This window comes from Candoia aspera, chromosome 2 (genome assembly GCF_035149785.1).
Source record: "Candoia aspera isolate rCanAsp1 chromosome 2, rCanAsp1.hap2, whole genome shotgun sequence".
In the NCBI taxonomy this organism is placed as follows: domain Eukaryota; kingdom Metazoa; phylum Chordata; class Lepidosauria; order Squamata; family Boidae; genus Candoia; species Candoia aspera.
Window position 1 is genome coordinate 75,489,766 of NC_086154.1, and position 288,358 is coordinate 75,778,123.

At 39.4% G+C, this 288,358-nt stretch overlaps 6 protein-coding genes across 14 annotated transcripts; 2 read left to right on the plus strand and 4 right to left on the minus strand.

The window, feature by feature from the left end:
- The first annotated feature begins 4,340 nt into the window (after positions 1–4,340).
- On the plus strand, positions 4,341–14,434 carry NME5 (NME/NM23 family member 5). Of its 2 annotated transcripts, XM_063296463.1 has the most exons (5): positions 4,341–4,970; positions 7,064–7,269; positions 7,840–7,940; positions 13,605–13,723; positions 14,211–14,434. In XM_063296463.1, the coding sequence occupies exons 1-5, from the start codon at positions 4,842–4,844 to the stop codon at positions 14,289–14,291; spliced, it is 636 nt and encodes a 211-aa protein (XP_063152533.1). In that variant the 5' UTR covers positions 4,341–4,841; the 3' UTR covers positions 14,292–14,434. The 2 variants fall into 2 exon arrangements, with proteins under 2 accessions (XP_063152533.1, XP_063152532.1); XM_063296462.1 differs by lacking the exon at positions 14,211–14,434 and having other exon boundaries at positions 13,605–14,160.
- A 20,212-nt stretch (positions 14,435–34,646) lies between these two features.
- Positions 34,647–41,184, minus strand: WNT8A (Wnt family member 8A). The gene is made up of 6 exons (XM_063296464.1): positions 41,102–41,184; positions 40,940–40,973; positions 40,407–40,545; positions 38,590–38,715; positions 38,143–38,285; positions 34,647–35,207 (listed from the first exon to the last, which is right to left on the minus strand). Exons 1-6 carry the CDS (start codon positions 41,179–41,181, stop codon positions 34,647–34,649), a joined length of 1,083 nt encoding a protein of 360 aa, XP_063152534.1. The 5' UTR covers positions 41,182–41,184.
- A 16,657-nt stretch (positions 41,185–57,841) lies between these two features.
- On the minus strand, positions 57,842–63,432 carry LOC134492287 (thymosin beta-12-like). The gene is made up of 3 exons (XM_063296465.1): positions 63,272–63,432; positions 62,033–62,140; positions 57,842–58,220 (listed from the first exon to the last, which is right to left on the minus strand). The coding sequence occupies exons 2-3, from the start codon at positions 62,130–62,132 to the stop codon at positions 58,183–58,185; spliced, it is 138 nt and encodes a 45-aa protein (XP_063152535.1). The 5' UTR covers positions 62,133–62,140; positions 63,272–63,432; the 3' UTR covers positions 57,842–58,182.
- An 11,723-nt stretch (positions 63,433–75,155) lies between these two features.
- FAM13B (family with sequence similarity 13 member B) lies at positions 75,156–150,090 on the plus strand. 2 transcript variants are annotated; one of them, XM_063292265.1, is made up of 24 exons: positions 75,156–75,466; positions 91,429–91,595; positions 93,231–93,419; positions 94,177–94,389; positions 96,390–96,564; positions 97,186–97,327; positions 98,548–98,717; positions 105,828–105,869; positions 107,893–108,039; positions 111,621–111,747; positions 115,774–115,838; positions 116,934–116,988; positions 117,276–117,423; positions 120,718–120,783; positions 122,017–122,224; positions 126,968–127,100; positions 128,854–128,935; positions 129,154–129,380; positions 133,200–133,283; positions 137,329–137,424; positions 139,325–139,408; positions 141,214–141,386; positions 141,860–141,961; positions 148,017–150,090. In XM_063292265.1, exons 3-24 carry the CDS (start codon positions 93,263–93,265, stop codon positions 148,132–148,134), a joined length of 2,814 nt encoding a protein of 937 aa, XP_063148335.1. In that variant the 5' UTR covers positions 75,156–75,466; positions 91,429–91,595; positions 93,231–93,262; the 3' UTR covers positions 148,135–150,090. The 2 variants fall into 2 exon arrangements, with proteins under 2 accessions (XP_063148335.1, XP_063148336.1); XM_063292266.1 differs by lacking the exon at positions 120,718–120,783 and having other exon boundaries at positions 75,157–75,466.
- A 1,441-nt stretch (positions 150,091–151,531) lies between these two features.
- On the minus strand, positions 151,532–174,096 carry PKD2L2 (polycystin 2 like 2, transient receptor potential cation channel). Its single transcript, XM_063292883.1, has 13 exons — positions 174,033–174,096; positions 170,660–170,793; positions 169,008–169,264; positions 168,305–168,526; positions 167,300–167,528; positions 164,321–164,491; positions 162,637–162,818; positions 161,304–161,424; positions 159,606–159,707; positions 157,002–157,075; positions 156,432–156,498; positions 152,795–152,859; positions 151,532–151,665 (listed from the first exon to the last, which is right to left on the minus strand). The coding sequence occupies exons 1-13, from the start codon at positions 174,094–174,096 to the stop codon at positions 151,572–151,574; spliced, it is 1,782 nt and encodes a 593-aa protein (XP_063148953.1). The 3' UTR covers positions 151,532–151,571.
- A 2,076-nt stretch (positions 174,097–176,172) lies between these two features.
- MYOT (myotilin) lies at positions 176,173–234,225 on the minus strand. 7 transcript variants are annotated; one of them, XM_063292268.1, is made up of 14 exons: positions 234,080–234,225; positions 221,067–221,126; positions 219,689–219,830; positions 216,642–216,665; positions 215,324–215,443; positions 214,611–214,872; positions 189,124–189,280; positions 185,941–186,042; positions 182,000–182,043; positions 181,389–181,521; positions 178,939–179,146; positions 177,988–178,153; positions 177,035–177,168; positions 176,173–176,730 (listed from the first exon to the last, which is right to left on the minus strand). In XM_063292268.1, the coding sequence occupies exons 2-14, from the start codon at positions 221,124–221,126 to the stop codon at positions 176,555–176,557; spliced, it is 1,728 nt and encodes a 575-aa protein (XP_063148338.1). In that variant the 5' UTR covers positions 234,080–234,225; the 3' UTR covers positions 176,173–176,554. The 7 variants fall into 7 exon arrangements, with proteins under 7 accessions (XP_063148338.1, XP_063148337.1, XP_063148339.1 ...); XM_063292267.1 differs by having other exon boundaries at positions 182,000–182,046; positions 234,080–234,223; XM_063292269.1 differs by lacking the exons at positions 214,611–214,872; positions 215,324–215,443; positions 216,642–216,665; ... (1 more) ...; positions 221,067–221,126; positions 234,080–234,225 and adding exons at positions 191,888–192,485; positions 194,968–195,094 and having other exon boundaries at positions 182,000–182,046.
- Positions 234,226–288,358: the final 54,133 nt, after the last annotated feature.

The following is a 288,358-nucleotide window of genomic DNA, read 5'->3' on the forward strand; positions in this document are numbered from 1 at the left end:
TAGATGTCCTCCACCTTTGGCTGCAAAGGATGTAGTCAATCTGATTTCCGTGTTGTCCATCTGGTGAAGTCCATGTATAAAGCCGTCTCTCAGGTTGTTGGAAGAGAGTGTTTGTTATGCAGAGTGAGTTGTCTTGGCAAAATTCTATCAGCCTATGTCCTGCTTCATTTTGTTCTCCCAAGCCATGCTTACCTGTAATTCCAGGTGTCATTTGACTGCCCACCTTAGCATTCCAGTCTCCTGTGATGAAAATAACATCTCTTTTAGGTGTATTGTCCAGTAGGTGCTGCAGATCCCCATAGAACTGCTCTACTTCAGCTTCTTCAGCATCTGTGGTTGGGGCGTATATTTGGATCACTGTGATGTTAGATGGCTTGCCCTGAATTCAAATTGAGACCATTCTACCGTTTTTTGGATTGTATCCAAGCACTGATTTAGCCACTTTACTATTAATTACGAAGGCTACTCCATTTCTTCTGTGGTCCTCTTGTCCACAGTAGTAGATCTGGTGGTCATTTGATGTGAAGTGGCCCATTCCAGTCCATTTCAGTTCACTGATGCCCAAACTGTCTATCTTTAATCTTGACATCTCACCAATAACCACATCCAATTTGCCCTGGCTCATAGATCTTACAGTCCAGGTTCCAATGGTGTGTTGATCCTTAGAACATCGGATTCGCCGTTCACCACCAGCACCGTCGGCCGCTAGCCATCCTTTTGGCTTTGAGCTAGCTGCGTCATCACGTCTGGGGCTAGTTGAACTCCTCCTCTGTTCCTCCCCAGTAGCATTTTGACCATCTTCTGACCTGGGGGTCTCATCTTCCGATGGTATACCAACATATCTCTGGTTGTACTGATCCATTTAGTTTTCATGGCAAGAATACTGGGGTGGGTTGCCATTACCTTCCCCAGGGATCGCATTTAGTCTGACCTCTCTGTCATGACCTTCCCGTCTTGGGTGGCCCTTCATGGTTTAGCTCATGGCATCATTTAGGTGCTCAAGCTCCAGCACCACGACAAGGTAATGATCCTTTGCTGAAGAGTCAATGGTACTCTGAGTGAATTGACACTTCTCCAACTTAGTGAACAGATGATTATCTCGCAATCGTTGGAGAACAGTGCGTACGTGTTTATCATGTTCCTTGCGAGAAGCAGAAAAAATTAAGATGTCATCTAAGTATATAATTAAATACTTGTCGAGGAGATCCCTAAAGACATCATGCATGAATACTCCTGGCGCGTTTGACAACCTGAGGGGCATGACTCTATACTCAAAATGCCCATAAAAGGTTCGAAAAGTAGTCTTCCATTCATCGCCCTTGCGTATTCGGATGAGATTATATGCTCCTCTAAGGTCCAGTTTTGTAAAAATCTGTGCATTACGAAGTCTCTCCAGAAGTTCTGAGATTAGAGGTAAGGGGTAGTGGTTTTTGATAGTGATTAAGTCTTCGATAGTCACAACACAGTCTTAATTCCCCTGACTTCTTTTTTACAAAAAGAACTGGGGCGGCTACTGGCAAGGTGGAAGGTCGAATGAAACCCTGTCTCAAATTGATGTCCAGGAATTCCTTGAGAGCCAATCATTCTGGCTCTGTTAACGATTGAGGTTGTCCCTCTGAAACAACCTCAATTCTCACAAACACCTCCTCACCAGCAATCAACACCCAGGGATGCAAAGGTTAATACCAGGATTAACACCAGACGAACAATCAAGCAGTACACAATACCCTAATCAAGGAACTATTAACTCAGTCAACCAAGCAGCAAATAACAGCCTAATCAAGGAACTACCTAGGGGAGAACAGCACCCCCACCAACACAAGCAGGGCAAGCCATGGTATATAAACAGGGAGCAAGTCCCATTCCCTTTTCGCACTGAAGATGTTGCCTAGTCTGGCAATGAAATGTCTGCAAGAAAACAACAAGGCTCGGAGAGCACCAAGGACTCCACAGTTCAACCCTGAGCTACAAATATTCTCTTGGATTAGAAAAAGCTAAAGTGAATAGATTTGAATTATAAACAGTATACGATGGAAGTAAATCACACATGATAATAAATGGAATGCTTAGATAATGGTTCAGCATTGAGCAGGGCGTAAGACAAAGATGTGTAGTTTACAGGCAATCCTTTAACAACCATTTGTTCAGCAACCGTTTGAAGTTATGGTGGCACTGAACAAATGGTACTTACATTTAGTCCGTCCCCAAAGTTATGGCTGTTGCAGTGTCCCCGCAGTCACATGATCAAAATCCAGGCACTTGGCAGCCCGCCCACACTTACAACTGCAGGGGTGCTTGAACTCCCTCCACCTGCCTATCTCCCCCCTCCCCTCATTTCTCCCCTTTTGGCCACCCTGCACAGTGGCACTCCTTAGAGGTGGTGGTGGCACTGGTGGCACTGGGGCTGAAGTGTAGAGGCCCAGGGCCTTCAGCAGTTTCAGTTGGCCGTCGCTGCCCCCAGGCCTCTACTTCAGCCCCAGCGCCACCAGTGCCACCACTGCTGCCAAGGAGTGCCACCTCAAACTCTGCACCGTGGCCAGCCATCCCAACTCCACAGTGCAAGGCCCTAGCTGCCCCCACCATGCTGCTTTCCACTGCCATGGTCCTGCCATCTTTTTCCTCCTGCTGCTGATGAGACACACCTGGCCTGGCCCTATGTAAGGCAGCTGCTGGCCATGACAGGCCTTCTTTCTGAAGCCATGCATGCCATTCTCCAAATTACACATGCTGTTCTCACTATGTTCAGAAGGCCACGCACAATTTGGAGAAAGGCAGGTGCGACCTTCTCACGAGATTTCAGGAGCCTTCTGAAACATTGTGAGAATGGTGTGTGTGATTTAGAGAATGGCTCACATAATTTGGAGAATGGCATGCGTAGTTTGGAGAACAGCACAGGCAGCCTCACAAAGAAGGCTAATTATTTGTAAGATTCAAATTCCCACCTTTCCTTTAGAAACCTAAGGTGTTCAGAGCACTTCTTCAAATTCCCAATAACACAACCCTGTGAAATAGATTGGGCTGGGAGTGAATGGTCCAGGCTGGACGTGATCATGGATCTCTCTGATCATAGTCGAACACTTTAACCACCACATCACTTTGTCTGTTTATATCATTATAGATAGAGATATAAATTCAGAAAATGTATAAAACTATATGGCCACAATTTGAATTTTAAAACAAATGTCACAGTTGTTAATATATTGTACTTCAATTCTTTATTGTCAAATAAGGATTGTAAGTGACCACAGAATGCAAATATAATTTTCTCTCTCTTTTAATTAGATTTACCTATGAAAGGTGTGAGAAATCTATTAATTAGATGATCTGTTTCTTCTATTGCTCTAACAAGGCTTCCAATGAAAGAAGATCAGCAGTTGCAAACGGTTGACTAGCCATCCTTTACATCTGCTGCTTCCCTTCTAGGTCCGCTTTTCTCCTTTCTCCTTTCCTAGGAAATTACCAATGATACTAAGAGTGATAACTGGCAGAAGCTGAATTCCTTGCTAGGTGGGTCACTCTTCCTAGTAAAGTTGAAAAGGGAAACCAGCCTAACTGGAAAGCATCTAGCTAATGAAAGAGATAGGCTTCTCCGAGGAGGAATGTGAGTTCCATTGTTTATAGACCACAGACGTGGCTAGTATGTAGAGCGATCAGACCCGGCTACAAAAATTCAGATGGCCACTAGTTGGCAGCAAATACATTACTTTGCTGACTTGTGGGTCCTCCGGATTTTTCTAGCCCACATGTGGTAACTTTAGTTTTAAAATACCACATGTCCCAAAACATCCACGATGGTGGAAAGAACGGTCTGTCCAGAGATTGCTAGTAATATAAAGCCAAAACAGAAAATGGCAAAAGCGAAGCCAACGTGCGTTTCGAAACGGACTCTGCCGGCTACCATAGGAACTGTGTTTTCCCAGCAGTTTGACTGGTTGCCTAGCAACCATATCTGGCGCGGTAGGGCTTAATTAACAGGTGTGTAACGGGAGTTTTCTCGTTAGTGGAGGCTTCGGTGAGGGTGGGAGTCGTCTCGCACTTTCTAACGGCGACGCCGAGAAGTCACTGGCAAAACTGCAGGGAGACAGAGAAAGGGGGTGTCGCTTGGGGTTGCAATTATCTGCAGGCTTGCCTAGCAGTTCTCTAATGAATTCAGTGGGAAGGACTTGTTCCTGGCGAACAGGCATAGATATCATTATGGGAGGACTACTGTTACGTCCGATCCTTTTGATCAAAGGGTAAAGCCTCAGTGAATATAGCCATCTTGGGTGAGTAAACGTGCATAAGATTTGGGCGGCACCATAAACACCCTTTCACGGAGGCAGAAATCAAATGACTTTTCCCCCCCTAGCACTGTAGTCCCCAGTGAGCAGGACATTGATTTCTATTGGTTATGCAGCTGTTGAAGACATCATCATAGGTATTTAGCAGTGTTAAAAATGTTTTGGGAAAAGGAAGGAGAGAAGCAAATTGAGATGTTTAAACTTATGAAAAATTATTTTATCTTTCTGGCAAAGAAGAAAGTGTCAAATAGCTGTTCTTTTCTGGATGATGCATGAGGCCCTGTCTCTAACTTGTCATTTTGTTCTTTTGGGAAACAGGCTAGGGTGTCCAGGTGATCCTTAATTTGCAGGCCAATGATGAACCCAAAATGTGTGGCCCTTCAGCACTGCAGTCCTAATTCTCAGCTGGAGTAAATGTGCATGTCCTATATTGGCTTATGCAATGTTTATTCTGAAAGGTCAGGTTACTATTCTTTCATCCCTCAAATAAGAGTATATGTTGGAGGTATAATAATTGTATCATTTCAGTGGGAGAAGACAACGTGAATTTTAATCCGAAAAATGCAGGCTTTAATGCCCAAACCTCAAATTTATGTTGAAAGAACCTTGGCAATCATCAAGCCAGATATTATCAACAAAGAAGTAGAAATAGAAGATATAATTCTCAGATCAGGATTTACTATTGCTCAGGTAATACAAAACAAATTTGGATTTCTAATTTGCTTTTTTTCAGGGCTAGGCTTTCTCAAAGGAATGTCAGAAAGATATTGAGGGACAAGGCCTGATTAAAATGTAATTGTGTTAGATGATATGTATTATTTAGTTGTGAAGCTGCTTGTAAACTTACATTACAGTATCAATAACTGCTGTGAACAGGAGCTCTGAAATTCCAAAGCAATTAACAAACATTAATTCAAACTTATTATATACCACAATTGCTTAACAAATATTCTTGATGTTCCAATGTTTAGGCCAATTGTTATTATGTACAACTGCTTGAGCTAGATACTATTTTTATAATCATGGAATTGCCAATGCGGCAGTTCTGGAGAAATAGTGTGACTACAGGAAAACTGTTAAAAATTACCACTGGATGTCACTATTTCACTACTTGGAACTCTTTTCAAAGCAAAGACTGTTTTTGCTTTTGTTAAGCAGCAACAATGCCTTCTCAGCATAAAACATTCCAGGTCCTAAAGTAGTAACACCAAATTTGAATGACAAGTTTATTGTAAACAAGGATTTCATTTTAAGATCTATAGTTCCAGTAATGTATCATAAATTAAATTTATATTAAGAGTTAGTATTTTGAATTTATAATGCAAATGTGTAGGACGTCAAGAACCTGTAACTATTGTTATAAACTTCCCTATGACATCAGATGAACAAGAGGGAGGTCTAGGCACCATTAGCTTATCAGTGGCATCAGAGTCTACTTCTAAACAGAGTTAACACTGTTAACTGTACAGGCTACTTTCACATAAGTATAGTCTATTACAGTAGCTACTTTAAAATGCATTTGCATGCGTTAAACAATTTTAATAACATTCCACAAGTACATGTAAAATATAATTTGCAATACTATGATGTAATATGAAAATTGTCAATCTTACATGGAAGTATGTTATTATGTAGAAAATATGTAGATTAAATCATACATCAATGCATATTAAATCATACATCAATCAGAAAGGATGTTGAGTAGGAAAAGAAAAACCAGAATATAAAGCATCACTCCAGCCAAAGATATTCAGGAATTTCAAGAATAACACTTTTTTTTATTTCTTTTGTTACCAGCAACCCAGGATCAAGGCCACTGGAAGATTTAGCTCAGGCTAACCTTTTTTCTGTTGGGATTGTGTTTTTCTTTTTTGGATTGGTGGAGGAGCAACCCTTTTCTCTCTCTGATTTCTCTTTCTCTTCTGTCCAATAAGCTGCTAGGGAAAGCAAAATGCTTTTTGCAGAGGTATGAAAAATTGAACATTGCTGTCCCTGGTCTAAGCAGATAAATTAACATCACTTTTATTGAATTCTGAATTGAGATAATTGAGAAAGTCTCAAGTGTACTTCCATCTATGTTTTCCAGTTCAGCTTAGAAATGGGGGAGGATTTGAATCCTTCCTTTTACTCCTGATTTGGATCATATGCAGGGCAAATGCTTTTAGGATAAGTAAAGATGCCAAGAGGTCCAGTCACAGATCCTTCATGTCACATCTAGCTTTGCTGTCAGTGCCCTACATAGGGATGTAGAATGCTGATATGATCCAGGTGTGTCAAAAACTATATGTGTACAACTTGGTTTCAAGAGAAGGTTAAAGATCTGATAGTAATTTGAAATCAAGAATGTAACGAACACTTTGTAAGCATGGACTGAATAATTACAGATTTAAAGATGATCAAAAAATCTATCTTCTCCCTATTGGCTTTTGGTTTTCAGAACAGGAAGCGTTCTAACAAGTTACAGTTACAAGTGACCATATCTTCATGCAAATTATGAGACAGAATATGTCTGACATTCTTTATTACAGTACTGTAAGTTTTCAAAGTTGAACTAGAAATTTTCAAAGATAAATGGAAATCCCAATGCCATCTTATCACTTGTGAACATCTTTTCAAGACGACACTGCAGCTTCTGTTCTAGCAAATGGTTTATCTATATACTAATCAGAAAGAGTTTCATACAAACTGATTACTATGCTTTTATAGCTTTATGTTTATGCAAGCTATTATAGTTGATTGCCTTTGAACAGTACTTTTAGAGATATTTTTCATTTATTTTATAGAAAAGAAAGCTTCAGCTAAGTCCAGAGCAATGTAGCAACTTCTATGTAGAACAATATGGGAAAATGTTCTTTCCTAACCTGACAGCTTATATGAGTTCTGGACCTTTAATTGTAATGGTTCTTGCTCGTCATAAAGCAATCTCATACTGGAAGGAACTTCTTGGACCCTCAAGCAGTATAGTAGCTAAGGAAACATATCCTGACAGGTAACTTAAAAAACTTCATTCAGAGTACTTCAAACTACTTAGCTTAAGAAACCCGACATGCTGTTAAATGAATTAACAGATATTACTGTTGTACCCTTGATTTCATAAGTATTATAGATTTAAGGCTATGCAATGTGATTATGTTTCATGTACTTACGTTTAAAGAATTTACTTGTGTGTCAGATTCAGATCTAAGCAATATAAAGTTAAAGCTTCTCTACTGTGTCTGGCCTACCACATACTATTCCCCTATAGCAAGCGTTGTCCTGTATACATGCTATATGAATTAGAACTACTTTATAGATTAGTTGTTTTTAATAGAGGAAGGGAGATACTAGAGGAGAAATAGAAGAATCATGGCAGAGGTCCTTATGTTGCCTTTTTTTCAATTAAATAACAAGTTACTTTATACGGGTTAAAAAGTTTAATCATAAGTTTATCGTAATCATTACTAAGCGTGTTTCTGAATATTTACTTAACTGAATGAAAGTCACATTAGACTCTGAGAGTACTAAATAGAAATGGAGTAGTTGAGCACTGCATCTATTAACATGTCTATGCTGCTTTTAGTTTAAGAGCAATCTATGGGACAGATGATCTGAGAAATGGACTTCATGGTAGTGCCAGCTTTTCCTCAGCTGAAAGAGAAATCCGGTTCATGTTTCCTGAAGGTATATAATTACCATCTAGAATTGTTATCATTCCAAGAAAATCTCTCAGTGCTTCTCACCAGCCCCACTCAGATATAGTGGAGTTTTCAATTTCACATCTCAGCTTAAGTCTTAAGTTTTAATCCTATATGAAGCTAGATAGACCAAAATCTGTTTAAAATTCCAATATTATTTATTGTTTTTTTGCCAGTTATTTTTTGTATCCATAATTTGTGGGCTATACTCCTGTATGCACCTGTTTGGAATAAACATGGGCAAGTTCCTTTTAAATAGGTAAGTATCAGACTGCACTTTCAGTACATTCAGACATAGCTAAGGAGATGTTTAATTCTAGAAAGCCAATCTCATTGTTGTTTTAGATACCAGAGAGTTACATTATCATCTGTATGAAAATGAAAATGTGGTTATTTTTCATTTTAAGCATTCATACGTAGTTTAAATTAGTCAAGCAGCTAAGAAAAAGCATCAAGACTGCAGTCTTCTACCACTTATCTAGGTGTAAGGTCCAGTGAACTCACTAGAGCAAAGCGGAGGAACCTGGGGCCTTCCAGATGATTTTGAATGAAAACTCCTAATATTATTCACTATTGACTATATTATCTGTGGCTCCTGGGAGTAATTGTTTAGCGACATCCAGAGGGTCACAATTTCCATTTCTTTCTATGGAGCCAAAGAACAATACAGGAGATCGTTCTCTAATAATATAATCCTCTATGTATACACCTGGTACTGGAAGTCAATTTATTGATTTATTGTATATATTTCCCACCTTTCCTCTAACTGCTCAAGACAGCATAGAGGTGATTATCCTCCATTAGAGGATAAAATTAAGATGGTCCTTAATTTTATCCTCCTAATAGCCACCTTTTGAGACGAATTGGATCAGGCATTCACTCTCAGCTAAAAGTCAGTATAAGCTTCAGTTTGTGATCTTTCTTGTAAATTCTCATGCTGAGATGATAATGAGATAATATTCATTTGCAACGGAAAACAAAGTGGGCTAGCACAATTGAAGTTGGTATGTATGATGCTTTTGTTAGTTTTTGAATTTTGGTATCTGCATATTGTCTGTAGGTAATCCTAGTTTATAACCAAGCCTTTATTGCATAGTTATTCCTAGCTTTTACGAAGTTTATGGAGTTTGTATGTATTTGAAAATATTTATAATTCAGAACGTGTTCAAACATGTTCCAAATAATAGCAAAGACTTTAATGTGGCTGATACTAGCCACTACTCTTGAGATAACATATTCTTTTGCTTTTATGGTAATCCTTCCTTTTGTTATGGGTTACCCTGTGATAACCTCAGATGAGCTTTGTTTATTCGTTCAGTCACTTCTGACTCTTCGTGACTTCATGGACCAGCCCATGCCAGAGCTTCCTGTCGGTCATCAACACTCCTAGCTCCCCCAGGGACGAGTCCGTCACCTCTAGGATGTCATCTATCCATCTTGCCCTTGGTTGGCCCCTCTTCCTTTTGCCTTCCACTTTCCCTAGCATCAGCATCTTCTCCAGGGTGTCCTATCTTCTCATTATGTGGCCAAAGTATTTCAGTTTTGCCTTTAATATCATTCCCTCCAGTGAGCAGTCTGGCTTTATTTCCTGGAGTATGGACTGGTTTGATCTTCTTGCAGTCCAAGGCACTCTCAGAATTTTCCTCCAACACCACAGTTCAAAAGCATCGATCTTCCTTCTCCCAGCCTTCCTTGTGGTCCAGCTCTCACAGCCATATGTTACTACTTGGAATACGATTGCTTTAACTATGCAGTCCTTTGTTGTCAGTGTGATGTCTCTGCTCTTAACTATTTTATAGAGATTTGTCATTGCTCTTCTCCCAAGCATTAAACATCTTCTGATTTCCTGACTGCAGTCAGCATCTGCAGTAATCTTCGCACCTAGAAAGTCTTTCACTGCCTCTATGTTTTCTCCCTCTATTTGCCAGTTATAAATCAAGCTGGTTGCCATAACCTTGGTTTTTTTGAGGTTTAGCTGCAAGCCAGCTTTTGCACATTCTTCTTTCACCTTCATCACAAGGCTCCTCAGTTCCTCTTTGCTTTCAGCCATCAAAGTGGTATCATCTGCATATCTGAGATTGTTAATGTTTCCTCCAGCAATTTTAACTCCAGCCTTGGATTCCTCAAGTCCAGCACGTCGCATGATGTGTTCTGTGTACAAGTTGAATAGGTAGGGTGAGAGTATACAACCCTGTTGTACTCCTTTCCCAATCTTTGACACAGTCAAAGGCTTTAGAATAGTCAATAAAACAGAAGTAGATGTTTTTCTGAAACTCCCTGGCTTTTTCCATTATCCAGTGGATATTGGCAATTTGGTGCCTAGTTCCTCTGCCTTTTCTAAACCCAGCTTGCACATCTGGCAATTCTCACTCCATGAATTGCTGAAGTCTACCTTGCAGGATCTTGAGCATTACTTTACTGGCATGTGAAATGAGTGCCACTGTTCGATAGTTTGAACATTCTTTAGTGTTCCCCTTTTTTGGTATGGGGATATAAGTTGATTTTTTCCAATCTGATGGCCATTCTTGTGTTTTCCAAATTTGCTGGCATATAGCATGCATTACCTTGACAGCATCATCTTGCAAGATTTTGAACAGTTCAGCTGGGATGCCATCGTCTCCTGCTGCCTTGTTATTAGCAATGCTTCTCAAGGCCCATTCAACCTCACTGTTCAGGATATCTGGCTCTAGCTCACTGACCACACCGTCAAAGCTATCCCTGATATTGTTATCCTTCCTATACAGGTCTTCTGTATATTCTTGCCACCTTTTCTTGATCTCTTCTTCTTCTGTTAGGTCCTTGCCATCTTTGTTTTTGATCATACCCACTTTTGCCTGGAATTCACCTCCAATGTTTCTAATTTTCTGGAAGAGGTCTCTTGTCCTTCCTATTCTATTGTCTTCTTCCACTTCCATGCATTGCTTGTTTAGAAATAATTCCTTGTCTCTTCTGGCTAACCTCTGGAATTTTGCATTTAATTGGGCATAGCTCCACCTATCACTGTTGCCTTTTGCTTTCCTTCTTTCTTGGGCTACTTCTAGTGTCTCAGCAGACAGCCATTTTGCCTTCTTGGTTTTCTCTTTCTTTGGGATGTATTTTGTTGCCGCCTCCTGAACAATGTTGCCAACTTCTGTCCATAGTTCTTCCAGGACCCTATCTCCTAAGTCCAGTCCCTTAAATCGATTCTTCATCTCCACTGCATATTCCTTAGGAATATTAGTGAGCTCATATCTAGCTGATCTGTGGGTCTTCCCTAATCTCTTGAGTCTGATCCTAAATTGTGCAAGAAGAAGTTCGTGATCTGAACTACAGTCAGCTCCAGCTCTTGTTTTTACCGACTGTATAGATGTCCGCCACCTTTGGCTGCAAGGGATGTAGTCAATCTGATTTCGGTGTTGTCCATCTGGGGAAGTCCATGTATAAAGCCATCTCTCAGGTTGTTGGAAGAGAGTGTTTGTTATGCAGAGTGCGTTGTCTTGGCAAAATTCTATCAGCCTATGTCCTGCTTTGTTTTGTTCTCCCAGGCCATTCTTACCTGTAATTCCAGGTGTCATTTGACTGCCCACCTTAGCATTCCAGTCTCCTGTGATGAAAATAACATCTCTTTTAGGCGTGTTGTCCAGTAGGTGCTTCAGATCCCCATAGAACTGCTCTACTTCAGCTTCTTCAGCATCTGTGGTTGGGGCATATATTTGGATCACTGTGATGTTAGATGGCTTGCCCTGAATTCAAATTGAGATCATTCTATCATTTTTTGGATTGTATCTAAGCACTGATTTAGCCACTTTACTATTAATTATGAAGGCTACTCCATTTCTTCTGTGGTCCTCTTGTCCACAGTAGTAGGTCTGGTGGTCATTTGATGTGCAGTGGCCCATTCCAGTCCATCTCAGTTCACTGATGCCCAAAATGTCTATCTTTAATCTTGACATCTCACCAATAACCACATCCAATTTGCCCTGGCTCATAGATCTTACATTCCAGGTTTCAGTGGTGTGTTGATCCTTAGAACATCGGATTCGCTGTTCACCACCAGCACCGTCGGCTGCTAGCCGTCCTCTCGGCTTTGAGCTAGCTGCGTCATCACGTCTGGGGCTAGTTGAACTCATCCTCTGTTCTTCCCCAGTAGCATTTTGACCATCTTCTGACCTGGGAGTCTCATCTTCCGATGGTATACCGACATATCTCTGGTTGTACTGATTCATTTAGTTTTCACGGCAAGAATACTGGGGTGGGTTGCCATTACCTTCCCCAGGGATCGCATTTAGTCTGACCTCTCTGTCATGACCTTCCCATCTTGGGTGGCCCTTCACGGTTTAGCTCATGGCGTCATTGAGGTGCTCAAGCTCCAGCACCACGACAAGGTAACGATCCTTTGCTGAAGCAGATGAGCTTTACTGTGTATCAATAATAAGCTCCCTGTGTCTCCTTTTGACCTTAAGACTTTTCCAGATAAACCATATATGTGTTTATCCAATTATCATATTTGTACCCATTTGGGACTGAGAGACAATAGTATAATAATCTAATTAATTACATACCAGACTGCAGAGCTAGGCATATCATATCTGAGCTGCAAAAATTTGGATGACCATTGGCTGGCAAATTACCTCTATGCTGCTCTCTACTGGTGGTGCAGATTGCTGTTGTGTAAATATGCAAGCAGAAAAGAGGGCTGCAGGAAAACTTTTTTTTAAGAAGGCCTAGCAGTTCTACAGTTTTTGTTTAGAAGCAGAACTCAATAAAGGTGAATCACTAGATTTGTAATGCAAGAGAAAGAGATTCAAGAGGAAGCTTTCTGAAAAATTCAGGTTGTGGTTCTTGAGATGACAGTATCTTTAGCAGGAGGCCAAGCTGATGCTCAAGTTGAACTTCTGAAATATTCATTGTATCACTTCTTATATGGCGATGCTTCTCACCTCGAGTGAGTTCATGCATTAAAATCTCTTGCCTGCCACCTATCACCTCTAGAATATAAGCTGATTTAACGAAGAATGATATATTTTTGGATTCCCTAGCTTCAATACTGACCCTACTGGAAAACATACATTGGGTTTGCAGAGTCAAGTTCTTCCATGATCTCTTCCAGTTCACAGATTATATTATTGCAAAAGTGGCATGTTGTGTAGATACTGTATCAAAGCATTCCCTTTCTTGCTGTCAGAAGAAGGTTTGGCAGGCAAGATGAACCTATTGAGAAAAGAGACTTCAAACTTATATAGGGGGAAGTATCAGTTGCCATTTATTGTGTTATGAATTGATGCTTTGAAAGGGCATTATTTGTTCATTATCTGGCAAATTAGGTATGATTTCAAATAATCTTATTTGAAGAGTCCATGTGGAATTAGTGGCATACAAATATTGTAAAAAAAAGCATTACTTTTTACTATCCCAAGGTGGACTATTACAAGTACAAGCAAGTTCACAATGTGAGAGACAGAATAAACACCATAAAGGTTACTGTGTCATAATACTGGAAGCTGCACAGTACAGTAGTTTTCTTCATGACATTCTAGTCTAGATTTTAAAAATACTAGTGATTTCAACTTGAAATGCTATTATCTAGGAGAAGACAAGCATGGAATATGTGTTCAGCATCAGAAGGCAAATTACTGGATTTTAATCAGTATGTAAACATTTTTTTTTTCAGTATTGATTGAACCAATCCCAGCTGGTCAAGCTGCTAAGGATTACCTTAACATATACGTCACACCTACTCTACTGAAAGGACTTACAGCACTGTGTAAGATGAAACCAGCAGATCCTTTTGTATGTATCACAAGAAATACCAGTATCAAGAGGCAGAATGAAAGTGCTAGTATGAGTTACCAGCTGGTAGCCTTCAATTGCTAATGAAGAAATGTCCCTAGTTGTATGACAGGTAGAAATCCAAAGGAAAAATTGATGGTTGATAAGAGCAATAGTTGTTTATATGCACATTTAGTTTGGTCCCTTCAAGCTAGAATACCCATAATTGGTGATCCTTTGTATTTCAGGAGCAGTCTAGACTGACTGCCTCCTTCTCCATCACCTAGTAAGACAAACAGGTACATTTGCAAAAGCAAGGTAAAGGTAAGAATCATTAAAAGAAAGGTATGGGAATTCTAAGGAGTTTCTACTTTCCTCACTGCTTTATAAAAGGGAAATATTAAAAGAAATTTGGTCAATAGAAACATAGAGTTTGAATGCCTCCTGTTAGCAAACAGTCTCTTTATACAGAAATTAAATGAGATTTTGTTGTTGCTCTTTTTGATAGATCTGGCTGGCTGATTGGCTAATTGAAAATAATCCAAATACACCTAAATTGCGGCATAATGTGATTGTGGAGGAACCTTAAGAGAAGAGACTGCCAGTTAAAACTTTCCAATTTCCTGCAAGTATGATATAAGTTGTAATTTTAAAATCATTTGTATATTGAGAAATACTTCCAACTGGAATTTGCAGATGGAAGAGGCAATATCCATATTTGGATCTTAAACTAATAAAGATTATTAGTTGCAATTAATGCATTAAAATAACAAGTGTATTTATTTGTCTAGTTCACATTTGTGGCACATTTGTGTGCTGCAAAAGGTCCGCAGGTGTGCCACATTAGCAAGCCAAAGTAAATGACGGGAAGTGCTGTGCAGCCACAACCCCACCTTCATGACATCACCAGGGGTGGACTGCCTCCATTTCTCAATTTCTCCACCTGAGTCCCAGCAACTTGTGATGTCACAAGACATCCAGTTTTGTGACCTGGAAGTCCTGCCTATGAGATGTGTGTCATGAGATGAAAAAGGTTGAAAACCACTCATCTAGTTTATATCTCACTGTTATCCAGGGGAAAAAAAACAGCTAACATGAGGATCTCCATTTTACCCCAACAGCCTTGTGTGACAGGTTGAGCTCAAACTGACTAGCCAAAAATCACTCATCCTTTGAATGGATTTGAAACAGGGTCTCCCTAGTTCTTGTCCAGCATGTTAATTGCCACAACAAACTGTCCTCAGTTGGTTTGGGGTTTGATATAGTGTCTTTTTAACTATGTATATACAAAAGGATAGATTCCAATTAACTTGCACAATTTTTTATTTGTATTTTATTCAAATCAGTTCATAAAATAATATATGCTTTCATTGATGCATGCAGACATTGGTAGTAAAGAAAAGATATTTGGACAGATGCCTAATCAAACAATTTTAAGGGTTTTTTTAGAACTGACAAGATAGATAGATAGATAGATAGATAGATAGATAGATTAACATATTAAGATTAACACAGATTACAATTAAGATTTCTTAATTGAAATAGTAAAATTTCTGTTGTAACAGAAATATGCAATTTATTACTCAAACTGACTCCTGCTCTTCAAAATTGGAAAGTAGCTAGTGTATTATTCCTATTTTTTAGAGGAGTTTCTGAGTGTGATGGAAAGGAATCCAAATAATCATAGCTGACAATACCTGATCTGAATAAATGCATGGAAAGTATTATTAATAATAGAATAATAATAAATAATAAAATAATTAAAATAATAAAACATTAAAAAATGCCTTGCTAAAAGAATCCTGATTTTTTGCAAAAAGAAAATCTGACTCACAGATTTTCTGTGATATAATCATTAAAATAATAAAACATTATCACAGATTTTCTGTGATAAAATAATTAAAATAATAAAACATTAAAAAATGCCTTGCTAAAAGAATCCTGATTTTTTGCAAAAAGAAAATCTGACTCACACCAACCTGTTGATGTTCATGACAATGCCTTGTGGATAGTAATGGCTCAATGGACAGTACATACTAAAAATATTTTAACATATTCTCTCCCAAAAAGTCCATGAATAAATGTAACATTGATATAATGGAATGGAAGAATAAGATAGACACTTAACTAAAGAACAAGAGGCTGAGAATAGTTTTTGGAATTGGCAGGAAAAATCAGTGAGGTCTGCCAGAAATCTGTATTTGGATTACTGCTTTTTAACTTGACCATGGATATATTGGATTTAGAGATGAACAGTGAAACCACCAATTCTGCAGATAATATTAAATTATTTAGTACTTCATATTGAAAGGTGAAAGGTCCCCTGTGCAAGTACCGAGTCATGTCTGACCCTTTGGGGGGACGCTGCTTTCGTGACGTTTCCTTGGCAGACTATAGTGGAGTGGTTTGCCATTGACTTCCCCAGTCGTCACTTTCCCCAGCAAGCTGGGTGCTCATTTTACCGGCCTCAGAAGGATGGAAAGCTGAGCCGACCTGAGCTGGCTACCCAAGAGAGAATCCGGCTTCTACTGGGATCGAACTCGGGTCACGGGAGAGTTTTGGTTGCAATACTGCCTCCTATACTGTGCCACACGAGGCTGTTTATATTTATAATTTATATTTATGTTTATATTTATATTTATGTTTATGTTTATATACTTCATATTAGGGCAGTACAAAATAGTGCATTTTTAACCATTCTTATTAAATAAGCCAGGTGGTTGAGTTCATATGACATAGTAAGCTAAAATGAGATTGTGATTTAGCACAATGCATGACCTCACCAGTTACTATCTAGGAAAACCTTTGTGCCATGGTGGCTGTCTCAAAACATCAATTCATGGAACATCAGTTTAAAATATTCATGGATTTCCTGGAGGCTTGTTACTAACCATTAGAAAACTAAATGTTGGACTAGGTAGGCCTTCATTTAAGTTCAGCAGTACCTTCTACCCTATTTCCCTTAAAAACAGTTCCTCTGCTTAATTTGGTGCTAGTTTCTTGGAGAAAGATAAGAAACTTAGCTCAGTCATCCAAATGATTACTCCTCTATGGGTGAGAATATATAGTTATTATTTATGCCTGAGGTCTTCAAATTTCACAGTACTCTGATCCCTTACAATGATAGATGAATTCGTTTATCTCCCTCCTACCATGAATAACACTAATGATTAATGAGGTTAGTGTTGAGCAAGAAATAAATATACCATTTACTTTTCATAATCTATTTTTATGTGTCTGTCAAGCAAGTTCACAAACTTTGCAGTACTGCAGCTGCCCCTTGAGGTTTCCCCAGGCAAAGTGAGGAGCAAAACTCAGAGCAACTTTCTGGAGTTCTCCCTCTTTGCCTGTGTACATCTGACAGGGTTTTTAAAAATTCTGACCTTATATTAAAATACAATTTACATATCCTGCACTTTGCACAAAAATGTATTCAATCTGCATTCTTTTCAAGAACAACTTTTCATTTACAACTGTTTCATATAGAACATAATGAACGCCAAATACTAAGAGCAAACAATTCATATTTACAACTTATATGGATTTTCAAGATTAGCCTAGCATAATAATATTGGTAAGTCTTGATCTTGATTAGACCACTGTGCCTTTCAGTGATTTAACAAAAGAACATCTGATAATTGGGATTGCTATCATAATTTTGGTATGGCAGTAAATATTCTGATTAAAAACTATATAAAAGACAAAACTTAATGAATAGGATATCTTGAAGCCTGGAGTGTTGAGCACGTCTGTTGCTTAGGCTGCATTCATCCATTCAACCTCTGCCTTCTGAGCTCCGAATACTGTGTTTTCATGAGATCCCTGTACCTGTGTAAATGAATCAAACTCAGGAATTCCTGGGCTAATTACTAATACTGTCTGGAAAAAGTTGCTCCTTGAATGCCATATATCTCCTGAGTTCCAATGGTATTGTAATTAATCTTGGTCACATTTTAGAGATTAGAATCGTCAGGTGGTTGTTGTGTTGCTTATAAATGGATTCAAGTTACTGACATGAAAGGACCAGATTAAGAACACCAGTTTACTTGTTCTTCAAGCTGATTTGAACAACTGATCATATCTAGTGACAGAGAGGAGTTTGATTGAAATGTTGTTCCAGAGCCATGAAGATGAGCCACTCCATTTTAGTGATGTGGGTGAGGGATAAGAATGCATTGGGCTACAGACAGAACTGAGGTGGTTATCCATTAGGCTGAGAATTAGCTTTTTTCTGAACATCATTGGAAATGTTAGATAAGAACTACAGAATTAATAGCTGACATTATGATCTACGTATCTATTAAACACCTTTGATCCTTTTTTGCAGCTTGTAAATATAAGTGATGAGCTTATTATTTAATTATTTAAAATTATTTAAGGGTAGTAGTCTTAGTATATAACAGTCCTCAGTTAATTTAAGAAATAGAACTGAAAAGAAACCAGAGAAAAGGGGATGTTCAAGAAACTGATGTCTGCCACACCATCTCTTTTATTAGAAACTTAAACACTTTTCCCTTCAAACAAGGCCTGGTACCACACAGCAAACTCATCATAGGCATACAGTATATTGCAGCAATTTCTCAGATGTATTGAGAGTTCTATGCTCTCCATTGCCACCTCTCACCCCAAAAAGTCTGGCTCCCTTAGAGACCCAAACATATCAGAAGCATGATTGATCAGCATGGTATCCTAGAGAATGGCTGCTGACCAAATTGCTTTGGCACCACCCCTTCGCCAGTTCATGATGGAATGACATTACCGTCAGCTTGCGGGGGCGGGGGGCTGTCTCTTGTTGCTGTCTTCAGAATTGTGGCAGCAGTTAATGGCAGATGGTAGGAAGAACAGCATACAGATGAATGGAAGAATAATGCTGCTTGTCATGAAAATATAATGTCTTTAATTTTATGGCATGAATATCTTCTTTTCATAATGATAATGTATATAATAGTAGACTGGGAAGCTCAAGCAGCTTTAGCTGCACTTTCATTTGCCTGAGAATGATCCACTGAATTCAATGGGCCTCTGAATATCAGATTTGTTAATTCAGATAATATCTATCTTCTATCATGTAAATAATATCAGTCTTCATACATGGATAAAATCAAATACATTATTTAGGATATATTTCATTAAAAGAATGTTTTGCTTTGCTGGTCAGCTGTTATGTCGAAGTCTAATGTATGGAAAACACCAGGTTGGGGAAGGCTATTTTACCAATATATAAACATTTGTTCTTCCTTCAGCCATATTTTTACCATTCTGTTTACTTCATTGACAACTGTGTTAAGCTGTATGTGGGGCAAACCTGTTTAGACTTGTATTAGATACTGCATAGAAAAAAATACTAAAAAGGCAACACAGTTTTATGACATTTGCTTTCATGACTTCCCACCAATTCTTTTTTAAACTAGAGTGTAGAAAAACATGGTGTCATATTGTTCCATTTTTGTCAGTATGATGAGTTTAAACAGAACCAGAGCTGAACATATTTGCAGTTAAAATGCAGTAATTTATAATTTCTGCCTCTTAAGCCTTTAAAAGAGGACAAAGTTTTTCTTAACATCCCAATATAACGATGGGAAAAGTTTAATCTGCTTAAATTCCTTTTAATGCAAAGCAGTTAAAAGTAAATGAGTTGTGCCCATGAAATAGGAAAAAACTGAAGATGCTTGGATGGAATTTGAGAATGGAGAATCTGTGGCTCCCCACATGTTGCTGAACTACTGACATTCATTACTCTCCATGTTGGTTGGAGCTTTGGGACTTATAATTCAGTAGCATTTGATGAACTACATTTCCCTGCTCTGAAAAAAGTATAACCGAGAAAATATAGAAAAAATAATTAAAGTGATCTTCCTGCTGAAAAATTAAAAAAATGGGGACAAGACATATCACACTGAAATATATAAACTTACACTGATCTTAATTGATCTGGGATGCATCTTCAATGCAATTAAGTCAAACCCTGACTACTTCAGCATGATAAAAATTAACTGGGGTCTTCCTCCTTTAAACAAAAAATCCGATATACTGTATCTGCCCATGTTTTGTTTCTGCAGAAATACAGATTATTATTTTATTTACTTCTCTGCCCAGAAGAATTGAGAGGAAAAAGGGAGATAACATAAATCCTCAAAGCTGTATTTTATTTGGGCTAGGCTGACATTTCTTTTCCTTGGCAGTTGTAAACGTCTCTTCTTACTGGGTGGCATTTAAGTTGAAGGAGTGGAAGAGACAGCAACATTTGGGATGTAGCTTGCTTCTGAGGTAGTGATTCTTTGCTCTCTTAACGTGAGAACATTCCGGAGGGAGTTTAACATATGTATGTGGATGAATTGCCTGCTTGTACCATAAAAGAGATGACCATGTACCCAACATAAAGCAGTCATCACTGAGAAATGGTAAAGCCAATGAAGGTAACACATCCTCCCAGTCACACCAAACTATTTTTATAATACCTAATTTAGCAAATGAACTGTGAAAAGGAAAAGGCTGCTAAGGTCAGGTTTGCTGTTAACAGCACCTGTATGTAATCTAGGTTTCTTTGCTAAGGCTGCCAAAAAATAATCAGCACCATTCTGGAATTAACTTTACTGGTATTTTTATCACTACAGTCATGTGCACGTTTACTAGAAGTAAACATTAGAATCAACAAGACACTGTCTAGTAAGCATGCACAGGATTGAAATTTATGTCTATATGGCCTGTGATAATGACATCATTTAAGACCAGATGGTCCCTGAATTATGTAAAATACTTTTTGTTTCCTCTGAAACATGCATTAATTAGGTTTATTTATATTGGAATGTTTTCCAGTATAGTTTATTTACAAGAATGATTTTGGTGTTGTTATATCAATTTATCTAGCTGTCCATCTCGCAGTTGCAACTCTGGGCAGCTCACAGAGCATTAAAACCAAACCAAACAGAACAAAATAAAAACAATGACAGTCAAGGACAAACCCAACTCAAGCACAAGAAAGACAAAGTCACAGCAACAGGCTGACTTAATGTCCAGACCCTCTGGCTGAAGAAACATGTAGGTAGATGTTGTTTATTTGTTTAGTCGCTTCCGACTCTTCGTGACTTCATGGACCAGCCCACGCCAGAGCTTCCTGTCAGTCGTCAACACCCCCAGCTCCCCCAGGGACGAGTCCGTCACCTCTAGAATATCATCCATCCACCTTGCCCTTGGTCAGCCCATGAGGGTGTTTGTTATGCAGAGTGAGTTGTCTTGGCAAAATTCTATCAGCCTATGTCCTGCTTCGTTTTGTTCTCCCAGGCCATGCTTACCTGTAATTCCAGGTGTCATTTGACTGCCCAGCTTAGCATTCCAGTTTCCCGTGATGAAAATTTAGGTAGATATCCTTGATCTAATGCTATATAGCTGAATTTAAATAAATCAGATGCCCACATTGTACAGTGCTGTGAGGTATTTAACCATGGTTTATTGAATAAGCCATAAAGGCTGTATGTACATAATGTATTAAGTCAAACCCTAATAGATCACATAATGCAATGTGTGAACATGATATATCTTCATTGCTGAAGTTCACTCTCTCCTTCTGGTCCTTCCAATTCTATTGCTGCTTTGCCATGTACACAGTACACCAGGAACTAAAATATCTAGCCTGCTACCATTTTTCTTCCTTCATGGGAGGACTGGGAAAATAAACTAGGGTAGAAAACCACACTGAGGGCTTTCTCAAGTCACTTAGCCTCAACACAAACCTGCCCTGGCAACACATCTATCATTATGAAAGACATTGCCTTCACCACATCTCCAGGCCACAAGCAACACACACACAATTCACCCTTAGCTGTAGCAAGAGTTAAAAGATTTTTCCTTCTGTATTCCAACATAATCCAAAGGCAGCCTCAAGCTGTATAAAATTTTGGCTACCTTATTTTGAAGGAATCCAGGGATCAGCAGTGAGTATAGTACATTTCAGGCTGGTAGGTTTTCTGCTGACTGAAGGAGAGCTGCTGAGCTCTGCAGCAATAGCTGCACAGCAGCAGCTCTTGGCTGATTAATGCTATTTTTTAACTGAAAAGTCTTGAGTTAGAGCAGAAGTGGGCAGCTTTTGTGATTGAGGAACTCACTAATGCCTACCAATAGGCCACTAAATTAAATAGGAATGCTGGGATGGCCACAAACCCATAATGGTTAGTTGTATATGTGAACCAGAACAAATACAATCACTGCATTGTTTTGGCCATGGTCATTGAAAAAGCAGTGGCTATGAAGATGAGGTACTGTACTGACACAAAACAACAACAACAACAACAAAAAAGTGTCCTGCCACTCTCCAGCCTCCATTGCAGTGACTACTGCTTGTGTCATGAGGTCAGTGCTCCAGGAAAACCCTGAGAATCTCAGAGTTTGATACCTTGAACCTATGAACTGGTACTGAAATTATGAGTATGTTTCCTAGGAATTCCTGGCATGTAATTTTTTTCTACTGCCTTCATCTTTTCAATTACTGTACAAATATTCTTGGCATAGAGGTAAAGGAAAAATAAAAGCTTTACTCGATAAATATCCAGATATCAAATTGCTGTTAAAGGCACTAGAGCAAAGCAGCCTATTCTTCTGGGGGCTTCTTATACTGAAATGTTGGGTATGTGACATATTGGTTAGACTATTACTAGCTCATTCATTCCATAAGCCATGCCTTATGAAAACAACTTGGGGAATAGTTTTTCTAGGATTTCTATGTAACTATTCATAGTTACATAGAAAGCCCTATTCATAGTTACGTAGAAAGCCCTATGTAACTGAAAAGAGCCAAATGTGTTTTGACCACATGGGTCTTTGTTTTGCTAACACCTTGCTGGCTGCCTTGAAAACTGCCATCCTCTAATTTTTGAAGGGACACAAAAAGCTGATAAAATGAAACCACCTTCAATTTCCTTCAAATGTAAATAATAGCCAGCTAATCTGGTTCCTGATTGGGATATTGCGTTTTGAATCAATGTGATCAGGTTTTGCAGGTTATTTATGAATTGCAATAAAATATACTCCCATCACTGAGTAGCCTGCTCCTGTGTTCAATACAGCATTGTTATTTTTTTATAGTAATTTTATTAAAAATTACACTTACAATGCTAAAAAAACTAATACAAATTTTAAAATAATAATAAAATAATAAGAAGAAAAAAATAGAAGGTGCAGGGAAAAAATAGGAAAAAATAGGAAAAAAAGGAAAGATAATATAGTAAGGAAAAAGAAAAATATATAAAGAAATGACTTCCCCTTTCATAACAAGTATAAACAATTTTAGTCACTTATCTCTTAAAATACAACAAATGATCTCTTCTTCCCGTATCCCATCTCTTATCTATAAATAAATCCATAAAACCTCATCATTTCAGTCCTGATCAGCAAGTCCATTAAGGGTTATTGGAGATAACATATCTATTTTAACCTTGATCAAATTAGCCAACTTTATATTCCTTTTACTTTTAACAATCTTGATCTTTAGTCCCTTCAAATAATGTCCTAGTAATTGATTTATTTTCATTTTTTCTTTGTCCCTTCTCACAAAATTCTGAGCTTTAACAAGCCTCTTTTGTAAATCCAGTATAGGAAAATTATCCAGGTCACTTTCTTGGTTTGTTATTTGTATATCCCTTTTAATTATTAAGACATCAGCCAGTTTCATTTGTATATCCAGTGTAGCATCTTTTTCCATATCATTCTTATAGCCTGTCATTTTTAAATCCACTTTCAGATCAGTCTGTCTTGTCTGGTAAAACTTGTTCCTCATCCATAACATCTTTTAAACACAATCTATGTATAATGGCAGACACTCTTAAAATTAACTTCTGGGTGCATTGTTCAAAAATATCCTTCAATATGTCCAATGTTAAAATACTTTGCTCCATTTTGTATTTAAGTCGGATTTAAGTGTACTTCTTCTTTAATTGTAATCTGTAGTTGCTTCTAGTTCCCTCTGGTGTCTAACCTTCAAAGTCCCATCTTAATCATGTTTTTTTTTTTAAGAATTCAAAACAAAAGCATTTTCCCACAGGAGGGATTCTTATAATTAATTCCAAATTAATTATTTGGAATTTCTTATTTCAAATCCATCTGGACCGTTAGTCAGCAGGTGGATGGTGAACTTTCCAAAATCAAAGTTCTAATGAGCCTGTTGCTGTTTATTCCAATTTTTTTTTTCTAAAATCCTTAAATTTGTATTTAAAACTTCTTTCACTAAGGATTGAAGGAAACTCACCCAGTTTCCAGACTTGTTGATCCAAAGGTTCCTAATAGCTGAAAAGCAGTTAACAAGCAATTTCCGAAAGTGATTAAAAAAGGAAGTATGTGAACCCAGTGTCCTTTTGAAAGTGCCGACCATGGCTTGAGGGAAGATGGCTCTTCCCTCGTCTCCCAGAGCGATAAACCTGCCAGAGACCTCTGTCTTGTGATCTCCTCGTGAGGAGCAGCTCTCTGGAGCACTTGTGCATGATCTCAAGTCCTATCTTTGTCCAGAGAGGAATTACAAAGAGCCGGTCTATTTACCAGTTCTTTATTTTGCCGCAGTTGTCTTCAGTTCACCATTTCTTCCCCAGAAATTGTTCAGTCCAGCATTGTGGAAATGAATGCAACATAACAGACCACAAAAATGCTGCTTGAGAACCCTGTACTTATTAACAGTTGCAAGAAGACTCATTGATTATAAACAATGGACTTTTAGTATTTCATCACTGCAGATTAATTGAGTAAACCATGGTTTACAGTCCAATTTCAGACTACTGTACAGCTTTACATGCTGTTTTCTATAGTTATCCACCCATGGACTCTGAGAGGCAGCATTCAAATTAATAAATAAACAATAACCATAGTTTACATACTCAGATGTAACACTTAACAGCGACTAACAAAACAATCCTAAACATGTCTGGTAAGCAATAACCCCCTTTGAGTACAATGCAGAACTGCAATCCAAAGAAAACAAGCCAGTTAAGCATTAAGTCTGCATCAGGCCTTAGGTTCCTTCACACATAATGCTAAGCATAAATTACCAATAAGTTGTTTTCCACAGCAATAAGAGGCTTAACCATGATGTGCATCCTGAATGATAGGATAAATACTGCCAGAAAGGGTTTACATAGCTAGCATCCTAGCCATCTTTGAAGTGAGTAGCCCACAGCTATTTCCTGAAAGGTTTTTAAATGATATCACTAAATCCTACTTGGATTATTTATCCTTGACATTCAATTCATCAGGTTGCATAGCCATGAACAGGGAAAAAAAATACAGAACAGAAGCAACTGGAAATCAATTATTAATATACAAACAAGTTAATTCACAGTTAACATTAAATTCACTGTCAATAATTTACAAATAGCCTTCTCTGACTTGGCTGCCTTTCAATGTATTAGATTACAGTCCTCATTCCAACGAGCATAGCACTATAAACTCCTGGTCAGGTATTAGGAGAGGCACATGAATGGTGGATTTACATAAAGTACAGGATTTGCCACCACAAAGATCCCTCCTTCACGCACTTAATGTAATTTTCTGGGCTGGTATAATACACTGAACTGTAAGTAAAACATGGTTCTGGTTTAATATGTTGTGTGCACATATTGCAGGGCTGAAACTTAAAAAAGAGCAAAGTACCTAATTGGTCTTTTAAAGTTTCTTAGATCTATTTTATATTGAAGTTATACAACTACGTTTCAGAATATTGCAGATTGTTAATGGGAGTTTCCATAATAGAATGTTATTTTATATATAATTCAGTGAAATACAACAAAATCATTCAAGTGCATCGAAAACTATTTCTAAGCTATCTTTTTATTCAACATTTCAAATTCTAAGTGAAGAGCATTTTTTGCAAAAGGAAGTATCTGGTCACCACCAAATTAAAGTTAATATCCTAATAGCAAAGAGAAAAGTATCTACGGAGGCAAACACCACAACATTACCATTTGGAACTGGGGTGTGTGTGTGTGTCTCTTTCTTGCTTACAGTACTGAACTGGTTTTTTATCCATAACTCAGATCTATGTAATAGGTTGAATGCCTCAATGCTGCTATAGGTCAGGAAAATTCAATCAGATTCCTCTTAATTTTGCTAATCTTTTCCATGAAGATGATGTAAACTTAAATGGATCTAAACCAGATTCTTCATTGTTACTGGAAGTCTTAAGTTTTCTGTAGCAGCCCCATAGACCATTTACACTATCTTTCTCTTTAAGGTTTCTGGTCTGTATTTATAAATTTAGAGAGTTCTGGATAACAGTGGCATAATTTAGTGCTCCCAATCATCAGAGAAGGCATTAAAGAATGATTTGTGGTGGTCCTCTGGTGATGGATGAGATAAAACTACAGTATATCTCTTGGTCTCCCTCTTGTGCCTGATTACACAAAGAGTTAGCACTCAGAGCTGGCAGTTCCTCATTTTAAAAGGCAGTGATGAAGCACTGAGTCTGCTTGATTCAAACACTGTCATGTTTGAAAATCAGGTTCAGGTTTCACCTGCATAATATGTCCATTATAATTAAAAGATTCACTTTACTCATTTTTTGTCATTGTAAATGCATGATAAGTGTAAATCTCTTCAAGATGGAGTTCTTGCTCAATTCTACAAAGTTTAAAAAGGAGAAGGAAGAAGAACAAAAAGAGGAACAGACACTTATGTGGTGCATGTTTTTGTATCAACAGCTCTGTAGCTTGCAAAATGTGCTAATCAACTCCTATCTCTTTGAATCACAAATAAATCCTGAAAAAATATACTTAAATTGATACAGATTATGCACACTGAGAATATTAAATGGTACTGTCAGCCAGATTGATGATTTAAGGTAACATATATCTTAATACCCAAGGAACTGAAAAATAACTTCATATAAAATTGACAGTTGAGTGATTATATTGCTACTTTACTAGTACAAATATTTACAAAGATTTCAAGTCTTCACTGACTGTACAACTAAACAGAAATTAAAAAAAAGATCCTTGGATAACAAGTAGAACATCACAAAGTTTTGATGTTACCATTTCTATTTGGGTATCACAAATGTGCCATCTATTCTGATATTACCAGCTCATGCTGGTAATTCACAAAACTATTGTTTAGCAGTATCCTTGTTCTAATTCTAAAAAACAGAGAAAAGAGACTTTGCCTGAGGTTTTATATCACCTTATGCTCACCTTGCTTTAAAATGGCTTGTTATATAAATCACAACTGGTAGGCTTCATACATGTTACAACATAAATCATTCATAAAAAAGAATAAGTGAAAATCAGACAAATCACTTTCTGGATTTGCACAGTGTATAAACCCAGCCTATTCTGGTTGTATCTTCTCATGAACATCTCAGCAGGCCAGCAGCAATGAGGAGACCCTTCCCTCTCTAAATCACATTGGTTTCCTCCAGTGCCACACAATCGTCTTGCTACTATAGCAACAAGCTGACAAGAGATGGAAGCCTTAGTGTGAAGGCTCCCTTCAGCAGACAACTACACAGTACTGTCCTGAAGAATAGCTGTTAAATGATGTCACCAGCATGGCTTAGAAGCTGCTCATTGCTCTCCACTATTGAGATGTACATGTACATGCTAAGGCATCACCAGACTAGGGTTCATATGATTGAAGTGGAGAAAATAACAAAATGTCCTTGACTGTGGTTGTGAAATTAATCTTCCTGCTAGGAAATCTCAAGACACTAACTGCCTTGTTTGTTCCTTTGCTCCTGACCATTCCTACTTTGCTACAAGACTATAAATCTTTTCACAGTTATTTGTTCCTGTTGTTCTTCCTACCCTTGGTATATTTCAGGTTCATTAATCCAATGTGCTAGCTGTCTCGGATAAAGTGGCCCCATCAGCTCATTGAAAAAAGGCCCAACTCTAAAAACATCCAGATCTTCCTAATTCTTCAGATAGGTTCTGATCATATAATGAAGCAGGGGTCACTGCAGATATATGAGTTAAGAGGTCCCTCAAAATCTCCCAAAGAGGAACGTGAACACAAATGGAGGAAGCAGGATTGTGCATTAGAACCTTATCCCCAACCCACATACTAACTGTGTTCAGAAATGTCACTGAATCCAAACTAGCCAACTTCTTTTTAGCCTAGTGTATTTATGAGCCCAGAAAAGTAGGGTAACTGACTAAATTAGAGTTAAGTTGATCAGGAGTAAGCATTTTGTACAAACATAGCTACTCTCAAAAGTTAGAACAGAATCTTCTCCCTGCTATCCTGTCTTCCTGGACCATGCAACTGGAAACCCTGCTTCTTTATATTTTCCAATCACATAGTTGTTTGTGCATAGTTCCTGTCAATGGGAAGATGGGATTTGTGCCATCTCCCCACTCTTCTAAATAGGGCCACTCTAGATATTTTGAAATTCCTTTTACTGTAACAGCCCAGTGCCCTTAGATATATTAGAACTGTACATACTGTCTGGCTATTCTATTTTATCTTGTATCTGGAGTGGAGGACATTATGGAAGAGCATATTAGACCATCCTACTTTTAAACGCTATTATTTTTTCAGCCATCAACACGTCCCGATGAGTGTGAATTTAACTTTAATATTTTTCTTGAACTAATCTGAAAATCCTGGAAAGAGATAATGACCTCGGCCACCATTTTGTGTTATCTACTCAATGACATATGGAGGAAGAGACACCATCAAAATAGCCATACTTCCCCACCCACCCCAAACTTTGTAATGTTAAGGAAGACTTTTGCCAGTTGAAAAGAGCCTCTCCCTTTTGTTTTTAAGGCCTCCAGGAATTGATGTGGCCCATGGCTTTTCCTAATTTGGTTTTGGTGTGACCAGCTAGTCAAGCTGCATATGAAAAGGTCACTTATTCTCTTCAAGAGAGGAGATGTCAAGTGGAGTGATGGAAAACCTTTGCATTGGGAGCTATAATATTCACTTCATACAATTGCCAACCCCATGTGGAAATGCAGGAAATGGATGGTGTAAAAATACATTCTTCTGTTCTTATACCCTGGTGGGTTTTGAAAAAAACAGTCAACAATCTTTGGTGAGCAACTGATATTAAGAAGTCTATACCGTAGGATGCTTGCTGACAATAGAGATGAATCTTAGTTAAACCGTGGATTGTTCATCAGTGGTAGTTCTGTTCTTGAACAGTGGGACCACAAGACATGGGGTCTTGGCTACTGTGCCTTCAGCCTGCCTGCTGCCTGACCTTCTATGCAAACCATGGCCTAGTGGCAAAGGTAGCGGGCTAGAAACCAGGAGACCGAGAGTTCTAGTCCCACCTGAGGCATGAAAGCCAGCTGGGTGACCTTGGGCTAGTCACTCTCTCTCAGCCCAACCCACCTCATAGGGTTGTTGTTGTGGGGAAAATAGGAGGAGGAAGGAGTATTAGGTTTGTTCCCTGCCTTGAGTTATTTATAAAAATAATAAAGGCAGGATAGAAAATCAATAAGTAAACAAATAAATATGCTACCTTACTGCATTCATTCTTAGCATTCCCTTCAGGAGGAAATATGGTATACAAACCTAAGATTTAAAAAATGAAGTCCTACCTTTGAATTAATCCTGAAGCAAAGTAGAAGCTGGCCTACATTCTAAAATACCTACCCATGGGATGAGTTGCAGTTGAACTGAAACATTTATCCAAGATAATAAAACACATTCCCAGTTTAGCACAAATTTTAAAAAGTCATACCCAAAGTTGACTTCCACAGTAAAATGGTTTTACATATTTGTGGACTTCAGTGTGTTTTCATTATTTTATATTTGCACAAAACAGCGGACAAACTTTTGTGCATGTGTAAAGGACCTTATCCCTGGTTGCTCACTTGCATCAGAAACACACAAGAAATTTATAATGAGGCCCACCTTATTAAACAACTGGAATGATTAAACTATAATATTTATTTTCCATTGAAGAACACTTTCATCAGTATACACTTTATGTAACAGCATTATTCTAAAATGCTTTTTATTTATTCTTTTCTCCCTCCAAGGGCCCGAAGGTAGTACTTTTTGGCCCGATTTTCCTGAAACATATAGCTAAAGTGCTTACAGTTGACCTCAAGGAATCCAGGAAATTAATGAATGAACTCCCATCCATGCCACCTATTTACTGTAGCTGTGCTGACACTGTATTTTGTTTCTTGGGTCTGTTCAGAGATAGGGGAAGATGCTGCCCTCCCTCCCTTTGCTTTTCTTTCATTCAGTATCACAGAAAAAATGACAGTGATGTAATATCTTGAACTGAAAATATCTAGAGAAATCCCTCAAATGAGCCAGCTGAATTTAAGTATTTTGGACTGTGGGTACTTGGGATAAAACTGATACTTTAAAATGAGTATTTTCCCACTGAAAATTTACACCATATAGAGAGATCCTTTTATGTCTTCTTAAGATTTATTTACTAAACTTAACTATTTCAGAGGTTTACTTGGGAACTCTCCCTCCTTCCAATTCCATTTTTCATTCAGGAAATTCCAGCGTCCCAAGCTGTCAGTTAGGAAAAAAAAGATTTATTTTTCAGATGTTGCGTTATTCATAAAATGTATCTTCTGTCTCAGGTCTTTTGCTCATTATTAGTTTCCCCACATGAGTTATCTTGCAATTAGCATTTTTGCCAACTCTTATAAATTGGAGGGTTTTAATGTTGTTATTTTGAAAAATATTGGATTTCTCCTCTGTTTTATAGGTGTGGTATAGAATAACATGCCAACTCCATTTTGAGCATAATGATAATGGTAAATTAACAATGGGGAATCCAAATTTGAAATTAGCAAGGTGTGTGTGTGTATCAAGGTATATAATATATATATTATATACAATATACAATATACAATATACATATACATATACACATTATATATATATATATGCACACACACAGTATATATATATAGATACACTGTATATATACATATACATATATATGATAAATTAATAAAACCACATGTATTCTTGTCATCTGAGGAAATGAAAAATGTATAATTTGCCAAAAAGTACAGAATGACAAAACCTAACCCAACTCTGATGGAAAGATATGAGCCCATAGCCTTAAGTTTTAGAACACCCCTTTAAGTATAAAGGATTTAACAGACTGTCTAAGCATGATAATTATTTGATTTGATTTGTAAGTAGTTGTTGAATTATACTAATTTAGTTTTGAAGTGAAAGAGGAGACAGAATCCAGAGCAGACACATCCAATACATCTGGGCCAATGCAAAAATATGTTGATATCCATAAGTAATATTACTATAGATTTACAGTAATGATTAATTTAACAAAATATATATTGGATGCATATGGGTCTTTCCTGAAATAAACTGAGAGATTCACTCAATGGTTGGAAATTTGGTGATCATAATATATGTGATCTTGTGCTGCTGTGACTTTTTTTGGTTAGAAGTTCTCTTATAGTACACATATGTACCTTTTAAACTACATACTAATGGCATAGAAACTAAGAGGACCTAGGAAATGGACATTTCATGCATGTGAGATTACAAAAAAAGATTATCAGTACACAGATGAAGGAATACCCACTTTCTATCAATTGTAAAATGATATGAAGGGTTACTTCTCTTTCCATATTTTAACAAGCAGTATGTTGCTGGCAGTCTCAACTGGAGGACTATTTCAAAATTTGGTTCAGCTATAATACTGTACATTGAGAGTCAGTTTGGTCTAATGGTTAAGGCAATGGGCTAGAAACTGAGAGACCGTGGGTCCTAGTCCTGCCTTAGGCATGAAAGCCAGCTGGCTGACTTTGGGCAAGTCTCTCTCTCTCAGCCCTAGGGAGGAGGCAGTAACAAACCACTTCTGAAATCTTGCCAAGAAAACTGCAGGGACTAGTCCAGGCAGTTGCCAATTGAATGGCAAAATAATAATAACAACAACAATAATAATAGCAGCTTAATCTTCTGTTGCTCTTTTTTTCTTTTAAAGTTAGGTTATCTGAGTTAAATGTAGATTGTGCAGGATGATATAAACCTATATGTAACACATCTATGAATGATATTTATGTAAATACTTATTTTTTTCTCTATTTTTAATCTCCTTCTTGGAAACAGTAAAAATTTGACATGTTACACTAGCCCAGCCTTTTTGCAACCTTTTGCCTTCTAGATCTGTGGTTCATGATATGGGAGTTCTAGTCCAACATATCAAGTCATCAGGTTGAAGAAGAGTGAGCTAAACGCTGCAAGGTAGGAGACAAATGATGCTTACTTTAACTGCTTCAATATTAATAGCAAATAGGATTGTCATTCCTTTTTTCTTGCAAAGGTTGTTAGTATTATGACTAACTTGCCAGTGACTGCAGATATTGTTTATCTATTAGCTCAGTTCTGTAGTCTGGAGAGGCAAAGCAAAAAGGAGTGAATGACAGAGAGAAGTAAGCCAATAGACTGTAAGGAGATCTGCAGTTTGTGATAGCAGGTCATCTGCTGGCCTCCCACTGTCATGGCGTGGGAGCTGCTATCCCTAGAGAACTCTTGGCCCATTTGGAAACAAGGATGATATACTGGAAAAGCAGCATCTCTAAACTAAAGCTTAATTGTAAAGCAAAGCTTTCGCTAGGCAGTAAAAAGTTATTCAAAATCTAAAAATCAAAACAACCATTTCTTTCAGAGATAATGTCTGAGGACGAGAATCATCTCAACCTTTAAAGTTTTCATAAAACACAAACTAAGAATGGTGTGATGGGGATGGAGATGGCGGGGGGGGGGGCAGTTTAAGAAATTATATAGGAGTATAAATGAATCAGGTTAATTTAGTATAGTATTAGAGTCTTATTTTATGAATGTAGTACACACTGGATCTCATAAAAGATGCCCTCCTTTAGTTATTGTTCTATGAGATTGTGATTTCACTTCAAATATATCTTATAATATGTAAGAGGAATCTGAGAGATTCATAGAAAAGGAGAATTTGAAAACTAGTCATTCCGATTTCAGATGATGGCAAATATATAAGCAACAAAGATAGTTGAGCTGGACTATTCCAGACACACACACACACACACACACACACATACACACCAAAATTAATACCTTTATTAAGACCAATCAAAACGTTACAAAACAACATTCAAGCTTTGGGGTTCTCCTAAACATTTAAATCAGGCTAGCAAAGCAGGAGATGAGGAAATAGTTGAAAAATCCCCAGATTAGGTCAGTCGATGAGCACAAACTATTACTAGATATTGAAAATGGTGAAGGGAATGCTATAGCTAGCACAGCCTGGTGGAAAAATAACCCAAATCTTTGTTGGCATAGTTGACCTGTAAAGGCAGCAAAACAATAAACCTGGATGAGATCTTCAGTATGCATTTAAGCAAGCAGCCAGGACTTACAGCATCTCCAGATGCAGAGGGTTTCTCCATTTGCCCTCTCAGGCATGCATGTCATCAGGTTATTTATAGGAGCAAACAGCAGGGAACCCACAGACGCATTCACAACTGCCTCCAAGTTTTCACTCAAACTCTCTAGTTCAAAGGGTTAATCTTGTCCTTTAGAATAAAGAATTTGCAACAAGCCCTCATATTTACCACATCAAACACAATCTCAGCTTGCATTGTTTGAAGAACATTAGACAATAGACAAATTAACGAGACAAGGGAAATTTACTTTGTCAGGCCCTCATTTGTAGCCTAGTATTCTTCCAAGTTTTATATCCCCAGAAGAAAGAGACCTGAGCCAGTTTCTATCTTATTTTGTGGCCTCTTGATAAATCCTTAACAACTTCCTTTTATCTTCTTTTCTGAAAAAGTAACTTTTTAAAACCCAGACACTATATAAACAGAGCACATAGCAATATGTAACAAAGCCCACAGCTTCATCTCTTGAGGTATTTGCACCTCTGGAACGAGACCCGTGCATTTAAGCTCTTTGAGTAAAAAGTGCATATGTTTCACATTAATATATAAATTTATATATATTTATATATATTTACAACCTATGCATGTTCAACACTGGAAAGAACTCTTATTCTCTAATACTACAGAAAAGCATTCAAACACCAGCTTCCAAAATTTCCATGAATTTCATAGGATTTAAGCAACCAATATCTTCTGACCACAGTGTTGGATTCTTATGCTGATGTCTGGTCTGAAGAGATAAAATGCAGGATAGCCTCTGCATTTCCACATTTTTGATAACGTTCCACGTTTTTAATTTTGCAAGTTAAAAACATACAATAGCTATCAGGTCGCTACTACTTTGGATCCCGTGTATCATCAATATCTCATTGTGTAATCTTTGCAAAACAACTGCAACAGAGTCCAGTGTTCCTATTCCAAAGCAGCTGGGGCACTGGAATCATAGGAAAAGTAATAATACTGTATGCTCCAAGCTGTGGCTGCAGGAAACCTATACCACATTAACAATTCCAAATAAGATCAAAGGCAAATCTGGGACTGAGAAAAGAGTGGGGAAGAAAGGAAAAAGATATTATAAATGTAGTTTGAACAACATTGAATCTTGTCTTCAGACTTCGTGCATTCTAGTCCTGCCGAAAAAGACAGTGCTTCAGTGTGAAAGGAAAGTTGCTGCAAGGGAAAAAAATTGCCTACAGTTAACTGTGAAGTTTTTGAAAGAAGCTGTAAAGCCATCAATGGCTACAGTCTTAAGTTTACAGGTCATATTACATTGCATTGTAAGTGAAACATCTACATATCCCAAGCCTGAATTGCAGATCCTTATAATGTAAGGATACCTTGTTGGCCAGAACATTTGCCTAACTCGTAGACTATAGCGAACCAGGCTTCTAGAATAGAGGTAGGCTTATAAAAGTGATGGGTTTATGCAGTGGTAATACTCAGACCTAATACAAATTTAGTTCAGTATAATGTTAAAACTGAAGCTTTGTCCAGTGTAAAAATGAAAGTCCAGGACAATTATGATCCAAAGATCACTTTTCTGGATCCTACTCGTCAACAAGGAGTTAGCCATAGGGAGAGTTTAGAGAATGATTTATTTATCTCCCATGTCCCTTGTTCCGCCGCCGAGAGTTATTAGAAAGAGAGCGCGCTAGTGTGGAACAATAATGCTTGGTTATCACTTGTTTGCACTGTTGACATTTCACTGTGCAACACCAATGAAACTTGCAATTGCAGCTAGTGACAATTTCAGTCCGTTTCTCCTCCATTTTGAGACCACATTCTACACAGAGCCTCTTACAACTCTGCTTCTCCCACTGGGTCAGATTCTTGCCACTTTGAAGACACTCTCGTCCCTCAGTACCATAGAGGCCCAAGCTGGTGTTTTTGATGCAATAATCTGGAGAGTCCTCCAAGAACACAAGATCAGCAGCTTGCAAAGTGTTGAAGGGCCCAGACGACCCTCCACGACTCTCTGCGCTGTTGCCAGCTCTCATTTTCCTCTTGTCCATCTCCAGCTTCTGAGCCTGGTTATATTTGTTCTTCAGGTAATTTCCAACATCTCGAAAGTCTGCAAGCTGGAGCCAGCAGGTTTGGATGCTGCAGCTCCCCGATACTCCATGGCACTTGCAGGCCCGTTTCATGGTTGCTTTTACAGCCTTACATGAGAGATGGAACAACAGTTAGGACTGCTAGGAAATAAGAGCATGGAACAATTCTGTAAATACCACAAGAAACTGGTGAGAAGGGATTCTTAACTTGGCCTTCTCAAACTAGGCAGTGTTGAGAGTATGCATAGTCAGTGGAGGACATAATGACTGGCAGTTTCTTCCTAATACATCTGAAGGACACCAGATTGGAAAAGACTGACTTAATTTAAAAATCTAATCTATTAGTTAAAGATTCAAAAGGTTTGAAATAGTTACCATTGAGCACAAGCATCTACTACTTGATGCCTTCCAGACATTTTGGACTCCAACTCTCCTAACTACAAATCTTCATGATTGTTGGCTACTTGGAGTTGGTGGAAGGTATCAATTTACCGCTTCCTGTTCGAGCAACATATCTGGTTTGACTACTGCAGTGGCCTGCAACTTCTGTCAGGCTGAGACTCACAGCACTGTATGGTCTGCACTCCAAGGGTGGTTTGGGGCAATGCCATTTTGAGAGAGGGCGTCAGGAGCTTTAAAGGGGAAAATTGGTGCCTTAAAGCATCTGCAAGGCTAAAAATACCTATAGTTTCCCTACTCTCTCCCCCTGCCCCCATTCTAAAAATTACAAAAAAGAAATGTCCCATTTTTTTTTTAGTTCTTCCCATTCTAGGAATCAGAAAGGAGACAGGCCGACTACACATAGCCCCCAGGCTGGACTTTTTATGCCCATGAACCAGTTGGGTCCTAGAACATCTGAATGTGCGGGTCTACCTCCGGGCCCCTGCTCAGGAGGGCTGGGCCTGCTGTCAAAACGATTCAGGAGAAGCACTTCAGGAAAAGACCTTGAATAAGCACAGCACCTGTCAGCTTGTTGTCAGAGGTGCCTGACTTTTCTTGGGCTTCTGTGCAAGCTGGAGGGGAGAGGATGTTGCCTCGTTAAGGAATCCATTAAAATGAATCTTAAGGCAGGGATCCCTTTTTTCCACATTCATATAGAAGCCTGAGCAAAAGTTATTTTTAAGTAAATTTTTAAGTGGAGTGGAGTGGTACTAAGCTTGCATCAGGTCTGCACCACATCCTCTGGATCATTTTTCAAAATGTGTACAACTTCCTGTTCAGCACTGGTTGGTTTGTGTTGTTTATAGGACTAAAAGAAGCAAAACTGGAAGAATGATTTTTTCCCCAACTTTCTTCCAGAAAGTTGGGATTTTAATGTACATTTATTATGATTTATCACTCATTTATAATACTATTGAAACATCAAAACCATACAAAATCAGTAGAAGTAATCACAAAATCATACTTTCAAAAACATTTCAAACATTCAGAGCCTTGATTGTCGTAATCAGTAAAAGCAGCTATAAACAGCACAAAAGCACATGCTAAAGAAAATAAATTATTTCAGAACAAGGCCAACACCAAGAAGACTAATCTTAATGCCCAGGTAGATGTATATGGATGCATGTCCTTTCAATAGTAGCTCTGGACCACCTTGGGTGCAGCTATGCAGAGAGTGCTATATATGTAATTGTCCAGTTTGAATCTAATCTAGTGGATGGATCCTAGGACAGCCCTGTTTTCTACAAAAGGGGGGGCTTCCTAGTGAATCCACAATGCTTGTAGAAACCAACTTGTACATGATTTCTCCCAACTTTCTAAGAGTGATAATAGGAATAATTTGGGCAGAGAGAGGGATTCATGGTTAAGTAAAGATGTGAACTTAGATCAACCTGCTGTTACTCTAAATACTGCTCTGCACTGGCTGGAGCATCAGGCCATCATTTAGCTTCACCACTACACCCTCCCACCCAACCCAAACCTCCCCACAGCTACATTCCCATGCTGTGTGAACTTGTTACTAATGGCAGCAAGCAACATATGTAATTAAAAATAAGTTCTTCTGTGTTCAGTTGGATTTACCTCTATGTAAATATGCAAAGAATTTCTGGTTGGGCAGTGAAAAAAAGGCTTACACCAAGATATTATAATTTCAGGTTGAAGTAATCCCAAACTGGCAAACATATTGGCTTGGTACGTATAGAATATAGTTACTGTCCATATCTTAGAAGGCTCCTTCAGTCTATTGTCCTCTACATAAGTTGGATTCTAGTTACTGTTATCCCTAAGTAGCATGGATATCACATATGGAGGACAGCAGATTGGGAAAATTAGATCCATGTTCATCACATGCTGCAGAAAAATGTGCTCAATATTTTTAATATTAATGTATACAGCCAGTTGTTTAACATATTATGAATAAACAGTAATGCATCATTTGCTAAAATAACTTTAAGCCAAAATCAGTTTGTTTGCCTTTGTTTAGCTACATATGTGAATACAAGCTATCATGGATAAGGATTCTTTGCAAACCAGGCCACCATGGCTTGGTTCACACATTGTGAATATGCCTGACACACAATCTTCTAAATTCTTTTTAGGAAAGAGAGTCAACAGCAGATATGATGGAACTTGTCCAGATCTCTCACTGTATTGGAACTTGAAAAACAGATCAATTTGCTTTTGGTTATACTGTATATATATCTGGTATAATGAACACATTTTCCACATTTTTCCCATGGCTAAATGAGAGCAAAGTTTACATTTATCAAATCAAAATGGACAATAATACATTTTAAAAAATCAAACAATGTGATCACTGGTTTTAAAGCAATGTATGAACTATTGTCCTACTGACAATGACTAAATTTTCCATTTCTGAAAAAAAAGTAGGAGTTTATTGAATCATGAAGTTCCCTGTAGGGCCAGATAAGGTAACTGCAGTTATTCAAGTTGTGCTTACTAATTCCTTACTAATACACTGAAGCTCATGAAATCAGGGAGATAGTCAAATTAGGAAAACACAGCCTGAAGGCACAGTTCTGTAACATTTGTTTGCACATACCCCAATTCCAAAAGAAATATTTTTCGGAGTAAGACTTACCAGTCTCCCTGCCTCATTATTATGCAAATTCATTAAAGCTCTGGCATCTTGTGCTGTCTCCAAAGCATCCACAAAGTGTTTGGAAATCCTTTCACCAAATTCCACGTTGTCACTACATCCTCCCCAAATCCATCCTTTTCCACCTGAGGGGGAAAAAATGTATTATTTCCAAATACCTGTGGGTTGAATCATAGAACAGAGGTGGATTTTAGGAAACTCACCAAAAAAATACAGGGAAGATGAGCACAGTTTGGGATTAGTACATGCATGTACTAATGGGAGTGCTGGGGGAGTGCTGGGGGAATACCTTAGCCTAACTTGCATCCAGAAATAAAGAGTACAAAACATGGACCATGCAGTTCTACTCTTCCAAGTACGAAGACCAGCTTAACCAGGGAGAACAATGCCAGTCTTTCTTCAGTCTTTTTCAGAAACACCCAGGCTCACCTACACGTCCGTTTCTTGAATTATCACAGCCACAGTTCTCAAAGTCTCCCATGCTACAGTTCCGGGTTAGGGTGTACATTACTCCAGCTGAGCTGATGGCATGAACAAATGATGTCTCCCTGGTAGCTAGAAGGAAGGAAGAGCTGTCAGTATCAGGAGCAAACCCCGACCTCCTTATAGCTTAATCTTCCCTTCTCCTGGCCAAAATAAAAACAAAAGAAATCTCCATACTTCCTTCCCATCAAACTACCTCATCTCAGGGCCACCAGAGCAATGAATTTGTATAAGACAATTCATTCCCAAGCTCTGCAAAGGTGTTACTGATTTATTTAAACAATTTATATCTCCTCCCATCCCCACATCTCACTACTGGGATTCTGGATTAGGAAATGTATCAAAGGAGAGAGAGGAATTACAATGGGAAAGGTTTTTTTTTTATCCCCTTTTTGCACATTTGCATAGCATGGTAAGAAATGGTAAGAAATTGGAGGGAGAGAAAATAAATACTAAGTTTGGGGATGTAATCAATGCAGTTCTACTATAAAATATGTTTTGCTTTCTAGTCATTGCTTTTAGTTCAGTTTCAAGGTTTTGAATTTTTCTAGATATTTATCATTTCACAGACAAATCAGACAGCATTCTTGGTGAAAACATCCTGATCTGATATCTAAATACACCATTGAATGAAAGTGGGTTTTTTTCATTTGTAAGATGTCTGTTCATCCTTGAGCTAATTTAAAGCAGTGAGGATTGTTTGGTGAGTCCATCTACATTTCTCCTGATCTCTAAGTCTGTTTCTAAATCAGGCGTACTGATATATGCTGCTTAGTCATTAGCAACAGATCCGTTTTTATTTTCCACCCAAAACTTAATTTAAAAGATAAACATAAATACATAAATATCCCCAACCTAGATATATGGCTGATAACAAGTGTACTCTCTTGCCTTAGTGCCAAATCCAATAATGTTGTCATCCCCTTCTCAAGAGAGGTACATAGGATTGTGATCTAAGTTCCATATTTATTTATGGCCATCATTGTTCAGCTTTCAGTTTGAATTCTGAATGGCACTTTTTAAAATGTTTTTCAAAAAACAAAAATCAACAAGTATTTTTAAAATAAATAATTACTGCTTGGGTTAAAATATAATAGTCCTGACCATAAGAAAAAAAAATCCATACACTACGTTAGCTCACCTCTCTGACCTTAGGCAGAATAAGAGACTCAAAAGCTTGCACACTATTTGTGATCTGATCTGATCTAATAAAGCCATTGTCCTAATAGGGATGACCATAGCAGCTGATTTCTAGGAGAAAAAGACAGAATTCAACCCTGCCTAGAAAAAATTTTTCTTGAGGTACCAACTCAGTGTATGTATTCAATAGGGGTTGAATATTATTAGACTGATCCTGGGGAGATCCTGGTTCAAATACTATAAAGCACAGCGGGTGACTTTGATCAGTTACTTACTTTGAGCACAATCTATCTCTTAGATATGTTGTAAGGACTGGGATTACAGGTCAGAAAGAATTTTCTATGCCACCATTAGAAAAAGGGCAGATATACATATGATAAATAATAACAGCAAAGTAAAATAGAAATGTACTCTGAACTGTTCAAGAACATTTTCCTATTCCTTCACATATACCAGGATCAAGTCCTGCCACAGGAAAATAAAAATTTGATAAATCCTTGATGCAAGCTATGCTCTAGCTATCAATTGCATGTAACCTTTGCACACTTTCTCATTGTAAACTGCTAAGCACCACAACTCAAGTGGACCTATCAAAAGGAAGGGATGTGTTAAAATCCACTTACCACTTCTAAGTCTGTTGTGAGTAGAGAGCTGAAGTGCAGTCTCCGGACAATTCCAGCGTTCCCAGATAAACTGATGCTTACATTCCTCAATTCCACTGTGGGCACCAGCAGACACACTTGTAGAATACGTCAAATATGCCTTTCATAGACCAAATACATATATTATTTTTTCAATGTTTCTCAACCCCACCAAAACAACTTTGAAACAGCCATTTACATCCAGTTTCTCTGTATTCTGCACAGAAAGTCACAATATTAATGAAGGTTGATATGTTGATGAAGATTCTCAGTCATCCAGGTGGAATTGTCTGTAGGCTGAGTCATGGCAACTGGATTTCTTTCATTTTGGTAGAAAAGAAGCTACTTGGACAAGCAGCGAAACGTTTCTACCAAAAAGAAAGAAATCCAGTTGCCTTGACTCAACTTACAGAGAATATTAATAAAGGTTACTTATCATAAACAAATAATATGTTACTTATTAAACTGTCATAAATTATTTAAGTTTAAAATATTTGGGTGGGGGAAATAACTACCTTGGGCCCTGTCATCAGAAAGTTGTTCACTGACCTGTAGAAAAAGAAAAAAAAAGTTATGAAAAACTTTTCTAAACAGCATTTTAAGACTGTCCCTTAAAACCAAGCATTCACACCCACACCAAGAAGAACCCTAAGTGCCAGTGAGCCTTGAATGCCTACCATGCTGATGATGTGTTGAAAATGGCAATAGCGCTGTATAGCCCCAGAGTGGCAAGGATGACGGAGGTCCCTCTTCTCATGGTGAATCTCTATTCTACTAGCTGACCTTCTAAATTGTCCTCACCTCACACCCCCTCAAAGGATTTGCTAGATAAGAGAAAGAGCTAGACTCCACTCCTCCTTTTATTATACCAAAAAAACCACAAAACCCCCAACCCAATACAATGAGGGTGCAAAAAAACACAAAGGTACTTTAATTACTTAAAAGCCTAATAATAGAATAAAAAGCTCTCATAGACCAACCAGCCCACTTCATCAGATGCAGGAAGGGAAGTTACAGCAGCCTCAATCTTTCTTATTTATAAGGTGGATGCCTAAAGGGCCAACTGCCCCCCGCCCCCCATTCATTTGCTACCCAATGACAAGATAGCAGAAGGAGCTGCCTGATGATGCTGCACTTCAAAAGGCGGGGGGTGGGGGGTCCTTTGCTATCCATTCTCAGAAACTTGCCTAACAATAGAGAACTTTTTAATGCTCTTAAAGCAGCTCGACTTTAAGAGAGGTGTCCTTTCTTTCTCCTTTGAAAAACAAACAAACAACACCTTTCCTTCTTCTGGTCTTCTGTCACTCCCCAGAGATCAGGGATCATTTGGGGAAAGGCTAATTATCTTTGATGATTAAATTGCTCCTTCCAATGAAATCCCAGTGCTCATGGCGGAACAAACCCAGAGTGGATTTCTTCGAGGACAGAGCTAAGATTTCAGCTACACTGGAAGGTGAGGGCAGCAGCATTTGTGAAGTGCAATAGCTTTCCTTAATCTGGTGCCCTCCCAGAGATGTTGGACTTTAGTTCCTAATCAGCATAACCATGTTGGCTGAAACTATACAAGATAACATTTATTAAACCTGCAGGACACTACACTGGGGATGGACATACTTTAAAATATTCTAAAAGTATTTAAAAGCATCAGCATTATTACTCTAATTTTACTTTCATCATGCAACAGATTAAGAGACAGAAGCCAGGAAAAGTGGATAGTTGTCATCATTGCACAAAAGTAGCTCCATTCATTAACTTGAACTACTGTATGCTGTTCTGGTGGGCAGGACAGAGACCCACGCTTATAAATCATAAGTTAAACTGGCTTACAAAAAATTCAGGCAGAAGGACTATCTATAACAGTGTCCATGGACTTTCTCCAGCACATAAAAAGCAAGCTGGGTTCTTAGTGTGATTAAGTAATTGTCAAAAATTCTCTCTCTGGGCTTACAAATTTACTTAAACATTAAGTATCCCTAAGTTCACAGGGTTTTACATTTATTCCCAAGTAAATGGTCATAGAGGTGCAGCATTAGTATTTTGCAAGGCCTATTTACATGAAAATTAGAAATAATTTACTTTTCTGGGTGAGCATTTTGCAAGATAAAGCCCCCTTTTTGACTGGGTACCTCAATGTTTGATTTGTTAGTTTGCTATTGATTTATCCCAATATGACCGCAACAAATTTCACCCCTAATTCTTAAGATTGTTTTTCCCGTTAAGTTCCCCTTTCTGATTCATTTTTGATTTATTGATAATAGACAATATTTCCTGTTCTTACCTATCTAATTCCTGATTCTCCAAACAAATGTGCTTTTGGGAGAACAGAAGGGGCTCTTCAGGTATCTTAAAATCAGGGTGGTAAGTTTCATGTAGACAAAGTAAACATTCAGGGAGTTTGTATCTCAACTGTATACAGTTTTACAAATCAAGACCAGCATTTTAACTGTACCCAGAGACATGTCTACTAGTCTGTGAGTATCAAAGAAAATAAAGTGCTCACTACAACTAGCCATGGCCAGTAGGGTTTTGGACTTGATGAAACTTCTCAATGCATTTTAAATGAAGCCCTTTGAAGACTGGTCCAAAGAACATCATCAAGGCATGTGTTATAAAGATCTGATATTTCCAGGATTTGATGCATTGAATACATGGGACTTAGCTGAGGAAATGAACTCCTGACTACAGTTTAAGAGCTAAATCTAGGAAAGCTGAAAATGTGTGTCCTCATGGAAAATTTAGCCCAGTCCATTATAATTAATTAGTTCATTAGTTAGATAAACTGAATCCTTATTCCCTGATCCACTTTTCAACTTATGAGGAACACTTATAACTTCTCTGAATGAAGCATTTGATATGGTTGTGTTTGGTGTCATCCAATTAATTATCAACATCAGATATCTGATTTAGAGTTTGAATACATTCCTTGATGTGATGGGAAAGAGAGAAGAAGCCAGGAGTCATCTGCATACTGATGGCACCAAACTCCAAAACTCCAAACTATCTTCTTCCAACAATATCATGTTTATGTTAAATAACATGGGATATAAAATTGAATCCTGGAATCCATAAACCATTGAATGGGCACTGAAGGAATTTTTGAGAACCTCTATCTGAAATCACTGGGTGAAACTATGATTCTATTCTTCAAACTGCCATTCTAGCCATGTGCTCCAGAATGGTACTATGGTCAAGTATGTATGTATGTATGTATGTATGTATTTATTCATTCGATTTCTATAGCCGCCCATCTCAGCAAGTGACTCTGGGTGGCTTACAACAATAAAACTACAAAACAGTTAAAATGATTACAATTAAAACAATTAAAACATAAGATAAATACAAGATAAATATACATGGCTGCTAAGTAAGCAATGTATGGATGTTAATACAGCCAAGAGGTGGGACTATCCACACGCTCGAGGCCCCAGGCCTGGGCACAAAGCCAGGTCTTCACGACCTTACGAAAGGCCAACAGGGTTGGGGACATCCTAATATGCACAAAGGCACAGGGTTTCAATTGTGCCCACCATCTTGACCTTTTGGCCCCCTGTGCAGATGCTTGGCATGACACAATGGCAGAGTGTTTACCTACTTCATTCACAATATGACAGCAGAAAGCCCCTCCAAAAGAGCCTCAAAGGCTTTAGAAGGCATAATTGTACATTGACGCTGACCCATTCATTCCTGACAAGTTTGGAAAGTGAAAGTGTATTAAAAGCGGTAAAGAAATCTAGCCAAATCACTAGCTACTGTACTTACTATTCATGTCCAGCTCCCAGAATAGATAAGATTATTTATCGGTATGACATAACACACTCCAACACATTAACATGCCTAAAGCAAAACTGAAATGGATCTAGACAAGCCACCTATTGCAGAAAGTAGATACACCCACACATCTTATCTGAAAAAGAAATACTGGAAATTTGTGGGAAAAGATACAATATGTTGTGGTTTGCAAGCCTTTCCTTACCACCAAAAGTCTCTCTCCCTTGTTTTTTTTAGGAACAATGGAAACACACTTAATTTTTTTTTAAAAAATGGCACTAATTTTACTTAATCACCTTTATAAACGATGAAGTACAAGAATCAAGGACACCTGTGATGTTGCTTATCTATTCAAGGATCTTGTCCCCATACAGGTACAAGTGAAGAATGCATAAAATGACTGGGAAAGCAAAGACCCTCATTCCTTGCCCTGGAGCTGCATCATCAAACTAGCAGGCATGAAGTTTTACTGTAAACTGCCCAGAGTCACTCTTTGAGTGAGATGGGCAGTGACTAAATTTGAAATATAAATAAACAAACAAACAAATAAATGGATATGGGAAGCACATTGCCGTTATTCCCACTTTACAGATCACAAAATGTGGCTGAGAATCATTTCCCAAAGATCAGCACTTGGGGTAATGATGTTTAGCAATTGAACACCAAGACTAGGTCTAACAGTTTAGACTTTCTGACACAATTTACTGCAAAGTAACCTCACTGAACTCTGTTGACAGAAAATGTGGCATAAACGTGACGCAGCATAAGGATTTCAGTATGCTGTGGAAAGGGCTTTCTAGAAAAATTGCACATCAGTCCTTAGTCATTACCATTTCTTACATAAGGGAGCTGAGCATACAGTGGCTTATTCTCTTGCCAGAAACCCAGGGTAGCCACAAAACATAGGGATGCACAACTAGAAGTCCAGGGCTACGTATATGCTTGGGTACAATTTTCAAGACCTCCAAAAGTTGCTACCAAATTATATATTTTAATATGATAGAAAGGAAAAAGATTAATTCATGGGGAATATTCGTATCTCTAGTTTGATTTAAGCATGAATATAATCAAATTTAGTTTTGTTCTCAACCTACTCGCTATTTGGAGAACAACCTCTGGCTTGCTGTTCATTGGCCACATACAGCCCTGGACAGGAAACAGTTATATCTAACTAATGTAGTAGACTAATTTCATATCATAGCATAAGACTAAGTCACGCAGGCCCAAGGGTCCTTCCTTGCCTTCTGGAAGGCAATTCTTCCTTGACTCCAAGTTTATTAGCAATAGAAGAAACTTATCATCATCCAAGATCATGTGAAAGGGAAACCTGGAGCCAGTCTGACAAAGCTGCAAACAAACATTTGCAATCAGAGGATTAAAATGGCAGGTTAGTGAGAATGTAATGAATGCCAAATACCTTGTAATGAGCACAGAAGTTTTCACAAAGTGAGTGTAGTCCTGCTGGGAGGAAAAAAACTTGCCTTGAGACACTCTAATCATTAACATTCTGGGAAGCCATTTCAGAAAGGAAAGGTATCTGATAGGATCGGACAACAAATGATCCAACTCTACTTTATAATAAAGTCTTTGTTGGAAAGAAGACTGTGAGTCTGAATTCTTTTTTTCATACAAATGGTTATGATTTACAGTATGACCCTAATCCCAGACTCATCTGAAGAGTGCTAAACTAGAGAAGACTAGTGCAATATGGGTTGTCTGATCTTAAAAACACTTACTTTGAAATATTCTGTTAAATATTTTTCTTCAGTTGACTTCCTACCAACCTTTTGCTGAACTGGATCAATACATCACACTATGTATTTAATATAGTTAGTTGGACAAACAACAACTGGCTAGTTTCACAGAGCACACTAATATTGGTTTATAAACCATAATGACTAGGTTCACACAACACAGGAAGGCAAACCAAACCAAACCATACCAAACACATTATAAGCTGGCACCTTGCATGCATCAGGCCATTAGTTACACCACAGAAAAATACCAAGCTCTATTTTTCAAATAGCAGCTGCAGCTACTGTATGTGGACATTTCCCACAGCAATTACCTGGGACAGGTGCAGATCCTGAAAGAAGTAATTTGTTTCCAGAGAGATACTGACTTATTTATTTATTTATTTAAACCATGCCATTAACTGTACTTAGCAATGTTACAATCTTTTCAGTACCAGCTACAACTTTTTCTGTTTTCCTAGCGTAATCTTTCTTAATAAAGACACTAGGAGGACCTCTTCAGAGGAGCCATGTGATTATTTTTCTGTGTTGTCCTGGCAAGAGGGTGATATGGGAATAAACATACATGTGTACATGCATGTGGTTCCACAGCTGAGGAGCCACCTCTATTTCCTTGAATAAGAAACCTCTTTAACAAAGGGGTCAAAATAAGGGCAAAGATCTTACTGTTGATTAGCTACTGATCTATTTTCACGTATCGTGGTGTTTATTACGCAAAACATTCTCAGGGCACAGAAGAACTATGATGGAGATGCCTTGAGAAGACTAGCTATGCAGAAATCTCAGTAGATTTGGCATTTAATCAGAAATGGTTATATTGCCTGCCCAGCTATTCCCTGTAATCAGTGGAATTCCCCAGACTTCTCTGATTCTTCTGGTGATTCAAGACTTGCGGTCCTGGCTGTTCACAGCCCTGAGGGGATGAAGTGATTAGCAGCATGGGTGGAAAGGATGGCTTGTTCACTGCGTTTGACAGTGCTGCTCTGCCTTTGACATAACAGGAGGAAGTATGACCAACGGTGCTTTCCTAGCACTGAGGAAATTGCTGTTCGGGAAAGATTTTTGACTCTGAATCTGCAATTACACCTGGAAGTATGTCCTACTGGACTCAGTGAGATTAACTTCTGAGTAAGCATGCAGGCTGGCATTGCACGCCTGCAGTCTTAAAATTATTTACTAGGGAGCTAGCTCAGCTTTCCCCAACCTTTGAGATGTGTGGTGTATTCCCAGGTACCACTACCAAAGAAGCTGTAAACTCAACGTATTTGGAGGGCAGTAGGTTGAGGAAGCCTAATTAGATCTACTGAACTGAATTTGGGGCAACAGATTCAGGTTGTAAGATGACTATTTTCATTGCAATGGCTAACATGGAATACTGTGTCTGCATGAACTTTGCAGAGATAATCCTCAGCGGCAGCATTGGACAAGGGTTAGATGAATTATCATGTTAAGTAGGCATTTAGAAAGAGCCACAATTAAGATGACAGGGGAACCAATATGCCCCTTAAAAAGTTTCTTGGTTCAGAACACAGCTTTTTTTATCACTTGACAAAGGAGTCTGATCTGCACCAAGGACCAGTATCCTGTTGTTAGCAGCCTTTAGGTCTGCGCTCAGAAGATTTCTGTAGGTACAAGCAAATGAAGGAATTATTGTCAGGATTTCTGAATAATACCAGCGGGAAAAATGGAGGACATTGGTTAAATGTTACCTCTCCTACTTACAGATCCATTTCTAGACGTAACTGAAAGTGCCCATTTTTTAATGTTCTAGAAAGTACTCATTCTTACCCTTAAAGTTCTTGATTGTCTCTGTGAATGTCTCTTCTTCTATCAGACCTTCCCAGCACTGTAGACCTTCTGTTAAGACTTTTATCAAGGAAACTAAATTAGGAGCCGGACCTTTGGGTTGAGTCCCCATACATGAAACTCTCTTCAAGGAAGGTTTGTGTGGCTGCCTCCTTCTCACTGGTGTCTCTTACAGACACAGAAAAAGCCTATTCATTGCAGGTACCTTTCAAATGGAAACTTGACCACTGTAGGCCATGGTTTTGCTCTTTTTGTCTGGTTTTGTCTTTTTGAATTCAATGTTTTGTTCATAGCTAAAAAAAATATTCCTGGTCTTGATGCTTTTTATAAATAGTGGTAGATATTTTTTAAAGATAATTATTCAGGAGTTATGCAAACAGAAGGTAGTTCGTTCAAACTATCTTAACTTTCCCTTCCTCTCTCCATTGCAGCTCTGTTAGTATAAAATTCTTCTTCCTGTCACTAATTTTCCTTCCTCCACTGTAGCTAAGTGATTTTTTTTTTAGGGGGGGATGCCATGACTACAGAGGGAGAGAAAACAAAGGGAAAGACTGATTGTGTGAATTGTAGTTTGTCCAGTGACTGAATGTACAGGGGGGGGGAGGGGAACCCATGTATCTAGGTTTGATTTTATAACTCTTGTAATTCTAACTTAAAGCCAGCTCTCATCATTGGCTTGTGCAACAGCTTTTCCTGCCAAGGCCTAATTAGGGTTTTCAGAAGAATGCAAGAAGGAAATTATGCCACAGGTTTCTTTGCACACTGGCAGTTTACACACACCTGTGAACATATGAACAGCAGTTACCAAGCTTGGGGTGACTGGGAAAATCATCCTGAAGACATTGACTCTAAATATATTGAATGGGCAGTTCCAAATTTTTCTTTCCAATGTATAATTATTTTTTTATATAAACATGTAGATAATAGGAGCTTGTAGTGTTTTGAAATTGATTCTGCAAAGGTACTTCAGAGCACCACCGATGCAAATGTAACCTGCCTGCAACTCTTTAAAAACAGCCACATTTTTTTCCTGGGATTGTGTGACAAATGGCAGCCATATGATTTCAGGAAAAGATAACACATGTTTTTGGAATCAGATCCAAAGAGCTGCATAGCCTTGGTCCAGAAACATGTATATTCCTTCATCATGAAACACTAGTAGTAACATGGGAGCTATTCAAGGAACACTAGCTTATTTTCATCAAACAGAAGCTTGGTATAAATTTTTGAAGATCAGTTATTGTAAAGAAATCAATGCCTAGTATTAGGGGATGGGGTGGGGGGAATGAAGGGCTCAGTAGGAGAAGAGAATCAGGACTGTGTTGGGGGTGCTTAGGAGAGATGTGACCTGGCAGAAAGAAAACATCTGGATTCCAGTACAGAGGTGGGAAGTGCTGTGGAGCACAGTACAACAATTTAAAGAGGCCAATAGAATGACCCTACAAGGAAGGAGAAATCCAGAAGATGAACTGTGTATGTGATATAAGAGAGGGAGAAAGATTGATTTGGACTATGTGACTAAAACAAAGTGGTGGGATTGTTTCAGGCTTCCAGAGATCTGAACTTCCCACTAGCCACACTTGTAAGTAACTTCAAACTGATTTCAAGGAGTGTAACCCCAGGACTAGGTGGAAAGAGTACAATCTTGATCAAAGCTGGATTTTGGGAAATATTGTTGGCAAAAATGAATTGTTACATGGTCGTTACAAGAGTTCCTCTGTTTGGGCTGTCTTAGGAAAAAAATACACTAAAATGGAAGACAACATGGAATACAAGCAAGTCACATTGTGCAAATGGGAAAGGAAGAGAGGCACATTTAAAGCTTAGACACAGCAAGCAATACCTTCTGAGGTTTATATCCTCCTTGCCAAGAGAATCAGATCTTACGTGGCTTCACAAATATACCCTTCCACACACAACACCTGGGTAATTAGGAAAGATCTCCCCTTCTTTCTTCCGTGAAGACTTTTATTGTATTCATCTGCATTGCTCTCCATGGGAGGCCAAAGTACTTCCCTGTGTGCGATGCCATATCCTTTATTTGTATACAGACACCTACAACTTGTGGGGAGGGAGGAGGGGAAAGTTCTTGAATGACTCATTTTCCTGAACTGTTTCTTTGTCAGGATTAACTCCTTGCAGTGATGCGTTTCTGACGAAGGGTATCTTTGATATTCAGGAACAATTTCACAATCCTCCCATTAGGGAGACTAATCATCCTTAAATTCCTATAGGTCTCAACATGAATGTATATATTATGTGTTTCCCCTCTTTTGGGCATTGCCCAGTAAAAATGATATGATATTACATATTATGGGCTGCTCTCTCTATAATTTACTGAGCAATTTTATACGTTGTATCTGATAAAGTCTACTAAGAATGAGAATGGAATCTACCAACAGAAAGATTCCACCCAGCCCTCAGGAGCTCCATTTTAACCCCCACATAAGGAATGTGTGTTAAGATGTGAACATCGTACCGAGGTAGCAGGTGGTAACTCCTAGCTGATCTTGGTTGTTCTTGAAAAAACTAAGCACAGTTGGACCTGGTTAATCTGTTAAACATATTATATATCTAATTTCCCAGTGAATACTGAACATTACATACAATCTTCTATTCTCTCCCTTTATATATATTTTATCTTAAACTGAATTATCCTAAAAACTAAAGTGAGGTTTCAAATGGATGTGCATTCAATAAAATTGCTTTGTTGAACAAGTTATTTATTGATTGATCAAATTTATATGGCCGCTCATCTCACAAGAAGAGACTCTGTGTCATGAGTACTGATGGTGAGCAGGAGGGGGCCTCTATCCAGGGTGGAAAATGCATGCATAGTACTGAGGAATTAAGCAGCCATTCAAAGAGACACAGATCAGACCCGCCTTAACTTTTGGGGTTTATCTGTCTGGGTTTTTCCCACACTTCTTCAGTTTGTTAGGATTCTGTTTTATGTAGCAGTAATAAACATTAGAGACCTACTCCTCGTCTCAGCGTGATTTCTGACTGTTAGGACACTCTGGGTGGCATACAGCAAAAGAGTATAAAATAATAAACATGTCAAACACAGTCATATTAAAAAAGTTTCACACACACACACAATTCAATCAGCAACAGAGCCACCTCAAGATCTCACCAGTCCCCTGAGGCGCCCAGGCCTAATGACAGAGCAAGGTCTTACAGGACTTCCGGAAAATAAGGAGGGATGGAGCTGACCTCACTTTAGGGGGAAGAATGTTCCATAAGGCAGGCACCATGGCAGAGAAGGCCTGCCTCCTCGGGCCCACCTACATGGAGGTGTGGCAGAACTGGACCTGATGTCAGGCGTTCCCTGTGGGGCCCCCCCTACTATGGAACTAACTGCCCCCAAAGGTGAAGATGAACCTCACTCTCATGTTTTCCTGGAAGCTGATAAAAAATCTGTCTCTTCTGAAATTAGCTATAGAGTCCTCAGCATCAATACAAGTCTGAATGATTCAATATCATTTATTATCCTAGTTTTCTTTTAGTATTAGCATCTACAAATTGCCTAGAGTTTGTTTGCATTGAGGCAGTAGAGCCTGTTGGAGGCTGGCTTTTTGGAATGGAAGGAGCATACTGAAATTCTGTACTCCGATCATTACAAGTTGGAAATCTATAGGAGTTGATGGAATATCTATAGAAATATGGCAAGCAATGGAAGAAGAATCAGTCAAAGTTCTAACCAAACTGTGCCAGCAAATCTGGAGAATGACACAGTGGCCAACTGATTGGAAGAGGTCAATCTATCTTCCAATAACAAAAAAAGATGGCTTAACAGAGTGTGCAAACTATCACATAATATTCTTAATTTCACATGCTAGCAAAATAATGCTTAGAATCACCCAACACAATTAGAGTCTTACATAGAAAGGGAAATGCCAGATGTTCAAGCTAGTTTTAGAAAAGGCACAACATAAGATATTTTTGCTAATTCACATTGGATAATTGAGAAAGTCAAAGAATATCAAAAATAAGTCAATGTGTCCTTCATTGATTTTAGAAAGGCCTTTGATTGTGTCAATCATGTCAAGCTGTGGAATGTGCTTAGAAAATGGGAAGCCCAAAACATCTCATTGTTATCAAGTAAAACCCATGTACAGGAGATGAAACCACAGTCCAGACTGAACATGGTGAAACAGACTGGCTCCAGATCAGGCAAAGGAGTGAGACAAGGCTGTATACTTTCCCCTTATTTATTCAATCCATATATTTTGTGGGAGGCTGGAAGAAGATGATTGTCGTTTTAAAATTGGAGGAAGAAACATCAATGCCCTGTGCTGTGCAGATGACACTACTTTGATAGCTGAAAATACAAATGATCTTAAAGCTCTAGTAATTAATGTCAAGGAGCACAGTGAAAAAATGAGACTAAGATTAAATATCAAGAAGACAACAGCTACAATTACAGATATGACAGTGAATATATTTAAGTGCTAGATAGCGTCTGCTTTTTAGGATTGACTATCAACAGGAAAGGAACTAGCAGTGAAGAAACGAACTACAGTCTAGCACTTGGTAGGGTAGCAATGAAGGCCCTGGAAAAGATAGTCATATACCCATGACATGTCTGTACCTACAAAGATCAAAATTGTGCAGGCAATGGTTTTCCCTGTGATAGTCTATGAATATAAAAGTTGGGCTTTGAAAAAGCAGAATAAACAGGGTATTGATGCTTTCTAACTCTGGTGTTGGAGTAGACTCTTGAGAATACCATGTATAGACAAGGAAACAAACCAGTGGATCAAACAGAATCAATCAATCCAGAGTTCTCACATTAGATACAAATTACCTGCCTCAAATTATAATATTTTGTATACATTATGCAAAGATCAGCTCCCTGGAGAAGTCCGTAATGCTGAGTAAAGTGGAAGGAGAAAGAAGAGGATGACCAACAGCAACATGGACTCAGTTTGAGTGCTGATGGGTACACCATTGCAAGACCTGAAGGGTCAAGTTGAGGACAAATCATCCTGATGGAGGTCTGTTTATGACAAATGTAATTGTCAAAATCATTCAGAAAGGACAAATTTTCAGGATATTTCTGTTTCTGCCCCCAAAAGTGTTCTTCTGTCTTTATATCAGATCAAAAAGCAACATTAATCATTTTCTCAGAGTCAGATAGGCTGAATTCAGATGGGCCATTCTTGGACAAAAGGCACAGGAGACACAGTTTTCACAATTTTTTTTCTTCAGGAGGCAGGTGGGGCTGCAAGGACAGTGAGATATCTTGCATCCCCATTATTCTCCTCCATGCAGAGGGAATTCTGTTAAGTGCTACAGTAATCTGAATTCAGCCTATAGCTTTAATATAGTCATACAATGAAATGTCTTAAGCTCGGTGGCATGTGGCTGGTTTTGTTTATTTTGGCAGGGGATAATATATGCTGTCCCTCAAGATGCGTTCTATGGAAATGTTATCTACAGGAATTTGCAGCTTTGGGTTGAAGCTTTGGGGATGGACTGAAGCTTTGTGATAAGACGTATCTAGTGTGCAAATTGAATTATGTTAAACATTCATCATACCAGGGCGTCTGGTGGGTATTAGTCTGTAGCCTAGGGTCAGATAGCCATCAGCCGAGACAGGGCATTGCTAATGCTAAGAATATTCTTATTCACACAAGGCAAAGGACAACTCTTTATGTTTTCAGACATATCAGCCCTGTGCCCTAGAGCTGCTGCTACTCTCCCACACCCCAACCTCAGTGTCTTTCCATTCTTTCTCCAGGGAAAAATGAACATCCTCTCCTTTTCTTTGAAGTTTGTAATAAGCAGGTAAATGGCCTGCAGATTGAAGTATCCTTAATATAATCTTAATGTGCATATCTGAAATATAATGTCCAGATAAAATTCCAGAAAGGACATTTTTCTTCCACAGTGATAATAAAATAATTTCTTTGAGCCTTTCATGAAGAACAAAAGAAAACAAAAGTGTATTGTTCTAACAATGGCTCTCCAAAGTTACTAGCAGGATTTTTGTTTCCAATCTTCTCTGGAAATGCAAAGGACTAAACCTAACCACGTAAATGCAAATGATTTATCCCTTTCCCACTAGAAAAGAATCTAGCATAGGATTTCCACACTCAACATTCTTCCAAGTACCTTTGTTGAGGAAGGTGCTGTAGCCTTCCTGATGAGTTAGTTAAGTAAACTTGTGCTGGATTTAGTGTTAACATTCTCAAAGAACCACATATTAACATAGATACAGTAATGCACAATTTTAATCTTGGGAGAAATGAGAGAAGCTTTTCCTAGTGTTCATATGATTCCTATATGTACCTTGAATATTTGACTGTGGGAAAAAAATAGCATCTAACTGGAGGACAGATCTAGCAAGTGGTGCTTTATAAGCTAGAGAGGAAACAAGTTTTAGGGAGGACAGCACATTTTCAAAGTTTTGATTTCTTTGAAAAGTTAACATTGAACCTTATTTTGACAACATCCTGATTCATGCATGTAGCAATGCAAGTTGGTACTATTATCTAAGACATATTCAATAATGCATAATTTTTAATTTTCAAAATTTATTTAAAGTACCATTTGGTGGGATTTTAAAAGTGAAATATAAAAATATTGAAATTTTGATTTCAAACTTTACTGAATTTCAAAAGGTTGTGAGATTGGCTCTTATTTGCTTATTTACTGAAAGGAAATAATTTTACGCACAGATAAATATGCGGTTACATGTGTGTTGCAGCTTCTGTGTGCCTGGGCCATGGGTGGTCTGTAAGGGCGAGTGGTCTTGCGTTAGGGCTCCTGAACTTGCTTTCCAAACATATTCCATGATTATGGGGGAAGAAAGCTTTTGAAGTCCATTTCTTAGCAGTGGTCTATTTAGTATTTTTAATAATTAGTCTATTTAATATTTTTCTGATCTTCATTGTATCTAAACATATAGTATGCAGCATTTTCTAACTCACAACTGCTTCTCTCTGACATCTTTGCAGCAGCAATGCCTGAGAGCGTATTAATGGTAGTAGATTTAGATAAAATAAAATGTGCTTTAAAAAGTAAACACGAAGGTAATTTTGTGAAAGGAGATCTTTTAAAAATAGTTTGTTACTTTGGGGAGTATGACCATAAGCATCCTATTCTTAAGGAATTACTTTGATTCTTTCACTTAATTTAATACACACGTAGTTCTTATATTTATTATTCCGGCAACCTTTCTTCTGGTATGCTCTAGATGCTTCAGTTGTTGTTGTTGTTGTTTATTCGTTTAGTCGCTTCTGACTCTTCGTGACTTCATGGACCAGCCCACGCCAGAGCTTCCTGTTGGTCATCAACACCCCCAGCTCCCCCAGGGACGAGTCCGTCACCTCTAGAATATCATCTATCCATCTTGCCCTTGGTCGGCCCCTCTTCCTTTTGCCCTCCACTCTCCCTAGCATCAGCATCTTCTCCAGGGTGTCCTGTCTTCTCATTATGTGGCCAAAGTATTTCAGTTTTGCCTTGAATATCATTCCCTCAAGTGAGCAGTCTGGCTTTATTTCCTGGAGGATGGACTAGTTGGATCTTCTTTCAGTCAAAGGCACTCTCAGGATTTTCCTCCAACATTTATCAAGATACAAGACCAATAACAACAGCAATGATAAATCCTTCATCTAAAGGGAGGATCAAGGGGTGAATGAATGACTGGAAAGGCACAAGAAGGAAGGCTTGAAAAGGAATAAAAAGAAAATAGTAGAAAATACTGATTTAAAAAATTGGTAAGAAGAAAGACAAGAAATCAGGATGGATTACTAACATACTAGCTACATGAATGTCAAATCACCTTTGAGTCAAGCTGGACTCCTGATGACTTACAGGGAAACACCATGCATAACCCCTGAGAGTTGGCATTGTTGTTTATTCGTTTAGTCGCTTCCGACTCTTCGTGACTTCATGGACCAGCCCACGCCAGAGCTTCCTGTCGGTCGTCAACACCCCCAGCTCCCTCAGGGACGAGTCCGTCACCTCTAGAATATCATCCATCCACCTTGCCCTTGGTCGGCCCCTCTTCCTTTTGCCCTCCACTCTCCCTAGCATCAGCATCTTCTCCAGGGTGTCCTGTCTTCTCATTATGTGGCCAAAGTATTTCAGTTTTGCCTTGAATATCATTCCCTCAAGTGAGCAGTCTGGCTTTATTTCCTGGAGGATGGACTGGTTGGATGTTCTTGCAGTCCAAGGCACCCTCAGAATTTTCCTCCAACACCACAGTTCCAAAGCATCGATCTTCCTTCGCTCAGCCTTCCTTATGGTCCAGCTCTCGCAGCCATATGTTACTACTACAGGGAACACCATTGCTTTAACTATGCGGACCTTTGTTGTCAGTAGATGCTTCAGTACCATATCAAAACTAACTGCATATTTCCTGCACTAGAGGGAGAACCTGTGTGCTTGCTAACCTTGACCTTTGCATCTTAATCAGAGTAGAATAACCTGGGAATCCCATCTCTGGCTGTTAAAAACAAAGCTTCTGATCAAAGAATTCACGTTGCTTGTTTCACACAAAGTTCTTTCCCTGAATAGTATCCACCATTTTAAAAATGGAGGTTTTTAAATTCATTTATATTGAAAGGTCACATTCTGCCAGCCAGATTCTTAGCCACCAGATCAGGTTCTATTGCCCTATTTACTATGGAAACAAATAGACACTCTTTGCTGAACATATCTGCTTCCAGTTTCTACAATAAAATTTAAAAGTTTTCCCTTCAAGTCATTTTTTGACTTCTGGCGACTGTACCCTGCAGTTTTCTTGGCAGCATTTTTCAGATGTGGCATGCCGGAAGTGAGTTCCTTCTTCCTAGGGCTGAGAGAGAGTGACTGGCTCGAAGCCACCCAGCTGGCCTTGTGCCTAAGGCAGGATTATAACTCACTGTCTCCCAGTTTCTAGCCTGATGCCTTAACCAGATGCTTCTTGTACAGTACAATGATGGAAAAGTACCCTCTAGTGAAAAAAAAGTCATACTGCAAATTCAAACTCTTCCCTCACCCCAAATATATTCCAGGCTAGGGCAGTTAATCCTTATTATTGTGGCGGGGAGGGGGGGGAGAAAGAACAGGGCCTAGCTGCATCAGCTGAAAGGGTTATCTAGTCCAGCCCTTTGGTTTCTTGCAGTAGCTAGAGATGCCCTTAGAAGACACATTAATGGAGAGGAAGGAGGAAAGAGCTTATGCCCACTGTGATTTCCCAGTAATGATAATTCACAAACATGCTGCTTCTTTTATAGCTCTGTTGTCTACTAAGCTGCCTAAGCTTTTGAAGCTATTTGTCTTGTGCTAATAATATTTATTACGATAATTTATTTGAATTTATGAGCCGCCCAACTCCAATGGACTCTACTTCACTAGTTTAACTTTGAGATACAAAGTGTAGCTTTTGGTCTGTTCAGAATCGCTGCAAGTCCAGCTCATTAGATACCTGCAGGGGCAACAGTCTAATAAGCAAACCAAGGATGGGTTATTAGAGAAGATCAAAATACTGATTTTCATTTTTCTGTAAGAATGACATATGGATTAAGATTCACATGTGATCCTTCATCCGGAAGTACTATGGCTTGATATGATATTTACAAGGTTTCTTTTAAATAAACTTAAAACATATTTTTTGTATGGATTTTTTAGCTGCTCAGAGTCACTGGCACGGTGAGATGGGTGGTGTATAAATTTGATCAATCAATCAATCAATATGCTCCGGTGTGGTCACGTAGCATTTAACCTTGTCCTGTGGAAAAATACACATCCCATTTTCAGATCATGATGATATATATATTTGTCCATGTGGAAGCATTCAAAACTTCCATTTTTGAAAAAATTGGAAAAGAAAAGAATTATAATTTTACCATTTCTTTGATTGGTTTTCCACAGAATAACCTTAATCCCATTAATCCATTATATATTTACCTATAAGTGACATTATCCTGTTAATCTCCGAACATTTTTTGTTACGTGAATCTGCCTCATATGGACAAAAACATATTTAGCTGTGGCCTGGAATTAAATCTTAATATTAAGCATGTTTACAGACAGACTTTTTGATCAAGATGTACAGCTCTTTTTCCATCAGAAAATGTAATTTTAAACAAGGGCAACAGATCAGAAACTGGTTTATTGTGGGGTTCCATATCAGATATTATATGAAAATAATAGTTTCTGTTGATAAACAACAAAAGTATACATTTTTGGCAAATTCACATGTATATTGAATACACAATACGTAGTATCTTTGGGAAATTACAAATGATGTTTTGATAGACTTTAATTACTGTAAAATAGAAGACCCTTGCTGTTTCAATAAAGGGAAAAAAGAAAAAAGTAAAAAAATGTGCTATTCCTGAAAAAGCAGAGCACACCAGTTAATAACAGATTTTAAAAATGTAGAACTTATAACCCCATAGCAGGAGACGTTAGCCATATCTTCTGATCCAACTTCAAGGTGTGTTTTTGCTTTGTTTTTCCTGTTCGATAGCTGTAAAAACAAAAACAAAACAAGAGAAACATAGTTTGCCAACATTTGACATTTGTACAGAGTTTTAAAAAATTACTTAGACAATAAAACAGGTCTTTTTTCACCATTATTAATTTGTGCAAAGCTATGTTTCAAGGCTTTATGGAAGATTAACACCACCACTGTTGCTCTGATCAGTAATTTTGCATGATCTGTTGTGTCAAATGGTTCAGTGGTGCCAGAAGAGAGATTTCTGAGGTTTGAAAAAAGAATGTCGATCAGTTGAATAGAAATAGAATATTGAGATGTATCATAGTCAACCGAATAATTAATCAGAGAGATAATTAACTATTGAAATCTATAGATCTATTGTCTATATGGCAGGTGATACTTAACATTAGGAGGAAATTTTGCGGTGGGTGGAATGACATACAAGATGGGTAGAACCATGTCACACATGAACAGGGCCAGGATTTGATTTGACTTGACTTGACTTGATTTTTTCCCGAGTTTCAGCGTGGGAGAGAATGTGGGTCTTTTGTTTTTTAAGAACTACTTTATGATATTTTAGGAGTGCCACTCTAATCTGTATTTGTTTCTCACCTCAGAATAATGGGAAACTGCATTCCTGACTTTTGGCAATTAGAGTCAGGAGAGATTTCCTGGGCTCTAGGCAGTCCAGGGCAGGACCTCAGGTTGCCCAACCCAGATTTACTATAAACAGACCTTTTTCTGTTACAGAATCCCATCGCTCACTATGTGTCTGACAAAATAATTTTAAGGATTACCTTTCCCAGGCTTACACTGAAGAGGTAGTTCAATAATCCATTACAGAATATTAATGAGCAGCTTGGATTTAGAATGTGGGAAAAGTTGAGTTTGAAGTAAGCACAACCCCTGGGGATTTACACTAGAAACATCCTTGCAGTTTTCTTGGCCTTATGTAGAACTGGATGGTTACTGCCTTCTCCCAGAATAGTTTACTTCCCAGTCTCACCTACAGCCTTGACTTCCTGTCTGGTCCTAGTACTAACCAGGACTAACCCTACTTAGCTTTCTAGATCAGCCAAAATTGGTTAGGTGCTGCCACCTGTTGAAGCTTAGAGGAATGAAAATAATTTAACTCCACGCTCTGCTTAGTTGTTAGAATAAATGGGAGGCTGGATGTCACCGTTAACTTTTTGGAAGAATGAGAGGATAAAGATATTATTAATGCTAAAAATAAATGGCAAAGTTTCATCAACTGAATTTCTTAACTGCTCCATCTTTATGCCTTTTATCTTCTCCATTATGGGCACGAAGTAAAGTGATGTTTGGGGTGAAAAATAGTTTCTGTCTCATATTTGTTACTAGCCCAATAATTGGACATTTTAGTAAGACTGGAAGGTGCCAGAATCCTTTCTCATGCAGCAAACATCTCCTGTGCTTGACAGGATGCTTTTTAACACTGCCTCTTCGTATTAACAAATAACAGGGTGTTACTATTTTTATAGTACCAGAGATCAGATTGCTAACTCTGTATTAACAATCACAAATTACTATTCTTCTGATGCAGTTACTGAACAAACCCAGTGTTTAAAAAATTCAGGAGTTCAGTCCAACATCACATGAAAGGATTTAAGCTCATGCAACAGAATTTCTTCTTTTTCTCCCTGCCTATTTAACTCTTCAGCCCCAGACTGCTCTGAGGGTCCCACAAGTCTCTAGATTAGATTTAGAGTTACTGGGAAGGTTTTATGAGAGGAGGAAGAATTTCTTCCACCAAAGGTATTTTTTCTGTTAATGGACACAGAACATGGAAAGCAACCCTGGGAATGCATAAGCAGAGAGGGGGGTTGAGGCCCAGTTGTGCCCCTGAGAGGAAGTGTTACAGAAGAGAACAAAAGTATCACACGATTCTTAGACAATGCACAGTATCAAGTGCTCCAGGAGCAGTACAGAAAGCACTGATTTACACCAACAACTCTTCCCTGTAAAATCGTGTCAGATGAAATACTAATAAAACAAAGCAGTGTGCAGATTGTATCTTCCTTCCTTCTTTCTTTCTTTCTTTCTTTCTTTCTTTCTTTCTTTCTTTCTCTTTCTTTCTTTCTTTCTCTTTCTTTTTCTTTCTTTCTTTCTTTCTTTCTTTCTTTCTTTCTGATTTTATCCCAAATCTTGTTCATTTTTTAAAACACATGATTTACTCAAAAATAAAGCTCCTGAAGCGAAAAGATTTTGTGAGATGGCGATCTCATGTCTTCTCTTTCCTCACCAGGGGCAAGAAAAGGGGTATGTTGTGAACAGTTGAGGACACAGATGGAGAGGCTGAAAAAAGGCACAGCCAAGGCTCTTACAATCAAATTGCTTCCCATGATCATAGAAGTATGTTGCTCCAGTGTATTGCAAAGTTCTGGTGAAGAGGCAAGGAGCTATTCTGGTGACTGTGACGCTTTCTCAGCTTCCCTGACCATGGAGTTGGCTTTTAGTTTTCCACATGCAAAAGAGCCAGTTTACCCCTACAGGTAGTCCTCAATTAACAACCACAGTTAGACTAGCAATTCTGTCACTAAGCAATGCAGTCATTAAGCAAGACATCACGTGACTGCCACTTGTGATTTTACTGCCAGCTTCTCCATGGACTTTGCTTGTTGGAAGCTGGCTGTGAAGCTTGCAAATGGTGATCACGTGACTGTGGGACGCTGTGATGGTCACAAGGTTACTTTTTCAGTGTCGTCATAACTTTAAACAGTCGCTAAACAGGGCAGTCGTTAACTGAGGACTATGTATCTGAATCTCTGAATCTGTCTCTGAAATAATCTGGGGAACTGGCCTTCTCTTTATAGTATCATCTATTGAAATGTAGGTAAGAGATCTTAACTGTGCAATTTATATCATCTGTCACTATAGGAAAATCTTCCATTCTCAGGAAAAGCAATTAGGGTACAGCAGTTCTATTCTGGCAGTGATGAGAGCAGGTCAAAAGGTCTGCGGTATAATGTTCTTGTTGGAAATGCTACAGATTAACCTTCAGGAAATAGTTTAGATTAAGGCTAGCAAAATGAATGCAATGAGTAAATTATTCCCATTAACCACATTAAGTTGTTATTTTATGCAAGAAAAACAACAGCCTTGCGCCAGACTGAAAGCTAACTGTGGCTGAAGTATTTGTAGGTAAAAGCCTCATCAAGCAATGTTATATGATATATATAACTATCAACCAGCAGAGGGCACAACTAAGTAATTTTTCAATTGATGGAGTACTATTGTCTGCAATAGTTAATAATGCTTTGCATTTATCGTTTTTTTAAAAAATATTGCATTGTCTCCTTAAAACTTGCAAATTCATTATAGCCTCAACTTTTGTATGTTACTGTGGCATAACTGTTTTTGCCACAAGGAACCTGTCAATCTTTAAACAGACACAAAATCCTTTGTGTGTGCATGTTGCTGAAACAGTTTCATGGCTCCCTTTGGTATTTGTTACATGAGATCTTAGATATGAAATTCTAATCATAATGCCTTAGCTAAAATAAACATTTCAAAGTGCACATTATATTATTTCCTTGCTTGGCACTGACTGTGGTTCAATTAGCTTGAAAGTCATAACATGTACTCGAAGAAGCCAACATACATGCCTACAAACATGCCTACATGAAATCATTTTTTGAAAGTGCCATGAAAGCGGGAATTCTTTATGTAGTTATTGGGGGAGTAAATTGCATTCAGTTCAACAGGGCTTGCCTGAGTATACGTCTGTATGAACAGTTTCCAGGGAAATGTGGTCCAGTAGGTCACTGATTATTTATCTATCGTACAAACTGATTGATTAATTGTACATAGGAGTCACTTACTTTCCTTGGTAGGTAATGGATTTTTTTCTCTAGTTTCAGTTTTTTTCAGTTTGGTCTTATCAAATGTTTCAATTTCTGCAAAATCTGGTTTGTCAGACATGATGAACCCTGACAAAGAAGGAAGAAACACGCCCATGGCTTTGTTAACCAGTGCTACATCGCATACCATAGACATACTTTTTTAAAAAAAATACCTCTGGATCTTACGTTATGTGAAATCCAATATTATATAAACGTACTACTTCTGAAGACATAAGATTTAAAAAAATTATTTGAACAGGAAGACAACAACAAAGGAAAATAAAGGATTTAAAAATTTTTCAGAATAAAATATTCCTGGTGAAATTTAAAAAGTGCTCCTAAAACAATTTAATGAAAAGCTGACTCTGGATGCACAGAAACTGACTTTAGAAACTGACAGCATGCTTTACCATTTTTTAAAATATCCTCTAACACTAAGTGATAATTTCACAGACCGGTTCAAGGACATTGTTTAACAGACAATTGAGTTTCCTTTAGCAGAACAAAGCGACAAAATACATGTTTAGAGGAGCTACAGTGAACAACTGCACTTAACAATAGAATGGAAGATTGCTTTGTTCCTTCGCATTTTTGTTTCCATTCATCGCACCTAATGCAGAATACTTCTAATTAAACAAACACTCCGGCATTAAATGTTTCCCTAGTTGAGTTCATTCATGCTTCTGATTTTCTCCCGTAGAAACAGAGAATCTAATGTATCCTGGTTGAAATCAGAACCATTTCAACCAGAATTAATTTGCCCTAAAGTTTATCAATAAAAGCTGCCCTTTCATACTTACTGTGAAAGCTAGACACATTTATTGCTTTTATATGATTAGGGCAGGAAAGATAATAAAACCACATGCCATTACCTGTCCTGCTTCTTCCTCCTCTGCTGTGTTTCGACTATCTGAGCCAGCACGGGTTGGGAAAGGTCATACTAATCCCTCCTCCCCATCTCAGCCCACCTCAATTAATATTGATCAGCTTGCAGCAAGTGTGGTTCAGTGAAGGACAATTTATTATTTCACAAAGCAAGCTCCACATAGCTGGGTGGACTGGGGACAAAAGGGGAATATCCAACCCGGATAATGAAAATCTAGGAAGAAAATCAATATTCTGTTTCTTCCACTATTTGCCGAGCCCTGTTTTAATTAATCCTGTGTACAAATACATTTGAGGCAAATATGTTTCAGGCAAAAAGCATGATACACATACCCTGCTTGAAGTAAAATGTCCCCTTTCTAGGAACTGTCTTGCACAGCTTGGTAATTTCCTGGAACTAGCGTAGCCACTGATCAGAAATGGGAGATGTAGATGAGGAAGCTGGATTCCTCTTTATGCTAATGGGGAAGCGGGCAAGGATGCAAATATATTGTCACACCCAGTGCTATAGGAAGATGGTGACACGCGTTTGCCTATGTTTCAGGAACACTTTTCACTGGTTTATCTAATCCGCATATAACAGCACTGTAAAATAAATTGATCGTAAGCATTTGTGCTCTCAACTGTAAAAGAAAAATAAATCAAATAAGCTATAATGGATCAAAATGAAAATGGCAGAACATGCATAGAATATCCGTCTCTGCCACGGGCATTGTCTTTTTTGCCTGATTGTCCCCGAGGTCCGCATATCTTCCTTGAGCATATCACATGGCCTCCCTACTACATTTTCTGAGTTTAACTATATCTAAATAATTTGCTGTTGTTGACCTTATGTGTCATATGCTACTTTTTTTCCCCCATCCTGGGCTTGCACATTTATGTTCCCATGTGGGGAAAGACCCTTGTTTGTTTGTTTGTTTGTTTGTTTGACAAATAGCTTCTCTAAAACTTGTTAACAACCTCCCACCCCTGGACTTGATTGTTCGGCGTATAATCTAGCCAAGCTTTCTCGTTTTCTTTCTTAGATTTAGCCTTTGGTTTAGGAGCTCAGCACAGTGTACATTGTGCCCCCTCCTCCTACTCTTCCTCAGGGATAGATGTTAATGTCCTCCATATCCAGATCACATATCCAGGTTTACTCCAAGGAAATACCTGATCCAGCTGGTGCCCACCCTTGTAATTTGGTGCTGTGGTTACTTGTGTCAAAGCCATGGTCACTGTGGAGGCCATGAACCCAGAAACTACATGAGATCTTACTTGAGAGCAGGAAGGTGGAAGTTACGCCAGACCAGAAGGGCAGATTTCTGACAGGGCTATTTCCCCTCACTGCTTAACCAGGTCTAAGTAATACATGCCAAGTCTATATGACCATCTATCAGCTTGTGACAAATGGTTCCAGACTTATTTTGAACAGACCTGATGTTTATCAACAGCAACTGGAAGCAAGGCATCTGGCAATTCAACTACCTGGGCCCTGTTTGGGATATGGAGAATTACTACTACTACTACATAGGCCTCCTTTTGCCAGGGCAGGTTTAAGTAATGGTTCAGATAGGAGTTTATAACAGGGATTTTGCTGCTGATCTGCTGTAAATACATATACATACAAAATAATATATTCCAGACCATACACACACAATTATTTTCTTAACTCATCTCCACCGCTTAGAAAATGGGTGGCAAATGAGAATGGAACTCACCTTCAGAATCAGGCTGAAATTAGGATTGCCAGTAGTCCAATCACAGCCTTTTAGGATACAGTTCTCTTCATAGTGAAGGCTGAGACTTGTGAGAGAAAGTTAGAAAGTTAGGGATTTTTTAGCTTGTGGAAAAGGTGACGGAGGGGTATGTGATCGAAATGTATGCAATGATCCATGGCATGGAGATAACAGACTGGGGAGAGTTTTTCTCTTTCTCTCAAAATATTACAACCAAGTCTCAGCCCATGAAACTGATTGGAGGGCAAAAAATAGCACTAATTAGCTTGTAGAATTCTTACCACAAGGCATGGTGATGGTCACTTACTAGATAACTTTAAAATGGGATTGGAAACAGTTATGGAGGACAGGTCTGTCAAAGGCCATTGGTCTTGACTTAGGGTTACTTCTGTATCATGGGCAGCATGCCTCTGAGTATCAGTGTCATGGGAACAAATGGCAGGGAAGAGTACGTCTGCAACTTTTGCTTATGAAAAAATGTTGACCAGAATGGGTCTTGATGTGTTCCAGCAAAGCAATACTTATGTTGGATTGAATTTATAGCACTTCTGAATAGAAACATATAAAATGGAATATACAGAGTAAGTTAACACAATGTATAAACCTTAGCAAGAGCCAGTTTGATTAAGTGGTTAAGGCAAGTGGCCTAGAAACTGGGAGACCAGGAGTTCTAGTCCTGTCTCAGGCACAAAGCCAGCTGGGTGACCTTAGGCCAGCCATTCTTTCCCAACCCTAGAAAGGAGGCAATGGCAAACCGCTTCCAAAAATGTTGTGAAGAAACCTGCAGGGACTTGTCCAGGCAATCACCAGGAGTCAACACTGAGTTGAAGGGACAAAAACAAAAAAAAACAAAAAAACTTTAGAAGGATGCAAAACAACAAACTTAAAAACAGAGATTGAAGCTAAAATATTTAAAACAACTTAAAAGCTAAACAGAATTGAGTAGGTCGGAAATAGGTCTCTTTTCAAAGCTAACTCAGGGTCATGTATGTACAGGCATTTTTTAAGATAGATTTTATTTTTCTGTTGGCACAATATCAGGGGTTTTCATGAACATCTTAAGAAACATATGGACATGACATCTGCAGTCAAAGATAATTCTATTTGAAGTTGTATTCATTTAGGCTTTGCCATAGAGTGTGTGGCAGATTAAAGCATTCAACAATATAAATAAATAAATAAATTTGATACTAGACTCATTTAACTTGATTTAATTCAGAGTTAACTAGTATTGAGTATGAAGCGAAAGACTCTTCTTCTTCCTAGCGTTTTTCCTGCGCTATGGCAGGGTCTGCTTGTCGGCATATCCATCTCCATTTGGCTCGGTCCAAGGCATCTTCAGGGGTGACGTTCACGCATTCCATGTCCTCCTTAATGCGGTCCATCCACCATTTCTTGGGTCTACCAGTCAAAGACTATACATCTGGAAAAGAAGTATTTAAGCAGAATTAAAATGAGAAATTGAAAGTTTGGGTAGCATGCCATGATATATTGACATAAATCATACCTTTTAAGGCTACAAGTCTCGGCTAGGTGTGTCCTGTCCCATCATATTCTTTCCCTCCACTGTGCATCATTTACCTATAAAATTGTATGAGCCAGCAAAGTGGTATGTGTGCTGTCAAGCATTGGAGGACTCTGGTGGCTTTTGAGAATTCTCCTTGATCTCTTTTCCTGCAGTCAGCCTGGCCTGGCCTGGCCTGGCCTAGCCTGCTGACTATGGGGAGAAAAAGCAAATGTTCTGGTCTCTTGGCTGATCCAGAAGCTGCTGAAAGAGAGGCTGATGACACCCCAAAATGGAAAGGCCAGGCAAGCTCTGAAAAAAGAAAACTTTAAAACTAGCCAGCTTGTGTGAAAAAAAGGCAGCTGGAGAAATGGAAGCAGCACCAAGCTGGAGAGGACCCTGAAACACTGGCCGTAAGGATTTGCTAAAAGCAGCAGTTGTTCAAGCAACACACATTTGCTTTAGACGTTGCATGGCCGGCTCACTAGATGCACGTAAAGAGGAGCTGCCTTTACTTCCACATCTATCCTTGAAAGTCCCAGAACACTTTTCCTCCAAGAAGCCTTCAGCAGGCTTCTTCCAAAGACCTCCTGCAAGGAGGTGGACCTCCCAAGATAGAATCAGAACCATCTCTTCTTCTTCTGCCCAAGAGCCAAAGCAAGGAGGTAGAGGTCATGCTGAGAAGTGGCAGGTTCATCCTGAAGACAAGAGAGAACCTGGAGTCAGAACTGGGCAAAAGAAACATGGGAAAAGGGGCTGAGGGAGCAAGGGATGATGATTGTGAAGGTGCTCTGCTGGACCTCTGGGGACCCCAAGATGCTCACAGATACTGAGCTGCCAGCTTGGGCTCAGCACTTATGTGTTGAATGCTTGACTATGTTGAATGCTACCAGTAAATCAATAGCTTGGTGCCCTCAAACACAGAAGGCACAAAAAGGAATTATGAGGTATTACAACCCATTTGATGTGGCAGCACTGGATAAGTATTATTTTTATTAAAAAGAAAAAAATGAACTGGCTTCAGCTCAATATTAACATGTTGAAAAATCTATCTTTTTGGTTAAAAAAATCTGCTGTACTAAGGAGTTAGTACTCTGAGTTCAGTTGTGTGTCCTCCATTCTCTCTCTCCCCCACCCCCAGCCTAATACTAGAGCCATCCCTTCTCTGGGCTGCAAAAAGTTCTATGTATTTCTTTGCTGCCATCTAGTGTGGTCTTGCTGTTTGCAGCCAATGATCTCAAGCTTTTTTACAGCTGATTACAACCAAAAGCTAAATTCTCACAGAGGCTTCTTTAATTAGATTTTTTTGAAAGGGAAAAAAATGATTAATTTATAGAAATCTTGGCAACTGGATACTTGAGCACCAAATTTATCCTTAAAGTCACTAGGGCAGAGATTTCTTAATACTTCATTTCTTCATTTTAACCACCCTTTGATGGATAGGGGAGTCGACTTCCTGATAATAGACGAATGTGCAGATATTTCAAACATGGAATAAAACAGGCATTTTGACTTATCAGTGCAATCACCCTGAGTCAATTACAGAAATATTCATATTAGTGCTGCCTTGGAGCAACACACATTCAAAACTACGGTCATGCATTTTCTATTCTTAAGAAATGAAAGCTTGAGAGTTTAGAGTTCTGAATAAATTAATACAGGAATTATATTGCTCAATTCCTATGGTGAATAAAAGATCTCTATATCTACTAGATACAGCGGAGTTCTAGAAATGTCAGATTGTTTCAGATCAGACTTTTGTACAAAGCCTAAGAAAACAGAACAAGGTGATAATCCTCCAAGAAAGGATCTTATTCCCTCTGTGTCATTTGTTCTGCTTTATTGCCAGGATAAATATCTCATCTTGGAAACAGAAACAAGTTCCCAGACACGAAGACAATGAATCACGAGTGTGTAGAAGAGGCAGCACGTCCGTCATCTTGCTCCACGTTGCTGACCTCTGTCCTCCAGTTCCTGCGCTTGCCACTAGCAGTCTGGATTTGCCGGAGTTAAAACTGTAGAGCCTTTGCCTTGCTGCAGAAGCCCTAATGCAGATGGTTGTTTGTCTCCGGCTGCCTTCCTCAAGACACATCAAAGTCCACCCCACCGCGAGCTCATCCAGCCTGAGATGCACTTCTTTCAGGCGCTACAGCAGCATTTCTCAACCTTGACGACTTTAAGATGTGTGGATCGGCTGGGGAATTCTGGGAGTTGAAGTCCACACATCTTAAAGTTGTCAAGGTTGAGAAACGCTGCCCTACAGCAAACAAAGGAAGGACACGATTAGCGCCACATAGTTACTGTTTTTTAGCTTTAGCTATCAGTGGCCAAGGAACCCATTTGTAGCTTAAAGGAATAAAACAATCAAATGTTTAAAACAGAAGCAAAGAAAGACATGCCAGGTTAAAAAGAATCCATGGTTATAGTTCTGTGAGATTAATGGCCAATTTTAAATCAGGATTATAGGTTATGACTGTAGTTATTTAGTCTCTCATTTTATTTCCCTCTTTAGCCACAATGGTTCCAGAGTGGCTTTGTTAATTAAACAACAAATCTTCTAGCTGTTAACCACATGGGTAATATTTTCTAGAGCCTGCAACTTTCTTTCTCATCGCTTATTCAGAAAATTTAGGATCATTTTAGGTAAGGGCTCCCTGAATTGCTAGTCTCCTAGGTTACCACAGCAATGTAGCTTCTCTGGCAACAGTACAGAAGTGGTTTGTTACTGCTTCTTCTGGGAGTATATTTAATATATATACAATACATATATTTATTTCCCCAATTTTGCCCACAGCCTTGGAATTTCCTAGTAGTAAGGATTAACTAGGTCTGACCCCACTTAGCTTTTCTGAGACCAGTTAACACATTCTCAAGCAAACCTCTAATATCTGACTACAGGAAACATTTTTTTAAAGGTATCTAATAGGTATATTCACTAGGGCATTACATGGGCAGACACTCCCTGACAAATGTACAGAGAGCATACCAATTCTGCTGTGTCATGTAGGCTTCTAGAGAACTCAGAGCATGTCCAGGTCAATTTATACACACAAACATTAATAGTTGGTGGATGGTGAAACTGTAAAGTCAAAAAAGCCGAAACAGAGGAAGTACAGCCAATGTTAATAGCTATATTAACCATTGCCAGAAAACTCTGTTTTCCTTGTCACAAACAGGGCTAATTCTCTTGAACTTCTCTCTCAACAATTATTTTCATATGTTGGAAGACCGTGTGCTCAGGGATGTGAAAAAGCAGCCCCAGTCAGAGACCTCATGCCATCAGGCCCTGAAAAGTGCTGAAGCATGTGACAATTTTGCAGTTTTATTTTGTATCTTTGTATGTTTCGTGGGGCTTTGCAGAGCCAAAGGGGAGTGTAATGATTGCCTACTCTAATAGACTCAGACTCACAAGCAGGAACTTAATTATATCTGATTTATTAAAGAATAGTATGCAAATACAGAGAAAGCTGAGAATGAGCAAAAGCATGCCAAATACAAACTAAAAAACCCTCAGCTCAAACGTAATCCCTCCCCTCGCCCTGCCGTTGCAAACTCCCCCCCCCCCCAGGTGCTGGTAACCGTTTCTGCTGATGTCCTGAGAAAGGAACCTTGAACTCTCGAGATAACTCAAACACATTCCAATCCAGCTACTAACATATAACAATCCTACGATTGAACATGACAGAGAGCTTTGCAAAGCCTGTTAGCAGTTTACTATCCTCAAAGCATTAAAGCTGCTGTATCCTTTGAAGGCTTAAAGCTGCTTCAAAGGCTGTTCTTGGCTATCTGCACCTGCATGCAAAGCTGCTCTTTGTGGCAAAACATGCTGTCTGTGCGCAGCTGCACATTCAGCTGGGAACAGCCTTTGAAGCCAGCTCTGTAACCCTTCTAAAGGATGTGGCTGCTTTAGTACTTGGACTTTTGCTTGTGCTAACACACTGTACTGTAAGTTTTGGAGCACTGCTTTCAAATGCACCATGCTAATTAAGTTGTAAATTGCCAGAGTGCCTCAGCAGAAAGGAACTACCTAAACTCAGCAAGTGGATAAGTAAAAGTTCTCCTGGCTCCTTAGAGATACTTGATTTATATATGGACTATAACTTACTAACTCAGTAAAGATCTGCAGATGAGCGATAGGCACACAAATTAATCAAGTGTCAACAAGTCAGAATTGTTAAAATAGACACAAATTCCACAGATTTCAACTATATGTACACATTCAAGTAAGTGAGCTGTAACATAAATCATCTTTCTTTTCTTGCTTTATGTCTCTCTACTGAATCAAGCCATAAACACTATTTTTATCAGTGAAATGCATAGGAATGTTCCATTTTGAAACTGCACTGTTTGATGAAACTAAAACATAATTTATTGATAAAATACTAGGCAGGTTTGCTAGTTTCAAAGTTGTAATTAGTATGCTAACAGTTTTTAAAGTTTGTCTTAAAATTGAAAAAAAATGTAAAGAACTATGTTGTATTGAATGGTCACATATTAATATTTATTTCAACATCAAAGCAATGGCATAATAATTGATTATACACTATTCACTAAATAATGAAATCTTAACAGAAATATTGGCTGGACTGATTACAGTAAGATGTAAGTTATTCCTTGGATAACATTCGTAAATCCTCTTCTTCTGTCTGATCCCACAGAACTGCCAGCACACATATTCTCTTGGTCAAGGTTTGCCAATGGATGCAGATGGGTCAGGGGAAAAAGAAGCAGAGTTATGCCATATCGAACCACAGGTCCATCTTGTTCAATTTTGTCTATTATGACAGCAGCTTTCCAGAATTCAGACAGTGTTGTTTTTGAGGCTTAGTTAGAAATGTCCTGAAAATCCTTTTCATCACGTTTTACTGTGATGACACAAGACTTTGAAGGGAATATAAGCTGTAATCAATTGGACACTTAACTGACATGGTGTGGCTAAAACAAATAAATTGTTTTACAGTATTTAAGACACTCCCTTCAGCAAAGGATCGTTACCTTGTCGTGGTGCTGGAGCTTGAGCACCTCAATGATGCCATGAGCTAAACCGTGAAGGGCCACCCAAGACAGGAAGGTCATGACAGAGAGGTCAGACTAAATGCGATCCCTGGGGAAGGTAGTGGCAACCCACCCCAGTATTCTTGCCATGAAAACTAAATGGATCAGTACAACCAGAGATATGTCGGTATACCATCGGAAGATGAGACCCCCAGGTCGGAAGATGGTCAAAATGCTACTGGGGAGGAGCAGAGGATGAGTTCAACTAGCCCCAGACGTGATGACGCAGCTAGCTCAAAGCCAAAAGGATGGCTAGCGGCCAACGGTGCTGGTGGTGAACGGCGAATCCGATGTTCTAAGGATCAACACGCCATTGGAACCTGGACTGTAAGATCTATGAGCCAGGGCAAATTGGATGTGGTTATTGGTGAGATGTCAAGATTAAAGATAGACATTTTGGGCGTCAGTGAACTGAAATGGACTGGAATGGGCCACTGCACATCAAATGACCACCAGATCTACTACTGTGGACAAGAGGATCACAGAAGAAATGGAGTAGCCTTCATAATTAATAGTAAAGTGGCTAAAGCAGTGCTTGGATACAATCCAAAAAATGATAGAATGATCTCAATTCAAATTCAGGGCAAGCCATCTAACATCACAGTGATCCAAATATACGCCCCAACCACAGATGCCGAAGAAGCTGAAGTAGAGCAGTTCTATGAGGATCTGCACCTACTGGACAACACGCCTAAAAGAGATGTTATTTTCATCACAGGAGACTGGAATGCTAAGGTGGGCAGTCAAATGACACCTGGAATTACAGGTAAGCATGGCCTGGGAGAACAAAACGAAGCAGGACATAGGCTGATAGAATTTTGCCAAGACAATTCACTCTGCATAACAAACACTCTCTTCCAACAACCTAAGAGATGCCTTTATACATGGACTTCCCCAGATGGACAACACGGAAATCAGATTGACTACATCCTTTGCAGCCAAAGGTGGTGGACATCTATACAGTCAGTAAAAACAAGAGCTGGAGCTGACTGTAGTTCAGATCACGAACTTCTTCTTGCACAATTCAGGATCAGACTAAAGAGATTAGGGAAGACCCACAGATCAGCTAGATATGAGCTCACTAATATTCCTAAGGAATATGCAGTGGAGGTGAAGAATCGATTTAAGGGACTGGACTTAGGAGATAGGGTCCTGGAAGAACTCTGGACAGAAGTTCGCAACATGGTTCAGGAGGCGGCAACAAAATACATCCCAAAGAAAGAGAAAACCAAGGAGGCAAAATGGCTGTCTGCTGAGACACCAGAAGTAGCCCAAGAAAGAAGGAAAGCAAAAGGCAACAGTGATAGCGGGAGATATGCCCAATTAAATGCAAAATTCCAGAGATCAGCCAGAAGAGATAAGGAATTATTTTTAAACAAGCAATGCATGGAAGTGGAAGAAGACAATAGAATAGGAAGGACAAGAGACCTTTTCCAGAAAATTAGAAACATCGGAGGTAAATTCCAGGCCAAAATGGGTATGATCAAAAACAAAGATGGCAAGGACCTAACAGAAGAAGAAGAGATCAAGAAAAGGTGGCAAGAATATACAGAAGACCTGTATAGGAAGGATAACAATATCGGGGCTAGCTTTGACGGTGTGGTCAGTGAGCTAGAGCCAGATATCCTGAACAGTGAGGTTGAATGGGCCTTAAGAAGCATTGCTAATAACAAGGCAGCAGGAGATGATGGCATCCCAGCTGAACTGTTCAAAATCTTGCAAGATGATGCTATCAAGGTAATGCATGCTATATGCCAGCAAATTTGGAAAACACAAGAATGGCCATCAGACTGGAAAAAATCAACTTATATCCCCATACCAAAAAAGGGAAACACTAAAGAATGTTCACACTATCGAACAGTGGCACTCATTTCACATGCCAGTAAGGTAATGCTCAAGATCCTGCAAGGTAGACTTCAGCAATTTATGGAGCGAGAATTGCCAGATGTATAAGCTGGGTTTAGAAAAGGCAGAGGAACTAGGGACTAAACTGCCAATATCCGCTGGATAATGGAAAAAGCCAGGGAGTTTCAGAAAAACATCTGTTTCTGTTTTATTGACTATTCTAAAGCCTTTGACCGTGTGGACCATAACAAATTGTGGCAAGTTCTTAGTGGTATGGGGATACCAAGTCATCTTGTCTGCCTCCTGAAGCATCTGTATAACAACCAAGTAGCAACAGTAAGAACAGACCACGGAACAACGGACTGGTTTAAGATTGGGAAAGGAGTACGGCAGGGCTGTATACTCTCACCCTACCTATTCAACTTGTATGCAGAACACATCATGCAACATGCTGGGCTTGAGGAATCCAAGGCTGGAGTTAAAATCGCTGGAAGAAACATTAAGAATCTCAGATATGCAGATGATACCACTCTGATGGCTGAAAGCAAAGAGGAACTGAGGAGCCTTATGATGAAGGTGAAAGAAGAAAGTGCAAAAGCTGGCTTGCAGCGAAACCTCAAAAAAACCAAGATTATGGCAACCAGCTTGGTTGATAACTGGCAAATAGAGGGAGAAAATGTAGAAGCAGTGAAAGACTTTGTATTTCTAGGTATGAAGATTACTGCAGATGTTGACTGCAGTCAGGAAATCAGAAGACGCTTAATCCTTGGGAGACGAGCAATGAGAAATCTCAATAAAATAGTTAAGAGCAGAGACATCACACTGACAACAAAGGTCCGCATAGTTAAAGCAATGGTGCTCCCCGTAGTAGTAACATATGGCTGCGAGAGCTGGACCATAAGGAAGGCTGAGAGAAGGAAGATTGATGCTTTGGAACTGTGGTGTTGGAGGAAAATTCTGAGAGTGCCTTGGACTGCAAGAAGATCAAACCAGTCCATACTCCAGGAAATAAAGCCAGACTGCTCACTAGAGGGAATATTAAAGGTAAAACTGAAATACTTTGGCCACATAATGAGAAGACAGGACACCCTGGAGAAGATGCTGATGCTAGGGAGAGTGGAAGGCAAAAGGAAGAGGGGCCGACCAAGGGCAAGATGGATGGATGATATTCTAGAGGTGACGGACCCGTCCCTGGGGGAGCTGGGGGTGTTGACGACCAACAGGAAGCTCTGGCGTGGGCTGGTCCATGAAGTCACGAAGAGTCAGAAGCGACTAAACGAATAAACAACAACAAAGAAGACACTCCCGGCCTTTTTGTAAATCCTTCTGGAAGACAAAGCACTGTAGAAATAAATAAATGAAACCTGCATAAGGGCTAGTAAACTGGGTTGGAAAAGGCTCTTTTGCTGGGAAAGGCGGAAGGAAAGAAAAGAAGACGACGGCCAGCTGCAAGGTGGATGGACTCAGTTACAGTGGCCACGAGTGCAGCGTTGGAAGTCCTGGAAGACCAGGTTAGGGATGGATCGTCAGGGAGAAAATCTATCTCTGTGATCGCTAGGAGTCCACATCAACTTGGCAGCACATAACCGATCAGAGTACAACAAAGATGGCAGCAGGTTTTTTTCTGTTTCCGTTAACAACTGTAGATACAGAGTCAGAGGAAACTAATTATTCTGGATTAATGATTAGAAAATATAAAGGTGATCAATAAGAACTGTTTTTCCCTAATCTTCTGAGGTTGCACTTCAGAAATTCAGTAGCTGTCGCCTTCCTCCTCACTGCAACCAGCAAGTCCACCAATTGCCTTTTTTCCCCCCTGCGAGGCCAACTAACAGCGGTCTGAAGGACGAAAGCCTCCTAAAGGCGCAGCCCCTACGGACGCGGCCCTCCGCGCAGCCGCCATCCCGTCCTCTATCCCCGACCACACCCACCCGCTCCGCCCGAGCCGGAATTTACATACATGGCTCCCTAAGCCCTCCTCTCCTTTATGATTCCCTCCCTGCGTGGTAAACGTCACTTCCTATCCAAAGGGGAGGGAAGAAAGGGGAGGGAAAGAAGGGCTCGTGCGCACTTGGTGTTCCCTGCCAATCAGGTTCGCGTCACTTCCTTCTCGAGGCGGCTGCTGCTTTTTGCTACTACAGTTGACGAGTCCGTCAGCGGAGAAGCTCGCGCTACGGGGAGCGAGGGTTTTTCGGTCGCGCGCCAGGGACTGTGCATTTATTTGGCCTCGAGGGGCGGGGCCGGGACCGGGACGGCAGCTTCACGCTTGTTACCCTCGGCTGTCGCCGCTCGAGGACCAGCCCTGAAGAGCCGAGCGGGACCTAGTCAAGTCGGGCCCTCGAACGGAAAAAGCCGGAGAAACCTGCTGCTGAAACTGAGGGCCGAGGGGAGAGTCACCCGGCAACGGTGAGGGAATTGCAGGCACGCATGCGCGCCACAGCGTCGGCGGGGGGGGGAAGGCGGAGGGAGCTGAAACGATGAGGACAGAATAGGAAGAGGGATGCGGGAATAGGAGCAGCTCTGCTCGGTGGCTCCTGCGGCGGGGCGGTGGGCTCGGAAAGCGCCTTTCGGCAGGCAGCCTTTCCCTGTGGAAGCGGGTGGGGGACTCTGCTTTGGGATCGCCATTGCGATTTAGAGAGTTGTGGAAGTTGGAGCGATAACTATTTATCCCTTACGATGAGTGGAACGGTTATTACTTTACAAAATCAGTCCGGTACACTAAGTTAATGCTTCCTGTTGCCATGGACAGGCTAGAGTTGCAGAAACATTTGGGGACATCTGTGGATAAAGCGAATAACAGCAGTGCTTGAGATATGTAATTCTTGGCATTCCAGTTATGTACTTGCTGATAGTGGAAATAGGATAGAGGTTAACTCATATTAATTCTGTCTTTTTCTTTCTTGAACTAGAATCCTGGGGTTGGGAATAATGGTAATTCCCCTATCACAAACATTTATGACTAAGTCTTATCCGACTCCTACAGATGAACCTCTAATTCAGGATCAGGTGTCATAAACAGAGCAGGTGCAAGCACAGAAAGATTCTCTCAGGACAAAATAGACCTGTATGACTAATTGAATTACATCAGCACTGCTGGAAAAAGATATAATTTATAAGGATTAGTTAAATCAAATTTAGGTAATGTTTTCGTGGTGCTTGATGTTCCAAGAGAACTTCTCAAGCATCAGTTAATGAGGGCTGTAATAGCGTTCATGTTTTTCTGTTACTGATCATTATCTGCAGGAAAGTGTTATGGCATGTTCTAGGTATCTTGGTTTGAATACAAGAGTACCTCTCATAAGTTTCTGTGATGCTCTGGTTCCTAGGCAAATGCACATTTTTCTTTAACAGACGAGCTGATTTGAAACTGGTTCCCCAAGGTTGTGAAACTTGTCTGTATCTATCAAAGAGAACTTATCCTGAGTTTTTAATTTAACTCTTTTCTGAGCAGTGATAATTTGGTCTGATAACTCTACATAACTATCATAGGCATAGTTATTGAGGTTGATGCTCTTTTACTGAGATGTTTAGAGCAGTGACATGATTCAGGAAGGTGTTTACAATGAGAGGTCTTATATTCCCTGTCTCTGCTAGGAAAACATATCAGAAATTGGAGGGGTATGGGATGTCAGATGTCATGAATAGTAGCAGGCAGTAATGGGGATGAACATCAGCATAGCACATGGTGCTTGTCTCGAGCAGAAAATAGAAATACAATAACCATGGCTGCTTTCATTACATAATTCTGCTTTTTCACCTGAAATGTCAAGAACATATCTCTGAAATATTAGGAATAATGGAAACAGGAGTTGTCAGTGCAGCTACTTTAAGTACCGTTATTTCTCCAAGTTAAGCCTTAAACATTTTTTACAAATAACCAATGCTGGTATCGGTTGATGTGAATAATATTGGGCATGCTCCCAAGTGCATGTTCATGGGTGTTTAAAAATGCAAGAATGCCATCTGCCCTTGAAATGTTTCCTGCAGTAGCCACTGGCATAACACCATGTACCTGCTGCAGTCTTGTCTGCCTCATGAAGTGGGGACTGCCTGTACTTGCCCAAAATTCTAAAAGATTTTTTTTGGGGGGGCTGAGTGGCTATTTTATCCTGTATGTAACATCTGAACTCAAGCCTTCTATTATACTGTGATGTTTTATTATTACTAATTATTGAGGCTTTTTTTAAATGGGTTATAAAAATAAATTAGATAGGCTTAATATTGTGAGCTATGTTATTTTTTCTTTAAAAATAAGCTGACTTGAAATGAAAAGTAATACAAGCATACTTTTAAGAAGTAATATGAAAACTGCCAGGAAAAATACAGCACGGGGCAATAATTTACGATGAAAGGAAGAAGCTGTAAAAGCCAGTTAGTGCAGAATTGTTAATACAGTCAGGTAAAGAATACACTAGGCAAGAAATAAGGTTTTTTGGATTGCTCTTGGCTTGCATTAAAAAACATTTGGGTGATGGAATTTGTATTTAATTAGCTATTTCGTACTGGGTCCATCTTCATATGTATATTTTGCAAAATCTGTTTAAAAGCAGAATACTTGTTTGAAATACTGTTCAACATTTTAAAGAAATGGTAACAGAAATTGTATTGTTGCCACAATTATGGCAGACTTTGCTATGTATAATAATACATTTGATTGCGCCTAGCATGAAGAATAAACATTACATAACTTTGATATTCCTTTGCTGCTCTTTTCTTGAGATAGGCATTACATTCCTTTTCTAAAGGTGAGAGTTGATAATTACCATTTAGTAGTAAAATAGTATAATTCAAGGTGGACTCTTAAAATAATTACCACTGGAGTAAACACCATCAACTCAGTGGAGCTTATTTTGAGACAGACATGTATAGAGTTACACTGCAAAATCAGTAAAACCTGTGAGGAAGCCAACAGGATCAGGTGTCTCATGTTGGTATGAGTTATGTAAGATGTACTGACTGCTGTTTTGTTCCTGAATTATGTTATTTTCTGATAGCTATTTGTTTTAAGAATTGGGCAATGTCTTCAGCTAAGCTGCAGTCTATTATGTTTAAATACATATGGGGAATAAAATCTGTGTTGTATTTTTTTAAAAGCTGTCAAACAAAATAGGTTAAAAGTAGCAAGATATTCGCATGTTTTTCTAAAAAGTTATTTGGTACTGAAATCAGAAGAATCACTGAGCCTTATATTATAGTGTTGTAAAAGTTGCACTTGTTTTCTTAGGGTGCACAGTTGGTTAGTGACATTATTGCACTAGTGTACTTACATTCATCTTCAGTGTTACTTATATTTTTGGTTCATATCCTTTGGTATTTGGTTCATAGAAGAGAGGCTGACTGCTCTTTTATTATTTGTAACAGCAAATGAGGTGACCAATAGTGACGGGCAGCTGCCTTGCCCCATGCCTCTAATAAACTTGGTTGCTTGGACAAGGCCCCAATAGGAGCTGTGGTAGAGGAGCAGTGTGGAAGGAGGGATGGAGCAAGCGAGGAAAGAACTGCTGTAGCTGCTGCTACAGATTGCCTGGAAGCAAGCCCAGAATAGGTGATCCATGAGTTGGAAACAGAGCTCTTGGAAGACCTGGTGGCTTTCCCAGTGGTTCCTGCTCTCTGCTTATCTCCTGAGACCCTTGCATGGTTGAGGCCTGTTGCTGCAATGGCAGTGGAGAAGTAGTGGCTGTGTGGCTTATCCTCTCCCTCTCTTCTTCCTGCTTCAATTGCTACATAGTAGGGAGGGCATTTGATGCCTGAGCGCTCTCACCACTGGGAGTCCTCAGTGTCTTGGGGGACAGAGAGCTCTGCTTAGCGTCTGCAGTAGATTAAAAACATGGCCAGTAACTTGTTCTTTGAAATTCTGTAATGTGTATGCTTTGTCATCTTCAGTTTTAGAAGAGGTCATACTTGACAACAACGATCTCTAACTTATTTTTTTCTTGAAGAATTCTTTATCAATATATACATTGGTACAAATAATGCAGATGAATTTCCTTTGAGAGGAGAATGTATTATGTAGCACAGTATTTCAAGTGTGTTTTTTATCATTCTTACGTTACAAGGTTCTTGAGGCTGCATGGGAAACATCTAAACAGTTTGTTGACTGTGGAGGATGAGAAGAACCCAAATGCGAGGGAATCTGGCAGAGGAGTGGGTAGTTCTGTGAGAAATAAAGTCTTTTGAAATTATAGCAAATAACTACAATGTTTAGATAAGGCAAGTAACTTTATTTTTTCTTGTAGAGGAGTTATTTTAAATCATACAAGAACACTGTAATGAAAAATTCTTAATGCTGTTTTGGAAATTATTAAAAACCTTACATACATACTCATGCTGTCCCCTTTTAGGTAAAGACTGTTATGCAAAATACAGAAAAAGAGTAAGAAATAGTAAGCATAAGAATGTAGAGACAGGAGAAAAGAAAAATATAGCTATATCAAGTTTACACCTATATTATTCCCTGTACCTCATCGTATACTTCAGAACAGGGCTCAGAGGAGTTTCTCCTTGAGATGTTATTCCCTGCATCCATTTTGTCTATTCACCTTTTCCTTGCTTTCTTTATATTCCTCTGTATTTTACATCACAGATGTACAACTTGAGGGCTAGACATAGCTTCTGAAAATGTTGAGTAAGGTCTACTGAGATCTTTCAGCCATTGAATTATCATTTTTCATGACAGAAGGGGAAAATTATTAATGCCGGGCATATAATCCAGTGACCCCATACTTTTTCAAAGTAGGCAATGTTGAGCAGAGGATAGAGAAGAACAATAATGAGCCAAAAAAATTAAAGATACGAGCTAAAGAAAAATAGCTAGTTTATACCAATGCCATTCACTGTGTCCCTCCATACTTCTATATCCTTACGAACTATTCTTGATTTTACCATATCCATATATAAGTTTATACGTTGCCTTTTTCCCTCCATCTTCTTGAGGACCTTGCCAACTTTCTTGGTCTCTCTCGGTCACATGTTTGCCATTACAGTCAGTCAGTATGTGCTGTCCTGTGCCTGATCCATTCCCTCCCCCCACAGAGTGGAGGGATTGGAGAGGAAGGGGTTACAAGAGGGTAAGCTGGCACACAGTGGGGAATACACTGGCTATTTGCCTAGCGGACTCGCAGCTCCCAGCCCTGAGCATGCTAGGCAAACAGCAAGTGCCAGTGTATTCCTTTTGATGTGTTATCCCCACAGTGTGCCTGCTTACTCTCTTGTAATCCCTTCCTCTCCGATGAATGTAAATATGAACATTAATTCTCTACTTGCTAATTATCCCAGCAGTGGGGTGAGCACCACAGTGGGGGAGTGGGGAAAAAGGAAAGCTAAAGTAAAATCATAAGCACAGTTGTGGTCACATGATTTTCCACTTAGTGACCGTGTCACTTAGCGACCAAGTTGCTGGTCCCAGTTGTCACTTAGCAAGGACTACCTGTAACTTGCAATTGTGCACTCCATTTTCTCTGTCAAACACAGCTACTATGGAGTTTAATAACACTAATTTTAATTTTTAATTTAAATTTTTAAGCCAGTTTGGTCTAGTGGTTAAGGCAATGGGCTAAGAAACTTTAGGCATGAAAGCTGGCTGGATGATCTTGGGCCAGTCACTCTCTCTCAGCCCAACTCACCTCACAGGGTTGTTGTTGTGGGGAAAATAGGAGGAGGAAGGAGTATTAGGTATGTTTGCCACCTTGAGTTAGTTATAAAAATAATAAAGGCGGGATAGAAAATAAATAAATAATTTTCAGATCCATACTCCTCATTGCATCATGCAGTCTAATATTCATTGCAAATCATTCAGGTCCTCAGCCAACAGCAGAGAATTATCTGCATATAAAAGTATTTATACATTCATGTCCCTAGCCAAAACATCTCCAGTCTCACCATAAGACTTCCTTTATACATTTAACCATAGATGCATTAAACAACCAAAGGAATGGCATGCATCCTTCTAGTATACCTACTGAGTTTAAACCATTCACTGATTTTTCCTTATATTCTAACGTATGCTTTATTTCCATCATATATTCTCATTGCATTCACCAACCAACTTTCAACTTCATATTTGTGTAAAGCATTCCATAATTCACATCTATGCAGTTTATTGTACCCTTTCACTAAATCAAGAAATGTACAGTAAACTTTCCCACATTCACAAATTTCCCAAAGACTGACTGAAAAGCAACAATTCCATCTGCTCAGTATCTGTTTGGCATAAAGTTGCAGTGCATTTCCCAAATTTTGCTTGTTGTCATCTCTTACAAGCTTTCAGTTAAAATTCTACCAAGCACGTTTCCAGATATCCTTAAACAACTAATCCCATTCTAGTTTTTGCATTCACTGTTGCTACAAAGGCATTCTTCCAACTATCAATTATGGATGCAGTCTTTGTACATGCATTAGAAAAAGTCATACAGCAAGTCCATAAGCAACTCACATCTGTATTTTAACGTTTTTACAGTTACCTTCTTACCATTTTCCACATTCAAATGGTGTTTATGACTTCCTTTTCATCCATTTTACTTAACAATATCTCCTAATTAGTGACAATTGTAAAATTGTCTCTAATTCTAGCATGCATAGGATAGCATGATCAAACTGGACTTTGGCTGTGCATGTTGCATAATGGACAAAATATGCCAAAATTGACTGGTACTAATCATTAGAAGGAAATGCTGCATGTGACTTGGATATGACTAAGGCTAGAAACCTAGTCAGTACCTATTCTCTATTACTAATGAACATTAAAAGAGAGCCTCAGAGCAAAGCCATGGTGGGAAGTAAACGTCTGTGGGATCACCTAATGTTAACTATGATATATAGAAGATTTCAACTTGAAATGCAAGAGAAATAAATGGCAAACAACATGGATTAATAAAAAGAATTATATTGTATGTATGTGAAACTAGAGAAAGAGAACAGTCTTGATATATAAGAATGAAGGTTTAATCTTATAGGGTGGAGTTGCTAAAAACATGGAAATGAAGATGTAGGTTTAGTTATGAAGAAGCTAAAATATGTGTCAAAGTATAAATTGGTATGAATTATGTGTGTATATGAATGTGGAAATTTATAGGATGGTGCTAGTTGCATGTTGTTTATTTTTATTTATTTATTTTCTATCCCGCCTTTATTATTTTTATAAATACCTCAAGGTGGCTAACATGCTCCAGTGAATGGTGATAATGGAAGAAACAGGGATGAGTTTGTGGGAAAACTCCAATATTCTAAATAAATATAATCCAGAGGAAGAAGTTAACTGGCTATGAATGGATGGGTGGGAACAAGACAATTAGGAGAATATGAATGAGCTATTCAGGTACTCAGGAATGTATGGGAATGGTGACTATTTGATGAAAGAGATTAAAGGAAGTAGAACAACTTTAGGAAGAGCAAGTATGGATTGTGCATGAAAACGTAATAAGGGATTCCAACAGAATGAATTGAATGTGATGCTCAGAAAGATGGTTTGGAAGCAGCTAGAATGGAGTGAAAATAATTATGTTACAGAATGCCACAGAAGTATTTATTTATTTGTTTGTTTTTTTATCATATTTTTATCACCGCTCTTCTCCCCCATACGGGGGACTCTGGGTGGTTCACAATAAAACATAAAAAGTACATGAAGCTATGCAAATAAGAAGTATGAAAAATACTTGGTGGAAATATTTATTCGTTCATTCAATTTTTATTTCAGCTTTCATAACCCTAACCCTTCAGGAGCTCAACGTAGTATACCTAGTGTCCCCTTCTCCTGTTTTTCTCCACAAATACACTGTGAGGAAGCTTTACCTGAGAAGGGGTGACCAGAGTCACCCAGTTTCATAGCTGAAGCCAAAGCTGAATCTTGTTCTCTGTGTGAAAGGTGAAAGGTCCCCTGTGCAAACACCAAGTCATGTCTGATCTTTGGGGGGGTCTAATCCAGGCCTGCACAACGTGTGGGCCATATATGACCTGCCAAGCAGCCTTACGTGATCCACTGATGTTTTTTGAAAAATCAATCCACTGCCACCAAATGTTGCTGCAGCCATGAAGGATCTGCTGCCACCGCCTTGGTTTTCGCAGCCACTTCTGCCCCTCCAACATCTCCAGGCCTTACGGGACTCTGACTGCTGCTGAGCCGCTAGCCACTAAACAGCTGATCACCATGCCAAGTATTCTTTCCTGGCCTACAATTATTTTTAAGGTATCACACACTTGCCCTTTCCCCTCTAAGAGTTGTGTGGGCCTGGTCTAATCCCTTAACCATTATACCATGTCATAGTGAAAGGGGCTGTGAATGGGGGGAAAATTACATATAAGAGAATGACTCCTTCAAAAATTTAGGATGAAACTTATATATTGTATAATACATAAAGAGAGAGAAAAAGCTGCAGAAAATATAATAAAAAAGAGCAAGGAACTGCTAAGATAGGCAGAGAAAGTAGAGATTGATTTGATGGGATTGTGGGTGAAAAGGGCTAAACATGGAGCTTCTAACAGTGTATGAAATTAAAAATAAACGTAATTAAATGATATGGTTTGAAACTGAGCGGACAGAATGCTAGGAGGAGAATTATAGAATTTCATATGAGAATGATAGTGATAAAAACCTTAACAATTACATTTCATATCATTTTTGCACATGAAAAAGTATAAGAATTTTAGAATAAAATGAATTCCTTTCCAACTGCCTTAAATCATGCTATATTCAATAGGGTTTTACAGCCTGAAGTACTAATCCTTAAAATGTATCTTTGGGTGCAGTAGAATAAAAGTTTCCATTGAAGTATTTGGAGTCATTTTTGGTAACTCAGTCATCTGGAATTGTGATTATCTGTACTTATTTTATTGTTTGAATGTGATTTTTTAAAGTAAGTATGAGCTAATTCATTAATCTTTCCATCTAATGGAACTCTTTATTAATTTTTTAAAAAACACTGTCCTTTGATAAAGCTTTTAGCTATATTGTACTTGCCAATAAGCAATTTGATTTTACATTTATTTCTAATTGTTACATATTTTAGAACTCCAGCCCAGCTAGTAGCAGTACCTAATGACTTGTTCAGATCTTGAAAAACTGGTTAATATTTGGAAGAGAGAACAGCAGGAAATTGCAGGGCTGTAGGGTAGACTGGGAAGTTTTTAAAAAATCCAATAAAAAGGCAATGGTAGACCATTTCTGTATTATTGTAATATAAACACACGTGGATATATCCATGAGATCACAAGGAGTCAAGCATTTGAAAGAAGACTTGGCTTTTTCATTTTTTCCAACCCAGTGTTGGAAATAAATTATATAAAAGTGGTTAAGACTCTGTCAATCAGCAGAATAACTCTCAGAAAACTGAACAGAACTGGATCCAGTTTGATGTGGGGGGAGAAGCTAGCAAAAGAAATGTGAGTTCAAAATGAGGTGGGGGGCTGTAGAGAAAAGTTATGCATTCTTATAGGGAAGTCAGCTAGGTAGCTGCTCAGCTGTTACCACTCATCTGTTTTCAGCTTCCCTCCCTTCTCCATTCTGGTCATAAAACCTGGAGTGGAGCATACATACCCTGCCTTGTAAATCCCAGTGTACACACATACACACAAAAACACCCATAAACATCATGAGGAGGGAATCAAAACACACATACACACATACTGAGGCAACATATTCCTTTTTTACACAGAAGAAAGTATGCTTCCCATGATCACTGCTAGTAATAGAATTGGAAGGAATTGCAGAAGCCACGTCCTGTATGCTTTCCCTATTTTACTATATTTAGAAGTTGAACTTAACACAAACAATCACCTTAATTATCAATTGCTTCTTCAGTGAGTATGTGTGTGTTATTCTGGGGTTCTTAGAAATAAGTTTTTAGAGTTATTTTTTATTTCTTAAATTTATATCTCTTCTTTCCTCCAGGAATTTGACACAGCCTAGTACTTCTTCCTTCAATTTTTTTCCCCGTAACAACAATCTAGTGAAGTACATTGGGCTGAGAGAGACTCACCAGCCCAAAATTATACAATCAGCTTCCGTGGCTGAAGGTGGATTTGAATCTGAGTCTCTGGGTCATAGTCCAACACTTTAACCATGGTACCATCCTGGTTCTCTTACTGAGTGTAGGATTGATCTAAAGCAGATCACTAATATTTTCTATCTGCACAAAATGTGTGAGCATTGAAATAAAGTTGATGACTTCTTGTTCCTGCGTACTTCCATATGTGTGAGAACTGTGACTTGTAGGGGTAGCTTTTAAAATGTACTTAGAAAACTTGATTAAATGTGAGCATTTTGTAATGGATGAATATTTAGAAATACGTTAGTGTAAGGAAGGAGAGTTAGACTATTTGGCTGTGGTCTTGTAATTGCTTGGGACCTTCAGAAATGAATAAGAGTCATATTAAATATGTTAGTTACAACTTAAAGCTGGGCTTGTGGTTGCTGCTAATTTTGTTTTTACTAGTTTTCCACAATTTATTATTTTCCTTTATTCTGTATTTAACTTTTAACCCTAATTGGCTATAGTGATAATCAATTTGGTTAACTGCTTATTTTTCAAAATGTTTTATAGAATTTTTATTGATAAAAATACAAATTGATTTATAGTACATTCACTGAAATCCCATTTATTAGGGGATAAACTGCATTGGATTCATTGAACTTTAAAACTGAATAAACCTGCATAGAATTGTGCTATAAATTATTGAAGTAAGAATTTCCCATCATCAAGATGGGATATTTAAGAATAATGCAAAACTTTATGAAGTTTAGTGAACTGTGTTGAAGATGATGTGAAGTAAATAACTGTGAGTACAGTAGCTCTATTTGATATTTTTGGTGGTAGCAGGAAAAACATATAGTAGAATCTCAGTTAACCGGCACCCATGGATTGGTAGATGCAGGATAAATGTAGTTTCTGGTTGCTTGAGGGTTACTATTAAAAATAGGCGTGCTGTGTTAGGACTTGCCTTTCTGCTAGAGAGGGATCGGCTGATCCCTTTCTGGCAGAGGGTAGGTTTAGGCTTGGTGTGCCGCACCGCACCGCACCGCACTGATCTGATCCCTTTCTAGTGGAGGGGTGGGTTTGGGCTTACCTCTGGGTCTGAACTTGCTTTTCTGCTGTGGGACGTTGGTGCGGTGCAGCACTGAGTGCCGGGTTTGGACTTGCCTTTCTGCTGGGGGGGGGGTTGGTGCAACATGGAGCACTGGGTTTGGACTTGCCTTTCTGCTGGGGGGTGGGTTGGCATGGCACGGTGTGGCAGGCCAGGTTTGGGCTTGCCTTTCTGCTGGAGGGGGATTGGATCGGTGTGGTGCGGTGGGCCAGGTTTAAACTTATCTTTCTGCTAAAAATTGTTTTTATTTCAATTTTTATTTAACATATTTCTTCATTTTTTTGCCAGTTGCTTGAGAGTGCCAGTTGTTTGAGTTCCTGTTAACTGAGATTCTACTGTACTTATCATACTGTCCACATTATGGTCTAATTCAATCTGAAATCAACCTGCAAGTAACCTATGCTCTTTTGGGTTGGAGTCTGGAATGACAAAGTTGGAAATATTGAGGAAATCTAGTTGGACTGTAATGCAGTCTTCAACCAAAGCAATGCATGGACATCACCAGATGGAGTACAGAGAAATAAAATTCACTATATTATTGGCTATATTATTATTATTATTATTATTATTGCTATATTATTGAAGGGGGCGTGATCGCTTAGTGGTTGAGACGCCAGGCTTGTTGATCGGAAGGTCGCAAGTTCGGCAGTTTGAGACCCTAGCCCCACGTGACGGAGTGAGCTCTTGCACTCACTCCAGCTCTTGCCAACCTAGCAGTTCAAAAGCATGCAAATGCAAGTAGATAAATAGGTACCACTTCAGTGGGATGGTAACAGCATTCTGTGCCTGTCATGCCGGCCACATGATCGCAGAAGCGTCTTCAGACAGCATTGGCTCTTTGGCTAAGAAACGGAGATGAGCACCACTCCCTAGAGTCGGACATGACTGTGCAGGGGAAACCTTTACCTTTTATATTATTGGCACAAGGAGCTGGAAGAATTCAGTTATAACAGCAAAGACATTGCCAGGGGGTGACTGTGGAACAATCACAGACTGCTCATGTGCAAGTTCCAAGTCAAGCTAAAGTGGAAGAAGAAAGCCAGCTAATTGCTATAATATGATCTTGAACTTATACTCACATTTTCAAGGAGAACATCAGGAATTTGAAGTCCTGAACCACTGATAGAGAACCAGAGAAACTGTGGAATGAAATCAGAGAATTTATTAAGGATGAATGTGGAAAGAAACTGCCAAAGACCAAGAAATAGAAGAAAGCAAACTGGATGTCAAAACAAACAGTGGAAATCTTCAAAAAGAGAAGACAAAGCCAAGAAAGACAAACACCTCAGAAAGGAACTTAACAAAGAATTTCAGAGAGCTCTTCAAAGAGGTAAGAAGTAGTATTACAGTGATATTGATAAAGACATTGAAGATGGAAACAGATTGGAAAAATAAGAAAAGTCTTCCCCAAAATCTCTGAACTCAAGGAGGTTCCAACCTTGAATTGATGTGCTAAAGGTTGCCAATGAACAGATGGTAACTGCTCACAGTAAGTTCAAACAAAGATGGAAGGAGTATATGAAGTTAGATAAGCATTGTGGTTATTACCACGTCAGAATGCTAGATGAATTGATGGAATGTCTATGAAAATATGGCAAGCAACAGAAGAAGAATCAATAAGGGTTCTAACTAAACTAAGCCATCAAATTTGGAGAATGACACAGTGACCGTCAGATTGGAAGAGATCAGTCTATATACCAATATCAAAGAAAGGAGACTGAACAAAGTGTGCAAACTATCATACAGTATTCTTAATTTCACATACTAGCAAAATAATGCTTAGGATCATCCAATGCATATTAATGCCTTATATGGAAAGGGAAATGCCAGATGTTCAAGTTGGCTTTTGAAAAAGTGGAGGAACGTGAGACAATATTGCTGATGCTTGCTGGATAACTGAGGAGGCCAAAGAATACGAAAAGAATGTGATTTGTTGATCATACAGAGACCTTGTATAATGATGATGTTGGCCAGGTCAAGCTATGGAATGTGCTTAGGAAAATTGGAATCCCAGAACATCATGCGAAACTTAAATACAGAATAGGAAGCTACAGTCGAGATGTAACGTGGTAGAACAGACCAGCTCACAAGAAGTGAGTCAAAGCTGTATAATCTCCCCTTATTTGTTAAATCTGTATGTTCAGTATATATTGAGGGAAGATAGATTGGAAGCAGATGAGTTTTAAAATTGGAGGTAGAAACATCTATAACCTGTGCTGGGCTGATACACAGCTGAAAATGCAAATGATCTGCAATCTCCAGTAATGAACCTCAAGGAGCACAGTGAAAAAAATGAGACTAAATTAAATATAAAGGCCAAACTAATCGTGGCAGGTGCAGGGACCAACATTAGAATTAACAATGAAGATACTGAAGTAGTGAATAACTTCTGTCATGAGTAAGGATGGCGAGCAGGGGGCTCCCACCCAGACTGTCAAGCGCATGCGTAGCACTGAGGAACTGTTCAGCCATTCAAAGAGACACAGATCGGGACCGCCTTAACCCTTGGGGGTTATATGTCTGGGTTTTTCCCACGCTTCTTCAGTTTGTTAGGATTCTTGTTAAGTACTAGTAATAAATATTAGAGACCAGTTCATTGTCTCAGTGTGTTTCCTGGTAGTTAGGACATCAATCCTAACAAACTCAAGAAGCGTGGGAAAAACCCAGACATATAACCCCCAAGGGTTAAGGCGGTCCCGATCTGTGTCTCTCTGAATGGCTGAACAGTTCCTCAGTGCTACGCATGCGCTTGACAGTCTGGGGGGAGCCCCCTGCTCGCCATCCTTACTCATGACAACTTCTGCCTTTTAGGATCAGCTATCAAGAGTAAAGAACCAGCAGTCAAGATATATTCTGCAAACTAGCACTTGGTAGGGTAGCAGTGAAGGCCTTGGAGAAGATATTTGGATGCTGGGATGTGTCTGTGCCTACAAAGATCAGAATTGTGAAGACAGTTTTCCCTGTGGCACTCTATGGAAGTAAAAGTTGGACTTGATGACACATGATCCATATTGTTAAGGTGATAAAATTAATATATTGTTACCTAGCTGGTGTTGATTACTTTCCATAGGAAAGCAAAGGTATTGTATTGCAGTAACTTTAATGCTTTAGAATATTTGCACAAGAATATTCTAGGTAGTCCTCACTTACCGGCCGATTGTTTAGGCCCGAAGTTATGACGGCCTTGAGAAAAGTGCTTTACAACCTGTACTTGCGCTTACAATCATTACAAACTGTCACACCACCTCTGTGGTCACATGATCACAATTTGGGCACTTGGCATCCAGCTTGTATTTATGACCAGTTGCAGTGTCCTGTGGTCATGTGATTGTGGTTTGCTACTTTTTTTTTTTTTGCTGGTTTCTGGCAAAAAAAATCATTGGGGAAGCTGGATTCACTTAACGACCGCAGTGATTCGCTTAACAGCTGTTGTAAAACAGTCGTAAAATCAGGGCTGGTCACATGGTGACTTAACAACTGTACCAGTTAACAACCAATTTTCCAGTCCCTATTGTGGTTGTTAAGTGAGGACTACCTGTAATTTTGTTAGTCACTATAGCACTGTAAGACTCTTTATTGCTGTTGCTGCAAAATACTTAATATAGCTAGCCCTCTAGAAATTGTTAGGAATAGTACATATTCCATGACTTTTTAAATAGATAAACTTTCTTCAAGTCTTCTTTCAAACTGTGTTAGATGTTATCTAGAAGAACTGCACCTACAAACATACAGTTTTAAAAAAACAACAACATGCTTTTTTCCTACATTGTAAGTACATTATCTGTGAACTGTGTGTCTATCTTAGTTACCATCACTACAGTCTTACAGTATTTATTTTGGAGTATGTGGAAACTTTCTGGATAGGTGAAGGTTGGTATTCTACTCTAAATAAATATAGGAAAGTGATGTAAGTTCAGTTGCTTCCCTAATGCTTTGATTGATAGATATTGAGTAAAGCAATACAGTTCATGAAGTGGGATATCCTTGTTTGTTGAGGTGATATACTTGTATTTTAACTAATTAATTACAGAGTGGCCCTTTTCTTTTGTGCAACCAGGACTAAGCCATCCTATTTGTGAAAGGTACTGCTGTGTGAAAAATGGAGGGAAATCTTTCTTCCAGGTTGTTATTTACCATGTCTAAGTGCAAATAAGTATTTGGTAAATTACAAGAGGATATTTTAATAAATATATCTATTTTAAAATATATATTATAAGTACATTTTATTTTATAGTTGCTGGGTGCAGTAAGTAATATATAACCACTTGTTGGACAATTATTTTTATTCATCTCACTCATGGCAAAATGTTTCTGTATTTCAGTAGAACTACCAAACTACAGTTTGTTATCTCATTCTGGTTCATTAACTAATCCTAGCTATAAATGCATGATTTTTAGCTTGAACATCATGAAAACTTAGTTAAATCTAAACCTGAGTATTTCTGTCTCTTCCTTTCTTATGTATACAAAAATAAGTACAAGGAGAAAACATGCTTTAGAGTTGTACAGTCTTCTCCTGTATATAACACCCACCCCGAGAGCCATTGGATTGCATAGTTAATATTATTAATCAATAATATGAAGCCATGATCTATTCTTTTTCTATTTTTATTAAAACGTTATATTTTCAAAGAATAGATGACAAGATTAAAAGATAAAGATTAAAAGAAAACTAAAGAAAAAAGAAATAAATAGAGATGAAATTGACTATTGAAATGTTTATTGTGGTTAAAATTGGAGTAAGAGATTGATGTATTTTTTATCTATATCTTCGCTGTAGAGAGTCGGAAGTCACTCTTTTTGTATCTCTTTTTATTTATTTCCATGATCTATTCTTACATTTCATTTGGGCCATACTTTGGATGAGTGCAAAGTTTCTGCTACTTGTTGGTTTTGAACATGAAACATCCCATTCTGAGGGCAAGATATATTGCTCTAACCTTACTAGAAATGTTCTGATGCTTTGTTGACCATCCTGGAAAATTCTGAATTTGAAATGCCCTCATTTTAAGATTGAAACACAATTCTTAAGGTTGAAACATTTCTGACATGGCTGAAATGGCATTGGGAAATTTTTAGTAAGGTCACAAACAGATGCCCTAAACTTGAAACAAGATACTAGAATTCAGAATGAGGTGTTTGAAGCTCAAAATGTTTCCAGTTGGAAACACATTACATACCACTGAATTTTGCTCTATTTGTGAGTTATATACACACACACACAAACACAGTATATCTCTTTTACACATTGTTAAAAGAAATTAAGTACTCAAATGCTTTTTTATGTTTTTCAGATTAATAGCTGAGATACTGATCAAGTTCTGCCCTTCTTCAATGAGGAACTACAGGCTGATCTTCTGCCATAACCTTAAGCAACCATAAATGACAAAAGAATGCTTGGTCAGTAAGGGTAGCTGGCGTAGAAGATATTTTGTGAACATAGGTGTTTAAGTGCTGTGAGGTAGGTGTTCTCAACTATTATTTTTTTAAGATATTCTTAAGCTGTGTTGATTTCAAAGCTTCTCCTTTATAAAAATGGAACATAATGGAAAGTATTCTTCAATAGTGTGGTAAGTACACTGTGATCTGCAACCCTGGGTAGCCTGTGCACATTTTCATATGTAACGTGAAAGCCTTTTTTCCCCTGTGATCTGCTGTTAAGCAGTGTGTGATGAAAATAATAAATGATCAGTTTATAATGTGTTTAAAGTTAGAGAGAAAGTGGCTTGTTTCAGAATTCTAGGTGCTTGTATTTTAAAATTGCATTCTGACCTTTCAGTGTTTAGCACAATAGAGCCACATTTGGTCTGGATCCTGAAATTACAAGAGACAGGAAATTGAATAAAGGTACTATTGCAGCTCTCTTTTTCCCTGAGATGTCTCCTAATGTTTGAGGAAATCTTTTACTTGGCATGGGCTGTGATAGTAGCAGGCTGACAGAGAGTAATCCTCTTCAAATTGGGCCTTTCTTGGGAAGCCCATTAATTCTTCTTTTGTGTGTGTGTGTGGGGCAAATTATTAAAGGATCATTATTTCACCAAGCATTTTAGTTGTTTTCTTTATTTTTTATTTCACTTTTATTTTTATAAATAACTCAAGTCCTGTAAATATACTCATACATTTTATTTTGATTTTTGTTTATTCTTTCTGTTTTAAGTACTGTATGTGTTAGTTGTCTTAGATGATCTTGCAGCAAAAAGGCAGAATGTAATTTTTATTTAAAATGTAAGAAAAATATATTCCCAAATAGAGTACATAGTACATGAAAAATATATTTCTGTAATGTATTATTTAATATAGTATTACAATTTACTTGGCTTATCATAAAAATGATTATGCGACACAAACGGAATTATTTAGAAGTCCACTGGGTTCCATGTCTGTAACATAGTAATAAATTTATATTGATTTTGTGTTACTTTTACCATTCTTATTTAGAGGCCTAAATATATCTGGTATACAATACTTTTAATGTGGTTTTAGACTGGAATACAAAGTAAAATACAGTCAATAAGAGCATGAATTAATCAATATTCGTATGATATGTAACTACAATAAAGGGACCAAGATACTTAGATCTTAAAAATCTTTACTCTAAAATTTGTTTAAGTGATTCAAATTAATCAGGTAGAAGTTATAAGAATAAGCAGGATAAGAAGCTTCTGGAAAGCATTTCTGGGATTCTCAGAGAGATTGATATATAGTTGAGACTTGACTTAAATTTTGAGTTGTGTCTGAAGTGAGAACTTATTTGGGCTTTTCTAATCCTAAAGAGAGAGAAAAGCTTGAGGAACAGTGATAGGAAAGCAAGTTACTCATAATAACCTTCTACCACTTTGATTTGTAATTGTCAAGAATTATTGATGAAAGAATCCTAGGTGAGCCAAGTGAAGCCTTATCCAGGCAAATAAAATAACTAGCCAAACTTTGGTATTGATTCTGAGTACCCCAGCTTCTAGTGTAAATTTGCGTGGCAACCAGCATCTAATGAAATCATCACTTTGAGGTGGTTCTAATCCTTTTTCAGGTAATAAATGTCTGTGGGAAACAGTGCATTACATTGAAGGAGTTAAATCTACAACTGATTTATTTTCAGAAAGACACTTTGACATTGGGCTGCATAAAGATATGAGGAAGAGCTCCTCCCCTTCTTTGAGTAATTGCAACTCTGTTCTCACTAATAAAATATTTGGAATTCCACTTGATGAACTGCAGCAGGAAGGGCAACCAGGCAGTGAAGTTCCATTCATAGTCCGCCATGTTGTGGACTATATTGAGGAACATGGTATGTATTTTCATCCTTTGCCTTAATGATAAAATTAAAAACTTGACAATATAAATACTTTTTACTTCTTGGAAAATTATGAATACAGTTCTCTACTACACTTTATAAAAATGAATGGCATTCTACTGCCTTCTGTATCACTCCTATAGTCTAAGAAACATCTGTAGTGGAACATTTTTTTTCCCCATCCCTCCCATCCACATGTATTCACTAAATCTGCTCTTGTGGGTTGGGGACATTCTGGAGCAGATTTGGAGGAAAGAACAAGGGAAAGTTCCAGTGCACAAATAAAATCTCATGGGAGAAACTTTAGTATATTTTATTTTTAAGTGTGTGTAAAATGTTTGATTTGAACTCTTTTAAGTGTGAAACTTCAATAAATGCCCTAAAAATCCTGTTTTGAGCACAAAACAGATGTTAGTGGCATTGTAACAGTATTCCAAGCAAGAAACAAGCTCTTTTGCACATGTAATGCTCCATTTCACAACTTCTAAACTCTCTTCAGCCTATTTTCCATTCAAAAGAGTAGTTTACACTTGAAATGGGAAGTTTTGTGGAGTTTCGTGGGTGAAACAGTTTAAATGGTAAATATTTTGCACACCATTGCAATATTTTTGTTGATGTTAAATGTTTCTTTGGGTAGCAGCATTGGCTAGGGTTGTATTTCTTGCCTGTTTTTGTTTGTGACATTCATAGGTCAAGAAATGAATGTATTTTCATTTTAAGTGGAGTACTGTTTTTTTCATCCTAACTGAAGGAGGTCTAGAGCAAGAAGGACTTTTTCAAGTCAATGGGAATGCAGAAACAGTGGAGTGGCTTCGGCAAAGATATGATAATGGAGAAGATGTGGACCTGGTTAAAGAAGCAGATGTACCTTCTGCTATTAGTCTTCTTAGATTTTTTCTTCAAGCACTTCCAGAACCAGTTATTCCTGGCACTCTTCATATGCATTTGATACAACTGCCTCAAGGTATTGGAATGACTTCAATATATGTGAAAAAACTGTTAAGAAATATTTAGTCTAGAAATTTAAAATGCCTGAAATATTTTTCCTCTGTAACATTCCAAATGTGTATCAAGGTCACTGGGAATCTTGGTTTGATATTGATAAAAATAGAAGCTATATGTAGTGGGAATAGAACTAGCCTACTAACATGTACTTCTCCCACTTCTAGGTCCATTCAATAATTCTTATGTAAACAGAACATTTATTAGGGTCACAGGATAATACCTATCTACCTCTTCACACAGATAAATCCATACTATATGATATTGATGATTGGGTTTTATGTGGTTTGGAGCTCTGTTAATTTTATATTGACTTGATATATAGAGATGGGTTATGGCCCTATGTGGAAAACTAAAAGCAAAAAAAAAAAGAAAGAAATTATGTTAATAGATCCTGATGCATCTATTTTTATATAATCCCTTTTTGCTTCAGAAATTTGAAAACAATCTAATGTAAAAGCTGGTCAGTTGACCTTTCAAAGAATATGTGTTGGGTGGACTAAGTTAAGTCCATGTGTGAGAAAATACCCTTGCATTTTATTTCCTGCCAGTTTAACTGATATCTTAATTATCTGAACATTTGAATACATACAGGACCCCAAATATATTTAGGTATTTTGAAAGTTGTATACCTTCAACTAATAGTTCATATTTCTTTAGTTAGGGTCAGGATCATTCTTAAACTCTATTCTATAATTAATAGAAAAATATTCCTAATGTATGCCCCGGTATGTTTCAGTTTCTTCTGCCGAGTGTTTGGCAATCAATTTCTAAATAAACTAGTCTATTTTTTTCTTAAAATAATGTTGATAATAAAAATAGATTCAGAGGCGACTGTCAATCTTGGTACATAGATATAGCTCTGAAATTTGGAGGAATGCTCTGCAAAGCAAGCCATGTGCTCTTGTGAACCTGTTGATGTCAAGGCAACTGTCTTTTAAAGATTTGGTGCAATCATTTCAAGCCTCTTTCTAGGGCTTCTGAGCATTTGTTTTAGCAACGGTTCTAGCAGATGTCTCTTGTGTGCATATACTTATGTGTTCAGCTAACTGGGAAAAGGCCTTGAAGCAGCTTCATTGAGCCTTCAAAAGACAATGGGTGCCCTAACATTGAGAGCAGCCCTTCAAAAAGCACCTCTCTGAAAGATGTGCACAGACCTGCATAACTAGGTTGTAATAGAGAAAGAGAGAAGCTTGAACAATTGAGTAGTGTGCATGAGTTCTCTCGCTCATCATAAATAAGCAGAATCAGAATGTAGCTCTTGACTGCTGCATGTACTATATTTAATATAGATCTTTTTATTCAGTGTTTTGTTTCGTTTCTCCTTTTCAGCCTAATAATACCTTTTTCAAAGCTGATCTGATATGCTTGTAATATGTATCTCCAAAAGAAAGGAATAACCTAACAGTCTTGGTATCTGTGCTTTCTGATTCTGGTGTTTTGGTTTTGGTTAATATGTTTATATAGAATGCAATTGTATTTTCTGTCAGCAAGCTGGAAAGCCTATTGAGCAGACATAAGAAATATTTTAAATTAACATAGAATGAACTGTATGGTTATAATGGCAGGTTCAGGTGTTAATTGAATGTACAAAATGATTGCAAAACTAGGGAGAGAATGGAGAATGTTTAATTACATACTAAAATATGTTTTGGTTACATATCTTTTACTTTAGATAATTTAAATCCATCTGGCAAAGGTAAAGATAATGTAACATAAAACTAACAATTGTACAGCAAAATAGAGATGGTAGAAAAGTTTGCTAAAATGGTAAGTTGAATCAGGAGCACAAGTGAGGTGAAAAGTGTGTTTAATTACTGAAAAGTTTTTTAGGTTGTAAAATTTATTTTTAAAATGGAATTGAACATTTCTACACAAAACTTCATACTGGTATTGGAACTGAATTTATCAAATGTGGAACAGTGCATTAAAATTTACTGAAAATTCTGTCATGCTTTACAGATTATAATGAAGATGAGTTTGGAAGAAAATTGAGATTCCTCTTGCAACAGCTTCCGCCTGTGAATTACAGTTTATTAAAGTTTCTGTGTAGATTTTTAGCTAATGTAGCATCACATCATGAAGAGATTTGGTCTGCAAGTTCATTGGCTGCAGTTTTTGGTCCTGATATCTTTCAGTAAGATATTGTTCCCTTCCCCTAATGAGACTTTAGAGTAAAAGTGTATTTAGGTAATTTCTCCTGTAATCTAACAATTAAGTAATTTATTTATCATTTTTTATTCCTGTTAATTCAGCAAATTCTATTAAATATTATTATGTTAAAATTGTATGCTCCTTAAATTTAGCTTTTCTATTAATAAGATAAGATGTATAATAGTGTACGAAGGTTTTTCTTTTGCTACATTAACAAAATTTAATTTCTGTGTAAATATTGGATCTGGCCACCATTCATCCCTTCACATGTAATTCCATAGTTACATTAGATGCTTAGAATGTAGTAGTAAATCATTTTCTGATTAGTGTGATGAATAGACCTCATTCCTCCCAATTTCAGAAATACAAAATTGAGTGGGGTAATTCAAGCAGTGGCCCAGCATTGCTAGACAAACCAAAAATGGTAATCTCTTGCAGATGGTGCTCTAGAAGGTTCTCTAGCTCTAGGGAGAAAAGTGGTGTACAGGCAGTCCTGTTTATCCTTTAAGATCTCTACCTCTGATATCCCTGGAGTAGGAAATATTAACAACATTTGATAAAGTAACATTAAAAATCATGAATTTAGTTTTGGACATTTTTAAAGCATTTACACAGATGTGGAGGATCTGAAAGAGCAAGAACTTGTTAGCAGAATAATGGCAGGACTGCTAGAGAATTATGATGAACTCTTTGAAAATGAAGAGGAAGATTTCTCATCTAATGACTTAAGTTCAGTAACTGAGCAGGTAAGAAACTAATGTATTTTTGGCTAAATAAAATATTGGTTATATGTAAAAATAGAAATGTTTCACTGTACAGTATACTGTGTCTAAAAATTCTAGTTTAGTTTACTAATTAGGCTTCATTTGTGCTCCTAACTCTCTTCTTCTTCCATGTGCAGAGGATTTTTGAAACAGCTGGGTTGTAACAGAACCCTGTTGTTGTTATATTCTCCAGAGAATAGCCCAAATGAAAATTCTAAAGTGATGTGTACTAGATGTCCTGTTTGCAGATATGCAGCTACTGGCTATTATATTCAGTTAGGAAACAAAACCAGTTCTCATGGGGGAATCTTAACTGACAGCATTCAGACAACACGTTAAGCTGTGTTTTAATGAGATGTGAACAAGTCTAGCCTTGTCACTTTACGCTCATACCTGCCTCTTTGCTGTATGAGAGAGGGGAAGTGTGATGGACTTTCTAAAACATAGTGTAGAATGATGTTCAAGTAGCCATTAATGTGCAATGCCATGATTTGAAGTAGTGGTATTTAAACTGAGACAAAATCATGGTTTGACAGACAGACAGCTTTGTTCAGCATGCTCCAGTTATATGTAATTTATTCTTTCTCTACAAGTACACTGTGAAAATAGTTACACAAACCAAGTCATTTGATGTTACTATTTAACATCTCTGTCTCCTACTGGGAAACTAAGTACAAAGGCTAGTAAGAAGCAAGGAAAAATACATACGCAGAGAATCAGTGTCTGTCTAGGCAGACTTTGGAAATAGCTGACTTGCCCATTATTTTGGTGGTGAAGTCTGAACACAAATTTAGTCGATTACATCTATGGACTATTAAATCATTGAATTGTTCAGAAATAAGGAGAGCAGTGACTATGAAACTAGGGAACACTGCTACTCTTCCTGATACTACATGTGCTTTGCTTAAAGAAGGTCCACATTAAATCCCTTAAAAATCTTGTGGCTTTCAAGGAATGGAAGTCTTTGTTTTTCCTCTTGTGTATTGGCTTAAAGTTGAATGTCATATGCATTATGCCTGGCTATGAGGTCAGGGGTTCATTGTTTTCTTTGTTGAGTTGAGATTGAAAGCATAGTTATCTATAAAACTTGATCCACTTTATTTTTGGCATATACTTTCCCCCAAATGTTTGGAATTTAATTTGTTTTATCTGAGAAAATGGGGTCTTGATGTTTCTTGTTTTTGTTTGTTCGTTTTTTAAAGATAAATGATTTGTTGGATGAAGATGATATAAAGCTTGAGCAGTCTGAAGAACTGCCAGAAGAAGAGGAAGAGGAAGAAAACGCAGAGGATTTGAAATATAGGGAAGATACAGAGCCTCAAGATATGATGGAGAGCATCCTGGAGTCATGTAGTGTTTCAGCATCAACAAGGTATCATCAAGGATACTAAAATGGTATTACTAGGCAATACACTGTATGGTATACTTCATTAATATAGATGCTTCTGTTTTTAATGTTGGATTTTTGGATTTCAGTTGTGCAAAATTTTGGAAACAACTTTTCAACCATCCTGTCACAGAAGTCAGACAGAGAAACAGTAATGTAGTCAAGCTGACACAATGATCTTAGATCTGAGTTTCCTCCATCTAGGCCAGAGTGCGTCTCTGATACTACATCACCTTGGCTTGGTTAACATTTTGAATTCTGGACCCATGGCAAAATTTCAGGATATTAATGCTTCACATAACATTTCACAATTTAATGAAGTAATAGTTTCATGTTTTTATTGTTTCATTCAAGAATTTGGTGGGCATGATCCAAAGCTTAACAGTTAATTTATGCTTGAAACAATTTGTTCAATTCTCTCAAGTTTAATTAACAATGCCCAACTTCATCTGAAGTGTGACCTGTATTTTGCTGAGCTGAGATCAGTTACATTTCTAATATGATGAATTTAATAGAAAAACAAATAGAATTAAGTCCTGGCTTGTTGGCTACATTGTGTATGGTAACAGAAACTTCATAAGAATGAAAAATGAGTTTTGTTAATGTTCAAGATCCAACATTCTATTCCCACTGTGGCTAACCTGATCTCTGAGGAAAAGCTGCAAGGTGTAAGTGTAGCATTATTACTCTATTTGGCTTCTGCCATATCTGATGCTGGGGGACATACTGTAATTGATACTGGAGTCATGGGTATCTGCAGGCTTGCTTTAGGGGAGTGTTGGGGTGGGTGCTCCAATTCCTGCAGTGACTCCAAATTTGTGCCCTTGAACACCATGCCCAAGTCAATATATAGACATTGTGATTAATAATATTAACACATATATTTTAATGAAAGAGGGGAGGTAGTGGTATATATACCACTCAGAGTCCCTCTTTGGGGGGAGATGGGTGGTAGTATAAATTTGAGGAATAAATAAATAAAATTAGTGTACAGAATGCTAGATGAGGTCAGAATAATATCCCACTAATTGGTCTCTTCCTTGATTTCTAATAGTCCGTAAAGTTACATGGTCTCTTAATAGGAAAAATGTAACTGCTAGTTTTCTGCAATTCTGTATAGTTTCTTAAGGCCTGATTGGTTCCTGCTATATCCTAAATGGCCAGAATGCCTTTAAATCAAGAAAAGTCAGTAGTAGAATCCCATTTAAAATTGTTGTGTATGGAACTGAAATGTAGGCAAATAATTTTTTTCATTTATTAATGCCTGCATGGTTTGAATATAGCAGCCAACTAGTTTGTTATGAGCCAGAAATTCAGAAACTACATCATGTAAAAAGAGGAAAGAGAGTCTGTAAGCTGATGCCCAACTATATTTTAACAATTATTTCTGATTCAGTTCTGTGACATGATTGCCCATATTCATAAGTCTTGGTGTGAGAGGAAATGTTAAAAGCACATTTATAAAACAGTATTCATTTTCTTGTTATACACATACACAGTGACTAATTCAGGAGTTAACTTTTTCATGCATTGGATACAATCATATAATTTTTAATTGAGGGCTCAGTGGATGTCCAGAGATAGTGAGCAATATGTCTGTAGACACTGCATTACCAATCTCTTTTCTATACCAAAGTCAAATTTTCCAGATAATCTTTGACACTCATGTGTCTGCATTTACTTTTAGATGTTGATGCTATGAACTTCTTCAATATCATTCAGCTCTGTTTCATAAGTTGGATAGTTCTGTGTTCATAAATTGTAGGATTAATTAATATCTTGTGATGAATAATGAATAACATAGCCAATTGGAAAGGAAATTCAAGGTACATTTATTGTTGTCACTTATTAAGATTCTCTGTGTTTAGCTAATACTGAATAACACCAAAAGCTAGAAAGCCTTTGCTTTCTGTGATCCTGTTGTTGTATAGCTCATCTCTGTTGATTATTATTAACTTTTATATCTGGATAAACCAGTTTTATTACAGTTTGAGCTGCTTCTCCCATTCTTTGACTGCATTAAGGGCTCATATAAACTGTGATACAGAATAATTGAAATTAGAATAAACCACTCAGTTGGTTTATATATTCCATATATTTTTGTGATGATTTAAACTGAAAAGGAGTTGGATGAAAAAGCCTGTTAGTACTAAAATGTTGATTGGGCAGCTTACTGTCAGTAGTGACCTCATGTTGCAGTCTTTTCTATGTAGACTGCAGGACTTAGTGCAGTACTTCAGTGCTATCTTAGAGGCAGCTATTTAAATTGAGCAAGCACAATAAATAGCCAACAGAGACTGCCATTCTGTTTAGTTTTTCCAATGAAGTGTTTTTATATGAAATGTTCATTTGGAATAGGTAAACTAATGAAAATGGCTTACAAAGTTCTACTGCATAGGTAAGTTGACTTAAAGGACTGTATGATAAAATAAAAATAACTTTTAAAAGCTAACTATGGTTTTGAAAGTACGCACTGCTATAAACTGCTATTTTCCTGCAGTAATATAGTCTATAATATTTAAGGAGAATATACCTCTTCATGCATTCCTAATTGTTTATATGGGTTATTAAAATTATAATGCTTATAAATATTTAAATTATTTTGCCAGATTACGACAGCATATTAAAATGCTTATGCTGATACGCTGTGTCATTCTTTGTCAGCAATTCACCCAAGTAATGCTGCTGCTTGAAATACAAATGTGTGTAAAGGAATTAATTCAGATACTTTGAACTACATGGTATCTATTAAAATCTATTAAACTAATTAAAGAGACTGTAACAGCAATAGGATTCTTCAGGCTTGGAAGTAATGCTGTTTTTCTGAGAACAGTCACTGCATTGAAGATAACTTGGGGGTGAGAAAGCAATGTAGAGTGTTTTGTTCTTATGCTGACTAGGTTTTTCCCCCCCACTTGGAAGCATTAGAAAAGTTTAGAACTTTGTCTAATGTAACTATTATATAGTATATGATTTAATAAAAAGCATGCTGATCAAAGTTACTTTACATAAACTTTGAATATTCAAGTGCTTATTTAAAAATAATCACCTTCATTCCTTTCATAAATTTGATCCTCTGTACATAATATAATACAGTGCCTGATACACTGCATAAGCACTTAATTGCCTTTCATAGGTTAAGGGCTTGTTCATATTAAGTTACAATAAATGAAAAGGTTTTTTTTCCATTCTAAAATTAACAGTTACTTAGTCAAAGTGAAAAGAGGTTGATTTGGAAGAACTGGTTTTTTTTAAGGGCACATATTTTTATATATAAGCAAAAATAAGATGGCCTTCGTTATAGCAAACACTGCAGCTATTGTAAAACTAATTTAATAGTATATTTTAGGCTCTGAAATTTCTATTTTAACTTGCAGGCGTTGTGAGATTGTAGGTATGCTAGGATCTTAGAGTTATTTTTGATACAGAACAGAACTTGTTGGTAGTCTGGAAATACTTAAATTATAAGGAGCTGCTACTAGAACTGTTTATACCTGAAATGGAAAGTCTTCAGTTCTTCTTCTCCCAAACCGTAGAATTTATTACGTAGTAAGAGCTTATTGAACTGATCAATATGCTTTATATAATGTTCCTTCTCTATTATTTGGGTCCCAGATGCAATACTTAAAAGTGACTAGAGCTTCCAGTCAAACATCTGTCTTTCTATTCATGTTGAGATCTTGGGACATTCGTTTGGACTTGCATGTGAAACCTCCATTTCTTCTTGAACTGCAAAGTCACTAATGTTTCTTGTTTGGAGCCCAGTTCCCATTTTCATTACTTTTATACTTTATCAGGTTATGGATGTTTGACTTAATACTGTTCATTACTGCTTTCTGACCTATGCTCCCCACTATTATTTCCTTTTTCTATTTTATATCATGTTTACTTAGATCAATACTGAATAGATGCATAATGTTTTCAGCAATTTGGTAATCTTTGTCTTGAAGATTTTGTAGAAGTGCACGAGAAAAGACTAATGCCAAAATTCATACTTGCTAGTTGTTTTTTTAACTCCTGTAGTCCTTGCAGTTTTTAGAGCTAGGGAACACAAAATTGGAGTTTTGTTGGAAGAAGTTTCATAAAAAGTTCATATATTTTGTACAATATTTTGAAAACTCAAATGGCAAGAAAGTATAGAATTTAATGTGAAAAATACCCATTTTGATTAAGGTACCTTGAATGTATTACAAAAGTGAATGCTTCTTCCCCCCCCCCCCCCAATCCCAAGAACTAGTTCTTTGTTGTCTTTAAATAGTCACAGTTTTTCTGGTGGAAGTGTTCAGATATTAATCTAAAGGTTTAATAAAACTGTTTGCCTTCTTGCCAGTCACAAGAACTCCTCCCTCATCTGTTAGACTATGAACACTCTTGCTTATGTAAAACCTGTTTCTTCTTTCATATCATGTCTTCTTGGGAGGAAATGAAAAATGTTTTTGGACTTTTGAAAAAGCATCATGAATTTCTTCATGTAAATTAAGGGGTAGGGAAGAAAACACACATCCCTTTCTTTTATGTGGAGGAAAGAGGAAATACGTTTTCCTTTTACACTTCATTTTTTTTTAGGAAACAGCAGTAAGGTAAATCTTCAAAATATTTGTAAGGAGGTGGGCCATATATTTTTCTTTATAGAATTGTACTGTTTCTGTGCATAGGCAATTAGACTAGCTTTTAAAACAGCTGAATGAGCCTTACAAAGGATGTGGCTGCTTTAACATTTCAAAGAGAGGTGCTTTGTTCATGTTAACACACTTTGTAGAGCGCCTCTTTGAAATATTTTGCACGGTTCTCCAAGCATTACTAAAGAGCAAGTTAATAACAACATCAGGCTAGTCTGAAATCAACACCTGGCTCTGTTCTGTTAGCAGTACATCTCATTTTGCTGTATTGTTTTACTTGCAGAAAGTTATATTAAAGGACTGCATTTCAGTATGCAGAATGACAAAATGTTAAAGAATGGCAAAGACAACTCATAACCTGGTCACTTGGGATTATGTCTGACTCTAAAGCTTTTATTAGTGTTTGTACCCTCTGTCATCAGTATACTAGGTTTCTTTCTGAAAATCATTACAATATAATAAAAGTAACTGAATTGAAGCCTGAGTGTACATGGTTGTTTTAGTTAAGTCATTAGTATAACAGTTCACAATGCTATTTTAAGGAATTTAGATATGACCTTGGAGAAGGCATGAAAGCTTGGACAGAGGTCTTGGACAAGAGATTATAGATTGAAAGAACTATGAGAAAGAAACTCAAAATAATCCCGCTTTGATTTTGTTTAGTATAAGATGGGACAGAGAGAAATTTAGACAGGTTTTCAGTATTCTGTTATTATATCCTACAACAATCAAGTAGCATTTATGGAATCCTTGCAGTGCCTGTTTGTTGACCTGGTCTACCATAAAGGTAGGTACCTTGTCCTCCTTAATGGCTGTTTTATACCTTTCCCAGGGTCAGCTCTAAATTCCTTTACAGCTATTGAGATTTTCTGAAGTATACCATCAAACATCGCTTAAAAATTATCTCTTAACAACTTAAATGCATAGCATTTATCTCTAAATCATTCCCTAAGACAAAAAGTATTTTTCTCTCTAAAACAAAAATATTACTTTTTTGCCTGTTAGCATATAACAAAAAGTAGCTTAGCATTCATACAAATAACTCCGTCAAGACTTGAATTTGCTTCAGAGATCTGTCTAAAACATAAGCATGAAAAACTGATTCAAGTCTCCATTTCAGATACAGGTAGTCCTTTTTTAGTGACCACAATTGGGACCAGCAACTTGGTGTTAAGCAAAACAGTTGCTAAGTGAAACCATGACTGCGCTTATGATCTTACTTCAGACTTCCTTTGCTTTATAGACCTGTGAAGGTTATAAATGCAAGGATTGGTCATAAAGTTACTTTTTCATCACCATTGTAACTGCAAATGGTTGCTAAACGTCGCTAAACAAGGACTACCTGTAGTTGAAGTGGCGTGACTTTCCCTTTTATACTCTCCTTAATTTAATCATAGCTCATACATATATCATGTTTGATGGATATTTATGAGTAGATTACCTGAAATAATACCTTTTTTCCACTAAATTATAAAATATTCTTGTCAATGTGAGTTTTCATGAAACAGATTGATATAGGTAAAATGATACCCCAGTAAGAATATCTGCTTGTGTCTTCTAACAGCATTCCTGACACAAAGGAAGAATTACGATTTTAATACCTTTCCTTTTATGGTCCTTCCTGGATTTGAGTAAGAACAAGTAGTTCAGAGTAGTTTATATCAAATTAGCTTTTAATTTTTTCATAAAATCCTTTTTGTTTATCGGCCTTTGCCTAGATTTATTTTCCTTGCGCATTTTCTTTATTTGATCCATAAATATTTATTTTTGATTGATTTTGTGCCATCAAGTCAGTGTTGATTCTTAGCGATCATATAGATAGATTATCTCTAGGAGGATCTGCCCCCAACCTGGTTTGTCAGGTCTTCCAACCAGCTTTCATCACCGCTGTAAGTCCATCCAGCTTGCTGCTAGTTGTCCTCTTCATCTCAATCCTCCCGCTTTTCCAAGCATACAGATTTCTCAATTTCAGTGTGGTCATTTGTACCTTGAGTGAGAACTCTTGATTTATTTGTTTTATCCATTTGTTTGTTTTTTTGCCTCTCCATGATATTCTCAGGATGAAAGATTAAGGAGAGTCCAGCTTGCTGGCAAGCCTTTTCTGTGTTGGCCCCATTCCTACGGATTATGTTACTCATAGAGCTCCCACACTCTTGTCCTTCTGGGAGGCCATAATACCATGACTTAATAATATGGCACTTGGAACTTAGAGCTGTGGCATAGGTGGTTTGTCTCTTTAAGTGTTTTAATGATGTTTTAATGTTATTTTGTAATGAATGTGTTTATTGCTTATTTTTCTTACATAAGCTGTTTGGAATCTTGAGAATATAAATTTTAGTAAATAAATAAGTAAATAAGTAAGTAGACAGACAGAGGAGATATACATAAGTTGCTGTTTACGTTTTATCCCTGAATACCTGTTTGATGAAGAAATAATTTATTCCAGAGAAAAACCATTATTTCTTCTTCATTGCAGTGCTCATTTCTCCCCCTTAAGCATCTTGCCAGCTTCTGCAGAGTAAGTATAAATTCCCCATAGGTATAGAAGATATTCATGATTACATTGTATATTGTTATGGAAGCTTTGCACTGTGGAGCGTTGGGTGAATAAATATTGACTGACTTTAGTATAGATAGGGGACACGGCACTGCGGGTTAAACTGCTGAGTTTGCTGATCGGAAGGTCGGCGGTTCGAATCCATGTGACGGGGTGAGCTCCCGTTGCTAGTCCCAGCTCCTGCCAACCTAGCAGTTCAAAAACATGCAAATGTGAGTAGATTAATAGGTACTGCTTCGGCGGGCAGGTAACGGCGTTCTGTTTAGTCATGCCGGCCACATGACCACAGAAGTGTCTACAGACAAACACCGGCTCTTCCACTTTGAAACAGAGATGAGCACTGCCCCCTAGAGTCAGACACGACTGGGCTTAATGTCAAGGGAAACCTTTACCTTTACCTTAGTATAGATAAAACCTTGGAATTAATACTAGAATGGCTTTTTAAAATACATGTGAATTTTAATCCCCATCTTTCTTTTCCTAATCTTCCAGATACCCACATTTCCTGTTGGTTTAAGAGAACATGGCTTATTTTGACCCTAGATTTTCTTCTTTTGACCTTTCTTTTCTCTTTATTTCTTTATTTCTTCTTTAAATTAAATCTTTGTATTGTACAGTTCATCATTTAAACCACTAATTCTCAGAGGGGTTGCTATTCTTTCTGATTGCCTTCAGTCTGCTTCCACTTCTAAGATTTCTCCCAGCCTTGATTTTCATTGTATCCCATTGAACTATGAGCTGTCAGAAGATTTCATGATATCACAGCAATATAACTAACGATTATGAGTGCTTCATGGATAATGATCATTGTTTGCATGATTTATTAATATTAATAATATTTCAGTTAGCAGAATGAGGTTTCAGATACAGCTAACCAAATATAAATGAAGCAATAAATAGGCACAGGTCTATAGTTAAAAGCTGCATTAAGAAATCCAGAATTGTTCTTTAGAAAGGGCCTGAAACATGATAGAAACGAAGGAGGTCATTCTTAAGCAAAATTCAGCCAGATAGAAGGCAGGAACAGTACATATCTAGGGATTAGCAGACTAGGATACATTCACTTGTTTCATCTTACTTGTTTTAGAGTCAGATCCAATAATTTTTTCTTCCAATTTTTAAAATTAAAAGTCCATAGAAAAATATGCTGAATCAGAATATGGGATGGATGGATCTTGGATTTAATTTTTAAAGTTTTCATGCTTTCAACTGGAATTGTAAAAATTTATTTTAATCATAAGAAATTTGTTTTGAGTATAGTGTCCTTTTCTGTCCTAACAGTGAGACACATGCTGAGACGAGGAGTAGTTCTCTAATGTTTATTACTGCTACATAAACAGAATCCTAACAAACTGAATAAGCATGGGAAAAACCCAGACATATAAACCCCAAAGGCTACGGTGGGTCTGATCTGTGTCTCTTTGAATGGCTGCTTAATTCCTCAGTACTACGCATGCGCTTTACAGCCTGAATGGGAGCCCCCTGCTCGCCATCCTTACTCATGACATTTTCTTTCTATAGTCTGTTACTGAGTAGGATCTGAACTATACAGTGGCAGCAGTCACTCTTATTAAAAGATTGACTTAATTAATTAATTACTGAGAATTATTTATTTGTGTAACTTAAGCGCACACTCTGAGTCTATGTGGTAGTAAAATATCCTCTGCTTGCTAGGAGCAAAATTGAGCAACAGGATTATATTAGGAACATAGATTATTAGCCAGTTTGGTTTAGTGGTTAAGGCACCATGCTAGAAACCAGGAAACTGCGTTTTAGTCCTCCCTTAGGCACGAAAGCTGGCTGGGTGACCTAGGGCCAGTCACTCTCTCAGCCCAACTCACTTCACAGGGATGTTGTTGTGGGGAAAATAGGAGAAGGAAGGAGTATTAGATATGTTCACCGCCTTGAGTTATTTATAAAAATAAAAAAGGGATAGAAAATAAATAAATTAATAAATTAATACATATAATTATTTTATTTAAAGCATCTTGGAAAGAACAATTAGAGCAGCTGTAGAACAACATCTCTTTGATCTGCAGAGCAGCATAGATCAAGATCTCAAGAACTTACAGCACCAAGTGGTGTGTCACGAAGCAAACACTGAGGAAGCCGAAAAAGGATCTAACAACCAGTAAGATTTTGTTTTATATTTCTTATTTGATTTTTAAAATGATTAACTGATTTTTGTAAAGTTTTACCAAACAGTAACATTAATAGGGGATTAGTAAATTATTGCTATAGAAAAATATTTTTAATATCCTATAGATAAAATATGTATTGTTTATTTGTAGTGTTTTGGCACTATATGATGATGATGATGGTATGGGTGATGATGATGATACTTGGCGGCATTTCCATTATCCTCAATATATTTCATAAGAGATTTCGTAGTGTGCTGATACTTTATTCATGCTGTGTTTGTTGAGTTTTTCTTCAACTCAACTTCCTGGAAGAATGAATAAGAAATTGAACAGCAGCTGCCCAACTGTTGCAGATGATGATTTACCTCCAGGACATTCTAATTAAATTAGGATTATAATCTGTAGATTGTTGTTGCTCCCAGTATATTAATTCCCTTCCACTTCTTCTGAAGCAGTTCTTCAAGTAACATGCTTGAACAGGCAGCAGGTGCTGTTTCAGAGATGTGGGATATTTCATTTTTTTAAAATGTTTATTAATTAGTAATTGTTCAATATGTAATTAAGACACATAATGTAGAATATAAGACCGACAGAATACAAATCTAAGAAAGAAACAGGAAAAACTAAACTGGTGCAGGAGTAAGCAAAAAAGCATATCAGACCAGTGGTTTCTAACCTTTTCCAGCACAGGTATAAAAGTACTTAAAAGTTAATCTCTTACTATTAACTGAACATTCAGTAACATTGTATCTCTAAAATCAAACCATTCAGTCTTCAGAACCTAGAATCAAGACTTCATTCTTTTGTGTTACAAGTAAATAGTCCAAGAGCGGCTTCCAGCTGGAAACAAATCTAGTTACAGTGTTTTCTCTTATCAATGCTGTCAGTGTAGCCATTTGTGCCAATTCCATCAACTTAATCATCCAGTCCTCCATTGAGGGAATTTGTGTGTCCCTCCATCTTGGAGCATATAAGAGTCTTGCTGCTGTTACCATATATAAGAACAGAGTGCCATGTTGCTTTTCAAGCTGTTGGTCCATCAAACCCAAGAGAAACAGCTCCGGTTTCAATTGTAAGTCCACTTTAAGAATCTTTTGAATAGTACTACATATTTGGTTCCAGAATTTCTTAGCTTTTCCACAAGTCCACCATAAATGATAGAAAGTTCCTTCCCCCATGAGCATTTCCAGTGGACATTTGATACCCCCTTATACATTTTAGACAGCTTATCAGGAGTTAAATACCAATTTAATTTTATAAAAATTAAAAATTAAAAAATTTCATTTTATAAAAAATCTCTTTCAAATTATAGTTCAAAGTAAATTTCAGACCTTTGTTCTGCATATTCTCTCATTGTTGTATCATAATATTGTACCCAAAATTCTTAGCTCATTTAGTCATACAATCTTGAACATATTCATCTTCTAACTTCAATTGCGACAACATTATATATATTTTCTCAATAAGATGCTCATCGTTTGTACAAAGTTCCATTTCAAGTTGTGTTTTTTCATGAACAAAATTATGTACTTTCTTATCCAGATTGAACCGTTCTGACAATTGTGCATAATTAAACCAGTGACAAGTGTAACCTTCCAATTCTAGCTGTTCCCTTGTTTTAAATTTAGGTATCCCTTCTTCAAAGTTCAGCAAATCTTCATATCTCAACCAGCGTGGTTTACCTGTCATCTCTCTCCTGAAAAAAGCTTCTTGAGGTGACAACCACATAGGTACATTAGGGGACAATATTGGTTTATATTTATTCCAAACCTCAGTATGGCACGCTTAACAAAATGATTTTTAAAGTCTTTATTGGCTTTAACTTTATCATACCACAAGTAGGCGTGCCATCCAAATCAGAAATTGTGTCCTTCTAATTCCAATAATTTTGTGTCCTTCAAGGTCATCCAATCCTTCATCCATAGCAAACAACAGGCAACAAAATACAATTTCAAATCCAGCAGACCTAGACCTCCTTGTTCTTCGGCATCTTGTAACAATTTATATTTGATTCTTGGTTTCTTCCCTTGCCAAATGAACTTAGAGGTATCTTTCTGCCATTGTTTAAATGGTAGATCTGTTGTCAAAATCGGTATTGTCTGGAACAAAAACAACATTCTGGGCAAAACATCTTAATCACAGATATCTGACCCATCATTGACAGTTGTACTTTTTCCCACCGTACCAAGTTTTTTTTAACTTCGCCCCACAATTTAACATAATTATTCTGAAACAACATATTATTCATGGCTCTTAATGTCACCCCCAAAATCTGATCTTTTTTTTCAATTATAAAACCAGTCTTACCCATCAACATTTCTTGATTATGTGCAGTCATGTTCTTGTTTTTTGTTTATTTACTTTAAATCCAGCTAATGGCCCAAATTCCTTTAATTTCTTCATCAGATATGCAACAACATTCAAAGGGTCTTGTAGTATTAAAACTAAATCATCAGCAAATGCCCTCAGTTTGATGACCTCCTTGCTTATCTTCAAGCCCTTTATTTTATCATCTTGTCTAATGTCTCTGTTCGGAACTTCCAAAACTAGGATGAAGAGTAAAGGTGACAAAGGACATCCTTGCCTTGTTCCTTTCTGTATGTGGCAGGGCTCGGTTAAGTCGCCATTTATAATACGCGCTTTTTGAGGCACATCAATTGATTTAATTCCTTGTATAAAATTGTCTCCAAACTCGATATTTCCAAAACTTTGAACATAAAAGTCCTGTTTAAATTGTCAAAGGCCTTCTCTGCATCTAGAAAGATGAGAGCTGCTTGCTGTTCATTGTGGTGTTGTAACTATTCTATAACGTCCAACACTATTCCCACATTGTCTCTTAATTGCCTTTTAGGTAGAAACCTGCATTGATCTTGGTGAATAAAGTCCTGTAAAATTCTCTTCATTCTTTCAGCCAATATTGAAGCAAATATTTTGTAGTCATTGTTCAACAAGGAAATTGGTCTATAATTCTTACTTAGAGTGGTATCTTGGCCTTCTTTTGGTACGAGTGCAATATTGGCTTCTTTCCAAGAGTCAGGCATTACAGAGCCCTGCAAAATAGAATTAATTTTTGAAAGGGCTGAAGAAGCTGATCCTCGAAGCACATATAATGCAACACTGGCAGAGATGTGGGATATTTCAGAATGGTTTCAGTGTGCTTAACTTGTATGAACTAACTACAGCATAACTTTCTTTCTATTGCTGATCTAAACTCCTTGCTTTTGGGGAACAGCAGTCTCTAGAGATTATTGCAATATCTACAGCCTATGGCTGAATATGTTAGGAGCAGTATAAGTTTTACTCCTAAGTACAATTTTATAAACATTAATATATGAATAATTGTGCTATAACGTTTATGAACACCCTATTAAATAATAATTAGATATTAGGAGTTATTTTTTTCTTTTCTAAATGCAGTTATACAGACTTTTATAAATCTATTCTGATTTTATTAATCCAGAATACTATAACCACCAAAATAGTTAATCCCTAAAGTCCTTAACATGAACCCATAAGCAGATAGTTTTATGCAGGTAAAATTCTTTGTTTAGCATCTTCTTCCTTTTGTTAGGGATGATACTGAAAAGAATATTACTAAAGATTATGAGAATCTTGAAGACTGCTCTGAAACAGTGAATTGCACTAATTTAGACTGTGAAATTGTACAACCTGTGTCTGAGGATAAAGAAAATTATCAGGTAAGAGTAGCATAAAATAAGCTTCATGCATTTTGAGTTTTGTTTCCTGTGACTAGAGTCTAAAAATATTTTAGTGCAATCTGAAATATAACCAGAAGGAATACTATTAGTGTTTGTTTTGTAAATATATTAACAGTTATCCTGCTGTAAACTAGCTATAATAACAATATTTTCAATTCTTCCATTCTTTGTTGATATAAGAGAATCTCCAGACTATGACTGTATTCTTCCTTGTAAATCAAATATTTATTATGGTCATAGCCCAGCATAATTCTTCCTTGTAACTCTGGGGTGGGGAACTTAAATCTGATCCAGTCTGCTAGTCAGGCCATCCAAGCCACAGGATCAGAGCTTAACTCCTCTCTTGAAATGAGAGCTGAACTGGCAGATGCTCCATACACCTGTAAATACAGCTTGAGAAAGGCAAGTGGTGGTCCAAGCTATAAGAACTTTGCTTTTAGGCCCTTATTTGGAACACCTGCAAGCACAGTTCTGTCATCTCCATGTTACAATAGACAGGAACAATGCTTTTCTCCATGCAGGACATGAGTCCCATCCACCACTTCTGGACATAAAAATTTTCCAGACCAAATTCAATTTCTTGCTCCTGACTTAGCGTAAGAGTTCATCAGTATGCTAGCAAACTTTTCACTTTTCCAAGTTTTCCTCCCCTTTTGGCTCAGGAGACTATACCTTCCATGCCCTTGGGGGGAAAAAATCCAATTTGCCCTACTTTCTTTGACTTTTTCATCATCTGTTATTCTTAATTCTTTTAACTAAAATATTCTCATAATTATTTCCATTTAAATCTGTTTACTTTGCCATCCCTCTCCAAGCCTTCTACTCTGAAAGCTTTCAGAGAAGTAGCCAAGTGCAATATCTGTTAAGGAACACATGTAATTTTGATACATTTGTTCCTGTAAGAAGTTAGTTGGATTGAAAATAAAAGTATTTTTAAGATAATCCAGGCAACATGATAGATAAGCAGGGAGTTGTATGCAGGTCATTTCAGGACAGTTCAGGGTTCTAGATGAGAATCTTGTTTATTTCTCTGAAGTGACCAGTGTTAAGGCTTACTTGCCACTGGGAAATAGAGTATAATCCAGTAGTTATATGGCATTTAGCCAAAAAATATTTTAAACCTTTATTGTTATATGAAAAAGAAGGCTAATTGCTAGAAAGCTGGAATGTTGTTCCCATCAAGTTTAGTTTCAAAGTGTTACTACCCCACATTTTGTCAGACCCTTTTTTTCTCCCAGGGCTGTTTAACAGGATGTCCCCCATTTTATGTTTGCCCATTATATCCAGTGCACAAGTGTGAGTTCCATATCAGTTGGATTTCATTCTAAGTGCTTGTCAAACTATACATTAGGGCTATGCAGCACTTCACATTTGAAGGGGAAAAGGTGATTTGGAGCATGGGCATTCACATAACATTTCTCATCAACTCAAAGTAGGTGTGTCTTTTCTTGAGATTGAATAGCTCCCTTCCATAACTACAGTACAATCCTTGAAAAAGACACATTTATATTAAGGTGTTGTTGACAGGTGCAGTGTGCACACCCATGTATGCTTTGACACCCTTCTTTCCCTTTGAATCTGATCCAAAGCATTGCACAGCCCTACAGTATATAAGAGGGCCAAAACAGAGGGCTGTGAAAAAGGAACACTTTTACCAAGGCCTAGAAATTAAAAGCAGCTGGCCAATCTGAAACCTCCCCCCTGCCCCAAAATGAAGGCTAAAGTTTAGATCGTGCTTGAAGATATTTATAGATATGTATTTCCTTATATCTATATATCTAGGGTCCAGACATATAAGAATACTTACTGCAAATCTTAAGCAGTGTTAGGACAGAATGAACAATATTTTGCTCTTGCTAGCCTAGGTCTTTTTCTCCAAAAGAGCTTCTGCTTGTGCAAATAAAATATATGATTTTTGTACTATCCTCTGTGACATGGTCTTTCAACAGCTTCATTCCCAAGAATATTGCAAAATATCTTGCCTTTTTAGAACCCTGCCTCTGAGTGAACATAAGTTAAAGCAAAAATTAGCAAAGGGGAGGCATTGTAGAAAAGCTTCAGAGCTATAGAATAATTTCAGGATTAAAAAGCTGTTTTTTTTAAAAATACCTATTTTTATCTTTTATTTATATCCGGCTGTTTGTATTGTATTTTATATGTTTATGGTTTAAATGGTTAAATTTATTGTAAACTGCCCAGGGTCCCTCTTTTGGGGGAGATGGGCAGTGATAAAAAATTTGAAAAATAAAATGAAAGGAAGGAAGGAAGGAAATGATAATGTTTATGGTAAATTTACTACTCTTCCTTCTAAAAGAAGATATAGCTTTGTAGGAAGCTAATTAATTTAGTCCTGCTCATACAAATGAGCATGTTTTGTTGGGATTTTCAATTACCATACTACCCTAACAATGCATAGCCGAATTCTTTTTTGTATGTATATTAGAATCATCTGTTAACCTTACTGTTTTACATAATGTTAGCATGCTACCAGTATATGAGATAATATAAGCTACAGTATTAGTAGAAGTGGTTGCAATAAGAATCCTGTAAGTACTCTTTCAAGGAATATCTCTGGAAAATGCAAATATTAGTTTGTATATAACTTTCAGTTGTGATGTACATCTGATAGTATAATAGTTTTGCCCTTCCTCCAATTATAACAGAAGATGTAAATAAGACCCATAATCTTAAATAAACATTCTGTTGATTTAGTCACTGTTGTTACTGAGCCATTTATAAATTCTTCAAACTAAATAGCCAAGAATTTGAATGCATACATTTATAATAGTAGTAAACAGAAGCCATAGAAATAGAAAAAATATTAGGGATATACAAAAGTTAAAATTTCCAGAGACAGGACATTTTGCTCCTCCTTTGGGTCATGCTGAACCTCCTGAAGATTCTGTTGCAAGGATGGTTTGGTGGGGTTGGTTTGTTTGTTTTTGGAATTCTCCAAACTGGAACTGGTTCAGTGTGTTTTGGGAGTTGTACTGCCCCAAATAGACATGGATGTCTGGAACATCATGTCCAAATCTCCTTGCATGATTTATGAAAAACTGCCAAATTACCCCTGGAATGGCACAGTCCTTATGTGGGTTTTGCACATAAGATTTGGAAAACCACACCCGAGAAGGAAAAACAAATGAAGAAACACCAAAACAAATCCTGGCCTTTGGTGTGCTGGGAACTGTATTCCAAAAGATGGGTGGTGTCAGAATGCACATATAATTGTTTCAATTTAAATTTAATTAATAGAGTTAATTATTTCCAAGTACTTACAGTGTTCTCATCCTGTCACATTAAAAATGAAATGTTTTTAGCTTTTGCGTCAGGGCTCTGGGAACCGAATACTGCTTTGATTGTGCATCCTGGGTATAAATGTGCTTTACTTAAAAAGGAAAAGGGCTGATGACTTTAAACTATCTGAAGTATGTTTAGCTATCTTCGGATCCAAGGGATACAGAAGAGAGGCTATATTAAGAATCAGTATTACTGCTTAGTAGTGAAGTGGGTATTTTTCCCTACAACCTGGGCACAAGGATTAGTTAATAATCAGTTTTAATGTGGTTTTCTGATTGTATCAAATACAGGTATTTTTTATTAAAGTTTAACAGATAAGCCAATTTTAACTGTGTGCCTTTACTGGTGGTATGAGTGCTTTCTGCCAGCAACATTCTATTCCATGCTGCTACTTTATTTAGTAACAAGGATTAATAGTATCTTTTAGAGTCCAGCAGATGGCTTATTCTGCATAAGCTGAGGACAAGTCCTCAAAATCCTTGTTGTTAATATTTTGTTTACATCTTCAGGCCTCAAATTGATCTATATTAGCATACTTCAGCGGGGGCATTTCAAAACTCCCCCCCCCGAAGTTAAAGTAACTAAATGGCTTTGAATAAAATAACTGAGTTTAAATTGCCTTAGAAACACAGAATGCTTTAGCTTTCTTCCTTTCTTAAAACCTAATGGTGAGTACCATGCTAAGGTCTTTGTTTTCATCAATAGGCTGCAGGCGTATTGTTGAAGCCATGTGATGACAGAGGTGAAGATAAAGAATCCTTTGGAAATAAGTATGTACTCCAGTATACATGAGAACATTGGAGCTGGGGCAAATTTCTTTTTATTAATGTTAGCTTTATGAGTATCTGTTCTTCCAGAATTGGTTTCCTTAATGGGAAGAGATCTGTCTGTTGCTGGAACAATCAAGAAAGTGGCTATACTCAGGGCATTTAGAACTGTACGATGGTAGTATTAAAGCCAGGATTATAACCTTATTTTGTGTAACAGGATACAGGAAGGTTAATTTAATATATCTAAGCTTTTCTGATTTTTGCCTTTCGAGTAGGAAAAAGCCCAAAGCCAAGTAAGGAAATAATTTCATATAAAAACTTCTATCTCCCTGCAACTCAGCCAGTCTGCTTTCTTTTGTGTAAACTAATGTTTATATTATGAAATTATTTTATAAATCTTGCTTACCATTGATTAAAATTCCACAAACCCAAGTAAACCAGATTCTTTAACATTTCTTAAGCCAAGTAAATCAGATTCTTGCAGTAAAATCAGGTTCGGTTTTAGAAATCATGATGAAACAAATGTAACAATGTTTGCCATGATTTAAGTGCTTTGCAAACCATTTCTTTTGTACACTACTCTTTGACATGACAGCTAAATTGACAAATCATAATTACAGCTTTGATGAAATGACTTCCAGGTAATACTGTCTGATGCACAGAATATACACAGCTGTTTTGCTAGCCATGATACTAGCCATGATACACAGCTTCTTTGGAGTGGATGTGAAATGCCTTCAGGGATAATATTTGTAACCAAGTCTCATTTCAGATCTATTCTGAAGAAACTAGCAACTTGGCTAGTGAAACGTCAGTACATAAGCATTGCCTCATTTGTGAATAACTCTTGTGAAAACATACCTTCATTTTTTTTGCTATTCCTATTAAACTACTTTCATTGGTTAGTATTACTAGACTATGGGGGTAGGTGAAAAGTGTTAAGTAAAAAGTTCTTTGTTCTGGTTTGTCAGATGAAAGCTAAGCTTACTTTGTTTTAAACTGTGCTGATATGTCTGAGTCCATAAGAATGCTTTAAAAGGATTTTCATCATAGGTGTTTGGAAATAATCTTCCCAATTTCTAACTTCCTTTATAGGCAAGACTGTACATCATTTGATGATGGTAGCAAAGTAACGTCACACGTGATTCTGGTGAGACATTGCTCTTTTCCTTATAAACCTATGCACAGTTTTAAATATATATCCACAAATATACTTCCACCTTTTAACTGCATGACTATTAATTTAATTTTATGCATAGGTAGTATTTGACAGGATGTGTGGACTTCCTGTTCCATATATCTGTAAACCTTTAGTTTACTTATTGTTAGCTTATATTTCACATCCTTTTTTTCAGACAGGGAAACATACTGAAAGTCGACAAAACATTGTATGCTGAAAGTTATTAACCCTATAATAGTTTTATTGCTTATTTACAGGATTATGTTAGCAACATTTCTGATCAAAATGTGAAAAAAGGATCAGAGGAACTGAAAAACAGAAATAATAATGCTCCTGAAGCAACACTGTGTGCCCCTTTACCACATCTTGATTTGAAGAATGTGAATGGTAGTGACAAATGGGAAGGTAATTCTTGAGTTTATTGATATTTGTTAATTTTGAAAATTCATATATATGATCAACAGAAGTGTATATTTGAAATAATATTCTATTTCAAATGGATATAGGCTAGTAGAGGTCTATTTGAAATGAATGAGTAGAACAAAAGGTTATATTATGGGAAGTTGAAACTTCCAAAGGATGTTAGTTGAAGTTGGGTAATTCTAACAAATTTTTAAAAAAATCTGCTTAAAGTCTGTGAAAGTAGTCAGTTCCTACTAATACTCTTTTACAAAATAGGTGGTTTTCACCTGGTATGCCTGTGTCTCAATTTATAAGCTGCACAGATTGCTGGGGACCATTATAATAATTGTGCAAAGGGTATTTTACCCTTTGCCTACCCCTACACTAAGACAAGGAAGATATGTTGACTTTGACGTTACAGGTAGTCCTTGACTAACAACCACAATTGGGACCAGAACTTTAGCTGTTAAGTGAGGCATCATGAGACCATGCCTGATTTTACAAGTATTTTTGCCGTGGTTGTTAAGCGAATCACTGCAGTGGTTAAGCAAATTAAGTGGTTGTTAAATGAATCACATGGTTGTTAAGTGAATCTGGCTTCTCCCATTGATTTTGTTTGTCGGACGCCAGCTGGGAAGATCACAAGTGGCAATCACGTGACCCTGAGATGCTGCAACCATCATAAATACATGTTGGTTGCCAAGTGCCTGAATTTTGATCATGTGACCGCGGGGATGCTACAATGGTTGTAAGTGTGAGGACCGATTGAAAGCCACTATTTTCAGCACCATCGTAACTTTGAACAGTCACTAAATGAATGGTTGTAAGTCATGGACTACCTTTACAGGACTAACTCCATACTCCACTCTAAAAGAATGTATGAGGGAACTTAGCTAGAGCTTCTTTATCATACTTCTTGCTTTTTTTATTGTATCAAGGGAGACATGGGACTCCTCTGCTGATTTTGTTGTTAAAAAATTAAAGTGGTGATAATGCTACTATGTTCCCTACCTCATTTTCCTTAAGGAAAAAACCATATCATCCATGTAGCAAATAATGGCTTAGCAACTACCATATTTACCATGGCTTGCATATGCCAGCAATAATTAGGACCACTTATATAGAATAATATATACATTTTTATAATATGCAAATTTTAAAAGGCTCTATTTTAGAACTTCAACATTCATATCCATTTTTGATGATGTAATCGTGGACATAATTTAAAATGTAAAACTAACGTTGATGTTCTATTTAGAAATAGGTTTGGTGTCTCTCTCTCTCTCTCTCTCTCTCTCTCTTTTTGATGTATTGACCATGAAGTGTAGTCTCACTTCCATGAAAATGTTTTAAAGAAAATTTCTACAGAATCTGCACCAACTGAAATTGATATTAAAACTATACAGATGGTTCAGTACATTCAATTTCAGGGTTATCCTTTTCCTTTTACAATTCGTTCTTTCTCCTGTGTGATGTTCCCGGTAGTGCTGCTATATGTGGGCAACATATAATTTTTTTCCATATAATTAACAAACCAGAGACAGCATGTAAGGATGTATGGCTGCTTCCTGAAGCTCTTTCAAAAGGTGGCACCATTATTTTTCTACCTATTCAGATAGCTTGAAGAAAGTAGCCACTAGACCCCCTGCAATCTGTAGGTAATCAAACAATACAAAGGTTTTTACAATCGTGGATTAATCTTAGGGGGATGTATGTGATGTCAGCTGGACAGGTTTCATCAAAATGAGAAGAAAATGAAATTCTCCCCCAGCCATTGGCTGAGGCATTCAAGTTATTTTTCTGTTGTATAATAGCAAAAACAAAGAGATTCCTGACAGGAGTAAATGTACATTAGGAACATGTAAAATATTAATATAATTTGTTTTCCATTACTTTTGAAGAATAAAATGTCATGTTTGCTGCTTATATTTTAGTTATCTCTATTTGAACAAGTATATTCTCTTAACTGGTATACACTGTTGCATCATGTTAAGCCAGTGCTTCCCAAACTTGAGTACCCAAATTGGGTACAAGTGGTTTTTCTTTGGGTAATGACACACAAACCTACTACCCAGTCACAACAGGGACATTTAAATTGACTTAAAGTGTTTTACCTACATTGGGTAAAAAGGACTTTCTAATAAGTGGTTTTGGGTAATGAAGGAAAACGTTTGGGAAGCACTGTCTAAGCTGTTAAAGTATAGTTTCTCATGAGAATAAACCTGGAAGGTGCCAGTGATTCTTCTTGCTTCATATGCTAAAAGTATTGGAGTATTCCTAGCTAACCATAGTCTACCCTTACAGTAAAAACTGCAAAATTGTGGTTTCTGCTTATCTTGCAAACTGAACCAATCAGTTATGGTTTATTTGGAATTAATTTCCAAATGGATGGTAATGTTTGTTCTAACTTTACTCTGAATCTAAGGATAAAACGTGTATTTTGATCATATAGCTACTTAAAGTGTCTCTTTCTATAGACAATAGCTTCTTGCTTTGCTTGCTGATATATTCCGGGAACAGGATCCAAAGAAATGCAATGCATCAACAATTCCAAATGTTTCCCTTCTGGTGTTTAATTGAATACACCTCAAGAATATCCTCAGACTTTAGGGATTACTTCAAGGGGAGGATTAGGGGCTACTATTGGGCGAAGCTGAACGTGCCTTTGTATTCTTAGAAGATTGTGCAAAGCTCTTTGGATCCTGAGCTAGGTTGTTCATTCTCTGTTCTCTTTTTCAAATCAGTTTGAATTAAAGTTTAAACTTTATTGTTAGACTAATTGAATTTCCTGTTAAGCACATGAGATTCATGTCTAGTTTAGTGATTTGCAGACCTGTTCGGTTGTGTTATCAGCAATTTGCTTATTTTTTAAATGTATATCTTGTTAATTCAGACAAATGCATATGTTGGACACTTAAATAATCAGAACTATGAATTTTCTCTGCATTTTGGATTGTTATTTTTAAACACGTGTGAGCAAAATCTGTCCTGTGTGTAAATTTATTTTTGTTTGAAATGTGTTTTGTTAAACATGGAAAAGCATGTGGCTTTTTGTTTGTCACCACTGATCCAACACTTCTGGAAAGGCTTTTAATTAATAAAGGGCTTAATCTTGAATGGTGTTGGGCACCTTTTAACTTCTCCATTCAGTTGAGAATTGAGTGCTCAGACCTGGCCCAGTGTCAATTGGAAGGCTTTCTTTGTGGTGCTGTACTTCCTACGTGTTATTTATTGTTTGTTCTAACTGTGCGATGTGTTCACTTCAGTATTTTTTGCCATTTTTTTTTCATTTATTAGCGCCATGCCCTATCACTTTTCCCCTCATTGATTTCAAAACAATGCATCTACAGAGAGAAGGGGAGGGTAAGTATGGTTCGCCATACATTCAGTTACTGCCTCTTTCATGGTTTATGGTTGCTTTCAAATTACCCCTTTTACCTGCTGCCTTCTGAAGGGTCATGGCTTATGATTGGTGCAACGCTATGCATATAAAAGTTCCAGATTGACATGCTGGCATGTTCAGTTAAATGATTTTAGCCAGCAGAACTAGGAAAGACTGCCTGATAACCTGGGAAAGCCACTATCAGCCAGAGAAGACAGTACTCTGCTAGTTGGACCAGTGAAGCGTTTTCTGTATAAAGCAGCTTTATAAGTTCACACCATGACATCATGTCTGGTTTGCTTTTTTGTAATCCAATAACTTTTATTTTGAACAAGGGATTCTTTAAAATATATTTTGGTGTTTGGTGGGAAGCAGGTATAAGTGGGTCAATCAACATTTTATTGTGTTGTCACTGTATTGCTTAAGACGATCTTTTAAATATAAGATTTGCACTGGAAAATAAAATACAGTATTTATATTACCCTATTTCTCTGATTGTAAATAAAGAGATTGAGGAGCTGTGTGTGTCTGTGTGTGTACACACACACAGACACACACACACACATTTTATACAAGGGACATCAACAAGGTTTTCCTTTCTTGGATTATTTTAATCTTTCAGATTCCTTAGAACAGCCACAAATTATTTCACAAGCAAACATTTTAACATGTTACTTGTACCTTTAATATACAATGTTAAATATTATTCATTTACTTTCTTCAAAAAGAATTAATGCTCCTTCAATAGAATTATTCTTCAGTATCAATACATGGGGGAGGTCAGGTCTTTTGTATTATAGTGTAACACTGCAGGTCACACTTTATTATCTAAAATCTTTATGTAAATGTATTGATGCACAATGTTGCACTTGAAGGATTTCAGTGTGCTTTCTGTTGTTTTCCACAAAAAGTACCTGTTCATATGGTTTAAAGCACATAATCAAAATGCACATGGTACTTATCTAGTGTACAGTACGGTATAGTTTTATAATTTAATGCATGGTGATTATCTAATAAAATACGTTAAGTGGCATACACTATTGGAAGATTGTTGTATATGTCTTAAGTGTATTGGGCTATTTTCTTTTGTTTGCTTTGACATGTAGCTTTCCAGTGCATTTCATTATTCATTTTATTCACGTGGTGAATTTACAATTTTTTTTCCTGCAGTCTTCTAATATCCCAGTGCCATTTGTTTTTTTATTTCCTTCTAGAGCCATTTCCTGCTTTTAAATCTTGGCAGGAAGATAGTGAATCTGGAGAAGCTCAGCTTTCTCCACAAGCTGGAAGGATGAATCATCCTCTGGAAGAAGATAGTCATCCCATATTGGCACACCGGAGTTTGGATTTTGGGCAAAGCCAACGTTTCCTGCATGATCCAGAAAAAATAGATTCTTCATCTAAAGCGCTTTCTTTTGTTAGGTAAGTAGTTAATGTCATTCACAGATACATGAGATAAATTGTTCCTGTCTTGTGTTAGGATACAGACTTTTTCATTCATCTATAACTCCAAAATCATGAGTATCAGCATTATGTAATTGTCTTCTATAGCCTTTTTGGTTCTGTGTTGTCTTTCTGGAAAGCTTCTGAATAAAGTAAAAATATATGTAAAATTTGTAAAATGAAAGGAAAACATGGTTTGCTTGAAGAGAATTTGCATTTTCAGGAGATTAGTTTTTATTATTAGCTGAAGTTTGGAGTAGATTTATCTTTCTTCAGTTGCAAGTTGTGTGTGGAATCAAAACTCAACCTGTTGTTGCTTTTAGGCATATATTTTAAGGAAATATTCAAATCTGATGTGAATTTTAATTCTCTTGTATTCTTGTTTATTCTTATGTTACAATAAATCTGATTTTAATTATGCATGCATTTTCCTTTAGAGTTAAAAAAAAAATGTAAATTATAGCAGTGCAGGTTTAAGGAAGGGAGATTCCGTGGCATACTCTCCTTACCTATGAAAGACAAAAGTTGTGGTATGTTAATGGAGACTTCTTTATAATTCAGTTCTGGCTACATATTGTATTCATTTCATTACCTTGAAAAAAAACCACAGTTATGAGGTTTTAAAAATTACATATATTAAAGTATTAGTAAAGCTGTTATATGTTTTATCTAAATGAAGGAACAGAGTTTATGTAGAAAGTGAGTTCAGTCAAAGCTTCAAACTCCTCCACGCACTTATGTCCCAGAAAAAAAAAACACAGTGAAACTCAGAAAAACATACTCAAACACAAAAAAATACATTGTCCCTTCCTTAATAAAATATTTTCATTCAAGTACTCTGTTGCTATTGGGACATGGAGCTAATATTGTATATTTTACACAGTTAATATATGTCAAATATACATACTGAAACAATACGTGTTGTCTGATTTTGATATAACATTAAAAAAAGTTTTTAATACATAATTCAAATTCAGATTCTCTTATCTACAATCAGAGATAAGCTATACAAACAGCCAAATAAAATCAGGCAGTTACAAAAGAAAAAAGAAAAGAAAAGATTGTCGGGTTGTGTTTGATGTTAATTGTTGCCTCGTTTGCTGCAACAATAAATTTGGTTATAGTTCCACAATTAAAGTCTGAAAAAAAAACCTTTTAAAATATACATAAACCATTGGTTGCAGATCTTATAGTGGATCAGAACAAGAACTGTGTAGTATATATATGGAAAAACTGACTCATCTTGCACCTTTTGTGTCATTCTTATTATCCACCCTGAGAACTCAAAATGTATTAAAACTTTTGGTGTGGACAGGTTTTAGTCTGTGACCTTTTTTTCTCCAGTGTGGCTTCCCTTTAATTTTGGAAGTGACTGAACTATTCTGACCCTTCTTATTAACTCTTTATTGGGGTGATTATCTTAACTCTTGGTATTTCCTTCCTTAGATTTCAACAATTGCATTTAAAAGATTCTTTCACAAGTTGGCTTAATTTCCCAAGAATGTCAACATTATTCTTTGCTATTACTACTCTAAAAGGGATTAGCAGGTCATTTTGTGCTGTTCCACTGGATTTTTACCAGTTTGAGATATACCATGAATTAATAAAACAATCTCTATTTAATATCTGGTCAAGATAAAAAATAAAGATTCAAATCAAGCTTATGACTTCATGGAGAACCTCATGTAGTTTTCATAGTTACAGTATGGAAATTTCTGAGGTCAGCTAAAGCAGACCACATGTTGCCACTTGTAGTGTGGTCATGATGCTCAGTTCCAAAAGAGGCATACCTGTCTTTTTCACATTTTTCGGGAGGCCTCCTGTCTCTGAATTCTGGCATACTTGCTTGTTTTACAACCCTTAAATTATGCTTTGTGCGTTGGGTGTCAGAGAAGGGTTGGCTATGGCCTTTGGTAAAACCATTTGTAACAGCCTTCACTTGAGGTATTCAGCATTGTCACCTGGAGATTTTGGCTGACTAATTGTTCATTTCTCTGCACAGAAATCATATATACATACTCCTTATTTATATCTGGTGTGTTCTTGTTTGGCTGTCTGTGCAGTTATATAACCCACAGTTAAGTAGTAATGTAATAAAAAATATACCTTCATTTTGAGAATTCTTTTGGGAGGCAAACTGAAAATACTGAGCAGGAAGATGATTGCTTTATCTTCTTCAGACATATGATGATTTGGAGTAGTAGTTGATTGAAACTAAATATGAGTTAGCAGAATGGTGTGGTTGTAGAAGAGGGGTAGTACAGTTTTAGGTTACATCAACAGAAATGTCCAGATTACAAAAAGTAATATACTATTTTATTTTCTGCTGGTCACAGCCTATCTTGTGTAATGTGTTCAGTTTGTGGCACCTCCCTTTCACAACTATTCAGACAAACTGGAACAGGTTTAGAGAAGGATCACTAGCATGATTAGGGGACTAGAACTAATACCATATGAAGAGAAATTGAAATAATTGGGAATATTTAGCTTTCAGAATACTAAAGGAAGATAAAGTTGTAGTTTTCATACTTGAAGGAATATCACACAGAAGAGGCCAAGATCTGTATCTATGATTCCAGAGGCCAGGTTGCAGAACAATGGATTAAGAAACATTTTTAATAGTAACATTCTACAGTAACATTCTACAGAGAGGTATAGGTTTCCCTTCATTTATTGTATTTGAGTGGAGTCTCGATAGCCATTGCTGGTAGATATTTTAGTTTGGATTTCTATAGAAAGCAGTTGGTCAGACTCAGTGGCTTATATACCTACTGCCAGCTCTGTGATCCTGTAGAGGTAGACAATTGACAGTCTCTCTTTGGGTAAAAAAAGTTAAATTCAGTTATAAGAAAGGGATAATTAGTTTACCTAGGATAGGATATTGGATACTCTCTCTTCTGCTGTAGACATAGCTGTAGTAATGGGCATGAAATTCTGTTTCTGAGACAACAGAAAAAAAAATCATATTAATCATAGCTATGTGAGATATGGTAATGCAAGAAGAAATATTCTGTGGTCTTCCTCTATTATTTCTATGGAAGTGCAAGCTAAGGTCAAAATCTGTACTTGATCTTGTAAAAATTAACACTGAATGCTTAGGACATGCATAATATATCTGCATAGCTTCATGCTGTATAAATATGTATACAAGAGAATATAGTTAGTGCAGATGAAAGTAATTGGAGTTCATTGGATGAGGCTGGGTATTCTAGAGAATAGAGGCTGGGTCTTCTAGAGAAAAGTTGATTCCAAGTTGAGATGTTATGTATTTGATTGAAGAAGTTAATATAATATTGGGAGTTTAATTTTCAGTTACTTTTCACATATTCCCAATATAAAGTTTACCTGTGTCATGGTTTCATACTGGGTTAACATTGTTAATGTGCTACCTCCAGTATCTCTTTCCTAAATAGTCACTGCCAGCTTAGATTCACTTAGCACAGATGTGAAATTAAGTTGTTTTATCCAATGCATATCTTTTTATTTTCATGCTGAATCATATTTGTCATTTTAATACTTCATTAATTTAGAGAGCTTCTCTATTAACTGTCATTCAGTAAATATGACCTCTTGACCACTTATTCTTAATCACAGATATAGTGATGACTATTACGTGTTGTCAACATGACTTGTAGAATTACGTTAGATTGTAGATTCTAAATGAACAGTGTATAGAAAACTCAGGCTTTGGGTATTTGCTGATTTTAGAATTAAATATGATTTTTTAGTTATTGATTAATTGATTGGAGAAACAAAAATAGCATGGCAAGACTTTCATAAAATCATTACACTCCAAATTATAGATTTAGTAAGGACTGGCCCTAAAGTGGACTTCCTAAATGCTCCTTAAAATGGGGAAGCTGTCTGTTTAAAATCACTATCCTTTGACAGGGAAGAAAAGACATGGGAAAGCGGTGAAGGAGTGCCAGGAATGTTCTTTTCAAAGAATGAGTAGATTCCTAATGCTTTAATGCTTTCAAACCAAAATGAATAGAAAAACATATCAAATATTGTACCAAAATTTTAAGAAATGCTAACTATGAACTAAATTGATAACCTTCAGTTGAAGTAAGTTAATAAAGGGTGATATACTGTATATTGACAGAAAAAAATAGCTTTAAACTTTCAGGGAATATGTGACCTGTTTTGGACTGCTCATAAATCCCAGCCAACATGCCCATTGATCAGTGATTGTAAGATTGAGATCCAAACACTTGTAGAATGCTAAAATATTTTAATCCATTTATTTCTGCATTCTGTTCTGCTTTTCTGTTAATGGACTGAAATAGGAATTGAGGCAAAGTGTACATTTTCTGTCTATACTTCTATGCACTGGATGCTTTTTAGCAATTTGTGTGGAAAAGTTATATTTTTCTTCATAGAGATGGCCCGGCAGTAATTTAATTGTTCTTAGATGTCATGGTTTACAGCTTTTGGAAAAAGTCTTGAGCAAAAAAAGGGGTTGCCCTAGTCATTGACTCAGGTTCTTGATTAAGAGCTTTTTTACTTGCCATGTTCTCTTTTCAGCAAAATAGTAATTTATAGTAAATATTGATGACCATAAGCAAAAAATTAATTTTGTTCTCTTTGTTCCATGGATTTTGTGATGGAAACATAAATGTATACCTGTTCGCTCTTTTTTCATTTCTGAATATGTGTATATGTGTGGGGGGATATATGTATATATAATACCTACAATATTACCTCTTCTTTTAAATTCAGAACACGAAGAGCAGCATTTAGTAGTTCGAAAGATGATAGAAGGGAGGAAAAGACTCCATATCAGCTAGTCAAAAAGTTGCAGAAAAAAATAAGACAGTTTGAGGAGCAATTTGAGAAAGACAAAAACTTCAAGGTAAATTATTTTATTATTTTACACTGCTGTTTAAAATAATATTTATTTGCTCTTACTTACAAAAATGAGCCTGCAGGCCTTGGCATTTATACTTCTTTCATCAGTCCATTTTTTCCTCTGGTTTTTGTACTTAATTTTCTTTTCTCAATTGTTACATAAGGGTTAATATATACATATTGAGAGATTAGCTCATTGATCAGAAGGTAGTATAAATTGTTTTTCTGTTTTCCTTCACAGAATTCTGTGCCTTGCTGTGTTTATAGTTTCTGTTGCTTGCTAATTTTTTTCTTAGCACAAAGGCAGAATTACAAATGTCAGTTGAAAAAAAATTAACAATGTTGAATGAAAAGGAAAATAGCAAATTTAGATTTCTCTCAGGAAGCTGTATGATGGAAATGAAGCTGCTTATTTGTTTGGGAATATTTATTACTTGGAGACCCAGTGCTGTGTTAAGGTGCTGGACTAGGAGAGGGTGACCCAGTTTCTAGTCCTCACTTAGACATTGAAGCTGGCTGGGTGACTTTGGGACAGTCATTCTCTCTCATACTTAGATTGGAAAGTTCAAAATCATCTGTCTACCAACCTGCACTGGACCAACATGGTAGATTACCGTCCATAATCTTCAATGAAGAGGCTTTCATTTGGCAGTTGATTGATTTGGGATGATGATAAATTCAGATACAATTGCTTTTCAGATAACAGGTCTATATGTAAATTATCTTATACTGTAAAATAATATACACACAAAACATACCTGTTATCAAGAGCACTAGAATCTTTCAGTTTCTGCTAAATAAATCAAAGAGGAAAGGAAAGGAAGCTATACTTGAGGATTTGGCTGGTAACTCTAGGTATGGGGAAAGACCTTCAAAATTCTGTTTGTGTGTCTTGTCTTTCCAAGGAGTAGCACACATTAATTATTTCTTAATATCCTAAAAACTACCCTGTGAGACAAATTAGCCTAATAGAATGATGGGCTCAAGCTCACTGGGTGGGTTGTATAAACTAGTAGGGCATAAGCTCTTCACTACATTTCACTATTTCATTCTTGTTTTCTTTTCCTTAAAACTCTCACCCAAGATGTAGCTATGTATCCATTCCTGCTTACCACCTTTCTGAAATATATCTTGATCTTTCCAAAGAACTTATACTGTAAGGTTTGCTTTTAACAGTTAAGCCCATGCTCAACTTGATTCATTATTATTATTATTATTATTATTATTATTAATTATATGGCTGTACATCTTACAAACAAGTGACTCTGGGTGTGGCATACAACAAAGCTAAAAACATACAAACAAGCATTAATTTTAACATTACTAAAAACTTTAAAATTATAAAAGGCATAAAACTAAAAAATAAATATTAGGCAAAAAGCAGGTGTTTTATGCCTTCTACAAATACATGCATAATTACTCTTATATGTTCCATAAAATCATTTTTAGAGTGCTCAAAACTATGGAAACTCCTTCCTGAGATGTGGCTAGAAAAACTGAATGAAAAGTAAAGTGACAGTTTTTGTCTCTATTGCTGAATGAGTTTTTTTCCTAATATTTATTTATCATCAAATTTATACAATTTGATTATATAATGCCCATCTTACCATAAAAGTAACTCTGGGGATGGGTGGATGGATGGATGGATAGATAGATAATATATAAATATATTAAATAAACAAACCTACTTTATAGAACCTATGTCAGAGTGCTGTATATTCTTAGAATGTACTAGTATTTTACTCTTCCCCTTGCAGCCTTCATATTCTGATATTGCAGCAAATCCAAAGGTTTTAAAATGGATGACAGAGCTTACCAAATTAAAAAAGCAAATAAAAGGTAAGTTGTTCACACAAATCTTTTAAAACACCTCTGCAGCTTATGCTTATTAACTACTGATAGTTTTCATTGGGTAAACATTTTATTATTTCATTCTACTTTCTAAAACAATGTAATGTCTGAATAAAAATCCCTATTTCTGTTTTTATTAGGCAGTTTAGAAGTAACAGTTACAAACTGACTGAGCTTGGGTTTCATATTTTTTAAATTCAATATAGATGCAAAGCACAAAAGCTCAGATGAATTGATACCTCAGGCACGTCCACGAAGTAACACTCTTCCAAAGAGCTTTGGTTCGTCTCTCGACCATGAAGATGAAGACAATGAAGATGATCTGCGGGTTGCTCAGAAAGAGAAGAAACCTACAAAAGAAGTCACTGTTGAACTAATTTTAAAAAAATTGAAAGAAAAACGAATTGAAAGATGCTTGCCAGAAGATATAAAGGTAAGTATTGTCTGTGCTGCTGCACCAGAAAAGAAAATGCAGATTCAGCTGTCAAGTTCATTATCCCTTTGAATTTCCTAATACATCATTCAGTAAGTGGCTTATAGTACTGACCCATGACATATTAATTTGATAGGTAGAAGTATGCATACTTTCTTATGCATGTATAGGGCTCTGCACAAAAAGGAATTTTGTTTTCTTTAATGTTGGAGACAAATACTAACCTGATAGTGATATGAAGGAGGAAGCCTCATGCAGAAAAAGCAGTTCCCTGGAATAGAATGCTCTGACATTTTAGGGACAATATGCAGATCTCATAGCCTTGATCTGTGTCTGGCTAACAAAGATGGCTAGCAAGATTAATTATATAATTAGATAGATTTGTTCAAAACCTCTGCAAGAATAGATTATTGAACTGGACTATCCTTAAAGACAGGAATAGAAAAGGATTCTTGAATGGTCTGGATTACTTTAAACCTTTAGTCTGTGATTTGGAAAGATGGCCTGGATAGGTGGCACAATCAGGCACATTTTTTATTTGTATAATGACTTCTTGGATAGTGGTGGCATTAAGGGCTTAGATACATAAGTAGAGTAAAGGTGGAGAAACAATCAGGGCAAATCCAGTTCCACCCCCCACACACACACACTTTGGAACTTCGTAGCAGCAGGAACAGCAAAAAGATGATCCTTTAGTGTTGCCTGCCCAGTAAAGGACTGTGTCAAATAAACTGAAAGTCAATCCAGACCAGATGCATTGTCAGCTGATAAGCCAACATGCAAGTTTTATGCAATTTAATCTGTATCTAGCATTGCATCTAGAACACCAATCAACTGCTGGTGACCAGGAATAGATAATGAACTAATTAAACACTTCTTAATATTTTCTTTTTAAATGATATATAAAATGGTTAAGAAAAATGTTTAGATATTTCTAAAGGATTTCTAAAAACTGAAAAAGAGTTTATGTAAAACTCTTTACAGTTAAAGATCAAAAGTCAGAAATTTTTGTAGAGAAGGTACATGAAATGCAGGTAAAAATTAACAGCATTCTAAGAGAATTCAGTCAATGGATTTACAATTATTGCCTGAATAAAATAAACTTTTCAGTTTTATAAATCAAACATACATTTTTGAGCACACTAAGTGACTTATATCTATAAAAACGTTTCATATTTTTCAAATTTTTCAACATTGTTTGTTAAAGACTCCCCCAATAAATGGCTTCAAAATTTTTTGCAATTTTGCATTGCTAACCTTTGTCCAGTTTTAGCTGATGACAGTTGACTTGGCTACAGTGATCCATGCTTTATTTTTTAATGTTTCAGAATAACCTGCTCTGATATAAGTTACTCTTAAAAAAACTTAGATATAGCAAGAGAATAAAATTTCAGGAATCAAAGTGGCAAATCAAGAACATAAACTAAAATTATATAACTAAAATTAGAGATGTACTCATAATTACTCATCTGAAGGACTCTTTAGAATCAACAGTTAAACATATACAATACGGGTTCAGTATCAGGATATTAGGATATAACAAAAACAAGACATAGAACAAGTGACATGAAAATTATCTCAAAAAGAAAAGCAACATTTGCAGCAGATACCTTGAAAGGAAAATAGTTAAATTTGTTCTCGTTAGGAAGAATAACAAGAATAAAAGTGAATAGTTTATCAAATATCAAATGATTTCAAATAAGAATTGAAAGAAGGATATTGAATGATTAGAGATTGGATTATATCACCTTACAACTGTACTACTACTGTTCAAGGAGCAGGACTCTCAGAAGGCTTGCATAAGTATCTTTGGTCAGATACAAACAGAAATGTCCAGGCTATCAGGGATTACTTGATTAAAAATAATGTCCTAACAGTATGAAATAAATAAAGAGTAAGTCCAGATTTATTCCTGCTTGCTTCAATACTAAATATTTATTTTTTATGAACGTGAATGTACACAAAATTTGATCAATGGAGAGATGATAATTTGTATAGAATTCAAGACTTAACCTATAAGCCCATATGAACTGTTTTGAGACTCTTTCCCTGGAATGGTCAGAAATGTCATTGGTTTCACTGTCTTGAAATAAGTAGTATAGTTCAAGGGAATTACAAAAACAAGGTGGATGACCAACTTTGAAAAGTTTGTAATGCAGAACACCTGCTGAGGCCTATTTATCAGTAGTTACTGAAATACGATATAGAAAATAGACAGGCCAAAGATTGTATGATTAAATAAATGCAGAATTTACAGGCCAAATTATGTGCAGCAATGTGAATATAAAGATAAATATCAAATTTACTGCAAATATACTCAGAGAAAATTGCTGTTTTTGCATTGATACATTACCCCAGTCTTGGCTGCTGTAATAGACAATTCAAATTTTTAAAAACTGCTGGAAATACAGTAATCAGGTTGGATCACTTTTTCATACTTGGTGGCAATGTCACCAGGCTCAACTACTCTGGAAGATGATTCACCATAGAATGAAACAAATTCTAGGTATTGACTTTTATTGCTTGCCAGCTGTTTTTGTGCTAACTATTGCTAAACCTTATATTCCTACAAAGTATATGGAGTCTGAACACAATAACAGCTGCTACGATATTTCATGCTTCTTGCTGAAAATTACACATAATTCCTTCTCAGAAAATAGCAGACTAAGTTATGGGAATATGCATCAATGTAAAAAATAACTTTGTATGTAAGAAATAAGCCTGATACTACATTCAATAACTTGGAAACCACCAGTAGACTATAATTCTGCATGTGAACTTATACCACGTGTTAAGAGAAGTTATATACTAGATTTTGCTTCTTTGTTGTAATAAGGACAAGTTTTTCAGCTTATACAGAAACATGTATTAATTGTTTATTCTGATTGTTTATTCTAATAGTGGCTGCCTTTGCTAATTATTGATTATTGATCTAATTTTGACAATGGCTTTAAAGTGGTAAAGTGATGTAAGATCACCTTTATATGCTGTACTAATTAATGTTACTTTGAAAATTTTCACTCAGTTTTATACAGCTTGTAGATCTCTTTTAAAAATGGGGAAGTTCAGTTACAACAAAATGAGGTAGCTGAATTATCGGTTGTGCAGTCTAGAGAGTATGAACTGACTGCACTGGTTTCAATTTGTCCTGAAGATACCTTAAAATTGTTTTGAACTCTAAAGTCAGAAGAAGCTTGAAGCGAAAAGAACTGAAAAGCCCCTTTTCTCCTTGAGCTTTTCTCCTTGAGCTTTCTTGTAATTTTTGGTTTTCTTTCCCCAACCAAGTAAGGCTAGGCTGATGGGTACATAGTTCAGGGTCTTTTCTGTACTAGCATCCTGACTTTGGAATCCCTAGCGCTATCCCTAATGATGTTTTGACATGAAATAAGAATATTAGTGTTTTGGGAGATACCAATCGAAGCAAATATTTGTAGCTCAGCGTTGAACTGTGGAGTCCTTGGTGCTCTCTGAGCCTTGTTGTTTTCTTGCAGACGTTTCATTGCCAGACTGGGCAACATCTTCAGTGCAAAGAGGGAGTGGGCCTTGCTTGTTTTGAGAGAGTTTTTAAAGCCTCTAAATGGATTTTAGTATTTCAGATTGTTTTAAATAATGTTTTGCATTGCCTTTTTTTTTCTCCTGTCGGGAAACTTTCCTACACTGCTTTAAGAAGTCCAAATGGGAAGAAAAGCTCTTACAAATATTTTCAATGGTAATGTCTTATTCAATGCAGCCATTTCATTTTTATTATTTTAGTTCCACAAGCAAGTATAAAAACAAAAATGGATATAGGATAAGACACTTGCATTCCTCTCATTACAGAAAATGACAAAAGACCATTTGGCAGAAGAAAAAACATCACTCCAAAAAAGTCTCCTGTACTATGAAAGTCAGCATGGACGTCCGGTAATATTTCATACTCTCCCTTCTGGCTCTCTAGAATTATTTAAAACACTGTTGACATCATCATGTAAAATACTGAACAGTTGCCCCAAATGTTTCTTCAAATAGCTTGTAGACTGAATTACTCTGTTGGAGACCAAAGAATAAATAGGATTGAGTGCTTCAAACAGCTTGGCAATAGAATTCAGATAATTTTGCTGTGATTTCTTTTCAGAAATTTGGTCCTTAAAACCTGCAGCCTCCTAAAACATTGATGTTGAAAGGTTCATTTCTCTAAGTGTAATCTCAGAAACATAATCCAGAAGTATTTTAAGAAATATTAATTTGAGAAAAGAATGATGTATAAGCGTTTAATTTTGCTGACATTCTATATTGTATAGATTTAAAAAAACAACAACTTGAAATTAAGATCTAAGATCTGCAAAGATGGGGCTGCTGTATTGGTTTGAAGAGAGATGCTTCATATATACTTCTACATATTGCAAAACTCAATATCTCAAAGGTCCACTTATTTGTTTTTGGTTTAAAACTATACTTACTGAGCTCCTGTATGCAACTATTGTATGGGGTACAAATAGAGCCCTATGTTCAACCCAGGAAACTGGAAACACAGAAGCCCAAATTTCTGAGGAAATTATTCCAGATACCACAAGTTGCTAAGTGTGGTGGTTTGGTTGGAGGCAGGTGTTATAAAAATTGAAACAAGGCATTGGCTCAGTATAATTGAATTAAGGATGAAATTAAAATTTTGCTCAGTTGGATTAGCACCATTAGTATTGTCTCTATAATTTGTTCCTGTTGGAAATGCTCATTGGAGAGGAAATTATGTTTGTATGATACGCTGTTGGTCTTTCTAAGACAAATAGGATACAAACAAGCTAGGATAGTGATTAAAGAAGGAATAAAGGTATAGACCAGAAAGTAGAACTATGTCATATACAGTTTTTAGCACAGTTTTTCTGGTCACCCAAATTAACATGAAACCAGCAAGATAATTAAAAAGATTAACTGTGCTAAAATATCTCAAGAGTGATAGTCTAGCCTGTTTTGATGCTGGAAAGGAGATAGGTAAAAGTACCCTTCGTTGAGCATAATTGCTCTTATAATGCAGCAAAGGCTGCTTCTTGGAGCACCCTAGCACATTAACTCACCCATTCATTTTTGCCTTAATAGAAGATGGCATATTTTTCAGAAGGTAACTTTGTCAGTATCAGTTTCTTTTTTCACTGATGGACACTGTTCTGGAGGACTGAAAACTGGGACCCGTTCCTACAAGTCAATATATGATTTGGCACAAGAGCTGACATTTCCTTTGAGGATCCTCTAGGACAGCAATTTTTAAACTTTTTCAGGCTATGGGGCTTGTTATTTTAACAAAAAAAAAATTCTTGGAATTCCTGATCAAGAGACAAAGCTCTAGTGATAGAAAATTCCAGGAAGGCTTTGGTGACTGCAAATGGGTTGGTGGGTTGGCTACAAGCTGCATATACCAGCAATAAAATTTCTTATAATTAGAGAAAAATTGTACAATTAAGGATTTTTGTTGAACTCATTTGAATGTATAGCTTCACAGAATGTCCTAGGCGGAATAAACATTCATCTGTCTAAATACTCCACTTACTCAATTTTTGTGTGTGTGTCTGGATATGTCTTTGAGGCATTGTTGACTCCTAGCGACTACCTGAACTAGTCCCTGCAGTTTTCGTGTTAAGATTTCAGAAGTGGTTTGCCATTACCTGCTTCCTAAGGCTGAGAGGGTATGACTGGCCCAAGGTCACTGAGTTGGCTTCGTACCTAAGGCGGGGCTAGAACTCCTGGTCTCCCAGTTTCTAGCCCAGTATCCTAACCACTACACCAAACTGGCTCTTACTCAGTAATATAGACACATTTATTTTGCTATAAGGCATTAGATATCATGAATTAATTTTGAAGAGGTTGAAAGTAGAATTTACTTGGTTATCACTTTAACCTGACCAGAGTCCTTTGAGATTTGGGCCAATTATAACTACTGTGAAATAAATAATAAATATTAGCATATAATCAAAAGTAATATAAAAAGTAGCTGTTCAGAGTCTTCACAAATGTTACAGATAAGTTGAATAAATGAATAATAGGCAACTACCACTTTCAGTGATAATTCTGACCTGTTGAAGTCTCTTCAAGAAAAGGGCCCTAATAGATGGCATTGAATGTACTGTATTCCTGAGGAAATCTAAGAAAGATTGCAGGCTAAAGGCTCTTCATTCTTGAGGACAGAGGTGCCCAGTTCCTCCCACCCAGGATATCTTGGCACCTAGAGTTCCTCACTATTTTTTTCTTCTGCATGATCCTTACAGGACTCAATTTCCCCTTCTCCCTCCCCACAGTTGCTCACGTAGTTCTGGTTGATGCTCATGAGAAAACCTGTTAGTGTTCATTTGCAGAGGCAGAAATGTATACTACTGTTTTCATTTGAATTCCAGTTAGAGCTCTATCCTCAAGTTGGAAGGGAGGCCTTTCTCTTATTGTATCTCTAGGGATCTCAATATCAAGGACTTGCCCAGGCATCAACGTCAATTGGGAAGTAGAAATGTTGCTCTCCCTTGTTGGGGTTTATGTATCATAGCCTGTCTTTCCCCATTCACATCCCCTGGCCTACATATTAAATTTTAATATAGGTGATCCTTGCTTAGTGACCACAATTGGGACTGGCAACTCCATCACTAAGCGACACAGCCACTAAGTGAAACATCATGTGACCATGACAGACTTACTGTGTCACTTCCCATTCAGTTGTTAATTGAGATACCACGTGACCGCAAGTTGCGATTTTACTGCTGGCTTCTTCATTGACTCTGCTTGGCGGAAGCCAGTTGTGAAGCGTGCAAATGGTGATCATGTGACTGTGGAATGCTACGATGGTTGTAAATGCCTGCTGGTTGCATAATGCCTGAACGTTAATCACGTGACCGCAGGATGCTGCAACAGTTGTAAATGCAAGGACTGGTTGTACAGTTACTTTTTTTTTTTTTTGCGCTGGCGTAACTTCGAATGGTTGCTAAACAGGGTAGTCATTAAGTGAGGTCTACCTATAACTGATTTACATCAACCAGACTGAACCAGCTATACAACACCTAAATAACACCTACATATACTAATTGGTTCTTTCTAAAAGTCTGAATTTTAAAATAATTTCTTTTTGAAAGTATCTATCTCTACCCAGAAAATGATGGTATTACTTAGTAATGGAATTACTTAGGCTTCTGTACATTCCTCTATAAAGCAATTCAGACTTATAATGAAGCTTGCTTGGGAACATTGGTCAGTTAATAGCTCTGATAATTATAGTGTATAGATAAAATGAGGGGAGATTGGCTATCTTGCTTTCCTGGAGAAATTGTTAGAAGTAAGTATAAATTAATAAATTCTTTTCAGCAGAAGCAACATTCATTAGCAATATGCTTTGACTATTTTTATATTAGTTATTTTTTATGGAAGAATGAAAGTTCTCCAGTTTAGGAAAGACTTAACTTTAGTAAGATTAATGATTTTGCCTAAAATGCTTGAGAGATGTCCTGTCTATTTAGAGTGTCATCAGCTAACATGCAAGGGCAGGACTGGGAAATGTTGTTATAACCAAGAGTGCATGCTGTCAAAAAGTAGGATTTTTGCTACCAAATGTTGATGGAACAGTTTGGAGACAAATTGGTACTGCAAAAGAAGTTCATGGGGATGGGAAGTGCCAGTTGCTTACTACTGCATTAGATAGGCACTTGATAGGTGACTACTTTTTAATAATGCAACCACACAACAGATTTTGTCTTGCAAGGACCACTCATAGATAAGGATCGAGCAGTTAGCTTTTCATTTTTACTAATAAGTCACCTTGCGCTTCTTATCCCTCTGGCTTTTATCTGGCCACTCTATGCCTGTTTTTCCTATCAAGCCCAATTTGTACCCTGATTTATTTCCTTATGATTTAGTGTTGCCATTTTTGTGATATTCTGTGTTAGTGTCAAGGCAAGTCCATTTTGTTCGTTTTCAGTGTTTGATTTCTTCTTTCATCCAGGTTTCCAGAGAAGACAGACATATTGTTAAGCCCCTCTATGACAGATACAGGCTTGTGAAACAAATGTTAACTCGAGCAAGCATTACTCCCATCCTTGTGAGTATAGAATCCATTTTTTATACATTTTCTGTTTGGGGTTGACTTGCCCCAATAACTTGTTTTGCACTGATTTTTTTGTTCTGATCTACTTCTAAGGTTTACAATTGCTATAATAGAAATAAGTAGTGAAATCTTTATTTTTATTTTTACTTGGTGCATTGTTTATGGATAACTAATCTCCAACCATCAATTTATTTGTCTTATATCATCTACAGCAAATGTTAACATCATCTTTCACTGTTGCTACCATTCATCAACAAATGTTTGATTATCCTTTCAAGTGGCTTTGATTTTTGGAAATTAAGACCTTTTCTCTGAACATACTGTAAACTGGTGTGATGGATTCCATATTTGTGGAATGCTTGGCATTAGAACATTAATACCTTGTAAGGTACCCTGAAATAGCCATTTTGCCCATCAAATCTAACTTCCATGCTCAGCATATCTTTGAAGATTAAGGGGTAATGTGCCATCTCTCACTGTTGTTATGGCACATGTTCCCTTAAGTTTGAAGATACCTGTTCTCCAGTATCTCTCAAAGACAATTCATAAAGATTTTTCCAGACCAATTGGTTCATTTAGCACCCCAGATACAATTAATATGGCCCAAGAGATTTAAACTCAAACATGTTTCAGTCCCAAGTTTCAGTCCTGCTTTTCTGAGTTGTCTGGTGGAATACATAGCTTCTGCTGGAGAAGACTGATCCCAAAACGGGCCTTAAAAAGCTGTTCACATTTTGCCATCTTCACTGAGTAGCTACCATGCTGATCCCTTTTTATTTTGAACATATCTAGAGAAGCCCTTTTTTGTTGTTAGTACTAACCTTATCTTTGCTATCCTCAGCTTAAACTGAGCTCTATGGTTCATTACACATTCTCTGTAATTTCATGTTACCTGTATGTTCTCTTCTTTGATCATCTGTGTTTTCTCCTCATCTTCATTTCATATCTTTATTTAATGTCTTTTGCACTCACATTCCTCACTGGTATTGCTTGCGGTTGTGCTTTTAGCATCTTGCTTTTAAGTAACTCCCACCTGTCACAAGCTCCATTTTATTAGTTTCTCTTGTTATGGAATTTCACTTACTGTTGCTCTGAGCTTGTTAAAATACACTTTTTAAAGGTCTAAGATATTTGTTCAACTGCAGTTCATTACAGTTGTCCTTGCAATCAGGAACTCTAGCATTACATGTCACTTTCCCACACACACACACACAAAGGCTAGAGTTAATGTGAGAAGAAGCTGATCCTCTTGTGCCTTCCTCCATCTTCTGAAGGATAAAATTGTTAGCAAGTCAGAAAATTGCCTAATAGATGTTATGATAATGAAAGTCCTCCATTACTACTCTTTTATGCCTCTTTAAAAGTTTTTCAGTTTGCTTTTGGAAAACATTTGCATCTTCTTGAGTGAGTGGGAGATATTATGCACTAACTATCGTATGCTTTTATTCATTTCTCCAATTACTTTAAGCTAGATAGAGGCTCTCTACAGTATTGCAAAGTTCCCTTTACTTTGATTTTTGAACAGGTGTGGATATTTTAACATACAGTTAAAATCCTTCCTTTCAGTTGATACATTCCAGTAACCCCACTAGGTTTCTGTTATACGTATTAAATTGTATTTGCTTTCCTGTATTAAGAATTCAAACTCCTTTTGATGAACTCCCATACTTTATTTCCCATACTCTTGAGCATTAGTGTATAGACAACAAATGTCCTGAAGTATGAGTAAATATTCTTTATTCTCACTTTACCCTGGCAATAAAAATAGTGAAGGTGCTGTAGACTTTCCATACATTTCAGAAAAATTATGTAAAATAGAATTGTACATGTTTTAAAAATAATAGGAATGCAGCTTTTAAAGCATTATCACCATTATATCATCATTATATTTCAGGGATCGCCATCAACTAAAAGGCGTAGCCAGATGTTACAGCCTATCATAGAAGGAGAAACAGCCCATTTCTTTGAAGAAATTAAGGTATTTTATCTGTCCAAAGATGACTGTGGCCCCAGTGTTTAACAAAGAAAAAGGAAGCAAAAATGTCATTACTGTGACAAATAGTCTTTGTGTTGTCCAGCACTTTTTGGATTAGAGCATTTAAATAGGAACCAAATAATACATTTATACATACTTTACAAAATTTAGCCTCATATCTGTTAAATTCATATGCATGCCATAAATGTATCTTAAAATATACTTTAGTTTGAAGTGCATTTCTTGTCTTTAGAATTAACACATTCAGTAAAAATACACTTGTTCTCAGACTATCCCCAGATCAAATGACAAATATGTGATTTAAATAGCACCACCGGACATACTTAGATGTATGTAAATGGATAGTTGAGGTTAAAAAAAGGAGCAGGAGGATTTTGCCACGGGGACTCATGTCCTTGGTACCACCCACTTAGACTGCTGCAACACAGTCTACGTGGGGTTGGTGTTAAAGAGCAGTTGGAAGTGGCAGTTGGTTCAGAGTGCAGTGGCCCGGGTGCTAACTGATATTCGCTGGTGGGAGCACAACCAGCCCTGCACTAGTTGAGTAGGCTTCTGGGCAGTTTAAACTGCTGGCATTTCCCTGTAAAGCCATACGCTGCTTGGCATCTATTATCTGCTTTCCTGTGTTCTCTCAAAGGAGTTGGCCTGGCCAGTTCGATCTGCCTAGAAAAAAGTTGACCACCATTTTGGTTGAGTTATAGTTTTGTTTGGTTAATTTAACTTTGTTCTATGTTTTTTTATTAGTTTGTAGACCAAAGATTGTGGACATTTTGTTTATTGCATGTTGTTTCTTATATGTAAATTGCTGAGAATCCTTAGGGATTTGGCAGTCTATAAATATAATTAATAAATCAATAATAAAACTATGCTTATGTTTAATTTGTTCCATATAAAGAGTTGCTTTGGTGACATCTCTGGCCTTCCTCAGTACAATTGGCCAGAATCTGAAAAATGATTGTCAACCCAATTTTATTTACACAAAAGATGAGTAACTATAACATGAAATTTTGAAGATAGTATTGATCTGAAGCCTGATCTTGGAGGTTCTTAATGACCATGCCTCCAGGATATCCAGGATAACACAATTTCTATGAAGTCTGTAACAATAGGAGACCTGCAGATGCTTGAGTTTACATCAGTCTTGGGTAGAAATAAATATTCATTTCTTGCCTTTTTGACGATTTCTTATATTTAAAAAAGAAGGTTACTTTTATTTAGATTATGGGTATAATAAAGATGCATGTACTAGGGGTTCCTCTCTTACATGGAGTTCTTTTGTGAATTCCCTTATTTAATATTTTTACAAATGACTTTCCCTACAGTATATGTGAATTATTTAATTATATGTTTATTTGTATAAATGCTCTAAAATTAATTTTATAATAGATATGTTACAGTATTGCTAAAGCATTTGGGCGGGGGGATTTTAAATAATTCTTAGACTGTTCCTATTTACACCTATAATTATGTTATATTTTATAGTGCCCCTGGACTAATCTAGTATGAAACACTGAACCATACAAAAAGACTATTTACAATAGCAAATGATTTTTCCCATTTCTTTACCGTGCATTGCTGTTCCCATTTTTTGTTTCTCCCAGGGTGCTAGAACCAGTAATACACGTACTGTTGGTTTTAACACTAGACTTCACATGAACACCCACGCAATTCTAAACCATCAATTGCCATAGAAACATCAGTATGAACATATCTGCAAAAGTAGCAGTATTTTTTAATGAACTTGGCTCATTACTTGAATGCTTAAAACTTGTCTATTGTTTTGTAAGGAAGAGGAAGAAGATGGGGATGTGTCTTCAGAACTGACTGATACCTTAAAATCCAGTGCGCAAACACATCCCATTTCTACTAGCCCTGTTGAAAACTCAGAATCTGACGTTGAAGAAAGTCAAGAGAAACTGACTCGAGAGCTTCGACTTTCTAGTATCCGTGCAGCTTCTGTGTAAGTAAATATGACGTTGTAAATGCCAAACAAATGTAGCTGCTGCTTATTTTTTAAAATCGTTTGTGGATTCTGATCAGATCCAAAATAGATCAGTGGTGGGCAAAATGTTACATTGCAAGATCAAAATGGGCCATTCTGACCTGTCCAGAAAAGAGTCCGATTCTAATACTGGCTATTTTGACATCAGAAAACTTCTGGAACATTTTGCATGCCCCTTCAGTGAAGGACAGGAATTTCCTGAAATGTGATTCTAGTTTTATCACTTACACTTCAGCAGAGTAATTGCATTTAGTTTTTTTATCTGAATTATTAGCAAGAGAACAAGTTAAAGAAAGGCATAAAGAAATTCCTTTATGAGACAAACTTCGGAAAAAGTAACAGTTAACTAATTAAAGTTGTGTTTCTTTAGAGGATGGGATATTCATGATGGTATTGATCAGCCAGACTGTTTTCTTACAATGTGTTTCTAGGCCTGAATTATTAGAACAACTTTGGAAAGCCAGAGGTGAAAAAAAGAAATTGCGCAAAACCCTACGGGAATTTGAAGAAGGATTTTATCAGCAGAATGGGAGGTCAGTTTAATATCTAAAACTGATTACCCTAGATTTGCATTGTTAATGAAGACAAAAGTAGAAAGATGGTTGACTTAATTGAAGGTATTAGTTTCTCTGGGTGCTATTTAGTGAGAATTAAAACATACACGCTTTTTTACATGTTTTTATTTACATGTAATTTAATTAAACATCAAAATCTAATGATGAGTAAAATAGAAATGTCATTTTTTTTTTTCAGAGACAGATTATATATGAGACTGGATTAAGTTTCCTTGGCATTATCAAAGACTTTAATACATAAAATTTATTGGATTTCTATCCCGCCTTCTATAAACTAGAGAAATCAAACTGACTTAAGAATAAAATGCACACTATAAAAAAATCAAAACTTGCATTAAATTAATGCAAATATAATTAATGGTTAAAGGACTTTTTTGGGGGGGGAAAACGTCTTGGCTGCTATTGTAAAGGAAAACAGGATGATGGCTCTGTGCAGCTCCCCCCACCAGATGCAGTCCATGAATTGGGAGTGATAATAGAAGTCCTTCTCTCATGTGCCAAAGAAACAATTTATGGCAACAGAGCCATCTTCAGAATAGCTTGCCCTACAAATCTTAACAGCCAAATTCATTCATAATGATAGAGGCAGCCACTCATATAATCAGATTCTAAATCATTTTGGCAAAGATAAATGCCAATACCTTTAATTGTGGTTGCTAAGCACTCTGCAAACCAGTGTAGACTTTGTAATCCAGGCATCATATACTCACTGTATTTCACATTATTTATTTATTTATTTTATATATTCAATTTATATAGCCGCCCATCTCAAACCAGTCACTCTGGGTGGCTAACAGTCATAAAAACAGTCAACAATTAAAACAGTACAAAAGAAATTAAATACAAATAGCCAAGAGATATTAACATCTGTTGGTGTTTAGCAATCTATGTTGCTGCATTTCATGGTAGTTGCTGTCATGAGTAAGGATGGCGAGCAGGGGGCTCCCATCCAGACTGTCAAGCGCATGCGTAGCACTGAGGAATTGGTCAGCCATTCAAAGAGACACAGATCGGGACCGCCTTTGTTAGGATTCCTGTTAAGTACTAGCAATAAATATTAGAGACCAGTTCCTTGTCTCAGCGTGTTTCCTGGCTGTTAGGACATCAATCCTAACAAACTGAAGAAGCGTGGGAAAACCCAGACATATAAACCCCAAAGGTTAAGGCGGTCCCGATCTGTGTCTCTTTGAATGGCTGACCAATTCCTCAGTGCTACGCATGCGCTTGACAGTCTGGATGGGAGCCCCCTGCTCGCCATCCTTACTCATGACAGTTGCAACCTCTGGACACTTTTTAAGGTGGGCCCACTTCAAGTATGTTTCATTAGCCAAGGTAAAATATAACCAAAGAAAAAATTTTTTTTTTCCAAATCTAACCAGTTTAGAAATAGCTGCTGCACTAATTATAACTGTGCAAATGTACTCCTGGTGCAGCTGTCACCTGTGAATCCAGTGACAGCTAAAAATTTGGGCTGCAGATGTACTTCTTTGAGGAGAAGGCAACCCCACCCCAAACAAGTTGAATCTGTTCTCTTGAGACCAGTTTCTTACTGACCAAAGTAACTCCATGTTGTTTGGATGTAACTTCAGCTTTCTCTCCCTCATCCAGCCCACAATCCAGTTTAGGCAACTTTTAATGATACTGATTACTTCTTTGAATTAGGTGGCAGTAGAACTGGGTGTCTTAGGGATATGGATACTAACCCATTCCACAGCTCAGAATGATCTCCCTGGAGTTTAATGTAGATGTTGAATGACATGTAGGAGTAAATACAGCCTTGTGGAATACCATAGATAAAGAGCCTAGGTGTTGAAAAGTAGTTGCAGGACTACCTTCTGGATACAATCCGAACGGCAAGACTACAGCCAATATAAAACCCTGTCCCCAGGCCCAGTCTTCCCAGATGGACCAGAAACATACTATGGTTGGTGGTATTAAAAGCTCCCAAGGGGTGAAGGAGAACTAGCAGGACCGTATTCCCCATGTTACCATATTCCCCATGTTAATTATCCAATGTAGGTCATCCATCGAAGCAACCAAAGCAGTCTCAGTATTGCTTCTTCTCAGAAGCCCAATTTAAGTGGGTCCAATTAATCAGTATCAGTCCTACACTTCTGGAGTTGGGAGACCATCAAATTTTTAGACACTGTACCAAGAAATGGAATATTTGAGATCGATCTGTACTGTATTTAAGTACAGGTAGTCCTCATTTAGCAACTACCTCATGTAGTGACCATTTGCAGTTACAACAGTGATGAAAAAGTAACTCTGCAACCAATCCTTGCATTTATGACCTTCACAGGTCTGTAAAACAAAGGGAAGCTGAAATAAGATCATAAGCACAGTTGCAGCTTCACTTAGCAACCACTTCGCCTGACAACTGAGTTGCCAGTCCCAATTGTGGTCACTAAATGAGGTCTACCCGTATACAGCACTCCTGAGTCAAGGAAGGACTTGTTCATTAGAGTGCTTGTAATTGCTGCCTTTTAGATAAGGAAGATAATCTCAGCAGCCACAAGCTGAGGTAGTTCCAGTTGATTCTGTCTGCAAAGAATGGTGCAAATGGTTTAATTCCCCCCTTCTCCACCTTGGGGGAGAAGGTGCTGCACAATACAGAAGAGTAATATCAACCTATTCTATGTAGATATAATGGAAACACAATAAGCCCTCTTTGCTCTCTCCTCTATTGCACAGTAGAAGTTTAAATATGCCTTAATTCAAGATCAGTGTAATTCGTTCTGAGAATTCTTTCACTTGCACTCCAGCTGCTATCTCATCCACTTCATTACTCATTGTTCCTTAATAAAGTAAAAGGCTGATTTGGTTCTCTGAAGGGGCAAAGGGTGTTCAGAAGTGATAGTGCCATCTCCCAGGGAATCTCCATATTTCACAGGTCAAGCAGGGCTTCAATACTGTTGCCAGCTAGAAAGAGGATAAACTCCCCAAGTATATTCAGAAAACTGCTTGGGGCAGGCCCCTCAGTCAGGCCTTTTTAACAGGTTCAGTTGGTGGAGAACCAGAGAGAGGGAGCGGGGTATTATTTCAGTATCTATAGCAATCAGCTACAATGTTAGTAGTAATTACATTCTCTTCCTGTATAACTGTGATAGTGAACAGAACAACCAGTATTATTTTCCTATGAAAGAATAATTCAGGATTTGAAGAAATAGAACCCAAAAATAATAGTACATTGGAACATGTAAGGAGTAATTCATCATAGCTTCTTCTGAACTTTTGTTCAGATAGTCTTGATTGACTGACTGGATTTCTATACAGCTGAAGTGTGTGACATGGTGGTTTACAAAAACAAAATAGAATACAGAGTTATCAAATAAATAAAATTGGTCATCCATAAAACCAAAATATTCAGTAAAAACCAGCAATGCCTAAATATACCAACTACTGGTGTCATCAATACAGGTAGATTTAAGTACCAAAGACTCTCAGGAATAGCTCACTTTGCACTATTTTGCAGGATATCTGTATCAGTTTAGCTTCAGGGGAGTGGGAGGCTTGTTTATATACTGTGCTTAATTATAGGCACATGGTAAATACAACTGCTACTAGCACTGTTCTATAAAGTAGGGGCCCAGAACCAACAAACACTGTCATAGGGTCCCCACTGATCTCTTCTGTCTACCCCCTGCTTCTAGGATGATTGTGCCAGACAGGATGGTTCTACCTAGAAAAGTGGTCCTGAGGGTACCTAGGAGCCGAGCCATGTAGGGCTTTAAAGACCAAAACCAACCCAAGAATTGTTCCTGGAAGCCTATTAGCAACCAAAGTAGTACTTGTAGTATCAGTGTAACATAGCTGTAGTGGGCAGCTGCATTTTACACCAATAGTAGTTTCTTTTTCCTTTTTTTTTTATCTGTTCAATCATGTCCAATTCTCAGAGACTGCCTGAACAAGTCCCTGCAGTTTTCTTGGCAAGGTTTTTCAGAAGTGGTTTGCCATTGCCTCCTTCCCAGGGCTGAGAGAAAGTGGCTGGCCCAAGGTCATCCAGCTGGCATTATGCCTAAGGTGGCACTAGAACTCAAGGTCTCCCAGTTTCTAGCCTGATTCCTTAACCACTACACCGAACCGGCTCTCTAGTAGTTTCTTAGCACTCAAATCTAGGTCTGCAATAGAGCACACTACAGTAGTCTATTCTGATGGTGATAGTTATCACCATACCCTCTCATCCCTCTTGACCACAGACTGCACCCATCAGACATAGCAGCAGGAAGGCACCTAAGTCCTGGTTGTGCTGTTTTCATAGGGAGTGGTTAAGGTGCCAGGCTAGAATCCAGGAGAATGTGAGTTCTAGTCCTACTTTAGGCATGAAAGCCAGCTGGGTGACCTTGGGTCAGTCACTCTCCCAGCCCAACAAATCTCACAGGGTTGTTGTGGGGAAAATAGGAGGACGGTAGGAGGAAGGAAGAGGAAGTAGTATTAGGCATGTTCGCCACCTTGAGTTATTTATAAAAATAACAAAGGCAGGATTTTAAAAAGTCTAAAAAAAAAATCCAGGGTTATGGACCAGACACATTTCGGACAATCAGCAACTCCATCTTTTTTTTATTTAATTTAATCTTGTTTTGTCCCTTCAGGCTTCAGTAGCCTACAGGCACCAGTTCAAGGCTTCCATAGCATCCCTGGCAGTACATAGCTGAGTATCATAATTGTGTGGATAGTATTGCACCTGAAACTGATGACTTCTCTCAGTGGTCCCATATGGGTATTAAAAAATAGTGGAAAGAAAATCAAGACCTCTGGGCCTCCACATGGAAGTGCCATTCCAACCACCATTGGAATTGTCCACTCAGGAAAGAGAAGACGCTTTAAATAATGCTTCCAGTCCACAACCCTTGCAGTCAATGCAAAAATATCATGATCAGTGATTTCAAAAGCCACTGTGACATCAAACCAAATCTCAACAAACCAGAATGACCAACGTCTCAATTGCGTGCCTGGGCCTGAATCCTGACTGCATGAGCTCCAAATAATCATCTTCTAGGACATTCTGTAGCTGCAGCTACACCCCTTTCTCACTGACCATCCCTTAAAGAACGGGATGTTGGAGGGAAGACCCTAAAGTCTGGAAAGACTTTTGGGGACCTGTTTTTTTTGTTGATAGATCAACCAGCAAGATGAAAAATTGCAGATTGTAGATAGAATAGGCCCATTACAGTTGTAGGTTAATTTGGCAAAGGAGACGTTCATTGCATTTAAATAACAAGTAGTGCTAAAATGTAAAGCCATGGGAAAAAATCCAGAAAACTTTAGGAAAGTGGGTTTTTTTTCCTGTTTAAGTAAAATATACAATAGTTAAGAAAAGGTTCATATATCACTACTCACCCTTGACTTGTTACAATTAATCAGTTTAAAATTCTAGTACATGGAGTGCAAGCTATATTGTACAAATCCTGACTCAAGGACAAGAATACATTCCCTTCTTCAGGATACACTAACATTCATTTTTATAAACAAAACAAGAGAGAAAGACATAGCTCTGTTTCAGTCATGGACTTGTTTCCTCTTGTTGACTTTGATCCAGGCCTCAAAGAACCAAAAATTGGGTAGATATTGGAACCATCATTTATATCTATTTGTCTCTATCATGCTAAAAATATTTAAGTACTGCATAAATCCAGTTTTTCCTGAAAGGTATGTTTCTTTGGGGTGGGATAGGGTGAAGTTTTTTCCCACAGCTTCAAAATTTCCAAAATGATTACATCTAGCAGTGCTGATTAATCTTAAGATACTAGTGCAATTCTAGTCATTTTTATGAAAGGCAGTAAATGTGATTCTGCTTGGCCATTTTCAGTAGTCTAGGTGGTCATAAGGACATAATCTAAGGCATGGCTTATTTCTTGTTAGTTAACGATTTAGAAATTCTGTTTATCTGAAAGAAGGACTCCTTCATTACGAAATCTGTAGAGATGAAAAACTTAACTTGGGTGCCTCCACTGTCTATTTCAAACAAGTAAACTGGCCAAAGTTTTTTAACAACATATTTTATTTTTTTCAGGAATGTTCAGAAGGAGGATCGTGGACCCATGCTTGATGAGTATAGAGAGTACAAGAAAGTTAAAGCTAAACTGCGTCTTCTTGAAGTCCTTATCAGCAAACAAGATCCATCGAAATAAATTATGTTTCTTCATAACAATGAACCGTTGTTTTCATATGCTGCCCGTAGTACTGTTAAGGGTACTCTTTTGTCTTGTGCTGTTGAAAGAATGCAGTTTTTGTACACTTTAGAAAGGTATGTAGGTCCTAGAGAGTTAATGAAAACATTTAAATTGAGACTCGATCTGTCCAACTTTATTTTTTTTCTCATTTTTAAAATTTACAAATTTATCTTGTTCTCAAAAGACTTTTATTCTAGAATCATTCAAAAACTTTGGACCTGCTAACTTCGTTTCATCTGCATTGATTAGTATTACACTGAACTCCTCTGTTGCCTTTTTAGTATGGAAAACGATGGCAGCCAATTAAGAATACTCCCGAACACCAAAAAGGAACTGAAACGCCTTTCAGAGGACTGCTGTGGAATAGCTTTGATTGCAAATGGCATCTTTCGTATAATAGAAGGATCGATGGATATTGAAATATAAAGTATGTTCTTCGGTTTCCGATGACAATGGACAAACCAGAAAGTGACCTTGCTTGTTGTATTTTTAAAACTTGGAAAAACCTGAACATTTATATCACATATTGCCTACAAGACTTACATTACTGTTAATTTCTATTTATTGTCTACTGGTGACAGTGTGTGGTCTGAATTGGAGACTGCATCTTACCCTTGTGTTGGTGCTCAGATTCATACAGTTCAGTAAGCTTATACCACTTTTGCTGTATCTGAAATAAACTTATTTTACTAAGGGCTACAATTAACATAATTAATGTGTTGGACAAGGTGGACAGAGCTAGCTTTGGAAGAAGCCTTTCTACTTCCATTCACAGAAATGGAAAGAGAAGTGATCTGCCTCAAGCAGGTATCATACGATTTTTGCATGACAAAGCTTCAGAGCCAAGGTCTTTTTTTCTGATGTTTTCTTTGCCTAGTATAAATAACACAACAGCGGCTACTGTTTTTCTTTTAAATCTGCACTCCAAAGTCCTTCTAGATGGCTTGAGTACCTACATATAAGATACAGTACAGAGGAAAAGGGCTTATATGGAATCCCTTTGCACATAGGTCCTGCATCTCTGGTTTGACTGGATTGAGTCCTAAGTGTTGAATACCTTCTGGATCTATTTTGTCTTGTGGCCATGTTTTTGCATGTGCCTATTTGCTGCATGTGTTATGAACAGCTAATGCCAACACAAGTTGTTTTTCACTGCTTTCTGAAAGATCAGAAAATGAACTTCAGCTAAATAAATGGCATGGAAACTCATCAGATTGATGTGTTAACATGTAATAGGTAGAAAGTAGATTTTAGAGACTCCATACTTCTATTTGTTGTATTTCTCATTTTTATTGTAATTCTAGGCATGTAATTTTGGAACCCAAAAGCGAACATTAAAATGAATTTATACTCTGATGCTTTGCCTTTCTATACAGCCTGAATGGTTTTAGTGGACTGTAGTGAATTACAAGATCGGGAATTAATCTGGAGATTTTCTGTGGCTTTTGTTCCACTCCATTGTGCAATGTACATTTCAGTTACTTTCCCATCAATCTGCAAACACTGGTGCATCAAACATCAAAACCTATGTGTACTGTATAGTGTTGTACATGAATGTTTTATATACCACATGCAAAATGTCAATATGCACTATTTAAATGTTTTAAATAATATATTCCTCCTTTATAATACTTAAATCTATATGACCCCAATATTTTTATAAAGTGAGTGATCAAACTGGTTCCACTTCAGAATCAACAGCTGCTTTTGTGTGTGTTCTGCAGTGTTTGGCTGTTTGTTTGTAGCAAGCATGGCATCAGTTATGCTAAGAGTGTGTGTTGTGCCATCTTATTGAGCAATAAATGGTAGAATTAGGCATTTTGTGATAACACAGTTTTACTTTGGTATAAGTAAAAACTATATGTGGATATATAGATATATAAAAATATATAAATAAACCAGATATGAATGATTGCTATGTCTGGCATTTCATTGTATAGATTTTTATAATAAAAACTTCTATTGTCATATTCATATTTGTGTTGTGTGTGTGTGCGTGCACGCACCTATGTTTGTATTTTTCCCCCAAAATCTTAAGTGCAATTCTTTTAAGAGTTGCTAGGATAAAAAAAAAAAGCTTATATGCTTTAGTCTAATTCTGTTGTGGTTTATTCACGGAGTACAAACTGATAATAGTTGGAAACTGATTAGAAATTAGCTTGAATTTTTATCTGTATAAGTGACTTTGAAGATGTTGTTATGGAAAAGTGGCCTATAAATATACATCATAAGCTTTTCTTTTACAGATGTGCTTTAGAAAATGCACCCTCCTATTTTACGCTAGCTGTAAGTTAAAACCTCTCGCTATAGCCCATATATTTAATAATACAGCACGTAAATTCTGCTGGAGAATTAGACTGATTTGCTGCATGACACAGTCTTCAATTTTAGCAAGAGCAAAGCACATTTCTGTCATTTATAACTGACATAAATAGGTGCCCATGGGGGAGGGGGGGAATCATTTATTGCTGGTTACTTCCCATTTCAAAGACCAGTCCTGCAATATTATATATTTTTTGTATAATTAATTTGCTCCATCTGAGTGTGAAGTAGCTGTGGATTTGGTCCACTGACATACAGGCCCAACTAATATTAAAGATCAACACACTAATAGGAGACCTCTTATAATTGGTATCTAATTCAAAGTGTGTGTGCACAAAGCAATAAACAATGCAGTCTCTCCCCGACTGAGGAAGGGAATCTTAATTCCTTTTAAAACCCTAGAATTATGTCTGCTCATAAAATGTTCTGTAAAAACACTGAGTGTTTAAAAAGTGCAGAGATGAATTTCTGAACTTCAGCTTTTCATTACTTGATGGAAGAGAAATCCTGCATGTTGCTAAGAGTAAATGAGGCCAACCTGATAGAGAGCTGAGAGGCTCAGCAAGACGAAATATGTTTAAGGGCTGCCTTTAATAACAAGATACAGAAAAATAACATCTACACACATTTCAGCTGCTAAAAAAATTGCTATTCCAGCTGTTACAACTTGTATTTTTAATTTTAGCAGATTTTTTCCTAATGGTTTGCCTTTGGCGACTTGTTTACTACTACAACACACCACTGCGGGAATGGGCCACTTCTGGCACTGGGCCAGCAAACTAGTCTATAGCGGTGTTTCTCAACCTTGGCAGCTTTAAGATGTGCTGGCTGGGGAATTCTGGGAGTTGAAGTCCACTTATCTTAAAGCTGCCAAGGTTGAGAAACGCTGGTCTGTAGCAAACTTTTTTTTTTTAACAGCAGAGCTGAAATGGAAAGGCACTGGGGAAGCTGGAGTACCCAAAGAAAGATGTACATACTTTTTTTTCTTGTCCCTGTCAATTCACACCTTAGCTTCTCACTGTACCAGCACCAGACGTAGAACAAATCCTCACCTCTTGCTATTTTCTCTGCTGTTAGTTAGCTGCAGGCATAGTTCTCATAATTTTGTCCAGCCTATAATTCACATCCTTCAGTTGTCTCTCCAAATCTTCTGTATATCTAGAAAGTCTAAAACAAAGTAACAAAGACGTAACGGAGACTGAGACACCTCTGGAATCCCTGCCTTTTTGCAGCTGATAGCAATACTAGCAGAACTCAGAATATTAAAATACTACTCTCTCTTTTCTATGAAGTCTCTATATTTAGTTAAGTTGTGGTGATTTCCAAAACACACAATTTAAAGCATTGGTAGATTAAACTACAGTGACTCTACCATAAATGTAATGTGATCAGCCTGCAGCAAAAATTCATCCCTTGTTTTTTTATGGCAAGGACTGAAACACGAGGCACAGAATTCAGTGATACCAGGAGAATACTGCTTAGTCACTTAGCAGTCTAATAGTACATACTGATTCAGATATAAATTCCACTGAATTGTGTAAATCTAAATTTTCACATTCAAGTTTGCGTAAATGTAAATTTCATTGAATTCAATGACATTTCCAGATAAATAGAACTGTACCCTAATTTTTTTTTTCCAAATTGTTGTTGTAAAGACTTATTATTTAGGTGGACTCTTCCTATATTCATTGAGTGCTAGATGTAAGGTCACTCTTAAATTTAGCACATTTTGTTTACATTAACAGCTGACAGCCATTTGCTTTAGCGCACAGAATGTCTCAGTTGCGTTCTAACCCCAGTTGCGTTTCTACTAACTTAGTCTCAAAGGAGGAATATTGGGGGGCAAACTGCCAGGGTGAGGATCACGCTCTTTTCACAGGCTGCCATCACTCTCAGGACCCATTTCTGGAGCACTACCTGGCTGAAAATAATTTGCAACTTCAGCTTTATTGCCATACAAATACACCGTATAAATTAAAAGCTGGGTCCCTAAATGTCTATTTGGTCTAAAATGGGTGAGAAATATTGTGATATCCAAGAACCACATTGGGGAGAACGATGATGCCATGTGGGCAAAGCCAATTTTTTTTTGATGTTGTTTGAGCTTGGGAGTTTTATAAAATATATTATGTCAAGAATGATGTTTTATTTTGTGTGAGGTTTCCATCTTCAGCAGAAGCTCCAGGGCCACAAAAATAGCTGGGTACCTCAAGTTGCTCTCCTGTGGCCTAAAAGGTAAATCCCAGATCTGCAAGGACTGAAAACCACTGGGATTATGATATAAGCAGCAGCATACCTCTGAAAGTCCCTTGAAGAAACTGTGTCATATTGTCCTGAGGAAATCTGCCTCCTGACATCATCCTGCAGAAAGAATTGGTCAGTATGACTTAGGATTCAAACAAAAACACAGACTGTCATTATCTGTCCACTGGAACATTATTGGGCTAGGCAGATGTTGAGCTGCTCTTCCTTGCATCCTTCATATAGAATGGCTGAAAATGGATGAAAGTTACAGCTGGGCCGCATCTAGAATGCCAGATTGCCTCACCCTAGAGCAGGATGCCCCAAAATGGTCAAGTGTTGTTATTCGTAGTAGTATTTATTAAATAATTTTCATATAATAAATGTTTGGGGGGTCAATGAACATCTGAAACTTCATGAAGGGGTTGATGAGCTGAAGAGTTTGGGGAACCCCTGCCCTAGAGTATAGCAACAGACTCCAGGGACTTTATTCTTAGAGGGCATGTGTACAGAAAAAGAAGAGCTAGGGATGAACATTTTCTATTCTCCCAACACATTTATTTTTCTGGGACATACAAGCAGAAAGACATGGATGTCAAGTGAGGTGAACTGCACAACAGCAAAGCTGTCTCTGGTTTAGAATTCATTTTTCTTTAATAAATTGAATTAACCTTTTTTTAAGTAAAAAAAATTGGCCTGTGGGTAGCGGCAAAAAGCAAAGATAAGCTTGAAAATGATCAAAGGTCAAGTGTATTTGCTGCTTCTATGTCTACTAAAGCTCATAATAAAATGCAAAAGAAAAAGGACAGAAATAGCAAAAGAAGAGATGATACAAATGAACTCAGAGTAACATACATAGGTTACAGAATTTGACTTTCCTGGGGAGAAAAAGTGAAAAGTTTGGATGAAGTATATTGAACTGAAGTTTCTTAAGCTGGAACATGGAAAAGGTCTCTAAAGGAAACTCTACAATAAAACTGTCATGTTCACCATTTCAATGTTCCTGGTACATCGTAACGTTTCGCATGTCATTTCCCTGATATGTGTTTGATCTCGGGAGGGAGGAGGATTCCACTTCGGGGAGTTGTTATCTGTTGGCTGCTGGTTTGGAATGTGTTTGGGTTATCTCATGTGTTCAAGGTTGCTTTCCCAGGATCAGTGGAAAACGGTTACCAGCACCTGGGAGGGGGGTGGTTGCTGCAGGTGGGCGAGGGGAGGGATTACGTTTCGAGCCAAGGGTTTTTAGTTTGTATTTGGCACGCTTTTATTCATTCTCAGCTTTCTCTGTATTTGCATACTATTCTTGTAATAAATCAGATATCATTAAGTACCTGCTTGTGAGTCTGAGTATATCAGGATAGGCAATCATTACAAAAACCCACTTTGTCGAATGAATGGTCAGTAAATAAGGACTACCTGTACAGTAGAGATCTCAACATCCAAGATATCTTAGAAGATATTCCCTACTTACTCTAGTACTAGAAGATGAAGTTAGATCAGCACTCCGGTCTTTACCAAGTTAGAAGGTTACAAGAACTGATGGAATACCCACTGAAATATGGCCAGCAACAGAAGATGAATCAGTCAAGGTTCTAACCAAGCTATGCCAGCAAATCTGGAGACCGACACAGTTGCCAACAGATTGGAAGAGGTCAATCTACATTCCCATACAAAAAAAGGAGACTTAACAGAATATACAAACATACAACATCCTTAATTTCACATGCTAGCAAAATAATGCTTAGGATCATCCAATGCATATTAGAGCCCAACCTCAAAAAGGGGATGCCAGATGTTCAAGCTGCCTTTAGAAAAGGCCAAGGAACATGAGATATTATTGCTGATGCACACTGATAATTGGGAAACCAAAGAATTTCAAAAAGCAATCAGTATGTGCTTCATTGATTACAGAAAGGTCTCAAATTGTGTTGATCACATCAAGCTGTAGAAAGTGCTCAAAAAATGGGAATCCCAGAACATCTCATTGTCCTCATGAAAAACTTATATACAGGTCAGGAAGCCACAGTACAGACAGAACGTGGTAAAACAGACTGGCTCCAGGTTGGCAAAGGAGTGAGACAAGGCTGTATACTCTCCCCTTATTTATTAATCCTATATGTGGAATATATATTAAGGGAAGCTGGATTGGAAGAAGATGAGCATGATTTTAGAACTGGAAGAAGAAACATCAATAACCTGCACTATACTGATAACACTATCCTGACAGCTGAAAATGCAAAGGATCTGCAAGCCCTAGTAAGTCAAGGAACACAGTAAAAAAATGGGACAAAAATTAAATATAAAGACGACCAAGCTAATGACAACAGATACAACAACCAGCCAATAGAATTGACAATGAAGATATTGAAGTGGTGGATAGTTCCTGATTTTCAGGATCAAACATCAAGAATAAAGGAACAAGCAGTCAAGAAATACACTGCAGACTAGCACTCAGTAGAGCAGCTATGAAGGCCTTGGAAAAAATATTCAAATGCCATGATGTGTCTATACTTAAACAGATAGAATTTTACAAGCCATGGTGTTCCCTGTGGCACTCTATGGAAGCAAATTGTACAAGCCATGGTGTTCCCTGTGGCACTCTATGAATTTTAAAGAAGCAAGATAGGAAAAGTATTGATGCTTTTGAACTTTGGTGTTGGGGAAGACTCCTGAGAATACCATGGACAGTCAAGAAAACGAACCAGTGGATCATCAAACAAATAAATCCAAAGTTCTCACTCGAGGCACAAATGACCAGGCTCAAATCATCCTACTTCAGACACATTATGTGAAGACACAGCTCTCTGGAGAAGGCTCCAATGCTGGGAAAGATGGAAGGAAAGAGAAGAAGAGGATGACCAGCAGCAAGGCGGATGGACTCAGTTACAGTGGCAATGGGTGCACCATTGGAAGAGATGAAAGACCAAGTTAGGGATAGATCATCATGGGGAAAATCTATCTATGTGGTTGCTAAGTCATCATCATCATCGTCATCATCATCAAGAAGTATATCAATTTACCCAATGTCACCTGGAAGTTAAGCAGGTATGACTGCTGATATCCAATGTGAAATATGACATCATCTGTCAACCACATGCTTGTGTGTTTTGCAGAGGACAAGTGGCCAGTTGATATGCAAAATAAATGTATATAAACCGATACAACACTAGAAATTACCATGGAAGAATACTTTGGGTTCCAGTACATCTGTCTCTAACAAAGGTAATAGGAATTTTTAATAAATAACATTCGATTTCTACATGAAATAGCTGAGCAACAATTCATAAAGTTTCATTTCTTCTGCAAATGGAACAAAGACAAAAGTTTTTATTCTTATATAGGCTAAACAATGCAACAGAGACAGCCTTGAATGTCTATGACCCAACAACCACAGTATGGCTCTTGTTAAAGTGATGTGGTATTGTTTGCATTTCATCTCCTCCAAATTGATATCTTGCAATTCCCTCCCTCCTACAGGTTCATGTGTGTGTATGTATTATAGATGTATTCACTCCTACATACATGTATAACATCAAATGGAAGTTTATACAAAATAAATTTGCTAATTATTTAAGATCACAAAACTTTGTTTATGCTGCCACATAGTAATATAACCCACTGAAAATAAATAAGGTCTCCATCCACTAATTTATTTTTACTTTGCTAAGTGGAGAGAAGCATGCAGCTCTTACCTTGTCCAAATCACCAATTCTGGAGACATTCTTACTTGCATCCACTCTAGACACTGACTGTCCTGACCTAATGGTCATGCAAAGAGGGAAGAAAACCAAGAATTTATTTAGGTACAACATCCTAATGCTTGTGCGCTACAAAAAAAGAAGTCCTGATGAAATTAATCTAAATGGAAATAGTCAGCTGACACGCTTGTTTCTGCTAGAGATGACTGATCATAGATCTCCCACCTGCTCAGAAACACAAGAATGAGCTGAAGGAAGAGGACCTCCTGGAAAGCTGGAGAGAAGCAACCACAAAATTGGCTTGCTGATAAATGAGTGTTTTGTGGTTGTGTTCATGAGATACAGTATGCTCTTGGAAATCCCAACCTCCCTTACTGGCCTTTAAACGCTTGGGCTCTCTGGCCTAGCTGCACATCAGGATGCCTCATCTTTCCTGAAGGGTCTCTCTTTGTGGGACAGCAACATCACTATCTATCACTCTTTGGGGTCACATGTATGAATAAGAAAATTAGACAGCTAGAAAATTAAACAAAAGCAGCAGCATCCCTGAAGTTTGATATCTACCTTTTCAAATAGAAGTCTTCTGTCTCTGATGCCTGTCTCTTCAGTTTGAGTTTGACTAAAGCTTTATTGTAGCCCTAAACAAAACAAATAGGATTGTTAAGTGGAAATACCTTTTCTTCTGGCTAAAAAAAAAGCTAAACAACATTAGAATCCAATGGTTGCAATATGTACAAGCTTGAGGTGGAGGAATGTAGGAAACACTAGGTAAGCTTAATTTGATTAATAGGTACAAAAAGATTTTAGCATGCACCAAAGGCTGCAACCAAAAAGCAATGATATCCTTTTGTGCTGAAAATATAACATGTGACAGTTACTCCAATCCAGCAGATCAGAGCACACCTGTGAGGTGGATGGAAGTAAACAAGACCCCAGCAAAATTAGTATTACTGAAGCTGGAAATTAGGTTTTGATCATGTATATGTTCAGAATGGCCAACAGAAGAAAAACTGAGTAATATTAGCATGTATGCTGTATATAAGGAGAGTCATCTTTAAAAAGTTTACAGCTGGAAGATCATCTGCTGAGTTACACAAAAGGCCAAGATAGCATTTCTGACTATAAGCACAAAAAGCCAATATCCAATCTAGAATAATACCACCCGTTTTTTTCTTTTTCTTTGATTACTACCCATTCTATTGAACAGTTTGGGAGAACACAAAAGCTTACATACTATAACATAGCCTTGAGTTGTCCAGTGAAACTAATTTGCATGTATTAACTAAACTATTTTAGGATTAATTGGGCTTGGAATGGAGAAACAAGTTTCCAAACCAGTATGAGGTAAGGGTGCATTTTTAAACATATGGACTACATAAATCAACACAGTAAATGGACCCACTGAACAGTCACTCTTAGCAGAAAACAAGCAAGAAGAAGAAAAGCCAACTGCAACAAAAACTCTTCAAAATACTGGGCTTATTCATGCCACTAAGGGTCTTCTTAACATTCAGTTATGCAAACCATACATTGCTTTTATTTACTGAATTTATATCACACCTTTCTCTCAGAGATGGTCCAATGGAAGGCTTAAAATAAAGTAAGAAACATAAAATATAAAAAACTGGGAACACAAAGCCAAACAAATAAAACTGGTATGAAATGTGATGCAAAACAACTACATTAATTATATAAAGTCTTCACTTGGTGCTGGAACTTCTCTGGGAAAACTGTTCCACGAGAAGGGTATCACTAGCAAAGGGATTCCTTCTTAACCGCAACACTTCAATTGACAGGGAGTTTGAGATTTTTTCTGAAGGAAATCTTAGTGTTCAGATAAATGAATATAGGAAGGTAGAATTCCAGATAATTTTTTCAGAGAACTTTAAATGTGTTTTGAAAGTGGACCTGGAAGCCACATGAGGGTTGGGGCAGCTGAAAGCACCAATTTCTGTTTGAAACACTCAATTCTAGTTAAAGACTTAGCAACTCCATTCTGGACCAACTGAATTTTCTTCATCAGTTTTGCAGGCAACTGCACACAATAGTTATCTTGCAATGATAAAAACAGAAGATTACCAAGGCACAGTTAACTGTAGTCACTTTTTTCCAGCAAGGTAAGCTTAAACTTGGTATATGGGAAAGATGCTTTAAGCCACAAGAATCACTTGAGCCTCTAATGAATCTGAAATTTTGGGAAATGTGACTCTCATCTACAGCAGACTGATCACCTTTTGTGTGTGTGTGTGTGTGTGTGTGTGTGTGTGATTTAGGTGATCATTCACCTAAGTGAATGATCACCATTCACTTAGGTGGCTAAATTGCCTCCTGAGAATACCACTGATTTGTCTGGATTGAGTCTCAGTTCATTCTCATCCAAACTTATACTGATTCAGGACAGTCCAAGCAAACAAAGCTGGTCATTCTTCACCAACTGGTAGAGCTTCAGACCAATCCTCTGGATGATCTCTTGCAGCACTTTCACACAGGAGTTAAGCACAACATACGAGAAAGAACAAAACCTTCTGGAATTAAAAAGCAGCAACTATCTTGCAGTAACGATCCAGAGGCAGGACGACTGTCAGAAAATGCCTCTCCCACACAACCAGGATACCTTATGATGGCTAACAGTATCCAAGCTACCAAGAGTTTCAAAAAAATCACCCGGATTACGCTTCTACTGACTTTCTTTACAGAAAGTTAGCTCCACAGGATGACCAAGCCAGTGTTTGTTTGTATGCTTTCTATATTAAAAATACTGCAGTATCATAAACCATGGTCAAAAGAAAAAAAAAATTAAAGATGCCTTCAGATACTGTAAAATATGTGTAACATTATCCCAAGATAGAGACACTGTGACTTATATGGGAATCCACTCTAAGTCCTGGGAACTGAAGTGCAATTTCCCTTTCTTTCACAGACAGCAACAAAACATCCCTCCTTATATTCTGTGAAGAAGCAAAAGTCCATTCACTGCTATTTATGTAGCAGAGACCTACTGCTTCACAAATTTATGGAACTAATTGAAGTATTTATTGAATTGTTTTTCAGAGCACTTCTTAAATAAAGTATTGAGAAAAACAGTATCAGCAGCAATTAACTATTCCTTGAACTAAAAATCACAGTGTGGCCAGAATATAAATGAGCAAGACATCTTTAAGTTCTTACCTGTTTAATAAAATCACTGATCTCGAATTCTCTGCTTGGAATTACTGAAAAGTCAGCTTTCACTTCAGAGTATGTGTCGTTAATGATTGCCAAGAACATGTTCTACGTGAAAAAAGAAAACTTAATGTGAACAAATAATGCATTAATACACAAGAATCTGAAGGATGAACCATCACATTCCAAAGCAAAGCATATTGATTCCAGGATAATCAATAATACTGAGCAATGTAACTTTTTTTAAAAAAAAAACAAAGCTTCCTTATTAGAATATAACATGCTGATAGTAGCCTAACTGAATGTATTTTCCTACTCTGTGGCACTAGCCATCACGAAAGTAGTGTGTGCATCTTGCTGGTTGGCATCCCTGATCGTTCCTTCTCATTTCCACTTTTCTTGATAACCTGATGAAGATTCTGGACTCAGTCTGCAGTCATGACCTTGTCCAAGAGGTTCAAAGCAAACTTCACAACCAATGTTACTCTGGATGTCTGATTGGCCACTGTGAAGAATTTTGCCCGAGCCTGTCACTCTAAGTGAAAGTAAGGAGTATTTTAGTATGGGGGTTTTACACAGTATGCTAGTTGAAGTTGCGTACCTAGTGGGCTTACCCAGAGCTTTATTTATTTATTAGGAAGGCTTCTTCTCTTCTTTTATCTCAATAAATTACAGCAATAAAAAAATATTTCAAAACTCATAAATTTCTTCCAGAATCACACCCATCAGCTTACAAGATGACACAGAAGGTAGTATCTTGTTTGTAATACTTCGTTGTGACACAGCCTATTCCTACAAATAGGCCATGTGGGGTTCATAGGCCTTTTTCTTTTTATGTTCCCAAGTGAATAGTCTTAGGACTGCAGCCTTAGATCTCATGCCTATACAATTTAATTTACTTGGAAGGAATTAGGTTGAGATGCCTGACTATACTTTGATTTTCTAATTTTCTTAGGTCTCAGTAGAAATTATGAAAAGCAACTTTATCCTTGAGGGTCATGCCTACTTTTACATGAACTACCCCTATTGACAACCTCAAGATTAGTCTAAGAAAATTAGTGGAGTTACTAATAAAAACAAAAACCTTATCTCCCACATCCAACTCCAGTACTCTAATTTCACCTTTTAAACCAGAAGTTAGATATGTAATAGGAGAAGGGATACTTTGAACAAATACTACAACTTTCAGAAGACATTTGATATTCTTGGGAGAATGTGTACTGATATATTTGTAAGACGGTGGAGCTAAACATTATATTCTCCTGTGTCCGGGGCTATGAAGTGTAGACTGTTTGCTGGGAAGAACAAACAGGTGGTTCTATACAGGGACTTGGGTGCTGGTGAAGTGTTTTTTACATCTGAAGACTCACCTACACCTACCAAAAAATGCACTAGGGTAACTGAAAATGTTCTTGACAATGATAGGATGATACAAGAATGTCCCATATGACTAGATATCTTGGATCTTTCAGATTCAAAATCCTTTATTCATCAGAAACCTCAGGATTAACAACCTCGCCATCTTATCAACATCTTAGAGCCCAGTTAAAAACAGGAAATAGTAGGAAACGACAGACCACTCCATACTGTGCAATTCTTTCACCAGGTACACATATGTATCTTGTACCAATTGTTGTCATGATCCTTGAGGCCAAAGTAACCCCAACTTTGCATTCTCATTCACTTATCCAAAATAGCACTTACCAGCAATACAAAGAATACAAAGAATACAAATGTGATGAAGTAAATTGGTCCAAGAATTCGATTTGCATGTTCTATGTCGGCAAAATTAAAATCTCCAAGTACAATACGAAACTGGGTAAAACTTAAGAGGAAGCAAAAATATGATATTAAGTATGATGTTCTATGATTCCTACTGAGGCTGCAGTCCTGCATCTTGATGCCACTGAACACAGAACTTACTTTGGAGTTAACAAAGTTATGATTTCTGTGTAAACTATTCTACATTGCATAATTCATATTAGTAATATGAAGAATCACTGATTACAAGTGAGTTACTATCATTAGCTTACAAACCTATTTGAGTTGAAATTGGGCCAAATAATTTCTTACTATTTTAGATATTTGCCATGTTTCCTAGCACATCTCCTAAAGCAATCTAATGGTATCCAAGAAACTGAGAAAGCTATTTTGAAAAGAAAAAAGCTTAGAGCATGATGCTGGTTCTGTCCCACTTGCAAAGCTATACCAGGTTCAACCCAGTCACTTTGCTTCTGAAAGTTATCCAAATTAGAGGATGATTCACTTTCAAGGAAACCTTGTATTGAATATGGAAGGGGTGAAGAAGTGAGTAGACAGATACAATGGATATATAATGGGTATGTGTGTATGTGCATCTCTCTCTCTCTTGCCAGCTGGATACCCATGTGCCACTGAACATCTCCTATGCTATCTGCCAGACCTCTTGCTCTCCCTACTTAATATTCTTGAAATATTATTATAGTTCAAACAACATTTGAAAAGGAAGGCAGCATGCTGCAAAGCAAAATATTAACCTCCAGAATGCTAACGGCCTTAAATTCCATTTTGGCTCCAAAGGCATTCTTGGCGCTAGGGAAAAATGTCTGTGTAGCCATGTGCATTGTTAATGTGTCCCCTTGTCCAGAAAAAAGGGTACTGAGGGTTTGCAATGATTATCTTAGACAGCGTGCTAGGGATGTGGCAAAGAGCAACCTTACCAGTTGGGATAATCTGACTAACGTCAAGTAGTACTTTAGATTTTGGGGCATAAGTCACAGAAGAACAGATCTTTGTCTCCTAGACAACCGCCTTTAAAATGACTGGCGAGGAATAGATGGAAAATAGGCTTTGCTCTCCTGTTTCCAATGATTATGTTGATATTTCTTGTCCCACTCATGCATTTTAAGAAGGGCTCATGGGATTCAGAAGCACCAGGGAGTTCCAGAACTCCAGAAGCTGCCACTACCTCATATCCCCTGGCCCTTCTTTACAAAACGCTGCTCTAACTGATGACACAGTGACACAACAGTATTAGATAACTTGAAACGTTCCATACATGCAATTCTGAAAAGTGGAAAACTCGGCCACTTGTGACCCGAAGACCAGGTAGCCCAGCTGTGCATATGCAAAGAAGATAATAAAGAACATGATGGCAAATCCTATGATGTCTTTAGCACAGCGGGACAGAGTAGAAGACAGCTGAGTCATTGTCTTGTTAAAACTTATGTATTTAAATATCTGGAAGAGAACAAAAGAGAACATTACAACGTAGCCAAGACACAAATCTACCATGTAGTCTTAAACCTACCCACTGAAGAGCTTTCACATACTTCTCAGGAAATCAACATTAAATTGTAGAAACACTCAGGTCAGTTTGAGATTAAAGAACTAAAGGTACAAAAGGATCCACAAAAGGATTTACAGGAGGAGGATTTTTATTAGATAATATTGCAACTGTTACATTCAGAGGTTATTTCTGTGAAGATTCCGGACTGTCCCAGCTAATCACTTTACGCAGCTTCTAGCCCACTTCCAGGGCTGATTGAAAGGGCTGGTCTTAACTTTTAAAGGCATCACTGACTAAGGCCCAGCGTATCAGAAGGAGCTTCCTAGGCACCAATTGCAGGTAGTCCTTGGGTTAGGATAGCAATTGGGACCAGAATTTCCAAAGTGGCCATTAAGCAAATCACCACGTGGCCGTGCTGTTTAGTGTCAGCAGCCTGGTTGCGGTTGTTAGGCAAGGACGGCATGTGACTGCAATGTGACAAGAGGCATTGAAACCATGTCCCAGGCAAGCAGGCTGGTGGGTGGGCAGGTGCCATGGGCGGGCATTATGGAGTATGGGCAGGTGACACAGGCAGACGCTACAGAGTGCAGGAGAGCACTACAGAGTGCAGGCAGGCGGATGCTGTGGGCAGGCACCGTGGACAGAGTGTGGATGGGCAGATACTGTGGACGGGCACTATGGAGTACAGGTGGGCAGCCACTATGTAGTACGAAATCCCCATGCCGCCTGGGGGTCCTTGGGAGAAAAAGTGGTGTGAGTGGGAGCGACTTGAGGGAGTGACTTGTGACCTCTTGCCAGCTTCCCCATTGACATTGCTTGTGGGAAACGGCAAGGAAGGTCACACATTGTGATCACGTGCCTGTGGGATGCTGCAACTGTTATAATTGCGAGCTGGTGGCTAAATCTCAACCACATGACCATGGGGATGCTGCAGTGGCTGCAACCTTGAGGAGCGGTTTTAAGTCTCCCTCGTTCAGTGCTGTCATAACTTTAAATGGTCACTGAACGAATGATCATAACCTGAGGACTACCTGTAAGGGCAAATGCCATGGCCACGGCCACCTGAGGTGGGTTCTGATGTCTCAAGAAAGCATACTTGGTGCCTACGTTATGGTCTTCTGTGTGGCTTTTCAACCTCCCAGGCCTTTTAAAGCCCCATTTTAGTACAGTATTTCTGATCTTTACACAATTTATCATGCCACTGCCTTTATGATGATTTTTTAATTTTCGGTCACCGTGTAGTTAAAGCAAAAACAGCAGCCACTATTGTTTCTGAGTCATTCCAGGATAGAAGCCTGATCAAACAGCATGAATTGAGAAAGGAAAAAAAAAGCATGCCAAAGTTCCTTAGGCTTTAAAATGGGGCCAGACTGTTTCTTTCTCCCTTTAGGGCTTGTTGTGAGAACTACTTTTAAAAAAACATGATGACACTTAATAAGGTTAGCAGCAGTACCTTTATCCACGCGAAGAAGACATTTACTGAAATCATATTATTGTAACGGGTCTGCCAAAATCCGAGGAAATAAAAGTCTGGGTAAGAATCTGAATTGGAGAGCAGATTTTCCATAAGCCAGGATACCTCGACCGTTCGGTAAACATTGAAAGCAATAGCAAAAACAGACAACTGAACAGGAGAAAAAGCAAAGGGGCGTAAGGCTACAACTGAGGTATTAACGAATTGAGAAAATCAATTTATGCCTGCAAATTATATATTTATTAATATTACAGGATGTAGCTAAAATACCTGTGAGGACTCTGTTACTTTATGAAACATCATGCCCTGCTTTTCAGTATTTTATTTTTCAGTGTTTTTCTTTTTAGAGGGAAGCCTTTCTAAACTGGTAATGAAAAGCATTTATTTGACAACTTATCTGACAGCATACATGAGCTGCCCTATGCAAAATTACTTTGCGCAGCCAACAGCTATACTCCAAATTAAAACCCAGTATAAAGACAACAAGGGCAGAAAGCAAAACAACCCATCGATTATAAGCAGCACAATCAACAATTCCTATGACAGCCATCCACTATTAGTGCCACAAGCACCCTAGAACTGATATGTACTTCAGTTTTCAAAATATGAGAAGGCTAGGAGTCACCTGAATCTCCAGGAAGGGGACATTCCAAAGCATGGGAGCTACGACAGAGAAGGCCTACTGTGCGGTCCAAATTCATACACCGCCCAAGGAGAGGGCTTGTCAACAGGCCCTCTCTAGGTGTCCTGGCTGGATGGGCAGATTCAGTTCTAGCAAGGCATTGTCTGGGGTATCCTGGTGCTGCACCATGTAAAGACTTTAAAGATAATGCTCAGTATTTTGAATTGGGCCCAGAAGCTTACTGGTACCCAGTGGAGCAATTCTAAAATTATTATTCTACCCTAGCAAGGTTGTCCTGACAGCAATTGAGACGTTACGTGTTGTATCAACTGCAGTTTCCATGTTGTCCCCATGTAAAATCCATTACAGTAGCCCCGCCAAATGCTGATCAGGGCATGAATTAGTCATCAGGGAATCCTGGTCCAGGTAGGGTTGGAAGCTGGAGCTTAGAATCCAGAAAGACACTGGATAGGTTACAAACCACCCCCTTCAGAGGATGTGCAACCCCCTCCAGAATAACCAGGGAGACTAATATTCTCAGATTGTCCAGATGTTGATGAGTTAAAAAATTCTGTCTTGATAGGATTTATTCTGAGTTGGTTTCACCCCATCCAGATCCTCACAGCTTCTAGTTCAGGGCTTCCACTGCATTTCCAACTTGGCCTAGGCTGGCGAGTATAATGGATGTCATTGGTAGATGTAAAATAACATAGGGAAGAACCCTGAGCCTTATGGGACCCCATACTGGAGGGCCCCTCATGACCACTGTCTGAAACTGCCCACCTAGGTAGAAGCAGGACCACCATACTTGATCCTCAAATAGTTTAATTCATATTGTTGTAAAGACAACAAAACCAAGTATCAGCTCTAAAATACAAGAGGTTTTTAACACTTTACTTTAGCAGAAACCAAGAATGTGAAATGTTTCTGATTTATTGTGGATATACAGGTGGTCCTCATTTAACGACCACTCATTTAGCAACCATTCGAACTTAACGATGGCACCGAACAAGTGGTAGTTATGACCGGACCTCACTTACAGCTGTCACAGTATCCTGCAGTCATGTGATCGCAATTTGTGACCAAACGGCCACAGCCATTCAGTCTTGTCAGGGCTGAGCCAAGGTCTGTTCCTCCCCATCCAGACACCAACAGCCTCCATGCACTGAGTCTGTATCTTGACAACTTCACCTGCACAGCATGGGGCAGACATGTACAGATGGGTATCATCAGCATACTGATGATACCAAACCCTGAACCAATGGATGACCTCATCCAGTGGTTTCACTTACATGTTAAACAGGAGAGGAGTAGGCAAAGGGCTGTGTGATCTCTCTCGTCCTGTCCACACTGAACTGAATCAAACACTGAAGGAGGAGATGAAGTACTGCAACACAGTGCCTCCCACTTCCAACCCCTGCAGTCAGTCCAGAAGGACATCATGGTTGATGGCATCGAATGGTGCTGTGCACTAGGATGGGTGCACCACCCCCATCCCAACTCTACCAAAGGTCATCGATATGCATGACCAGCACTGTCTCCATAATATACTCTGGTCTGAAGGCAGACCGAAACAGGTCCAGATAATCTGTCTCCTCCAAGAGCCTCTTAGTCACTTCCTGGCTGCCGTAACAACCCAGAAGGGGCCACAATCTAACAAACAGGTGGTTGAACTGACAGACTGGAGGACTTTGTCCACTTCCTCAGGAATCATAGAATTGAACTCGGTCCAGATACCTCACAAGACTGTGCAATGGGCACCTCACTTGGGCCTGCCCAGAGTCCAACTCTGGTGAAGTTTAGAGTGACTTTATCTATCAAATAGTGTGAATACTCCTCACAGATAGTCCTAAGGTCTAGTCACCACAATGAGTGAGTCACTCGGAAAAGGGTCACTGGGCGGCTATTGGCAGATGCAGTAAGGGCGGAGGAATGATGATGTTTTGCTGCCCTTATTGACACAATATAGCCTGAATAACTAACTCCAACTCTAACTCATGTTTGGTCAGATTCACTTGTCTTCCTCCAATGGCACTCCAGGCATTGCTTCTGGTACTTCATCTCCCAGAGCTCCTCAGAGAACCAAGGTGCATCTCCTTACATTGTTCCCTTTTTTCGCTCTTCAGTGTTCCAAATCTAAGGAGTTCATTATGGCAAATTCTCCTTTCCTTCATCACTTCAAGCTTTACCTTTCATTGGACCAATACATGTTAGGCCCTCTGTCCCATTCAAGGCAGGGTGGAAAGAAATGGTTCTCTACCCTCCTCCTATCCCAGTTCGGCATCTGTTATAAAACTCATTTTCTACATCAATGACATGTAAGCGCTGCAACTTACCAGGAGCAGTAACATATCCAACCAATTCCAAGCATTTCTAAAATAATCTCCTTTCATTTTCTTCATTTTTGTAAATTCTTGAATAAGGAACGTGAAGATGAAAAGACAGAAGATGACTTCACAGGAGGCTAGAAAATAATCGTAATACGTGACGTATCTGAGGAGTTTTACAGAATGGAACTGCCAAGAAGGGATTACACCACCTGTTGCAGGAAATTCTATAACCAGCCTGTGAAAGTAAAACAAAGAAACTCTCTTTGTATCCGGGAGACTGTGGGTGGCCACCTCCTAAGATGCAAGCTAAATGGAACCATGAAAGCATGAGGAAACCCACACCAAGAATATAGGTGTTGCTGTTATTTCAATGCTGCATAAGTAATGATCAGTTTTGTTCATTTTGAATGAAGATGTAATTTCTGCAATATGAATTTTGATGATGATGATGAAGATGATTTGGTATATATACACAGTGGGGAAGAAAAACAGCGTAAAAGGGTTCAGGAAGATTGACAGGACTCTCATGGAATTCCTGAGCTAAGGAATGCAGCTCAGTACAGAGGCATGGAGCACTGGAGAAGAGCGGAGCCAGGGACGAGGCCAAAAAGCCCAGAGGTGAAGCAGCTGAGTTTTGAGTTGGCAGAGTGCCATGAGCTGGTAGAGGCAGAGAAGTGAGATGAGGAGTGCAATTTTGGAGAGTATGTCCTAGAAGACAAGTAAAAGCTCAATACGAAAAGGGGAATCAAGAGACGGAGAACCTCAAGTCCTGAAGACACCTGCAATCTCAAGGGAAGGATACTCTCTACAAGAGATGGGTGAAGTAAATGTCTGGCTGTAGCTGTTATCTCCAGTAAAAATTGTAGCTACTTGAAAGTCTCAACTTGCCATGTTTTTCTAATGAGGACTTTTCATGTGGAGCTCAGTCAGGTCAGCTCCAACAGCACAGGTATTTCATCACATTTCTCTCAAAATTAGGATATGTAAAACAGCATGATTAGAAGAGCTCACCTGACTATGCAGAAAAGGTTAACATTAGCGTTATACATTGAAAAATCAATAAAGACGACCCTCGTTCCTCGAGTGATCCAGCTGTGTTTTTTGAGAAAGGCTAGCGTCTCTAAACTTTGTTCCATTGATTTGCTCAGGGTGAATATAAATCCTCCAGTACTATATAGACTGATAAGGCCCCAATGCCATGGAGCTAGAGTAGTAGAAGTAGAATAGCGCCACCTGGCAGACAAAAGAGTATGAATCTATTCTTTTACAGTTAAATCCATTATTCAGTCACATACGGGTAGTCCTCACTTAACCATTCATTTAGCGACGGTTCGGACTTACGACAATGCTGGAAAAAACTGACTTACGTCCAGTCCCCGCACTTACGACCACCTCAGCATCCCTGCAGTCATGTGATCACAATTCAGGTGCTTGGCAACCAGTTTGCATTTACGACCGTCGCGGCATCCCACGGTCACATGATCACAATTTTCAACTTTCCCAGTTGGCTTCTGGCAAGCAAAATCAATGGGGAACTGCGACATTTGCTTAATGACTACATGGTTCATTTAATGACTGTGGTGATCTGCTTTAAATAATGAAATTAATGGGATTTCCCGGAGAGGAAGTCAAATCCCACCATCAATCTGAGTTTGCTAAAATACATGTAACATGAAGGCATCAGGAAAAAAGCCTAAAATGCATTCATACTTACGCGGAACTATTTTTAAAGCCAAAGCTTTCTTTATCTTCATGTGTGTAGCGATACTGCCCGTAGCATTCTCTCATAAATGCACGAAAAGAAGGATAGATGGAGCAAGTGTTGTTACGGATTTTCAACTGCCGGATCTGAGCTACTCCCAGGAGTAAGTTCTCATAGTAGATGCGGCTACTGTTTCTGTAGCTAGTCGTGGAATTTTCATTGTACCAGGTTTTCCAATAAAGCCCATTCACAAGTGGGCCTTCTAAAAACTGTATTACATGAAAGAAGTCATTTGTTTGCTTTTTAACAAAATAAAACCACCCTTTGACACTCATTTACAAGGAATCTAACATGTTTGAATGCCCTTCGGTAGAGAAGGAAACCCTCCACGCCTTGGGAAAGGTGTATTTATTTTCTTTGGCTTTATCTATCTTACCAAAGAACTTGTAACAAATCAACAGGCACATTGATGACATTTAGGCATTCAGAATCTCTTAATGTTACTTTTAACAGTATTGTGAATTTAATCTCCACAATGAGCCTATACACATCCATTCAAAGGCAAGCCCCACTGGTTTATTTCATCTAATCCTGCACATAATCAAAGCATTAGAAAACCTGTCCACAGTGTTCTGTGAACATGATCCTCTCTTGCCTTCTTTTATGAGGGGTTGTTCCCACAGCCCTTGGGCCTGCTAGAGAGCATCCTCTGCACATTGAGTATCTGGTCAATTATTTTTACCTCCATTTATATTATTTATTACTGTATTTTATTCTGTGTATTTATGGTTATGGTTTTTAATCAATTGTTGTAAACCGCCCAGAGTCCCCCGATGGGAGGAGATGGGCAGGGATAAATTAGATAGACAGACAGAGACAGATACATACATACATAGATCTGGTCATCTATCCTTCAAATCTCTAGTCCAGCATTTCTCAACCTTGTCAACTTCAACTCCCAGAATTCCCCAGCCAGCTCTGAAGTTCACACATCTTAAAATTGCCAAGGTTGAGAAACGCTGCTCTAGTCCAAAAGGGAAGACTTCCTGCCTGGGATCCTGAAGAGCCACTGCCAGTCATTGCCAACAATACGGGCTAGAGACACAGTGCAAGGTGAGCTGAAAAACAACAAGAGCTTGCACTTCTGAATGTAGTAAGATTGCCATCAAAATGCAGTAGCACATGTGAGGATTCTGGGAGCTGCAGAACAAAGGTCGGAAGACTATATGCAGACTACAGGTTACCTACCCCTACATTAAGCCAGAATTTGTTTTAACTGTGGTACACTGAACAATCCAGACACCGGACAAAGTCTGGTTGGGTTGCATACTGCCCTAAGCCGTAAGATGGCTTGCTTGGTTTTAGATACACATAACAAGGCTTAACAAGCCTCAGTCTTGCAGATAACCAAGGTATTCACAGTTGGCTTAGACAATCCTGGTTTACTTGGTTGGTTCTCTCCCTCTTTTGGAACTAGGCAAGGGCCCCAATGCACCGAAGTGGAGGGTTCTGAGCAAAGGCAGAACTCTTCTGAGGTGCCCAATGAACCAGAGTCAGCCATCATAACAGCAGCCAAATCAAATCCTACATAGCTACGGAATAACTGTCCCAGAAACACCCCCCCTCCCATTTTTGGAAGAGCAAAGGTGGAAAGGAAACTTTACCTCCCAAAAGTCAGTAATGCTGCTCATAGTTTTGAAGATCTTCGTATCATCTGATGCTAAAGAGGTTTCCAAGAAGAGGTTGGCCATTACTCTGTTTAGGTAATACATATCTGTGCTCACCATCCCAAACGTCACTAAAGAGAAATACATTATGCAGAAATCTGACATGAGGAAATGAAACAGCAGGGCTGTTCAGGCTGCCTGATGCACTTGCCCTGTTTATTCACCAGCATCCCGAAGTGATTTGTGAACTTCTTAATGGGCCACAGCATGTATCAGAAGGCAAAAAGGCAATTAGCTATGAAACAGCTCATCACACACCACTAACCATAATAGATGGACATGCAGGCTAGTTCAAAATCATGCTGTATGTCCACAAGTGTTTTAATTGTTCTTGGGGACCTCAAAGAACTTCGGTTAATATGCAGGAGCACTGTTCCCAAGATATACTTTCCCTCCCATCCTTAAAAATCCCACATCTTCTCCATCTTCCACAGGAGCAGATGCTTTCTCCCTGGCTCCTGGACTTGCTGTCTGTGACTATGTGACAAAGGTCACCCAGCAGGATTTCTCAGCTGATGCTCTTTGATAACATGCTCCTTGTCTTTCTGTATCCCCTTTCCACCCATTGCACTGAAATTTCCTGCAAGATTCCTCCTTGACTGACCTACGCATTCTACACACACTCTCCTTCTAAAACCTACCATCCCTCCCTCTCTCTCCCCCTCTCCATGTATGAAATGGTTTAACAATTATATTCTCCTGATTTTTTTGTTGAATACTGTAGATATAAATCCACTTTTCCCAGTGATCAGCAGTCTGTATAAGTGCATCATCCAACTGCATTTAAAGCTGCCTTTTTTAACCTTCACATTTGCATACCCACAGCTGCATTCAGCCATAACTAAAATCAGAATCCAAGTGAAGGAATCCAGCTTTACTTCTCCCCACTATTTTGATTGCTAAACAAGTCAAGAAAAGTATACGTGAGTAACCTAGGGTTATAGCTGATTAGATTCATATTATTATTCATTCATATTCATTTCATACTTCATATGAAAGCCAGCTGGGTGACTTTGAGTCAGCCCAACCCATCTGACAGGGTTCTTGTTGTGGGGAAACACAGGAGGCAGGAGTATTAGGTACGTTTGCTGCCTTGAGTATATAAATATAGGGATAAAAATATAGTAATAATATTAATTTTCTATATGCAGCTTGACAAATACATAATTAATTCTGTGTTTTTCATTAAACAATTTTTGTAGGAAAAAATCAGTTCCCTTTTCTGGACTTACATATACATAAATCAGTTAGAAAAATAATGTAGATCAATAGTTCTTGAAGAGTAGTCTTCATTTCTAGCTCTCTGCTATGAGTCAGTCGAGGTTTCACACTGCCTGTTGACATGTGATTTTCAGAAAGAAAACAAAAGGAAGAACAGCTCAGAATGCTCAGAGCCAACCAAGCAAAAGGAAGTCCCCAAGTTACAAAAATGAAAGTAAAAATCCAGAATTAGCTGTGACTCCAAATGTATTCACTTTCTGACTGCATTGAATACAACTAAGTCAGCCGCTTTACATTTTATGAAATTCTCTACTGACAATCATTAATGTTGGTAGCTTTTTAAAACAGTGAACAAAGTATAATGATTTAGCCAAATGACTAGAGCTTAAATATTCAAAAGTGATCTGTTTTGGAAGCCCAAATATCGTTGAAAGCAAACGTTGGCTGGATGCTCTATTTTTTCACAAAGCGCAAAGGCGGCCACTCCGAGAAACAGAACATTTGGCAAAATCCAAAGAGGGGCAACCTTTCAGAAGTCTGCCAAACTCCAACTCTTACTTCTAGGTAACATGGGCAATGGACAGCAATCCCCAAATACCAGACAATGAAATGCAGCCGCCTCTGCAGCAAATTGCAGCGATGCATAGCACCACTGTTATCATGTACTTGCTTCCATGTGCATCTGAGTTGCAGATTTGTGCAGTGTTGTTGTTCAGCACGTGTCCTTTGCCTCCTCTCTTCTCCCCTGCCCCCCATGGGGAGAATTTAGATCCTCTTACTCCAGATCCCCCACACTTTTACGTTATTTTCCTCAGAAATAAGCATCCAACTTAACTTGGTGCCAAAAGCAGCTGCTTAGTTTGCCTACAGGGATGGGCCACTTCCATGATTAGTGGTTTGTTTACTTCCGCTTACACTATAGTGTGAATCTAGCCATTCTAGTCTGCAAGCCACAGTTTATGGTAGGAATGAAAAAAAATCTTTTAATGGCTGGGGGGTTGCACTTAACATTCTTCTGGCTGCAGAGAGAGGGATGAAGAAAATATGGACTCAGAATTTTATTTTTCCTCATTTTGCGTGTAGTCAGTGCTTCATTTTTTCTTCTAAACTATGTTATGCTTATTTTAGGGCTTAATTAAAGTTTTTGAGTGCATCCTATTGCAAAATAGCAGGAAACTATGCCAGCAATTTCTAACAGCAGTGGTCAGAGGGGCAGAGGGGAGGAACCAGGCTATAAAAATGGTTTAGCTTCAGGTTACCAACTTCTGGTCTATGGCATAATGTGTTGCGTGAATGCAGCCAACTGTAGTTTTTCAACATAGCATGACAAAGCAAAGTATTAAGTGTAATGTACAGCTTGGATGATTGCCTAGCAACTTGGAACTAGTTTTATGCAGAACAAAAGCTGTGTTTGCACAACATGCAGATTTTCTGGATTCCCATGCCACACTGAACCATTAACTAGCCCCACAGGCCGGGTTCACACAACTTAGTAAGTTGAAATGTGATTTGGTGTTCACTCTGTTATTTGTGTAGACAGGCCATGGATGCATGAGGAAGTTTTGCACCCTTTCTTCTTATGTCTTGCTCACTGACACTGTTAGTGGAAAACCGCATTTGCCTTATAAAAACCCCAGGAATAGAAAACCCCCAAAACGCTTGGAGCACCAGGGCCCTCCTTGAGAAACTTGTGTGAACGCCACAGGCTCTTGAGTTACTCCACCGGTTCAGCAGGAACAACTATAACATTAATATGCAGATGTCCTTCCCTTTCTCGGAGGCAGTAAAATACAGTTTTAAGGACCCACCTCGGTCATTCGCACAGCTATTCAGACATCCACGGGGTTCACTTCTAACGACCCCCGTTTCAGCTCCCGAAATGAACGTCTCTGTTTATAACTACGGTAATGCCCTTTCTACGAGCCCCCCCCCCCCGCCATTTCGTGCCCAGGGAAAAGGCGAAGCTCACGGGGCAAGTCCAAGGCTGGACCGCCGCTGCCCAGCTACGGAGCAAAGCCCAAGCACGGGCGGCGCACCCTCGCCAGGACTGGCCGGGCCGCCTTTCGCCCCTCCCGGGAACCCGACCCACCGAAGCTGCTTCGCCCCTCCAAGGTGGCCGCTTCGTGGCTGGATAGATTGGGTGACAGGGCCATGGCGGAGCTCGCAAGGGGGGCCGCGCCACCGCCCCTCGCCGCCCTCCGCCTTGGAATAACGAACACGCCGCCGCTCTGCTTGGGCGGAGGGCGGGGCGCGGATGCCTCTGCGCGGAAGCTGCCCTCGCCTTCTCCTGCGCGCAAGGGGGGATCGCGGTCGGGGCTCCCGCCCCTTCGAATTGCCCCCCAAAGGCCAGCTTTTAGCGGGTCGACGGCTGCGAATGCAGGAAGTTTGGAAGTTCTGCAAAAAATAAATACGAGTGCCGCAAAACATCTTCGATTTATTTAGTGTTTGTAGCTTTGGTTCGAGCCGTCTTTCTTCTGAAAGTCGACCCAGCTGCATCGCTTTAGCTTTTAAGGAGAGGTCCTCCGTGCCGCTTTAGGGGCTGTGTTCCAGCCGCACCGTTGTGCAAAATACAGAAAATTAGATTAATGGGATAAACCACGATTAGGCCAATAGCCGAGGGTCCGGGAATACAGTACAGCCGGCGCGTTTTATAGCTGAACAGAGAAGTGAATCTTGTTGCTGCAGATTCAGTGTTCTTTCCATTTTTCTGTGGCATAGTGTTTGTATTTAAAAACATTTTGACTTGTATTATTATTCGAAGGGTACCCAGAAAGCTGTATCTGGGTATCAACATTCACTTGAAGTGCTGGGCTTCTGAAGTAGGCAGGGGACGTCAGGGAAAGGGCCTTTTTTTTCATCAAGAAGCAATCATAGCTTACTCTGTCGTGAGTTTAGGGCCACTTGCTATAGGTGGGCTGCAAAATCCCGTCAGGCGATGGCAGGTAAGGACACGAACTCTTGCCATCTACTGGCGGCCTGATTTTTTCAGCTCAGATTTGTTAGCGTTGCAGGAGTCTGCTGGTTCAAGCATAATGTGGCTCCTGTTCCTTCTTCAGAAACTAGATCAGGGTTTCTCAAGCAGGGTTTCTCTAGGGATTCCCTGGAAGATCACGGTTTAAAAATTATTTCAAATTCGGGCAACTTCACATTAAAGAGGCAATGCAGGTGGGCTGCAGTTTAGTTTAAGATTTAGTTTAAGAAACAATTCAAGAACACTGTTACTGCATATATGCAGGCCTAGACATGAAACAAATGTAAAAATTTTGTAACTTCTGGCTTATATTTGAGCCTGAATCTGCAGGCGTTCCCTAAGGCCTGAAAAATATTTCAAGAGCTCCTCCATGGTCAAAAGGTTGAGAAAAGCTGAATCAGATTATATACATTCTTAATCAGTAACAGGTTTTTTCCCCCTTGTATGTCTTTTAAGGTTTCTTTACATTACTCTTTTGGAATTATTGTCACAGCCTAGTTTTTTAATCTGTACAGTGCTTTTCACTGTAATTTTTGTAAAAATAGGAATACAATGCAAGTAACTATTTGGCCAATGCCCTCTCCCTTTATTAATAGAGATCTTCACATTTCTTGTAAATGTTGCGACTTGGCATAGGAATCCATTATAGATACAAGGGTGCTCTAGCTGAAAGCTCTCTAATTAGTTAAGAACCTCTTGATCTCCACATTAAACATTTAAGTAGAATTTTTAGCATTCCTGTTAGAATTTTCTTAGTAGACCTTGTTTGCTGCACCGCCCTAAGATGCAGCATTCGCTATTTCATGGGTTTTTCTGAGCAAAAAGTAGAGCACTTCTGTGTAGAGGGGAAGCCCAATTCATGAAACCCCCAATACAGTAAAAGAAATTGGTAGACCCTTTAAAGTTGCCCCCTAAAAAAACCTTCTTCCTTCTTAAATTTAAAGCACACAAACACGATTTTGATCATAATGCTCTTTTAGAACTGTTAAGATTCTTAAGAAAAATAGAGCTGCTGAGATCACGATAAAATTCTATTTTGCATTCTGGAAGTAACGAATGCCTTCAGGAAAGAAACACTGTTCATTTTATGATTATTCAAAGACAGGTGTGTGGATTTTTTAAAAAACCCAAACCTCATAGCTTTTTTTTAAAGGATCTTCATTACATCTATGTTCATTACATCTGTATTCTAAAATGAAGCAGATGGCAAATCTTTTATTTAAAACTTTATTTTCCCTGAACATAAAACTTTCATTAAAAACACCCAAATTTATATTTATTAATCAACCAGCAGAAATGTTTACATTGGGAGTGATATTAATGAAGCGGTAGAAATAATAACCTGGTGACTGAAACTAGATGCATTCAAAGAGTTTTTACTTTCTTCTTGAACTAGGCCCAGTTTCTTGGCCTTTAAACTCAGAAGTACAAACATTTGCTATTTCCTTCTGCTACAGCACACACATTAGTAAAAATTGATCACGGTAAAGCCACAACAGCAGGAATAGCAGGAGTTAAATTATAAATAAAAATATATTAAGCATGTTTGCTGGACAGTGCAATTGCCATTTAATTGAATCTATGCACTGTTTATTTAGTGACTGTTGCAGGGGCAATACGTATTTTCTTTGTGCTATTGATTAAAGTTCATCACTCTCAAAAAGTCCAGACTGTGCTGCCATACGCTGATATTCTCCTTCATCGGGAAAAAAAGCCTGTTTCACATTCACACCTTTCCCATTAAGCGCCAAATACTTGCTAAAAGTTGGTCGAACCTTCAGCGGCTTTGGATTTGGAAGTGGCTTGTACGTGTGAGCTGAAACAGATAATTAAAGAAAATTAATAGAGGCCATTTAAATTGCCTTGCAGAGGGAAGGAACCACAAGAGGCTGTAGCGCTAGAAGGCAAGTTCATATGTAACTCAGTCAGAATGAGTTTTATCGTGGCATCACCTGTGTTCTACTATGCCACCCTGTCCTTCTAACCCAGCCAGCTAAGCAGATCATCTGCAAACGTTCATGTGATTTAGCCAGGGAATGTAACTGGATGGATGTATATGCTAAGGATCAACCCAGGTATAAGGAAACATACATTCACATCAGCAGAGAAAAAACACTTACTAGCCACATCCAATCTGGCATGACACGTTGCCACCCCTGCCTCGTTGACCGCAGATACTGTGTACCAACCAGAATCTTTCTTATTTACACTGTGGAGCAGCAAGCAAACCTTCCCAGTGGCATCATGAAACATGCTAAAAAATGGAGGAAAAACAAAATTACCTTACCTGGACCTAACTAAACATTGCCACTCTTAATTAGATTTTAATACATGTATACAAATTCTCGTAAAGCATTTTTGGATGTTTCACTGTCCAATACATCTCTTTTATCACTGACTGCAGCCCAAGGACACTGTTCTATAGCCTCCTATTGAATAACTCAGTTCTCATGTTGCAGATCTGCCTTCGCCATCCCACATTCAACGATTTCCAATACTCTACGAATTCACGATATGCATGTGCCCCTCTGAATGAATACCTCTTCTCCATCATCACTACTGTGCACAAGGTATCTTCAGGCAGATATGCTCTCCCATGTGTTTGTGCAAAAGCTAGGGAAACCAAATCAACCAGCAGCAAAATTCTATTATCATCATTACTGCTGCTGTTATGCTCCATAATAAACATGAAGTACACAGGAAGGAGCTAGCAGCCATCATTTTAATTTGTTTATTGCCTAACCCCAAATGACTGGGCAGCTTATGCTTTAAAAAACAAGAATAAAATAAAGAAACTAAGTTTAAATTTTCATTTTAAAATTTCTTGATTTTAACAAGCTCTGCTTTCTAAACACTGACCACATTACTCTTGGTAGAGAAACCAGGATCAGACTCCGACATGTTGACTAGAGGATGCTGGATGGGGAGGCAGAGTGTAGAAAAAGTGGTGCTTATTAATAAGTTTACCTTGAATGTGTGGAACGTGATACTAACATCTGTTGTCCTTTAACTAGACTCTGCCACAGGGTACCATCTTCATTCCTAAAAGCAAATCCAGCAGAAAAGTCCTTACCTGATTCTATCTGTATTGAACTGTACCATTTCATTATTTCTTTTCCAGTAGATTTGTGGTGGGGGGATAGCAGACACTTGGCATTCGAGTCTGGCTGAATCCCCCTCATAAACCTTTGTGCTGTGTGCTTTAGAAATGAAAACTGGCGCTTTCCGATGTTCTTTTGCTGGAGATTTTAATAAAGAAACAGAAGGAGTCACATGGTTTTAAAAGACAAAAACTGAAAAGAAGCCACACATAATCATGAAATAGCAAAAGTGCATGCCGGTAAAAAAAAAAAAAAACCCATCATACTAAGGTAACTGACATTCACGTGACTGAAAATGACTCTGTTCTAAAGTTGAATAGTGGCTCCGTGTGTAGCCTGAGCTCCAAGTTATTTCAGCACAGGAGTCTACACTGCATATTAGATTTATGCCAGTGCTGGGTATGGTTCCAACATACATTGCAATGATGCTTACATCATCACTGAGAATAGAGCAGGAATAGATAACCTTTCAGACACTGCAAATCTTCAACTTCTAGCAGGCCCTGGTGAAATGGATGCTGGAGCAACAACCTGAGGGCTAGATTCTCCACCCTTAGAACTTATATCTTATACATAGCCCTCCACTCCTTATATTAGACCATACAGGTAGTCCTCATTTAGTGACTGAGTCATTTAGCGACCGTTTGCAGTTACAATGGTGATGAAAAAAGTAACTTTATGACCAGTCCTCATGAATGACCTTCACAGATCTGTAAAGCAAAGGAAAGTGGAAGTAAGATCAAGCACAGTTGCAGTTTCATTTAGTGACCGCTTTGCTTAATGACCAAGTTGCCAGTCCCAATTGTGGTAGCTAAATGAGGATTACCTGTATACATTGGAAACAACAACAACAATAAACTATACAGTATAGAATAATGTATCTGTTGAAGGAAAAAACATTTCTAAGCAAAGCCTTCTCATACCAATAACATCTAGTTTCACTGTAAAGGAAGCTTCTCCAGCACGATTATACGCCACACACTCCCACGTTCCTGCATCGTAGACCCGAACTACTTCGAAAATGAATGAGTGGAAGCCTTTTTCTGATACTATCATTTTATGAAAATCATCTGGGTGCACAAGTCTTCCATTTAGGTACCATGCCACATCTGGGGTTGGTAGCCCACTGACCTACAAAGGGAAAGAGAAGGAATTGAGGGGAGGATTATGTCCAAGAGCAAATGCACATGGAAGCACCCCACATTTCTTATTCCTTAAAATATTTCTTATTTTATAGTGCCATTTTATTCACACAACAATCCTCCAAGGAGTATTAGGCTAAGATCCAGTAAGCCTGGTGGGTAACTCTAAATTTAGTTGGCAATCAAATCCAACATTTGTTGCTCTAGCCTGAAGTTAGTGTGGGCATCCTTATCTGAAAAGAAAAAAACTCAAGTTGCACATCAGTATTTGGATTTTCCCATAGACCATGTTGCACTCATGCTGTTCCATAAATCCTCTTATCAGTTCAACTTTGTGTTATGATCTAAACGGGATTAGATGAGGAGATGGCAAGACAGCCTGTTCAATGGCCACATTTTTGGCTAGTTCAGCAAAAAAAAAAAAAAAAAAAAGCTTTATGTACGTTTGTCCATAAAATAGTTGAACTGAATGTTTCTGATTGACCGAGAATAAACCTATTATTTCTGGAAATTCATACACAATCACTTGCCCCATATATTCCAGGACCCTCTAGCACAGCTAGTGCCTTCCAGAACTGAAGGATTTCAACTCCCATCATGATGGAAGTCCAATACATGCAGGAATATACCAAGTAGGAAAAAGACTGATCGACTGAGAAGAGAGGTAGAACTGTTAGTCAAACACCACTTCGTTTATATGGTTTATATTATGGAGATTTGGACTTTTTTTACCAAAGAAGATTGCTTAGGTTTGGCAGCAGACCCACCCCCAATAAAATAAATGAATTAACTGTACACTGTTTGAGACAGCTTTAACAATTAAATAGGCAGTATAGTCATGCCTGGGGATGGCTACTGCCCTAAAACGCTCCTCCAATGCAAGAACTGAATTGGATCATAGCCATCCGGACTTTATTTTTTTCTATATTTATTAATTATTGTAATGGTATTTTATATAGAGTATTTTTATATATTTTAATTATTTATTGTTTTATTGACCATTCTGCTGTAAACCGCCCAGTGTCCCTCTGGTGGGAGGAGATGGGCGGTGACAAATTAGATAAATAAAAATCGCTTCTTGGCCTTTTGGCTAAGATCAAGGGTAGTGTGTGTGTGTAAATAAATAAATAAACTTAATATGATCTACAAAAAGGAGGTACTTAGCTAAACAGATAAGCTGACTTATGATTTAGGCAAAGTAACTGAAATGTCCTTGTAATTTGATGTTGGCTGATTTGAACTTCTAGTGCTTAATTAAAAAAGCAGAAAAACAGAATGATTTCTTTTTTTATAAAGAGGTATGCTCTACTGTGTAGTACATTGAAATGTAAATATGATACTACCTATATGAAAGAAACTGTATGGCCTAAAACTAGGACAAAAGGAACGATGTGTAAACATATGAGACCAGGCCGGAATATCTCTGTCACACCGCTTGCTCTGTTTAGTATAATGCCTGCGGGCTGGAAACCCTTTCAGATTTCTCATCCACTCGCAAACAAGGCTATATAAAAAAATCAGGGAAAAGAATATTGGCAGACTACTACTCATCTCTCAGGGCCATCTGCAGTGAAAGTCACTGGCTTCAAAATGGTGGGTGCAACCCTTTTTTTGCCTGCAAAACTTCTTCTTAACCTGTGTTGCACACGCTGCAGGCATTTAAAAAAGGCAGGACTTTACTCACCCAGTCACAATCACCATTGTGAAACCAGTGATTGCTGCTGTGGATGCCACCGCCAGCTCTCCCATTTGTGTGGTTACTAACCACAACACTAGAGCTATGATTATGCCCTACTCACAGCAGACGATATTCTGATCCAAGTATTGTACAGTTACAATTTTTAAAAAGAGTGCTTGTGACAATGGATGATTAACCTACTCAGGAAGGCTTTCAGCCATTATCCTACATCCCTCTTACTAAAATTCTATAATTAACTTATGAAATCTGGTACCAGAAGATCTGAGGGTCAGTAGTTTTAGAAGGCTTTAAAGAGAGATTATGCAGATTCAGGGAGAATGGAGAGAAGCTTAATCTGCTTTCTTAGTATCAGATGCCTGGGAAAAATATAGGATCTTCATGTCCCAAATGTGACCTTCTAAGACACAACTATTTTAATCCTGCTTGAAAGAGAATTCTGGATTCCAAAAACTTTAATCAAGCAAAAAAATTCTTAAAAACAATTCCAGTATCAATTGTGTCCCAAAAACACTTGGAACAATGCATTTATTACCTTGAAATCAATCCTACAGAATCTTCCTTCTTCAACTGTTATATCTTCAGGTACTTGCAAGAAACGTGGTTGAAAAAACTTTTCCTGAATTGAGTCTTGATCGCCCTTTTCTCCTCTTGAAGATGGCCTATTCCTATATTACAAATGAAACAGGCAATCAGGTGATTTCTAAATAATCTTCCTTCCCCACCCACCTTAAGCCACCCATGGTTAGTTCCACTGCATGGCAGCTCAATTATCATCTTCCCAGAACAAAATTATACTTCTAGCTTGCCCTTTCACTGTAACAATTACCAGAACGTGTGCCTGTTTCACAGATGAAAGCTCTTAGGTTTACGATATTAATGGTTTTCCCGTTAAATCAAACCAAACAGCATTTGTTATAAGAACTTGTTGTAAGAATTTGTCATCTTCTAAATGTCCAAATGATCTGAATCATGACTTTTAAGTGTGCTACTTAAACCTCATAATCTAACGGTGGTCAAGCCTTTTTAGTACATACAGCTTTATTTGTAATCCAGTCACTGTGTATAGTAGATCTAATATTTCACACAAAAAGTTTTCCTGCTTGCATAAAATGTAGCATCATAAAACATACCCACAGCCAGTACCTTACGTGTGGAGAAGGAACTTGCAGCCGTACACTTTCCAAGTTTTGCTGTTGAGAACAAGAAGAGGTAAGTTATCACTGCATTATCGTAACAGAGTTATGCAAAAAGGTCATAAACTGCAGATCTTCTGCTACTTAAACTTGCCAGGTAACTAATGATGCAATCACAGGCAGCTTTTATTATAGCATATAAAATATCCATCTTCTATATCAGCACAACTTCACTATCACATTAACACAGGAAGAACCTCAGTCATTTTTGTTGTGGAATATGGGTGGGAGGGTGCTGGAGTGCTCATGTGGTGTTGGTGGGCTTCCACCAGCCACTCTAAGACAGAATGTTGGGCTTGGCCTCGTCAGGAGAAGAACGTGTGCCCCACAGGATGATGCGGTTTCTTCCATAGCGCACAGCATTCTGGCAAACATTTGTCAGAAAAGGGAGGCTATTATTCCACTAAAATAAGACATAGGGGACACACTGTCCTTTAGCAGTGCAGGAATAGCAGTCGGGTCATTTTAATAGACTACTGGCAAGAGCACAGCATGGTGGACGCTCACAAAAGGGTTCCAATAGCAATCAACACATCTTAAACTGGAAAATATTTTCCTTGTTAGATCACAGCTACCTAAGCTTTCACAAAATATTATACAACGTGTAATGGCTATGTAACCTTTAAAAAAACCTATTTTTTTAGCTTAGATATTAAAATAATATCTTCACTGAGATATTATTTTAATATTCAGTTTCTGAAACAAACAATTAAACAGAAGCAATTCAAAGTATAATTTAGGCACAGTAATATTCTTACCATTATAGTGATGACAAGAACAGTTAAATATAGGAAGTGTAGTACAGACAGTTCTAGGAATGTGCATACCCATCGTAGTATGATATAAGCTATGTGACAAATTTTTCACATCTGCTGACTGCATTTTGGAATGCTGATTTTTGCAGTGCAGAAACGCTTTTCAGCAGACTAACTTCATCAAGCCTTTCATATGAATTGTAGCTATATGCTTTGCCCTTCAATTTGGCTATGACCTGATGAGATACTGGCTACCTTTTAAATAAATATATAATCACCAGCTACAATTTAAGTAGTCAACTTGAAATAATCCAGAGGCTGAATAAGCCTCAGAGGCAAAGGAATCACTAGAACTAAGAAGTTTAACTCCTTTGTCATTTCCTCCTTTCCCTGCTGATCACTTTTCCTTACTACAGCCCCTTTCCATATTTGCTATACAAATCAATGTGACAAGAATTATGTTTCTGAGACCTAACCACCCTCATTCCAATTTCATGGGGAAATGCATGCCCCCCTCAGCTCTTCCATCTATGTGTATGAAAAAGTATTGTTCTGATTTATGTAGGACATGCTGAGTCCCTGTGACTGCTTGGTTGCTCCCAACTCCAGCCTTAAGCATCTTGAACTTCTGACTTTGTGACTCCATGCCTTTTTGCTCTGTTCTCTTCCTATTTACCCCACTTTTGCCTCAAAAGCAAATGGGCTACTCTGGATTGCAATTTCCACAGTATGGGATCTTTTATGCAATCAGTGCAATTCTGTAAACAGGCGAGAGTTGCTAGTAGTGCTACTGGTTATACTACTCAACTCTGAATGGTATTAATAAGGTAATTGAAATAATAATACTGTAATGATGAAAATAGGAGCCTTGTGTGGCGCAGAGTGGTAGGCGGCAGTATTGCAACTGAAACTCCCCCCACGACCTGAGTTCAATCCCAGCGGAAGCTGGATTCTCTCTCAGGTAGCCAGCTCAAGTCGACTCAGCCTTCCATCCTTCCGAGGTCAGTAAAATGAGTACCCAGCTTGCTGGGGAAAGTGACGACTGGGGAAGGCCATGGCAAACCACCCCGATATAGTCTGCCAAGAAAACGTCGCGAAAGCGGCGTCCCCCCAAAGGGTCAGACATGACTCGGTGCTTGCACAGGGGACCTTTCACCTCACAATGATGAAAATAAAAGATGTTACTATGAAGACTTCCAGGTTCCTGTAAATCCCTTGATCTCTGTGTTTGATTTGCATATTCTAAGAATTGACAAAACTAAAGAAACTATAGACAGGAACATTTAAACAATAGTAAAACAAGCTACCAATAATTTATAAGATTCATTATGTTTTATTTTTATTTTTTGTTAGCTACTCTGACCATTAAAATATCTAAAGGGATTATTTCATTTGTACTTGATTAAATAGAAACAGTTTGGTGTAGTGGTTAGGGCACCAGGCTAGAAACCAGAAGAACCGGAGTTCTATTCCCTCCTTGGGCACAAAGCCGGCTGGGTGACCCTGGGCCAGTCACACTCTCTCAGCTGTAGGAACAAGGCAAGGGCAAACTACTTCCGAAATCTTGCCAAGAAAACTGCAGGGACTTCTCTAGGTAGTGGCCAGGAGTCAAGACTGACTTGAAAGCACCAAAGGGGGCAAAAAGGGCAAAGCTGCAGTACTCCTCTTCCTCACCCTTGCATGGCCTGTGTGCAGGCCACCTGATCTTCCTGATGCCTTTTATCCCTCCCCCCCCAATAGCTCCTGCTGACTCCAAATTCAAGCCTAGTATATCCAACGAGCCTGCCCGCCCTTGAATTTAAGGGTGATAGACATGTGGCAGCTAAGGGCAGGTGGAGAAAGGTAGGTGCTAAGAGATGGGGGAGAAGGGGAAGGTGGGTATGCTGCATTTGAATTCAAGAACAGGGGCAGTCCACTTATCCCTCCACTGATCCTCTCAGCATCTTCCTTTCCTTTCCCTACTTTCCTTTAGCCATCACTGTGACCTTGCCTTTCCCCCCATTCTTCCAATCCTACAACACATGTATCTGGAACAAACGTATTTTGAGTCCATGGCCTAACCAAACATATTTCAGGTCCATTTTTTTATGTTTTGGGCACAGACCACCCCAAAACAGCAGTTCCATGCATGGAACAGTTTATGCATGGTAAGTTTTGTGTGTCAGTTACATAAACCATAACAGAACAGTTCAGGATCAGTAAAAAGAATGGCTTCCTTCTCACATCATTCTAATTCCTCAGACAACTTGGAGGCAAATCCCACCTCATCCATGTTTTGCCTCGCCTATTATTTAAGTGTATACATTATGTTAATTTTTTAAAATTTTAATTTAGCACAATGTATCATCTCAGCCATTGTGGTTTTTAAACAATATAAACTGTATTATGAGTGCACCTGGTCTGTGTCTGTCTGTCTGTCTTTAATTAATTTGTCCCTGCCCATCTCCTCCCATCCGGGGACTCTGGGCGGTTTACAATATAATGATCGATTAAAACGACAAACATAAAGTAAAAATAAGGTATATAAATATAACATTACTCTTAATAAATAAATATAAAACTAAGAGTAAAAATAAGAATAAAAATAAAGTCCAGATGGCAGAAGAATCTAATACAGCCTGTATGAGGGAGGAGTGGTCTAAGATACCAGCCATCCCCATGTGGAACTATTCCCCTCTCCGCCCCAAGTGAGGGGGCAAAGCCAAGTCTTCAGGCTCCTCCAGAAGGCCAGGAGTGATGGGGCTAACCTCACCTCCAGGGGCAGCGTGTTCCACAGGGAGGGAGCTACTGCAGAGAAGGCCCGCTTCCTGGACCCCACCAAATGAAGTTCTCTTACAGACGGGGTCCGCAGCATGCCCTCTCTGCATGATCGGGTGGGACGGGCTGATGTAATGGGGAAGAGGCGGTCCCTCAGGTAACCTGAGTTATGACTTGTTCAACCTAACTATGACTTGTTCAACAAACTGTGATGTAGAATACTGTGTGAACTGAGCTACTGTCTTTCCATTCCCCATTCTCTAAGCTTCAAATACTGCATTCAGGAAAACTTCTGCTATGTCATATGGTTGACTATCAGGAACATCTTGGATTTCAGTTCTGTGTTTTGGTGAATAGGGGAAAATTAAGAAAGACTTACTTGTGTGTCCTGTGCATTTTGTTCATTCTGTGGTACAAACATAGATGCAGCATTCTCTGGTCCAAGTAACCTGCGAGCCATTCTCTCTTCGTAGCTTAAACGCTTATCAAAAGGAAAAGTGAACATGAACATTAAGGAAAATCAGTGACTGCTTAAATTTCCACTCTGTACTACAGAGCTCACTACAGGATTACCTGGGAATTACTCTTTTTTGATAGAAGTGAGTACTACAAACTATTGTTTTAATCACTACTGCTACAGATGTGAAAGCAGCATACTTTTACTAAAGGGATTCTCCAACTGAGTAGAAGCTAAACCTTCATGAAGCAACACTAAGGGAAAGAGGACAGTCAACAAAACATGCAGAGGATGCTTTTATCAGACTCCCTGAGGTTGATTTGAGGGGAACGCTTTGTGTTTTGTTAACCAATCAGCAGGATTCTTTGTCACATTTGCTACCATGTTGCTATTATAAATAACTCCTTGAAAAGGATCAAATTCTTGAAGCAGGTTCCATAGTTGCTTCCAGGTTGGCTCCACCACCGCAACTCCTGCAACCCTATGCTCCTCTTTGGATTAAGTAAGATTAAGACTAATGGAATGCAACCCTATTATTCCTCCAAGAAAAGTAATATATGATGCACCATGAAGGCTGCCAGCTTGCATTAAATTGAAGGAAAAATCCTGGGGAAAAAAAGACCTTTAGCTGATAAATAAGTTGTTTCCAGACTGAATAACAACAAATGGAGATGATGTAAGGTCAATAAAGTTTATTTTTGTCCATAAACTGTTTTTCTCACAGAGGAATGACCTAGGCTGACCTAGAGGAAAAGGAGTTTGTATCACTCCCTTATGCTTCTACAACTGGACAACATACTTGTGTTCCAGTAAAAGAGAAATGTGATTTAAAATATATGCATACACTATATGTACAGACTGTATAGCAGGAGAGCACAGGCTACACCTCCCTTCTCCCCCCTTCACCCCACAAGCAGTTGTTGTGGCATCCGGAGTTCCTCTAAAAGTGGCTAACAAATGGTCATTGTTAACATGACGAGAGAACAAAACTATTAAATACATAGAGGGTGATTATTAATGGTGCTGAATAGTTTTGTTTTGCCTCAACCTCCCCCTTTTACCAGGCACATCACCAAAAGAACTTATGTATTTTTCTGCTCTGAAGAGAGACTGCAAACCCCTTCTGTAAGCCAAGGTATCATAATTTGATGACATGCAGGACGCTCATCTCAGTCAGTGGAAGCTACTGCAACATTCTGATTAAGACTATTGTGTTACTGCATCTTCTTCTATGAAGTCAGTACAGTATAGGGTATCTTACTGATAACTGCCTCTCATTCTTCCACCCACGGAGACAGCAATAGACTTCCGGTATACTGAGAAACCCTCTCCTCTCTGTTCTTGATCCCATTCCCTGAGCAAACCGATATGGCCCCAAGCGCTTGGATCTGCCCTCCTTACTAAAACAAACACTAATTCAGGTTTTGGAGTTGTTGGTGGGTTTCTACTGGTTGCTTTAAAATGCTTACATCTTGCTAAAAGGATAGCTACACAATCCAAGTGCCATGTGTGACTTTATGTACTAAGAGCACTTTCATATGGTGATTTCTCAGTTCTCCGCATCCAGCAGCTAAACCAATTTATTTTCAGCTCAGCTGCAGCCTATTTGAATGTACGGTAAAACATGATTTCTAACAACTCTTGGTTTATCCCACTTCCCAGGTTTCAGTCACCCAAGCAGGTTTCTCTCAAAAAGCAGAGGGCTTAATGGATTTTCAGCTCCCCTTAGAAACTGCCTAAATTCTTTCCAATATGATCAAACAAATGCACACAATGTGAAAAAAAAGGACATGAATGGGGCATTGGTACTGCAAGCCATTTCTTTTAATTTCCTTTTGCCTGCAGTTGGGGGGGGCAAGAAGATTTTTGTACAGCAGGACCTGTAGCAGCTTGGATGGGGCAAGATTCAACTACATACTTTGCTTCTTGCACTTTGCTTGATTTTGGCTTATGTGTTAAATGAACCTAGCTATTGCTTGTGGCTTAAGGATTAGCATGTTGAGTGAACCCAGCCTGTTGTGATTTATTAAATAAACCATGGTTAATCAAACAGTTGCTTAATATAGTGCTAAACCTAATCACAATTCTAGAGGCTAGGAAGGTGCCTCTCTTAAGCTGGTAATTGTTGCCTGATGAATGAATAAAGCATTACATTAAATTCCCATATCTACACCTATATAAAAAAAAACCATTAACTCACTTGGACTAGATTTAGTCTTGATAACACATGGAAGGAAACTTAAGAGTAATACAAATCTGTTACGGTTTTATCCATAATGAAACGTGTAAGATGGACTGAGTGCAATAGCACTCTTAGACAGATGAGAGTGACATTAACTATGCATAAAAAACAGCATAGGGACGCTGCCAATTTCTACCACTCTAAAATCTAATTCAATTTCCAGGATGTCCTTGCCATATTATATGCCTTTTCCCCAACTGCCCACCTCTTCCTTGGTGGCTCCCTGGAAAACAGGGTAATGATATCAGAACACATACATAAATTGCTGTGGTCATTCATAAAGGGAAAATGGTGGGCATGCAACACATGATGGTTATTTTCAGCTTTACCCCTATGCTATTTGTAATTAATTGTCCCCTATTTTCTTTCACAACTGGCTGATCAGAAGGGATCCATTATTATCAAAAGTTTGAACTGATTTCTTAGATATGTTTCCCCTTGGACAATGTCCAGTTATACATTCCCAGACTACATCTGTAAGTGGCATTTGATCAAGATGTAAGCAGTGGTGAGCCAGGAAATAATTCATGCCAAGACGCATGAATGAGAAATGTTCTAATACTGCCAGGGCTCAACAGTCTCTGAAATACAGAGATCCAGCATTATCCCAATTCTGAACTCAGTATATACAATACTGAATATACCGCTTAATCAATCCTGAGGGTGGGTCATCTTGTTGGGCACTGAACAGTGTAAGTAGCAATTTCAAGATACAGATGTTTCCTAAATGCATATATTTCAGAATTGGGTTTTAGCTAAATTAATTAGTATATGGAAGCACGGAAAGAAAATTCAGAGTAATTCAGCTTAAATAGTAATTTCCTAGCTTCCCTTTCAGATATATTCTCTGTTCATTGTCTTACTTGGTTCCCGTTATGCAGAAGGTTATCTTTACATCGTAGTTTCCTTTCCAAGTCTTGAATGAGGGCGTCTTTCGTTCCTTGTATCTCTTTGTCGGAAGACTTTGGTACTTGTTTAAGGCTACCGGTTTGCGGCTTGTACATAGGCTTCGAATAACTGCTAATTTAAGGAAAAGAAGGGTGATCTTGTAATTATTAAATAGAGCTGAATATAAAAGACATCGTATTGAAGGTAACTCCATTAGAAGTTTATATCGCAGCTGATGTGCAAGGAAACCCCTTCAGTGCCATGTGCATGGGGTCTGCGATATGCCGCATATCATGAAAAAATAAGAGGAGAAGAGGAGAAACATACATGACTACTAGGCTGTAGAACCCTAACTGGTCCGTCAATCATTTTCTGTGGGATCTTTCAGCTGAGGTTATAAAATACAAAGTCTGAGAAACACAGTATGATGCTTCATTGGAAATATTACTTATGTTCAATTGCTTTTGAAGACCAAGAATAACCCTTTATGGGGAAAAAAAGCAAAATGAGATGTTTGGTCATAGTTCTTGCTGTCAAACAACAAAATAAAAGTTTCCTTTCCCCTTTAAAAAGTCTGCCGTGCTGAGAGTTGGTGAAGAAATTTATAGTAAGTCAGTAGGGCAGCTATGAGAATCACTGCATCCAAAGCTTACTTTGCTCTGAACTACCCCCAGAATGCCCTTAGCATAGTGATATGTTTGCTAGCGCAGGCAGAATCTTCCACTTGATTCTAACCTTTTCAAGCAATGGACGTCAGGGGAGAACTGTGCTCTCAAATCTTCATCATCTGTTTAATACTCTATGTACAAAAATTAAGCATTGCCCAATCTATATTCATCTCCAAGCCTTAATGAAGCTAGCAATTTTAGTTCATTTCTTGTTGGCAATTAATTTGCTTTTATGCACCTATAGCGTATCGTTAAGAATGATTAGTTCTAACAGCAGCTTGATAATATAATCCCATATTTGTTTGCTACTATGTAATGTCAAATTTACCATCATCTCGTTTGTTTACTCATAATCAATTCCCTTATCAATTTACTTAATTAACTCTCACTGATTGTAATGGGGCTTAATTCCAGGTAAGATCATGATCCCATCTTGTAGATTAATTAGGGTGTCTCACCTCACAAGATGATTTTTTAAAAATTTAACTACTGAAATGTAACAATTTTATTTTTAAAAAAATCTATTTTATTTTCGCCTCACAAGTTGTTGTTGAGCTCAACGGCTAAATGTTTAATAATTCCAGAACGAAAACTTTATTGAAAAATAATTCATTTTTAATGTATTATGGTACGTAGTTCAGGAATGTATAATCCTTGTATGCAAATTATCTAAAAAACATTACAGATGGCACTGCTATTCCCAAGTTACTTTTTTATTGGTCCTGTTATTACTAGGAAACATTCCTCTTTGTCTTGGACCTTTGTGCCTTCAGATTTTTATGCAGAATATAGATGCCACTTCTTTGCATACATAAAGATTTGTGGGTAGGTAACACCTGAACATTTTGTGCTCTATGAGAAATTGGGGAGCTGTCACTTATTTTCAGAAAACTGTATACCAATCCAATGTTTACTCAGCTCCTTTTTCAAGAAAGCTGACTTTTTTGACATTTGTAACATTCTAAAGAAGGAGAAAAACCCTTTATTCTTCCATTTTTCAGGGTAAGATTCATTATACAGTGGCAAAAGCATAGTGAAGAGGAGGCAGGACCTAGCCTTCACTGATATCCGATGTATTGTCCATTCAGGGCTGGACTGTACCCAACTATGCCATTTGTTCCGGGTCAGCTGCTTAGTGCCTGGATAAACAGAACTGAAGCAGGAAATGCACTAAGGAGAAGATTCACTAAAACTGAATTCCTAAATGGACTTAAACTGCTTCTGTCAGATGTGTTGAGCTACAGTTCATCCTAGCCAGAATGGCTGAAGATGACAGCAGCAACTGTAATCCAACTCATCTGGTTTTGAAAAGGCTATACTAGTGAACATACTCAACAAAACAGTAGCATTTGCACAACAAGCATACCCATAGTTATCCTAATCATGGTTTACTCAATTAACCCAATTTTCTGGGTTCACATGATACATGGGCTGGATTTCCACAACACACTAAGCTAAAATATGGCTGACTGTGCAGTGTACTGAACCAGATTAAACACATCTAGTGACACATGTAAAACCTTCCACAGTAAATGGGGTTTACTCCCAAATAAGATTCCCTGAATTATTTGATGGAGTTGTTCTAAACCTAATGGAACTATGTATTATACCCAGGATAAAAACAAAGGAGAAATCAATAATTAAAAACTAGAATGAACAGTAATTTGTCTCAAAAGAAATCTGTTCTTTTCCTTAAATAAATCCTTCATAATTTTTATTACTGTCAACTAGACTAGTGCATCTTTCTCCACAATTAGATTTCATTTTCATTATCCTCGTTTAAACAGGATAGAATTCTGCCCATATTTTTATTTTTCAGCCACCTCTGCTTCCATGGAACTGTGGAAACTTCCATACCGCCTATCCTGCGCAAATTAGCGTTTGGAACAAAACATTCTTTCCACAATGAACAGCAGTTATACAGTTTCCATTCCTGGGTTCTCCCTTCTAGTTCCTATCCCTGCATTCCACACTTACACGGAGTACAGCTCACTCGTAACAGGAACACCGCACTCAGGGTTTCAAGAATGCACCTACACACCGTTCAAAGCAAGGGAAAGAGCATACTTACTTTGAGTCCACTGAGGAAGGACCATGGCTATTATTATAATCAAAGTGAGAGGGTAACACAGAACAAAGGAAGGCTGCAGGGGACTGGTTATGCATGGATGAAATTCTCTGCCCAGATGATGAGCTAGCAGGAGACTGTGCAGATGCGGGTGTTACGGGAAATGAAGCGCTATATGAAGGCGAAGAGAGTGAGATTGGCGAGCTCAGCGATGAAGAGGAAGTAACTTTCTTCTCATTGGGATTACAAGGCTGGATTAAAATGGAAGACTGCTTGGTTTGCCTGCTTGGAAGCGTAGCAGAGGTCTCTGATCCTGGAGGCTGTGGCTTCCCTTGACATATATTTTGAGACTGGATAAAGTGTTTTGGACGCTCATAATTAAACATGCTGGGTTGATACATAGAGGACACAGACGGGAGATTACGGACACTCATGGGGAAGCTTTCACAGTTGTCCTGTGTTTTAGAAGGTGAAAATAGGCTTTGGGTTGGTGGTTGAAAAGAATGAGACGATTTTGTTTTGTGGCCTTTCTTGGCTGGGATCCTAGGTAGGACAGAATCCCTGCCTCAGCAAAGAGTAGCTGTCTTGATGATGACAATCCCTTTAGGAAAACAATGCAAATAAGAATAGAAATAAATGGGCATGCTACAAGATTATATAGACAATCAAATTAGGAGGGAACCAATGGAGAAATGTTAACATTATCCAGTTCTCTCAGGAACAAGACGTTTTGTACCTAAAGCATCTTTGAAAATTGCCTGCCTTATCTTTTTTCTCCCATATTAATTCTTTATTTGAACAGTTTCCTCACAAATTAATTCAATGTTCAAACATGCTGAAATAACCTATGAATACTGATAGGCACTTAAAAGTTGTCAATGTATAGTGGTATTTTAATACCCACCCTCCCCATATGCAGAATCTGTAATTTATTTTTATAATGCCTTTCATTGCAAAAAAAAACCCCCACCCTCTCATGCAAACTGCATGGCAATTAAACACATACTAAGCTCTTTCTCTGAAATCAGTGGAGAGCAATACACTATTTTTTGCAAAAATATACCTCTAGTTATTATTTAAAGACACAACACTCATCTAAGGGCTTAATGCAGTCTTTACTACTCAGGACTTTTAAAACCACGTAAAGCCTTTCTACAGCAAATGAGTAGAAATTAACATTATAAATGGCTATTGGATTATATCAGTGCACCTCACCTAAAACAATGTATTCAAATAAAAAATTATGCAGTACCAATACATTACGACAAAGATGAAAGTAACACGTTCCTCACTTATATACTGCTAGGCTTCCATTAACCAAGCAAAATTCAAGTTCCAACTAAACAAACCCTGTTTATAATCCCTGAGATCAATAAGGTGAACATGTTTATCCTTCTCTGGGCTATGCTCAAATTATTATTCCTTACAATGGAAAATATACATATAATTCTAACCAGATCTTAGTACTAAAGATCTGCCAAATTATATCTCAATATAATGACCAATATTTATAATGACCAACTATTATAGTATTTTTGAAAACTAATGAGAAACAGTATGAAGCAGATTTTTTAATTAAAATAAAGTACAAGGATAAAGTTCATCTAGAAAATTATTTTCACGCTTTTTTTGTCTAGACAAACAGTATTTTGCTTCAATCAAGATTAAAAGAATCTGTAAATGATATATAGTTTACAGATATAGTTAGCAAGAAATCTGGCTGTAAGTGCAGTAATTTTAGTTACTGTGTTCACTGAACATGTTGATACATCTTGATTGCTACCACAGGTGCATGTCAAGACATTTTTCACAAATCCCCCACACTTTAGTGTGCAGTTATTGCAAACTGTAAATGAATTATATCAGAAGTTAATTTTTTTTAACATATAATTAAATGTTCAGTTAATTTGAACAAAAAAGTTAATAGCGCAAAAACCCAGCTGTGTGGCAAATTTCTCTCTCACTACAGGAAACTACAGACTTACTTTTAAAAAAATGCAAAGAGGCTTGGGGGAAAAGCAGGTTGAGGAGAAATGGCAGTAGAAAAAGTGGCTATCCCTTTCCTTCCCACTCAAAATCACTCCAACACCTCTTTTTCCTCTGCAGAATTTCTTATCAGCTGTTTTGCTACTATATATGTATACAGTATATTGCCTTCCTTTCATAGGAAGAACCTAAACTAGGTTCCATGAGGTCATGCATTCCTCAGACAGATCAAATTATTCAGTTTTTTTAAACGTAAGATTAAAGAAGCCCTTCATTTTGAATTTTCATATAATACTTACAATACTTATAATTAGTATAATAATACTTCAGTCAAGTATTATTATCGTATACTTACATTTCTTATATTATTATATATAATAATACTTCGGTCAAGTATTATTACCATATACTTATATTTCTAGGTTAATCATGAAACAAAAGCAGCAACTGGTACAACCCAGAACATTCAGGAAAGTGAGACTAAGACACTTGAATCAGCTTCAAATGAGCGCGAAGAACAGCTTGTATATTTTAATATTGACCCCCCTCTTTAAGTAAAAGCCCGCCACTACAGTATTTTCACGTGAAGCTCGTAAAAAGCCTCCCGTCCCCCAAACAAGCCGATCCACACAGATTACCACATTGGTAATCTAATGAGTCTTTACAGGAGACATGCAACATTCCAAACACGTACCACGAATGTCTGTAAGCGTTTCCTGCGTAATTTATCCTGAAATGCAGATTTTCGCCACAACCTGGTGCAACGACTAACATACTTCTTAGAATTCAATCTTCGGCGCCTCGGCTGCTCTGGCCCGACCACGCTCCTCCGTTCACTCGGCCAAATGTCCCGAGTGAGCCTTACACTACCACCCACGCGGGCCAGGTTCGCAGCAGCAGCTGCTGCTTCTGGGCTACCTCGGGGCGCCTCATTCGAGCCCTCCCGGACCGCAGCGCGCGCAGGCCACCACCTGCGCCCCTTTAAGGAAGTCTGTTCTGCCACAGCACACTGTGCTCGCATTGGAAGTACAAATCCTGAAAGATGAATTGCAGCGGGGTGAGTCAAGCCGGGAGAGGAAGATCAAAGAGGCACTTACCTGTAAGCAAAGGAAGGGATCACCTGAGGGCCTGTAAAGCAGCGTTGTGGGGAGAAACTAGCCATTCACTAACACAGACTATAATCATAGTACCTCTCTACTTAGTTTTAATAAGAGCACGGACGACTGTCCCTTGCCAAATAATGACATCGGAGGTATTCGCTTGTCCAGTTACCCGGCTAAGTTGTCAAAATAAGAGCACCCCTCCCCTCTCCGCCCCGCCCGACTGCCCAAACTAGCGCCCGCGCGAAAGAGACGCGCTTGGCTGCTGAAAGAACGGCAGCGCGCTCCTTATCCTTGCCTGTATTCAGAAACGCGCAGCGAAATGAGAGGGATTTCCAGATAAACAGGCAACTCGGTAACCAAGACTGTTCAGTTTCAGTTCAGTGAGGCTCTTTAGGCTAAAAAAGGGGTTGCAAACTGAGCTACTCTTGAAACTCTCGGTCGGGCGCCTGTAGAAGCAGCGAGACGGGGCAGGGGAGGAAAGCAAAATAGAACGGTCCGGATCTAGCTACTCAAATGCTGTAAAAAGGCCATTTTCGGGCAGTTGTCTGCTTTGGCGGGGAACCTCTAAAGGCTTTATTCCAACACATATATAAAGATTGTCGCCGCTGGCAGCGCTTTGAATCCACCGATTGCGGCTACAGTCCAGGGCATTTCTCTGCCTCCACTGGAGAAAAATGCTGCTGCTGACTTCATTCGAGACCACGATTTTGATCCACAAGCTCGCAAGCCGCTACCCATTAGAGCGTTGTTTCTCAACCTAGGCAACTTTAAGATGTGTGGACTTCACACATGGCTGGGGAATTCTGGGAGTTGAAGTCCACACATCTTAAAGTTGCCTAGGTTGAGAAACACTGCATTAGAGTAATTGTGCTCTCTATTAGAGAGACAGCGGTAAGGAGATAATGCTGCGGAGGTGGGCATGCGCGCGAAGCGGCTGCGTGGTTAGGAAACGTGCAGAGGAACGGAGTTTATTGCACCTGCTTAGTGGCATGAACGCGCGAAGGAGGGAAATAAGAGTTTAGAGGCGTACAGTAAGCGGCAAAAAGTAGGATTCGCCTATCTCTGGAAAAGTACAGCCTCCTTAGAGTTGCTTTCAGGGACGCAAAAAAGAAACCTCATTCCAGCCGAGGGGACTTTGATTCTGAAGCAAACGCAAGCAGCACTTCTAGAGCGCACGATCAAATTTCTCTATTTCCAACTGGCCTGCTAGCGCTCCTTTTGTTCAAGTCCCCTCCGTTTTAACTCTCTTGGAAAGAAGGCAGCTAGCTGGTGGATAACTACTCAGTAAGTAGTTACCAACAGACCACAGCCCTGAGGAAGAAAAGAATATAGTGCCCAGTACTCTAATTCACACCACCATCGTTAAATGTTCAAAGAAAGATTGATTCTTTCAGTTATCTAGTCCAGGATATGCCAGACAGTTTTTATATTTATTATTTATATTTCAAACTTAAGTCACTGCCCATCTCACTCTAAGAGCAACTCTGGGCTGGTAGTATACACTACAGTACTGACCTAGGTCTTTTTTCCTCCCAGAGTAAACCTATTGTAAGCTATTAGTCAAATCTTCCTTCTCCAAATTATTATCCTTCAGACATTTAATATTGTACTTCCCATCTTCTGCCAAACTAGAGCTGTCATCCAACACAGCCTGGGGAAGGATATATTCATTTTTAGGTCAACCTGTTTTCCATCTTTCACAGAGGTAGTTGTGTTAGACTACAAGACTTTGGTGTCATCTTTTCCTATAACTCATAAGTTTGTCTTCAAAACTCCTCAAGGCTGTTTCCACTTTCCAACATAGGATAATACACTAGGAACAGCTAAGAACATTTTTATAAAAAATGCTAAGGCTTTCAAGCTTGTGATGCATTTTGTGGATTTTTTCATATAAATATATTTATTCAGTTTTAATTGTATTTATTAGCTTTGTATCCTGCCTTGATTTGTACAACTGAAGGCAGTGAACATAATGTTGCCTCCTCCTATTTACATTTATGTATTTTTTTAAAAAAAATAGCATGCCACCCTTCAAAGACAGATTTTCCCAGGCGGTTTACAAAACACACAACATAATAAACCAATCCAATATATAATAAAACATAATACTTGAAGTATATAACATTAAAATAATAAAAACCCAGATAAAGTTCCTGGTTAGTAACATATTAAAAATGAACTCCAGGATTAAAATGCCTGGGAAAATACTATAAAGACATCTTTGGTATTGAAAAGGGACTAAAGGCATAGCTCAAAGGAATGAGCCACTTACCACACCTCAGACGAGGAAAGAATTCAGTGGATCAGTGCCTCTGAAGATGATTTCTGGTAATGACTAGCAACCTCCAGGAAGAAGGGTTCCTACAGGTAGTACAGTTCCAGACTGTGAAAGGCCTTACAGATTAATACCACCACCATGAATTTGGACCAGAAACAAAATGGGAACCAGTGAATATTAGATAGATCAATTAAATGCTGTCAAGTCAATGTTGACTTTTAGAGACCATATAGTAGATAGAATCTCTCCAGAATTATCTGTCTTCAGCTTGGCCTCTCCCAGTGGTGCATTCATTGTTATCCTAATCCATTCACTTGGGCATTGGCTTCCCTCTTTCTCTTTTTCTATCAACTTTTTCCCCAGTGTTACGGACTTCTCAGGGGAATTGGTTCTCTGCATGATATCTCCAAAATATAATAAGTCAGAGCCCAGTCACTAGTGATTCAAGTGAGAATTCTACCTTGATTTCTTTTGTGACTCATTGGTTTGTTTTCCAGGCTGTCCATGGTATCTGTAAAAGTCTCATTCCAGCACCAAAGTTCAGATGCATCATTCCAAGTCCAACTTTCACAACCATAGAGTGTCGCAGGAAAAACCATTGCCTGAATAATGCTAATTGGTGTAGATTCATCACAGCATTTGAATATTCTTTTAAAGGTCTTAACTGCAGTCATACTAATGGCTAGTTAGCATATATCTTGACTGTTGGATCCTTTGCTGTTGATCAATCCTAAAAGGCAGAAGCTATCCTCCACTTCAGTGTCTTCATATCATTTCTGGAATTGGTTGTTATATCTGCTCTCATTAGTTTAGTCTTCTTTACACTTATTTGTAGTACTGTTTTTTCCACTATGAAGATTGTCTCAGACTGGAAAAATATGTTTGTAATTTCTGACATATCCTACTCTTTGGGACAGTATGGTGGAGATTATAAGGATGGTTTCTAATAATATTTGAATATATTAAAATCAATAAACCTAGAACTCTTTCAAAATAATAAACAAAATGAATAAATAAAAAAGAACAAGCAGATATTAATCAAACAAGCAGATACTAGGCAAAACAATTCCTAGGCTTAATTATAATCAAAGGCTGCTTACTATGGGGTTTTACAAACTGGGTTCCTTGAGGACTTGAATGGGTTCTGTGAGACTAAAAAAAACAAGATATGTAATGTTTCCTTGTTTGTTTAATGCATATATGGATACATGTTTAAATAATTATAAATAATTACAGGTATGTATGTATATTAATGTATGTATTTCTGTATGCAAATGATACTATGTTTTTCTGCTGAGAATCTGAATGATTTGCAGTGAACATTAGATAAATGGTATTATGCAGCAAAGAATGTGGATTTGAAAGTTAATGTATTGGAGATCAAGATAAGAAGGTATGGATTGAATAATTGCAACTTAAACATAAATGGCAACAAATTAAGACAGCTAGATGAATTTGCACACTTTAGAAAGTTTACTAAATATGGGGAAATGGATGGAGAAATTATAAAACATGAAAATGCTGGTAGTAAGTATAGTAGGTAGTCTATGTTGTTTCGTCAGGAAAGCATCAAAGAACCAAAAATGGAGATGTATAGGAATGTGCTTGCACTGACTTTGTTGAAAATGAGAGTTGGGCATGTCAGAAGAAAAACTGAATGCAGTAGGAATGAATTTCTTAAGGAGTATATTTAGTAAAGTACAAAGAGATAAAGTCAAGAATAAATGTGGATCTAATACAAAAGTGAGTGACCAATGCAAAAGAAATACACTGAGGTGTTTTGGTCATGTAAGAGGAATGAGTGAGGATCAGAAAACACATACAGCAATATACATGAAGGAAATAGGTTAAGAGGGAGTCCTTGGTGCTCTCTGAGCTTCATGGTTTGCTTGCAGACGCTTCATTGCCCAATTAGGTAACATCATCAGTGTGAATGAGTGTGGGGTTTGCTGCCTCTTTATATATAGTAGCTTGCCCTGCCAGTGTTGGTGGGGGTGTGGTTTTTTCCTTGGTGGTTCCTTAATTAGGGTGTTGTTTTCTGCCTGATAGTTTGTCTGGTGATGATCCCTGCTTATCTGAGTGTTGGCTGCTGGAAGGGATCTGTCCTAGCCTTTTTGTTTTCTTTCTAGGTTTTTTATTGTCTCTTTTGAATGGTGTGTAAATGTGGTTTATTTCTAAGTATCTACTGATGGCTGATTTGTCTGAATGCCAGGCTTCCAGAAATTCCCGAGCCTTTTAAAATTTGATTTGATTTAAAATGCTGATAGTTTCCCAGTTGAAACTGTGGTTGAGTTTGTCCATGTGTAGTGAGATTAAGGAGTTTTCATGTCTTCGGACTGGTAGTTGATGTTTGTGGATGTGCTCTGCTAATCTTCTGCCCGTCTGTCCTACACAGTGGCTGTTGCATCCTTGTATTGTATATTGTAGACGACTCCTGTTTTTTCTTCTTGGGCTACTGGGTCTTTTGGTTTGCTTAAGATGTTTTCGAGGGCCTTAGCTGGTTTGTTCCTACAGTAGTGCTGTATGCTTGTGGTAGTCTGTTGGTTGCTTCTGATGTGTGGGAGTGTTATCCTTTTCATAGGTTATACTATAGTGGGTTGTGTGATCACGCACTTTTTGATTAAGTTGCGTGGGTATCCGTTTCGTTGGAAGATGTTGTATAGGTGGTCTCTTTCCTCTTTCTGGCATTCCAGGTTGCTGCATAAGCCAAAATGAAAGCATGTAGTTCTCTGAACAAATTAGGAAATTGAATGTTTACTATCAACTTTCTTTCACCCATGGACGAATAGCATTTTTTTTTCCTTTAGGATCTTCTTGGGATCTACATTCTAATTTGGAATTCTTTATCCTGTCTCTTAGTAGAACATTTCTGCTAGCTTGTAGCATCTTGTGGATTATTTGGACCATTACACTGTTTGTTGCATTTTTAAAAAATCAAGCTGCACAATCTGAACTGCTGTCTAACTGATTTACTTCATTACGAAATGTCTGTATTTTGGATAGTGAAAGTTAAAAAGAGAGTGTGTGTGGGTGTGATAATATAATGTAATATAGTAATATAGTATCTCTTGTGCAATTGATTTATATACCAAAGGAAAAAGGGCTGAGACCTCTACTTAGATGCATATCTGGTACTTGGCCTGGAGGCTATATTATCGAAATTATTTTATTTCTCTCTACATTTACTTTTTAATGGTCAGAAATGCAATATAGGGGGTGAGAGCCTATATCTCTCACATACTGTGGGGCTAGGGGGAAGATGCCAGATCAGGTAGCAGGAACTACCAAGCAGCTATCCCAAAGCAAGAGGTAAGGCCAGAGGGTGTAACCCAGTGGTCTTCTAGGAGAGATAGTTTACGATGTTTGTGGACTCAGATGTTCCACTATAGCACACATATGAAATTATTAGTTTGCTACCTTGAGGATATGTTACTAGTTGAGTATCTTAACTAGCAATTTGTATTTTATGCTATTCAACGTTTGCCACTCATGATTAATTAATATGGAGAAGATCTGTGATGTCCCCACTGAACAACCTCTACAATAATGGATTTAGGATGTGGATGCCTACTAAGAAATGGCAGATCACCCCCTTCACCCAATAATGAATGTCAACATTTCTTGAACTAAGTGGCATTGAAGCAAGTATCCACTATCAGTTATTGAAAGCAAACATCATTGTAGGTTAAATCAGTATGGATACCAGAGTAGAGACATCAGGCTATACTGCTTGGAAAGCAGTTTCAGCATTTACTGAATAGAATGCCTAGCTGGCAGACTTAAAGCCGCTGTCATGTGTAGAACCTCCTCAGGAGAGTGTCGAGTGTGTTCCAAAGGCAAAATCCCAGCATTGGGATTGACAGTAGGTTGATGCCTCTGTCTGTCACCTAGAAAGTAACACTGGCAGTAGAAATCATAATCCAAGAACCAGTATAGTATGATGCAGGACAAGATTGAGAATGATCCTGACTAGTATGATACAAAGCGTCATGGTATCAGAGTAAGCTGAGTGCCTGGAATGACCAGACAATGGTAAAGTCAGATACCAAGATGTATTGAAGGCTTGGATGCTGAATTTTTGCAAATATCCTTTAGCAGATTAGTAGGTGTTATGTTAGAAATCAAATAGAGTGTTTGCCAGTTTGTTCTGGAGAAACTCGCAATGAAAAATGCATGGGGTAAACTAGTATCAAACTTGCAGGAAGAAGAGAAGCTGCTTTCAACCTATGACCTTCTTGTGATTATCTGCTCATCTTCCAATCAGAGTCAGTATTGACAAGTTTATGACTGTCCTTACGTTGCTTTCAGGATTAAGTACCAATCCTGAGAATAGTCATTTGGAATTTTGTTCTGGTGTCTTTGATAGGACTGGGAGTGGAGGTGCTGAAGTAACTAGCTGTCATGAGTGCCGTTGAGCTAAAGTCATCAGCGCAATGGCACACATGACAATGACAAGGAAATAGGTGAAGGGGTACAAGATAAGTAGCCATCAACCCACAACGACTAACGGCTAACAAACAATAGCTAAACGGATCACGGAGCCACCCAAGCCATCAGCGGCAATACAACGGGGATCGCCCAGCTGAAAGCAATCAGCAGAGGAATGGGAAACCTGATGATGGGCGATCCCGGAAACCCTCACCCACCGGCAGGGCAACGTATTGGACAAAGGGGGGTGACGTGACCGTGAGCGAGGGGGCGCTGACCGGCGCGGGGTATTTAAACCCCGCACCGGCGCGCTCCTGTCACTCTCAGCTTTTTTCTACCAACGCTGTACCTGCCCTGCAATAAACCAGAGCCTGATCCGCAAACCAGTGTCTGAGTGTTATTCAGAGGTAGGCAGCGCATGACATAAAGCTGAGAGTCATAAACTCAGCCTCGCCGAGCCCCACCGGACGACAACGAGCCGCGGGAGGAGTAGACGGCGAGAAGACCAGCAAGATGAGGCCGGAGCGGCGCGGGCAAGGAGGGCGAGCCGCGCGGCAAAAGACAGAGGAGGACCGACCAAGGCCAGAGGCACCGCGGACTCCCGGAGCCATGGACGCCCACCCCACCCGACCCGAGCCTCAGCTCCAACCCCAAGGGGAGATGGCGACGGAGGCAACCCGACCGCGGGAGGGAGCAGCACGACTTCCGAAACCAGCGGAGGACCCCGCGCCCCACATCGCACCCCAGCAACGGGCGTGGAGCGACAGCCCCACGGCGCTCAACACGGAGGAGGACGACGGAGACACCCATCAGACGGCGGAGGAAGCGGACCCGCGGCAGAGGGACGATGAACCCCGCCGGCAACCCACCCCCGAGGACGCGCCAATGGAACCGGCCCCAGCGGCGGCGCGGGCTGTGGACGAGGAGGCACGAGCTGAACTCGCGGCCATGCGGGCTCAACTGACGGAACTCCGGACCATGCTCCAGGCGCTTATGCCCCCCGCGCCACCCAACGACGTCCCCGCACAAGCCCACACCCCGAGCGAAGCACCGAACCCACACGGGCCAGCGGAGGGCCAGCAGACGGCACAGGCGGCCGACACCACACCCCGGGAAGCGAGAGGCGGGGCCGCACAAAACGCCCGGGCCCCAAAGGACTTCCCCATCTTCGATGGGACCCCCACAAAACTCTCGTTTTTCGTGACCAACGCTAGGGAGTTCATGGGGAGGCACGGACACTCCTATGACTCCGAGGCCGACAAGATCGCCGCCGTGGCGATCAAACTCCAAGACAGGGCGGCGGACTGGTACGTCCAACTGTACGAGTCCAGCTCCCCCGCCCTCGCCACCTTCCCTGCTTTCATCAAAGAGATGAAAAACTCCTTCGAAGACCCCCTAGCCAAAGTAAGGGCGAAAAGCGCACTCCAAAGACTTAAACAGGGCACACGCACGGTCCCTGACTACGCCCTGGAGTTCAAAGCCCTCGCGGGGAAGGTCAGCGACTGGTCCGAGACCACCCTGCTGGAAATGTTCAAAAGGGGGCTCAACCGCGACGTTCTCCAATGGGCCCTCTACCGCGACGACCCAGAAACGTTACACGGGTGGATCCACCTCGCGGGGAAAGCCGAACATGCGCACCGCACCTTCCTCATGACAACCACGGAAGACACAAACTATGCCGGGAAAAAGGTACCCGCACCACACGGTGGGATGGCCGGCCCCATATACCCAAAAAAGAAGTTCAACCGGGAGCCCTGCGGGAGGTGTGGCAAATTAGGGCACAAGACGGCGGATTGCTTCGCCAACCGACCGCCGACCAGCGCGCCCAAACCCACTCCGAAAATTAGCCCCAAACCACCCAACCCGGGGCCGCCCCCTCACCGCCGAATGACCGTGGCCACAGCGACACCAGAAGAGGGCTGGGACGCTTGCTGGGGGGAAGAGGACAATACCGACCCCGACCAGCCGGCGGGAAATGCTCCCCGCTTGCCCTGAGACGCGTGGCGAGGCAGGCGGTGGGGCAGCAACGCGGACCACCTCAACGAAACGACGAAAGCCCCGTAATATTGGCAGCAATTCAACTCTCTGCCGGCAACGGAGCCACCACGGCCGCGGCACTAGTGGACTCGGGGTGCTCAAAAAACCTCATCCACCCCGACCTAGTCGCCAAACTCGACCTCCGCTGCTTCCCCCTCCCCACGCCGCTGGCATTCCATCAGCTGGACGGCTCTACAGCGGGAGGGAAACCAGCCACGCTACAAACCGAGCCGGTCACCCTGCAAATGGGCACTCACACCGAGCGCACATCGTTCGTAGTCACGCACATCGGACGGCCCATTGCAGTCCTGGGGATGCCATGGCTCGCGACAAACAACCCGCGGATCAACTGGGAGACCCGCACCTTCACATTCGGCGACGGCGAGTATCGAGCACCAGTTCCAGCGGGCAGAAGCAACCCCACGGTAGGACGAGCGGAGGCGACCACACAAGACAACGCCGCTACCACAGCAGACCTACCAGAACAATACGCCGACTTCTCCGAGGTCTTCGGAGAGGCAGAGGCTGACCAACTACCCCCCCACCGCAAGACGGATTGCCGGATCGACCTACTGCCCGACGTCCCCTTACCTAGACCAAAGATCTATTCGATGACCCCGAAGGAGATGGCAACCCTCCGGGAGTTCATCGATAAAAACCTAGAGAGGGGATTCATAGAGCCAGCATGCTCACCGGTCGGAGCCCCCGTCTTATTCCGGGAGAAGAAAGACGGGACCCTACGGCTCTGCACCGACTACCGGGGCCTAAACGCGGCTTCCCTGTCCAACAAATACCCCTTACCCCTGGTGAAGGACATGCTCGCCCACCTGTCCACAGGCAAAGTCTTTTCCAAATTGGACCTTCGCGAGGCGTACTATCGCATCCGAATCAGGGAGGGGGACGAATGGAAGACGGCATTTAACTGCCCCCTAGGCGCTTTCCAGTACAAGGTACTGCCCTTCGGACTCGCGGGGGCCCCTGGGGTGTTCATGCAGCTCATCAATGAGGTACTGCATGAACATCTGTTCAAAGGGGTCCTGGTCTACATCGACGACGTCCTTATTTACACAAAAACGCACGAGGAACATGTAACCCTAGTCAGGCAAGTCCTCGACAAGCTCAGAAGGGCGCAGCTCTATGCAAAGCCTACAAAGTGCGAGTTTCACAAAGAGCGCCTAGACTATCTGGGGTATCGAATCTCCGGGGACGGCATCGAAATGGACCCCGCAAAAGTCGAAGCGGTGCTAAACTGGGAGCGGCCCCGCAACAGACGGCAACTACAGAGCTTCCTCGGATTCGCGAATTTCTACAGGTCATTCGCCCGGGGGTTTGCTGAGATAGCCCTCCCCTTAACGGACCTCCTCAAAACCAAAGGGGTGGGGGACACCCGACGCGCCAAGAACCCAGGCACAGTGCTGAATTGGACTCCCGCGTGCCAGACCGCATTCGACAAGCTGAAAGCGCTGTTCACTACGGAGCCAATCCTCGCGCACCCGGACCCAGAACGGCCGTTCGTGGTCCAAGCCGACGCCTCAGACTTCTCCCTGGGAGCCATCCTGCTACAGAAAGACCCCACGGGACTCCTGAAACCATGCGCCTACCTGTCAAGGAAGTTCTCCGAGACAGAGAGGCGATGGCACGTCTGGGAGAAAGAAGCCTTCGCGGTGAAATCGGCACTAGAGACATGGCGACACCTACTCGAGGGAGCCACCCAACCATTCGAGGTCTGGACTGACCACCGGAACCTCGAGGCCCTACGAACGCCCAGACGCCTTAGCCCAAAACAGGTCCGATGGGCCCAATTCTTCAGCCGCTTTGATTTCCAGCTGAAGTTCATGCCGGGCAAGAAGAACTTCCTGGCCGACGCCCTCTCCCGACTGCCCCAAGACGAAGAGCCCGCCCCAGACACCATTGGGACGGTCCTATCCGCCTCGCAACTGGGGATGGCCGTGACCACCCGAAGCGGCGCACGGAGGCAGCTCGACTCTACGGCGCAGCCGACGGCGGGACAACCGGCGACGGAAAGAAGCCAACCGCAACTACCAGGGGGAATGCGCACGGACCTCGCCGCCGCCCTCAAAACCGACCCCTGGTTCCTGGCAAACCCCGACAAGGTAACGATGGCGCAAGACCTGGCATGGGGGGAAGGCAGAATCTACGTCCCGGACTCGCAACGCCAGGCGATCTTGCATAGGTCACACGACGCCAAGCAAGCGGGACACTTTGGATTCCTCAAGACCCTACACCTAACACGGCGTCAATTCTGGTGGCCCGCGCTCAGGCGAGACGTAAAAACCTACGTGGCGTCCTGCCCAACGTGCGCTAGGGCCAAACGGGCACCAGGCAAACCCGCGGGGCTATTGCAACGGGTGGCAGAACTCTCCCGCCCATGGGAGGAAATCTCTATGGATTTTATAGTGGACCTCCCACCCAGCCAGAAGAAAACGGCCATTTGGGTGGTGAAGGACTACTTCTCAAAGCAGGCCCACTTCATCCCCTGCACGTCGGTCCCATCCTCACAACAGCTAGCCAAACTCTTCCTCATCCACGTGTACAGGCTACACGGATGTCCCGCACGTGTGGTGACCGACAGGGGCACACAGTTCACCTCCAAATTCTGGCGGGCCTTCCTGAAGCTGACGGGGACCCAACAGGCCCTATCTACGGCTTGGCACCCTCAGACGGACGGAGCCACTGAGGTTCTTAATGCCACCTTAGAGCAATTTATACGATCATATACTAACTACCACCAAGACGACTGGGCTGAACTGCTCCCGTTCGCCGAAGTCGCATACAACAACGCCGTCCACACGAGCACGGGGAAAACTCCGTTCGAAGTAGTCTCGGGGCGCGACTTCGTCCCCATACCGGAGCTACCTCAACCCCCGGAACCCCAGGTGGACGCTAGCGACTGGGGACGGAAGATCGCGGAAGCATGGCCAGTAATCACGGCGGCGCTGAAGGAGGCACAGGCTGCCTACAAAGAGCAGGCCGACAAGCACCGGCGCCAACAACCGACGTTCCAGGTGGGGGATATGGCCTATCTATCCACCAAGTTCCTAAAGTCAACCCAACCCTCGAAAAAACTGGGGCCTAAGTACATCGGGCCGTTCCGAGTCACGCAAATAGTGAACCCGGTAGCAATACGCTTGGACCTGCCACACAACCTCCGGAGACTCCACCCGGTGTTCCACACCAGCCTCCTAAAACCGGCAACCACCTCCCGATGGCATCCAAGCACGCCACAGCCCGCACCGGTGATGATCGACGGGCAACACCACTTCGAGATAAGGGACATTCTCGACTCCCGCAAGCAACGAGGAACTCTACACTATCTGGTCAGGTGGAAACACTTCCCCCACCCGGAATGGGTGGCGGCGCACAACGTTAACGCGCCTGACCTGACCAGAGCATTTCACCGGGCATACCCCGACAAACCGCAACCAAGGTCAGCAAAACCAAACCCCCCCCCCCGCAGGCCCCCCCCGCCTCCCGTGCCCCAAGGGAAAGGGCCCCCCCCAAGCCCGCGACTTGGGTGGACCTTCCCCCCCCCGGGACTCACTCCCCCCACTCCGGGCCCACGGGGTGGTGACAAACGTTCGCCAGCACCCTCCCCCCGCCCCCCGGCCGCGGGGGAGTGGCAAGCAAGTCAACAGGGCAACCTGGGGGCAACGCCCAGGAGACACAACAAAGGCGACGCACTTTAAATAAGAAAAGAAGGGCCCTACCTGGAGCTGAGAAGCACCCGACCAGCCACGCCTCTCGCCTCGCCGAACTGAGCCAAACAAACAGGGTGTGGCTGGAGCATGCGCACGCCAGGTCAGGACCCGAGCATGCGCACCATGGACACACCCTGGGAAGGCACGTGGTAGAGGGAGGAGCAAAGGGAGGGGCGACAACTACTCCGGCGGGAACTTTGAAAAAAAAAAAAAAATGTGGCGTTTTGACAGCTCCACGGGGAAAACCCAGAAAACCGGGGGAGAACACTATTCGAAAAGGGGGCAGTATGTCATGAGTGCCGTTGAGCTAAAGTCATCAGCGCAATGGCACACATGACAATGACAAGGAAATAGGTGAAGGGGTACAAGATAAGTAGCCATCAACCCACAACGACTAACGGCTAACAAACAATAGCTAAACGGATCACGGAGCCACCCAAGCCATCAGCGGCAATACAACGGGGATCGCCCAGCTGAAAGCAATCAGCAGAGGAATGGGAAACCTGATGATGGGCGATCCCGGAAACCCTCACCCACCGGCAGGGCAACGTATTGGACAAAGGGGGGTGACGTGACCGTGAGCGAGGGGGCGCTGACCGGCGCGGGGTATTTAAACCCCGCACCGGCGCGCTCCTGTCACTCTCAGCTTTTTTCTACCAACGCTGTACCTGCCCTGCAATAAACCAGAGCCTGATCCGCAAACCAGTGTCTGAGTGTTATTCAGAGGTAGGCAGCGCATGACACTAGCATATTTTTACATGTTAATGTACATTCTGTTGGTCCACATACTCTCTGGGATGGATTCTCTTGGTATTGCTCCCAATATAGTTATAGCATGTAGGGCTTATTCCTATAAAATGTCCCAGAGGCATGACAAACAAAGCATTTGACCTACTTTATAAATTCCTATCAACAAAACATCCTTCACCTAGGCACATGAGGCCCAAAGAGTAACAGGGGAAGTTTCCCTCTGCATTAAACACTTTTCAGACCCATGTATCAGAACATCTTGGCAGAATGAAGACCAATATTTTTTTTAAAAAATCAAAGTATGCTACAGAAAAATGTAAATAATCCAATAAACTATTTTTGCTTCCTCTTTTTTGATAGAACAATCAACTGTGACAAAAACTCAGCAATCAACTCAAACGAAGTGTTACAAGGAGAGATCCTTGCCCAGATATCTCCTCATTGGTAGTTAAAAGGAACTGAGGTAAAGTCCAACAGACATTGAAGTACGACAGTAAACAAGAATTTTCTAATGCCATCTAAGAAATATGTATGAATGTGCAGATGACCATTCAAACACCCTTTCTAGGAGCAGATGAAGATTAGAAATCAAGCTCAATGTACAGTAATTAAAACTGAAATCAGCATTAGCTGTACAATTTCCTACAATGTCATCTTCTTCCTCCTATTGTTATTCCCACACTATGGCAGGGTCAGCATGTCGGCATATCTGTCTCCATTTGACTCGATCCAAGGTATCTTCAGGGGTGATGTTCACGCATTCCATGTCCTCCTTAATGCGGTCCATTCACTGTTTCTTGGGTCTACCACGGGGTTGCTGGCCACCAGGGTCCAGACGCATGGCTATTCTCGCCACCGAGTCTTCTTTGCCGCATACATGTCCATACCATCTAAGCCTTCCTTCTCACAGTTTTGCCACAATTGGCGCGACTCCCAGTTTTCCTACAGTGTATGAATTACCTGTATCCCAGCAAGCAGAGCCAATGTTGTGATGTGAGGAGTTGAAGTCTAAAAATTTGAGGAACTGGGATTAATCCTGTTCCCTAAAAATGTGGGCAGAAAGTGTGGGAGACCTTTAAAAAATCTCATGTACTGCTAAGCAAATTAGGTATTATATTTGATTTAGATATTAGGAATATGCATAAGTGACTTTAAGTTTCACCAATAATTTAAACTTTGTTCATTCAATAGAAGCCATCCTCCCCCAATTATACAGCTACCAGTTTTTCTTCTCTGTCTGTGCTAACAGTTTGGAAAAGGGCAATTTAATGGGAGACAATGTCATAAGGGGACGGTAACCCTCTGATCCAATTTACCACTAGCATATTGCTGAATTTAAACAATAAAGAGAAGTGAGATGTGATTATGAAACTTGGAACATGTTATAAAAGTAGCCTTGCAGAGGTGTTTGAGAAATCTGCTTACATTTGTCTGAGCAGTATAAAAGCCTATTAAATGGCAGTTCTGTGCAAGCTTAGCAGGGATCATTTTGCATTAAATAAATGGAATATACTTCCATATGAACATTCACCAAATTCAGCAGTAAATATAATCCAAGCTTTTATTTAATAGAACTAAACTGTAGTTATAAGCAAGGAGTTTGGATACTGAAGAAAATATTTTAAGAGGAAGCACACATTCCTAAACTTATCCTGGTTTTACTTAAAAGAACCCTAAAAATGGAAGGAATTTCTTATAGACCTAGATTAATATTAATACATTAAACATCTGTACCAGGAATTTTGTGATGTTCAGGATTCCTTTCCATTCATCTGTGTAATGATCTCATGACAAGCATTGCAGGGCTACATAAAACAGCCACAACTATAAGACTGGTGTACCCTTCTGGCCATGCTTCCAATCCATGTGTTGAGATGAACAGATGAAAGGGTCCATTGTTGTGTACATTCCCATCTTTCTCTAAACATTATGTAGTCCATGATTTTATATTAGCAATATTTATGCCAGAAATGAAGAACTGAATTGAGCCAAAGAGCACATTCTCCCCATAACACATTTGGTGGGCAAGGCCAGATGATATCAGAGGCAGGGCTAAAACCCCAGCTTCAAAAACAGAAGAAAGGAAATAAATATTCCCTTCCTTTGCACAGAGTGTGGAAATGATCTTTATTCAAGCTATTCTTCAGTGTAGCTATAATATTTTCATTTCCTGTCTAAAACTTTACTGTAGAACGCTACCCCTAAGCATGCGTGCATGTAATAATACCCATAACCCTAACTGATTTCTGAGTAAGCATAATCAGGCTGTACTTTTGCTAGGCCACATTATTTCCTTCAGCTGCACAATTTAATATATTCCGCTTGCTCTATTTGTTACAGGAACAACACATTTTTGTTGGAATTGGAATCAGCCAAAAAATTGAAACAAGGCTACTCTGCAGTCCTTCCCATAGAAAATTTGGATTGCAACTGAAGGAATAAGAAGTTCGAAGATATATTAGAAATATGTATAAAAGCACTACTGCTTTGATCCAGCTTTTTTTTTTTACCTGATACCTTCTTTGGTTCCTGTCTTTTCTTAAGATGGAAAAGTATCAAGAATAAAAAAACATAAGAATAATCCTGAATAGAACTGAACTGTGACTTGCATAGCAGTGATTTGGATGCCTCTATAAATGTTAATTGGTTACTAACATACATTCCTTCTTAAAGGTGATTATGGAAAGATAATGGGCACCCTTTGAAAACGAAGTATGTTCTGTCAGAAGTAGGAACTGGCAGGCGTACTGTAGGAGAACATTGCGCTATAATCACCAGCTTTGTAAAACACCATGAGGATGTTAAAGGTCATCTCTCTCTCTCTTTTGTTAAGTCAAACTCTAGCACCTTTGACTTCCCAGGAAGTCAACCTATTTACTTGAAAACTGATTTTAAAGAACCAGACATCTGTTAAAGAGCAGCTCTTTATCTACCAACAGCTGAGTGGATAAAGACAGGCACGGAAAGGAAAGAGAGTGAACTTGGTTCCTAGTGTCTCTGAGTAAGTCAGGCACTTGTGTTTGTGACATTCTGCCCCCCCCAAATAAAGTTTGGGCCATGCCAGGTTAGCACCTCTGGCATGGGGGAGACTTTCCCCTGCCAGTTGCCCAGCATCACTTTCGGCTTAAGGCTATGTTCTAGCAGAGCTTTAACATGTGAGCTGATAAATATGAATAATGATTCAATATTTTGAACCCCAAAATAAACTTTAAACTCATGTACAAGATGGCATGACCCAAACAGGGCTGGGTTTGCTATGCCCTAAGTTAGACTGTCATTATAAACAGCTTTCCCAAACCATTCTTGTTCTGGATGATTGGTGCCAGCCAAAAATATAACAGTACTGCATAGTATAACTTCTAAAAATTCTGTTGTCCATTAAAAGAATCATGCAAATATAATTAAGTTCCAGAATTCCTTATGAAATAAACACAATAATTTGTGCTGCTTTTCTAAAAATTTATCACAGTGATTCTGATCATCATCATAATTTATTAAACTTGTATGCCATCTGACTCTCAATGACTCTGGGGAGATTTCATTTCCTGATCCTTTTATAACCAGTTTAAATCTATCTGTACTCATAGAACAGTAATCAAAATGACATCAGTGATGGAATTAGCAATACATTCAGGGAAAACTAAGATTTGCTGAGAATAAGACAAAACCTTAAAAGGAGAATTAAGGGAAAGTATAGCTCTTCCCTATAAGGATTCAGCAACATAAAGTGTTGCATGACAGAAAAAAAGAAAAAGACAATCAGCTTTTGGGAAACAGAGGAAGGAGGATGCTATAAAGATATCAGAATTGTACAGAAAAAACTATGTTAACTAGGTTAATTATTGATTCACAGTAACAAACTGCCGTAAGACATATTCAGGGACCGGAGAAGCTGTCTAGGGACATCATTACTATAGAAAAAAGCCAATATGTTAATACGATTAGGAAGGGGACATGGATATCTGTTCAGTGCCACCCTAAAAACCATTTAGGATTTTCTTCTGCATTTGGGATCTTAGGAAAAAAAATCAAAATAAGCTGGTGAACGCTCATTATGCATGGAATACAAATTGACTGCAAGGAGGCACAAAAGGATAGAAGGTTGATTATGGAATAGTAACTCTGGTATGGGTGTGTGTGGTGGAGTGGGAATTAGGTATAGCAAGTAAAACCCTCAACAGTAGCTCTGAATATAACATGTGCCACTTGTTTATACTTACTTCCTTGTAAAAGGGCTCAAAATCAGTGAGACTTACTTGCAAGAGCTAATGCTGATAATATGCCAAGTGGCATATAAACCTGTATAGTAGTACTATAAAATAATCTATTCTGTCTAATTTTGTTTCATTGAAGCCAAATAAAAATTGATGGTCCCTTTGCACTATGAATTGAATCATTTCTATAGTTGTGTCTGTAAGCTGACATCTTGGTATCATCTCTGTGATTTATTCAAAGACAAACTTATGATCAAAACTGGATTCTAGATTCCCATTTGATTCAAGTCATGGAATAAGTTTTAAACAGCTGTTGCAAGGGTTACTAATTCTGATTAAATTAGTTCATGCTATATACAGAAAGTAGCAGTCTCAGGTTATTTTCAGCCATGTCTGCCTTAGCTGATATTAACCATCTAGTCCTGTTTCAGTGCTGGAATAGGGAAAAGTACACTCCTCCCTTCCAGTTTACCTGGTCTAAACCTGTTCTACAGTAACTCAGGACCATTCAAATTAATTTGCACAAACCTGTTTCTCAGAAAGAAGCAAAATAGTTATGTAACAATTAATGTTTTGTAACTTCAAATGGAGAGAGCCAGTTTGGTGTAGTGGTTAAGGCACCAGGCTAGAAACCGGGAGACTGAGAGTTTTAGTCAGCTGGGTGCCAGGTGGGTGGCCTTGGGCCAGGCACTCTCTCTCAGCCCTAGGAAGCAGGCAAGGGCAAACCACTTCTGAAAAACCTTGCCAAGAAAACTGCAGGGACTTGTCCAGGCAGTTGCCAGAGTCAAGACTGACTTGAAGGCACCAAAACAAAACCTTCAAATGGATGCTTTTTGTTGAGCAATCAGTGTGGCAGACTGCTCTTTGCTAATCTCTGCTATTTAAAGAATTGCTCGAGACTACCAGCATAGCACAGGAAAGATGTGGAACTTGTCCAGTTTTGGACGAAAATGGACAAAGAGAAACAGAAAACAATTGCATTTTGATTTTGGTTTCATCTGTCACCAAGGGATTTCTGGAGAAAAGAAGAATGAAATGAAGGGTGGGGCTGTTCAAGGTCATGGTCCAAGACCACCTTTGTTGTGAATCTAGCTTCCTGTTCTTTTCTCAGCAACTTTTTCAGTTTGTACCCAGTCTACAAAGATATAATGTATCCAATAATAATAATATTTACCAATAAATAAATATATCAGAACAAGCCACAAAATGTTGCCCCAAATGTGGCCCCCCAGTATTTGCAAAGGTGGTGTGAGGGGATGCTAGATTATTTGAAGTCTATCTTAAGGTTTAATGCATTAAAATTAGCAGTTAACTAATGGAAAATCAACTCATTAACATTCAGTGATTTGGTACCGAATTCCTGCAGGATAGTTCAAAGGAGCTTAATCTCCAGTCCCATTTTACAAACTGATTGACAAAAATATTTTTTACACCAGACATCATATAGTCTCATCTTTAGGTTGGGCAATTCCCTGTTCCAGTTGTTTGTATTACTGTTAGATGAATATGGCAAATTTGCTTCAGCCTCAATATTTGTGTGTTCAGAATAAAAGTTACAGTTAACTTCCAAGTTGTGCAAAGATAAATTTCTAATCATTCCTCACAAAATTTGTTAAATTAATTTCTCTTACGTCTTGGTTGTAGTGTTGGTGCTCAAATCAAGTAGTTACATATAAAATGTTGATTGTCAATTCTAGAAATAGGAAAATCAAACCTACTGAACTACATTTTGCTTTCCATCACAGGAAACCAGCAATGCTCCATGCAATACATTGTAAGGTTGCCGGGTTAGCTATTTAGCAGACTGGGCAAGGGTTCAAGCAATGTTTACTATAGCAGATAATAATTTCTGTATTCATGTCGATTAGTCATGCAAAATGGCCAGATATGATTTTTAGTAGTGGGGAATTAATCTTTCAACAGATCTATGGCCAGTTGAAGCCATTTGTAGCAGTCCTTGCTTATCATTAGGTTGTGGTACAACTTGTGCTGGCTCAGAAATCCCTGTAATCAATGTCCTAATTCAGCTATATGTAAAAATGAATACACCAAACGTCTTTGCTATGTAAGCGTAGGCATGCTATTACAATTTAACATATGCATACAGACCAACCAACCAGCAACAGAGCTTTAAAAATCCATGTGTGTTTGCAAAAGTTTCTAGCAAAGGCAACTGACATGGATTGAAGCAACAATCTTTGCTTGACTTACCAATAGTATGAATTGTCAGAGGGATTTTTATAAATGTCAGGAAAACTGTTGCTCTGATCGTTATAATTCTGCCACTGGGAGCTTTCATGTTCCACTTCATTTGCTGAACCAGAGGCATTTTGTCCACCTGCATCAGAAGATTTGTCCTCTGCCTCTCTTCCCATTACTACAAATTGGCTATCTGGTGCAGAGCTGATGTTCGTGCTGGCTGGCATATCTGACAACAAGGGAGCAGATTCAAAATTTCCAGTTTCTTCTGTTCCTGAAAAATACAGCCATTGGTGGCATACTTAAAAAATAAAACCCAAGGTGATGCTCTGTACCTCAATCATTGCTTAAGATGGACAAGTGATTTCAGAGAGGTTTTATAGCAATCCCTGTTTTCATCTGGGAAATTCCACCCTATTTCTTTGTTCAGATTATTTTGATATTTCAGGTGAAGTTCAGTAGTAAAGAAGCAAAAACAGTGCGTGGCCATTTAGAAACAGACACTGGTGTGGGAGTCTCAGTGATATTTTGCCTGCCTAGCATTGAGGAAAAAAATCACTTTGAGCGTTCTTTTAATGAACAGTGATAATAAATGCTATACATTAAACCAGTAAAAGAAATAAATGTGAGACTTCTTAGCTTTTAGAAGTTAACAGCATCATGGGCTATATGAAAATTCTCTAGTCCAGACCTCAAAGGGGAAAGGGAAAGAATCCAAGACTTACCTTGATAAACCCAAAGAAATGCGCTAGCTGCCACAGCCCCCAAATCATTCTCAGCGATACATATATATATTCCAGAATCTTCAGGAAAAGCTTCTGTTATCACCAAGGAACAAACTTCCTCTGAGAAAAGCAAAGGTTAATGAGGTAATTAATAAACGTACAAGCACATTGTCATATCACAGCCCTGCTCACATTAGTAGGAATTGATCTTCTTCTACATAAATTCACAATATACTACTAAAAAGAAACCAGTCACCAGATGAAAAACAAAAACTACTTAAGTAAGTGAGCTTTACAGATGGTGTTCCTAATTCACAGCTAGAATGCATACAGTCTGGAGCTCTTTTATTAAAGAAAAGTTGGAGTGGGGGGAGGGAGAGAACAACCAAATGCAATCAGCACATACAATGCCTACACAGTGAATAGAACAAAGCTGCTGAATACATTATTATATGCCCAAGAGACAGCAGTTGCAGTCTGAACAAATACTACCATAATGGTGCCTCAGAGACAGAACTGAATCTATTACAGACTTGTCTTGGGGAATGCAAAGGATTCTGAATTTAGTACACAGGTAGTCCTTGTTTAGTGACTGCCTCATTTAGTGACTGTTCACAGGATGGTGATGAAAAAGCAACTTTGTGACCGGTCCTTGTATTTACGACCTTCGCAGATCTGTATAGTAAAGGAAAGCTGAAGTTAGATTGTAAGCACAGTCATGGTTTCACTTAGCAACTGCTTCACTTAACAACTGAGTTGGTGGTCCCAATTGCAGTCACTAAGCAAGGGCTACCTGTAGAGTACCAGACCTAGGCTGCAAAAATGGCAGAAAACTAGATGGCAGAAAACAAGCCTCCAACCCTTTGCTGCTTTCTAGTAATTTTTGTAGATCAAATCTGGTAGCCTAGACTTCACAAAAAAGAGAAAGCAGCCAACTGCTAGAGTGTGTGCTAATTACAGATTTGAGACTAAGTTTATTGAAATCAGTGGGACTGATTGCCAAGCAAACATCTTGATGTAGAAGCAAATATGCCTTCTACAGTAAGAACCTAACTATTAGGTGGATGTTATTAACAGTTTGCCACTTGAAACCTGCTGTATTTTTCATGGGTTACGTGAGCAACATATCACTTGCTAAATGTTATTTTTCACATCCAGCTAAAAAAATCCTGTGCACAGTGACACAGGATTGTGTACTTGCAGGTAGTGTAGACGTGTCTGTCTTGAACTAGGCCTTGCTGAGTCTACTAGCTGCATTCTTATCTTGGGTCATGTTCCCAGTTCTTTGCAACTTGTGTTTTTATTTAAAATTACTTACCAGGGACCTTGGATGAGGATGCCTCTGTTAAAGACAGAGAGATAAAGAGAGAGAGTGTGTAATTGTGAACAACTATTTTGTGGATTCAAAAAGTGGAAATGTAAAACAACTATTCAGAGACAATCACCAACTGCAGATCACATCCACAATCACAGAACGCACCCATCTGCTGGTCCCCACTCTCACAGGTGACCCGCTGGTGGCATAGGTTCTGTCCCCTTCCACTATTCCAAGCTTCAGACCTACACACAACTATTAAAAAGTGTAAGAATTTTGCATCTGACCATCTTGCTTTGCAAATCACTTTATTAAATCTTGAAATAACATACTGGCATTACAAATTCATTTATCTGACTTCTGTATTGACCCCAAAGCAGTATCCAGGCCTGCAGGATTCAGTGGAGGAAGAGTAGCAGAGAAGGGCCACTGAATCCTTTTCTGATCAGCCATTTTGCTGTTTACCCATAAACTTCATTTCACCTCAGAGGAAAAGAAAATATTGCTATGATAAGATAAAAAACAACCAGAAGGGATAGAAAAAGCCTCAGAACAATTCTGGTGAAAGTTTCTTGTTTTTTTTTTTAAAAAAGAGAGAAGCTACATTGTACTTCATATTTTGGCTTTCAGTAGGCCTTTGAGGTTAATTCAATACTGCCCAAATAGTGGACTTTGAATCACAAGAATTATGTGAATGGACCTTCTATTTCTAATAGTGTGCAATGGAAACTATGAAACTCAAGAAACTAATAAAGTTATCAGGTTATTTTAATGTTTCTCAACCTTGGCAGCTTGAAGATGTGTGGATTTCAACTCCCAGAATTCCCCAGCCAGCCATGTTGGCTGGAAAATTCTGGGAGTTGAAGTCCACACATCTTCATGTTGCCACAGTTGAGAAACACTGTGTTAGATAGTTGAATCAATAAATGCTCTTGTCCTTCTGTTGATCTTACAGCCTTATGGGCTGGCGGTCCAGTGGGTTTATATATTAATTGGCTGAACCTATTGTTTTTCAGACCCACAAAAGGCAGAATGAGCCAGGAATAGATCTACAGTATATGTAAGGCCAACATAGCAAAAGCAGCACTTGAAAGTATGGATGTTGTAATCCTTCTACTGTTTGAGTGCCAAGAACTAAACAGGTGCTTCAGATGATCCTAGCAAATACTGTAAAATATGCAAATATATATTTTAACATGAAACCCTCCAGCCTAGTAAACATAGAGTAAGGGTAGCCTTATTGATATGAATCCCCACCTGTGAATGGAAACTTTGGATAATTTAAGTGGAATGTCTATCGTATTAAGGGACATTTGAGATGAAGTATGAGTTCTGTACAAATGCTGTCTTAAATTCCATACAAGCTTTGCGTTCCATGCTAATCATCTTATTGGTTTTTAATCTGTTCTACTTGTCACCTAATACAACACATTTGTTTTCATTTTAATTCCTGATCTGCAGCCTCTCTTTTGCATTGCTCAGACCCACTTGTTGCTACCTCTGTATCCGTTCTACATATCTTACAGAGAGCAGGTGAGTCAGAAAAACAGGTGTTATTGGAGAAGAGCGAGAACTCTTAACTGTGGGACAATTCAGGCCTGGGTTCCAATTCCATTTATTCATCTCAACTTTACATTTTCCAACAAAAGACTGCTATTTTTTAATGAGTCTGTAGACCAGGATAATTCTTTCTTAATAATTTTATGCTGCAATATCCAGGGTACACTATGCTTGAATCCATTAACATTTTAGAAGATCTGCATCTGTGCCTATAATTTTATTGTTATTTTTCTTCTTTATGTCATTTGAGAATAGATCTGTCTGATGATCCAGAAATTATCTGATTTTTTTGAAAGTCCTGTCTGATACCAAAAGTTTAATGTTAAAGTTCTTTAGAGTATAATTAAACTTTGGTCAAGTTCATATGTAATATTAATCCATAGTCCAGCTAGTTTATTTTTGCTTTACTGTGATATGCCACCCTGTTTCAAGAAAGCAACCATATACAAATCACAGTGATTCACAAATCACCGAAAGTTGAAAACAAACAAACTGCATTCTAGATTAGCTTTATGTGCAAGGATGGAGAACACCTGGCTGCTGTCAGTCCACATTTCCTCCACATCAGTATTAGCTAAACACACACACACAAATTGCACTTAATATATCTTTGCCCTAATTCACCGACTGCTGCTTGCATTATGTTCAGGGCAAGGCTAAACATGACTCAGTTATGTGTTTCTTTTATTAGATAGTACAGATGGAGACACATGGGAGAGATGTGGATCAGCAGCAACACACTGTTGTGATACTTTATTAGACAACACTTGTATATTTACAAAAGAATGCATCCCACTGCAAATTAGCAAATTTAATGTGAGTAAAAATATACAGGGTCTGGCAGCACGTTTCATGGCAGAAACTTGAATATGTAAAAATGTTCTATGTCATTCTTCTTCCCCCTGGGAGGAGAATGCCACGTTTTGAGTGTCTCTTTGTATAGGCCTCTCCAGCCACAGTCCTGCCTCAAGTTCCTCAGAAAGGATGCACGCCAACCTCTGCCCTGCAGAGTTTTGTCATGGCGGTAATGTCAGAATTAACCCTTAGCAACAGAAATAAAATATTGGTCAAGGAGGTTCATCTGTACTTTAGCAGGCTTACTAGCTGCCATGTTCAGATTTGGATGGTCTTCAAGTGGAAGCATATTTTAAATTCCCCCAGGACCCCCCTCCCCCATCTACTGCAGGGCTGCAACTAGGTTCTGTGTCACCTGGGGCAAACATGGATTCCACGCCCATTTTGGTGCCCCCCCAGCACGCATTTTGGTGCCCTCCCAGAGTGGCGCCTGGGTCACATGCCCCACTTCCCCCCACCCACCAGTTGCGGCCCTGATCTACTGTACTGGGGTCAAGCAAGGAAGACCAGGTTCTTGCAATTCAAACAAGCGCATCTTTTATTTCCTCCTCTCTGTACCCATGTTTACAGATTATGGTTTATAAAACAGAAGTTGTCTCACAGATGGAGGGCATCTGAAGAACAAAAATGCTTACTTTTTCTTAATATGCGGAAGTCTGCAGAATCTATGATTTGATTATAGTCTCTGTACCAGCGAACTTGAAGAGTAGGGGAGGCTTGTATTCGACACTCAAACACCACCAGCTGGCCTTTAGTGGCTGTAATATTGTGTGGGCTCTGAAAGATTACCAAAACATAAAATTAAATTTTAAAAATTAAAGGTGCTATGTATGGAATAAACTTCTACACACTTAAGTTTAATTTTTCTTTGAGAGAGAAATTGGGATTAATGCAGTTTTGAATTTAAAAAGCTCTTTAAGTAAATAATTATAGAACATTTTCATGTGTTTAGGCCAAAATTGGAAGAAAATAAGTTCTAGAATAACATTGTTTAAAATAATCTCTTCTTTTTTTAAAAAAAAATTTGTTGAACTGGATGAAGTACAGAGTAATCTTACAAGTATCTGTTTAAAATTAAAGCCACTGAATACCATCACCCTTATTCCCAAGTGAGTGATTACAACAATTTTCCACAAACTGTGCCTCCTGATTTCTGGGACTATTTATCCTGTATTTATAGTTAAGATTTATATCTCACTTTTCCTCCAAGAAAGGAAATATGCTGAGGGTTGTGTATGTAGCATTCCTTCCTCCATTCCTTCCCTAAGGGTGGGTTGGGTTGAGAGAGGTAGACAGGCCCAAAGTCCCTCAGTGAGCTTCCATTGTTGAGGGTAGACATGAATCTGAATTTCCCCACTCTAGCACCTTAACCACTTCTCTATACTGTTTCAAACTCCCATAATCCTTAGAGACAATGGCTCTGGAATTATGCAAATATCCAAAAGGATTTCCCTTTCCAGTGATTAAGGTACCAGGCTAGAAACTGGGAGACCATGAGTTTTAGTCCCACATTAGTCACAAAGCCAGCTGGGTGACTTTGGGCTAGTCACTCTCTCTCAACCCTAGGAAGCAGGCAATGGCAATCCACTTCCGAAAAACCTTGCCAAGAAAACTATAGGGATTTGTCCTGGCAGTTGCCAGGAGTCAACACTGACTCAAATGCAAATACTTTTTGGCACTCATCCATGCCTTTTACCCCTTTCTGAGATATCGAAGATGAACATGTTTGGTGATTAGACCTACTATATCTGGGCTGCAAAAACCTGGATGACCCCTCTAGATGATAGCCAAGAGTTAAGTTTTCTGCATATATTTTCTGCTACCTAGTGGTTGTCTGGATCCTTGCAGCTCAGATATGGTAGGCCTACAGGAGATGGGAATGTCTGGGCCTGCTTTCAAGAGGTGACAGATGGACAGGAGAACAGTGACATTTCCGTCTGAGTAGTAATGGCTTCTGCATGTACCACAGGGAGATCTTCGAATCCAAGTTATTACTGAGATTATATCTCATACCTTTATGAACACAGGAGCTGCTTCATAGGCAGATCCAATCATTTGGGAAGGATTCTGCATCTGTAAAAGAAATTAAATATGCCGCAATCACAAAGTGTAAAGTACAAGACTTTGATGGCTAGGTATTCTCCCTTCTTCCAGATAAACATAAGAAAAAATGCATTATCTGGGACTGATATACCAGATTACGATGAAGCCTTTTTGCAATCCTTTATTTAAGCTTTCTTGGGAAACTAATCCCTTTAGCTAGTTCACAAAAATATTTCAAAGAAAAAATACATGACAACTGTCACATATTTATGACTAATCACATGGAATTTGTGCCCTGATATATCAGCACAGCCAGCCTTAAGGAGCCTTGGGTACCAGGCTGAAAGATATGCAAAGCTTAGCCCAGTAGTCTGATATTTGTTGAGTGTATCATCTGTAGAATGTGTGGATGAAAACAAAGCAAAATAGGAAGGTACTATAACCTTTAATATTCTCTCCCTCCCGATTCTACTAATAGTTTTTTGTTCTAACTTCAGAAGTGAACATATAAATGAAAACTACTGCATATTTCCTTTTTCTTGAGCAGAGTAATCTTTGTTTCAGATTAAAATAAATTTCAGATAAAAATAAACAGGATACAGCTTTACTTTGAAGTGACTTTACAACAAATAACTTAAATGCAAGTTGCAGAAGATTAATTTAAAACTGAATAACTTCTTTTACTTCTAACCTATCTTTATCTTCTATTCAAACTCTTGCTCCTATAACAGAGAGTGAGAGTGTTTAACCAATCCCAAAATATCCTGTTTGAACTAATACAGATATTTTGATATCTGTAATTCATCAGACTCCTCCATTCCTAAGCTGTCAATCCATCATGTCTAAAATAACAAAGACCAATTAAATTACATACTGCAAAACCTGGAAGGAGAGATGAGAAGTGGGCTAACTTTTAAGTTAACAGTATTTTCATCTATACTGTGAGCTATAAGCCCTGTTATACTTTGAATTATTGCAGTCCTGCAACTATGCAACTTGCAACAACTAAAAATAGTCCTAGATGCTAGTTAATACATTTTAGCTTCAATGAGCTATAGTGTGCTGATTCCATAGCACACTGCATGGCAGAGGAGTGGTAGTCAACTCCATAGCAAAAGCTGCTACACCACCCAACACAACATAGACAGATCCAAATCATGTACCCACTTGCATGAAGATAGAGCAAGGTATCTTCAGACACCTTTGCAAGTTAATAAATGAGGTCTCTCACTGATGACCATTAAATAACCAAGACAAATCACTATAGTATTGAAAACAGATACTTAACAGGAGTATTGATATTTTGAGATTGTTCTAAGCATTTTTGGTTGGCTCGGTGTTGACTTAACAAGATATGTAAGCACAACTGATTACAGTTTATTTAGTAAACCATGGTTAAATAAGTCATGATTTAGTGCAATAAACAACTTCCATGTTAAATTCCTAACAGTCAGTAGACTTGATAGATGATTTGAGATAGGGCATATCTACTCAATTTCATGTTATTTCTCAAGCAAGTTATGTCAAGTCAAGTTGGTTGAAAATGACTCAATTTATATAGGCATTGTGAGATAGTAATAAATAATAATAATAATATCCATTAGGATTGGAAGAGATTATAAATATTAAATAAATAAATATTATTTGTAGTGATTATTTATAGCAAATCTTTCTTGCAGTACTGTGTGTTGTAATACAAAGCAACCTCTTTTAGAATCTCCAAGCCACCAAATGGTGCTATTTTGAAATAAATGGCTCAAATTTGGGGACAGTTTATTAAGTAATAATACAGTGGAGACATTAATAGTAAGTAATCAGTTTAAGATTGAAACCTTTATTGTACAACAAATACTTTGATACAATCTGCAGCAGTTTTTTAATGCTTTATTCAATTCTGGGTGAAAAAGCTAAATAATCTTATGCTCATTAACATTTACACTTTAAATCGTAATACTGATATAACATTTCTATCTTTTAAAATCTTCAATAGTCTAAGTTGTCTAAACATTAGATTACATTCGAATGTAAATAATACAGTAGAATATACCACTGTATTGAAATAATATTATGTATTGCATATGTTTCACAACAATGTGACAAAAATATTATTATAAAAAAAAGAACCAACATAAATAAAAGAAAAAAATTGCAGACAATTTGCACACACTAGTAATCGCTTTAACTGATTTCACAATCCACGTAGAAACATTCTACCACTCGGTGAATCACGGTGAGAACTGTGTAATTCTTAATTTTGCCACCACAACTTTCTAGTGGCCTACTGAATGACTGCATTGTTTGCTTGTGAACAAATGTACAGAGCTCTTCCCTCACAAGGAAACATTCTATCATACCTCCCTGAAATTTCCTACTTCTCAATGAATAGATGTAAAAACTATCGTTCGGAGAACATTTGCTTTTCACTTGAGCATAATTTTATAAAAAGAAATCTATGTAATCTCTCTCTACACTTCTCCCCAACCACTTGAAAGGCATTTAAATCCATGGATGTTTTGAATTTTCCATGTCTATACTAAGTCACTGCTTTGATCCAACTGTCCTTTCTTAAATGTCTTTGGAAGAAGATGACAAATGGCTAAGCTCCAGGGAAGGCATATGATGGCTTCTAATCCTCACACTGATTGATGTCCAAGCTAAACCAATGCTGGTTCCAACGGGAGGAAGATTAAACAGGAAGAGGAGTAAGTCTATGAAGACAAACTGGAGTTCCAACTTTTGGCTCAGTATTTGAGGGATTTTGTCTGAGATCATTTTAAGTTAAGATAAAGAGAAAATGAAAATGTTTAACCTACTATTTGGGGAATAACAGATAACGGCCAAATTAAAATGGAATAACCATGTCGTTCTTTATTGTTGCTGCTGAACTCTTATTGTCTGGGGAACCAATTGTCAGGGAGAGACTGGTGATCTTCCATGTCTTTCTTAAGGGGGAAATAAATGAAGCAATAAACAGTCATTTTATTGGCCAATAATGCACAATGAAACAGTCTTTGTACTGTACTATGGCAATGCCATGGAATGCAAAACAGAAAAAATGCAAATACGTTTGGTCCTTCCACAAACTCAAACACTATTTATGCTGGCTTTATAGTATACTCTTTATTTTTTTAACAACCGTAGATGACCCTACAAATTCTGGGGCTAGAAGTAAATCAACATTTATCCATGGGGCTTTCTGACCAGTATCATTTTATTCATGTATGTATTTAAGCAATTTATATAGCTGCCCATCTCACAGCAGTGACTCTGGATGATGCACAAAAAATCAAAATGAAACCAAGCCGTAATACACCAAACTGAATGCTAAAATAATAATAGCACTAATAATATTTAACACATGCCCCTGTCAAAAAATAAATCCAATTTTAAACTATACAAACCAAACAAACAAATCTACCAGTGGGGTTGGTTTAACCTCCCTTTGGATTTAATGCTAAACCAAAAATACCATTATTTTTGTCTAATTTAAAGTGAATAGGCATGTAGTGAATAACCTTCCCCCAGTTCCACAGGGAGGGAAGAAGCTTTGCCTGGTGGAACATCCAATTGTACAGCTCTCAAACGGAGTAGGATGACTGCTTAGATCAGACCTGGGTGATCTCTGCTTCCATTGCTGCATGGAACCCTTGGACCTCATTTTTCAAGGAGCCATGGAGACTCTTCTGCATGACAATGCAGGGTGTGGCTTCCTGCCATTTTAAGGCAGCTACCCTATGAAAACTGCAATGTAAGTCCTTCATAGGCTTAACACAGTTAAAGTCAAATTCCAAATCCATGTCTGAAGCTCATTGATCATTGCTATAATGCCCCTTGTGTTCTCTTCATTTGATAAGATTAAGTCATGGGTGCTCTCAAAAAAATCTAAGAAAGAGATAGGGATTTTTCAATAAATAGTTTTCCAGTGTTAAAAGAAGAACACCTTTGGGGACAAAGGTGCAGTTGCCTCTAACCCAGAGCTGTGAAAATTTAGGTTTTCCAGTTATTCCAGTAGCCCCAGTATGGCTGTTACTAAGGGATCTTGGGGGTGGAAGTTCAGCCACAGTTGGAGGGCTTCAGATTCCATATCCCAGGCCAGTATATGAAAAGAGAGTCACACAGATGCTGTTAAGATATGGAACCCTCCCCCCCCCCCCCAAAAAAAAGGTTGGTGTAGTAAATAATTATGTACTTTGGTAAGACAGCTGTTCTGTAAAAAATCTCTTTAATTTAATTGTCCCAGCTTCAGACATTAATATCAACTTCCCATAGTGTTTTCTATTCATTATGACAGGATTAAAATTTAACATATCAACTCCTGGTGACTTCAGGGACATGTCCATGAAGCTTTCTTGATAGAATATGGAAGTGGTTTGCCATTGCTTTGCTTCTCAGCTGTTACAAGTCCCAACCAGGCCTGACCCTGCTTAGCTTCTGAGCCCAAGGTCAGCTATTTGCTATACTATTTTCCATTCTCAATGGATCAGGTAGCATAGCAATAAGGCCAGAGCTAACCGAACTTTCCCCTGAGGGATGGGTATTATTCTCAGATCACCTGCTATTTTTGCTTAACTGGCAATCTATTGGCAAATGAGAAGCATGCTTCAGTTTGAAGCAGAAGCCTTACCATAGCAGGAACACCAGCCTTACAGATAAATATCAACACGATCCATGCCCTCAGATCTTAGTGAGGTGAAATACTTGGTTCCAAATGAATTAGGTACTCTACAGGCAGATTTGGGCTCAGATCCCCTATGTTTCACAACTGCACATGACTTAATTCCTGGAGCATGTTTTCAGGGACAGTAGGTGAGCATGTATGGGAGACCCTTCCTGGAGAGTTAGGGTGGAGAATTTAGAGGTTGGTATTCCTTCAGAGAGTTACGTCTCATTGTAGTGGAGCATTAAAGGAGAGATTGAATCTTCTCCTGCATCATTCTCTATTTGCAATTAGTTGGCATGCAAAGCCAGTGAAGAGAATGTATGTCCAATCAGTTTTTAAAATCTACTATTATGAGGAATCAGTCTTTTAGCCCTCTTCAGCCCTGCGTTACCCACCCTGACTGGTGGCCACTCTCCAGGGCTTCTAAAAACACATACCATGTTCATTGTGCAGGATACAGGTAAACTGACTGTTTGTATCTTCATTAGATGAAGCGCATGGAGACCTGAGCCAAATTGGGACCACTGCACTTGAGTTGCGAGGGAAGTTTAATTCCTTCCCGGGTAAATTTTATAAAGGAAAAGACCCTCCTGCACTTGCTGTGCACAGATATTGCTTTTGCCTGGTAAGTCTTTCCTCTTCTTTGAATTTCCTTCTTTGAACACAATGATGATTGAAGCTATAAGCCAGAAGGTAAAAGAAATCTCTTTTATGAGCCTTACTTGTCTTAACAAAGTGCTACAAGTTATCCCATGGTGTATTCCAGAAGAAGGAATAAAAGCCAAACCAGATGCTGTGTTGCATATATTACAGTATTGCAGTTGCCTTTCCTTTCAAATAACATTTGCACAACCCTCAGATCTAGATAGGGATTTTAGTGCAAAGTCCATTTTACTGCCCAAAGTTGTTCCTTGTCCCTAGTGCAGCTTCTCTTCTAGTATAATAGGAACAATATAAATTAGTGCAAGCACCCAATGAACGTGCCATATTAATATGTTGAAGTGGCAGGATTTAGATTTGAAGCCCTCAGGGCTGCCCATCCATATCTTAAGAGTTCCTGTGAGCATGCACAGAGGGCATTTCAGTCTCCACCAGGTAATCGCAGCTTGCTCCGCACATCTGTTGTGAAGGAATAAGATTTCCACTGCTACATAACAGGCTATGTCTTCCTGGCAGATTTCGGTTGCTAATTTTAGATATTAAATATGCTGTCAACAAGCAAGGCAATAGAAGCTTGCTCCTAGTTGATTACAATTGCTTTGGAGTAAGTTCATGTTATTCAAGAGAAGCATTACCCATCTAGTGGAATAAAGTATACATTGTACAAACAGTGCGACACAAAACTGGCCCGTCTTTCCAACATCAGAAGTTTCTAATTTGCCTTGGCAGCAGCCTTGGTATTGTACTGGTCATGTCCTTGAAAAAATACCATCGTCTGTACCTAAGGGAGTCTTTTTAGCAAGCTCAGTGTTCCACGTAAATCGCAACCTTTACTGGGTGTAATTTTAGACATTAGTGAAGATGACGGAATTAGACTCTGCCAGATGAAGAGAGAGGACCTTTGCAATCCAATACCAGGAATATTATAAGGTACATACCGATCATGCTGTTGATAGAAACAATAATGACGACTACCTGAATAGCTGAGATGTTTCCACAGTTATGTTATCTCCAAGAGAGGGACAAAAGTAATACAGAGAGGGTTAAGAAAATATTATGGAGGCTCCATGGAATACTTTGCCAGACATCTGAAAAGCAGACAGTCGCTTAAAACTGTTAAGCAGCCAGCATTTTTCCTAGTAGTGTGGGGTGTGAAAAGGAATTTCTGTAACTTCCTCATAAAGAAGACAGCTTCCTTCAGTAGTATTCAACAGATCCTATTGAATAACCATTGTTCAATTTCAGAGTATTCCACTGACTTGGATATTATGAATTTGGGAAATCACATTGCAACATGAAGCAATACTTATGCCTTCATAATGAAGATCATCTCTTTGCTGAATATTTATATGAATAGACTGAGTTTCAAAACCTGATTGTACATTCTTATAATTTAGTTTTATTAAATTATTTTAAATCATGTTCCTGGATATGAATGGGTACTTAAGGGTATGTTTTTGGAAATTCTGACTTGGTCCCAGTTTGAGACACCTAAAGATTGGGTTATATAATAATAAGCACAACCCTGCGATTCTATGTTCATTTCCTCCTTCCGCACTGTTCTAAAAGAAATGTGTATATGTAATTATGAATTTGGCAGTTCCTTGAACAGTATGATACAATTTTTTAAAAGTTCAATATTTAAGACTTATTTTCAAGAAATATTTAGACAATTTGGAAACATAAAGCACAAAACTTTATCATAATCAGATAAAAAGATATAAATATATTAAAACAAAGTTTTGTTAATCCAACAGAATCAAATGGAATTATTTCATTCACCTTTACTGGATCCTCAACTTAGCATTTTCCAAATGTAATAGCCATATTGGCTGGGGATGATGGAATCCCAACAAGTTTGAAGGACACCAGTTGGGGATAGCTGGATCCTCTACCAGCCTGCTACAAGGTTTCTCTCACTTTTGATTTTTAAAATGCTTCAAGTGAAGGCCAGTTATATGAACTGTATTGTTACATATAACTTGCACTGTTGCCACTAATGGCCAGACAGGCTTGTGACCGGTTTTAGAGGAAGCAAACATTTAAAATTAGGATTCCTATATACTTGTACTTTTCACGATTCTTGGGGGGGGATGTTTAGTAGAATTGGGGATTGATGATATAAAAACAATTCTATGGATTAAGAAACTATATTTTTCAACAGTTGTATTATTTGGGATCTATCTATCTAATCTATCAGGATACCCATAATAATAATAATTATAATATAATAACTGGCTGGTGCACAAGTTGAAATACACCCAATACAATAAAAGCAGAAGAACATGATAACCTGAGGACTAATACACCAAACATATTAATAAAATTCCCATAGGAAATTACTCCAGCAGCTCCAGCATAGCTGATACTAAGGGACTAAGAAAACATAGAACTCCCCCTAACCTAGCACTGCAGAAAATGTCAGGTCTTCAAGGCCTGTTTAAAGGACAGCAGGGTTGGGATAACTTGAAGCTCCAGGGATACTATTCCAGAGAGTAGGCACTGTGACAGAGAAGGCACACTGCCTGGGCCCCATCAGATGACACTGTTTGAGATGGGACCTGGAGCACATCCACTATCAGATCTTACTGGACAGGCAGAAGCAATGAAAGAAAGATAGCTAGGCCCTATGCCATGAAGGATTTTATAGATCACAAGAAGTAACTTGAGTTTGTGATAAGCAGTACAGCTCATGCAGCAGAAATGTTACATGGGCCTATGGAGATGCGACCATAATTGCCTGCACTGCTGCATTCTGGACCTGCTGCAGCTTCCAAGTGGTCTTAAGGGGCAGCCCCATGTAGAGTGCTTGCAGTAAGTCCACACATGAGGTGACTAATGTGTGAATGACTGTGAGAAGGGACTCTTCATCCAAGGCACAATTGGCATACCAGACAGATCTTTCAGCAGGAAGTGTAAGTCCAGGAGGACCCCAAAATTGTGCCCCAGTTCTGTTTTGGTGAGAGCTACCAATTAAGAAATAAAGAAGAAAAATTCCTGGTACCAGAAGAATCAGGAATACCCAGTCACTTGGTCTTATTGGCATTGAGTTTAAGCTTGTTCCTTCCCTCCAGATGCCAGCATCCTTCAGACAGTGAGACAAGACCTCAACAGCATCACTTGGTTGGCCTGAGATCAAGTTATAAAACTGGGTAGCATCAGTATATTGTTAATATCTGATCTTAGTCAATGGATGACCTCATTCACTGGCTTCATGTAGATGTTAAACTGGAGGGGTGAGAAGGTAAAACCTGATGGCACCACATAAGTTAGGGCCTCAGGCTTGACCTCTCCCCCCACAATCAACATCGACTGTTGAGAAAGGAAGAGAACCACTGCAACACCATGCCTCCCACTCCTAATCCCTGCAGTCAGTCCAGAAGGGTACCTTGATTGATGGTATCAAAGGCCACAGAGAGATCAAGGAGAATCAGGACAGTTGTACCACCAACACTGCAGCTCTTCCAGAGGTCATTAACAACTGCAATCAATGCTGTCTCTTTACTTTGTCCTGGCTCAATACCCAACTGAAAAGGTCCAGATAAACTATGTCCTCTAGGGTCCTCTGAAGCTGCAATCTGACCAAAGTTTTCTAGCACCATCACCAGGCCAGTAACGGCTTCTTAAGAAGGGGGCACACCTCTGCCTCTTTATTTTATTTATTTGTCAACTTATATGGCTATCCATCTCACCAATGCGACCCTCTCACTCAAAGATGCATTCATCACCATATGGACCCAACCACACATCACCTCCTGGGCAGTCTTAACTAGCCAGAGGGAGATGGATCTAGAGCACTGGATCCTGTCCCACTTCTTCCCCCTGCAATAATTTGAGCTGTAATTGAATAGTAGCGTAGGGACACAATTACAAGGCATCTACCTTGCCACCTGATATTTACATCTAGATCTAGTGCAAAGCAACAGAGTATTGGATCAAAGGGATTATTAATTTGAATCCACCATAGATGATTGTGTTTGATCTGTCTGTCAGTTTTCAGCTCCACATTTCCAGAAGCAATCTAAGATGTTCCTTTATGATAGCAAATGCTCTGTGCCATTCCCCCTGCATGTCCTTTCTCAGTGTTTCACAGGACCCATCAAGAAGGTAAAGAAGGATAGTTCCCTATTTAACTAACATCAAGAAGAACAGGCTGCCAGGAAACTTAGGCCCACATAACATAAAAGATGATAAAAAAGCTCAGTGTCCAGGCAGTACAGTTTTTTTATTATATTGTTATGGAAATAAATGGAAAGAGTGAATGAGAGAAAACAAAATGGATGATAGAAAAATTCACAATGTGTGTGAGTGTATGCATCCAATTTAGATTGTGCTTTTTTAATGTCCTTATTAACATTAAAAAAATTTATGATACTAAAATAGAAAAGTTTTAATGCTATTATTTACTGTGGGTGTTTTTTTAATGTTATATTCTCACCATGAACATTTTATGTTGATATTGTCATGTTATTCTGGGGATGGTTTTGTAAGCTACCATGAATCTAAATAGAATTGACACCATTAAAAAAAAATGTAATTGTGCTGCCTACTTTTTTTTAGATGCCTGCATGAGCCCTTTGCATTTTTTTGCTCCAAAGAGAAGCACCGTTTTCTTAAAATGTAGCAGAAATTCCAACATATAATATCAGCCATCCTCAAAATCTCACAGCAGATTTGGCAGTGCCTTTCACATTTTTTAAGCATCCAGGATTTATTGTTGTGAATTAAGCAACTATTCAACGATTTGGGAACTATACAGTGTTTCCCCCCAAGTGATTGGAGAAACCCTCAGAATAAAAAGTCTTCATCAAGAGCTAGGGCTCCTTCGTTTTGAAGAAAATAATACTAAAACACCAACCCAGAGCTCTTCCTTTTGACATGCCATGGCCAGATCTGCCCTCTCCTGCCCCCTTCAGTGTCACCTTGTGCTTACTGTTCATGAGCATGACTATCTGGGAGAAGGTAATCCTTTGCTATCTGAGACATAGTCCTGCAGTTTTTGACACACAAGTGCTAGAGCGCAACATCCACAACATACAGGCCAAACACAATTCCAACATGCTGTACACACACACACACACACAGAGTTTATAAAGTAATAATTGCAGGGACAGGGACAGCAGTATATGGGCAGGGATATTGTTAGGACTGACAACAAATAATGTGTATTGGACTATCAGGAAATCTGTGATGGAACCACTTCTAGCTAAAATGAAGTTCAGCCAGTGGGGGCAAGTGGAAGGTTCTACTTTCTTTCCAAAATACACAAAGTAGTCTTTTCTGTCTTTTTTTCCCTTTAATCTACAGAAAACAGAAGCTCCTCTTCCTTTCTGAAGTAGTCATGTGACCTTCCAACATTGCTGTGTGGAGCACATGCTTTGTATACAAAAGGACCCAAGTTCAGCCTGTGCCATCTTCTGGCACTGATACTCGTTGGACACAAAACTGAGATGAACTACAGCAATATTCTACAAAATGGGAGCTAGCTGTTTTACTATGAACTATCTAGAGTTTACATCCATTCCTGAGTTGCAAACATTTTAGTTCCAGAATGAAATCATCCTGGGTTAGGAGACTTCTAATTATCTGATATCTGATCTACCACCCTCCAACATCTGCTTGGCCAGTGCTTGTTTCAGAATGCTGGGCTAATCTGTAGCCAGATCCTGCAGGACTCTTCTTACGCTCTTGTAACCTGGAAATCACAGCATTCAGTTCCATATCCTGGCTCAAAAGTGAATAACCCTATTGACAGGCTCCACTTCCTATTTTGCAATCATTGTTGTACTTAGCTTGGTAGTCCAATGCCTATGCCAGTTATGTGGTCCAAACTTCAGCCCTTACACTGCAAATATTTCAGACAAAATTTAATTTAGATGCAAGCCATATAGGGCTTTCAGATGGTACATCAGGTTCCATAGCCTGCAGAAGAAATTAAGAAACCAGAATTGCTTCTTTCTGCAGAAGATGAATAATATGTTCTCCACAACTCACATTTGCTAAACTGTCATAAACTGCACCTGCTGCAGCTTCTGAGAAGCCTCCAGGAGTGGATCTTACACACAGCACATTGCAGTAATATTATCTGACTCTTCAGAGAACGGTAAAAAAGGCCGAACATGAAGGAAACTCTTGTAATCATTCCATCCACTGTAAATGGGCAACCACTTTGGTATTTTTCTGTTCCAGAAACTTTCATGGAGATCCCCTGTTTAGAGTTGTACTCCAGGATTCTTTTGTAAATGTATTATTTATTTTGTAGCAATCCTTGTACTAGTATCAGAAAATGATTTAATAATTAAAAGACAGCTTGATACATAGTAATGTAATGAATCTAGTGGCACAGTGTTGAAGTAGATCTCATCTGATATGTGAACACATAAAAGTTTTCTTAAAAAACCTCTACATATTAGTCACTTGGAAATAAAAAGATAAAACTCATGAAAACCATTCCGGCCAAGTAATCATTCAGGATGGATTAGAAAGCTCCCAGTTTTGTCAAACGAGGACAATGCTAATGTACGTGCCTTAAAGGGGAACTTAACTGAACTCTACGCCAGTTCCATCACGTATGCACGTAGCCATGGGTGGAATTTATAGTGATTTCCATTGCAAGTGAATATTAAACAGAATCTCTTAAAAATATAAAGGGTTGCCCTCATTTTGCCTCCTGAAAGTAGGACATAAAATAATGGAATGTATCACTTTCCCCTACCCTGCCTCCCTGCAGAAATGTCAAACTACAATTCCTATCACCCCAACCAGCGGTTACTGGAAATTATGGATATTGTAACTCATAACTTTCAGAGGGCCACAGAGGAAGCTAAGAATAGATCCTGTGACTGTAATCATAAAACTGCCAATCCTACTGTTGTGTAACTGGATTTATTGCTCCTTCTTCCCAGCTACTTTTGAGTTTTTAAACCTGACTTTGTAGGCTAACAAACAACACTGACTCAAAAGACTCATTTCAAAGGCCAGTGGTAAAATCATTGCTTTGTCAAAGACACTATTCCCTGTGGGAGGCTTTATTTTTAAAGGTTACCTGTCTTATAAAAGCAGCACATCTATATTTGGCCTTTGGCCGCATCGTGTCCTTTGAGGATTCTTTTTCTCGGAGATTGCAACGTGCCTCAAAATATGCTGCAAACCCATCGAACATAATGAGGTGGTTTGATAGCAAGGGGATGTGGATTTCTGGGATTAATGGAATGGCAGAGGCCTCTGTCTCTGCCCAACAATCTCTCCTTCAGTGCTGGGAAGCCCAGGCCATGGAGCCCGGTCTGTCTGGGATGTATAGCAGAATCCATCCTTGGAAATCCGATCCAATTAATTTCTAATTTTACCTACGTGTGTAGCATTTAATATAGAAGCAGCTGATGGAGTATAAATCCACCAGCCTGTCAAGCAGCTCAAGTGCAGTGCTAAAGCAGATATCTTTCTTTCCACACACGCAAGCTTGAAAGCAGTGCTCTGGTTTTTCGGGCAGGCTGCAATTGTACTCGAGCAGACAGACAAGAGCCACACAATCATCTCAGTAGGATACGTGAAGGGTGGCAGCACCTCCAAAACCCTAGAAAGAATGCAAGGGTTTAAGCTGAAATCAGCGATATGGGATTGATACTGCTTAGCTCAACGGAAACATTCCATGCCATTTACCTACCTGTTCGTTTTATAAGCAGTTAAAAACAAAAACAAAATCTGTTCAAAGACTTTTGCAGGGCAATCCCTGGCGAAACTCATCTATCTCCTTGAAAAATGTTGTTTACAAATCACACCATAAAAGTTTTCAAAGGGTTGCCTCCTCTGTGCTGAGGCTAAGCTGTTGGTAGATCCTTGAGCTTCTGGGTGTCACTCTAATCACTTAGGGACAAATTGAGGAAGTGACCTCAGGGTCTGCTCAGATTTCGGCCTTTTTGTCAGCTGACTCAAGATTATGAGACAAAACCGCAAGGCCTGGGCTGTTATTGCCAAAGCGTGATTGTGGAGCCATTTCGTATGCAATTCTATATGACATGGTCTGTAATCATGACGTGTGACATCAGGATATAGACCAGTGGAGACTGTTAGCCAGTCTTTTTCTAAAAGACGCAGGCTCAGTGAAAGAAAATATTCAACCAGCTTTGCATTTATTTGCCCATAAATGGAAGTGCAGAAACTGATTATTAAACTTCTGTTAGTTAAAATGTAATTGTGATCTTGGATATGAATTGTTCTTTTAAAAAATTATGAACACAGAATGTGTTATGAGTCTATAATCAGCAGCATCACAAATTACTCAGTGTATATTTTATTTATTTATTTATTTATTTATATTTCGAATTTCGTCACCGCCCATCTTACTCAAAGAATGACTCTGTGCTAACCCATGATTTATTGAATAAGCCATAATTGACAGGATTATAGCTTAGCGAAATAATCAGCATAAGATGGGCTCAGAAATACTGGACCAAGTCTCTGCTTCTGAGAGATGTCAATTACAGCAGATTCCTCTGACTGTTGAGAGGATAAAATGGTATATTTAAAAAAACACATAATAACATTCATATACTGTCTTTAATCTACTCATGCATACATACTTACTGCAACATTATGGAAAGGACAGAGAGTAAGAAATAGTAACCCAAAGAAATTAAACGCATAAAGACGAAAAAGAAATATGGCTACATCTAGTTTACATCAACCCTATTCACAATACTATTCTGTACAAATAAGTCACCAATGCTTCTTCTAAGCCCTCTCCAAGCTGAGAGGAGCCAGTCTGGTGTAGTGGTCCAGGGGCTGCGCTGCAAAATGGGAGACAGTGAGTCCTATTCCCCTCCCAGGTATGAAGCTAGTTGGGTGACTCTGCTCCAGTCATTCATTCTCCGCCTCTCAGGGATGTTGTTGTTATGGGGCAAACAGGAGGCAGGAGCATTATGCAGAGTGCCTGGAGTTGTACAAAATAAAGGTGAGATATAAATCTAACAATAAAAAATACATCATTCATGCACTGTGTTTGTTTTTCAAACCTCTCACTTCTTTCTTTTGGACACTCACAACTCTGCCCTACCACAACTTTCTCAGTCTTCTCCTATTTCTCAATTCATCCACTCTTCTTTCATAGATTTGGTTTGCAATTCCATTCGCATTCATTCTCTCTATGCCCAAACCACCTCCATGTACCTTTTTATACTGGCCACTCATTTTTGTATTCAGTTTACATTCATTTAGCACCACTTACTCTCTATGTCTTCTTGTTTTACCATGCACATTTGTTAAGGATCCTATTCTAGGGGCACTCAACTTACTTTTATGTTTCTCCTAACGTATCAATTTCCCACTTCCATAGAATAAACTGGGCAGAAGCAGGCTCTTACACATAGCCAGTGTTGCTTCTTACATGCATCCGTTCCTTGTGACAGATCTACTACCTTTCTACTGACATTTGCAAGCTTCAAAATTTCTCTACCTACTTTCCCACCTTTAGTAAACATTGACACTTTATAGATTAATCTGCTTGCTCAAGGTTTTTTTTTTTTTACCATTTACTTAAACTGCAAATGTTCACTCTGTTTTCCCTGTAAAACACAAAGTCCTGGTTTTTGGTACATTAATTTTAAAATCCATTCTCCTCATATGACCTCACTAAAATTCACTACAAGTCATTCAGATTTCAGCCCCCAAACGTAGGATCATCTGCATATAAAAGTATATATACATTCATGCCTCCAACTTCAACACTGTTAACACCACTACAAGTATCCCTTATACATTTATAAAGACATTAAATAACCAGGGGAAAAGCACACATCCTTGTCTTATTACCTGCTCAGTGTTGAACCATTTACTAAGTGTCTGTGAGGTTTCAGCCGGCTTCTGACTCAGAAAATGAAACTTTTTCTGAGTCAGAAGGGGAAATAGAAACTTACCAGGCAGAAACCAGGAAAGCAAAACCCAGAAGTGACTCAGCAGCGTGGGAGAAGTTACAGACGCTGATTGGCCAGTCTTTGGAGGAGGATTTGAATCCTCCAATCAGCGCGCAGGAAAGACGTGCAGAAAAATGTGCGAAAGAGAAGGCAGCCCAAAAGGCAGACATGCAAAGAACAAGCTGCTGGAGGCAACTGATCCTTTGAGCTCGCAGCCCCAGCAGAAGAGTCCTTACCTGCACTGGAAATCTCATCTGTAGCCAGAGGGGAATCAGTGCCTGTGTTTGCTATCATGGAGGACCTGTATCCTGCACCTGCTGCCACAGAGGATCTTCTCCCTGCTGATTCTAACAACCTCAGCCTCACGTCCAGTTCCAGACCTCGCCGTCACCATTCAGCTCGTTCCAAATGCATTTTCAGCCTTGTTCCTAGCTCTCAGCCTAGACCAGGATCTCCAGTCCAGTGTCATCGTGCTTCCAGCTTCCAGCTTTGCCCAGGATCTCCAGTCCAGTCTAGTCATGCCTTAGGCACCCAGACTTGCCCAGGAGGTCCAGTCCAGTCTTGCCACGCTCCGGGTTCTCAGCCTTGCCCAGGACCTGCAGTCCATTCTAGTCATGTTCCCAGCTCTCAGTCTAGTCCAGATTCTCCAGTCCGTTCCAGCCATGCGCCAAGCTCCCAGTCTAGCCCGGAATCTCCAGTCCAGTCCAGTCTTGTTTCAAGCTCTCAGCCTTGTCTTGAGTCTCCAGCCCAGTGCATTCTAGTTTCCAGTACCCAGTCTAGCCTGGATTACCCAGTGCAGTCCAGTCTTGCCTCCAGAGCCAAGTCTTATCCGGTGGTTCTAGTTCGGTCTCACCTAGCTTTCCTGTGTCAGCCTAGTTCGGGTGGTGTTTCAGATTGCGGACACTCATCTCCAGTTCCAGTCTTGCCATGTGCCCTAGATTCATCCAGTTTCCCAGCTCTGGTCAGCGAGTCCTGCCTAGCTGTTTTGCCACAGTCTCCTCCTGCAACCTTGCTGGTTCCTCCATTGTTGCCCAGGTGGTCTTGATTGGGATCAGCCTACCTCATTAATCACTTGGACTTATATTTGTAAATAGTTGTATTAATAAAGAGTGGTTTTTGATAATAACCCTGTCTGGCCACCTCATAGTCTGAACAGGACAGCATCTTATTTATTCATCCAAGCTTAACTTTCATCCTATACTACTCTTATTGTATTCAGTGGCCAACATTCAACTCCATATTCGTGTATGACATATTTAATAAGTGAAGCCTACTGACTTTATCCTAAGCTTTATCTAAATCACCAAATACTTTCTCACATTCATAGATTTCTCAGTGACTTGCTGAAGACTCTAGAAGGATATAGCTGCCAATGGTTTTCTTATTTACAGCTATCAGAAAGATTTAAAGTAGACAAAAGAGTTCATGGTACTGAACATTGTAAGACTGATTTTGAAATAGAATTGTGTACAAATGATAAACATGTAATTGCTAAAATGTAAAAAACTTTTATTGAAATTTGAAACAGAAGAACAAGTGAAAGAATGTATGATAAAGTGGGCTAAAATTTTTGGTTATAATATACAGATCAAACAATGAGAAAATATGTGGTTGAAGGTATTGAAATTTACATTATGCTATAATCTTAAAGAGAACTTTTATAAAATGATGCACTGTTGGTATATGACACCAGAGAAATTGTCTCGAATGTATAAAGATACTTCAAATTTATGCTGGAAATGTGAACAACAAGGAGGGTCATTTTATCATGCTTTGTGGACATGTAAAAAATCTAGAAAATTTTGGATTAAATTCATACACTGATTCAGAGGATTTTAAAGATTAAAATACAATTACGACCAGAAGTCTTCTTGGGACTGATGGACAAACAGTTGGAAAAGTTTCATGGAACTTTCTTTTTTCACATGATAACTGCAATGAGATTAATGTATGCACAAAGATGGAAAGATTTGGCAATACCTACAATGGAAGAATGGTTGGTGAAGAAGATAGATGGCCAAATTGACTTGTTTGATTAGAGAAGAGACAATATCTATGTTTATTGCAGACTGGAAACCCCTTAGAGAATTTTTGTGTAAAACAGAAAAAATGAACTTATGATTTATGGTTTTGATGTTTGACAAGATAGATTATAGAAAGAAGAGAGTCATGATATAACTTTAGAGAAAGAGGTAAATTTATAATTGTACTTATAACTGCTGTAAAGAAGATTGGAAGCCACTTCTTTGTATCTTTTTTCTTTCTTTTCTGTTTTTCTTTTTCTTTCTTTCTTTCTTTCTTTCTTGCCCTTTTAGCTTTCTTTGATTTCTTTTTTCTTCCTTATTCTATATTAATTTGTATTAGTTTTTACCTTTGTTTTTAAAACTATATACAGTATATATTGTATATATACTGTGTGTGTGTGTATACACACACATACATACAGTACACACACACACACACACACAGTATATAAACAGAAATCTGATCTGCATCCATCCTGCCCAATATAAAGCCACACTTCATTCCCTAATTTTGCTCATGTTTATCTTTTATACCCTTTCAATCAGGAATCTGCTAGCATCATCCCACTCATACTTAACAAACTAATGCCCCTGTAGTTATAGGAACAGGAACAGCATTCTTCCAATAATCAGGAACAGGTGTAGTCTTCACATGCTCATTAAACAAGTTGCAAAGCACTCCTTACATACATTTTGTTGTAGGAAAATATAAGTCAGCATTATTAGAAAATAGGCCCTGTGCCAAACCAGTCACATGAACATGAAGGACAAAAGGAATGGGTCATGTAGGAGACAAAGAACAAAGGAGAGATAAATGAAATACAGATAGTCTTTGGGTTATGACAGCAGTTTGGACCAGGAACTCTGTTGCTAAGCAACATGGTCATCAAACACAACATCATGTGACTGTGTCACTTAGTTATGGCAATTCCATCAGATCTGGTTGCCATTGTTAAGCGAGGACCTCACATGATCATGACTTCTGACTTCCTGCTGTCTTCCCCATTGACTTTGTGGGAAGCCAGTAGGGAATATCAGAAATTGCAATCACATGACCATGTGTCACTGTGATGTTGTAATCACGAGCGGGGTGCCAAGTGCCTGGATCGCAATCATGTGACTATGGGGACGTTGTGATGGCTGGAACTCCGAGGACCCATTGTAAATTCCCCTCGTTCAGCGCCATCATAACTTTGAAGAGTTGTTAAAGGAGTGGTTGTAACCTGAAGATTACCTGTAGTGCAGCCCAAAGTTTTCATTTGTAATTTGTTAGATATCTGCATTCCATGTAATGTGAATACCTCAGCCAATCAGTATGCACCATGAGTTTTGCTTGTATTGTGCATGTGTAAAACTTAATAAAAGATTCTGTTTACCAAGGCATTGGCATCTGATCCCTTAGGTTGGATCCAAGAATTGTATATTGTGATCTCTCTTAAGTGTGTGCCACACATCTGTGGTGAGCAGAGGCTACATCTTTTGTCTATGGATGGTGCTAATCCTTGATTTGGGCTGTAGTGGAATATCACCTGAGTAATAGAGAGCCACACCTGGAGTGAGAGAATAATGAGAAGGGTTCTCTTAACCCCAACAAAGACCAAATGGAGTGGGTTGGGAGGGCTTTTGAATCAGTGGATAGTGGGGTCTAGTCTGAATAAATGGTGTGTGCAGGTAGGTGTGTGTAGCTTAGCTTGAGCAGCTACCCCTTTGAGACAGTCATAGGAGGGAAAGGCAGGAATGATGATTGATGTAAAGTTGGTAGGGATCCATCCCACAGATGGGGAAAGACTGCTTCTTGACACAGCACATAGTTATCTATAAATAAACAATGGAACTCACAATGACAAGATGTGTAATGGTCACCAACCCTCATGGCTTTAAAAGGGGATTAGAAAAATTCAAGGAGTTAAATGATCAAACCTTACTTGTCCTCATGAATCTATTATCTCCAGTATCAATGATATGTTTTTGACTCCCAGTTCCTACAGCAAGATGGCATTGCACTTATGTCTTACTAGTAGACTTCTCATTAGCATCTGGTTGGCTGTAGGAGAAACAAAATGCTGGACTAGATGGGCTTTTAGACTAACCCAGCCTGGCTCCTTTTATGATAGTCCTGATATCTTGATCTGAAGGAAGTTGCTGAGATTGCTGTCAAAACGTTAAGTGGAAAGTGAATATTGTCCATTTCAGTGATGTAAGAAGGAAAGAAAATCCTTGCAACTTGCCATTAATGTCAGGATAATCTTACTGACCTAACCATCCTCTTTTACTTAGACCAATTTAGCATCACTCTTTGCCATTTTGGGCTTTATATAGTACTTCTGAACATGCCCAGGGCCCCTACTCATCATTACAGCCCATCTCAAAGGATTTAATGGTAATTCCTTTCAGGACAGAAGGTATTCCTTCCATCTAGAACTGAGTCTGAAGACAACTCTTTTTAAAAATTAAGCTTTTCCAGCATTTCCAGCATGTAGAGAGGGCATGCTACGGACCCCGTCTGCAAGAGAATTCCATCTGGTGGGGTCCAGGAAGCGGGCCTTCTCTGCAATAGCACCTGCCCTTTGGAATATTCTTCCCCCGGAAGTGAGATTGGCTCTCTCCCTCCTGGACTTTAGGAAACAGCTAAAGACCTGGTTCTGTAGTTATGCCTGGGGCAGGAGGGAGAGTAGCCATTCTTGGGGATGGTTAGTTTCTTAGAAGGACCCAATTCTGCCTGCAAATCATAAAGAACTTTCAGCCATCAAGGTTTTTATTATATTTATTGTATTATGTATTATAGTGTTTTATAGTTTTATATTTTTATTTATATTTTATTGTAAACCGCCCAGAGTCCCTTGTGGGAGATGGGCGGTGATAAATTTGATTAATAAAATTTTTTCCTTGAGAGCATTCTGAGAACTAGTTCTGATAGCTAATAAGGTTTTTCAAACTTGCTCCTGCACTATCGTTAATCTGTGTGCAAAATTTCTCTATCTGCCTGCACTCATTTGCTTTCACCATGAGTTGTTTTCCTCTGTTGCCTTCTACATTAATTTCTCCTGATTGAAACATCTCTGCTCAGGCTCACTCCCTGGCCCACCCGAGAACCTCTTGTCCTACAAACATCAGCCGGTGACTTCCTAAATTACCATGGCAGGCTAAATTACATGTTTTCCAGCCAGCGTGCGAATCATCAGTAATTTATTCCCACATTTGTCTCTGCTGACATGATCCATGGATGTCAAAGGTGAGTTGCAGCTGCTCCTTTGCTGGAGGGGCCAGACTCTAGCCTCTTGAATATTCTTTTATGCCTGCATGAAGAGCCTGGAAGAATATGCACACCCCTTGAACAATTCACCCTCCTTCCTGGGCAGGAACTGAAGACAACAGGATTCATTCAGATCCTGTAGCAGAATTGTCTGGGGTAAGGAATTTCAACTATTATTCACCTCCTGGCGTCATAACTTCATGGTGAACTTTTGACATTGACGTGAATGTGAGGATAGCAAGAAAAGAACAACTATTTAAGCCATCCCAAACTTTTCATAGGGTAGGAAAAAAAAAGCAGCTGGCTTTCAGTCTGGATATATGAGACTCTCTCTTTTCCTCTTCTTGATTTCCTTTTTTTTCCTGAAATGATTTTACTTCTTGATCAACAACATCTCTTGAGAATATAACCCTTCTAAAGGAACAATAACTAATTTCAAAAAATTAGAAACTTTAAAAAAAATTAAACATCCCAAAAGAATGATGGCATTTCTTCTGGAAGATATTCATACTGACATTTTAGAATACCTAGACATATTTATGTGTAAATGTAAGAACTCTTCAAATTTTTATTGAAGTCAAAAGTCATGGATCCTTAATATAGGCTTAGTCATCATATGCTGACATACTGTTGGGACTAGAGATTCATTTGTTTGATTTACTTTATTTATATACCACCAATTTCCAGATGGACTCATAGCAGTGTACAATAAACCAAAATAAATAAAGTCACACAGAATATTCCTGGAAATACATCAGGAATTTTATCAGCTGTTCAATAGGGTGGGTGTCATTGATGAAAAACGGGAGTTGCTTGCCTTGTCTTAGATCTCATGTGTGCAGGGAGAGAAACATAAGTATTCCTACTTGAAATACACCATCTTCATTATCTTGTTGGAGTAGCTACTCTTCTACCACTACTATACTATGTTCTCTGGGAGAGAAAAGAAAAAGATACCAGAAAATGCTAAACCAGCATAAAATGAGTAACATGCCCTAAGGCTCCCCAGAGAGACTTCTACAGAACTAGACAAACAGTGACACTTGTATGTCACATAAACACAGAGGGAGCCATACCAAGAAAGCCAAGCTGTGGCCATGTCTGTCATGTTCCCAAGCACCCTAATATTCCAGAAATGCAGACAGCCAAAGAGCAGCAACGTGCAAAATCAGCTGAACTGGGAGGAGTACTCTACAAATGCACAACCCACTCTCTGAGCATTGCTGCTTTGAATCCCAACCCCAAAATATTTTTCTTCTCCAATTTATCCCAGTGGAGTAATTGCCTACATCCAGATATTAGCAATGAACAACAGAATATGGCATGCCTTTCTACCAGTGCAAAAACAGTCACGCTCACATACTTGTTCAAATCACTTCTGGAAATTTGTTTTGGGATTGTGGTTATTGTGTTGTTTTGGGGTCAAGTCTCTCCTGAAGGATTCCTTGTCCAAAGAAAATTAACTAAGTGGGAGTGACTGAACTGTGAACCCAGCATGTTTGCTCATTTGCAATTAACACATAGCCAAATGCAGCCAATATTTATTGAATAACTATCAAAAGAGTTACAAGATCTTGAAATGGCCAATACAGTTGGAGGGACCCATATGCTTCCAGAATCACTGTCCCAATAACCCTACAGTGAAACATTTTATATCCTCCCAAATACTCAGTCCTAGTATGAAAAGTTCAGGGTAGCAGTAGAAGGAAATAAAGAACATAGCCATAAAGCAGAAACCACCTTCTGAATGGAAATACTGCATCCCCTGCATTTGTCCCATAGCTGTTGAAAGAGGATTGCACCTGAGAAAACCGCTGTATGAATGAAAGAATGGGCTCCCTACTTTTCACAGGCTTTTTGTTCCCTTTCCTACTTTCCAGCCTGGGGAAAACAACTCTTGGGTAATTCAGGATAAATAATAATTCAATGGATCTTTTCTATTTTATCCTGGTTTCTCAACCATAGCAGAAAAAGACATTTAGGTTTGTGGCCATAGATTGTGTTTTTTTCTGGTTCTGCATAACTTCAGTCTTCTTACTTGAATCCCTTTAAATATTAAATTTAATTTTTAACTTTTATCTAGAGTTCTACAACCATCCTATAGCCATATTTTTCCCAACAGATTTATCCTTCTAATTAATTGGCCTTATATCTTCATATTTAGACTTAAACTATGTCTTTTCCATCCATTTAAGTTGATCCTTGCCTTGTAAATTAAAAATGTTATAGGATTCAAAAGACAGAGGTGGTCTTGCTCTTCCAAATTTTAAATTGTATCATAAAGTTGCTAGTTGCTTGTCATGGAGAACAGAGTAGATAAAATTCCCAAATAGCAGAATGTCAATACTAGAAGAAGCTGCCTAGTCCATGGACTTCACAGACATTTATGGTGCAGAGACACAAAAGAGGGTAAAAATGTAAAAGGTTATCAGGCAAAGTTTGATAAAAGCATGGAATCCTGCAAGGAAAATAATAAATCTAACCATTTCACCATTAGCTTTTCCTTCAAATGTCTTCCATGTTGGAGATAATTACAGTAAGAAAAATGTAATCACATATGCAGATATGGTCCACCCAGATTCAATGAATAGACTAAAGATACAGCAAGAATTATTCAGGGAAGGCCAGAATATACCATGGTTGATGTATTTACAAATTGCTGGAAGGATAAAATCTGATCTTAAGAATGAGGGAGGGACATTAAGAAAAATGACAGAAGTTGAAATGCTTATACAAAACCAAAACAATGTTAGGGTGTATATACAAACTCCTACTTAGATATGACACAGAACCAACAAATAAAAAACTGTATGTCAGAATGGATGCAAAACTTTAAAGAAACAGTCACAACACAACGAGAAGATTTTTTAAATCAATTTCATAAAATTTACTCCAAGCTACAGTCTAAAGGAAAATTGGTACAAAATGTTTTAGAGATAGTATACAACTCCATCAATAATCTCCAAGATAGACAGGTCATACTGTAATAAATGTTGGAAATGCCGTGAAACAGAAGGAACATTTTACCACATGTGGTGGACATCCAAAAAAACTCAAAAAACTGGAAAGATATACATAGTACAATGCATAAATTTTTGGGAAATTAAATTCAAAATGAAATCACAATTTTTCTTACTAGGCATAATCCCAGAAAATATCAACAAGAAATATCATAATTTACTGAGATACATGCTCACCACAATGAGAATAAATTTTGTCCAACACTGGAAGAAAAATACAATTCTGACAATATCTGATTGGGAACTTAAACTTGGAGAATATGCAGCAATGGTAAAGTTAACAGCATATATTCACAACAGAATTTTAACTAAATTCAAGCAAGAATGGTTCCCATATGTACAATATATAACACAACATGGCAAATATAAATACTTACAGCATGGTTTTTGCTTTTCTTGTTTATCTTATTTCTGTTTTTTTCTTTTTGTAAAAGAAACAACAATAAATAATGATACAGTGGAGACCTTAGTATCAAGTATTAAGCTTAAAATAGAAAACTTTAGCATATAACAAATAATTTAATGTATTTTGCAGTTGTTTATTGATGCCATCCTAGGCTTTAGAGGTAAAATCTAAGCAACCTTATGGTTATCAACATTAATACCTTAGAAATCATAGTTAATATTGATATAAACCTTTTTTTAGTTTCAAAGGTCTAAGTTATCTAAATAATCAGAGTGTTAATCTTCTCCAGTCAATACTGTATAAATACCACTGTACCCAAATAATACAATGTATTATTTGCATTTTAAAATAAAAAATTAAAACTTACATGCCAGATCACCAAAAAAGAAAAAAAAGTTGATTCTTGCCTAGATTTCCTGCCTGTAGATTTTGATTCTTCATTTAAATGTGCTCACTGAGATATAGTCAGAATCTGATTGTCACTAAAAGTCTATTCATTAATGGGCTCAAAGCAAGTCTGTATTGAGATTCAGCAAACTTTTCTATTTTATATTCCAAAGAGCAAGTGAGTGATCGCCAAAACTAAGAAGAAACTTCTGGATGAGGGTGCATCCATGTTTTAACTGAGTTTAGACTAGAAAATATATTAAAATGTAGATCTGATTTCATTTTACAATGAATTGGCTAAGCAATTTATATGAAAACAACTCACTGACTGTAACAGTTGCATAATAAAACAATAGTCGAAGTAGAATAAGTACTACAATCATTTCTCCAAAACAGGTCATCATTTTTCTCTGTCTTTCCCATTAATCTGCTAACAACGTAATCCCCCTTCCCGTGCATTTTTCCCTATCCTTTAACTTAGGGTTTCTCAACCAGGGTTCCGTGAGATGTCACTAGGGGGTTCCCTGGGAGATCACAGTTTATTTAAAAAATTATTTCAAATTCAGGCAACTTCACATTAAAGAGGTAAGTTTCATTATTTTTAGTTTAAGGACACTGTTAATGCATACTTACAGGCCTACACATGAAACAAATATAATAATTTTGTAATTTCTGGCCTATATTTGAGCCTGAATGTGCTCAAGGCCTGAAAATATTTCAAGGGTTTCTCCAGGGTCAAAAAGTTGAGAAAGGCTGCTTTAAGTAGTCAAGCTTATTCTCATTTTATACCCTTCAAACTGGCAATTCTCACATAAGTTCACTACAGTGACCAGTATAGTAAAAAGTATAGTAAAAGGCTGCATTTGGGCTTCAATTTTTTTTTTCCTATTATGGTTTCTAAAAGAAAAGTAATAGATTAGTAAGTAAAGAATGAACTGTAGAGCAAGACAGGGATAGCGATGAAGGTGTTGGAAGAGATATGGACTGTGAGTTGATTGAACACTTCACTCATTGGTATAAGAGCAGCTTCCTGTGCTGGAAGAGTCTGTGCTTCCCATGAGCACAACAGTTAATTGTATGGTAGAAGCTGGAGCCAGACACTGAGGATCTGGCCCCATGAGTACAAGTTCCTAACACAACTTGTCCAAATATATAATATAATAACACCTTTATTTCAAGAAGTCCTTCCATTCACTGAGTGATCTGCCAGGCATGTTTTCTGGCAGCCTCTCAAGTTAGTTTCTGTTTTATATCTGCTCCCAGGCTATACTAAGGTCCAAACCTTTTCACCTATCTGATGTATTTCCTGTGGTTATTTAAACTAATGTCAGTTCAAGATGTGCACAAATACCTGCTGCTAATTTGAGAAATGTCAGCACATGACTGGATTCTTGCTAATCCACTGTAACTCTGCATGGGTATTCAGATATAGGACCAATTACTAATGCCTTTCTTTAATTTCTAGCCAAATTACCATATTCGCAAAATATACTGGACAATACATTCTCTTTTTAAAATTCACACCTTCCCTGAGAAAGATCCTCCTTATACTTGGAGTGTTATTTACTTTAGAAAAAACTCATGTATACAACAAACCACAGTCCGAACATGCATTGGCAACATTTTTTTCATGCCATGTCCCCATGATATTTCCATCATATCACACCCAGCCCATGAGTAAAACAAGCTGAAGTTGTCATTCCTTTTCTGGTGTTCAATAATGTCTTCTTCCTTATTCTAACGCCATTTAAGGTGTATAAAATCTGTTAGGCATAGTCCATTCATTACCCATCGGAGGGAAGGCAGGTAACCAGCAGTGAATGAAACAGGGGCGACAGAGACAGGATAGGAACTGGCAATGGGAATAACAAATCCATACTGAAATTCATATTTGATATTTTTTCTACTGGCACAAGGATGGATCAACCCAGCAATGGTGAACAGCCCGTAGACTGATTTCCTGATAGAACAGTTTTAACGTGTTAAGCACAGGGGCATAACATGCAGAGTATGGAATACAATTTGTAGAATAAATCCTGAGATCTGTGCAACAGGCTGTGCCTCTATTATGCTTTTTAATCCTTTTCTCCTGAACTCATAAAAGATGATTTGGGGTTCTTTAGTAAGATCACTGATCTCTGGGGAGCTTTCTTGAAAAACTGTTAGCTGCTAGTGTCCTGGTGAAATTGCACTGTACTGGGATTCTATCACGAGCATTTATATATTCCTCTGCAGGCAAATTAATGAGAAAAGAGACCCCTGGCAGTATAGTTTTATTATATTATTATTTTATTCGGAGAAGAAATGGTTGTTAGAATGTCCAGGTCAACTGTGAAATCAAAATCTCTATTTTAATTTGATAAAATTCAGGTTCAGGTATTAAAAGATTATACGTCTTCCTATCAAGAAAAATGAAAACGAAGCTGAAAGAGTGTCCTGGCCCCAGTGTGGAGCAGTGTCCAAAATATGGATTCATATACTGATATGCATTCAGTTCTGTGTGGTTCAAATCAGATGTCTAAGGTAGATTTTCCATTCTCCCTGAATCGACTGTTGCACTTTGGACATGTTTTGGACATGCTTTGAGATCATGTTCATTCTCTAGGAACTGACTACAACACAGTTACCACTTCTGTGTTATTTAAATAAGAGAGAATTTCTGAAGTGTCCAATTTTATATCTTATGTACGTTACCTAGATTCACACAGTACAAACTGAAGATTCGACCCAATTTTATTAAGATGTGGAGCATCCTAATAACAGATTGGCGGATGTGGAAAGTTATAATCCATTAGAGATTTGGGAAAGGCACTTCAGAGATCTGCATAGTGATGAAGTAGGATACAATAATATAAATATTCTCCCATACTGTATGTAATGATTGCCCTAACCCAAATACTCAGACTCACAAGAGGCTGCTAAATGAAATCTGATTTATTAGAGAACTAAAGGCAAATACAAAGAAAGCTGAGAATGAGCAAAAGCGCGCCAAATACAAACTTAAACCCTTGGTGCAAACGTATCCCGCCTCCCTCGTAACAGCCCCGCCCGGCACAGGTGCTAGCAATTGTCAGAGTTGCTAGCCTGGGAAAGTAACCTTGAGCGCAGTAGATAAGACAAATACATTCCAACGCAAAGCTAAAAGATAACTGTTCCCATCCTCCCCAGAGAGATGAAACACGCATCCAATTAATGACATGCGAAACGTTACAATGCATCAAAAACATTGAAACGGCGAACATGACATACCGCCCCCCTAAAAATACACCTAGGGACCCGGCTTAGTGGGATAAGCAGAGTGAAAACGGGCCACCAGGACAGGGGAAGCAACATCTGGTGCAGCAACCCACTCTGGATGAGGGAAATGTTTCCAACGAACTAAATATTGTAAAGTATTGCGAAGGCGTCTAGAATCCAAAATTTCTTTAACTTCAAAGTGTTGCTGACCGTCAATCATGATGGGGGTTGGAGGTGGAGGTTGGCGATGCCAGCGGTCAGAAGGAATAGTCGGTTTGAGCAAACTGCAATGAAAAACAGGGTGTAAGCGTTTGAGGTTATGAGGCAAGTCAAGTTTAAAAGTCACAGGGTTAATCTGAGCGGTAATCGGGAAAGGACCCACAAATTTAGGCGCAAGTTTCTTTGAAGGTTGTGAGGACTTGAGAAACTTAGTGGAAAGGTACACCGAGTCCCCGACTTGGAATGCAGGCTGGGGGGCCCGCTTTCGATCAGCATACAGTTTGTAATCCGCTTGTGCATCAGCTAATGCCTGTTGAATCATTGGCCAGGAGTCAGCCAGTTGCGTTGTCCAATCATCTGGAGTGGCTGATCCTGCAGGAGGTTGCGGTAGATCAGGGATAGGTACAAAGTCTTTACCCTGGGCTACCCGAAATGGGGTTTGGCCAGTGCTTTGATGCACTGCATTGTTGTAAGCCACTTCAGCAAACGGTAGGAGGTCTACCCAATTGTCCTGCTGATAATTCACAAAAGCTCGAAGGTACTGCTCCAGAGTAGAATTTACAGCCTCAGTGGCCCCGTCCGTCTGAGGATGCCAAGCCGTGGACAGGGCTTGCTTCGTGCCTAACAGTTTGAGGAACGCCCGCCAAAATTGTGAGGTAAATTGTGTACCTCTGTCCGAAATCAAGCGGGAGGGACATCCGTGTAGCCGGTACACGTGTACAAGAAATAGGCGAGCCAATTGACGTGCCGACGGAATGGACACGCAAGGGATGAAGTGAGCTTGTTTAGAGAAATAGTCTTTGACCACCCAAATGACCGTTTTGCGTTGGCTGGGTGGTAGCTCTACAATAAAGTCCATAGAGATTTCCTCCCAAGGGGAAGAAGGGGCGGCCACCGGCTGCAGAAGGCCCTGGGGCTTGCCCACCTTGCGTTTAGACATTGCACAAACAGTGCAGGAGGCAATGTAGTCTTTGACATCTTTACGTAATGTGGGCCACCAAAACTGCCTCCGAACCAGGTGCAAGGTTTTTACAAACCCGAAGTGACCTGCGAGTTTGTCATCGTGTGAACGTAGTAACACATCTTTTCTGAGGCTTTCAGGAACATAGAGGCGGTTAGATTTCCAAGCAAAGCCTCTGTCAAAAGTAACACTGTCTTTATTCGCAAGCAACCAAGTATCCGTTTTCAGTTCTTTAAGAAACTTTTGTTGCAACTGGGAGGGAATTGACAAAGTGCTTGGCCGGGCAGCGTCCGTGGTGGGCGGCTGCTGCGCGCGCGTTTGGCTTCGCGTCACAGCCTGCATGCCCAATTGGGGCGCCGTCCATAGGGTGCTAACCACTTCTGGCGCTGCCCCAGCGTCCTGAGGTTGCCTTGACAAGGCATCAGCCAAAAAGTTCTTTTTCCCCGGAATAAATTTCAATTGAAAATTGAATCGATTGAAAAATTGAGCCCAACGGACCTGTTTGGGGCTCAGTTTTCGAGGGGCACTAAGCGCCTCCAAGTTTTTATGATCAGTCCATACTTCAAAGGGATGATTTGCCCCCTCTAACAGATGCCGCCAAGCTTCCAACGCGGCTTTTACTGCAAACGCCTCCTTTTCCCAGACATGCCAACGTCTCTCAGTCTCGGAGAATTTGCGGGACAAGTAGGCACAGGGCTTGAGGCATCCTGTCCCGTCTTGTTGCATCAACAATGCTCCAATGGAATAATCGGAGGCATCTGCCTGTACTACAAAAGGCTTTGAGGGATCAGGATGCTGTAAAATGGGCTCTTTGACAAAAGCTGCTTTTAGCCGCTCAAACGCCTTTTGACAAGCAGGCGTCCAGCGCAACAGCGCCCCGGGATTCTTGACTCTCCGAGTATCTCCCACCCCTTTTGTTCGAAGCAGTTCAGTTAGTGGCAAGGCAATCTCAGCGAACCCCCTTATGAATAATCTGTAGTAGTTGCTGAACCCCAGGAAACTTTGCAGTTGCCTGCGGGTGCGGGGATTCTCCCAGTCCATGATAGCCTGCACCTTGGCAGGGTCCATTTCTATGCCTTTATCTGAAATTCTATACCCCAAGTAGTCAATTTGGGTCTGATGAAAGGCACATTTAGACAGTTTGGCATACAATTCAGCTGATCTGAGTTTACACAATACTTTCCTTACCAGAGCCACATGCTCTTCCATGGTTTCAGTATAAATCAATACATCATCCAAATACACCAGTACCCCTTTAAACAGATGTTCATGCAGTACCTCATTGATTAATTGCATAAATACCCCAGGGGCCCCAGCCAAACCGAATGGTAACACCTTATACTGGAAAGCTCCCAACGGGCAATTGAATGCAGTTTTCCACTCATCCCCCTCCTTGATCCGTACACGATAGTAGGCTTCTCTTAAATCAAGCTTAGAGAAGATCTTTCCCTTGGCCAAATGTGACAACATGTCCTTGATCAATGGCAAGGGATATTTGTTGGAAATTGAGACGGCATTTAATCCGCGGAAATCGGTACAAAGTCTCAATGTCCCATCCTTTTTTGGGCGAAAAAGCACCGGCGCCCCCACCGGTGAATTCACCGGCTCAATGAATCCGCGCGCCAGATTTTTGTCCACAAAGTCTCTCAACAGAGTCAGTTCCTTTTGGGTCATGGAATAAATCTTTGGCTTGGGCAATTGGGTGTTGGGCAGCAGTTCTATGGCACAGTCCGTCTTTCGATGGGGGGGCAACTGGTCGGCTTCCTTTTCACCGAATACATCAGCAAACATCCTGTACTCGGCCGGCAAGCCTTCCAGAGGAGGGACCGGGTAAGGCGGAGTCGCAGCTGCCGCAACCCCCACCATCTCCTCTGGGGCACCCTTCCCCTCGGCCGCTTGATAGAACCCATCCCTAAACGTGATAGTTCGGTAAACCCAGTTTATTTGGGGGTTTTGCTGCACCAACCAGGGTACCCCCAACACCACCAAGGGTCCCCCCACAGGAGCCACGACAAAAGACAACCCTTCCTGGTGGCTGCCCAGTTGCAAGGCTACGCGCCCTGTAAAATGGGTGACCGGTTTGCCCCCTGCCATGGACCCATCCAGTTGAGTAAAAGCGATGGGTCGTTGTAAAGGGAAAATGGGTAGCTCCAAAGCCGCTACCACGTCGGGGTGCATAAGACACCGGGAACACCCCGAATCAATCATGGCCCATACTTCTACAGTCTTGGATTGGGAGCCCAATTTCAATTTCACCGTGAGAATGCGGTAACTGCCACTCACCGATGAAGGCTCGCGCCCTTCCTCTACCACCTGCCCAGCGGCGCCCTTTAGAGCAGGTGGCTGGCGTTTCCCGCCGGCTGCAGGATTTCGGTCTCCCCTTCAATGTCGTAGAACATCACATCGTCTCCCTCGGCTTCAGCCACCGCGGCTTTCTGCTTCCTCGGCAATGCAGGGGACTTCGCTGACGGTTTGCCGGGCCATTCCTCCCCCTTTGCCTTCGGGCATGCTGCCACTCGATGCCCCTCCTTACCACATCTCAAACACAAGCCTTTTGCGTACCGCTTCTCCCGCTCCTCGTCCCAGGGTCGTTGTCCCGGTTTCCCCCCGGTGCTCACTGGGCGGCTGGGTTTCACCTCCCGCCCCGACTTGGCGGTCTTCCGCTGAGCAAAGATCTCCTGGGCATGTTCAGCCCTCCCCGCCAGCAGGATCCATTCGTACAGCGTATATGGGTCGTCCCTCCCCAGGGACCAGCGCAGCACCTCTGTATTCAAGCCATCCTTGAAGAGCTCGATAATGGTTGCTTGGGACCAGTCATCCACCTTCCCAGCTAGCGCTTTAAACTCCAGAGCATAATCTGCGACTGATCTGAACCCCTGCTTGAGTTCCTTCAGGGCTCGCTTTGCTCTCTCTTTTGCTAAGGGGTCCTCGAAGTGTTGTTTCAACGCCCAGAGGAACTCATCGAAACTTTCCAGTTCAGGCGCTTCCGACTGGCACATCTGGACATACCAGTCTGCCGCCCTCCCCTTCAGTTTGGTGGCAATGGTGATGATCCTTGCCTTTTCCGATTGGAAAAACGCCCCCCATTCTTCCATGTAAGCTTTCGCATTCGTCAGGAAAAACGAGAGTTTGGTCGGGTCCCCATCAAACTTGACAGGGAAGTCTCGCATGCCGCCTCCCGCCGGGCTGCGCCCCACCACTGGTGCTGCCGCGGCTTGTGCTTCCCTGGCTCGGGGCGGCACGGGGCCCCGGGGCGATCACCCTGGCGATGCTGCGATTTCCATCTGGACCGACTGGTCCCCTTCGCGCCTCCGCACCACCCGTCGCCGTTCCGGGGACCGCCCCTGGGAAGAAGGGGTTGAATGCCTCTGGCTTGATTCTTCCCGGACCTCTCGCAACGAGGTCACATCCAAGCTCAGCTGTTTCAGTATAGCCTCCAACGAATCCATTTTGGACTCCAGCACTCGGATCCGATCCGGAGTGGGTGAGCCCTCCGTTGGCTGCACCTGTACCACGTTGGGGGATAATGGGTATCTCTGCTTCCAGGATGGGCCCCCCGCTACGGTGGCATCTCCTTGGGTCTCATCCCAGGTGAGCAGCTCGCCCGGAGAATTTACGGTGGTCTCCGGGGCCGTTTTCAGCCCCCCGGCTTCACTCTCCGACTCGGAGCTCGCCTCTTCCCGGATGGCTGACAGCTCCCCACCTTGGGACGGTCGGCCGGACTGCCTCACGGTCGAGTCCGGTTCCCCTTCTTCCATCATCATGATGTCGGGTTCGGTCATCGCGGGCTCTCTCCCTCACAGGGTTAGACACTTGTCTTTCCTGGACAGGGGCCAGCGGGGTTAGGATCTTAGATTCTCAGCTTTATGTAATGATTGCCCTAACCCAAATACTCAGACTCAGAAGAGGCTGCTAAATGAAATCTGATTTATTAGAGAACTAAAGGCAAATACAAAGAAAGCTGAGAATGAGCAAAAGCGCGCCAAATACAAACTTAAACCCTTGGTGCAAACGTATCCCGCCTCCCTTGTAACAGCCCCGCCCGGCACAGGTGCTAGCAATCGTCAGAGTTGCTAGCCTGGGAAAGTAACCTTGAGCGCAGTAGATAAGACAAATACATTCCAACGCAAAGCTAAAAGATAACTGTTCCCATCCTCCCCAGAGAGATGAAACACGCATCCAATTAATGACATGCGAAACGTTACAATGCATCAAAAACATTGAAACGGCGAACATGACACTGTAGAATAGTTTTACCACTGCAAAGGTCAAGGATTTAAAACTGGAAAATGTTCTTGGCAGGGATTTATTCCCCCTGAACTAATTAAACATAACCTCATTTGGTGGTTTCCCATTTTGGCCTCACTGTTCACAACCACAGGTAAGTATGTCACAACCTCAGGGATTGGAGGCCAGCAGTCATGGTCCTCATTTTTTAAAAAGAAAAGTAGGGTATCCCAGAAAACAATAGACTTATCAGTTTGCATAGTACAAATAGTAAACATTTATCTATCTATCTATCTATCTATCTATCTATCTATCTATCTATCTATCTATCAAATTTATCACCGCCCATCTCCCCTACAAGGAGGGACTCTGGGCGGTTCATAATAAAAACACAATATAATATAAATAATTATAATAATATACAAACATTACACTAGACACATACACTAGAAGTAAAGCAACTGGCTAGAAAAAGAAAACCACCTATGGGAGGAACAGACAGAATTTGGGGAAAATTGACCTACCACTGACCAATTATTAGAACTCCAACATTTATTGGAAAGATACCCCAGTTGCTTTACCATCTCCTTGTATTCAGTTTTTATATGGAATTAAACTGGCTCTTAGTTTCATGTCTTGAATTAAGTTGTGTGCCATGTTCACCGTTTCAATGTGCTTGGTACATCGTAACGTTTCGCATGTCATTTGCCTGATACGTGTTTGATCTCGGGAGGGAGGAAGATTCCTCTTCGGGGAGTTATTATCTGTTGGCTGCTGGTTTGGAATGTGTTTGGGTTATCTCATGTGTTCAAGGTTGCTTTCCCAGGATGTGTGGAAAACGGTTACCAGCACCTGGGAGGGGGGTGGTTGCTATGGCCAGTAGGGGGGAGGGATTACGTTTGGAGGCGAGGGTTTTTAGTTTGTATTTGGCGCGCTTTTAGTCATTCTCAGCTTTCTCTGTATCTGCCATAATTTCCCTAATAAATCAGATTTCATTTAAGTAACCTCTTGTGAGTCTGAGTGTTTGGGGTAGGCAACCATTACATAGTGGGAAACATTGGAGACCTCCTTGACTAATCAGCACTAGTTCCTTTTAATGAGAAACTTCTGTGTTGATACATCTTTGAAAGTCAGATGTAACCATTATTTTAGCTTGCTTTTTATTTAATTTCTACTTAAATTGCACTTAAACTGATTGGATACTGTGCTGTCATGCGCTGCCTACCTCTGAATAATTCTCAGACACTGGTTCTGTGGAACAGGCTCTGATTTATTCACAGTGTAGGTACAGTATAGGAAAAAAGCTGAGAGTGACAGGAGCGCGTCGGTGCGGGGTTTAAATACCCCGCGCCGGTCAGCGCCCCCTCACTCGCGGTTACGTCACCCCCCTTTGTCCAACACGTTGTCCTGCCGGTAGGTGAGGGGTTGCGAGGCCCCGCTGGCGTTCCGGGATCGCCCATCATCGGTTTCTCTATTCCTCCGGTGATTGCTGTCAGCTGGGCGATCTCCGTTGCGTTAGCGCTAACAGCTTGGGTGTGCCTCGCGATCCGTTTAGCCATTGTTTCTTGTCCTTCAGTCTTTGTGAGTTGATGGCTACTTATCTTGAGCCCCTTCCCCTGTTTCCTTGCTATTGTCATGTGTGCCATTGCGCTGATGTCTTCAGCTCAACGGCACTCATGACATACTGCCCCCTGTCCGAATAGTGCCCCCCCCCCGGTTTTCTGGTTTTTTTTTTTTTTTTCCAGGAGAGCTGTCAAAAGTAACTTTTTAAAATTCCCGCCGGAGTATTTTTCGCCCCTCCCTTTGTTCCGCCCTCTACCACGTGCCTTCCTAGGGTGTGTCCATAGTGCGCATGCCCAGGTCACACCCTGGCGTGCGCATGCTCCGGCCACACCCTGTTAGTTTGGCTCAGTTCGGCGAGGAGAGAGGCGTGGCTGGTCGGGTGCTTATCGGCTCCAGGTAGGGCCCTTCTTTTTTATTCAAAGTGCGTCGCCTTTGTTATGTGTGCTCCTGGGCGTTGCCCCCAGGATGCCCTGTTGACTTGCTTGCCACTCCCCCGTGGGCCCGGGGCGGGGGGAGGGTGCTGGCGAACGCTTGTTACTGCCTCGTGGGCCCGGGGCGGGGGGAGTGAGTCCCGGGGGGGGAGGTCCACCCAAGTCGCAGGTTTGGGGGGGCCCTTTCCCTTGGGGCACGGTAGGCGGGGGGGCCCGCGGGGGAGGGGTTTTGCAGGTGACGGCTTGCTAGCCTTGGTTTTGGCTTGTCGGGGTATGCCCGGTGAAAAGCCCGGGTCAGGTCAGGCGCGTTAACGTTGTGCGCCGCCACCCATTCTGGGTGGGGGAAGTGTTTCCACCTGACCAAATAGTGTAAAGTTCCCCGTTGCCTGCGAGAGTCGAGTATGTCCCTTACGTCAAAGTGATGTTGCCCGTCGATCATCACCGGTGAGGGCTGTGGCGTGCTTGGGTGCCATCGTGAGGTGGTTGCCGGTTTCAGGAGGCTGGTGTGGAACACCGGGTGGAGTCTCCGTAGGTTGTGTGGCAGGTCCAAGCGTATTGCCACCGGGTTCACTATTTGCGTGACTCGGAAAAGCCCGATGTACTTAGGCCACAGTTTTTTCAAGGGTTGGGGTGACTTTAGAAATTTGGTGGATAGGTAGACCATATCCCCCGCCTGGAACGTCGGTTGTTGGCGCCGGTGCTTGTCGGCCTGCTCTTTGTAGGCCGCCTGTGCATCCTTCAGCGCTGCCGTGATTATTGGCCACGATTCCGCAATCTTCCGTCCCCAGTCGCTAGCGTCCACCTGGGGTTCCGGGGGTTGTGGTAGCTCCGGTATGGGGACGAAGTCGCGCCCCGAGACTACCTCGAACGGAGTTTTCCCCGTGCTCGTGTGGACGGCGTTGTTGTATGCGACTTCGGCAAACGGGAGCAGTTCGGCCCAGTCGTCTTGATGATAGTTGGTGTATGAGCATATGAATTGCTCTAGGGTGGCATTAAGGACCTCTGTGGCTCCGTCCGTCTGGGGGTGCCAGGCAGTGGATAGGGCCTGTTGGGTCCCCGTCAGCTTTAGGAAGGCCCGCCAGAATTTAGAGGTGAACTGTGTGCCCCTGTCGGTCACCACACGTGCGGGACATCCGTGTAGCCTGTACACGTGGATGAGGAAGAGTTTGGCTAGTTGTTGTGCGGACGGGACCGACGTGCAGGGGATGAAGTGGGCCTGTTTCGAGAAGTAATCCTTCACCACCCAAATGGCCATTTTCTTCTGGCTGGGTGGGAGGTCCACTATAAAATCCATAGAGATTTCCTCCCATGGGCGGGAGGGTTCTGCCACCTGTTGTAATAGCCCCGCGGGTTTGCCTGGTGCCCGTTTGGCCCTAGCACACGTTGGGCAGGACGCTACGTATGCTTTCACATCTCGTCTGAGCGCGGGCCACCAGAATTGACGCCTTGTTAGGTGTAGGGTCTTGAGGAACCCAAAGTGTCCCGCTTGCTTGGCGTCGTGTGACCTATGCAAGATCGCTTGGCGTTGCGAGTCCGGGACATAGATTCTGCCTTCCCCCCATGCCAGGTCCTGTGCCATCGTTACCTTGTCGGGGTTTGCCAGGAACCAGGGGTCGGTTTTGAGGGCGGCAGCGAGGTCCGTGCGTATTCCCCCTGGTAGTTGCGGTTGGCTTCGTCTGGTCGCAGGTTGTCCCACCGTCGGCTGCGCCGTAGAGTCGAGCTGCCTCCGAGCGCCGCTTCGGGTGGTCACGGCCATCCCCAGTTGCGAGGCGGATAGGACCGTCCCAATGGTGTCTGGGGCGGGTTCTTCGTCCTGGGGCAGTCGGGAGAGGGCGTCGGCCAGGAAGTTCTTTTTGCCCGGCATGAACTTCAGCTGGAAATTAAAGCGGCTGAAGAATTGGGCCCATCGGACCTGTTTTGGGCTAAGGCGTCTGGGCGTTCGTAGGGCCTCGAGGTTCCGGTGGTCGGTCCAGACCTCGAATGGTTGGGTGGCTCCCTCGAGTAGGTGTCGCCATGTTTCTAGCGCCGATTTTACCGCGAAGGCTTCTTTCTCCCAGACGTGCCATCGCCTTTCTGTCTCGGAAAATTTCCTCGACAGGTAGGCGCATGGTTTCAGGAGTCCCGTGGAGTCCTTTTGGAGTAGGATGGCCCCCAGGGAGAAGTCTGAGGCGTCGGCTTGGACCACGAACGGCCGTTCTGGGTCCGGGTGCGCGAGGATTGGCTCCGTGGTGAACAGCGCTTTCAGCTTGTTGAATGCGGTCTGGCATGCGGGAGTCCAATTCAATACTGTGCCCGGGTTCTTGGCGCGTCGGGTGTCCCCCACCCCTTTGGTTTTGAGGAGGTCCGTTAGGGGGAGGGCTATCTCTGCGAACCCCCGGGCGAATGACCTGTAAAAATTCACGAAGCCGAGGAAGCTCTGGAGTTGGCGTCTGTTGCGGGGGCGTTCCCAGTTCAGCACCGCCTCGACTTTCGCGGGGTCCATTTCTATGCCGTCTCCGGAGATTCGGTACCCCAGGTAGTCTAGGCGCGCTTTATGAAATTCGCACTTTGTAGGTTTGGCATAGAGCTGTGCCCTTCTGAGCTTGTCGAGGACTTGCCTGACTAGGGTCACATGTTCTTTGTGCGTTTTAGTGTAGATAAGGACGTCGTCTATGTAGACAAGGACCCCTTTGAACAGGTGTTCATGCAGTACCTCATTGATGAGCTGCATAAACACCCCGGGGGCCCCCGCGAGTCCGAACGGCAGCACTTTGTACTGGAAGGCGCCTAGGGGGCAGTTGAACGCAGTCTTCCATTCGTCCCCCTCCCTGATCCGGATGCGGTAGTACGCCTCGCGAAGGTCCAATTTGGAAAAGACTTTGCCCGTGGACAGGTGGGCGAGCATGTCTTTCACCAGGGGTAAGGGGTATTTGTTGGACAGGGAAGCCGCGTTTAGGCCCCGGTAGTCGGTGCAGAGCCGTAGGGTGCCGTCTTTCTTCTCCCGGAATAAGACGGGGGCTCCGACCGGTGAGCATGCTGGCTCTATGAATCCCCTCTCTAGGTTTTTATCGATGAACTCCCGGAGGGTTGCCATCTCCTTCAGGGTCATCGAGTAGATCTTCGGTCTAGGTAAGGGGACGTCGGGCAGCAGGTCGATCCGGCAATCCGTCTTGCGGTGGGGGGGTAGTTGGTCAGCTTCCGCCTCTCCGAAGACCTCGGAGAAGTTGGCGTATTGTTCCGGTAGGTCTGCTGTGGTAGCGGCGTTGTCCTGTGTAGTCGCCTCTGCTCGTCCCACAGTGGGGTTGGTTCTGCCCGCTGGAACTGGTGCCTGATACTTGCCGTCGCCAAATGTGAAGGTGCGGGTCTCCCAGTTGATGCGCGGGTTGTTTGTCGCGAGCCATGGCATTCCCAGGACTGCGATGGGCCGTCCGATGTGGGTGATGACGAACGATGTGCGTTCGGTGTGAGTGCCCATTTGCAGGGTGACCGGCTCGGTTTGCATCGTAGCTGGTTTCCCTTCCGCTGTAGAGCCGTCCAGCTGGTGGAATGCCAGCGGCATGGGGAGGGGGAAGCAGCGGAGGTCGAGTTTGGCGACTAAGTCGGGGTGGATGAGGTTTTTTGAGCACCCCGAGTCCACTAGTGCCACGGCCGTGGTGGCTCCGTTGCTGGCAGAGAGTTTAATTGCCGCCATTATCACGTTTTAGAGTTTGTGCAGTCAATATTCTTAAGGATAGCATTTGAGAGCCCCAGTTGTGTTTCAAACTTTGTCCTGTGTTTGGAGGCCGGACTGGTGAAAATAAAGGTCTGAGTCAGAGTTGGAAGAGACCTTGGAGGTCTTCTAGTCCAATCTCCTGCACTGTGCAGGAATTCTTATACCAACCTGAACAAATGGCTGTCCAATTTTTCTTGAAAACTTCCAGTGATGGCACACCCATGACTTTAGAAGGCAGGTTGTTCTACTGCTTAATAGTTCTCACAGTTAGCTCTCCATATTTCAAGTTTTGGATCTTTCACTGTAAAGCTACTGTTGGTTCTTGTCTTACCTTTGGGTGCTCTGGAGAATAAATCCACACCCTCTTACCTGTGGCATCCCTTCATTTTTTGGAAGACTGCTACCATGTCTTCCCTTAGCCCACTCTTTTTCAGGCTAAACATACCAAGTTCCTTTAACCACTCTTTGTAGGATTTAGTCTCCAAGCCCCTTACCATCTTTGTTGCTCATCTTTGCACTCTTTCCAGTTCCTCAGTGTCCTTTCTTTATGAGCATCCCTTCTATTACAATGGCTTGGTTGAGCTTGACACAAGCATCAACTTTGGCCCCTGACCATGGTTATTTTTCTGTTTTAAGTGTTTATCGAAGTTTTATATTTTTGTGTATTGGTTTTTAACTTGTTTTTATTGGATTATTATTTTAACTGTTGTGAGCCACCCAGAGCCTCTTAGGTAAGATGGGCAGCCATACAAATCAAATGAATGGATGGATGGATGGATGGATGGATGACTGAAGGCATAGATTGTTATATTGGGAGGATTGTAATTCTGTTAGCTTCAGTGTTGCTTTGTGTTGATCTATGACTGAAACAGAATAAATTGAATTGAACTACTTGGATAGAATACATAGTCATGTATTCACATGCATGACAGCAATGTCACTTGTGCTGTTAAAGAGCTAAAAAATGCCTCAATCATCTTGCTCTGCACAAATGTCCTTTGACTAACTACAGGGAATTTTATTATGCAGCAAAAAAAAAATCTCTGTAGTTAAGGTAGAGTGCAGCAGTATCCATGGTGTATGTGTGAGTGCACGCGTGCGCGAGCGTGTGTGTGTGCGTGTGCTTGAAAACAGACAAGATGGTGGATGTGACATCACTATCAAAGTCTGCCCTTTTTTGTATGCACTTAAGATTGGTGTTTGGATGAAAAGCTGAGCTTTGATTGTAATGCCACATCCAATATCTTGGCAATTTTGAGCCCTGCCACCATGCTGCTAGCAGAGTGTCTTTTTAGTGTTAAATCTTTATATAAAATAAAATCTCTGTTGTCTATAAAGCTGACATGAGTTAGTCTATGAAAGTGATGTTCGGTATCTCCCCCTGGAGAGGCATACAAATTCTCTTAATATTCTTCATCTTTTTAATGGAGAGAATATGAATGAATTAAAATTGCATCAATTAGCATTGGTATCCTTTTGTTTCTGAATTGGCGGGCAGGGGGAAATCTATATCTGGCTTCTCCTGGCTTACATTATTCTAAAATAGAGCTAAATGTATGCCTGCCTATATCCCAGGACAAGACATTAAATATACAGTATGTTTAAATTTTACCATTAAAATCAAAGGGATTAGTATCTAGCTTTAATAACATTGGGTCTCTTGATCTCTTTAAAAGTTCAAGTCCCATTGACCCAGATTATGTCACACCTTTTTGCTTTTAAGAAGAAAAACGTCTAGAACTGACTCACACTTGTTGTCTCCTGCCACTGTGTGAAAATCACTGATGAGGAAAAATACTGTTCCTTGCTTGCACCTGGTCTTGGATTATTCCACCAGACTCCCCTTTAGCCCTATTTTGTGATATAAATCTCTACTCCTAGATAATTATTGCACTGAAATCTCCTGCAATTTTCATCCGGGGCAATACAACAAAACTTTCTGGATGACTAACAGTTTTAGACAGCCATTATTTCGGTTAATTTTCCTGAAGATAGTTCTGACTAGTCTTTCTTTATAGTCTTTTGTGACCACTATTAACTTTTGTTCCTCAGGAAGAGTTTTAACTTTGTTGTTAAAACAAAGAGAAGATTCTTTGTTTATGTGGAGGGTCTCTTCTTGATTGCTCCCAAACAAAGTCCTCATTCTACACATTGTAGGACTGGCCTTTATTTTTCTACCTTCACTTTTGATGGAGTATGTCCAAGGCTGACTTTCCACTAGCAGAAGAGATTCTTTTGCTCCCTGTATGTTCTATAGATAAGCTGTGAAAAGTTGGGAGACTCAACAAAATAGATTTGGGGCATAGGAGGAGAGCAAGGGAAAGACTCACTAAATGGGGAGAAACCTTGGATGGAGTCTCATCTATTGCAGCGGACTTGGCAAATGAAAAAAGGCAGGAAGTAGGGCAGTGAGCTCATCCCCATGTGCACCTCCTTGAACTTTCAGAAGAAAGGCAGGACATAAATGTGATGATGATGATGATGATGATGATGATGATGATAATAATAATACAAATCAAGCAGACGCTGAGGCAAGGGAGGTCTGTCTGTATGATGGAGGGTTTTCTATTCACTTTAACAGGGGCAGGTCTGGGCACTGCCTCCATTCTCTAACCCCTCCGAAAAGCTGGAAGGAGACCTGCCCAGTTATCTCATTCGGGTCACTCTTGAAATGCTGAGAACACAATGAGCCGAATATGGCTTTTCCTCCAGCTGACCTTCGGGAGCCTGTGGTAGACATCACCCAAACCATGTCCTTCCGAAGTTACGGCCAGGCTGAAACAACAAGAACAGCAACAATCTCCATACCTTTTCCATGCAAACCCCTGCCCTCCCCACTTTATGTTTCCATTATGTGCTGGGTATTCATCTGGTGGATGGCAACCCCCTACTCCAAACCCTGAATATTTTTAATGCGGTGAAAGTACTCAGCCCCCAAGTTGACATTCCTCCTATATTAAAAGTCCCACTGGGAACCTGAAGTTAGCATACTATCATCTCATCAGCTCTGCAGCTAGGAGCTTTTCTCAGCACCTTTAATTATAGCTAGAGACAGTGGTGGCAGCTGGGGTTGGGGAGATCAGGCAATCGGTTCTAAACAGAATGCCCACTATTTAGGCTGCAGGGCCTGGCATTCATTTGAAGGGGGCTTCCCCACAATGCCATCCTTTCTACTCCACTGGAATAGCCAACATCCCCTTACCCCTTCATGCAAGAGGGGAAGGGCAGAAATAAAACTCTGAAGTCGCCTGGTGTTTTGCATGCCTGCCTCTCCCTGCCAAACAGAAGAGATTAGCAGACAGAATTCACCGCTGCTAAATCTAGCCAGTGTACCCTTAAAGGACCTGCTAGGATAACTGAAGCTCAGGAGCCAGGAGGAAGGGTGAGGCAAGAGGTCCCTCTGACATTGCCAAGAGAAACATGACCTTTTCTTTTTGAAAAAAGTGTCCCACTGCAGCTGAGCTGGAAATAAACTGGCTGAACTACCAAAGTCAGCTGATGCTGTGAATCAGTTCCTAAGTCGCTTGTCAACTGGCACAAAGTCATCACGAAGAGGTATCCTTAAAAAAAAAAACTCCTCCTTGGAAGATTGGAAGTTCCCTCTCTGCTGGGAAATTTCATCCCCTGGTATTCTAGATGCTGTGATTTCATTAATCTGGGCTCGTCAAACCTGAACACCTGATCATTCTAGTTTCAGATCAAAAACATATGAGAAGCTGAAAGGAAATCTGAAAGCTTGAGGAATACATGAGAATCCTCATCAGATACATTTTCTGCTTAGGCTCCAAAGAGCTTCTGACCAATTTAACCTCCTTAAACCCCACCCCCACTCCAAAACAGTGATTCTGTTTTTAGGTCTTACAAACTCCCTCTTGCATGTGTGGGATTCCACCCAACAGCTTGTGTGTACAAAAACACCTTGCACTGCAAGGCTGATCAAACATTTCAGGACATATTAGCAGGTACAGTCAAATGCAAATTATTTTCTATTCTTTAAAAAAGAAACTTATGAATGTTGACCTTTTCTTTAAATAAAGTGTAGCTCAGGCCCATGGAACGTTTTGTTGTTTATTCGTTTAGTCGCTTCCGACTCTTCGTGAGTTCATGGACCAGCCCACGCCAGAGCTTCCTGTCAGTCGTCAACACTCCCAGCTCCCCAAGGGACGAGTCCGTCACCTCTAGAATATCATCCATCCATCTTGCCCTTGGTCGGCCCCTCTTCCTTTTGCCTTCCACTCTCCCTAGCATCAGCATCTTCTCCAGGGTGTCCTGTCTTCTCATGTGGCCAAAGTATTTCAGTTTTACCTTTAATATTCCCTCTAGTGAGCAGTCTGGCTTTATTTCCTGGAGTATGGACTGGTTTGATCTTCTTGCAGTCCAAGGCACTCTCAGAATTTTCCTCCAACACCACAGTTCCAAAGCATCGATCTTCCTTCTCTCAGCCTTCCTTATGGTCCAGCTCTCGCAGCCATATGTTACTACGGGGAACACCATTGCTTTAACTATGCGGACCTTTGTTGTCAGTGTGATGTCTCTGCTCTTAACTATTTTATCGAGATTTGTCATTGCTCTTCTCCCAAGGATTAAGTGTCTTCTGATTTCCTGACTGCAGTAAGCACCTGCAGTAATCTTCGCACCTAGAAATACAAAGTCTTTCACTGCTTCTACAGTTTCTCCCTCTATTTGCCAGTTATCAATCAAGCTGGTTGCCATAATCTTGGTTTTTTTGAGGTTTCGCTGCAAGCCAGCTTTTGCACTTTCTTCTTTCACCTTCATCATAAGGCTCCTCAGTTCCTCTTCGCTTTCAGCCATCCAAGTGGTATCATCTGCATATCTGAGATTGTTAATGTTTCTTCCAGTGATTTTAACTTCAGCCTTGGATTCCTCAAGCCCAGCATGTTGCATGATGTGTTCTGTGTACAAGTTGAATAGGTAGGGTGAGAGTATACAGCCCTGCCATACTCCTTTCCCAATCTTAAACCAGTCCGTTGTTCCGTGGTCTGTTCCTACTGTTGCTACTTGGTCGTTATACAGATTCTTCAGGAGGCATACAAGATGACTTGGTATCCCCATACCACTAAGAACTTGCCACAATTTGTTATGGTCCACACAGTCAAAGGCTTTAGAATAGTCAATAAAACAGAAATAGATGTTTTTCTGAAACTCCCTGGCTTTTTCCATTATCCAGTGGATATTGGCAATTTGGTGCCTAGTTCCTCTGCCTTTTCTAAACCCAGCTTGTACATCTGGCAATTCTCGCTCCATGAATTGCTGAAGTCTACCTTGCAGGATCTTGAGCATTACCTTACTGGCATGTGAAATGAGTGCCACTGTTCGATAGTTTGAACATTCTTTAGTGTTTCCCTTTTTTGGTATTGGGATATAAGTTGATTTTTTCCAATCTGATGGCCATTCTTGTGTTTTCCAAATTTGCTGGCATATAGCATGCATTACCTTGACAGCATCATCTTGCAAGATTTTGAACAGCTCAGCTGGGATGCCGTCGTCTCCTGCTGCCTTGTTATTAGCAATGCTTCTTAAGGCCCACTCAACCTCACTCTTCAGGATGTCTGGCTCTAGCTCACTGACCACACCGTCAAAGCTAGCCCCGATATTGTTATCCTTCCTATACAGGTCTTCCGTATATTCTTGCCACCTTTTCTTGATCTCTTCTTCTTCTGTTAGGTCCTTGCCATCTTTGTTTTTGATCATACCCATTTTGGCCTGGAATTTATCTCCGATGTTTCTAATTTTCTGGAAGAGGTCTCTTGTCCTTCCTATTCTATTGTCTTCTTCCACTTCCGCGCATTGCTTGTTTAAAAATAATTCCTTATCTCTTCTGGCTAACCTCTGGAATTTTGCATTTAATTGGGCATATCTCCCCCTATCACTGTTGCCTTTTGCTTTCCTTCTTTCTTGGGCTACTTCTAGTGTCTCAGCAGACAGCCATTTTGCCTTCTTGGTTTTCTCTTTCTTTGGGATGTATTTTGTTGCCGCCTCCTGAACAATGTTGCGAACTTCTGTCCAGAGTTCTTCCGGGACCCTAAGTCCAGTCCCATAAATCTATTCTTCACCTCCACTGCATATTCCTTAGGAATATTAGTGAGCTCATATCTAGCTGATCTGTGGGTCTTCCCTAATCTCTTTAGTCTGATCCTAAATTGTGCAAGAAGAAGTTTGTGATCTGAACTACAGTCAGCTCCAGGTCTTGTTTTTACCGACTGTATAGATGTCCGCCACCTTTGGCTGCAAAGGATGTAGTCAATCTGATTTTGGTGTTGTCCATCTGGGGAAGTCCATGTGTAAAACCGTCTCTTAGGTTGTTGGAAGAGAGTGTTTGTTATGCAGAGTGAGTTGCCTTGGCAAAATTCTATCAGCCTATGTCCTGCTTCGTTTTGTTCTCCCAGGCCATGCTTACCTGTAATTCCAGGTGTCATTTGACTGCCCACCTTAGCATTCCAGTCTCCTGTGATGAAAATAACGTCTCTTTTAGGCGTATTGTCCAGTAGGTGCTGCAGATCCTCATAGAACTGCTCTACTTCAGCTTCTTCAGCATCTGTGGTTGGGGCGTATATTTGGATCACTGTGATGTTAGATGGCTTGCCCTGAATTCGAATTGAGATCATTCTATCGTTTTTTGGATTGTATCCAAGCACTGCTTTAGCCACTTTACTATTAATTATGAAGGCTACTCCATTTCTTCTGTGGTCCTCTTGTCCACAGTAGTAGATCTGGTGGTCATTTGATGTGAAGTGGCCCATTCCAGTCCATTTCAGTTCACTGACACCCAAACTGTCTATCTTTAATCTTGACATCTCACCAATAACCACATCCAATTTGCCCTGGCTCATAGATCTTACATTCCAGGTTCCAATGGCGTGTTGATCCTTAGAACATCGGATTCGCCGTTCACCACCAGCACCGTCGGCCGCTAGCCGTCCTTTCGGCTTTGAGCTAGCTGCGTCATCACGTCTGGGGCTAGTTGAACTCATCCTCTGTTCCTCCCCAGTAGCATTTTGACCATCTTCTGACCTGGGGGTCTCATCTTCCGATGGTATACCGACATATCTCTGGTTGTACTGATCCATTGAGTTTTCACGGCAAGAATACTGTGGTGGGTTGCCATTACCTTCCCCAGGGATCGCCTTTAGTCTGACCTCTCTGTCATGACCTTCCCGTCTTGGGTGGCTCTTCACGGTTTAGCTCATGGCATCATTGAGGTGCTCAAGCTCCAGCACCACGACAAGGTAACGATCCTTTGCTGAAGCCATGGAATGTTACTCGAAGGTAAATTCTATTGAATTCAGTGATATTTTTCAATAACCATGGATGTGGTTGGACTGCTGGTGTGATTAAAAGAAAATAATATTTTCACATACAATAATCAAAAGGAGAATATAGACTTCTGTTTCTTCACATAATTATATTTTTCAATATTGTAGTGGAAATGCCCAATACTATATTGTAATACTATGCAAATAAATTTAAACTCACATCTGCACATCTTTATGCTTCTAGATGTAGTACCCATGCAAGCTATGCATACTAAGGTTTATTTATATTGTTTTTTTACATTTAATGAACAGAACATTTGAAAACTATCTCTGATTATTCTTTCTCCATTTTTCCAGTGATTCAGGTGTATTAAGTATAAAAACACCCTTTCAAAAATGTCCTTTGAAATTAAAAATAGAAGTATTGTTTTCCATGTATTATAATATTTGTAGTAAATACATATATGGTCAGAAAGGGATTACTCATTATAAGTCCTTTGCTGGCAAAATATTTCAGTTGGAAGCATAGCCACTTCAAAAAAATCATGGAGATGCTGGGAAAGTTTTTTTTCTCTGCCTGAGATCCAGGAGTCATTTCCAGTCTAAACTTCAATCATTATTGATCCAGGTTAGTGTTTCCCAACCTTGGCAACTTCGAGATGTGTGGACTTCCAGAATTCCCCAGCCAGCATTTCCTAGCCACACATCTTGAAGTTGCCAAGGTTGGGAAATACTAATTTCGATGGACTAATATGCTGGATTCACCCAGCGTTAAACCATGGTTTGCTTGTCTGTGTTTTGGTAAATTAGTCATACTGGCCTTCCAGTGGCTGAATTCACCCACTGGGCTGGACCAAAGTCAAACGAACCACTTCATGTCTTGGCTTTTTGTGGTGTGATGGAGGCAGGTTTGGATTTGGAGTAGAGAAACCCACCTTCAAGTCCACTCTCAGCTGTGGAAACTGACTGGAATACCTCACTCTCAGGCTAACCTACCTCAGAGACTTCTTGTGGGGTAAAACGAAGGGAGATATAAATATAACGAACAAATAAATTTTATGGACCAATTTTATATAAAGCTGTTCCCTATCTTATTAAATACATTTTAAATTATGACAGGGGTAGCTAATTCAATCATTCACCTTCCCATTCTTAGTAAGAAGAAAAGTCTGTGGTTGATTGTCCCCTGCTGGGAATCCTCTACAACTACAACATACAACTATGTATGCCACATTGTGATGTGACTGTAAGCCAGAATTAGGCAAACTATGGCTTAGTGCAATGTGTCAATTCTATCAGTAATCAGCCCTGTTCTTCTGGCTCACAGGAAAGGATTTGGCCCAAAATCTCTTTCCAGTCATGCAAATTGTGTATTACTGATTCTCCATTCTCTTCATATTCTTCTTCAACTCAAATTGGTCTCCAAGCAATCCACATGGCTAGAGGAAAACCTGTTATCATTTGAGAGATTCTTATTTTATTTATTTATTTGCTTATTTTCTATCCCACCCTTATTATTTTTATAAATAACTCAAGGTGGTAAACATACCTAATTTTGTTGTTTATTCGTTGAGTCGCTTCCTACTCTTTGTGACTTCATGGACCAGCCCACGCCAGAGCTTCCTGTCAGTCGTCAACACCCCCAGCTCCCCCAGCGATGAGTCTGTCACCTCTAGAATATCATCCATCCACCTTGCCCTTGGTCGGCCCCTCTTCCTTTTGCCCTCCACTCTCCCTAGCATCAGCACCTTCTCCAGGGTGTCCTGTCTTCTCATTATGTGGCCAAAGTATTTCAGTTTTGCCTTTAATATCATTCCCTCCAGTGAGCAGTCTGGCTTGATTTCCTGGAGGATGGACTGGTTTGATCTTCTTGCAGTCCAAGGCACTCTCGGAATTTTCCTCCAACACCACAGTTCCAAAGCATCGATCTTCCTTCGCTCAGCCTTCCTTATGGTCCAGCTCTCGCAGCCATATGTTACTACGGGGAACACCATTGCTTTAACTATGCGGACCTTTGTTGTCAGTATGATGTCTCTGCTCTTGACTATTTTATCGAGATTTGTCATTGCTCTTCTCCCAAGGATAAACATACCTAATACTATTTTCTTTTCCTGTTTTCCCCACAACAACAACCCTGTGAGGTGAACTGGGCTGAGAGAGAGTGACTGGTCCAAGGTCACCCAGCCGGCTTTCATGCCTCAGATGGGACTAGAACTCTCAGTCTCCTGGTTTCTAGCCCAGTGCCTTAACCACTAGACCAAACTGGATGAACTTGACTAATGCAGAAATTTGCAGTACAGGCATTGCATGTAACCCATGATAGTTTCTGGTGTACGTTCTCCTTTTATAGGACAAATAAGCAGCATAGGGGATTGGAAGCATTTTGAATCAAGGTTTCCAGTGCAAAGCCACCTCCTCTTGTTCCTTCACTTTCAGAGGACTTGCAAATATAAATAGTACTGTAATTGAAAATGTAATATTTCACAGGAGGCCCATGTTAAAACATAAGGTTGTTATTCTTATATCTTAACAGCAGGTGGCAGCAAACTTCTGTCCATAAATTTAACACATTGGTTTAGTCTCTTTTGGATATTACCTGAACATCAAGACTGATGTGGGTGCAAGCCCTTGTTACTTGGGGTGGAGGTAGAAAGATAGGGGTTACAATTAGAAGAAAGGAGCTGGTTTTATGAAACAATGGTTGCATTCATATATTGTGCTAATCAATATTGCTAATCAAAAATTTTTAAACAATTATTTATTAACTTTGATTGGAATGCAAAAATGGCTTATGCAACAAATGAGCCACAATATGGCTTAGCAAGTTCTTATGAAGCAGAATCCAGTTGCTTAAAATTTGTGCTATAATAAATGTTTTAGTCTTCATTATTTAAGATGTAACAAACTAACATGGCCAACCCACTAGAAATTTCCCTGTTGAGGAGAGGAAAGGAAAGGATTATCAACTGTCAACTGACAGTGCAGTTTATCAGTTTATCAAGGATTATCAATTCTGTCAGTCTTTAGTGTTAACATATTTATTGGACAAATGTAATTATGTCTTAATAGCTCTGCTAATATAGATAGATTGAAAAAACCCTCTTGAGATCAGAGTTGATGCTAATGCCCAAAGAGTTTTATAGTATAAAGATGAGTTGAGCAGCTGCACATGAATCAAACAACTCTTTAAGCATCATGTTCAGTGGTCTGATCCAAGTTTGAATATGCTAAGGAGGAATTGCAGACACTACCTTAGGACTGTTTGTTCAGAAAGCCCTGTGAAGTTTTCCTGTGTCTAAGAAAATATGTAATTTATTTTGACCTTCCTATAAGCGTAACTGTCCTCCCACCCACTAAAAGCAAAAATCATAAGGAAAATTAATGCACTAATACATACTTTTTAAAAATTATTCTGCAAGAAAACCTTCTGCTTAAAGTTGTAACCTCTATTAAGAGGTTCTCTAGCAAAACTCCCTCATTTCATCAATATTATAAATGTTGTTTGGATTAAATGACTCCAGGCCTACTCAGGAACTTTTTCATTCTGCTGGTTAGTACCAAAACAGTTGGTGTCCTGCTTTGTATCATGACTAAGTAAAACTATTTAAAGAAGGGTTGTCACTTTTATTTTAAATTGTCCTGACATATATATCTTGAATAGCAGTCCAGTATACAGAAATTGGAGCTGCAGAAAAACAGATGAACAGAAGCAGTTTAAAGAGATGATTGCAATTTTTTCTTATTACCTTGTTGGCAGTAAATAAATGTGACAGATATCATAACCCTATTATGTTTATTTAAACTAAGATCCATTGAGTTCCTTGGAACATACTCCCAATACAATACAATCCTGAGTGACGACTGCACTCAGAGACTCATTGGCTGGGTTCACATGTTTGGACCCTTCAACCTCTAGGACTTTGTAATTGCTTCTTGTCCTAGTAGCAGCTGTAGTAAATTTGAACTAGTGCAGAAGCCTATGGGGTCACTTCACAGATCACCATCTCCTACATGGATATTAGTGGTACATCAGGAATTATCTTGTCCATTTAGACTACAGTGAATTCAGATGAAGTGCAGCTTAAAATGGAATGTTGAGAAGGCCATGGAAGAAAGGGATGGAAAATCTACAGGAAAACTAACGCATGCAATACTAGATATGAAGGAAAGTGAAGAAGAATAGCAATTCAAGATTAAGCATTTCATTTCATTAGAAGGAATACAAAGAAAAGAAGGAATGCAAAGAAAAGAAGAAATGCTTTCCCCTCCTGAGGAGAGAACATTTGAATAGGGTTGCCTAACAAGAATGAATCCTGTGATGCCTGTGACAGAAGTACCAACTTTGTCACACTGATGACCTTTAACAGTACTAAGGTGTAGAGAGTAAAGAATATGACCTTTTTTTTTTTTAATCGTATGGCATAGCAGTTCGGTGTTCATGCTGCTTTTTCTTGCTGGGAAATCCTTGTGGGGTCCAGCAGTCAGATGTGTAGACTATTTAGCCCTGACAAGTCATGTTGCCTGGGGTGCACCACGAGGAGGTTAGTCTACATTGCATTGAGTTGGGCTGAGAGAAAGTGACTGGTCCAAGGTCACCCAGCCGGCTTTCATGCCTAAGGCAGGACTAGAACTTCCAGTCTCCTGGTTTCTAGCCCAGCACCTTAACCACTAGACCAAACTGGCTCTCTAATATGACCTTGATGGAAATAAACAAGAACCTAGGCAAAGGGGCTGAAACATTTTTAATCCCTGGGAAATAAGATAATGTTTGGAAGCAGCTTAGGCAGAGACCTCCCTGATTCACTGGAGTATAAGAAGGAGGAAAAGGTACAGCACAATCAGACTTACAAGTTTCTGTTTTTATAGCCCATCTCAATGAAGATGGTTCTGGTCTTCCTGTGGAATTGATTTCCTGGCCTGGCCTACCTAATGACATAATGAACCTGCCTGATGGTTGTTGCTGTTCAACAGAATGCCCAGAGGGCAAGAGACGGCAGAAAGAATCAAGATTTGGAACTGTCCAACTAAGAGAGAAACCAACTCCTCCATCTGCAACTCACGAGAGAGCTTGCATGCAACTCATCTTCTCTATCCTGCCTCAACTTCCTTTGGGCTAGCTATCGAAAAGGTAAAGTGAGTAGGATTGATTAATTGAATGAATTAATGAATAAAAGAATGAGTAGGAACAGAACAATAATTTTCTAAACTAATTTGTAACAATAAAATAGACTCAGTATCTTAGTAGCCCTCTATTGTTCCTGCAGAGCAGACATGGAACACCCTGCTTTATTTTGGAAAGAAAAACCATTGAATAAAGTTGTGCTTTAATAGGGTACAACACTGGTAAAATTAAAATGCAAACAAAACTTTGAGTCCAGAATATCTCTGCAAACCTCTTTCATATTTTATTATGAATTTATTATATCCAGATATCCAGATAATAGTTTGAAGCACAGCCTAATGAGATTTAATAAACTGGGTGGCAGCTGTTTGAGCATAAATTGAATTGAATTAAAGATAGATAATAATAACTTTCCATGGTTCTAATTTTTCAGTTAAGGAATTTAATTGCAACAAATCTAAGGAATGGAAATAGTACCTTAAAGACAATTAAGATTTAAATTAAAATCAGAATTATAGATAATAAAACAGTAAACACAATATGATGAAAGTGTATTTTAATAGAAGATAAGCTGGGAATTCATTTGAAGTAGAAGAAAATGAAATAAATGGTTAATGTGACAACTTTATTTTCTTTGGGCTGGTCCTAAGGCACCATTCCTTTAACCTCAAGGAAAATTGTAACAAGGCTATATTTAACTGAGAAAAAATTTCATCATTTAAGTCTTGCAGAACTCAAGGTATTGTATTTGGGTTGCAAAGAACTGGACAACCACTAGGTGGAAACAAAGAAATAGAGATTTCAGTAGGTTTTTGTGGCCACCTTGTAGACCAGGAATAATAGAACCAAGCACTAATGTTGCCGTATGGGGTTTACCTGAAGGTACACTCATTCTGAGGAGAAGAAACTCTATACTCTATTGTTATAGGCATCAGTGATAATGCTCCACTTAAACCTGTAGTTATTTTGTTGGAAATACTGCCAATTGTCAGACAATCTTTAGGGATTTTTTAGAAATAGCAAATCTTTCAGATGCTATGGGATTGCCAAGAGTATCAATTCCTACAATTAGAAAATGGGCAAGAAGGATCTGAGAACAGAGCAGACAGAGGACATATTATTCCCTTAATATGTCTTTGTCCTGTCCTTTAAGAGAGCCAGTCTGGTGTAGTGGTTAAGGCACCAGGCTAGAAACCAGGAGACTGTGAGTTCTAGTCCTGCTTTAGGCATGAAGGCAGCTGGATGACCTTGGGCCAATCACTCTCTCTCAGCCCTAGGAAGAACGAAATGGCAAACCACTTCTGAAATCTTGCCAGGAAAACTGCAGGGACTTGTCCAGGCAATTGCCAGGTGTCAATACTGACTCAAAGGCACACACACACACCTGTCCTTAAGTGGGAAGAATTGTATGCTAATATAAATTGTGCTGTCCTCACAGCCAAGCTTTCAGGTGCCTCAGCAACAAATCTGACACATTAAGCTGTTCTCACACATTGAATGCAGGACCGTTTTAGGGCAGTGACTGGTAGATTGCTCAGCATCCTTTTTTCCCTAACCCAGCTTCAGTTTGCAGTGATAGATCCATCTGATGCAAAAAAAAGCCTTTGATATGAATGTGTGTGTGTGTGTAGATGTGTGTGTGTGTGTGTGTGTGTGTATGAGAGACATTGGAACCAGAAGAATTGAGAAGATATCCCTCATAAATATCTTGTCTGACACATTGATGGAGTGGTAGAAGATGTGGGGTGGAATAGGAACAAGCTCATCTGGTGTCCCCCTGCACCCTGGTGACCTGTCAGCTGCAGTACTTTCTGTCCCAAGGGGGCCTGGTCTTCCAGAAGATTGATATTGCCACATCCAAAAATATACTAGTTGACAGGTCTGTGCAGTGGAGCAGGGGCTATCTTGCAGCATATGGATAGAGCTTCCTCCACTTCAGTATGTGTCCCTTGTACACCACACTAATCTGTCTGCTGGGATACAGCAAAAGGCTGGTTTTCCAGAAGATCAAAAGGCACTTCTTTCTTTTTTTCTTTTTAAAGGTAGGTGTACCACTCTTTCACAAGACCACTAAACACATATTGAAAAAATGAAAGTACTGCTTGCTTTATACCGAGTCTCACAAACCACCATGATTCATACACTGTTAAATGAAAACCAAACAAACCCTATTATGGTTTAGCAGAATGTGTGAAACCTATGCACTTCTCTAATCTTTATCTCTATATATAATCACCTGATGCATAACTTGACTTCATGCCAAGCTGCTATGGCATATTCAATCCAAGCTGCTATGGCATATTCAATTAATCATCAGTAAAAATTCTGGCTTAATTTTACATACAGTCAGGCCAATATGTGACCTAGGGCATCGAAAACTCTTTATAGAATCTGCACATTGGTTACTGATTTCTGCACTTGCTTTCCAACTTTATTAACTTTATTTATTCCACAAATTCTGTAATTCTTGTGACTGTTCCTATGTGTTTCTGAGGGGGTTATCTGTGCTATCAGTATAAGAAGAGATGCCCTAAAAAACGATGCCTAACACATGAAAGACATTAATAAAAAAAATGGATCTTCTGGTCAGTCAACCTTATTTTTATATTTAATCAGCTTTCATGTTTTGACTTTCCAATGCGATCTCACTTCCTTTGAAAAGTGATGGCATTTTTATTTAATTGCACTTTCAAGTTCTTCTTTTATAGATCCATATTGCTAGGCTGATCATACGTCCCGTTTTTTTAACATTTCCAGACCGTCCCATTGTTTTAATATAAATGTCCATTTTGTCCCGTTTTCTTAAAAACCTTACTTAAAAATTTGAAAGTTCCTGCGAACCTGTCAGAATGCAGTCTGACTTTGAGTAGAAGAAGGGGGAGCTCAGCAGAAACAGCAGGAAAAAAACTGCAGAGCTCAATCCGGTGGGAAACCTAAAAAGAAAAAAACAGGATCAGCTGATAGGTGGTGATCAAAGGGCAAGCCTATTGGCTCCTGCCTTGAAACGGCAGGAACAAAAGAACATAAAAGCATGGCCAGAGGAGGAATGACTTGTCGGGGACAACCGTTCACTAAACTCTCCAGCCCAGCCTTGCCTCTTGCAAACGAAGGAATCTGAAGATTCCCAGCCTGAGAAAATTGGAGAAGTTCCTGCCTGCTGATCCAGCCCCTCACCCAGCCCTGTCCTGTTTTGCCATCCCAATAAACCATTTTTAACCCCGACCCGTTTTGCCATCCCAATGTCCCGTTTTTGTCTCAAGGAAATATGGTCAGCTTACATACTGCACATACAGTGATTCAGGGCAAGTAAATCCCAGCAGGGCTTCATTCTAATACTGTAAGCTGTGTCTTTCCTGGAACATGTTCTTAGATTCTTTATAACTGCATGGTACAGCTATTGATGTGATTGGGTTATGTTATCTGATTCAGGACAGGTCAGTGGCAACTGCTTGTTAAACTCAGATCTGGGTCTGCAAGGGAATGAAAGTAAAATGGTACACCTCCCCTATTTGTGAAAGCAACTCTATAAGGATGGGCTTTTTGGATTCAACATACAGACTTCTGTTTTAGTGCAAGAGTTGTAAGTGCAGCCAAAGATGTAGGCGTCTGTCAAAAAGCGTTTTGACCATTGTAAATTTCCTATTATCCACTCGGTATCAAGGACTGATTGGCTGGGTGGTAGTGGTGGAGGAGGAACAGAAGTAGGAATATGCTTTTTTTAATGCATTTCCACTCTGATTCAATAATTAAAGAGCCTGGATCTCTGTAAGAAGAAAGCAATTGTTGTGACATAATGATTTATCTCTCAAAACACTGAAGGATCTTCTGAAGCACCTCTACAGCATGGGCCTAGGTAACTCTTTCCTCACAACCCACCCACTCACACAGTTAATCAGCCAGTGTTAGACATTTTGTATCCTAAAATGTTGCTGTCATTTTCCATCCCTGCTGCCAAGCAAATAAATGCTTAAGAGAGGAAATGGACTTGCAACTGTGGACATCCACAGCAGGCAGAGCCAAGGCCCATTAAGAATAACGTTACCTGAATAGCCTGTAAAGATGGAAAACTGTAAATAATCCCTTAATGGAATATTTAGAATTCACAGTATAAACTTTCCCTAATGGAACACGCTATTCATTTACTAGTTCTGATTTTGAAATAGCACCTTGTTTTTGTTAAGACCTGGGTAGGTTTGAAAATATGACAGCTTCTGCTGAATATCTTCTCATGTTTGACATTTGCAGATGCGGAAAGCAAAAGGTCTGGCATTTGAATATGACATCACGGAGGTTTCATCTCCTCACACTTAAAGAGCTACTTTTACTTATTAATGCAAGAGGAAAAAAAATAGTATAGTACAGAACTGGTTTGATCATATTTGTACTGGAGTTTCTTTCCTTTAGCAAAACAAATTACTCTGTTAAATGATACATTTTTCCCAATGCCCCCTCAAGAAATTTTATCTACCAAACTTTTTTCTGCCACCAAACTATATCTTCATTTCTTGTTTCATCATTTTCATCTTTCTAATCATAACTGGTTTTGTTGCTATTTTCTTGCATTAATTGCCTTCTAGATAGGAATCACAGTACAAGCTGGAAATATCTAGTCTAGTCTTACTGAATTCATGTACTCTCAGTGTCTTTTGAAAGCCATAGGGCCTAAATGAATTATATATTAATCATGGGATAAGCAAAGGAGTCAGATTTTTAACTTTAACTGTTAACTTTAAAAACATTATTTTTTACTAACAGTGCAGAAGATGATCTGGTTTAGGAACACAGCATGTGGAAGTGCTAAGAGATAGCAAATGGTGCACAGTCATACAGGGAGCTACATGGCTAAGCAAGGATTTGAACTTGTGTATCCCCCAGGCTTTAGCTAGTGCTTTTAAATGGCACCAAAGCATTTCAGTAAAAAAATACCAGGAAGATAAAATGGAAGTAGTATTACTTAAATCCCATTGAAAACAACCTCAATTGTGCACTTTAAGTTTCTTGCTGCACACACAGTATGACTTAGTCTGTCCATTTATTGTGTTCAATATTTGATCAGTACTGCATTAGTACTGGCTTACATATATGAACAATCACAGATCAGGTATCATAAATAGAACTTTAATGTCTCATCAGAATCACTCAGTGGGTTGCCATTGAGTCAATTCACACATCCACCTACAATTCATATGCTGTGATATGTGATAACAATATTAAGTGTTTCTATGTTTCCCTGGACTGCCATAACAATTATTTTCAAATTTATTTTCCAATATTCTTTGATTCTCAGATTTGAATTAATTACTCTAAATTGTGTCGTCCCAGTAGAGCCCATTTACACATTGCATCTTGCTCTTAATCCAACCTGTTAATTTCTAACATTAAGTTTAGCTGCTGAGAGAAATTAGGATCTTGATTCTTTTCTGCTGGTTTTCACCTTGGTATCCTGGTGCTGGCACAGTGAGATCAGAAGGTGTTCTGTCCATCAAAAAACTCAATGTCCTTTGACTGAGAATGCATGTTAATTTTAAAAAAAATTGCAAAGTGTACCTAGGAGATTAGTAGATGCATACCAAGAACTTTGGGATTTCACATATCATACAGAATGCTCTAAACTGATCAGAGTAGCTATTTTCGTTATTGTCATTCTTATTTGGCACACTCCAAATCCAAAACTCATAATGATTACAAAATTCCATTCAATCTTTCACAGAGGCAAAGGGAGGAGGAAGCTGATTCTGGAGTCACAGGACCAGGTCCCGGAATACCCAGAATCTGTAGATCAGAATCTGGAGCAAGGAGCAGAAAGAAAGCCATGTTCAGAGGAACATAAAGAGTAAACATGAGTTTAGGGAGATGTAAAGGAAGATGGATGGTCGTCAACATGTGGTCAGAGAGCTCTAAACTCAAGCACCAGTAGTTTAATTGGGCTGTGGCTCATATAGGGAGCCAGTGAAGAGCCTTGCTCTGTAATGAGATGTGGGAATAGTGGGGCAGGTCTAGAATATCCCGAATAGCACCATTCTGGACGAAAATCAGGGAGTGGAGAGAGGAGTAGGGAACCACTAAGCAGTGGTTACATGTAAGCTGGCTGCCATTTCCTCAAGGTCTTCTGATGCTTGTTGTTGTTGCTTTCTGATCTTTAACATCTTCATTCATACATCATTATGGATAATGCAGAGGTTCTCTCAGAACAGATTTTCATAGATGCCTGGAATGGTACAGCTTCTTTTCTCATTTGTTGTACTCTCAGACTAGACGGCCATAGATGCTAATTTGCCTGGCCTGATACTGGAAACCTCAAGCCCATCAATAAAATATAAAACTATATATATAAAATAACCCTAAGGGCAGGGTTTTGCATTACAGTGGTTACGTTGCATATAAAGAGTTTGAGTCCTTGTGATATGTGCCCCATAGTGTTCTGAATATGGAATGTATCACATTTAGTGTCATTGGGTTGGACAGGAATTAGCTCTCTGCAGTGAGAAGACAGTATGTGCATGCAGACAAGAAAGAAAGGAAACTCCCCATTGCAAAGTTACCACTGACCTGTGTGATAACCTGATGGGGTGCTCAGCACGAAAGAACAACGCAATGAAAAGCAGGAGTGGTAGTCTTGAGTTGCTGCCTTAGCCACAAATCTTGGTATCTTTGCCATACTTTAGTTAGGCTATGTAGCCTTTTCCTCTTTTTTAAAGTATTCCATAAATATTTATGCACTTACCTGTTCTTTCACTGTTGCATCACTTTAAATAAGTGTTTAAAACTACAATGGAATTTTTGAAGGGATTGGAGAAGGAGATTTCCTGCTGCTGGTCCACTGCTACATCCACAGCCTGTGTTTCCGCAAAACATTTGCCATTTCTAAAACTTAATTTAATTTATAAGCAGAGATCAGAGTTGACAGGCAAATAGGAAAATGCAGACTGAATCTGTTTGTGGCATATTATATTTGTTTTCCTTCCTTGGTATGTCATAATCCAGAATGATGCTAAGGGCGATTTTGCAGAGGTGAGCTGGCTTCAGAACACAATGACAGATGATCCTTTAAATAACTATTGTGTTCTGAGGCACATCATCCAATTAAATCTGAGATCGGAATTAGGAAGGGGACAGTATGATGCAACATGCCAGCGTAGTCTTTGATTAAGCAGTAAATATTGAATTAAAGTTGAAACTAGAGAAGTTGAACCTTTCCCCAGGCAACATTTCCTCAGAGAATCCCACTGAGAAAGGACATTTCCAAGACAACATAGGGAATGATGCAAGTAAGGCAGGAATTTGCCTTCCCCACCAACTTATCAAACGGGGCAGTGACTCTAACCTGGCTTAGAGTTGCCATCATACTGTTCAGCTTGGCCATAAACTGCATGCAGGTGGGAGTAAACATTCTGATTATGAGGTACTCTGCAATTCACAGAATTCAGGAGGGCCAGACTATTTCAACAATGTCCCCCCCTAGATTTCTTTATTTATTGAATTTATATCCACCACAATCACCAGACTCCGGCCAGTTTCAAGAGAAGAGCAAAAACAAAAAGAAAGAAAACTTTAATAAGGACTCAAATATAAAATTATAAAATCATAATATGTCTGGATGTTATAGGAGTTGGTCTAAAACTTTGGAAGACACCAGATTCCAGGTTGGAGAAGGCCAAGCTAGGAACAGACAACCCATAGCATCTCTCTTGCAGTGCCCAGTGTTCTTCTGGAGTAAGCAGAGGCAAAAGTTGGGTCCATTTTTTAAAGATGTTGCAAGGAGTAGATAAGGGATTTTAAGAGGTGAAATTTCACCCCTTTGGCTTCTTTAAAACCCAATCACATTGAAACTGCAACCAATGCTGTTTGAAGGAGATTGAAGGGGCAAAATAAGTACCTTAAGCATGAAGCTTAAGATACCATTTCATTCCTTAAATCCCCTAAGTCCCACAAAAGAGCACCAGAGTCTGGCTACACCAGTTCTGGTGACATCATGATATCCTAGCTACACCTGTTAGACCACATGGAAACTCCATAAAACTACAGTATAGCTCGTGGCCATAAAAAAGTTGCCTATGCCTGCTATAAGGCTGTGCACCCATTTACTTTTCTGCCCATTTCCATCCCTTCATACAAGCCCTTTATCCTTCCTTCTCCCTTACTCGCTTACAATCTTACTCTCACAAAGATTGCTGGTTTCATCCAAGGTAATAAATTGGCTGATGTAAGCCAGATTAATTGGTTTCCTGCCATCAATGACATCCAGAAACTAGCAACCAGCTTTCCAGGCCAGGAACTGACTGCACCAGTCAGCTGGTCCATGAGGAAAGTGGGGGGTGGAGGCATAACACCAAGGCCTACATTTTTGTGACCAAAGGCCCCTGAGCTGTTGACACTCCAACTTTGCTATTAGTAAATGTTTTTAATTTTCTCTTTCTAATCAAATGGTTCCTCAAAAATCACTATTTTATAGTGTCAGAACTTTGGTAGCATTGCATCTGTGTCTTGCAAAAAAAAAAAGTCTGATTTTATAAATGACATATGTAAATGTATTTTGAATGTACCTGTAGCAAACCATTTGGACAAAATTAATTCCCCTTTTACTCTTGCTATAAAAAAGAAACAAAATGGCCTTGTTACAAAAGCATAAATGAGATATAAGCCTATAGATTGATGAATGAGCAAATAATGGGGAGATAACATTCTTTGCCATAAGTACTAAATTACTGTACTCCATTCCAATTGTTACTGCCTAAATTGCCTCTGAATCAGCAATCTGGCTTTGGAAAAAAACCTTTCATTTGAAAATTGCATAACAGATCTGAAAAAGGGAGCAGGCATGCCAGTTTTGTGTTTAGAGAGAAAAGGTTCCAGGATGTCCCTGTGACCTGTTGTGCTAATGGTCTGTGTCTATCAGCCATCTGGTCTTGAAAAATGATTTCCTAATAGGAATAATTAAGCAAATATTACTGGAATGCCATAGAGTCTCTACACTTTCATTGCAGTGGCTTTATCAAAGTTCACACAACTAAGCTATCATGATCAAGACAAGACTGTTTATATGACCAAACCTAAGTTGACAGCATCCAGTGACAGCTGCAAGGTACATAAAATTTGTTACACGTTGACACTCATTACACTGGAAGCCAGGTGACCAGTAATGGATATGATTAGATAGGTGCTTATTAGCCATTTTAGGCTCCTCCTCTCTGATCCCTGGTCAGCCTCATCTGGTGTTCTTCTGCTGTTGTTTTCAGAAAAAGCTGGATCCCGTAGTGACCATTTGGGCTCTGAAGTTCTCAGTCAGGAGGCAACTTGATGGAAGAAAAGATGAGGAGCTGTTATTCAATATATATTTAAATTTGTATTCTGGTATTAAGTATCTTTTCTTCTCCCCTATATTTAGCCAAGGGGATAAAAGTTATACGAACTTGGTCTGCCTTGGTTTGGTCTTCAGATTCTACCTGCAATATAGGGATCTAAATGATAGGATTGCTGTAAATTTTAAGTACTTAAACATCATACGTATAAATGTGCTAGTATTGTTACAAAGAGGGAGGAAAGGAGTACGGAGGAAAATTAAAACTAAACGAATGAAATATTTAGAATCAAAACAAAACAGAAGCACAGATCATTTGATGTACTCCAGTTCTACAGATGGAGCAACCCTACTCTTTACATCTCATAACAGCTGTGTTTCTGCTCTACTCCTCCTCCAAGATGCTGATTGCCCAGTCCTCTGCCCCTCTAAAATAGCTTGGGCTAAGTGATGTTGAGTGTCACAAAGCAAAACAATAACTATGTTATTTCGAACAGTTTTTGTTTTTTAAAAACATACTTGGGAAAACCATTCTATTCACAAATCCAGACTCTGAAGAGCTTTTATTGTATGGTCAGCTGAAAGAGGTAATTCATAGACATTCCTTATCTTTTGCAGCTTGCAGTCAGTTATTTCTGTGCCAGCATCATAGCCTTAACCGCTAACATCCAGGTGTTTGTGTCATTTTGAACAGAATTGACAAATCAGGATGTCGAGAAAAACACTTTCTGTTCAGAAAAGGCCCTGCTAGACGCAGACAATTCATGCCTCTGTGCATCCAAAGTGCCTTTTTACCTTCAAGTCCAAAGTCCTCTACAGCCCTAATACATTTTTTTTCTTAACAGCTAAGAATAAGGACAGTTCTGTTATGACAAAGGATGCCCCATTAGATTGTGCAGAAAGTATTATGAACGAAAACATAATCTCCAAGGAAATGGCATTTGGCAATCATACAGGCTAGAAGAAATGTAGGAAAGGCTTCTGGAGGGTGAAAATGACAAGCCTCCTACGTTCCCTTGTCTGGTGTCTGGTGGTATCATGCAAATGAAACCAGAGCTAGGAAGAACCTTAATAGCCAGACTCTCAAATTAATTAAGCAAGTAATTAATGATGTGTTTACTAGAGTAGATTTCCAGTAACTGAGAGAAAGTTGTAAAAAGAATAACAGAAAACAGTGCAGCTTGATGATTTTACCTTATTATCTAGCTCAGTGATGTCCAACAGAAGCATTATGACTATCAGTCAGACACAAAGACTTAATTCAGTCATTAATTAATTAGAAAAAATATAAAATGGGATTTATCGGAAGCCATTTCAGCTGTCTGGAAAGGAATGCTTCTTTTCTCTTGTTTGTCTTGCAGATTAATCTGATAAATGTATGATATTTCATAAGCCTCAATGTAGAAAAAATGTATTAGAAATTTAGGTAGGTTACGACTATTGGGGGTGGGGGTGGAGAGGGTGTGTTTTTGAGATTGTCTTGACTCCTGGCAAAGCCTGGACAAGTCCCTGCAGTTTTCTTGGTGAGGTTTTTCAGAAGTGGTTTGCCCTTGCCTGCTTCCTAGGGCTGAGAGAGAGAGACTGGCCCAAGGCCACCCACCTGGCTTTGTGCCTAAGGTGGGACTAGAACTCACGGTCTCCTGGTTTCTAGCCTGGTGCCTTTAACCGCTACACCAAAGTGGTTCTCAATACCCAGCTATGCAAACCTACCTTTATAATCTTTTTGTACTATCTGAGCTTGTTTTAATCTGTAGTAGATTTGTGTTTTTCTAAAAAGATGAAAGACAGTCTTTGCTGCAGAGAGCTCTTTGATGAAGCACTCCTATGAGAACTTATTCAGAAAAAAATCCCATTCTGTTCAATGAGGCATACTTCCAAAAACAAATGTATATAGCTTTGCTGGATAAATTTATGAGTATTTAAAGTGCAGCAAGTCTCTACGTTGCCTTTAGTGATAGAGGTGCCTCAGAAATTGAAGCCAGCAATTGTTTAATGGAAACTTATATGGAAAGAATGTGATGTCTCCCATGCAGTTCACTTTTTCAGGAGTTTGTTTCCTCTGATCTGCAGCATGGTTTTTGCCACACCTGGAGTAACTTCATTTTCATATTGCTACCATTACAGTATCTCCTGTAATGTGTGCTTCAGCCCTTATTGTTCATGTTCCACTGCCTCTTGTGCAGTTTTGGTAAAAAAATAACTTGTCTGGAAAAAATAAAAATAAAAATAAAAAATAAATAAAAAAGAGACCTTCTAGAGCTGTTTTGCAGCAATTCAGAAAGTTATTTATGTCAACAAAAGTACAGCAATTCTTAGATTGCTCCCAACCCAGGCAAACAGTATTGAAACCCCAACGTGTACTAGCTTCAATGTGAAGGTAACTTTATGCTTTCAGTTTTGCCTTTATTTGTTCTTCATCTGTTCTCATCCTTCTTCTTTCTCCCATGTACATACAGACAACTGATTACATTGGTGGCTGATTTATATAACTGTTGCTCACAGCTAGAGTGTGATAGCTTTGACGCCATCGATCATAATTTAATAAGTCTTTTTGTCTTTAGTTTGAGTCATACTGCGTGCAGCCGTGCTCACATCCAAAATTCCTGTGGGGACACAGAGACAAGAGATAAAGGGAAAACAGCCTTCATGAAGATTATGGTGTCAAAATAACATGCTGAGATACTGACATAGCTGAGTTAAAGTCTGGCATGTTTAGGCAGACATCTGAGAAAATATGGAATTTGTACTGTCAGGCCTACAAGAAATAAAGTTAGTAGGTATGAGTCGTGATGGCATAACTCACAACAAAAACAAGGAGGTGATGTGACAAATTGGGGGTGCTGTTACTGTACTGTCCTCCCAGCTGCATGACAGCATCCCTTACTGAATTGCTTGATTTTGTTGCAGGGGTGGTTGTGGATTTTCCCAGGCTGCTAGTATTGGATGATTTCAACCTCTTCTCCCTAGGATGAGAGATGAGTGGGAGTTCATGATCACCATGACAACCATGGGCTTCTCCAGGTCATAACTGAGCCAACTCATGTGGCCGACCATACTTTAGATCTGGTGTTCACCTTGGAGCAGATGAGTTATTACCTGGTTATGGGGTACAGATCACTTCCTCATGACAGTGGGGTTATTTGGAGCTACCAATCTCTGCAGGAAGTAGGAGCCTGTTAAGGTGACCTATCCCAGACATCTGATGGATCCAGCAGGCTTCCTGATGGTGCTTGGGGGGTTTCCCAGCAATCTGGAGGGTGCCTGTCCAGAATTAATTTTAGGGAAATGGAAGAAATATTTTTAGGTGTAACTCCCCCAGCTCAAAATCAATTGTGTTGGTATTACAATCAACCTCATATATTGTGAACAGGTGGAATTTCCGGGGTGCTCATGTACAGTATTGAGCAAGGTTGTGCATTTGCCTTACCTCTTGGGTGATGCCTCTTCATCTCCCTTCATGCAAGTTGTGAGGCTGAAGAAATCTGCCTATGCATTATAAAGAATTTGGTTGTAAGAATGCTAGATCTCTTGCATCTTATCTTGAAAGAAGAACCTGGAGTGGCTACAAGCTACATCAAGTGGCATTGTTTATAGTTGAAGGATGCTAGGGAAGGTCTTTATGTGATGTATACTCTGCCTTTCCCTCCAAAATGGCTCCCAAGGTGATTAGCAGTATCTTGATCTGCCTTTTGACTGACCAAGAGCACATCTGCTTGTTCTGTATTAATTATAATTTTGTTTTGCTTAATTCATTCCATGACTGAGATAAAATACTGATTTAGAACTTCATTGATTTTCTTGGACTTCAGTCCTTGTGATTTTAGTCAGAGAGTGAAAGTCGTTTTTTGAACCACAAGATTATAAACAAACAAACAACAAAAAAAGTGATAGACCAAGTATAACAACTTCCCAAGAGCTGGCCCATGATGAAGGACCAGCTGCCCAGGCTATTCAATTACTATAATCACCAGAAACGACAACAACCCTGTGATATAGGTTGGGCTGAAGGAATGACTGGCTGAGCATCTTTCACTGAGGGTAGGCTTGAACTTGGACTCTCCCTGATGCCAGTCCAGTATCTTAATCATATTGGCTCTCATAAAAAAAGAAGAAGAAAAGGCTGATGGCACTGAAACTACCCACTGAGGATGGAACAAAACTGCTAAAACAATGCCTTCAGTCATCAACACCTGCAGGTGGGGTTGTTGGCATTGAAGTCTACTGAGATAACCAAAAGGACCAAGAGAGGTGCACTTCCCCCAATTGAGTCCTGACAAGATTATTCACAAATCAACCAATGCTGTCTTCCTTCCCTATCTAGACCTAAACACTGACTAAAAAGAGTCCAAATTATCTGATTCTGTTACTCTGTTGCTGTAGTCTGACCACAGCCTTGATCACCTTCCCGAGGACAGGGAGATAGTTGCCCCATACTGATGGATCCATGGAGGGCCTTTTCAGAAGCCTCCTTCAAACCAATGGCATCACACACTAGAGTGGCATTAATTACTTTCCAGAAAAAAATTAGGGCAAGAGAAAGATATTATGTGGAACTGGGCAATACTTTGGGTCTGCAAGCAAGAGCTGTTTTGGAGAGTTTGGGAATGTGCATGTAGGACCCATTTATAACCTTTTAAACCAAAAGCATCGGTAGAGGGTAGCTGCATCATCCCAGGAAAACAGTCATGTTGATCTTGCTTTAAGTTGCAGATTGGTATTATGTGGGCAGACAGGCCAAGTTGGACAAAGATCTAAAGGTCAAGTGATGGAACATACAACTCCAAGCAACCTGTCCATGTCCTTGAGTATCAAAAATTGAAATTCATTCAGTCATACAAGAAGAGTACAATTGACTCAGTGTCAAATATGGCATCCAGACAAGCCCAATTACAAGAGATTCTATCCACAAACAGTTCAAAGTGTTAAAACAAACCTTTGAGGTCCTTGTAATAGAACTCAGGGAGGAGAAGGCAGGGATACCAGCAGGCCCCTTCACAACCTAGCAGACCATGAGCTTGAGGATCCATTGTGTGCAAGAAAACCAGCTGCTTTGCATCTCACTACACTATAAGCTGTCAGGCCTAGTCCAAGAACGACATAGAAGAAATTCAGCTAAAGTCTAGTTCCTTATTTGCTTACACCATATAGACAGAATCTTGCCAGACTAAATCTGTTTTACTCTAACCTAGTGGATATACCCTGGGAGATTCTTTGGAGGGCTCTCTAAATCTCTTCCTCTTCCCATGATCCAGTTCAGGACTATGTTGTCTCTTATCTTGGCCCCCTCCTTGGAATGTGCTCCCTCCTTCCTGAGAATCTGCTGTGTTACTGTAGTCCATCAAATCAGCCTCCAAAAGGGCACAGTTGTTTACTTTGATGCTTTAGTTCCTGCAGTTTATCCCTGTGCCATGGGGCCACCTTTGAAGCTGAAGAGTGAGGGCCCTTAGAAGCAATTGGGTTGGCTTCTTGACTGCTAAAATTACCTGCAGAATCAGCCAACCCCTTCCAAAGTCTCTTGGAATCTAACTGAATCTCATAACTTGGGAAGACTCTCTTAATAGGTCTATTGTTCCTACAGTGAGATTTAGCACTAATACAACCTTAACAGGATGATGAGCTCTCTGTAACAATATGGGAAACCCAAGGCATCGACCTGCATCATGTGCTAGCCCTGGGAACAATTGGAGTAAGACCATAGTTGACATGTTGTTATGAATTCCTGAACCACTCCAGAACATTCAACCCTAAAGAAGATATTGGGTCCCCCAGTAATATAAGCTTAGGGTGTCCAACATCAACTCCAAGACCAGTTTTACCAGCACAGTCAGGGTTCTCTTACGAAGTTGGGGGAGAAGTACACTAACAGAACCCCCAATCTATCCCTGCTCCCAACACTGAGGTACACACACTCAGTAAGAACCCTTTCTCTTGTGAGTATCCTGGTAAGAGAGATACTCTTCTTATGGATCACCATCACACCTCCCTGCCCACATCCCCCAGCTTATTTCATTAGAGAATACTGGCCCTCCTGCCTCCTCCAACCTGGCTTTTTCTTCCAGGGTCAAATCATAGAGGATCTCTGTTTTATTTGGGACCAATCTGGCATTACAAAAGAGAAAATTAAGGATTTTTGAGGGTCTAGAACCTTACTTCAGGTCTGACACAGCTGGAGGGAAGGGGAATAGCCTTTAATTCTCCTGTTGTCATGTTCAATGTTCCAATCTTCCTGGTACATCATAACGTTTCGCATGTCATTTACCTGATACGTGTTTGATCTCGGGAGGGAGGAGAATTCCTCTTCGGGGAGTTGTTATCTGTTGGCTGCTGGGTTGGAATGTGTTTGGGTTATCTCATGTGTTCAAGGTTGCTTTCCCAGGATCAGTGGAAAACGGTTACCAGCACCTGGGAGGGGGGTGGTTGCTACGGCCAGGCGAAGGGAGGGATTACGTTTTGAGCCGAGGGTTTTTAGTTTGTATTTGGCGTGCTTTTAGTCATTCTCAGCTTTCTCTGTATTTGCATACTATTCTTTTAATAAATCAGATATCATTAAGTACCTGCTTGTGAGTCTGAGTATATCAGGATAGGCAATCATTACATAAAGCTGAGAATGAAATTTTTTTTTTCCGCTAGCCCCTTTCCAGATTTAATTTGTGAGGAGAAGTGCTAGCGATGAGCGATCCAAAACTACAAGCTGCAGAAAGCGAGGAGCCGAGCGAGGGGGAACCCGATTCTACAGTGGTGAGAACGGAGAGAGTACCCCCTAGAGAGACTTCGGAAGTTTGGGAGGGGTCGAGCTTCAGCCCAGGGGATGAGGCGGCTGGAGGCAAAAGAGCCCCTGAACCGACCGGCGCATCTCCAGGCGAGTTAATCACCCAGGGACCCCTACCAGGGACGTCAAGAACGTCTTGGAAGCAGAGGTAC

Bases quoted from the DNA above. Each gene is read 5' to 3' on its own strand.
- PKD2L2 (XM_063292883.1), bottom strand. From the start codon at position 174,096: ATGGCCCTGTCACCCAATCTATCCAGCCACGAAGCGGCCACCTTGGAG. The intron at 167,529-168,304 runs GTGAGCTCTTCT...TTACTTTCACAG, and splicing joins AACCTTTTCTGCATAGTCAG to GCTGGTTATAGAATTTCCTG. The intron at 156,499-157,001 runs GTAGATATCAAA...CATGACCATTAG, and splicing joins GAAGACTTCTATTTGAAAAG to GTCAGGACAGTCAGTGTCTA.
- MYOT (XM_063292267.1), bottom strand. From the start codon at position 221,126: ATGCAGAATCCTTCCCAAATGATTGGATCTGCCTATGAAGCAGCTCCT. The intron at 214,873-215,323 runs GTAAGTCTTGGA...TGTATTTTTCAG, and splicing joins ATTTCTTTGGGTTTATCAAG to GAACAGAAGAAACTGGAAAT. The intron at 177,169-177,987 runs GTAAGGACTTTT...TCCATTTTTTAG, and splicing joins TTCAATACAGATAGAATCAG to CATGTTTCATGATGCCACTG.
- WNT8A (XM_063296464.1), bottom strand. From the start codon at position 41,181: ATGAGAAGAGGGACCTCCGTCATCCTTGCCACTCTGGGGCTATACAGC. The intron at 38,286-38,589 runs GTGAGCCTGGGT...TTTCCCCCTCAG, and splicing joins TTCAAGAAACGGACGTGTAG to GTGGAAAAGGATGGATTTGG. The intron at 35,208-38,142 runs GTAAGTCTTACT...CTCTCATGTAAG, and splicing joins ATAATGAGGCAGGGAGACTG to GCTGTAAAAGCAACCATGAA.
- LOC134492287 (XM_063296465.1), bottom strand. From the start codon at position 62,132: ATGTCTGACAAACCAGATTTTGCAGAAATTGAAACATTTGATAAGACC. The intron at 58,221-62,032 runs GTAAGTGACTCC...TTGTTTTTACAG, and splicing joins TCCATTACCTACCAAGGAAA to CTATCGAACAGGAAAAACAA.
- NME5 (XM_063296462.1), top strand. From the start codon at position 4,842: ATGCAGGCTTTAATGCCCAAACCTCAAATTTATGTTGAAAGAACCTTG. The intron at 4,971-7,063 runs GTAATACAAAAC...TTTATTTTATAG, and splicing joins CAGGATTTACTATTGCTCAG to AAAAGAAAGCTTCAGCTAAG. The intron at 7,941-13,604 runs GTATATAATTAC...TTTTTTTTTCAG, and splicing joins CCGGTTCATGTTTCCTGAAG to TATTGATTGAACCAATCCCA.
- FAM13B (XM_063292265.1), top strand. From the start codon at position 93,263: ATGAGGAAGAGCTCCTCCCCTTCTTTGAGTAATTGCAACTCTGTTCTC. The intron at 97,328-98,547 runs GTAAGAAACTAA...CGTTTTTTAAAG, and splicing joins TAAGTTCAGTAACTGAGCAG to ATAAATGATTTGTTGGATGA. The intron at 139,409-141,213 runs GTATTTTATCTG...TTGTTTTGTAAG, and splicing joins ATTTCTTTGAAGAAATTAAG to GAAGAGGAAGAAGATGGGGA.